Source organism: Jaculus jaculus, chromosome 4, assembly GCF_020740685.1.
Source record: "Jaculus jaculus isolate mJacJac1 chromosome 4, mJacJac1.mat.Y.cur, whole genome shotgun sequence".
Taxonomy (NCBI): domain Eukaryota; kingdom Metazoa; phylum Chordata; class Mammalia; order Rodentia; family Dipodidae; genus Jaculus; species Jaculus jaculus.
The window spans coordinates 154001269-154276609 of NC_059105.1; the positions used below are offsets into that span (position 1 = coordinate 154001269).

The 275341-nt window shown below is 40.8% G+C and overlaps 1 protein-coding gene across 3 annotated transcripts; it reads left to right on the forward strand.

Annotated features, from left to right (window-relative positions):
* The first annotated feature begins 73849 nt into the window (after positions 1-73849).
* Col8a1 (collagen type VIII alpha 1 chain) lies at positions 73850-243316 on the forward strand. Of its 3 annotated transcripts, XM_045147334.1 has the most exons (5): positions 73850-74075; positions 162594-162661; positions 177535-177631; positions 235793-236123; positions 239387-243316. In XM_045147334.1, the coding sequence occupies exons 4-5, from the start codon at positions 235796-235798 to the stop codon at positions 241294-241296; spliced, it is 2238 nt and encodes a 745-aa protein (XP_045003269.1). In that variant the 5' UTR covers positions 73850-74075; positions 162594-162661; positions 177535-177631; positions 235793-235795; the 3' UTR covers positions 241297-243316. The 3 variants fall into 3 exon arrangements, with proteins under 3 accessions (XP_045003269.1, XP_045003270.1, XP_004663381.2); XM_045147335.1 differs by lacking the exon at positions 162594-162661; XM_004663324.3 differs by lacking the exons at positions 162594-162661; positions 177535-177631.
* Positions 243317-275341: the final 32025 nt, after the last annotated feature.

A 275341-nucleotide genomic window follows, 5' to 3' on the forward strand; every position in this document is an offset into this window, starting at 1 on the left:
CCCATAAGCACCCCTGTGGATATCTGAAAGTGAAACGGAAGCCTGCTCGCCCGACATAGCCAGGACCAAAGTCAGGTGTTCACTTCCTTAAAGAGGAGACTTGAACAGAAAAGAGAGACATGGGTTCTTCAGTGCTGCCATCAAGGCTATCATCTATGCTTCTGTACTGCAGTAAATTGCACAATCCAAGGGTTGACCAGAAATCCAAGAGACCTGGGTCTAAGTGAGTCAAAGAGTTGGGAGCACACCAATTTTCAGATACGGCCCTGGACTGAGACAGCAAAGTTAGATAATAGAGCATGAAAAGATTAGGCTTTGGAGTCAGGCCTGTGTTCAAGTTCTGTTCACACAATTTGGTAGATGCTTAATCTTTGCAATGTTGCTCTTGTTAGAACCAGAATTAAAAAGAAATAATATAGGAAAGGTGATATTATTTGAATGTTTGCCCCCTCAAAAACTGATATTAAACTGTAATAGCATTAAGAAGTGAGACATTTGAGCAGGAGAGATGGCCTAGTGGTTAAGGTGCTTGCCTGCAAAGCCTAAGGGCCCAGGTTTGATTCTCTAGGTCCCACGTAAGCCAGGTACACATGGTGGCACATGCCTCTGGAGTTCATTTGCAGTGGCTAGAGGCCCTGGTGTGCCTATTCTCTCTCTCTCTCTCTCTCTCTCTCTCTCTCTCTCTCTCTCTCTCTCTCTCTCTCTGTCTCTAATAAATAGAAACAAATAAATCAGAAAAAAAAAATTTTTAAAGAAGTGAGACATTTAAGAGGTAATTAGGTCTTGGGGCCTGCTCATCACGTGTGGGATTGGTACTGTTATACCAGAGTACATTCATCTTCCTATTTCCCTCTGCTGCCCTTCCCCCTTCCATCATGGGATGATGCAGCAAGAATACACCCTCAGCCAGGCGTGGTGGCGCACGCCTTTAATCCCAGCCCTCAGGAAGCATAGGTAGAAGGATCACCATGAGTTCAAGGCCACCCTGAGACTACATAGTGTATTTCAGGTCAGCCTGGGCTAGAGAGAGACCCTACCTCGAAAAATCAAAAAATGAAAATAAAAAAAAAAGAATATGCCCTCATCTGATATTTTATGTTTTCTCTCAGTCTTCTCATCTTTACGGAACTATGAGAAAATAAATTTTTGTTCACTGTAAAGTACTTGGTTCATGCCATTTTGTTATAGCAGCACAAAATAAATAAATGAGGATATAAGGCTATTTACCTACAAGGCAGCTGGTACACATGTATTGGTCCAGTTTATACATAATGTTTAAAGAGTATGATGAGATCAGCTGTACTATCACCATCTTTGGTTTATTTTGTACACAAGTAACTTGAAGTCTAGGGTGTTTGAATAACAAGTTCAAGAGCACAGCATGCCACAGATTGTTAGGACCAGAGACAAAAATTTGAACCCAGATAATTTGACTCTGGAAAACATCCTCCCAACCATGATACAATACTGTCTTTCATTATCATCTGTTATGAAAGTCGGTTGAAGTGGATGATGACTATGCTTATAATTTTTTAGTTTGTACTCAGTGAATACACTTAAGTTGTTACCATTGTTAGCCTCCTCCCTGTCCTTCCCCTCCCCCTAACCCCTCCTTGTTGGGGTATATGGGTCATGCATTGTGGGGTAGTTATGGGTAGGAGAAATGTCTCTGTGTATCATGACCCAACATGTGGCTCTGACATTCTTTCCACCTCCTCTTCTGCAAAATTTCCCTGAGCCATGTTGGGTTCATTTTAGATCTCCTTCAGTGATGAGTTCTTGGCAGCCTCTGTGTCTCTGGATATTTGATTTGGTAGGAGTTGATTGTTCTCTGTGTTGATCTCCTTCACCCTTGTGCTTGTACCAGGTTCACCAAGAAAACAGCACACTTGCTTGTTTCACCAATTATGCTTAGTTTCAGCTGGGGCCCTTTTGAGGTATGCTGGGGTGGTTCTCTCCTTAGGATCTGTGTCTATCTGAAAAAGAAGAGCAGATTCTCCAACAGAGAGTAAAGTTACCACCAAATAAATGGTATAACCATTATTGTTTTAGGGAGAATTTAATAGGTGTAGGCCCTCTTATAGCCCACGATTGGTGGTAGCTTGATAATGGAGAGTGGGCTCATGTTTGGATATGGTTCTGACATGTTCCCACCTCCAGCTATGGGTCCTGTTCCACTGAGCTGATCAGTTAGCCAAATCAAGAGCAGTTGGTTTCCCACCATGGCTGTGAACCATTATTGCATTTGTATGAGCATCACAACAGGTTATTTGCTATTAAGTAGGTTAGACCATGAGCAGCTTGGACAGATATTGGTCATTTTCCCCCAGTTGCCCATGTAGCACCTTCTGGCACTAGACACACTGACTGTCTGGGGACTGACTCTCTTCCAGCTTCCAGCCATGTTACTCCATATTACATGTTAACCACATATGGTGTCTTCAGCAGTAGGGTCTTACCACTAACCTTTGGTGGGTCATCAAGTACTCTGACAGAAATCTGTCATTCTTTTAGGAAACCTTGTAGATATCTCTGATCAAAAGCTCATTGTGGATGAAGCCACCTGCTGGTGCTGGGAGTTACAAGTCAGTGCCCATGAAGAGAAGGAAGAAAAAGATAAGTAATATTAAAGAGCTAGAGAGAAGAGGGAGGGAGTGATGGAGAGAGAGAGAGAGAGCAGTTGTAGAAGATTAAGATCAGTCTTCATCATACCCCCCTCCAGGGGCTTGTGGCTCAGGTGTTCCCTCTAAGGGCGTGGTGAAGGTCCAACCATTTGGTCTGCCTTTTAGGATGTAGAATTTTGTTGTTGTTGTTGTTTTTTGAGAGAGACAGAGAAGAGAGAGAGAGAGAGAATAGATGCTCCAGGGCTTCCAGCCACTGCAAACAAACTCCAGATGCGTGTGCCCCCTGCGCATCTGGCTAATGTGGGTCCTGGGGAATCAAGCCTCGAACCAGGGTCCTTAGGCTTCACTGGCAAGTGGTTAACCGCTAAGCCATCTCTCCAGCCCTTAGGACGTAGAATTTTATGGTACCATTGCCGTTTGGGTCCAGATTGTGTCCTCCACCCCCCCTTCCCTCCTCTCCCTCCCCACCCACCCTATTGTCCAGTCCTCGAGATGCTTGCTGGGTATGTCAGCATCTTGGGATAGATTCAGGTTAGGTGCTGTAGATGAGTATGCTTATAATTTTTCAGTAAATGGACAGGTAGAGAACAAAGGAACACTGGCTCCAGGCAGCAGTCAGTATTGGATTAGGACCAGGGCAGTGTTTCCTGCTATGTGTGGCTTATCAGTCCAACAACAGTACCAGACAGTAGGTTATGTTGTTTGAATGCGTCCCCTAGAATTCACATGCTAGAAACTCAATTCCTAGTGTTAGTAGTGAGAGACGGGATTCATCCACAAGGTAAAATGACAGTGGATTAATTTTGTTACCAAGCGAGTTTGATTCTAATAGAAAACAGTGATTTCAGAGCCCTCTTATTCCCCCTTGCTGCCACCCCACCTTCTTCCCTCCCTCTCTTGCCCTCACATTTGCCATTGTGGGCCGAGGTAACAAGACATTCCTTGCTACATGTGGGGTCTTCATCCTTGGATTTCCAAAGTTTGAAAACTAAAAGAAATAAGTTTTCATTCTTTACTTTATCTATCCAGTATCCAGTTTCAGGCATTCTGTTTCACAGCAACTTAAAACACACTAAGACACCAGACCAGGCTCCAGGAAACACTAAACTTGAGGATCAAATTTAGGGGTTCTCAAACTCTGTCTGGTATCTAGCATTCACAGGGCAAAACCTGGAGCAGGACACAGAGATGCAGATAAGAGCTGGCCACGAGGTACAGGAGATCGGGTCTCCTCTTTACGACCTCAAACTGTGATTGGTGAAGAAAATGACTTGAGGTACATCAGATCGGTGCAGACCTTAAAGAAAGAGAAATCAGGTAAGACTCTCACCATCTAATTCATTGTACACTTCACAGAGTGAAAATAAAAATTGCTGACCCTACGTCTACTATCAGCAGGACATTATTAACCTTCCTTTCAATTGATGAGCCATCAATGACGGACACATGCTTCGAATATTAACTGAGCTATGCTTGCTGGGCTTTGCTTGACAGAAGCATTACTCACTGCTCCAGATTGGACAGCAGATATTATACCACTTTGAGACTAGTTTTTGCGTGTGTGTGTGTGTGTGTGTGTGCACACACACATATGTGTGCTCATGTGTATGTGGATGCACCTGAGTGTGCAGGTGCACAGACATGAGTGTGCATGCATGTGAAGGGATGTTTCAATGCTGCCACTTTATTTTACAAGACAGGGACTCTCGCCAAACCTGGATCTCACCAATTTAGCTAAACTACTGTAGTGTCAAACTTCCTCCCTGGGGAGGCAAGCACAGGTCTGTCCATCCCAAAGAGGGCACAGAGGATGACTGCCAGTGAGTTTATTGAGTTTATCTCCAGAGCAGGGTGAGGAGTGGCTTACAGGAGCATGAGTGACTCCAAGGCAGCTGCATCACTAAATATTTACATACATACATATGTATGTATGTATATGTATATATGTGTGTATGTATATGTATGGATGTATATGTATGTATATGTATATATGTATATGTATGTATATGTATATATGTATGTGTGTGTATGTGTATGTGTATAAATATATATATATGTGTGTGTATGTGTATGTGTATAAATATATATATATGTGTGTGTATGTATATATATATATATATATATCTGTCTGTCTGTCTGTCTGTCTCCTAGCCTAGTTGACAACTCACAGAAGCTGCAACTCTGAACCATACTGCCCAAGTTGCAGGCAGCTCCACTGTTTGGAGGCCCTCTTCCCGAGTAGTTGTCAGTCTTATATATAAACTTAGTGTGGTGGTTTGATTCAGGTGTCCCCCATTAACTTAGGTGTTCTGAATGCTAGGTGCCCAGCTGATGGAGATTTGGGATTTAATGCCTCCTGGAGGCGGTGTATTGTTGGGGGCGGGCTGATGGGTATTATAGCCAGTGTCCCCTTGCCAGTGTTTGGCACACTCTCCTGTTCCTATTGTCCACCAGATGTTGGTCAGAAGGGTGGTGTCCACCCTCTACTCATGCCATCATTTTCCCTGCCATCCTGGAGCTTCCCCTCAAGTCTGTAAGCCAAAATAAGCCTTTATTTCCCACAAGCTTCTCTTGGTCAGGTGATTTCTGCCAGCAATGGGACCTGACTTCAACACTGGGGCGGGGGGGCTCTTATAACCTTTTAAGTCCCAATTTTCGTAGACTTGTTGACCTCCTAAGTCTCCCAAGCTTCCCTCTCCTCCCTGCCTAGGAAGAAATGTTTCAATTCAGATAAAACTGCTACACAGTTCTGCTCAGAGTCTGTCCCCTGATTCAAAGGAATTTGCTTCATGACTACCTATCCTGCAAGGCCCAAGTATTCTCTGTCTCCACCTGCCTAGCCCTGGGATCATGGGCGAGCACTGCTCCACCCACCTCTTACCTGGATGCTAGGGATCCAGAGAAGTCTTCATGCTTGCATGATAAGCACTTTAATGATCGAGCCATCGCTCAGACACACTTCTTTCTCTTAAGCTTTGGAGTTCCTACACCCTTTCCCACAACCTCCATGCCCTCCTCTTAAACTGGAAAATAGTCCAAGGTCATAGCATTGTAAGGAATCTCACTTTACCACAGTTCTGATCCTTTAAAGGCTATTTCTTTGAGTGCACTATTGGATGAAAAGCAAAATAATCCTGGTATCAGGTTATAACTGGTTTCCCTAACATTGTCAATTAAGTATCAAGACTCTTTGTCATGGTTAATCTTTAACTGTCAACTTGGTTGAAATACAAAATACCTAGGGGATTAGTGAGTTACACATCTCCATGACTCTGTATGACTAGAGATGATTAATTGAGGGAGAAAGAACAGACCTGAGTGTGAGTGGGATTATGCCATAGTTTGAGGACCCAGATGAGATAAAGCACAAAGAAGTTTTCTCTCATGTGAATAACAAGACTTAAATGTACACATACACACACGTGTGATATAGAAAGCATAAGTAGAGCTGGTTGTGGGGGAAAAGGGGATTAGGAGAAAGAGGATAATGGCAGACAGCTGGTGGCAAATATCAGCAAAGCATAACAATGTGCATGTATGAAATATCTGTCATACTAAAGCCCATTATTTTATAATCAGCTAAAATTTGGTTTTAAAAATATAAAATAAATTTGGCAGAGGAAGAAAGCTAGTGGGGTGACAGGATTCTGCTCTCTTCCACTTCCTGGCCTGCCATTGAGTGAAATGCTGTGCAATACCACAGGTTCCCAATATGGAGAACTGACACTTCTGAAACCATGAGCCAAAATAAACCCTTCCCCCCATAAGTTGGTTCCATCTGGTATTTTGGCTGCGGTGATATAAAAATATGATTAAGATACCCTTTTTTGATCATTGCAAAGAGGTTAGAAAAACAAAAGCCAGTCGAATTTGACATTTTTACCCAGTTTATATTCATATTAAACTAATTCTTACCTTTCTCTTTTCTGTTCTCCACATTCTCCTCCTCTTTTTCTTTCCTCAAACCCTGTAGGTGGGACTAATAGAGATCACCAGGCTATTTATATACATCTATTTGTGCTGCTCCCTGTAGGGCAAACAAGCTGTGGACAGTCAGCACCAAAATCTCGGGACAGCTCCCTTCCCCAGGGCTTCCCAGCCTGGTTCTCAGTTGTGGTTTTACTGCAGAGCTAACATTACCAGTCAGGAGGCTCTCCAGCTTCCTACCCTCACTGTGGCTTGTAATGTCAGAAGCGGCCTGGGCCATTACAGTCGTTGGCTATAGTTGTTCTCAGAATCAAGGTCTAATAGTGGGTAAACGGAGATACAGATTCATAGAAAGTATATTTGATTGATTGCTGTCCAGTCTTCAGTCAGCATTCACAAATCTAAGGTTCCTCATCAGCATTTCTCAAATAGATGCTTGGTTACGTATGGAATCATGGTGGGGGTGGTTAAAACAGATAGAGAAGCACCTGTCTTTTCAGGCTCTTTTATTAAAGATTCATATCTATAGTAGGACAAAATAAGATGCATTCACATATGAGTTCTTCCTATGAGAAGTCACTGGCTTACTGTAAGATTGGGGCTATAAATCATTATAAGAGTGATCCTAGGTTTTGTTCAGGAAGCCCCCAGATTTTTCCAGAATAAATATTTAGTTAAAAAAAAACTCCTCCTTTAGCAATTATCCTAATCATTTTAACAGTTTCTGTGCTCAATGACAGCTCTTATATGTGTCAATATTGCTTGAGTTTAGAAAAGAGATAGGAGGATCTTCATGAGTTCGAGGCCACCCTGAGACTACATAGTGAATTCCAGGTCAGCCTGAGCTAGAGTGAGACCCTATTTTGAAAAAGAAGTTGCCTGAGTTCAATGATACCTTTATGTGCTTTTATAATTCAATGAATCCTTCTATGGCTCCAAGTGTGCTGAGAAAGGACAATCATTAGTGGATATGTGACTTATGGAAATTGACTGGCTACAGTGAAGATCTTGACAAATGTATAAACTAATAAATTCAGTGTATTAGGGGCCAAGTGACACTCTTTCAGACATAACCTATCTTTAACATTCCTCTGTGGTGCAGGAAGAGAGCTTGGTTTTAATTCCATATGTAAACCATAAAATAAACAACACCTTCTAAAAATCTGAAAGCATTCAATATTCCTGAAAATCACAAATAGATTTGGAAGGCTTGTCAGTTGATCACTGCTACAATAATGCTGTATAGAAAACATCCACAAAGCATCCTTGATGCAATTCCAGGCTTTTATTCAGCTTATGAAATGCAAGACTACAAGAGGTTAGTTGATGCAGATAACATGGCTGATTCTCCACTTGTCTCTCAAGCTTCCAAGACCAGAAGACTATCTTAGCAGTGTTATATTCTTCTTGGATATAAAAGATACACAAATGGCAAGTGAGGGCTGGAGAGATGGCTTAGCAGTTACGGTGCTTGCCCAAAAAGCCTAAGGACCCATGCTCAACTCCCCAGATCCCACATAAGCCAAGTTGACAAAAACGCACAAGGTCACACATGTGCACAAGATGGCACACCAGTCTGTAGTTTCATTACAGTGGCTGGAGACCCTGGCATGCCAATTCTCTCTCTCTCTCTCTCTCTCTCTCTCCCCCCACAAGCTTTCTCTCTCAAGCTCCCTCAAGCTCTTGCTGTCTCTCATTTAAAAAAAAAAAGGCCAACTGGAACTGAGCTGATGACCTCCTCCATGCAGACCAGCTGACAGAAAGCTGGAAGAAGCCATTCTGCATGCAGTTCAATGGGAGAGAGAAATCACCAGTGAAAATACTCAACAGTGGACACTGCACACCTTATATTTGGCCAGTCAGGCCAAATGAGCCAACAGGTGCAACAGTGGCACATCTTTCATAGTAGAAACCAACTGCCCTCTAATTGGACTGGAGGTTGGCTCCATGGGAGGAAATACATCCCTGATACTGAAAACCTAAAACAGGGGTAGTCATGAGCCCTAAGGGTGTAATGTCTGCTGCTGTCTGGCTAAATGTGTATACTATGCTCATTAAACTGCCCAGTAAGCACTTCTCTTAATGTTCATACCTATATATTAATGCTACTCTCACTTTTTGTAGAGAACCTTCTCTTTTCAGATGGCAGTGACCTTGGGATGACTCAGAAGGCATCATGGTGCTGAAAAGAAGTGACAAGAGTGCTCATCACTGCAATATCTCTATCACACTTTCCAAGGCTCAGGGTCCATTGCAGAAGAGGTGGTGGAGAGAATGTAAGAGCCAAAGGAAGGGTAGGACTCCTTACAACATGCTCCCTCCAAACACAAAATGGCCTGGATATTTATGACCTCACAGTGCCTGACACTACCTACACGAGACTATCATAATAGGAGGAAAAGATCATGGCATCAACATGAAAGAGACTGACTGAGATGGGGAAGAGCTATGATGGAGAATGGAGTTTCAAAAGGGAAAATGAGGGGAGGGAGGGCATTACCATGGGATATTGTCTATAATCATGGAAGTTGTTAATAAAACAATAATAATAATAACAGCCAATCTGGTAGGCTTGCTTAAAAAAATAACAAATAGAGGGAATTACCATGGGATATATTTTATAATCATGGAAAATGTTAATAAAAGTTTTTTTAAAAAAAATAACAAATAAAGGGCAAGTGAATACACTCAAAGACTCTGGAGCCTAAGTTTGGCTGCCATGGACTTGAGTGGAAGCCTATCAGCCAAAGCAAAGCAAGCCTATGACCAATCCCAAGCTCAAGAACTAGGGAGACCCACTGATACCTTTCGTGGGAAACACTGAACAACTATATGGCAAAAAGATGAATATAAGGAAATGAACTGAGATCTTCCAACAAGGCAGTCAACAAGTAGACCAAGTAACCAGTAGACCATACTGGTTCCCCTGTACAGATCCTATGTCATCCTATGCAACCTGTGCCACCCTCACACAGCACAGTAACTAGCTCTGGAATAAATATCCTCTAATCAATACACACCTTGTATAATAGCTCTGTGAGTATGAAACTAATGCTTATCTTTGCTCTTGAACATTATTTTTAAAATTTGGTGAGCATATTAATTGTGAATTGCTAGAAATATTCAAAGTACTTTACACATAAATTATTTTGGAGTCACAATGGTACTCACTATTTATTGTACAATAGTTACATGAGGACATGTAATAATAGCCTCTCTCCAGTCTTCGCCAAAATTTAATGATCTAACCATCTGGGTGTAGATAGCACGAACTCCAAGTTTCTCTTCAGAGATTTCCAGATGCATTAAACTTTCAGAGCTCTTTGGGAATACTTGTAGAAATGGTTATGTTATGACTACCAAGTGAGAAAGCCAGATCAATCTGTTGGCTACTTGGGAATAACTTAAAAAATTAAAAGGAACTCAATAGAATCTTGGCAAGTATGTCCTTGAATTTTGAGTAGGGGAATCGATGCATTCAAATCACTTTTAACTATAAAAATATTTCCTTTTAGAATCCAGAATTAGATACTTAAACTTTCTTTGATTTGGGGGTCATACTTTCAAGATTTTCATGTGTCTTCACAAACATTTTTACTTATTATTCTCTTTCAAATGTCTTGCCAGAGTATTTTATCTCAGAACCTTTAACCAAGTACGACTCATTAGCTGTTGTTAATTAATCTCCTTAGGTTATCTCAGTACAAATGGTGCAAGCTTAAACCTGCTTTCAGTATTTGCTTTAAAAGCTAGCAAGCGCCTACACCACTTTGAGACTTGTATCCTACTCTTTCAACATTCTCCAAGCCAGAATGTTCCAAACAAATCAAATCAATTGATACACTTTGGAAAATGAAAATATCTTTTCAAAGTATAGATGCCATTAGGGAAGTATAAACTGAATGTCATGTTGGTTACATGGATTATCAAGGACTGGCACTAGGAAAATGTAGCTGCCTACGTGGCCTTATGCTCCTAAGGCATATAAACACATGTCCATGTCATTATATAACATATCATTCACTAAGTAGTCCCCTGACTTTTTAAAAAATATATATTTTATTTATTTGAGAAAGAGAGAGAGAGAACAGGTGTGCTACCATCAGCCACTGCAAATGAACTCCAGATGTATGCACCACCTTGTGCATCTGGCTTACATGTGTACTGGGAAATTAAACCTGGGTCCTTTGGCTTTGCAGGCGAGCATCTTAACCACTAAGCCATCTCTCCAGCCCACATTGATGTTTTTTTTCTAAATAAGGTATGACATCAAGATTCCAAGGAAAGGAGTAAAGATTCCAGAGGATTCTCTCTCTAACATGGCCCCTAAACAAATATAAACCATCCCTATACAGGAAAATAATGTGAGTGTGAGTGTGAGTTATGATAACTGCATCTTAAAGTAGGGAAGTGGGTCATGAAATTTTCTGCAGATAAGGCATGGTAGCTATTTAAGCAGAAGTCAGTTATAAAGTGAATTCAGTACTACAAATAGTCACTGCCTACACCATTGACTTCTAACTGCCTTTAATTACAACAACAGTGAAACATACATTACATATGCCAGTGCTTACTCATACCCCTAAACACACACACACACACACAGAGCATTAAATTGAGGAAAGAGTTTATAACCCTTGCTATATCAGGTGTATTCTTAGTTTTGCTTCTTTTATTTCATCATACTTTCAAATGCTGGTAGAAATGCACTTGAAAATAATTGCATAAGTAACTGACAGATTGTAACACATTATTTGAATTTTGGGGAATTTAAAAGGTAGCAGATATCAAAGCCTAGATTCTCCAATCATCAAATCCAAAGACAAAACTGTAGTGCTTTGAAGGGTCTATCTCAGGAAAACAAGTACAGATTGTAAAGGAGTATCAGGGGAAAGGAAGAAAACATGAAAGACGACACGTTCCTGATCTAGCTACATCTTCACAAGAAAATACAGCTGGCCACTCACTCACAAGGAAGGACCATCTCTAGTAGGGCCACAGGGCACAATGACATCTTAAAGGAGCCTTTTATAGTATGTAGACAAGGAAGACATGCTATTGACTGAAAATCTTTCCCAGATGCAATCTTTGATTGGTCAAAGCCCATTCCATTGCACTTCCTTGCACATTTCTGGATGACATCACTCAGTGGCTTTGGATAGTCCTCTCTGGGCCTGGCAGACCTGCACCAAGAGTGCTTGGACCTCCTGCAAGCCTGAGACAATGTGAGATGAGGAGACAATAGAAACAACATTATTTGTCACTGTTCTCTAATAAGAAGAGAGGATGAGTACCCAAGGCCCAGGGTTCATGTGCAGCACACAATGTCTCAGGAGGCCCCAAAATCTGGTCCACTATAGTAGGAAAAACAAAGATCTTAGAGTTAAGTAGGTCTAGGTTCAAATCTTTATAGCTACTTTCCTTGTCTGGCTCTATGATATCTGTGTAAATAGTTTTTAATCTCTTGAATGGATAATGGCTAGATTTAAAAGTCCTTGCAGATTTGCCATGGAAACTAGAGAATAACTAATTTCCTCAAAAATGTTGTCATCTTGCATTAGGTCTATTCCAGCACTAGATGGATGTCTGGTATCTGGCTTCCTTCCAGATTCAGCCAGATTTCTCTGTGCTCTGTGTCAGCAACATGTGGTGTCTTCAGCAATAGGGTCTTACCTTTTACCTCCGGTGGGTAATCAAGTATTTTAACAGAAGCCTATCTTGTTTTGGGGACCTTGTACGTTGCTCCAATCAACAGCTCAACATGGATTGCAACAAATTTATGGTACTAGTAGCTACAAGCCAAGCCAAATGTTTTAGTGTTAGGCTTTATTCCCACCCTCTCCAGGGCCCTTCTTACCAGACAATCCAAGGAGGAAGGTTTCTATTGTAGCAATTCAGTTTGGATTTGGTTTTATATATATCTCCTATTCTCCCCCCTATTATCCCCCCAAACCTTTCATCCTTTTTTACCTGCCCCTCAAGTTGTCTGTCAGGTATGCCTGCAACTCAAGATGTTCCAGTTTATGAGCCACAGATGAGGGAGAACCCGTGGACTTTATCTTTCTGTGCGTGTATAAGTTCACTTAGCATGATCGGTTCCAAGTCTGTTCATTTTCCTAAAAATTTAATTATATCATTTTTCCCTTACTGCTGTGTAGAAACACATTGTGTATACATACCATATCTTCATTATCCATTCATCAAATAATGGGCATCTTGGCTGATTCCAGTTCTTACCTATTGTGAAATAAGCAGCTATAAACATGGTCAAGCAAATATCTCCACAGTAGTCATAACTTTTAGGGTAGATGTCCAGTAGAGGAATGGCTGGGCCAGTTGGTAGCTCTATTTTCATCTTTTCAGGAATCTCCATATTGATCCATAGTGGATGTACAAGGTTCCATTCCCAAAGCAGTGAATGAGGGTTCCTCTTTCCCCACATCCTTGCCAACATTTATTATTGTCTGATTTTGTTTTAATGACTGCCATACTTTCTGAAGTAAGGTGGAATTTCATAGTTGTTTTCATTTCTATTTCCCTTATGGTTAAGGATGTTGAACATTTTCTTAGGTATTAGCCATTTGGATTTCTTCCTTTGAGATTTCCCTATTCAGTTCTATGACCCATTTTTTTTTTTTTTGACTGGATTGTTTGATATTTTTTTTTATTGCTTAGTTTTTGAGTTCTTTGTAGATCCTAGATAATGGGTCTATGTCAGTATTATAGTTGGCAAAGCTTTTCTCCCATTCTCTGGGTAGACCATTAGCTCTGTTTGTGGTGTGATTGTCTACACAAAAGCTTTCAGCTTCATGAGATCCCACTGGCTGAGTGATTGTGCCTATTTCTTGTATTATTCAGGTATTGTTCAGGAAATCTTTCCCCACGCCTATATTGTGGAGAATGCCCATGATTTTTTTCACTAAGTAGTTTGAGAGTTTCAGGTCTTATGTTGAGGTCTTTAATTTATTTGGAATTGGTTTTTGTGCATGGTGAGAAGAGTGGGTTAAGTTTCATTTTTCTACGTGTGCTTGTTCCATTTTTTCAGAATCATTTGTTGAAGATGTCTTTTCTCAAGTGTACACTGTTGACGCTTTTGTCAAAGATCAAGTAGTTATAGTTGTTTACACTAGGGGCTGGGTCTTCAATTCTGTTCCATTGGTCTATATGTCTGTTTTTATGCCAGTACCATGCTGTTTTTATTACTATGACTTTGTAGTATAGCTTTTGATCAGTATGGTGATACCTCCACGGGTGTTTCTTTTGCTGAGTATGTATTTGGATATCCAACACCTTCTGCCATTCCATATAAATTTTGAGATTATTTTTTTCTATCTCCGTGAAGAATGATGCTAAGGATTTTATTGGTTTTGCATTAATTGTGTATATCGCTTTTGGCAGAATTGCTTTTTTCACAGTATCAATTCTAGCTATCCAGCCTGGCTGGGTGGGAGGGGAACATAATACTTTTTCTTGCCTCTGCTTTGTAGTTTAGGGTAGCTTCTTGCTCCTCTGGTCTCTGATACATTTCCTTTACACTCTAGATCTACCGTGTGGGTGCTCTCACTAATCCAGGCCTGCGACCTGTGTAATTTCCTTAAACTTAAGCTAACTATGAGTAAAACTCTCTTCATTAGTCATTTCTCCTCTGAAATTTTTGGTCTCTGATTTGATATTGTCTCTCTTATTCTTCTGTGCACCTCACCAATGGCCCTCTTGTCTTTCCTTGAGCCTAACCACTTGCCCTCTTAAGTCACCTCCATGGGCAAGCACTCGGCATATGCCCTGTGTGCTCCTTCTAAGTCTCCCTGCATATGTGCCCAAGTTCTGCCTTCCTTGTGCATGCAGCGCGACACCAGGCTCTGCTTGAAAGCCTCTGTTTCTCTTAAATGAACTTTATGAACAACCCTCCACATGCTTCTGCCTCTATCTCAGTCTTTCCTCAAAAGCCTCAGTTTACCTCTCCTCCACATGCTTGCATCTCTACTCCAGTATTTCCCTGAAAACCTCAACTTTTCTTAAATGATGAACTGTGCAGTGTTTTCCACACCACAATGTATCCTGCTTCCTACTTATATGACTCTGCTCTTGACTTCCTCCTAGATCCCGATCTCCTTTAACTAAAAGCCACAGTTTGTGATTTCTCCCTAAATAAACTTAATAATTCATAACTTATCCATCTCAAGGTCATTTTGTCAATTCTTTGTTACAAATAGAATGAGACCCAAAATTGGGGTTCATAAACTTGGGGAACTCCTCATGAACCCCAAAAGCCTGCATCATAAGCAGAGCCTAAAAGGACATTCAGGAGGGAGTTTGAAAGACCAGAATGCTGATCAAAATGCAAATAGTAAAAACTGTGAACATGAGTTACAGAGACCATTTGTGTGATACTTAGTGAAGCCTGGCTGTGTTTTTTCTGTGGTTTGAAAACTTGAGTGTGGCTGAATTCAAAAGTAATGAACCAAGTTATTTTTAATGGAGGAAATTTCAAGATAGCATAACATCTAGACTGTGGTCCATTTACTGCTTATTACATTTGTACAGATTTGCAGTAAGTAAGAGCAAAAATATCAGTCAGTTAAAATAAAATATAAATTTTCCGTGGCTGTATCTGATCAAAACTCGAAGGTTTCCATATATTAATGCTGCTCTCACTTTTGGTTAGAGAAGCTTCTCTTTTCAGATGGCAGTAAACTTGACTCAGAAGGCATCATGGTGCTGAGAAGAAGTAACAGAGGAGTGTTCAGCACTGAAACATCTCTATCACACCCTCCAAGGCTCAGAAGAAGTGGTGGAAAGAATGCAAGAGCCAAAGGAAGGGTAGGAATCCTTACAACGTGCTCTCCCCAGACACAAAATGGCCTGGATATCCATGACCTCACATTGCCTGACACTACCTACACAAGACCATCATATTATTAGGAAAAGATGATGACATCAAAATAAAAGAGAGACTGATTGAGAGGGGGGAAGGGATATGATGGAGAGTGGAGCTGTGAAGGGGAAAGTGAGGGGGAGGGAGGGAATTATCATGGTTTATTGCCTATAATTATGGAAGTTGTCAATAATAAGATAAAATCTGAAAGGCTTGATGAGTGCTGCTACTGCTGTCTGCAGAGAAGGGGGTATGTCATACTAACTCCAGAGTCTCTGAGCAAGAGAGGGTCACTGTGAGAGTATTTCACATGAAAATTTTATGAATCAAAGTCATAAAAGTAAATAGAACGTGCCTAAACACCAACATAGCGTTACTATTATCTCTTGCCAAGTTTATACTAACAAAAATAATTAAAGCAAAGAAGACATTCTCCACATTTATCTCATTGCTAAAATGCTAACCTCATGACTAGCTTTTTAAACATTATTTATTTATTTAAGAGACAGGCAGGTAGTGGGGGCAGGGAGAGAATGAGCATGCCAGAGCCTCCAACCACTGCAAAGGAACTCCAAATGCATGCGCCACCTTGTGTATCTGGCTTACGTGGGTCCTGGGCAATCAAACCTAGGTCCTTTGGCTTTGCAAGAAAGTGCCTTAACTGCTAAGCCATTTCTCCAGCCCATGACTAGCTTTTTAACTGCCAATATAATGGCAACAATTAACATTTCTCAAGGGATGGTATCAGCCAGGGATCCAAAGAATTATTTAAGACTGTTGGCCCTTTTCAATTATGAAGATATGAGTCCAAAGTCAGCAATACTTCAAGAAGGGCCTATCTGTAGAACTACTTCCATGGTGAGAGATTTCAGACAGCTGAGAGCTCAGAGAGGAACTTTTCCATAGATGAGCATCAAAATGCAAAGGAAGGACCAGGATGGCCTTCATAATCTAGAACAGCTATAAGTAAGAAAATAGTGATCATTAGATTGGACACTGATATTAGTCACCAAGGGGAAACATAAATCATTCATAAGGGCACTTCATTTTTGGGAATGGATATAATCACCAATTTACTGATTGTTGCTCAGGCATTAGGCCTTAAGTATGCTGATGACTGTGACATTCAAATCATAAAAAAAAAAAAAAAAAAAACAAAGACTCACAGTCCTTCCTGGTGAGAAAGCAAGACCTGGATCCTTGTGGAGACTAAGCAGGCCTATGCTTTAAGGGAAAAGAAATAACTTCTTTTCCTTCACATTTAATGTCAATTGAAGGCCAGGCCAGACACACCAAAATTCATTCCTTAAAGCGTGAATTCTAACCCACTCTGAATCTTTGGCTCATTGTGCACCAAAACTGAATATTGTTAAGCCACCTGTATTATAAAGGAGAAATGGCTTAGTGAGGAAAGTGACTGCCGCGCAAGTACAAAGGCCTGAGTTTATGAGACAGTTTAGGGCTGAAAGAACCCCAAGGTGAATAGCTTCCTTCTTGACTAAATGCAGGAATTGTCCTCGGCTCTGTAGGGAAAGTCCAGATCATTATACTTTATTACAGGACAGAGACATCAGAAGGGTCTGGCCTTTCCTTATCTCTGCTCCCCTTAGTAAGTCCTTTCACTCCCTTCCTAGAAAGCCCTTCCTAGAGAATTAAGATCACTGAGAAATCTTATTCTTTTAAAATATATTTTATATTTATTTATTTACTTGACAAAGACGAAAAGAAAGAGAAAGAGATAGAGAGAATGGGTGTGCCAGGGCCTCCAGCTACTGCAAATGAACTCCAGATGCATGTGCCCCCTTGTGCATCTGGCTAACGTGGGTCTTGGGGAATCGAACCTGGGTCCTTTGGCTTTGCAGGCAAACGCCTTAACCAATAAGCTATCCCTCTGGTTCAAACCTTTTTTTTTTTTTAATGTTTATTTATTTATTACTATTAAAGAGAGAGAATGGGTACACTAGGAACTTCAAATGAACTCCAGATGCATGTGCCACCATGTACCTCTGGCTTATGTGGGTTCTGGGGAGTCGAACCTAGGTCCTGTGGCTTTGCAAGTAAGCACCTTAACCACTAAGCCATATCTCCAGCCCTTACATTTTTCTTTATTTCTTTTTTCCAGAATCCTGACCCCAGACACCTGATATCAGGGCTGTCTAGACCAGCTGCCCATCCATGGGTCTCACATAAAAATTGTACTCAAGTCTTCAGGTGGGCTTCTCAAACTTCCTCGTGCCTCTCTGGGCAAGAGCTCCGCCTTGCTTCCTTCTGTTACATTCTGTGCTTCAGTCCCCTGCTCTTCTCCCTCCTAAAGCTTTAAGCTGTAACTAAATCTTTCTGAACATATTCACTGTTCTGTGAGTTTCTTTCTTCAAATTCATAAGACAAGAATCTAGGGACACCCCAAAATTATCATTGTAATATATTGGTGTATTGGCAGAGGAGCCCCAAAATTCCTGTATCATTTGGATCACCACATTCATATAAAACTCTAGGCATGGTTACATGCTCCTGTGATTCCAGTGCTAGGGAGATGGGGACAGGGACTCACTGGCCAGCTTGTCTTGCTGAATTACTGAGCTCTAGATTTAGTGAGATCCTGTTTCAAGGAATAAGGTAGAGCATGATTGAGAAAGACACAAGATGTTGGCTTCCTCATGCATGTATCCACACACAAACATGCAACACACATGCATGCACAGAACACACACAAATTCCTGCAAAATAAAGAACTAAATAAGCCATTCACTTCAATGGGACAAGCAGGAGTTGAATACTTATTGTGTGTTAGGAAGGTTCCAGGAGACACAGAGATAAATTAGACAACGTACTTGCCACTATACCAAGCATTCTTTAAACAGAAGAAATCATTTCTCATGTAATAATTTCTGATATTTATTTAGTCCTTGTGTCCATGTGGCAGTAGAAATTACATGCAAGACAGTGTCTTCACAAAGTTTATTGGAAGAAATGCCACTGATGTGCCTCATGATTTGGTTTTCAATTGTTACTATATCAAATGAACACAAACTTCTTGGCTCACAACAGCATATGTGTTTATCACATGGAGAGAATCAAAGACAAATGCCATATCATCACCTCAATAGATGCAGAAAGGTCATTTGGTAAAATTCAATATCCCTTTATAATAAAAACTGAACTAATTAGGTATATAATAATATACATCAACATACTGAAGGTCATATACAATAGCCAATTCCTAACCTTACATTGGATAGGTAAAAATATAGAAGCCTATTCTCTAAGATTGGTGAGAAGTCAATTTGCTGACTTTCAACATGTTTATTCAATATGGTACTAGAATCTAAAAAAATCCTACAAGAAACAGAAATAGGGCCCCCAAACTGGAAAGGAGCCAGTTAAATAGCACTGCTTACAGATGAAATGATCTTACATGCAAAATCATAAATAATCTGAAAAAAAGTCTCCATAGAACTTGAAAATGTAGTAAAGCTGCAGGATATTTTTAAAAAGTTTAAAGTCAGTAACACTGCTATATATCAATAGTTATCTGACAAAGAAATCAAGAAAGCAATCCCATTTTACAGTAGCCAAAAAAATACCTAGGAAGCCAGACGTGGTGGAACACGCCTTTAATCCCAGCACTCGGGAGGCAGAGATAGGAGAATTGCCATGAGTTCAAGACCACTCTGAGACTACATAATGAATTCCAGGTCAGCCTGAGCTAGAGTGAGACCCTACCTTGAAAAAGAAAAAAAAAAAAAAAAAACATACCTAGGAATAAAATTTAGCAGGAAGTAAAATTTAGCTGCAAGGAAATCTACTTTAAAAATTAATTAAAGAAATCAGAGCATGCACACATACTCATGAATTAGAAAAACTAATATTGCAAAATATTATACTATTCAGTGCAATATAATACACAGTCAATGAAATCCCCTAAAAAGTACTAATTACATTCTTTAAAAAATATAAAAAACAACCCTGAAATGCATTTAGAACTAAAGAATATTTTTAAGCCATTGTAAGCCTGATGAACAAGGTCAGAAGCCTTACACTACCTTAATTTAAAATATACTACATTTCTGTGATAATCAAAACGGTATGGCATGGGAATAAAAGAGTTAATATAGTACAGTGGAGCAGAATAAAAACCTAGAGGTAAACCCACATATGTATAGCTAATTTTTAAAGAAAATGTCTGTTCATTATGGGGTCATGAATATTTATATATGCAATAGTTTATATAGTAAAATTCACAATTGATAAAATGTAAATAATTCTAATAATATGCACTGGAGAAAATATTACCTTTTCACTAAATGGTACTTGGAAAAATGAGCATTCTATTCCAGAAAAATGAAACTAGGACCCATTTCTCACCAGTTACCAGCTTGGCTCAGAATGCATAAACTGAAGCCATGCAACAATGACATCACTAGGTAAAAACAGAGACAATCTACTGAATGGGAGAAAAAGCTTGTAAACTATACATCTGATGAAGAATTTATATCCAAAATATATGAAACAAAAATAAATAAAATAGGCAATAGACACAGATATTTCTCAAAAGATGAAATAGAAATGGCCAAAAAGTACATTAAAACCTTCCTCAGGGGGCTAGAGGGATGGCTTAACAGTTAAGGTGCTTGCTTGCAAGGCCAAAGGACCCAGGCTCAATTCTCCAGGACCCACATTAGCCAGCTGCACAAGGGGCTGCACACATCTGGAGTTTGATTGCAGTGGCTGGAGGCTCTGGCGTTCTCTCTCTCTCCTTCTCTCTTTTTCTCGCTCCCCCTTTCTCTGTCAAATAAACAAAAATAAAATATTTTTAAATGCCCTCAGTATCACTGATTGTGATAGCTATCTCTGATTGTCAAGATAACTGAATTTAGAATCTCCATGTAAACAAATCTACTAGGTCAATTGAAGTGGGAGAATCATCGCATAAGCAGCACCATTGTATAGACTGTGGTTCAGGACTGACTAAAGAGAAAGTGGATCGAGCACCAGCATTCAGCATTCTCTACTTTTTCATTATAGATGTGAACAGTTCCTGCCATCATACCTTCCCCACCAAGATGTAGTATAACCTCAAACTATGAGCTGGTATGAATCCTTCCTTCCTTAAGTTGTTTCTTGTCAGATGTTTAGTTACTACAATAAGAAAGTAATACATTACTCATCAGGGAAATTCAAATCAAAATCTCAATGACAGAATATTCATATTCAGCTTCTTTTTTCTGGGTTTGGAATTGATTTCCCCTTTGCTAGCATGAAACATTCAGCATTTAAAACTTGCCCAGCAGTCATCGAACTTCTACAACATATCCAGCTACTGAGGAGGGATTTGACATTATCATTGAAATGAAACTGACCCACTTTGGGAATTCCATCTTCATGGAGAGTTTGGACAAATATAAGACAAGAGGTGATCAAGCTGACATTAATTGATAGGTAAATCTGTATTCTATGGTAGTTGAGCTATTCTTTTTAAAAATGTTTAGTTTAAGTGATCTGAAACTATTTGGACTGCATCTTTGTTTTCAGGTTGTGAAAAGTAAAAAATGTTTGGCTATGCCTTGAAAAAAAAAAATCACAATGAAATATCACCTCACTCCAGTAAAACTGGCTATCATAAGAAGACAAAAGATAACTGGAGCAGGCAAGAAAACAGAGAAAAAAGAACCTTTGCACGCTTTTGTGTAGGAATGTAAATTAGGGCAGCCATTGTGGAAAACAGTATGGAGGTTCCTTAAAAAAATTAAAATAGCCCCACTACATAATGCAGCAAGCCCATGTCTTGGTACATATTCAAATGAAATGAAGTAACTTATCTGAACAAAACCCTCTATTCCTTCTACTACTGAATATTACCTCCCCAGAAAAGGAAGTCACTCCCCAACCCAACCACAATTTTGCTTTGTCGAGTTGGCCCCAACAGCATGCAGAGAGGACCATGTTCTTAGTGCCTTGGGCACCTGAGAGAGCAACTGGACTGTGGAGGTCAGAAGTGTGTGCTCCGTAGCCTTCCAGTACTTCTAAAAGGGACACTGATAGTTGCGTGAAGGAAAGCCACAGAGGGGTTTAAATGACCTGTACAAGACAACAGGAGATGAATCAGGCAAGGGATATGGAGCGAGGACCGCATACCCCAAGCATCTATTGCTTCAGCTGCTGGGCACTGTGAGTTTCCTTCCCCATAAGAAAGAAAAGCCAATCCCATTTCTCTTCCATTATGTAGTTTCAGTCACCTCTTTTAAAAACACAATTAATCAGGGTAGTATGTGACCACTTCCTACCCAAGAGCCAAAACTTTCTCTTTAACCAAAAGAAAGCATTTCCCACCCAAGGAGAGAGGTCTCCTTGCTTGTTTACCATGCCAAGAAATGGAGAAGGAGAACAGGTCATCCGACTCAAATCTATAGGTATTAGATGACCTTTGCGGTCCAAAAATACAGAGAAGCCCATCTCTGAGGGGCTCTTCAACAATTCCCTGCAAGTCTGTTTGGAATTGTCTGCTGGCTAGCCTGTTCACATTCACACCGATGGTGTCTGGTTTTCCATTCTTTCCTTTAATAAAGTTTTTTTTTTTTTTTTTCAACATGGGGCCATTGATTTCAAAGTATTTTACTCCAGAGTTGTTGGGCTTGATACCAGATGGCAATAAAAGGAAACCATGGGCATCAGGCTTCCATACGTGCCCACCACTGCCTGAAGGCTCAACAAGAGTCACTGTGATCTTGCCTGGCAATGCCCCCGATTTTACATAAAACATTCCTCCAAGTAGACACCTGCACACACAGAAGACAAAATCAGAAGCCCTGCTGTTACAGTCAGGTTCGCATTGCTGGCAGAAATCATTTGGTGGGGGGAGGGGGATAAAAAGGTTTATTTTGGCTTATGGACTCAAGAGGAAGCTCCATGATGTCAGGGGGAAACGATGGCATGAGCAGAGGGTGGACATCACCTCCTGACCAACGTGAGGTGAACAACAGCAACAGGAGAGCGTGCCAAACACTGGCAAAGGGAAGCTGGCTATAACACCCATAAGCCCGCCCCCAACAGTATACTGCCTCCAGGAGGTGTTAATTCCCGAATCTCCATCAGCTGGGAACCTAGCATTCAGAACACCTAAGTTTATGGGGGACACCTGAATCGAACCACCACACCTGCTGTATTTGTCCTTTACCCAAGAATTTTACAGCACCCTTTGCAAGAATAATAATAATAAAAAATAATCTTCCTCTGAAAACAATGAGTTTTAGGCCAGTATTGTGACACCCAAAATAGCTTCAGTAAGACATTTGCCTGTGCTCAGAGTTAAAGGTCAGAGAAGTTAAAGGATGCACCCCAAATCATCCAGAGGCTCATCAGCCACAGGTTTCTTGCAACACACCTGAACCTAGCTCTCAGCATGGATGTTTCTTTCTGAACATCATTTTCTTTCAAAGAGCCAAACTATATGACTGTCTTGGTGCTGGATTCTAAACACAGGGCAACTTGACCACTCATTTTGTCTTTCAGGTGCTCTGTTTACAAGTGCATGCGTTCTTAATATCTAATTCTCATTTATTTCCCAGGCAGCATAAAATTGAACATAGGAAGCCAAAGGTTTATGCAACGTACAATCATTAAGGGGAAGATTGGAGGAATGGTTCACACATGTGTAAGATTTTCAGGGTAACTTTTTGCTACTACAGGAAGCTAGACAGAGCATCTGATGATGTGGTTTTTTTTTGTTTGTTTGTTTTTTGTTTGTTTGTTTTTTTAAGTACCAACGTGTTGTAATAGATATAGAAGGAAGCAATTGTCAGATTCCTGAAGGAAGGAGAGTTGTGTGGAATCAGATACCTTGTGAAAATAGTGGATTCTCGGAGGGACATAGCCAGTTCTCTTAAGGAAAAGGCCAAGAGTATTCGGTTGTGGCCTCTTTGTCTTCCCTACCACACATTCCTTCAAGGTCTTGGTCAAACCATGTTGGTGTTTTTCAGAGAGGTGGGCCTTTCATCACTGATATTTTGGGTGGTAGTTGTAAGACTGAGAAGCAATAATAACAAAACAATAACATGTGCCAGGAACAAATACTTCATCTCTCCAATCCCTTGGCCACCACAGATGGTCATTGTTTTATCTCTGTCTTACAAACATAAGACAATAGAAATTGAGGGTCAGAGACTTTCAGGGATATGGCCAGTTTGGTGGCCCAGCTGTTAAATACCACATGGTAGTTTAAACTCCATTCTCCCTACCTCCAAACAAGTGCTTCTCTTATATGTTCTATTGCATATCAAGTGCCCATCATTGTGTTGAGAACTTCACTTGTTGCTAGATGGGCACACATCCTTGAGCAAGGACCTCATGGCAGCCATGCGGACATGACTCTTGGATCTCCCTCTGCAGAGAATATAGTTAACAAAAGTCCAAAGGGCTACACTGTCAAACTTCATAGCTACCTTTGTTCCTATCACCACAAAAGACACAGCTCTCACCTCAAAGAGGATAAGAGATAGTTTATTCTGGAGCCAAATATGAGGGAACATGGCCCAGGAACACAGATTTAGGTTGCCCAAAATGCTATGTTCCAGCATGTTAACAATTTCACAAAGGTTTTTAATTTCAGAACAAAAGAAAGTCATAAATCAAGGCACTTTTCAGATACATTGGCTGACCATCAGGTGGGCAGATTATTGCAAAGTGGGGAAAATCTCCACCATAGGCCTCAGATGCTGTCTGATGACAGTCTTAGCCCTTGGGTTGGTGGGAGCTGGGGTCAGTTCTTGCATTTCAAAAAAGATTATACGTGATCGACTGATAGTCACCAGGATGTTAGTTCAGACAAAGAGGTGAGCAATAAATAGCTATTAAGGGGATAAAGGTAGCCAATATAATTGGGCTCCAACCTTGCAACATTCCACCTCTCTGTGATGATAGGTTTATCTGTGATCAGCCTTGCTGGAAGTCGGAGCAGCAGATAGAGCTGTGTTCTGGGAACTTCAGTTCACACTCCTAAGTCACACTTTCAACCAGCTGCTCCCAAGCAGGGACTGAGAACCACAGAGGCAGGAAATCCAGCCTCTTTCTGGGAGGCATTGCATTCCATTAGATTGCAGACTCCCCCGTGGCATGACTAAACTTTCCTTAGAATGCACTTCACTCTGAGATGTTTCCACACAGGCTTTCCTTTCCTTCTTTCTGTAAGGTTCGGGCGTGATCAAGATCATGGAAACCACCCTGAGGCAAAGATGGAAGCTTTTATTCCAGAAAAACACTGAGCTGCCAGGACTGACTCTCAAGAGCAGAGCAATGAACTTGGGGTTACAGATAGTGGGCTTTATAGGGCTCTTCCGTTGGGGGAAGGTGAGGAAGGGGGGAAGTAAAGGAAAGGTTTCTTTAGAGGAGATCTAAGATTAGCCAGGGTGTGACACCAGAGCAGTAACCTGGTGTCCTGAGAGATAAGGGGTCAGGAAGCCTTGGCCTGCGGCATTGTTAGGCAAGGGAGGGACGAAGGCTGGGTGGTTCCCTGAGGAATGTGGATGACCCACTTCCTCCTGTCTGTGTTGCCCTCCTGCTGTCCTCAATGACTCCAGTTTGTCCTGACCTAACAACTCTCTAGAGCGGAGCACAGCCAACCTGAGATTCCAGATAGTGCGCTTTATAGGGCTTCCTCAGTTGGGGGGAAGGTAAGGAAGGGGAAAAAAATTCTCCTTTGCTCATTACATGAGCCGTTTCAAACAGCTAGGGTGTGAGACCAGAAGTGACCAGGTGCCCTGGGGCATTGTTGGGCATGGATGGGTGGCTCCTTGAGGAATGTGGATGACCCACTTCTTCATGTCTCTGTTGCCCTCATGCTGCTGTCCTCACTGACTCCATTTTGGGAGTCCACTGACCTAACACTGCCTCTCCCTCATTTACTGTCAGACCTGTATCACAGTCTGATGTTTCTCAGAGATTTCTCAACACCTTCATTTTTTTTTTTTTAATTACTGGTTTTTTCCCTTAAAAACTTCTTGCAAGTTTAATTCTGAAGTGGTGTCGTTCACTTCCTGACACACTCCATTAACATAGATCATATCAGTCTTGTTGAAATAGCCATCTCAAATGTAGCACTATTGACAGTTATTGAGCTATGAACTGCTGAATTGCTATGAAAGAGACAAATCAATCACCTTATGCTCAAATCACTTGGGATCTAGTAGCACATTTTATATACACAATGATAGGCTGTCAGCTGATTACTTGATGTATCAAGAAAGAGAAGACCGCCCTGGAAGGTCACACCATCCTTATGTGTTTTATCAGTGGGAATTCCGTGCATGTTCTCTGGCAATGCGTTTCCTTGAAAACTCAGCTCTAAATCCAATGTCAAACTGTGGTTTTTTGAATCCTAAGTGGAAATGGCTTGGCAGGGAAAAAAAAAAAAATGAACCAGCTGTCTTCATCCAACAGTTTAAAATATGTATTTTCCAAGCATCCCATTCTTTCCACTCTCCCCCCCAACCCCCCTCGCAGGCAAAGACCCCACTCTTTCCCACAAAATATGTTTACACTTAGGAAATCCTACACTCCTCCAAAGTAGATGAAGGTAGCAATGAAACCATCGACCTAAAATATCTGTTTGTTTATTTACTTGTATTATTAAGTAGAAGCTTTGCATGGCTACATCATTTGTTGGTACCATTTTCCTCCTCCCGGCTCCATTCCTCAGTGGCCTTGCTGGTATTCACCGTGGGATTATGGGTTAGGGGTTGTGAGAGCCAGGGGCAACGTGGGGGGGGGGGGGCAATGCCTAGGGATACTCCCTTCCACCCTGTGGCTCTTATACTTTGTGAACCCGTCTTCCACAAAATTCCCTGAGCTGTGGTGGGTAGGTTATTCCTTTTATTTACATAACAATAAACCACTAGTGTGTATGCCCCAGCAACCAAACACGGGGGGGGGGGGGGGGGGGAATCTTTCCCTGAAACTGTCTTATGTAGATATTTGATCAACTTCCTTAATGACTTGAAGAGAAAGAGAAAGAAAAGAGGGGAGGGAAGGAAAGGGGAAGGAGAAGGGAGGGAGGGAAGGGGAGGGGGGAGGGGAGGGAAATGAAGGGAAGGGGAAAGGAAGGGAAGGGGAGGGAAGGAAAGGGGAAGGAGAAGGGAGGGAGGGAAGGGGAGGGGGGGAGGGGAGGGAAGGGAAGGGAAGGACAGGAAAGGGAAGAGGAAGGGAGGGAGGAAAGGGGAGGGAGGAGAGGAAGGAAAGGAGAAGGGAGGGAAGGAAGGGGATGGGAGGGAGGGAATGGGAGGAGGGGAGGGGAGGGGAAGGGGAGGGAAGGGAAGGGAAGGGAAGAGGAGGGAAGGGGAGGGGTAGGGGAGGGAAGGGAAGGGGGAAGGGGAAGGGAAGGAGGCAAGTGGAGGGGGAGGGGAGGGAAGGGAAGGTAAAGAGGGAGAAGGGAGGGAGGAAAGGGGCAGGAGGGAAGGGAAGGAAAGGGAAGAGAAGTGGAAGGGAAGGGAAGGGGAAAGGAGGGAGGGAAGGGGAAGAGAAGGAGGGAAGGGGAAGAGGGGGAGAGGAGGAAAGGAGAAGGGAGGGAAGGAAGGGGAGGAGGGGGAGGGAAGGGAATGAAAGGGGAAAGGAGGGAGGGAAGGGAAAGGGATGGGGAGGGGAGGGAAAGGAAGGAAAGGAAAGGGAAGGGGAAGGAAAGGAGGGAGAGAGAAGGGAAGGGTAGGAAAGGGGAAGGGAGGGAGGGAGGGAGGGAGGGAAGGAGGGAAGGGGAAGGGGGTGGGGAGGGGAGGGGAGGGGAGAGAGGAGGGGAATGAAGGGAGGGGAAGGGAGGGAAGAAAGGGAAGGGAGAAGGGGAGGGAAGAGGATGGGGAAGGGAAGGGAGGGGAGGGGAGGGAGGGGAGGAGAGACTCCCAGGTGTCTTTATTGTTGGATCTGAAATATATCTTGTGTAAGCTAAATATCTAAGAAATGAAAGACAATTCCAATTGTTACTTTAGAGCACTTACGGGATTTTTATTGCAAAAGCATCCTGAAGTCCTAAAAAAATAAATAAATCTACCATGAAACAAGTGTGTGACAACTATTTGTTCCCTCTAGAGACAGGACAAAAATACTACAGATGGATTGTTCTAATAGCTTCTAGTTTTTCTGTTAATTTATTGAGATAGAAGTAATTCCTCACCTCTGGTATATTATTGAAAAATAATAATAATAATAACTTGTCAAACTGTTACCTGAAGAGTAGAGGGAGCCTTTGAAGCTTGAAGATGTCTTCTCAGTTGGCAGTGTGTCCCCTACTTATACAGAAAACAGCTTGTAAAATTTAAGCAAGAGGTGAATGGGGAAAGTCTGCTTTTCTAGGGGTCTCTAAATTGTGTGGCCAGATGTCTTCAGTTATTATTCTTTTGGCATCTAGCTAATTCCAAGAATCCCAGCATGAATTCTGGGACAAGAACCCAAGCCTTGGTTCCAAGCTGTATCACCTCAACAATTGCCACAGCGCTCTCTCACCCCACTCAGACTACAGGAAGCTACCATTAGCTGCCTGGAAAAAATCTTCCCCAGAAAACATGCACAATGTTTAGATTTGGCAGATAGTCAGAGTCCTATATACCTTATATTTCAGACACTTCAAAAAACACCTACTTGAAATAATTCTTTATAGGAGATAGAAAGAAAATTAGAGGGTATCCAAGCTTTAATAGGAGGAATAAGATAGCTGTTTCTAGTCGATTTTGCTTTTTTTGGTTTGGGGATCAACCCTAGGGACCTGTACGTTCTAGGCAGCCATTCAAGGTGAACTGGTGTTTTCTCACAGAGCCGGTGCCGGTACCTGTAATTTGAACAATTCACAGTCTGATTGTGTGATTGATCCCCATTTGTTCCGAACATAATATTCTTGTCTCCTTTCAATGCAGCTCTCTGAGGGTAAGGATTAAAATATTTACTCCCTACCCCTAAACAACCCTAGCCAAGAGAAGGCAATGATAATGAAAATAGGATTCTCCAGGACTGGAAAGTTGGCTCAGCAATTAAAGTTACTTGCTTGCAAGGCTGCCAGGGTGAGTTCAATTCCCCAGATTCCATAGAGAGCTGGACACAAAGAGGTGAGTAAGTCCGTGACCCAAGAGGCTATGGCAGTGGGGTGCAAGACAAGAGAATCCCAAAGCTCACAGGCCAGCTTGACTGGCACATGGTGGAGGGGCAAAACTACAGCGATCTTGTCTCTGGAACAGGTAAAAGTAAAGGACAAATACGCCCAGTATCCTCAGACCTTCACAGGAGTTCCATGGCATGTCTGCATATGCGTGCATGTGCAGACACACATGAGAAAGAGAGACTCTAGGAAACATAAGTCTGTGACTTTCTCTATTACACATGCTTTGATATTTTCAGTAACTGATGACCAGATAATTAAAAGAAGAATATCAAAATTCATGAACAGGTATTTCCTATAAAAAGTATGCACGGACATGTAAACTGAATATTCTTGTACCAGAACATGAACAATATGACACCAGAATTTTCGGTGCAACCACAGAATTGTGAATGGGTTCCTTTTGCTCTGGGAATGTTGAGTCTGTCTTGTTCTTTTTCTTCCATGACTCACTTCCCTTTACTTAGCCTTGCTAGAAATTTCCATTTCAAATTGGGTCAAAAAGCCATTCCTGCAAGACAGACAACCGCTGGTAAACATTGGTTTATAAGAATGGGCAAAGAAGAGATTCCTTTAAGGAATACTTGAGCTTCAAGAGGCATTCCTCCTAGGTTACATGGATGATATTTCAAGGTGATTAAGTGGGAACTTTTGTAAGGAATCAAGTTTATGAAAGCAGAGACACCACTGATCAGAATTTAAGGAGCCCTTGCAGAAGAAATGCTTGCTTTATAAGTGGCATTGCTCCTCTCTGTATTGCATTTCCTGGTTGGCATATTTGGAGAGGAGTGATTAAGAGAGGCAGAGAGGGGCTGAAGATATGACTTGGCAGGGGTTAAAGGTGCTTATTTGCAAAGCCTGATGGCCCAGGTTAGATTCCCCAGTACCTACATAAAAGCAGATACACAAAATGGTGCAGGCATCTGGAGTTTGTTTGCAGTAGAAGGAGGCTCTTTTCACTCTTTCTTTTTTTTTCCCCCTCTGTCTCTCTCTCCCTCTCTCTCAAATAAATAAATAAAAATATTTAAATTTTTAAAAAGAGAGGCAGAGAAGAAAGGAAAACATGCTTAAAGAAATTTTGCTGTGCCAACAGCTTTTCTCTTCCTTATACACAACAAAGTACAGTGCTCATTAAAGATGAAAATACACAGGGGTTACCACCACCTAAGAGTAAGCATACTCTGTGACTTAAAGCTACCATACGCTTTTCCTAGCACATCTGGTGTTATGACAGGCTGGACTATTAAACCATTTTTCACTCCCTCAAACAAAAACACAAGTAGCCACATTAGCAATCACCATTAAAGAGAATTTTAGCATGTGGCTATTTCAGAAATTAAGAACCCCGAGCACTTCAATCTATTATTAAGCACCAACTAATAAAGAAGTGGTTTCTACCATTGTAGATTCTTTCCCTACTTCACTTCACTTGCAGTCTCTAGAGACCGAGCCCTGGATTTGAAGTCTCTAGAACTGCACATGAGCCCCAGTTATCACTTAATTACTTTATAGCTGTGAGAAACTTTCTTAGTCTTTCCAAGTCTGACTTCTCCCGCCTATAAAATAGGAATATTTTTATATACCTTCCTTGGACAAAAGGGGTTTTGTGAGCTTCAAAAAGGAAAACAGATAGGAAGCCATTTTATAAATTATAATTTTCTGTGTAGGAGGTCATATTGAATGGGTTGGCTGTCAGTGGGGAGTCTTTTGATGATTTTTGCCCGAGTTCCGTTGACCATACCGATAGCTGGGTGGTCCTGACCTGACCATCATCCAGTTGCTGCGAAGACCTACCATTGCCCAAGTCCAGCACTGGGTGGAGCAAGGGAGAACTGAAGCCAAATCAAATCTATTTGCCTAATTCTTGACAGATCTCCTGGTCATTAATATTCCAGAATTGTTTTCAGTGATTAAAACCAGGAAAGAAGTTTAAATGCCTTGATTTTGATCCTTAAGATAAAAGGAAGATAAGCATCATATATTCTGTTAAATGCATTATGGAGAGTTCATATTTCATGATATAACAAAGGTTTATGCAATCCATAAGAATGTATGTAAATATTAATATTCTCTGCTCAAGTTCTAGAAAACTGTTGTGAGAAGTATTCCTTTGCTCCTTGGATTTCAGTAAAGATATTTTATTCTTCCTATGAAATCATTTCAAATTATGTTCTATGCCAGCAGTGTGCATTATATATCCTGCCAGTCAATAGCTAGACCGTAATGGCATTCATCCAGATTCTCATTTTTACATAAATGGCTTTAAAACACGTTCTCTGTGTTACACTCTAATCTCATCCTGGCCAGCAAAATATACATGATTCAATATAATGCAAATAATATGATGAGAAAAAAAGTTACCAAGGAGTCAAAATGGTATTGTAAAGACTAACTATAAAATCCATATGCTCACTCTGAAAATGTTCCAAACAAGCACTAGAAACTGACAGTTTAATGTGCCACTGAAAAAGGCCATATCAAGAAACAGGAAGGCATGTAGAACCAAAGTATATGCAAAAGAGCATACTCCACGAGTATCATGAATCCTGCAAAGATTTCTATACATGATGCCTGCATTGCTACCCTTAAACTTAATATACCTCTGTCCAAATTGGAACAAATAAGGTATTAGAAACATCAAAACATCAAAGTAACACAGGTATTGTGTGCTGCATTAATCTAAATCAATGGACATTTTAGGCCAAAATACGTTCCCTCGAGCTAATAAATGTGAATACTTCAGATTTTAACTGTGCAAAGATGCCAAGATGTTACATGTCCATCTGCCACTGAATTTAGCCTTTCTGGTGATAGTTCTTTGTGTGCATGGAACTTGAATGTGCTTTCTGGAGTTTGTTCCTTGTTTTTAGAATAAGTTCAGACATGATTGTTGATTTATATATTCCCATGTTGGTATTTCAGAGTGAAGTCCTTAAATATGTTTTGCTCAATGATATATAACTTCAAATGAGTGGTTTTTAAAGGGGTAGTAAAGAATTTTATATAGCCTTATAAGTATTTAAATTCATGGATTATTATAACACTACATAGGTATACACTTTATTACATTTCCATATTCCAGATGGAGAAATTGAGGCAGAAAGGGGAAGAATTTGATTCAGAATATTCAGTAACCAAATCCAGCAACATAACACATGTCTCAAGATTTTTTTTTCCTACCATAGTTTTCTGGAGCTGCTTTAGAAGACATTGCTCTGGGTATGATCAGTTCTGACAAACAACTAACTGCTTTTAAAAACAAGAAATTGACTGCTGGAACTCCTAATTGGCATGCGTGAAATCAAAAACCAAAAAGACTAAATAACCTTGGCTCCAGCTACATGACAATTCTAACAGTAAAACTCTGAAACAAAAACAGTCAACTGTTTAGCAGGAATATATATATATATGGGCAGGTCTCTCAATCCAATATAAATCAAAATAAACAGTAACAGAGCTGTGAGATGAATCCCAATAGGCCTGGATAAAGCAAAATTGCTGAGCTACAATCTAACATAATGGAGGTAAAGCTATCTCCTTGCAACTGGGCAGAAAGCCTCAAAAACCTGTCCTTCTTGCTAGATTTTCTATCAGGAAAGTAACTATCGGACTGATGTGAAGTGGTCCCTGTGACCCCATGCACAGAATTCAGGGGGAAGTTGCAGAGAACTGCCATACTTCCAAAACAGAGTGAATCTGCACTGTACTAAACCCATTTCTATTGAAGAAAATAGCACGCACACACACACACACACACACACACACACACACACACAAGAAGTACAGAAATCACAGAGCATAGAACATTCCAGCCTTCCTTAGCCCTAGGAAAGAAGTTGCCCCCCCCAAAAAAGAGATTATGAATGTTGAGGACTGTCTTGGTTTATGGCCTCTGTTAAAGACTCCTGGCTTTAGAATTCAGAGATGTTAATTTATACTTTAACATTGAGAACAACGTGCACGCAGGAGCTGACTTTGTTTTTTTTTAATTCCAAAACTGAGAGGCTGTTTCTGTCTCAAAAAATTATCTTGGGGAATGCTTGGCTGTCATGTACAAAGCTCTATGTTACATGAGCCCTTTGGGAAGAAGACAAGCTCTTGCTCTCCCAGGCAGGACATGCTCAACAAGATTGAGGACCAGTCCACCAGAGTTCACTTTGGTGAACCAATGAGTTTATTGGGCTCCATGACAGAACATGGGCAAGGGATTACTTATAGGAGCATGAAGTCCCCCAAGCAGCTACAGAGGAAGTTCTCATCCCACATGGACAGTAACCTCCCCATGACTGGATAGGTGAGCTCACTGTCCCTTTATCTTCCGTATACTCCATCCCCCTCCTGAGGCCACCATGAGATCATTACATGTAGCTGGCACAGGGTTCAGCAGAGATCTCAAATGAGGGCCTACCTATACTTCCCTGCCTCTCTCCTTCTACTGGGGAAGTCAACAGGACTCGGTGTTGAGAGTCTCTCTTACGTGATCACAGCTGATTTTGACAGCTGCTTACCTTGGAGGACTGCATCACACAATGCCCTGGGTTCAACCCACAGCATCACGTACACTGAGCACCATGGTACATACCTGTGACCCTGGCAATCAGAAGGTAGAGGCAGGAGGACCTGAAGATTATCCTTGGCTTCATAACAAGTTAGAGGCCTGGGTGAGATTTATGAGACACTACCTTAAAACAAAAATCTTTCACAGGGCTGGAGGGATGGCTTAGCTGTTAAGGCACTTGCATGTAAAGTCAAAGGATCCAGGCTCTATTTCCCAGGACCCACATAAGGCAGATGCACAAGGTGGCACATGCGTCTGGAGTTTGTCTGCAGCATCTAGAGTGCATTTGCAGCTGCCAGAGGACCTGGCATGCCCATTCATTCCCTCTCTCTCTCTCTCTCTCTCTTTATCTCTCCTTCAGATGAATAAATACAATTTTTTTAAAAAAATCTTTTAAAGTGAGAATTTAAAAAGACATAAAGAGCAATGTCATGCCGGGCATGGTGGCACATGCCTTTAATCCCAGCACTCGGGAGGCAGAGATAGAAGGATTGCTGTGAGTTTGAGGCCACCCTGAGACTCCATAGTGAATCAGGTCAGCCTGGGCTAGAGGGAGACTCTGCCTCAAAAAACCAAAAGAAAATGAAAAAAAAAAAAAAAAAAAAAAAGCAATAGAAACTAAATCCCCAGATACCCTTTCTTTGTTACAGCATAGGTATAATTTTATATTTACCTTCATCCATACCTATTTCATGACAGGTTTCCTTATGTGAGATGTTATTTTGGAAATATTTTATATTGAAAGCTATACTTTGAGTTATCAAAGAATTAATACCAAATATTGCACAGTTCTGAGGACCTTAATCTAACTTGAAAGTTGTGGTCTGCGTGTGACATGTCCTCCATAGGCTCGTGTGTTTGAACACGTGCTCACCGGCTGGCAGCGCTGTTTGGGAAGGTTGTAGGTCTTAGGACCCTTAGGGGGTCGAGTGTTGTAGAAAATGGGGCACTGCAGGTGGGCCTTGTTGTTTTTTAGCCCACCTCACTCTCTGTTTGTTCTCTGCTTCCTGACTATAACGCCATAGGCCAGCCTGGCATGCGTTTCCTAGCAAAATGAACTATAATCAAGCAGAATTAAACTCTTTCCTTAAGTAGCTTCTGGTCAGATATTTATTCACAGCCACAGTCGGTTCACGTAGATACTGGGATTCTATTACAAATACGTCTCTGGAGAAGGAAACTGTCCATAAAGATCACAGAATCAGGGCTGGAGAGACGGCTTAGTGCTTAAGCTCTTGCCTGTGAAGCCTAAGGACCCCTGTTCAAGGCTCCATTCCTGAGGACCCACATAAGCCGGATGCACAAGGGGGCACATGAGTATGGAGTGGCTGGAGGCCCTGGCGCACCCATTCTCTCTCTCTCTCTCTCTTCCTCTCTCTGTCTGTCACTCTCAAATAAATAAAAATAAACAAACAAAAAAATTTTTTAAAGATCACAGAATCAACTAATAAGCATAAGGATGCTACAGACCAGTTATTAAAATCTCTTCAACAAAAGGCTAAAAGATGGCTCAGCAGGCAGGAGTGGTTGCCATGCAGACATGAGGTCCTGAGAGTGTCAGAGTTTGAACCCCAGCACCCATGTAAAAATTCAGGGATGAGCTGAGCGTGGTGGCGCACGCCTTTAATCCCAGCACTGCGGAGGCAGAGGTAGGAGGATCCCTGTGAGTTCAAGGCCACCCTGAGACTACATAGTGAATTCCAGGTCAGCCTGGGGCTAGAGTGAGACCCTACCTCGGAAAAACAAAAACAAAAAACAAAAAAAAAGGAAAATTAAAAATAATTCAGGAGTGGTCATGCTTGCCTACAACACAACGCAGTGGGGTTGTCATAGCTTTGTGTTGCTGGGATGAACTTCCAATCCAGATGCAGTTTATGGGAGGAATGGCATTTATTTGAAGCTTACAAATCCAGGGGAAGTTCCATAATGGCAAAAAAAAAAAAAAAAAAAAAGAGAGAGAGAGAGAGAGAGAGGGAGAGAAAGCCCACCACCAAAACCAAGAGCAAAATCCAGTAGCTAAACAGTAGGGAACCCACGCAGAGCTCTGCATATCTTAGGCTGGAGTCCAGACAGTCCCTAGGGCTGAACCCGGGATCTGCTCCCAGGGACACCTCTTCCAGACAGGCAGCTGGAAGTCCAAGAAGCTTTAAGAAATTTGACTCTATTGGGAGATACAGCCTTCCTAACTACCACAGGGTAGCAACAGATTGCTGGTGCTGCTAGTCAGCCAGTTAGAAAATAGTAGCTTCAGGTTTGAGAGACTCACCTCTAGGAAACAGTGGGGAAAGACGATAGAAGATACCCAGCATTCTCCTCTGACCTCTAAGGCGCATTCATCTGCAGACACATGTGCATTCACTATGCTTAGACACACAACGTGTACTGCATGCATAGACATGCTATTTAAAAAAGACTTAAGGGGCTGGAGAGATGGCTTAGTGGTTAAGCGCTTGCCTGTGAAGCCTAAGGACCCCGGTTCGAGGCTCAGTTCCCCAGGTCCCACGTTAGCCAGATGCACAAGGGGGCGCACGCGTCTGGAGTTCGTTTGCAGTGGCTGGTAGCCCTGGTGCGCCCATTCTCTCCCTCTCCCTCTCTCTCTGCCTCATTCTCTGTCTGTTGCTCTCAAATAAATAAATAAAAATAAACCAAAAAAAAAAATTTTTTTAAAGACTTAAATCCCTTCAACATGAAATGAGACATGGTGATACATGCCTGTAATCCTAGCACTGGAGACGTGGTGGCTGATGTATTCTTGATGCTCACTGGCCAGCAAATCTAGCCAAACTGGTGGCCTTTGGGCCAAGGAGAGACCCTGTCTCAGAAAGAGGTGTATGTAAAACCTGAAGAACAACACTAAAGATTATTCTGAGGGTCTTTGTATGTAAACGCACACACACACATGTGTTTCCACATGCATACACATCACACATATGCATGAAAATGCACAAAAAGGAGGAGAAAATGAAACTGCATCTATTTTCCAATCATAACCTTTAGCACAATAGCTTCAAATAGAAAACAAATCTACTAACAAGTTACTAATGACTTTTGAAAACATGTTACAGGATCTTCTGCTTTTCTCTTACAAGTATTTTCCAATCCTTTCTCACTGACTCCAACAGAGAAGTCAGATGTGGCATTCTGTAACTTGCTTCCTAAACATTAGAAGTCATGTGTGGCCACAGCTAGTTCTTTGTCACTTTATTTTTATATTTTCTTCTATTATCCCATAAAGTAGGGGTTTTTTTCCAAGTTATATGTGGGAAATGTGGGGTGGGTGTGGGTGTGTAGAACTGCTAAAAGCATAGAGGAAACTTGAGTCAATGTCTCATTTGGGCATTTTTGAGAGGACAGTAATTAATATCCATGATTACATGAATGAGTTTTCACTGTTGAAATCACTGTGACATTTCCATGGTGAAAAAAAAAATCCTAAAATTTTTCAGTGGTTAGAGTCAATTTAAAGTAAATAACAGTTGGTTATGTTTTCTTCTTGCAAAAATGAATGTGACATGATTTACTAGAATGTGCCAGCTCATGGGTCCTCCATCTCAAGAAGATTCTGTTTGATCATTGTTCCTTCATGCTATATAAATTCAGATTTTTTAATATGTTTTATTTATTTATTTGAGAGACAGAGAAAGAATGGGCATGCCAGGGCCTCCAGCCACTGCCAACAAACTCCAGATACATGCACCTCCTTGTGCATCTGGCTTATGTGGGTCCTGGAGAAACGAACTAGGGTCCTTTGGCTTTGCAAGCAAATGTCTTAAACACAAGCCTCTTCTCCAGCCCATAAATTTAGATCTTAAAGTTCATTTTCAGTCATGTTGAAGAGAAAACATAATACATCTTGATTCCTGAAAATTCCTTTGAAACAAAGTCAAAACTTTCTGCTAAAGCACTGTACAGCCTTCAAAACCACCTTACAACATCTTTATGTTAAAGATACAAAGCATCAACCCAACGGAATTGAAAGTGGTTTGCTCATTGACAGAGGTAAGGTGGAGTTAATAGCTAGAACTCCCGAGACCAGCTTCCTAGAGTTCTCCAGCAGTTCTTTATTTTATTTATTGAGAGAGAGAGAGAGAAGCCGATAGAGAAAGAGTGGGCACGCCAGGGCCTTCAGCCACTACAAACGAACTCCGGACTCATGCACCACCTTGTGCACCTGGCTTACGAGGATCCTGGGGAATTGAACCTGGGTCCTTAGCCTTTGCAGGCAAGGGCCTTAACTGCTGGGCCTTACCCACTAAGCCATCTCTCCAGCCCCCTCCAGTGGTTCTTTTAACACACTGAATAAATAATACAATGAAAGTTTATAAAGTGAGATGCTTTGTTGTAGTTCTTCCTGAAATCAAAATATGGCCCAGAGTATGGCTGAAAAATTCTTTTTTCACCTGTGATTCTTGGTTAGTACCCAAGTATCACATTGAGTCAAACTCACATATTTATTAAATAAACCAAAATTCCAACCTCTTTAGACTATTGCTATTTCACATAGATTTTTGTTTCTCCAACTCTATAACCCTGTTTAAAATCTTAAATAAAAGCTCTACCTATAATTTAAAGCATATTTTAAACACCATCTCCTCCATGAGGATCTTCTAAGTTCATCCACAAAGGAAGCCTTTCACAGTCACAGTATCTAATGCATATTTCTTAGCCTTTTTTGCATACATCTTTGCATTGATGTTGCTCATGTGTACATTTTACCTGCCCTGCAACATCTAAAAGATTCAGAGCTTAAATCAAAATACTGCCTACACCTCAACCATACATTTTTTTTTAATTTTTTATTATTTATTTATTTGAGAGTGACAGACACAGAGAGAAAGACAGATAGAGGGGGAGAGAGAGAATGGGCGCGCCAGGGCTTCCAGCCTCTGCAAACAAACTCCAGATGTGTGCGCCCCCTTGTGCATCTGGCTAACGTGGGACCTGGGGAACCGAGCCTCGAACCGGGGTCCTTAGGCTTCACAGGCAAGCGCTTAACCGCTAAGCCATCTCTCCAGCCCTCAGCCATACATTTTTTAAAAGTATTTTTATTTTTATTTATTTATTTGAGAGAGAGGCAGAAAGAGACACAGAGAGAGAGAGAGTGAATGGGCACACTAAGGTCTCCAGCCACTGCAAACATACTCTAGATGCATGTGACACCTTGAACATCTGGCTTACATGAGTCCTGGGAAATAGAACCTGGGTCCTTTGGCTTTGCAGGTAAGTTTCTTAACTGCTAAGCTATCTCTTCAGCACAGCCATACTTTTCAAAGTACAAAACTCAGGTTTTAAGAAACCCCGCTATCCTTCTTTGGGGACACAGTCTGACTTGCATTTGGAGGAATTACCTGTGGACCTGTATCCTGCAGTCCTACAACAAATTATGAAGTCCTGATTGTGTAGGATTTGTTTGTTTTACTGACAGGTTTCTTTTTGTTTACCTGTTTATTTTGTAAGCTTCCATTGTGTTTATTAATATTGGTACTCTGAAATGTAATTTTTACGGAATTTACATCTTGAAAGAGCTCATCATCTCTAGTACATAGTAGGTTTTCAAAAACTGAGTAGCAGGCTGGAGGTATGGCTTAGTGGTTAAGGTGTTTGCCTGCAAAGCCAAAGGACCCAGGTTCGATTCCCCAGGACCCACGTTAGCCAGATGCACAAGGTGGCACATGCATCTGGAGTTCTCTTGCAGTGACTGGAGGCCCTGGCACGCCCATTCTCTCTCTCTCTCTACCTATCTATCTATCTATCTATCTAAATATTTAAAAAAAAAAAACTAACTAGTTACACTAACCTATGTCATGAAAATGACTCCAAGGTGATGTTATGACATGAATCCATTCTTTTGAAAGGCTGTGTGTTAGTCCATAGCATAAATAACCCCTCTTGATGCATTCATACCCTTAATAAGATAGCTTACTTTGTTTCTGGGTTTGGGCCACTACAAACAAAACAAATAGTCTTATACACTCAGTGTCTGCTATAAGATAATATGTATGCAGCTATAAAGTTCATTATGCTGAACAAAGTTTACAGTAAATTCAAAGAGTTTCTGGGGGAAAATGTGGTTAGGAATTGTGGTGGTTTGAATGTAAAATTCATTGCCTCATGTGGTTGAAAAGCAACCCCAAGCTGAGGGAACTGTTTGGGAAGATTGTGGGGCCTTTAAGAGGTAGAGCCTTGCTGGAGGAAGTAGGTCACAGGAGGTGGGCCTTGGGTGTTATAGCCCATCCTTACTTGCATACTGGATCTTGCTACTTCCTCTCTGCTAATATGAAGATGAGATGAGATGCCAGGCTGTCTGCTCCTGCCTTGTTTTTTTTTTTTTTTTTTTTTTTTTTGCCTGCCTTGATGAAAACTACCCTTGAAACTGTAAGCTCAGAAAACCATTTTTATCCATAAGCTGCTTCTGGTCAGGTGTTTTCTTCCAGCAATGAGAGAGTGACTGACATAGGGATACAAGTTCAATAATCTGAAAAAGAAAAGCAAGTTGTTGATATTTTCAATGGGAAAAAAATTACTTATAAAATAGATAATCTATAAAATATGTATTAAGAAATACATATACATCTGTAAAATATAATTTCCATACATTTTAATCAAAAACTTTCTATCTTTCTGTGTTCCTGTCTTTTTGTAGTATATGTACTACCCTTCATTTTCAGTTTCTTTTTTAAATTTTTTTTTGTTCATTTTTATTTATTTATTTGAGAGTGACAGACAGACAAAGAGGCAAATAGAGAGAGAAAATGGGTATGGAAGGGTCTCCAGCCACTGCAAACGAACTCCAGATGCGTGTGCCCCTTGTGCATCTGGCCAACATGGGTTCTGGGGAATCGAGCCTCCAACCAAAGTCCTGAGGCTTCAAAGGCAAGCACTTAGCCACTAAGCCCTCTCTCCAGCCCTCATTTTGGGTTTCTTAAGAGTAGTATATTAGGAAAAAGATAAATACTAAAATAAACATCGCACTTGACCTTGAAGAAGACCTGAATTTGCCTGAAGACGTGGGTACAAGAAGGGCTGCAGTTTCTGTGTTACAGTGAGAAGGTAGATGGGGGATTATCTGAAATCAAAAGGAATATTGTATCACCAGATGTGGGTGGGGTGCACAGTGCCCTGAGGTAACTGGATATATTAGAGGTGTCTGCGTTTTGTTTCTCCAGGCAGCTTGGTTCTGCTGGGTACAATTTCCTGCCATCCTCTAGAATCTCATGCCAAGGAAAGTATGTATAAGGAAAGCAAAAAGGGAAAATTTCTGGATCAATAGAAGAGTATTTTTAAGGCTACTGGCATATTTTCCAAATCTTTTTGAAAAATAGCAGCCTGGGGGCATGGCTCACTGGTATTACATGTGCAAGGCCCTGGATTTCATTTCCAGCACTACCAAAAATAATAATAAAATAAAATTACACCAAGTTACAGCTACACAAATCCAACTCCAACCAGATTTTAATACTGCCTTTTGTAAACCTCTGTTAATTTGATATTTGAAATCTTACAGACTAGAACTTTCTCTGGCTGGGCTATGTTGTGAGTTGATTCTAGTTATTTGTGTAGGGCCCAGGGGGGCAGAAGTAATGATAGCTCCAGAAAGAAGTACATGTGATTGTCAAAGCCTATGTGCTGCCCTCAAACAGGGGCTAAGCTTTAAAGCATGGAATAGACTACATCTCTGAAAATTCAAAAAGCTCTGAGGATCCGAGTTTCTTAAGAATATTGACCAGAAGTACATGCTGCAAGTCTTGATGGCTTCCTGTTCTCTATGTGGCACCTGTATCTTGGTAGTAGACTCGCTGAGGTCAAATATTTCACCTTTTTCTACATTTGTACCATTCCAACGATGAAGTCCTAGAACTGATCCACAGTTTGCTTATAGGTAATGACATTTTGTTTGTAGTCTGCCAAGAGAATGCTTTGGCTTCTATACTTCACCTTAAATAGTGATTAATCGCCTTTGTTTTTCATGGGTGTGTTGCTAAGCAGCTAACAAAAGCAATCTAATATTACTGGTCAGGTAACCACTACCTCTGTGGAACTTCTCTGTGCCTCAGAGATTGTTCTTGACAGTGCATTTCCATCTATTGGGGTCCCCATTCCATTTCCCTGCTTTTGAAAAGAGTCCCCAGGGATCCACCAACCGCCAATCGTGGTGGTCTGTCTTCCTCCAGCCAGTCAATTTTTTTGCTGCTCCAAAAGCCCATTTTTAAAGTCGGCTTCCGTAGACAATGCTAAGAGGTATTTAAGTGGAATTCTCTGGAAAGCAGATTCTAAGAATGGAACAACATACAAAAAGGAGTAGAGAATGAGGATTAGACAGAGGGAGAAACTGAATTGGGGGTGCAGTTTTTGTACCAGGAACCTTAGCCTGTCCTCCAAGAAGCTTTGAAGCTACAATGGCTCCTCAGAGATTCCCAGAATCGAGGCAAGGGGGCCACATCTTTGAACACCCACAGAGACCAATTAAGTGGCATAAACTGACTCAAAGGAGAACGTCTACTCTTTAGCAAAGCAGTTTTCTTGATTCTATGCAATCTCCAGAGAGATACTCAATCCTGAGGTGTCTATGAGTCAATGTACCTCACAGATGTGGAAACAGGTGTCTCAGACCTGAAGAGGCCATCTGGATAATCCACTACATACCTCAACAACAGGTATGACTTCCTGAGGAGTTGAGAAAGATGGTCATGAAAGTCAATATATTGATCCAGTAGAACAAATTATAAAGATCATAAATAGAGAAAGAATATACTCAAGAAAGTAATTTAAAGAGGAAAGTTATCAAGAAACATTCATAAAGGCCAAGGTAATAAATTTAACTATGCTATGCATGTATAAAATAATATCACATGGCTATTAATAAATGAAAATGCAGAGTAGTTAACAACCGCCTTGGATAAGGTACAAAAAGAAAAAGTTTCTCCTGCACAAGATGTGTGCACAGACTATACACCCCCTGAATTTATCCCCACCTTTAAGTTGCTTCACTGTCTATGAAAACTATCTACGTATATCTCTATATGCCTGTCTTCCAGGCTCCCATTCAGGCAGGGAACAGTACTGGCGGTAGGAGGACATAGTTCCCAGATGGATATTATTCTGAGCAGTCCCACCAACTACTATTCAGTTATCTCTCTCCTTGTCCTAGGAAAACCCATAAAGAGAATAGACTGAAAGCACTTGACAGTTAATAAAAAGCATAGATTATTATTATAAGAAACATGAAGTCCAAAATCCTATGGTACTCCAGATGATCTTGCTCAGTTATCTAGACTATTTTTCCGCATTCAACTTGGTACAGAAACTCTTTCGTCAGACTGGTAAGACATGTCATGCTCACTACTCTTGTGTGTCATGCCAAAGAAAATTCTTAACCCCGTTAATGGAAGAAACAGTACCATTTCAAATGAAGAAAGCCAAGGTGGGTGGGTTTTGAACTTTCTTATACTTATAGATAAATTATGATGCTATGGAAATATATAAAATATTATATCATAAATGTAAATATTATACTAACCCACCCTTGACCCGCTGTCAACTCTGAAGAATACTGGCAATGCGACCCACCATGATCTTTGGATTTCAATAAGCCCAGGTTCAAATCCTGCCTCCCACATCTAGGATCTTTGTTTTCCTGGGCAAATGATTTAACTTCTCTAAACTTCAAGCTGCTTCTTACATGAAATATATATGTATGTATGTATGTATGTATATATATATATATATACACTTATATATTTATATATATATATATACATGCATATGTATGCATATATATAAATTCTACCTACTTCATAGAGTTATAGTGGAGAAATTTTTGCATAACATCGGCATATAGTACTATACCTTGCCCTGAGAACAACCTAAATAATTGGTGCTTACGCTCACTAACATTTTAGTGTAATAATTATTACTGTTTCTGATAATGCTCATCGAGGTGTAAGCAATCTCCTCAGTGTTTCCTAGTGGAAAGGATATAACCTAACAGAAGCCAGGGTTCGTTTCTCACTGTTTTAAATTGTGGCCCTCCAGAGGACCAGCAATCCAACTGTGCTTGTTTAATGTGGTTTGCTCTGCACCATATGCGTGTGGGCTTTTAATAAATGCTATTTGATGATGATGATGAGGTCCTGGAGACGGAGCTGTGTTCGGCCGAGTCACTACATTATGCTTGGCCTAGCTTTCCACTACTCAACTCCAGGAATGCTCTTGCGAGCAGTACAGAAACTTCTGAAATTTCCATTTGAGGTGGATACCCCTGCCAGCAAGCCTCTCGAAGGGAGTCATTAACCTTCACCCTTTTTTCTCTGTCTTTCTTTCTGGTGACTCCTTCCAAACTGACCCTGCGAAGGGCTTTCTCAGCAGGCCGCCCTGGAGTCTTTCCAGGGCGGCGCTATCTGCAAGCCTTGTTGAGCAAGCCGGAGGATGGCCGCCGAGCCCAGCAGGCAGCTCCTACAGCCTGGAGAGCAGGCTGTTCCGCCTCCACCAAGGGAAAAGGCAAAACCAGCTGCTGGCTGCCTAGTCACTAATCGATACAAAATGAGCTTTCACCTCCGGGGACTCACATAGAGTTTCAACTGGGTGGAAGTGTTTGTAATAAAAACAATGATATATTAAAACTCCACGTCTGAAAACTGGGATCAAAAGCAAAGACTTTTTTTTTTTTCTTCCTATATCTTACATCATAGTAACTGGGTGGCATAAAAGGTTTTCAAGTTTTCAACCACTAAGGATCAGGCCTTTCAAAAAAAATTTATTTTTTCCATTGTGAGTTCATTTTCCATTCCATTGTGTGCCTTTCAGATTAATTTTGTCATGATATAGATTCCCCTACTGCCACAAAACTATATTTGCCAACTGTCTTTGAATTAAAAGCCTATTTTTGTTTCAAATAGGCCTCCCATTTTTTTTTTAAAGATAAAGTATTTCTTCTTGGGTGAAATATGAGCTTTCTTACTGACAACACTTCTACCCTCCAATTCAAGGATTGTTGTTGGAAAGAGCCTGAAGACACCAGGACCAACCTTTGCAAGGAAGATGGTTTTGGACAATGCTCTGCAAGGAAACAATGCTTCTTTTCAGACTACCTGGGTTCTCCAAACATGGATAGCTGTGAGGCGTGCCAGGCTAAGAGAGAGTCTGGTGTTTCATAGTGATGACCTGGAACTTTCAACAAGATTATGAGCTTTGCAGACCGTCTGTCTATGCAGGCTTAGACCTGGTTTCCAAAGTTCATTCAGACCGTTCGTTGCCCAAAACAGCAGAGAAAAGAGACTGTGAGAACATCACCTAGGGAGCACATGAGGCGAAGTCTAACTTCAGTGAGCACCTCTACTTGGGAAACAGTCCGACTATAATCCTACAAGTCTCAAAAAAGACTACTTCTGCATTTCTGTACCTAAGAGTTTATGTTTACAGCTACATTCGAAGGTATGCGGTACTTTTTGATCCATTTGATCAAATTTTACAGCCAATTGGTTATTAATCGATCATTTCATCGAATTTTTAAAATTCATCCACAGAGACTTTGAAATAATATTCTAAAAACTTTTTTCCTCTTTTTCTCTCTTTGCATTGTGGACAAATTTGTTGTTACTGGCAATGTGTGTAGGAACTAGTCCTGGTGACCTCTCTATGAACCCACCAAAAAGTCAAAATTTGCAATTTCTTGTTCAGTGTAAAACTGATCTTTGACCTTGAGGACTTTGTTGTGGTGGCCCTCCTTAGGAAATCAAAGAGACTGGTCATTTCCTATGTCCCCAAAAGCACTTCTGTCCTGAGACTGAGTTAAAAAAAAAAAAAATCTTTCAATTTAATGATTCAAACACAAGTTTTTATTTGTATACAGAGGTTATAATCTAAATTGCAAATCTTTCAATGGGTGAGAGGATGATACAAGGAAGAAAAAAAAGCAGAAACTGTATCTGAGAAAAGAAGTGGCAAAATAATATAGAAAGTAAAGGAGCCTGAGCTGCCCTGGGGGATCAGTTCTGCTCTTTCCAGATTGTATCTTTTTTTAATTATTATTGAGTATTTTCCATTGTTCTTGCTGGCTTTCCTCATATAGGGAGCAAATACTTTTCTTTGCGAATTACGATGGAATCTCTTACACCTCAGCTGAGAACAGTCTGTAGGTTGAATGTTATTTCAATTTACTTGGATGCCCTTCCTATTGGCCTTCTTCTCTCCATGTCTCAGTTATAAACCTTCCCTAAGATGTTAGGTACTGCAATTCTACACCTCGCTCAGATGTTGACATAACTTCGATCACTCGCAGTTCTACTTGTCAGAAGCAGTTATGCGTGCTATCAAATGCTCAAAGCCGGCAGATCCTCGTTACTCTCCACTTCAGTGAGACACTCAATTTGTAGGTTTATTCACCCACATCCTTCGCTACGTGTTTGCCCAACCCGTGGGACCACTTCTTTTTCTGAAAACCACATCACTTTGTGAGGGCCAGCATCCGTCAGTAAGTATTTATTGGAAAAGTATCCATTATGTGCCAAAACTATGTGTGAGAAACAAAATATAAATCATGAACAAAGCTGGATGGGATCCCTACAGCTTTAGCCTTAAAAAAATTTCTAGGTCTCAGACAACAAAATTGAGACTCAGAGAGATGCAAGATTTTTTTTTTCTAAGTCACTATACAATATTGTGGTCAGACTAGAGTAAGAAAACAGTTCTTATCGCAGCTACTGAGTTTCCATGTGTTCGTGAGGCTTCCAAGTTAGTTGCATGGTGACTTAGGTTACATATTATCATAATTCAAAGGCATTTCCATATAAACTTATATGCTCCTCTGTTATGTTAAAAATTCTGCTCGAAAATGTCAGTTAATGCTTTATATTCTAAAGATTTTTTTTTCCCCAAAATAACAATTTTAAATGAAAAGCCAATGAGTTCTTTAATTCTTTTCGTTGTTCAAACTCTCACGATTCCACAGATGATGGAATACCTCTGTTAATGTCTCTACTGTCCTACAGGAGCTATAAAGTAACAGACAAGTTGGTGATCAGTGATTTCAGACAATGTCAAGAGAGCTGTGAAAGAGAAGCCCCAGAACCATCTTTCTGACCAGTTAACAATTGTGATTAAGTTGGGCTTAGGAAAGCAAGTAGTTATGTTGAAATCTTTTACCCAGGCTAATCCATTCACAACTAAACACACATGACTCATGCATAGCCCAGAGTTCCTCCAAATTGTGTGCATGTGTGTGTGTGTGTGTGTGTGTGTGTGTGTGTGTAGTATAATGTAATGTATATATGTGTGTGTCAACCACTTCATCTATACAACTTAGTGAGCATTTATGCACTAAATCCAATGTGCAAAATAAAGTGATTAAGAGAAGACACGAGGAGCAGAGAGTGTGCATCAGGAGCTCTCTTCCTGTGCCCTCAGCCTTGCCTTCACCTCAACGTTCCATCTTTTACCTTGGAAGAGATCTCAGTATGAAAGGCAGCTCCTACTTCAGATTTTCCTCTCGGTTCATTCTTGCTTCTACTGCATAGTGCCACCTTCTCAGATCTTTGAGTCTGAGCCGTAGCTTCTTGCTATATAGATTTTTGACTTCTATTCCTAATGCTATTTTGTGTGACGCTGCTGGGCCCCTTGGGTCCTGAGGGTTTCTCAGCTCCTGGCCAGAATCCCTCCACCTCCCATTTCTTACTGGCCTTAACCCAAACACATACTTGCTCTCCATGGACTTGTTCTGTATTTTCTTTGGTATAGTAATACTAGTGTCTCTTTGACTTTCTCATCATCTAGTCTTGATGCTTGAGAAAGAGATTCTTCTTGACAAACACAGGGCATTTGGACAGTCTCAACTATCAGGCTATGGGTAAAACACTCTGGGAGGGCTAGGAAGATTACTCAGTGGTGAAGGTGCTTGTTTGTAAAACCTGCTGGCCTGGGGTTCAATTCCCAAGCCATCCACACAAAACCAGACCCAAAAAAAGTGATGCAACTATCTGTCATTAGCTTGCAGTGGGGAAAGGCCCTGGCGCACACACATATTCATTCTCTCTCTCTCTCTCTCTCTCTCTCTCTCTCTCTCTCTCTGTGTGTGTGTGTGTGTGTGTGTGTGTGTGTGTGTGTGTGTGTCTGTCTGTCTCTCTCTTTCTTTCACACACACACACACACACACACACACACACACACACACATCAATAAATAAATAAAAATAAGCACTCTGAGGAAAAATACCATTATCGAATGTCGTTCACTGGGATCTACACCAGCTCTTAAATTAATAGAATTAACTTAACTCTCTCTTCCAAATGATCCATATTTTGTAACAGGTTGAACTTTTTTGTCAGAAAAACAAAAAGTCATTAAAACAAAGTCACCTAAGGAAGTTAACCTAAAAATACTTTCTTGTATGCATATCATGGGGTCAGTACAGAAGGGTCTCTTGTATCTTATATATTTAATTCCAGAATATCATGTTCATGGCACTAGTCCAATAATAGTCTTTCACTGATAAATTAAAGATTAAAAACAATTCAATAGCCTCATGCAGCCATCAGTGCATTTTAACTAATTATCAGTACTAAAAGTTTTATCCCTCAAGGATACAGCAAGAGCTGATTAAAACAGTAATTTCTTGTATTGGCCAAATGAAATTTTAAAATCACTCTAACCTGTGATTTGTTAAATCACATTTGCATGTCCAAGCACTGAGAGTAAATTCCAGAAACGTTGCCTGCATTGAGATGACATCACTCATCCTGCATATACCACTATTCTTTTTTTTTTTTTTTTTTTGGTTTTTTGAGGTAGGGTCTCATTGTAGCCCAGGCTGACCTGGAATTCACTATGGAGTCTCAGGGTGGCCTTGAACTCACAATCCTCCCACCTCTGCCTCCCGAGTGCTGGGATTAAAGGCGTGCGCCACCACGCCCGGCTATACCACTATTCTTAATCAAGTAATTTAAAATCTGTAAGCCTGAGTTCTTTTATGTGCAAAATAGCTGTGACACATAGTCAACAAGGTGACATATAACATGCTTCCCAACTGTGTCAAAGTATTTGATTATGTGAATTCTGTAATAGTATTTATGTATTACCTAAATATCAATCCTGTTTTCTGAAAATAAGAAAAATCACAGGAATAAAATAAAGTCTTACATGACCTCTCCAGTGTGCTTAGAGCCTGCAATTCTCATTGACTTTAAAAGGAGTTCTGCAGATGTGGGAGGAAGAACATAAATTGTGTGTACCACGACAAAATGAAAGTGAATGACTGTGAGTGAACCCACTAGCTGCACCAAAAGTGACTTCAATTGAAATTCAGGTCAGTATCTGCTACTCAAACCAGCTGCGTCACAATCTTTGATCCAACTTTATTTGCAACATGTATGTGATTGGAGATGAGAGGGACAATATTTGCCCACCTGAGATTAAAGACAGAGATGTCACAACTAGTCTACAAGTCATTAGTGACTACAGGAAATTTGGCCAAACAGAAAACTTCGCAGGATGTGTTAGTCAGCTCTTCATTGTTTTGGTCAAATACCTAAGAAAATAAAGGATTAAGGATTTAATTTGGTTCATGGTCTCAGAGGTCTCAGTGTATGGATTTCTACTCCACTGCTTTTGGACCTGCAGCAATGAAGCCCTATGTGGAGTGAAGCTACTAATCTGAAGGTGAAGGAGAAAAGGGGGAGGGAGAAGAAGGGAGAAAGCAGATACAAAATATACCCTTCAAAAAGCACAACCCCCAATGACCTAGTTCCTCTGCCTAGACGCCACCTTGTAAAGTCTCCATCACAAACCAATAGCCTATTAAATTATGAATCCAAATGGATTAATCCATTCATAATGTCAGAGCCCACACAATCTAATCATTCCCAAATGTGCCATCACTAAAGTCTGTTGCATTGGGGACCAAGCCTTCAACACATGGGCTTTTGGGAGACATTTAAGATTGAAATGCTAACACTGCAATTTCTTAGGGTTCTGTTTTGTTTTGTTCTGAACCAATACTTAGCTGGTTATCTACTATGTGCCAAGAAGTAATAGACTCTAGGAATACAGAGACATATAAAGAATAGGTCTTGACTTCAAACTGTGGGGGAAAGTAAAACAAACACAAATAGATAAGAAATACAGTACAATGTACTATGGGTTGACCCACAAGTAACTGATACAATATTCTTCAGGAATTTCAAGTAGAACATTTTAGTATTCAACATTATATCATTGTAACATATCTCATGTCTATATCATGTATACATACACAAACACACTTTCTTAGTCCAGGGTAAGAACATGATCACAGCAACTAGTTTAATAAGATAATAATAAACTGAACAAACTTGGTTTCAAATATTAGTAATGTATATAATTATAACTCTAATGAACTTGCTTCATATAGATGCAGGGTTTTGGGGCTCAGAAGGGGTCTCACAGAATTTATGAACCCCAAGTTTTAGATTCTGCACTACCTTTAATAGAGAATTAATAAAGATGGACTCAAGAAGGATAAATTATGAATTGAGTTTATTTAGGGAGAAATCACCAATTGTGGGGCTTGCTTCAGGGAGATTGGGATTTAAGAGAAACTGGGGCCTTTAAAGCATTACTTTAAAGCTGCAAGCACATGGACTTAAGAGAAACAAGCTTTATTTTTTCATATTTAATTAATTTACTTATTTGAAAGAGAGAGAGAGGTAAAACATCAGATAAGAGACAGAAAGAGAGAGAATGGGCACACCAGGGCTTCCAGCCACTGCAACAAACTCCAGATGCTTGTGCCACCTTGTGCATGTGGTTTACGTGGGTCCTGGGGAATTAAACCTGTGTTCTTGGGCTTCACAGGCAAGCACCTCAATTATTAAACTATCTTAACAGCCCCAGAAACAGACCTTTAAAGGGAGATTATAGTAAAGCTGCAAATGCATGGAAGATAAGAGAAAATGAAGCCTTTAAAGAAGGATTAGAGTACAGCCACAAACTCATGGAAAGTAGAATCTAGGAATTTGTGTAGGGGGTCTTAGGAGGACCCCACATGGCATCTGTCATATGCTTTTCCCCATGGAAGAAAGTTGAAAGAGTAGATGGTGATGACTTAAGGAAGAATAGCAAAGATAAAATATCAAAGCAGAGACCAGGAGATACAGAGTACAAATGAGTAATAAAGAGAGTTACACTCATGGTTACCCCAATTTTAAAGGAATTACACAGGTAGCAAGCCTAGAGTTGGTGAGAGCACCCATGTGGTAGAACTGGAGTATAAGGGAAGTGTGTGAGTGGTAGACCTGGAGACCAGAGGAAAATCATACAGGTAATCAAAGTGGGTAATTATTCCACAGTATAAAACAGAGACAAGCAGGAAAGTTAAGATTAAGAAACACTGTGATGTTCTCCTATCCCCACCCAGCCAGTCTGGGTGGGAGTAGAGGTTGGACTTCTGTGAGTCCAAGCAGAGATGAGAGAGAATCCAGAGAGACTCTCTCACATATAGCAAGTGCTGTGTCAAAAGAGAGGGAGGGACCAGAAGGCTGCAGTCTTCATTAGATTTGGGTAAGCAAGGGGAAGACCTGATGGGTTTGTAGATTTGGAGGGCAGACCCCAGCGCCAGCTCTCCAGGGCTGTTTTATTTAGCTAGCACGCTAGACTGTGGGCTATATGGGGTGCTGTAGATCAGTCTCAATCAGACACAAGTGTCATTCCTGGCAAGGGTTCCATTCTTGTTGCAGGGTGAGATAGCATGTAGGGTGGCATCTCCTGGTTCTCTTTGAGCTTCAATCTCTAACTGAAGCTGTCTAAATGAGCTAGCTTTCTCTTATCCTTCAATATCATTAATGAAAGTGTTGCCATTTGGTATTCTAGCAGAGATAAGTAAGTCTGATGAACCAACAGACATTTCATAGGTGTCAACTCAGTGCATTGTTTCTGGAAAATATTAGACTCAATATGGGTGAACTCACCCTAATGCAATGTTTCTGGGATTTCTGACAATCTTCCTTAACACTATGTAACTTTTATTTTCTCTAACAACTTTTAATGGAGTCCCTCCTATCTGTGTTAAAATTATATATCTAGTAGAAAATGCAACATAAGCCTAAATTTCTATATGTAGACAGGCTAAGTTCTAATTGGCCATATGCATGCAACTAGTCTGTCTTCCAAAAACGTGTTATCATATCAGTAGAGGAATAAAAAGTGTAAATCCTACAGGACAAAGGCGAAATGAGAAAACCAGCACCAGAGTATGATAGATTTCCACAACATTTGGAAAACTGAGGGTGGTAGGAACTAATTCAGCATATGGAGGAATTTGGTCTCAAATGCCTGAAAAGGACTGTTGTGGGTCAGGATTCTTAGAAATATAGCCTAGAAGGAAGATCCATGAATGAACAATGATGTGTTAAATATCTTTGGGGAAAGTGAGGGAAGTAACTCTAACAAAATCGAAGGTGAGCAAACTATGACTGAAGAGAAAGTCTGTCCTCAGCCTGATCTCACATAGAGCTCTAGGGGATAAATTGTACTAAAAGATTGCCCTTTAACAACAGAAGGAGCCTGGACTGTTGTATCCCTGAATCAATTCATCCAGTGGCAACAGGGCTACCCCAGGCATAAGGGTACCACTGAGCCAAAAAGTTCTCCTTTGTCAAGAACAATCTTTCAAACAAGTGAGTAGGTATGAGCCATGACCATCCAACACCTCCAGTAGCTGGGGCATAGACAGACAACCCCCAATAATTAAGTCCAGTCTGGTACCAGCAGCATCTTCTCTAGTCCATGCCAGGTCTACATCAGTTCACTTGAGTTTTCACATTAAGTTTACTCCATCTGGTTGCTGCTTCTCCAGAACTATAGTTGGTCACAATTTCTGGTCAGAATTTTCATGATAGTCAGTGGAATAAACTATTATGTCACCGCTAAGTTTTATTCCAAGATATAACACCCTTCTCCATATTTTCTAGTGACAGCTTTCCTCTATTAGCATTTCTGGTGACCTGGGTGATTCCTCTAAGGCAATGACACAGATACTCAATGCTTCTAGTTAGAAAGCCTTTGTCATGCCATTTGTGTACTTATAATTAACATTAGGAATGTGCATACCAAGAGATGTCCAAGTGCATAATCTGAGTACCAAAAATAGTCTCCTTTCTCCTGTTGCATACCAGAAACTTTAACACCTTATTGTTATTTACACCAAAATGACACTTTCTTTTGTAGCTTATTCCTTTCTTTCATAGCCAGTTCATACAGTTGTTATGCTCACATAGAGTGCCCAAAGGCCAGGTGTCATATATAGTGTTAAGTTACACTCTTATGGCATTCCCACTCTCTTCTGAGATGCAGGATCTATAGGCCGATACTTCTTCTATCTATATAGTGACAGTGGATTTGATCATCCTTATTTATCTTCCAAGATTCACTGGCAACAAACATAGCAAGTAATTTGATTTAGGTCAAGACTATAACCCTGAAGACAAGTGTTTAACACTTTAGGTGTTAATGACTCCTACAACTGCATGCTCAAAAAGTGATGCCAATGCTTTCCCAGATCAGTACCTTCCAGCCAAGACAGGAAGAAAAAGCTATTAGCAAGCAACCTACCCTCAAACCAGAGAATGTGATCACCCACCTACTGAAGGGAACAAGGTAGTGCACCAAGAGTCCACTGAAGGAAGATCAGCAAAAACTGAACAATTCAAACTGTATACAAGTCTACAGATTTTGAAGAATAGAAGTAATACAGAGAACAACAACAAAAAAATTTACCGAAGTTTTTGATTTTAAAAAGAAATAGTAGTAAATTAGATTGGGTACTTTGAAACATAAGCAATCCAAAAATAATATTCTTTTTTTAAAATTTTATATATTTATTTATTTGAGAGCGACAGACACAGAAAGAAAGACAGATAGAGGGAGAGAGAGAGAATGGGCGCACCAGGGCTTCCAGCCTCTGCAAATGAACTCCAGACGCGTGCGCCCCCTTGTGCATCTGGCTAACGTGGGACCTGGGGAACCGAGCCTCGAACCGGGGTCCTTAGGCTTCACAGGCAAGCGCTTAACCGCTAAGCCATCTCTCCAGCCCATAATATTCTTAGAAAGTAGACATGCGTGTGATAAGTAGTACACAAAATTCAGTGGCGAGATGGGAAGACAAACCAAGGTCATTTCCCCCAAACAGAATAAGAGCAGGGAGATGGCTCAGTGGGTTAATGTTGGCCATCCAACCATCAGGACGTGAGATGAGATTCCCCATGTAAAAACTGTATGCCATAGCCCCGGGGAGGTAGATACAGGAGGATCCCTAAAGCTTGTGGACTAGCTACTCTAGCTGAATCATTAAGTTCTAGTGGGAGACCCTGTCTCCAAGATTAAAATAAAGAACAATTGAGAAAGGTACCCAACATTGACTTCTGGCCTCCACACATGCCCACATAACCCCTCCACCACCACTGAGCACCCACACACATATGAACATGTATATACACCACATGCAAAACAAAAGAAGAAGAAAAAAATTTAAAGGAACATAGAAGAGATGGGATCAGGTGCATTCAGTGTATTCTAACATTTAACAGGACTTCCAGGTGCATGGAACAGAAGAAATGAAAGAAAATCCCCCCAATTAAGGCATGCTTCCACAGATGATAGAATGTAGGAGGTGTGCCCAATGTCAAATGATCCATCGAGCATACATTAAAACAGTTATCCACTGCACCCATGACAAAGAGCACAGGACTTTGCAGGTCAAACGAGTTAGAATTGTTTTAAGTTACCCAGAGCAACATGTTGTCTAACAGCAGGGATCATTTCTATTCTTTTTCTCTGAGTAGCTATTGTGTACTTTTCCTCTTCCTCCAGCACTGCCTTAAGCAAGAGCAGAAAGAGTGGGCATCCTTCCCTTGTATTGTAATTTGGCCATAGGCTTCCTATACAGCCTTTCTTATTATGTTGATGGATATCCCTTCTATTCCTAGTTTCTTCGGTGCCTTTTACATGAAGAGATGTTGAACTTTGTCGAAGGCTTTTCATTTTTTTTCATTTCTAAAGTTATCAATTTGTTTCTTTTCTCTCCTTCTTTTAGTTATATTGGCTAGGGGTTTATCAATCTCATTTGTTTTTCATGTAAACAACTTTTTGTTTGATTGATTCTACTTATCATTCTTTTAGTCTCCATTTCACTGATTTCTTGTGTTTTTTTTTTTTCCCAAGTCCTTAAAGTGTATCATTATGTTATTTATTTGGGATTGTTTTGGGTATTTCTAATGTAAGCACTCACAGCTATAAACTTTCCTCTTAGAACCACCTTAGCTATCTCTCAATGGTTCCAGTAAGTTGTGATTTCATTCAAGGAATTAAAAAATATATGTTCTCTGGGCTGGAGAGATGGCTTGGCGGTTAAGCACTTGCCTGGGAAGCCTAAGGATCCTGGTTTGAGGCTCAATTCTCCAGGACCCACATAAGCCAGATGCACAGGGGGGCGCACACATCTGGAGTTCGTTTGCAGTGGCTGGAGGCCCTGGTGCACCCAGTCTCTCTCTCCCTCTGCCTCTTTCTATCTCTGTGTCTATCACTTTCAAATAAATAAGTAAAATTAAACAAAAAAATTAATATATATGTATATATTCTCCAATTTTTTTTCTCAATGAATCACTGTTCATTCAAGGTGTATTATTGATTGCTGGTGCTGAAGAGATTGCTGAGTGGTTAAACTGCATACCATTCAAGCTGGAGTACTTGAGTCTGATCTCCCCTGAAGTGATGGCAGGCTTCTGTAACCTAACACAATGATGCTGATGCTGAGGTAGGAGGAAGAGACAAGGGAATTTCCCAGAAGCTGGTTGTATGCACAACAAAGTACAACAAGAAATGAGCAAATTTCCACAGAGAGAGAAACTCTGTCTCAAATGAGGTGGAATGGTGCGGGCTAACCCAAAAGTTGTCCTCTGACCTCCACACACACATGTGATGGCAAGTGCACACTAGACTCACACACAAACAAACATGAATACACATGAGCATGCACACAAAATGTATTGTTCAGTCTTCATGTATTTTATCGTTCAATCTTTATGTATTTATGTAGTTTCTGTGGTTTCTCTCTATTGATATTCCACTATTGTCCAAAAATATAACAGAAATTATTTTGAGTTTTTTTGTATATGTTGAGAGTTGCTTTGTGACTAAAATGTGATATATGTTAGCAAAGGGTCCATGGGCTGCTGAAAAGAATATATGCCCCATATTTGTTAGATGGACTATTCTGTAAATTGCTGTTAACGCTATGTGATCCATGGTATAGTTTAACTCTGCAGTTTGTTGATTTTTATCTAGAGTATTAAAATGGGGTATTAAAATCACTATTATTTTATTAGGATGCATCTAAACTTTTATGCCAATTAGTGTTCATTTTTATGAAACCAAGATTCTAATGTTTAGCACACATATATTTATAATTGCATATTGCATATCTTCTTGATTAATGTGTATTTTCTTCCTTTTTTTTTTTTTTTTTTTTTTTTGGTTTTTTGAGGTAGGGTCTTGCTCTAGCCTAGGCTGACCTGGAATTCACTATGTAGCCTCAGGGTGGCCTCAAACTTATGGTGATCCACCTACCTCTTCCTCCCAAGTGCAGGATTAAAGGTGTGTACCACCACACCTGGCTTTTCTGTCTTCTTGAAGCCAGCTTATCAAATATCACAATAGTTCTTCTAGATGCTTCTAGCTTCTGTTTACTTAACTGACTTCCATCCTTTGATGTTCTGTCCCTGTATAGTGCTGGTCCATAAAGTGTAGTTCTTGTTAGCAATAGTTAATTGAATCTTGTTTTTCAATCTCGTCAGCTAGACTGTATCTTGTCATTGACATTTAAGGTTATTAATGGGAGATGTTTATCAATTCCTCTTTGAACTTTGAACCAGTAATTAATAATACACCTTAGAGGAACAGTGATTCATTGAAAAAAAATGGAGAATATATTTTTTTTTATTCCTTGAATGAAATCACAATTTACCAAAACCTTTGAGAGATAGCCAAGGTTGTTCTAACAGGAAAGTTGCCTTGTGGGTTGTTTGCATGGTTGCTCTTCTCTGTCTCTCCTATTGACGTTAGGATTTTCTGGTTTATTGTTTTGAGCTTGATGGATTTCTTCATAGCTTTCTTTGGTTTGTCTAGTCCTATCATTAATTTTATTCTTTCCTGTATTCTTATAATTGAGACTTTCTTCTTCTGAGTATAGTATCCATTTAGATGTCATCAATAGTACTAGGCTGACTATCATGGACCTCTTTAGTTTGAACTTCTCTTGAAATGTACTTCTTTCTCTTTTAATTTTAAAATACAGATTTGGTGTATATATAGCAATCTTGATTGGAAGTTATTTACTTTCAGGGATTGAGATTCATCATTGAATGTTTTCTAGTTTTTAGAGTTGTTGATGATAGATATTGTTATTTTGATGCAGCTGTCTTTTTAAATTCATTTTTGACATCTTCATATATGTAACATTTTGACCATATGTACCCCACTTTACCCACCTTTATCTCCCCAATCTTACTGAACTCCTTCTAGTCTCTTTCTAGTGGCTATGCAAGGGAAGAAAATGTTCCCTTTCTAGAGCAACCTTTGCTCATTAGGGATGGAATTTTCCTCACAAGCCCCTCCCCTTTCTAGAACAGAATGTTGACTGATGCCATCATATATAGCCTTGTTCAGGTCACCACATGGATTGTGAGTTCATGAGTGCAATGGCCTTGTCATGTATGGATGCCAGACTTCCACCACACTCTTTCCTCCATTCTGACTGTTAGATTTTTCATGTCCATTTTTCACAGCATTCCCTGAGCCTGGAGGGGATGATGTGTGTATCTTGTAAGCCTTTGGTCAGTTATGATTTTATGCATTAACCACCTCTCACTGCCAAAAATATATATTCTCATGATTCAAGGATTAGGATATGACTATCTTGGGAGACCATTACTCATCTTACCACAAGGACCAAGTAGTAAAAATGAGGAAGTCAGTCAAGATATCAACAAGTAAGTATGGTATTGGAGAGTGGTTTCTTTCTAATGTTTTCTGAACTATAGAAGTTCAGCCCTGTGCCCAGTGGCTCTTATCCTGAGGCTCATAAAAGACAAACTCAATAGTTTTAATAAGAAGTGATTAGAATTAAATTCATCCAGTGATATATAATGGACTGGTGCTGTGTGACAGAGTCTACAATGTTCTGAGATCATCCATTTGCATCAAAAATGTGGAAGATTAATGGAGGGATGATATGTTATCATAATAAACAGTGCTTTACCATAGCCTATATAAATGGCAGAGGATGAGGAGAATTTTTTTAATGTAAGTCAATTAAGCAGTAAGGAAAGGTACAAGATTTTTCTACTTTTAAAAACTAAGAGAACATTATATTAGTCATGTGTTTATAAAAATATTACTGACCAGATGTTTTTCAGGAAACCAAAAACTAGACATAGTTTTTGCAAAAAAAATAAAATAAAATAAGGATTGGGGCATTTTGTTATAAGAGATTAAGACTACTTTTAAAGAATTTTGATGCATAAAAAAGTATAAATAGCTAAGACTATGCTGGTCCCATGAGATAATCTTTCTGAAGGGGAGTATTCTGGATCTCTGCCGCGGGCTATGCCGCATCTGAGTCCACTCAGTAAGCTATGGTAGAAGCTAAAAGAGTATAATAACTTACAACCCTACAAGTAACACCCGATCAAATTTCTTTCTGGCTTTTGCACAATGGTGGCAATGGCTGTAATCCAGAACATCAACAAAAACTCATATGGAAGCAACAAACACACTTAAAATAAAACTTATATTATTCTCCAATCCAAAGAACTTTTGTGTAAGATGTTGTGATTTATTTATATGACTGAGTAACCCCACCCATGACTACAGAGTGCAGAGGAGAACAGAAAGGCTGACTTTACATAGGCTAATGATTCCCATATATGGATGATAGATGTGCATGTCAAGAAGTTGGGCAATTCCTTTTGGAAATGGACTTAATGAGATGGTGACAAGTGAAGTGCATACATAGTTAGTCCCATGATGACCCCAGACATTTATATTCTCATTTCTGGAAAATCAAGCCACTTGTTCTCCTTTACCAATAGACTGTAAAGCAATGTGTAAATAATGGGTAACTGCCATAAGTTGAATTTGCTAAAAACAGTCTCATGGCACAAATAGAAACCAGAGCTGTAACCACTACTAAGTCCATGTGAGGATTGATGGGAATGACACCGGTTTTAAGCTCCTTGATTCTTTTCTTTTTTTTTTTTAATGTTTTTGTTTATTTATTTCAGAGAGACAGAGAGAGAGAGAGAGAATGGGCACACCAGGGCTTCCAGCCACTGCAAACAAACTCCAGACACGTGCGCCCCCTTGTGCATCTGGCTAACGTGGGTCCTGGGGAATCGAGCCTCGAAACAGGGTCCTTAGGCTTCACAGGCAAGTGCTTAACCACTAGGCTATCCCAGCCTGCTCCTTGATTCTTAAAACTTTCTCTAGGGACTTGAGAAATGATGACAAACAAAGACCAGAAAAACTTAGTTTGACTGGACATGAAATATGGGTTCTTGGGCTCCTCATGTTGTTGGTTATCCTAATGGAAACTACCTCTTTTTAAACACAAAATGTACCCTGGCTTTCCTTCCACCCAACACAAGCTTATTTACTGTGCATCTATCCAAATGTAAGGTGAAACTAGATTTGAGATCTCGATTTTTTCTTCCTACTTATTTGCCAACACCTGAAGGGGTTCATTGAATTGTGGATTTCATAAAAATTGTTAAGGAACAACTTATTCCATAGTAGGGAAATATTAACAAGAATATACCAGTATATTATACCCATAAAATATACCCATGAAAGTATAAACCTGAAGTTTACCAGGAATCCAACTAACCTTTAGGGCATAGAATCATACTTGGTACACTCTTGTTTGTCTTTTGTTTCTATTTCAACCAGCATGTCATTTGTAACTCAAACACAGCCTGGCACAATGAGGTTTCACCACATCATCCTTGGTGGGGTTTGTGCCTCTTAGCATTACCCTTTGATTTTCATCCCATTTGTGCCCACTAGATTTAGTGTTATGGGATTCATCCTTCCATATTTTACATTTATTAGATGTGCCTGTTTCAGGCATCATGTTAGATACTGAAGATGTGTTGGAGAAAAGACAGATTTTGACTCTCAACCTACCATAATAGATAGAGTTTCAACCTGATTTCTCTAGCTATGCCCCTTGAATTGTTAATAGTTTAGTGTCTCAAGGGTATTCCATTTCCTACTAGTTGGTATTGATTATTATGTGAACAGCCCAAGCAAGTTGACCCTGATCTCCCAGCCAGGGGACAGAGGAGATCTGGATGAGGCCAAGGCCTTGGTCCTCATTTGGTATTTCAGCATCCCACCTCAATGTGTCATCTCTTCCTAGCTGTTACAATGCTTTTGTAATTGCTTAAGACTCAAAATTACTTGAAAGTCAATTCCTTAAAACTAAAGTTGAGGGCTAGAGAGATGGCTTAGCAGTTAAACGCTTGCCGGCGAAACCTGTGGACCCCGGTTTGAGGCTCAATTCCCCAGGACCCACGTTAGCCAGATGCACAAGGGGGCGCATGCATCCGGAGTTCATTTGCAGTGGCTAGAAGCCCTGGCATGCCCATTCTCTCTTTCTCTGTCTCTCTGCCTGCCTGCCTTTCTCTCTCTCAAATAAATAAAAAACCATTAAAAAAAAAAAAACTAAAGTTGAAAATCTCCATTTCTCTTAGTGTTTTTACTTTATTCTTATTTTGACTTATAACAACTTCACATAAGTCTGTGTCACTGAGGTATACCAGAAAGTGGATCTTTTAGTACCACTCATTCTTTTTTCACATGAAAAATTAGTGTATTAAAAATTTCCAATGCAGGCTGGAGAGATGGCTTAGCAGTTAAGCGCTTGCCTGAGAAGTCTAAGGACCCCGGTTCAAGGCTCGATTCCCCAGGACCCACGTTAGCCAGATGCACGAGGGGGCACACGCGTCTGGAGTTCATTTGCAGTGGCTGGAGGCCCTGGCGCACCCATTCTATCTTTTTCTCTCTGTGTGTTTCTTTATCTCTCTCTCCCCCCTCTGTTACTCTCAAATAAATAAATAAAAATGAACCAAAAAAAATGTCCAATGCCCAGTGAATTCTCTATGGTAGAATTTCTGACAAATATGCACAAAATTTTCAGTTATAAATGAGATGTTTTAGACGTATTTCAATAAAGACTCCTTTTCCCCCAAATTCCATTATGATCTAACATTGAGTCAATCTGTTTTATTCAAGCAAATGCATTAGCAAATTGATGCTGAGTTGCACATCTGAGATCCATCTTCCTCCACATGGAACTAAAGTATCTAAAATCATGAATCTATCACCACACACATTAGAAAAGTTTCCTCTGGGTAGAGTGTTGAAAAGAAGTAAAATGTTTATGTAAAAAATGGAGATCTCCATTCTTTATGATTACAAGGATTCTTCAGCCATGGAGCTGTGTTCCTTTACTCATATGGAATGGAGTATTCATCTGACATACTGGAGGAGAAACTATTGAACAGTATGTCTCTTTATTTTTCTATTAAGAAACCCTTCTGTTTGTTTCAGGTGCAATCCAGACATCAGACATTAAGCATGGCTAATGACAATGAAATGAAGTAGATAGAGATGCTCTGAGATATCTCAAATACTAGCTGCATTTAAACAAGGAATGGTGATGTTTGTTACTTGTGATAGTTCTAATGATGGAGGTCAGGCAATTTTTCTTACAGTTTCCCAATTTAGGGCCTGAAGAGCACTTCATCTATAAGAAGTCCCTTGGAGAATTGGTAGAGTTTGGGGTGAATTTTATAGTCAAATAATCCTAGCCAAAATAAATAAATAAATAAATATATATATATATATATATATATATACTAACCAGCTTTTGTAAATTGAAAAAGCGCATTAGCCACTCAAAGCTTGGCACAGCTGTACCACATACAAAGTCTAATTTTACCAATGCAGAATTTGTTACATAAATGGATATGGAATACTCTTTCTGCATAATGTCTGCCAGTTGCCCAAATGCTAGTCTTTCAGAACATCATTATTATTCAGAAGGAATGGAGAATTAGTTGCTCATACCAACCACTCATTACAGGACAACTCCTTCCCCTCATAAGACCCCAGATTCTTACCTATACTAATAGCATGAAAGGTGTAACTTTTATTTTATTATTAAAACCACTGATAGTAACGTCCCTTGTAAAATTAGGACCCTTGGGTCCAAACCCTGCCCTCCCCCCACCCCCTGCCAAAGACTCATGCTTAATCTACACAGGGCATCTCAAATGCCTATCTTTCCTGCGTTTCACTCATACGCTTATCCTATGCTTGCCATAAAGAATAATCAGAGGGAAATATATTCATGGATTTTAAAAATGGGTAGCTATTGTGTGACACAGTGCTCCAAAGAAAACAACTCTTGCCATCTTTATCAGAAACAGCTGCAACCACACTTAAGAGACTGTCCAGATTGAGCCTGTTCACTTCCTCCATAGAAGGAAAGGAGCCAGAAACGGTCATCAGACCCTTGCCTGAGATCTCAGATGGCTCTGTGACAGCTATATACAGTGATACATCAGGTCTTGAGGTCTCAGAGGGCGACAGAGTCTATAGAGGGTGAAAGCACAAGGGAAATAACCAGCTATGGGGAGGTTGTCACCCGTGTTGGGATGGTTGCTTTGAGGTCACCACACTCCTATAAATAACCCTTGCCCAGGCACTGTCAGAAAACCCAATAAACTCATTGGTTCACCTGTTGGGCACTACCAGGCACAGGGTTGAGCCTTCAGGAGAGGGGCCTGAGCAGCCAGGCAAGGCTAAGAACCAGAGGCTACAGGAGGCCACTCCCTCTCCGAGCCCTGAACCTCCTCATCAACCAGCACCTTCACATAGCCCATCCCCCTGAGACCCTAGATCACCTGACAACCCCCCCTCAGATGCTTATAAACCCATTTCCCTGACAATAAACCAAGAGAGCTATTCACGGAAACTATCTCCCAAAAGTCTTTTACTTTCTCTGGCTCACCACCCAGGTTGCCTAGGTGCCTTTGGGGGGACCATGGGCTCTAGAGCAAGAACCCAGGAACCCACAGTTCACCAAGGTGAATTCTGTTAAAATCAGCCTTTAATTTGTCTGTGGTGCCCTGCATGGGGGAGCAAACACTCACTGACTTCTCCCCAGAAAAGAGTTCACACACTTTTTTTTGTATCCCACAGACACTCAAAGTGGACATAAGCCACCAAGTGGGGATTAGTGTGATTAACACTGAGGTTAGTTGTTTTCCATTTTTGTCGGTTTATTGTTGTTGTTTTTGTATTTGACATAGGGTCTCCTAGCCCAGGATGACCTGGAATTTACTCAATAGTCCTGGACTAGCCTCAAACTCACAGTGATTCTCTTGTCTCTGCCTCCTAAGTGCTGAGACTAAAAGCATGCACCACCACACCTAGCTAGGTAACTATTTTTTAAAAATAGTCTTACTTATTTATTTGTGAGGAGAGAGAGAGAAGGAGTGCACCAAGGCCCTTTGATACTGCAAATGAACTCCAGATACATGTTCCACTTCAGACATCTGACTTGATGTGGGCACTGGGGAACTGAACCTAGGCTGCCAAGCTTTGCAAGCAAGTGCCTTTGATCACTGAGCCATCTCCTCAAACAAGATTAGTGTTTTGACCTACACACTTTTCCATCTCTTCAGCTCAGATTAGTCTTTTATTTATCTATTTATTTTATTTACTTATTTATTTTCAGGCAGAGAGAGAGAGAGAGAGAGAGCAAGCGAGCTAGGGCCTCTAGCTGCTGCAAACGATCTCCAGATGCACACACCACTTTGTGCATCTGGTTTTACATGTGTACTACTGGGGGATCAAACCTGGGTCATTAGGCCTTGCAGGTAAGTGCTTTAGCTGCTGAGACATCTCTCCAGCCCTGGGTTAGTGGTATTTTCTTTAAATATTTTATTTATTCATTTACAAAGAGAGAGATTGAAAGGGAGAATGGGGTGTGCCAGGGCCTCCAGCTGCTGAAAATAAACTCCAGACACATTCACTTACTCTGTGAATCTGGTTTTATGTGGGTACTGGAGAATCAAACTTGGATCATTAGGCCCTACAGGTAAGTGCCTTAACTGCTCAGCAATCTTTCCAACCCCTGGGTTAGTGTTTTCACCTACACACTTTTTCATCTTCTCAGCCCAGGTCAGTGTTTTGACCTATACATTTTCCTGCTTTCAAGGAGCTCACCAGTCTCTGACTTTTCAACTTAAGAAACTTATGATATTGAAGGCAGAAGTAAAGGAAATAACACAAATTAAGATAAAACAACTTATGCAAACATAGACATGAGAACTCTCCAGAACTGTTACTCCCAGTATGAACACCTCCTTCCTTGTGCAGTCACGGGGAAAGAAGAGAATGAAGCAGTCCATCATGCTAAGCAACATTCTTTCTGGCCAGATGCAATCCCAAAACTCACTTGAAATCTATGTTAATAAATTCTGCCCAGAAGACCTAATGAAAACAAAATTATAGAAAGGACATAAACTGAAGAAGAGACCAATTGAGTTGAAAACTAAACAGGATGAAAAATTACAAAACAGAGGTAATAGGAATGTAAAAATAGAAGATGTAACAAAGACAGAGAGTAACTCAGACCCTTGCTATAAAATCCAGTGGGACCAAAAGCACAGTTTCATGGGATTGGATGACCTTCTGCACAGAAATTTATTTGAAGTGTTTTTGTGTTATTGTTTGTTGCTTTATTTTTTTTTAATATTTTTTAAAATTTATTTATTTATTTATTTGAGAGCGACAGACACAGAGAGAAAGACAGATAGAGGGAGACAGAATGGGTGCGCCAGGGCTTCCAGCCTCTGCAAACGAACTCCAGACGCATGCGCCCCCTTGTGCATCTGGCTAACGTGGGACCTGGGGAACCGAGCCTCGAACCGGGGTCCTTAGGCTTCACAGGCAAGCGTTTAACCGCTAAGCCATCTCTCCAGCCCTGTTTGTTGCTTTATTTTATTGACCTACTCCCCCACCCCCTTTCCACTGAACCCCTTCTTCTTTCCAAGTAGTCTGTCTTCTGTTTGGATGTCATTTTTTCTAACCTTCCTTCACCAACTATGACAGCATATCGATGAGCCCAATACCATACAGATCTTGTACAAGTAACTACCACTGCTGAGCTCATGAGGATACTGGCCACTTTGTGTCTAGAAGACAGCATTAGAAAGTACTCCTCCCCTACCCTTGATTTTACATTCTTTCTGTCACCTCTTCCACAATAGTTCCCAAACCTTGGAGGATGTGATAGTGATGTCTCATATAGTGCTGGGCATTCACCTGTCACTTTTTCTCAGCACACTTGTGAGTGTTGAGTCTCCCTAGTAGTTAATACTGCCTAAAAAGAGAAGCTTCTCTAACCAAAAGTGAGAACAGCACCAATCTATGCTTGTTTTAAAACTAATCTATGGTTTATTTATAAACAACATGCGGTTGTTTGACTAAATGAATGTATTATGCCCACCAAATTGCTTTCAAAATATTTATTTTTATAAATAAAATTCAAATTATAAATAAAAATACAAATTCCAGATGCATGCGCCGCCTTGTGCATCTGGCTTACATAGGACCTAGAGAATCGAACTTGGGTCATTTGGCTTCCCAGGCAAGTGCCTTAACTGCTAAGCCATCTCTCCAGCCCTCGACTAAGGTTTCAGTACCTTAATTCTCTCCCATGGAGCAGGCCTCAAATCCAATCAGAGAACAGTTGGTTACCCCTAGCGCAGACCATACCACTATTGTACTAGTAGGCACACCTTTCTTGGCTGACCAGTGTGTAGCTTGCAGGATCTATTACAGATTAAGACTATTGATAACTTTTGTCCCAGGCTACAAGGAATTAAATTCTAATTTCATAGTATGGTATTTGTCTTTCTACTCCCATACTTAATTATGAAAGCCCAATTAATTTTGTAGATATCTGTGATATTAAGATTATCTGGCAAAGAGACTTACCTATCTGCTTAAGGACACTCTAACTTGTTTCCAGGAAAACCAGTGGGCTCCCAACGTGAAGAGATCTGGTGTTGTTACACAGAGTGTACTTATAAAACCACATGGCAGATTTAAGCAGAAATGACAGGAGCAAGCCATATGTCACATGTGTCCAACTCAGGAAATAAATTTTGTATGATATAAAAGCCAGAGCACGTAGGGCTCTAAGTTATTCCCCTTGATGTCATGGAGGCTCTCTGGGAATACCTTGGAAAATGGTTTCTCTTTAAAGAACATTATGAAAAACGCACATGAGATGGTACAGAGTCATTACAACATGTCCAGAAATGAGTGTCTATGATTCTGACGTCCATTCAGCATTAGAGGCAACTTATGGTTTTATCCAGCAAGTAAAATCACTTGGTGTATAATGACATATACAGTAATTATTATTATTCTCATGTTTTTCTGTTTCAAAGCAACGTTGAGCTATCTGTTCAGCTATCCCTCCCCTCTCTACTGACTCTCCTGGCAGAAAGAGATCAACCTTCCAGGTCCCCAACCAAGAAATTTAAAGCAAAACATTGTGGTTTTCTCCCCACAAATATTGAGAAGGACCAAGCTTGTGTGTGTGTGTGTGTGTCCTAAGGACATTCTCTGACACACCCAGCCCTCAAAATAACCATCACCTGCTCCCTTTTGTTACATAATGTTTTTATTTTATTTTATTTTATTTTTAAATTTTATTTATTTATTTGAAAGCGACAGACACAGACAGAAAGACAGATAGAGGGAGGGAGAGAGAATGGGCGCGCCAGGGCTTCCAGCCTCTGCAAACGAACTCCAGACGCGTGCGCCCCCTTGTGCATCTGGCTAACGTGGGACCTGGGGAACCGAGCCTCGAACCGGGGTCCTTAGGCTTCGCAGGCAAGCGCTTAACCGCTAAGCCATCTCTCCAGCCCATGTTTTTATTTTTTATTATTTATTTATTTGAGAGAAAGAAGCACAGAGAGAGAGAGAGAGAGAGAATGGGTATGCCAGGGTCTCCAGCTACTGCAAACAAAGTCCAGATGCATGCACAACCCCTTGTGCATCTGGCTTACATGGGTCTTGGAGAATCGAACCGGGATCCTTTGGCTTTGCAGGCAAATGCTTTAACCACTAAGCCATCTCTACAGCCCATCCTGCTCCTTTAATGATGGAGTCTATCAGGCTTAGACAGCCAAGGGAGGAACAGTGCAACTGATAAGAGGTGAATGAAATAAGACAAGATAGTAAAATAAATCCAGATGAGAAATACTAGTTTTCTTGTGACTTCACTAAAAGGAAAAGAATTAACTCCTGAAGAAGACTTCTTATTTATTACTAAAGCAATAAAGAATTTGAACACATGCCATAGGTGGGCCTGGCAGTGGCAGTTCAGTTAGCCACCACATGAAAGGTAAGAAACAGAGGGAAGAGACATTCAAAAGAGTAGTTTCCCTCAGTAGCAGTATAAGGCATGTCAATGAGGTTTAAAATAAATTCTAGTTCCAAGGCCTTAGAAAGGGGCCTTAGCCCCCAGAATAAAAACTTGGATTTTTATGTAAATAATGAGGTGCCATCAGTGGTACCTGAGTAAGGACACACAACCACTGTTGAGCTGAGGATACTTGTCTACAAGGTCTTGCTAGGTGCTTTGGAGGTTGGACACATGTGAGCCCAAGGTGTCTGCGAAATCTCTCATCTCAGGGAATCATTTTGCCTTTCAAATAAGTGTATTGGGGAAACCATGGGTGGTATAACTCTGTGAAGTGAGCAATGATCTTATTAGACTTGAACATGAGGTAAGTACCTATAAGAACATAAGAGAAGAGCCACGCGTGGTGGTGCATGCCTTTAATCCCAGCACTCACAGAGGTAGAGGTAGGAGAAGCGCCATGAGTTCAAGGTCAGCCTGAGACTACATAGTTAATTCCAGGTCAGCCTGAGCTAGAGTGAGACCCTACCTTGGGAAAAATAAATAAATAAGAGAATAAATCATAAAGAAGAAGAGTAGAGGATAAAAGATAAGGCAGAGGACTGAGACGATAGCTCAGTTGATTAAAAAAAAGAAAAAGCTATCATGCAAGCATTAGGCCCCAAAATTGATCCCCAGAATTCATATAAACAGGCAGGCATGATAGCGTTCACTTGTAACCCCAGCACTGGAGAGATGGAAACAGGCAAATTTTGGAAGCTCACTGACCAATCAGACTAGCTTAATTAACAATTTTTAAATAAGTAATAGACCCCTTTTCAAAAACAAATTAAACATTCTTTTTGTTTTTGTTTGGTTTGGTTTTTTGAGGTAGGGCCTCTCAGAACTCTAGCCTAGGCTGAGCTATATAGTCTCAGGGTGGCTTTGAACTCACAGTGATCCTTCTACCTCTGCCTCCTGAGTGCTGGGATTAAAGGTGTGTGTCACAACTCCTAAGGATGACACCCACGGTTGTCCTCTGGCTTACACACACTCAAGATAATGCAGGGATAAAGAATCATTCACCAATTAATTAATTTCCAATTTCCTTTTGTGAGAAGGTTTAAGTTAGTATGTAGCAAAGATGAGGTATATTCCTCTACTGCCCTGTAAAGTTTTTTTAAAATTTTTATTAGCATTTTCCATGATTATAAAAAAAAAATCCAGTGTTAATTCCCTCCCTCCCCCCCACACACTTTCCCCTTTGAAATTCCATTCTCCATCATATTACCTCTCCATCACAATCATTGTACTTACATATACAATTGGAAAGATTTTTTAATATTTTATTTGTATTTATTTATTTGGGAGAGGAGAAAGGCAGAGAGAGAGAGAGAGAGAGAGAATGGGCGTGACAGGGCTTCCAGCCACAGCAAATGAACTCCAGATACATGTGCCACCTTGTGCATCTGGCTTATGTGGGTCCTGGGGAATCAAACCAAGGGCCTTTGGCTTTGTAGGCTAGTGCATTAACCACTAAGCCATCTCTCCAGCGCCTCACCCTGGAAAGTTTTGACTATTCCACTTCTGAGTAAACAACAAAAACCCCTGAGCTCCATTGCTTTTTCCCTACTACTGTGCCTTACTAGGGAATTCCTGCAATACAGTTTCCCAAAGAATAGGAAAAAACTTAGAGTGACTTCAGACAACATTGGTTATAAGAAAGATAAGAGTAGAACAAGGTTCATATTCTTTATGAAAAGTCTAATAGTTTAGGAAAAAGAGCAATTTAGTAGAGAGCAAAGAGGGCGATCAGTGCTGGGGTTGTATCTCAGTGGTAGAGAGGTTGCCTAGCATGTACAAAGCCTGGTCTTAATAGGAAAACCACAGAGATAGGGGCACAGAAATTTTCCTAATTAAATTAATAAATGGATGGAGTGCAGGGAAGATGGAAGAGCCTACGGTGGGACTAAAGCTTCTTAAGTAATCAAATCAACTTATTTGGACATCAAGTAAATCTGGCAAAATGGAGAGTCTTTCCAGGATGCAGGGATCTGGGCAGTGTGATGATATTTCTATCAACCAAAAGAGAATTAGCATATGATTCCAAGCAATAGAGCTAAAGTTCCAGGGCTAAACCTCAGACTTCTGCCAAGTTGTGAAATGTAGAGAAGAAATAGTTTCAGTTGAATGACAATGGCATACCTCACACGTCAGGAATCTGTACCTAGAATATGGGCAGGGTTAAGTGTGAGAGTGTATCCCCATGAAACAACCACTAAACTGAAGGATTTTGAGCTCTTACTTCCATGCCTGAAAATAAGTCTACATGCCATTGAATTTTCAGTTGACATTGTGGATAAACTGGGGAGTTAGTGTGATATCTACAGACCACAATCACAAAACAGACATGTCAAATATGAAAGAAAATTTATAGAGTGTCTGGCTAGGATTTGGTAACTAAATAGTGAATGGATATTGAAACAAAACAAGTAAAACAGGGCTGGAGAGATGCCTTAGCAGTTAAGGTGCTTGCCTGCAAAACCTAACAAGCTGGGTTCCATCCCCCAGTACCCATGTAAAGCCAGATGCACAAAGTGGTACATGGATCTTGAATTCATTTGCAGCAGCAAAGTGCTCATTATGAAGCCAGAGAGAGGTTAAGGAGACCATCGCTGGGTTCTTCCATATCAATCAGCTGTGCTCACTGAGCAACATGAACATGTTGGCCCCAAATCCAATTATCTTTTTGGAGTTTAAAAAAAGTGGGCTTCCTTGTCTACTGTGCTATAAAGCATTTTAATTTCCGTAAGTAAGGCCCTATCTAAAATGGCTGAGGAAAGTTGGTAAGTTACGGTCCTTACTGCAAGGGTCATAGTTGGTGATGCTTAGGTTGGCTAACTGATGGACCATTTGTTAAATGAAAGTGAATTTCTGCACACCGTATTTCAAATTGTCAGATTCGCTTCAAGTGAACACACCTGTCTAGGATTCTTGCTTAGTCCAAAAGCCAGACTCATTTACATTTTTGAAACACTTTGGAGGGACAGGAAGAGTCAGAGCTTGAGATCTGCCAAGGGAAATACAAACACACAGTTGAAAGGTGGGTTTTTGAGAACGCAGATGTGAGGATGCCACTTTTAAAGCCAGGTTCCCCTGTGTGCCAATCCAGAAACCCTTCACACGCAAGGATCCCATGCCTGTTGCCTGAGGAGAACTTAAAGATGCAACAGATCTGGAAGAAACTGGGTTTCTTGGACACCAGGAATGGACACCACCCTTTATGCTAAAACAGAGCACTGTGGGGAAGGAGGGGAAGTAACAGCCACTTTTTCTACAAGCTAACTCAAGACACTATAGTTGCAGAACTCAGAACATACCTACACATGTCTCGAGATGTACAGGCAAGCATTTATTTGCAAAATTACAATAAATAACCTATCCTCAAAGAAAAAGGAAAATCTGGTATATATCAGCTCTAATTTATTGTCCTGCTGCTCAAAAGTCTTCAGTGGCTCTTGGCCAGAAATACAGTTCAAGCAACTGCAGTGACATTGAAGGTCTTCCACAAACTGCTCTCATCATTCGCTTTCTACTTCTTAGCGCCACTACCCTACTAAAAGGCCCCTTCTCTAAAGTCACGCTGGCTAGTTCACCGCCTTCTGAATATTTCTGTGCCTTCTGCAGATGTGCATATCCCATTCCTTGTCTAGAATGGACCACTGTTCATCACCCACCTGTCCAGGTGCTTCCTTTACAAAGGCCACCTCCTCCCTAACATCTCTAGTACTCAACTTCCAGAACTGAGCACTTTTCAGGCCCCCCATAAAAACAAATCTGCATTCTTGTTTGTCCCCTGCTTCAAAAACCCCAAATGGTCTGGCATCTATTCTTAATTAATTACTGTTGACTAATTCTAAATAAGCCTTATACACAAAGCCAATACCGCCCCCCCTCCCCCCGCAAAAGCTTACATTTGCAAAGGACTGAAAATAAGGTCATCATCTGTAGCTGTACTTATCTCCACACAATGGAGACTCCAACATGCAGTCATTGGATTCCTTCCTTTAAGGAAACCCTAGGAAGGTCACACTGACAGTGAACTCAAAGATCCATTTCTGAATCCCCACAGTGCTGTCCAGATCACTAGGAATCAGCTTCACACAAGTGTGAACTGGAGAAACTTACCATTAGCATCATTCAAGCCAAATGAAATGGGTGCCTTTGTCATGTTGGCTTGGGGCTCAAGTTTGACATAGAGAGTGAAGGATGAAAAGCGGGAAGAAAAAACACAGCCCAAAGCTGTCAGTTACCTTCTCTTCTTCTCTTTGAATGTGCTTCCCTTGCCTGCCCCGCCCCCATTTTTCACAGCTGTGTAATGGAACTGGAATGTGTGACAGGCATTTAAATCAGAATTGAAAATAGTATCTGCTGTAATCCAATGAAGATATTTACTGGCATGGTTCATTACCTAGACCCTCATCTGACTAGGAACTGTTTTGTTTGCAAAAAGCACACATTTATTCACTAAATAAAAAAATCTAGGGCTCCAGAGATGGCTTAGCAATTAAGGCAACTGCCTGCAAAGCCAAAGGACCCAGGTTCGATTCCCCAGGATCCATATAAGCCAGATGCACAATGTGGTGCATGTGTCTGGAGTTTGTTTGCAGGGGCTAGATGCCCTGATGTGCCTTTTTTCTCTTTCTCTTTCTCTTTCTCTCTGCCTCTTTCTCTCAAATAAATAAATAAAAATTTAAAATTCTAAGTATTGATACCATGCTTATGAAATTACATTTGATTTCATGATTTAGTCCCAGAAGAGACAAAGTAGCCCTATTTCTAAAAGATCATTCATGATTTGGACAGATAGATAGATGGTTGATAAATAGATAGGTAGATAGGTACATAGAGTGATAAATAAGAAATGTCATAAAATACCATGAATGTTGAGTAACTTACCAACTTGGTACCTCTAATACAAATTTTAATTTTTCATTTCATGTGACAGTGATCTGCCTGCATATCACATGAGATTCTATTTTGTTGACTTCCAGGTGTATCCAGTTGAGCTAAGCTTAGAATTAGTTATAAAGGAATCAATTGAGGCTTTGGGCTCTCCAGGCAGACAGATGGGAGCAAGTCTGTAAAAAACGAGGTCCAGTGTAAACTTAGCACATATGGTGGCAAATGTTATTATGATCCCAATGGCACTTGTGGATATTTTCTTAATAGATTCTTTTAAAATTCTTTCTTGTAGCTGTGGACCTTTTCTGGACCAGTGGCTTTTAATGGAAAGGAAAAGATTTTTTTTTCTTCTCATCAGGAACATTTAACTAAGTCAAAGGACATTGTTTTTTGTTTTTTAATATACCTACGGGAAGGAAAGGGCAGACTGAATGGAGCTGCTGGTATTGGTGGGGGTTGAAGAATGCTGTGTAAAACCCTAGAATGCCCAGGTGAGGCCTTCACAACAAAGAATTACCAAATATCCATAGTGCTCAATTTGAGACTGCTTTCCAAATTTTGTTTTATTTATGTGAGATAGAAAGGGAGAGAGAAATAAGCAGAAAGAGAGAGAGAGAGAAAGAGAGAGAGAATGGGTGCACAGGGCCTCCAGCCACTGCAAACGAACTCCAGACCCAGGTGCCACCTTGTGCATCCGGCTAACGTGGGTCCTGGGGAATCGAGCCTGGGTCCTTTGGCCTCATAGGCAAATGCCTTCACTGCTAAGCCATTTCTCCACCACCCCCCTTTTTTATTTATTTATTTGAGATACAGAAGGGGAGATGAAAGGAGGCAGATAGAGAAAGAGAGAGAGAGAGAGCTTTTAACCCTCATTTTTCTTCTCCTGGAGCCTTCTACTACCCAAAGACATCAGATCTTAACTCCAGACCATGCTGTGAGCTATTTTAACTGTCAGTGCTCTGCACTGAATCCTGCAGGTTTGTGAGCCATCAGCCTGTTGCTAGCTTGGAGTAGGTGATAAAACAAAACAGAAGAACCTGCACAGCGTGGATCATACTTAACCTCACAACGTCCAAGTGAGCCCCGATCACCTGTATGTGAGTACATCTGTTCAAAGTCAGCTCTTATTCTTCCTTGCATACTGGTCCTTTCCTGTCCTTCCTCCCCCACCCCCTCAGTACCTCAATTGAATGTTAAATTCTCTTTTAAGATGCTTTGGTTCCTTTGGACACACACACAAACACAAAGTCGAGCTTAGCCTGGGGTGTGAGTCACCACTCAGCAGCGAAAGGAGCTTGTTTTTCTTTCCCTGAGTGCATTTCTTAATAATTTCAGCCTGACCCTTCGCGCTTGTTGGTTAAATCCTCTTAAATGTCTAAGACACACGGAGAAAGAACGGTGGCACCAGGTCTCTCCAATCGTGAGCAGAGTTTTTGAAATAGCAAAAAAACAACCCGAGGGCACAAAGCCCCGACATCCTACGTTACATAAGCAGATGCTGGAGGAACCAGCCGCCGGTGCAGGAGGTTTTCCCAAAGCACGTGCCAGTCCCGGGTGATGCACCTTTAAGGCTGCGCAAGTCTCCCGAGGGACCTGGATGCTGCGCCCGGTGAGCGCGCGCGGGGCTGGACCGCGGTGACCCGCGGGGTTCGGGGTGTCCCGGTCCCTCCCTCGCTCCCGGCGCACGGGCTGCGCCCCTGGAAGCCAGCTTCCTCTCCTTGGCCTCTCTTGGCAACCCTTGGGTTCTCCTGAACCCGCGATGAGCCTGTCCAACACCTTTAGTAAGTGACTTGTCACCCCATATCGCCCCCTTCCCAAAAGTCATGCAAAAATAAAATCAAATTAAAAAAACACAGAAAAAAAAAACCATCCAGTTCCCATTATCTGGCAGATGTCTTGATATCTTAAATATATTCTCTCCGGGAGACTGATTGAGATGGGGAGGGGAAAGGAGTTTCAAAGGGGAAAGTGGGGGGAGGGAGGGTATTACCACGGGATAGTTTTTATAACCACAGAAGTTGTTAATAAAAAATTTAAACATTATATATATATATATATATATATATATATTCTCTCGGTGTCTCTCTCACCCCATTTCCCCCTTTCCCTCTCTGCCTTCCCCACCTCCCCCCGCCAGCCCCCTCATCCATTTCCTCGCCATCCTTTCCCATCTACGCCCCGCATCCCTCTCTCTCCCCTCGCCTTCTCTCCCTCCCGGTTTCCACCCCGGCCTGGGCTCCCCTCCTTCCCTCCCACATCCCTGCCTTTCCTTCCTCCCTCCCGCGGGCTCCGGGGCTCTGCCCTCTCGGCCCCTCCCCAGACAAGTGTCCCGCTCCTCGGGGGCAGCCCGCCCGCCCACCTACTATGAGGAGCAGCTCCTCCCACCTGCCCATAAAAGCCAAGCGCTAGTTAGCCCGCGCCGAGCAGAGCACGTCCCGGTCGGTCCTCGCGGTGGGAGCCCGCGCACCGGTCCCCGGTCCCAGGTGCCCAAGGTAAGACGCGACCCTGCGCCCCCGCCGCTGGCCTGCTGGGCAGCCGGCTGCGCTCCCTGTCTAGACTCGCTGCCTACGGAGGCAGGGTCAGCGACTTAACTAGTTTGAAAACAAACTTCTGTTCAAACAGTAAAATTTAAAAGAAAAAATTTTAAAAAAAAAAACACTTTTTTTTTGGCAGAAACAGTAGCATAACTATTACAAAAACCTTTTTCTCTTTTTGAAAATCACTAACCCCCCCCCCCCCCTTCCTCTGTCTCCGACTGCAGCTGAGGTTAAAACGTATCTAGGGTGTGATGCTTGGGTTTTCTTCATTGTAAATATTTCACGTTTCAGCAGGGGTAAGGGAGACTGTCCCATTGTCAAAAAAAAAAAAAAAAAAAACGCACTCTAAAAGAACTCAATTAACTTTCTAAAAATATCACAGTCCAAAAGGTCTGCTAACAATTTTGTGATGTTTTCCAAACCCCCAAGACAGCTTCTGTGAGTTCTGTAAGGAATATCTTTCCAGGTTTGAGCTTGGAAAAAATGATGTGACTGGTGCCCTTCGCCCAGGGACAGTAATCAGGTGGCTGGTAGATAGGAAAGAAAATAATCCCAATGTACCAGCCCGGGCACGATGGGCTTGACAGAGCCATCTTTTTATCGAGTCCTCAAATGAGAATTATGTTGGGACAAAGACTGTGTAAAAGAACTTCATGAACTTCTCTACACACCTAAAGTATAAAGTGTTTCAATATGCTTCACAGAGAGAAAAGAAATACAGGCCAGATTATACAATACTTCTGTGTACACCCAACTGTTAGAAAGAAAGACCTTTTAAAGTCCTTATTCCTCCTCACCATCCCTGCGCTCATGGAGCCAATGAAAATGTACCTGGCTGCTGGCTAATTCTCCCCAAGCTGCAAGTGCTTGACTGAGTTATTTTCCTGGGGAGGTGGGAAGGAAACAGTTGATTTGTTCTTTTTCCTGGGGCACAATGAGGGCTGTGCACCTGTGAGAAGAAAAATATAAACCTACCCCACAGCTATCTCTATAAAACCAGACTCTTGGTCCATGAAGAAGTTTGCCATCATAATCTGAGGGTTTTGTGGGATGAAAGTCTCTCAAGTGGGAGAAAGAAAACCTCTTCAAATATTTCATCTGGGGAATAGCAGAAGGCCTCACTTAAAGGAGGCAAGCAGAAGCTGCCAGTCAGGAAACCAAACCACGATTTTTAGCCCTTAAGGTTCTTACAGTGAGAGGAAACATTCACATTTTCTTTCATGTCTGTTGGTTGTGTATTGCTTCAAATGGGATGGAAAAACTCCCTGAAGATGTAAAACATTCTCCCTTCATAAAGAAACTAAAATCATGAGATCTTTCAAAACTATGTCTCTTGTATCTTTCACATGTCAAAAGAAATTCTAGAATTGGGATGTAAGGGACTCAGCTTTATTATATAGATTAAGACTTGTATGGGAAGTATTCTGTCCTGTTACATTTTTTATTTGAAAAACATATATATTGCAAAGAGTGTGGTTTTCTATAAGGAAATGATACAAAATTACTATTGACCAAGAAAATATGTGACCTGAACATATTAAAATATATTGTATTTTGAGTCACAGTGCAGAGTGCTTGCTTTTTGTCTGATGTGAGTGAGTAATCAACCATGGAAAAGGACAGGTATGGGACAAGGCCAAGCCAAGTATGTGGTACATCCAAGTTTATTCTTCCTTCCAAGTTGTACCTGACTCTGTACTGATTCGCTCCCTAGATCTCCCTCATCAGTTATCTCCTCTAAAGGACAAAATGCTCACAGTATGACAGGAACTCTGTGTTATTCCTAAACTTGGGGGGGGGGGGGACAAGTGTGCTCTGCAGGTCTGCTTCTGCTTTTTCTGGCATTATAAACAGACTGGCTATGAACAGTCTAACAGTAACTGCCTTCTGTATGGACCACCCGGTTCAACCTTCTAAATAACTGGTTGAGATCATGGTATTCTTAGCCTCCTAGGGGGCATTACCAGCCAAGGTGAATCTTTCACAAGGTGCATATCAGGTGAAAGGTCACATCAGTTACCTTTAGTTACCCTACTATTTCCCATCCTATACAGGATGTCACAGCACAGGCCGTGTCTCCTCTTCCTCTCATCATGCAACTTTGTGGGGTCATTCCTATCAGACACCATTGCAGCATGCTGGAAATGACTCCTTAAAAGAAAACAGAAGCAACTGCCTGGGCCACTGGAGATGTGTAGAGGGTTCATTTTGAGGGCTTGTTATGCCTAGGGAAACACATCTTTAGATGTTTTTCTATGGATAAATAATTTTTTTTAAAAAATGAATAATTAAAAATCACATGAAGCTTTATTTATATTTGCAAAATAAAAAAAATGCAAAGACAGAGAGATAAGAATGAATAGGAATTGAGAGGGAAGCTGAGAGGATCAAAAGTGTCCTAGAAAAATAGAAAGATCAGAATATGATATTAAACAGGACCTTTTCATGGCCCTCATTTTTATGGAGCTAGGGGTGATGGAGAAGAGCAAAATCAATGCCTGCTCCAGGTTTTTGTTTGCTTTTTCATTTCTAATCAATGAAAGTGTTGCCACAGATGACCTGTGATCCCTCTCTGCCACCCTCCTTAGTCCTCCTTCTCCAGCAGAAGAAAACTTGCTAGTCCTAAAACATGTTGGTGTTTTCAGGTGTGCCCCACATTAAAACCCACAGGAATTTGCCAGTTATAATTTTTAGAGCTCTGTTTAATATAAAACCCTCAAAATATATTTTTCACTAATGTAGGTCACATCAGCAAAACCCACCCCTCACTCTTCTAAAGGGGCATGGTTTGGTATTTGTAAGTTACATACAAGTAGCAATTTACTACACCGTGGTCACACACCTGGGTATGGCAACTCATAGAATGACAAGAACACACCCAGGAACCTCAATCTGTGTTCTTCCAAGTAATCCCAGAGGAAAAGGTTTTCCTTCATGTCCCAACTTCCTTCTCTTCCACCAGACCCCCATAAGTTTCCATGTGCATAATTTAAAGAAAGCTCATATCTTGACCCCTAGACAGAGATGCACGGTTCTAACTGCTGAACAGAAGTAGGGGAGAAGAGGTTAGGAGGACCATGAATGCCTTTGGAATTTGGAGAATCCCTTTCTCAGTATTCTGGGAAAAGGATCTCTCAGTACCTAAAGCAACTCAGAATTTAAAAAAAAAAAAAAAATAGAAAGAAAAAAGACTTGTTCAAAGTTGTTACCAAATGCTAAGCACATCATGAAAAGAAACAGAAAAAAACAAATCTTACATGACCTAGCAGTCATTAACAGCAGTTTACACCCCATGATACTAAATTACAGATTTGCTAGTCTTCTTTCCAGAGAGACCAGCAGCGAAGAGTGGCTTGCAGCTAACCACATCTCAGCACTAAAATAGAGAAGCCCCTAGTCAAAGATGCAAGTATGGCTTCAGTAACTACTAAGGAGTGAGGTTCTCTACAGTCTTTCTTCAAACAAATAGGTTTTCAGGAAGGAGCTGAAAAGAGTCTTGGGGTTTGGAATGTCTACCTGGAAGCCCTGTGCACTCAAATCCAGGAAGCTGTTGAAATTGCATCAGATCAAACTGAAGTAAATGAAACAGAAACATTACCCAAAACTAATCATAATGTCACCATCTAAAACAATAATGAATTCAAATTTTTCAGTGTGGCATAACAGCCAGAGCAGCAACTGACCTTACTTATATAACTTGTTAGGACATACCTGGTGATTCACTTGCAATGTCCTCTATCTGGAGGCTCACTTCCATATTCTTCCTGGAAAATAAAACTAGCTCATCTTTCCTTCAACAACCTTTTTAGGATTCAATGCTGCAGTCACAGTCCCTAGGCCACTGCCTGTGTGTTTTCAGTGGAAAGAGGTCTCTCTCATTCTTAGAGATCAAGTTTTTGGAGTAGCACTCATACTTGTGGCTTTTCTCATTACTGGGAGACTCCTCATACTTCTCTTAAACAGACTATAAATGTTCAGCCCATCAAATAAAAAAGTTTCACATTTTTCTAAGCTTTCACTCACATGCAGAAAAGAAAGGTCATGTAGAATTCTTCCTAGACTCTCAGTAAATTCTCTGAGACGAGGTTTTGAAGTACATTTATTAATTGTTCTAACCTGTTGAAGGTTAGGAAGAACCTAGACATTCCAAAACATAAATGCTGGACAGGCCATTGTGGCTTATTTTAGCCTCGAGTTCATTTCACAGATGGAAAAGGTCATGTCTCTCCTAAGGTCACCCAGATCCAAGCTGGGTACAAGTAGCCCAAGTACCCAGTCAGTCCTCTCAGATGGGTACAGGTTTGGGTTGGGGCTGCTGTAAAGAAGGACTAGGAAGGAAGCGTTGATGCATACCTCTGAGGGGTGAGATGACTGATCTTTATGAATGCAAGGACCTCTCATGCTTTTATTGCCATAGCATAGCCTGGTATAGGATAGCTGTTCGGTAAATCTGTGTTGAGTAGGGAGTGAATGAAAACAAAATAGAGCTGAACAGAAAATATCCATTTTTTTAACTCATTCCATACACAACCTGTAAGAAGTCTTTAGGGACACATAGTTACCCAAATCACAAATGGATCAAGTTTAGGATTCCGTCTACCATTAGCAAATATAGGTGAGTTCATTCAGTTTCATCAACAGGCTGTTTCCTTGACTGCAGGAATCACTAATCCTTCCTGCTTTTACCTAAATTCTAGAAACTATATCCTGTTCTGTGCTTGAGATCTGGTTCCAATATTTATGTGCAACAAGAATACTAGTAAGTCAGGGTTTGCAGTATTTTCTGCATCTCATCCCTCCCAATGGACAATATGTTGGCAATTTATTTAATACCTTCCCATGTCTTCAAAGGAGAGAAAACACATCATAGACAATGGAAAAGAGCATGGACAGATCTTTTGGAGGGTGTAGGCATGAGATGTGTTGTGACAGAGGGAAAGGGTAATTAATCAAGGTGGTGTAGCTACAAGAGTTTGTGCTTCTGATATAAAGGGGGGCAGACTTGAGCTTCAGAGATTGCATAGTGGTTAAGGCACTTGCCTGTGAAGCATAAGGACCCAGGTTTGATTCCTCAGCCCCCACATAAGCCAGATGAACAAGGTGATGCATGCATCTGGACATTGTTTACAGTGACTGGAGGCCCTGGCATGCCCATATTCTCTCCCTCTCTCTCTCTCTCTCTCAAAACAAATAAAAAATATTTAATTTTTTGTTCTAAAAAGGGGGGCAGGCTCCAGAGAAATGTCGAGCACAGAAGACACTTGCCTGAACCAAGACCCTCTCTTTTTAGGAGCTGAACCACTGTTTGTGTCAGTGACCTTTAGGCGCAGTGACATCTCAGTTCTGAAACACCCTGGTAAAGGACTTACAGGCCTTACATCTATTAAAACTCTTGTTTACTTTTGACTTCAACTGGGAATAAAGCCTCATCTGACCTCACTCTAAACTTGACTCTGCCCCAGAATAATAACTCCATAGATGTCAAGACATCAAAATGTTCTCTGCTGAGATAACACAATCCTTGGTAGCTTAAGCTTACTACACCATAGTCCATGATGAAGGTGGAAAAGAATCTTCATGTATCATTTCCTTGAAACAATTTCCCCTGAATGAGTGGGCAGATGTTCCTCCAGATCTTTCTTCACTTAACTCTAAAGCACGCCTGGCAATTGTTTGCAAATCTTTGAAATAGTAATTGTTTTTCTGAAGTTGATGCATGATGTATCGTATGGTAAAATTTACATTGTCTCTGACTAAGTTTAAGCAGCACTGTGAAAACATTAAGTCTTTGTCAATGACTGCTTCTCTCGCACACTCCATCTATGTGTTTTATACCACAGGAAAGTTAGGTGTCAGATAATGGATGTGCTAAGACTGTGGTTAATCACTTCATGTGCTACATTTCCAACTGAATAGGCTTGGGTGTGAATGTGTGTGTGAGAGGCAGAGAGAAGAGAGAGAGTGTGTGTGCTGTTGGTGTCTCAAAACTTATGCAAATGTATCCAGCTTACTGGGGAGTTTCTGTACTCCCTTGTGTTAGCTAGATAAAACAGCTGTTTCTCTGGAAAATTGGACGAGTGGCCTCCATAATTGGCATTTCATATCCTAAGTATCCTTAGAGTCACTAGGACTTCTGCTGTCTGACAGTAGAGGGGTTAAGTCACAGCTGCCTTCAGCTCACAGGGACTAAGAGCTAGCTAAAGAGCATGTGGATGGAATAGCTGGGACAAATTTCGCCAGCCATCATCCCTTTAATTTCCCATGCCTCCCACTAGTGTATATGCTCTAACAATAAATCTAAACTCGGTTCATAAATCCAGCGTTTAGAACCATGCGGTACTGTACCAATCCGAATCTACTGCCCCTCCCTTGTTGAGAGTGGGACTTAATGCCAAGAAGTACATGGTGGGAGACGCTAGATGGAGCTAAGCATTTGTTACTTAGGTAGCCAAGATTGTTGAGGTTGAAAGAATGGGAGAAGAAAGGGGATCTTCAGCAAAATGTGCTATTGGATCTGCAATTCCTAGTTGAAAACTTGCACGTCTGATATCCCTTCCAGCTCCCAGTTTGTTCCAATCCTCGGCTGCCCCATGAGTACATGGCGAGGTTGTTCAACGGTAGGGGGAGCCAGGATGCTAAGGGTCTCCAAACAGAAAAGAGACCGCTTACCAGAGGGGACCTTCAGAGTTGTTATTTTTCCAATAAAAAGCAGAGTGGATGTCCATTGTAACCAGTGGCTAGATTGTTACTCACATTGTTAGTTTTCTTTTTTCTTTTTTTTTTCAATCTTAATTTAAGCCTCTAAGAATAAATCACTCACATCTCAGCAATGCCAGAAATGTCCGGGCTTGCAGAAGTTTATTTGAAAGAAAACCAAAGCAGTCTTAGAAAATATTCTTTCCAAGGCCACCACCAGCCAAGCCTGAATCTGAATCCTCAATTCAGTCATAAACAAACGCTGGCAGTTGGGAGGTCAATGAGAGACAAGCAGAGAGGGTAGAGGAGCTGCCATAACTTGACCCTCCCAGTCTTCAGGATAGGGGGAAGGGAGCAGAAGAGAGAAGAGAAAAATGGACCACAAGCTTCTCCAAACAAGAGGGCCCAGAACCCACTCCCCTGGATCTGGGTCTCCCCAGGGAGCAGCCAGGGTCTTGCCTAGACTGAAGCGAATAGCTTCTTGCTGAACATTTCCATTGCACAGCTGTGTTGGGGACGACTTGTTAAGACTTGAGACACTTGCATAATTCAGAATGCTTTGGGGGATAGAGATCAATTAGGACCATAAAAAATATCCTTGGCACACCAGAGAAGTGCTGTTTGCTTTGTGAAAGTTATGGCATTCACAGCAAAAGCAAGCAGTCCTCTTTCCATGGCTATGTGCGATGTCAACAGAAGTGAAGCTCTGAAATCAGTGTGCATGTAACTCTGGAATTTGCTATCCTATGAAACTCTCAGGATTTTAATTTTAAAAACACATTGACTCTCTATGGGGCCTGGCATGAGTCACTAATCATTCCTGTGCCTTAATTTATTTATCTGCAAGAGGATACATCTCAAATAATCACACTTTCATTTAGAGAGACATGGGAGGGGGCTTACTTGCCAAGTATTTTACAGAAAGATGCTACTGTAGCATGCATTGTTACAACTATTTATTTAGGCTTTAAATGGATTATACACACAACACCTGGGAATGGTGTGTGGAATTAATACAGAGCCTGTCAAAATGGGATGAAGTTTCAAATGAGCGTGTAAGCTCCCGACATGGAGCAAGAACATTTTTCTTTCTTAGAATACAGAGGATAATCCTGCATGTCTCAAAAGGCCAGACAAGGTCAAGGGTAAGTGGCAAGAGAAAAAGAAACAATAATTAAGTTATGACTTAAAGAGTCTCAGAAGGCCTACATGCTCAAGAATCCATATTTTGACGTCAGCCAAAGGGGAATTTTTCATACCAAAAATTTATGATCAAAAAGTTTTATGTTACATAAAGAAGGCTTCTAGTAATAGCTATTATGGCATGTAACAACTCTCTCTTCCAACACTTACTAAAGTGCATTTCAAAACACTGCCTCCTAGGATATCCATGGGTGTTTAATTAATGTTTGATGACTGCTCTCTTCTACCTGAGAATACCTCTTAGGTTTAGTGTTTCGTGGATTGTCTGAGAACAGTTTGGCAATGACTTTCTACCTCATCGTTTTAAGATCCCCCAACATATGCTATTTCCAGTGTTGTTATTATGTTGTATTGAGTGTCTGTATGGGATATGTGCTTTAACAGATCATAAAGTAAGGAACAATGCCAGGGTGAGAGATTTCTAGATATAAATGAAAAAGGAACAAAAGAAGCAGATTGCTATGACTTTGTGTCTCTTTGTAATAGCAATAATTGAAATGCCAGTTAAGTCCTCCCCGTCTCCTCCTCTCTCCTTCTCTCTACAAAGAGAAAAAAACCTTCAAAACATTGCATAGACTGAAATGTCTCCCCCCACTTCTTTTGAATTCTCTAGCTATTTTGTTACAGAACTGTGGCCAATAATGAGCAATGAATTCAATAAACAAGGAACTTAGATAATTCTGTGAACTGTCCCATCAATTTCAGAGCTGACAAATATGTTTTATAGATGCCATCATGAATTATCTGAGTCCATTAGCCAAAGTTCTTCTGATATTTGTCTTCTCAGTTATCAAGATGGCACTAATCTTAATAATGGAAACATTTATATTTATATTGGGTGCAACTTCCTATGTCTGGAATTATGGACTTTATCTAAGAATGCCACCTCATAAAGTTCACTGTTTCTCATAGGACTATGATTTGAGAGTTCTCTTTCCCTTCACAAAGTTAGCACCCAGAGGCCAGTATCCCAAAGGTGCCAGTTAAGCACTCTCTCATTAAGGAAATGAGTAGCTCATAGTCATCCAAGAGAAAAGAGAGAAACTCAAATAGTTATAATAATTGATAGTATGAATTGTCTGACAGGAAAAACAAAGCACTGTGATGCTCCTGGTATCCCTGTTCTTCATATCAACTCTAAGAAGAGATCATTGTCATTCCCAGGTCACCTAGGAGGAAACCAGAGCCTCTCATCAGTCAAGGTTAAGGAACTTGCCACACAGACAGCAGAGTGGTTCCACCCGGGCCCCACTGCAAAAGCGTGGGCTTGCCCTGCTTCTCCATGCTGCCTCTCGTGATCTTGTCCTGTCATAAAGAGGAGAAAAGGGCTGGAGAGATGGCTTAGCGGTTAAGCGCTTGCCTGTGAAGCCTAAGGACCCCGGTTCGAGGCTCGGTTCCCCAGGTCCCACGTTAGCCAGATGCACAAGGGGGCGCACGCGTCTGGAGTTCGTTTGCAGAGGCTGGAAGCCCTGGCGCGCCCATTCTCTCTCTCTCTCCCTCTATCTTTCTCTCTGTGTCTATCGCTCTCAAATAAATAAATAAAAAATTTAAAAAAAAAAAAAAGAGGAGAAAAGCCCTCAGTTCCCTGTGACAATGTGTCTGACTCACAGAGTGAGAGAATTCCAGTGGCTCCGTTCCTAGACACTGCTGACTGGCTCTGTTTCTTGTATAACACTCTGATTTTTAATTTATTTTCTTTGTTGTACTTTTTCCCTTAAAAACATGCTATCATTCAGAGCCAAAAAAAAAAAAAAAGTAAGGATTTTGTAATTAGAAAACAAAAAGATGAAAAAGTCCTACAATTTCTCCCTGGGGTAATTGGGAAGGGCTGTTTTCTCCACCAACTCTTTTCATGTGATCACAAGTGAATTGGCCCCAATCTGGCAAAGGGGATGGCAGTCTGGAGTGTCATTTCTAAGGCAGTATAATGTGGGCATTTGCACATGTTAAATCAACTTGAGTCTGGCTCCCTAGATCATTCTTTCTGGTGTTAGTTTGATGAGAATCCATAGCCAGATAATGAAAATCAATATAACATCAATAATTCCCCAGGCCACCAGGGGACTCACAAAGACAGATGTCTGCATTGGTGACACCTGTTGTCAACCTACATTTACAATGACTCAGACGGAAGCTTACCACACGCCCTTGCTTCGCGCTTCTCCATTGAAAGGGAGAATAGCCTGGTTTTCCCCTTGTGTTCACATTCTGCCCTGTTGTTTCTGCTTCTGTACTTGAACTTCCCTCTCTGAATGTAGTATTCCCTCACTTAATCAACTGGATTCATGTGTGCTTCTCTTCCAAGATTCAGGCCCCTTGTCTTCTGAATGCGGGCATGCCTTCTCATAGCCTGTGGGGGCGGTGAGGGGGGGGTGGCTTGTATGTGCCCTCTCTATTCTTGCTAGTACCATGGGCACAGCCTGGGCATCCACTCTGTGATGACAGGGTCTTGATTTATACCTCTACCCATATTAATATATCTAGCACCTTGCAGAAAACAACAACAACAAAAAAAGTCTTATTCATCTCTGCACCCTCAATACTTGGCACATGAAAGAACTTAGAAAGCATAAAAAGGAGAAAAGAAACAGGGTTAGAGTAATAAACTGGGGTTGGGTGATGAATGAGAAGGCTTTAAATATGTTTTTTTAGAGCTGGAGAGATGGCTTAGCAGTTAAGTGCTTGCCTGTGAAGCCTAAGGACCCCGGTTCGAGGCTCGGTTCCCCAGGTCCCACGTTAGCCAGATGCACAAGGGGCGCACGCGTCTGGAGTTCGTTTGCAGAGGCTGGAAGCCCTGGCGCGCCATTCTCTCTCTCTCCATCTACCTGTCTTTCTCTCTGTGTCTGTCACTCTCAAATAAATAAATAAAAAATTAAAAAAATATATTTAAAAAAATATATATGTTTTTTTCTATCTTTATAGATTATCCCCCCCCCCCCCGAAAAAAAAAAACACAATTTAGTCTAAGTCCATTCTTGAAGCTTTGATATAATCACAGTATTTCCAGACAGGATGGAAACTGATTCCCTTGACCAAAATAAATACCCAAGGAATAATGGCAGTTCGGAGCTGGAGAGATGGCTCAGCAGTTAAGGGGCTTGTCTGCAATGCCTAACAACCTGAGTTCAGTACCCTAGCACCCATGTGAAGCCAGATGCACAAAGCGGTACATGCATCTGGAGTTCATCTGCTGCAGCAGCTAGAGGCCCTGGTGCACCCATTCTCAACTCCTCCCCCCCCTTACAAGTAAATAAAATATTAAAGAATGACATTTCTGTATAAATTTAAAATATTCTGATTTTCTAAGATTCAGTGAAATGACCAACAACTGATCCTTGACTTCCCAATGGTCTTCTCAGAGAAGCAAGAACTGAACCTCCATATCTGTTTCCTTTCTAAAATGTGAAGCTCCCCAAATGCCTCTGTGAGAGGGAGGGGGAGAGAGAGAGAGAGAGAGAGAGAAAGAGAGAAGGAGGAGGAGAGAGAGAGAGAGAGAGAGAGAGGAGGAGAGAGAGAGAGAGAGAGAGATGGAGGGAGGGATTGGGGTTGACTCAACTCTGAAGTTAACTAGTGATTCAAGTAGAACTTCTATTGGAATGCTAATGTTAAATACTAGCCTCCTAGATACCAAATTGCACAAAGAAAAGTCAATTACTGCTAGTGCTATTGTTCCGCAATGATCATCACCCTGTTCAAAAGCATCCAGCGGCATTGTGAAATATAGACCAAACGCTTTGAATTGACAGTCAAGTTGCTCATCATGCTTAACCTATCATTCCATCTTTATCCTCCACAAGTTCATGACAGGACGTTGAACTAAACCAGATGGGCTATTATTCCCCAAAACATTTCTTTTCTGAAAATGTAAAGCTGTCATTTCTCACCTGTCAACATACTCATAATTTTGAGGCCTTACTGAAGCCTTCCTACATATTGCAGCCTACCATTGATCCTTTCCTGTTCTCAACAGACACTTACAACAAATGTCAGTAACATGTTGCCTATTCACAGTCTTGTCAAAAGAAGTTTCTGCGATGATGAAAATCTTTATCTGAGCTGCCCAGTATGGTAGCCACCAGGCACATAAAGCTACTGAGCACTTGAAATGTGACCAATGCAATGAAGTACTAAATTATTTTACTGTAATGTTTTTAAATTTAAAAATAAGTAGCCAAATGTGGCTACTGGTCACTGTAACAAAGAAAACAGAACATTCAATTTCCATGTGTTATAGTCCTTCGTGAGAATAAAAGCTACTGGAGAAAACTAAATAAGATGTGGGGGGTATTTTAGTTTTGAATTCCCACTGAATAATTAAGAGCACAATAATATTAAATTAAATAATATAAGATAAATATAATATAAAATAAAATAATATAAATATAAAATTAAATGGTGTGTTCAGTGCCCTTCTTGACTATGGTGTATGTCTGCAACTGTTATGTTATCTTAAAGAAGTCTTCCCACACATATGCAACTTTAACAATACTGTACAAATGGTGCTTGCCTTATTTTGTTTTGTTTTGTTTTTCGAGGTAGGGTCTCACTCTGGCCCAGGCTGGCCTGGAGTTCACTATGTAGTCTCAGGGTAGCCTCGAACTCTTGGCAATCCTCCTACCTCTGCCTCCCGAGTTCTGGGATTAAAGGCATGTGCCACCACGCCTGGCTACTTGCCTTATTTTTTTCCGTTTTAATGCATTAAAATGCCACATAATTGCCTACGTTTTTAATTGCTTATATGACATCACGATGCAAACAAAATGAAGTATGGAACAATTTGAACTGAATCTCTGAGTGAGGAGGTTCATTATTTATTCCCATCCCTTCCCTTCTAAATTTTGCAGGGTGCACTGGGGAGTTGGCTCAGTAGTTGTTAAAGCACTTGCTTACAAAGCTCAGGCTCAGTTTCCCAACGCCCATATAAAGCCAGCAAAGTGGTGCACACGTCTGGAATCCATTGCAGCAGCAAGATGCCCTGACACACACATTCTTACTTACTCTCTCTCTCTAATAATTAAATAAAATATTTATTTTTATTATTAACAACATATTTTAAACAAATAAATAAATTTGGGGAGAAAACAATGCTTCAATAGCGATGGAGAAACATAGTTGTTTTGGTCTTCCATGTGATCCTTTCTGGAGAGAAAGACCATCCATAGGCACATGCGGCACCTTCAGCTAGCAGGAGTTTGCTTTTCTTTCCTGCCCTGAGACCTCACCACTTTTCATAGGTTTTCCCCTGTTCTGCTGTGAATAAGCCGAGGCACTGTCAGGAAGGCTCACCCTCTGCCAGCAGGTCAGGGAAGGTAGCATGTCTTTGGAATTTGACAATGATGTGCCTCTGGCACTGGCTGGCTCACCGAGACTCCTTTAGGAACCATGGCGCCAACACACCAACCATACAGTAAAACGCTGCGCATGCAAAGCCAAGAGCAAAGCGATCAAGCAGTCGGGCTGCAGATGAGGCGCTGACTTATTAGCGAGCCTCCAGAAAATAAATCCAAATGAGTCTAGGAGAGTAACAGTTTACAGAGACGTTTAACGATCTCAGAGGTCAGCTGCACCGCATGCCTTCCTTGTGACTCAACTTAGGAGCGGGGCAGGGGCAGAAGAGCCACCACGGAAGCCAGGCGATCAGCTGTGTCTTTTCCATTCAGAGATCCGTTTATTTGGAATGACTGGAAAAAGCCTTCGACGAAACCCCCCCCCCTTTTTTTTTCTGAAACAATAAAATAAAAGAATTCCACTATCATGAGCCAGATGACATCAAGAAATAATTATGGGCATGTATTTTCCCTTGTCTTGTAAAATGTTTACAAATTTAGCACAAGCAAGCATTAGAGTCCATGGTAAAGATAACAACAGCATTTAACTTGTAAATTTTTATATCGTTATGAAAGAATCACCATGTGCTTGAATCATACATATAAATACATATAAATAAAATGTTCATCTGCAGGCATGAGCCAATAGCTAAAGAAAGAACCCTTGATTTCTTATCTTCACAGCAAATACACTGGAAATATCCGGTCCATTATACTTATGGAATCAAATATTTGCCACCACATCATGAGAGTGTTAGAAAGGATCTTCATTTGGGAACTCTTAAACATGAAAATAGTCTATAAATAATAATGATAATTACTTTTGAGGTGAGGCAGTTGTGTGTTCTATACCCATTCCTTCCATTGATTTAGATAGAAAGGCACTTATCAATGTGTCACATGTGAGGCAGAGGAACTTTAGAGATAAGGTAAATTGCTCAACATCATTATGAGAGTGTGAAGCTAGAATCTGAACCTAGATCATCTCACCCGTGAGCTCCTCTTTTTTCTACTGTCCCAGGTTGAGCCTTCGCACTATGATATCCAGAAATGATTCAGAATATCCTGGTAGCATAAAAGAGTAATTGCAGTGATTGAGTGATTGAAGTGCAAATAAGGCTTGCAAGGGTTACTTTGAGAATCTGAAACTCATGGGCCAGCTAGTCTGATGTCAGTTTGCTTGCAGAGTTAGTTCATTTGCAACAGGAGGAGATTGTATCTCAAAGAAGGTGGAGCACAGACACATAAAAGTTGTCCCTCGACCTCCTCACACACATCATAGCACACATGACCACACACACAGAGCTGAATAACTAAATAAAAATTGTTTTAAAAAAAGAAAAACAAAGGGCCTGGCATGGTGGCACACGTCTTTAATCCCAGCTCTCGGGAGGCAGAGGTAAGAGAATCGCTGTGAGTTCAAGGCCAGCCTGAGATTCCATAGTGAATTCCAGGTCAGCCTGGGCTAGAGTGAGACTCTACCTCAAAACGCCAAAAAAAAAAAAAAAAAAAGAATCTCTCATGGGGCTGGGGAAATGACAGTTGCCAGGTGTGGTGGTTTGATTCAGGTGTCCCCCATAAACTTAGGTGTTCTGAACGCTAGGTTCCCAGACAATGGATATTTGGGAATTAACACCTCCAGGAGGCGGTGTATAGTTGGGGGCGGGCTTATGTGTGTTATAGCCAATTTCCTCTTGCCGATGTTTGGCACACTTTCCTGTTTCTATTGTCCACCTGATGTTGGACAGGGGTGATGTCTACCCTCTGCCCATGCCTTCGATTTCCCCTGCTATCGTGGAGCTTCCGCTTGAGTCTGTAAGCCAAAATAAACCCTTTTTTCCCCAAAAGCTGCTCTTGATTAGGTGATTTCTGCCAGCAATGCAAACCTGACTGCAACACCAGGCAAGCATGAAGTTTGGATCACTCATGTAAAAGCCAGAAGCTGTGGCACATTTCTGTAATGCCAGCATGCAGATGGCAAGATGGGAGGTGGAGACAGGGCGATTTCCCGCACCCTGTGGACCATCTAGCTTGGCAAATGGAATGAACAACAAGAGACGATGCCTTGGATGAGGCAGAAAGCAAGGACTGACACTTGAAAGTTTTCTCTGACGTCTACACTTGCACTCTGGCCCTTGCATGCCCATGCTCAAACACATGAAGGTGCACAAACACACATACGCACGCACACTCATGCACACATACACATGCACGCACACACACACACACACACACACATACACACACACACACAGCAAGAAACAAAAGAATCTCTTTGCCTTGAGCCTATTTAATGAACTCTAGACTTCTAGGGGTCCTGCTATAAGCTGGTCATGGTGATAGTGTGAGCTATTTGTGAATATTATACACACACACACACACACACACACACACACACACACGGTGCTGGTATTTGGGGGAGTCTTTGAGGTTAATTTTGGCTGAGTTGACTATCTTTTGTTTGTTGTAGCTTTCTTGTCCTTGGTTTGTTTGTACTAAGTAGCAATACTTCAGTCTTTCTTCCAATTTTCAAAAAAAGTCAGACCCTTTCCAGCTCAAGGGCATCTCCTTCACTGTGTTCATGAGCACTGATGTGCATGTGCATGCATACATAAACACCATGAGTGTGTGTGTGTGTGTGTGTACACGTGGATGTGTGGCTTTAGTCAGCATGTGCTGCTGTGGGCTGCTGTACACCTGCAGCATTATCAGGAACAAGATGGCTATTCTGGCTCGTCCCACGGGCTTCTGGAATTTCTTGCTGCTCTGCCCTACTGCCCTTCCACTGAGTCTGTCAACATTCCAGATGCATCCCGGATCCTGAATTCTAACACACCAGTATATCTTCTCAAGCCATGTGCATATTCATTACAGCATTTAATGTCAGCATGGTAAGACTCACTCTTGCCTTACTTGAATTTTTTTTCTCTTTCTCTCTCTCTCTTTGCTAAAACATTGCTAACCTCTTTAGTCCCATGCCTTGGTTCTCAAGAAATTGTTCTAGGATAAGTAATCTAAGATCCCTCAAGAAAAGAATCCCATAGCCACAGCAGGAAATTTTTAATCTGAAGTGGAAGGTGTTTTAGTTCAGAAAGGCAGAAAGGACTGGAAGAGCTTTCAAAGTTTTCTCCCGCAAGTTGATTTACTCCATGATGGTCTAGCCGGGACTGCAATCTCAACCTTACTTATTGCTTCAGCAGATAACAACTGGGGACCCACCACAGGCCAAATCCAACCAAGTGCCCAGTCCATCAGTCCCATGCAGACACCAGCAAAGGTTGACTTACCTGTACCGTAGTTCGCAGTGAAAGGCATGTTAACCAGTAAAATGTCATGGGAAGCCCAAATGCACAAGGAGGGCGAGGATTTCTTCTCCTTTTTCTTCCAAAGGGATCCCACTCGGTGCCTTTTTCATGTCAATTGCTCTTCTGAGACTCCCCCGGGACCAGTGCCCTCTCATGGCATACCCGCCCCCACCGAGCAGGACTCTCATTTAAGGGCCGTCAAGGATAACAAATTACAGTTCCATCCATTCTCCAAGCGCCAAAAAGGTAACCAGTTAGCAATTTACTTGATGTCTTTTCAGATGTTCAACACATGTACAGAAAAATGTTCTAAATAGAAAGCTATCTTTCCATTTGGTGTTCTTTCAATGAAAATCATGAAATCATCAATGTGTTGTCAAGATACAACAAATGCTGTTTGCTGTCCTGGGGATGACCATGAAAGACTGAGAGGTCCTGAGGTCCTGAGGCAGTCGGACAGTCAGCATTTGATAATAAATACTTGTTGGAAGGAGAATAAACCACTAGAGAAACATTAAATAACTGCAAACTGGGCTTTAGAAGCATAGTTGACTTAAGGTATCATTTCATTTATGGAGAATCTTAAATTCTAGAAATTACTATTTTACAATACATATCTAAGGACAAAAAAATAAGTCAAGTGTCCAGAGAATAATAGGTAGTGGCCATTAATGTCTGTGTTCACGAGCAGCCACAGGAAGTCCTCACTTTAAGCCCATTTGCTTTAACTTTACAAGTGACCCTAACAGACATGGTTTTCTGAATTCAAAGGACTGAAACAAGCCAGTGTGCTGACAGCAGGAAGAAACGGAACTAAGGAGGGAAGCCTAGTGTGAAAGGAAAAAAAAAAAAGTGAAGCTTTGGGTAAGATTTTAAAAAGCAAAATGCCATTCACTGTGGAGACAAATGGTCATACAACCTTAGAAAGCCCCGAAAAAGTAACTTAATCACAGCTGATATAAATGTGTTGGCATATGTGTGGAATCATCCTTTAAGAAGCTAAAGAAATTATGTTTGGGGGTTTTTTAAATTCTTTTATTTATTTATTAGAAAGAGAGAGAGAGAGAGAGAGAGGGAATGGGCATGCCAGGGCCTCTAGCCACTGTAAATGATCTCCAGATACATGTGCTACCATGTACATTTTGGGTTTTGGGGAATCGAACCTGGGTCCTTAGGCTTTGCAGGCAAGCACTGTAACCACTAAGCCATCTCTCCAGCCTGAAATTATGTTTTTAAGTGTATCTCAACAAGTATATACCTTGAAAATATCAGCTATTGAAAACATCTTAATTAGCCAAAATGCCTCATCCCCCAAAGAATACAGTTCAATCCAGAATAATAAAGTTGAGGCTGTCCTAATGTAATGACTTCACATGTACATGTATGCATATGTTACATGGAATAGAATTTCTGGTAAAAGCTAGTAAATCTCATCTTGCTAATATGTAGCATAGCAGGTTATTAACTTCCTGGTTGTCAGTTTCCAATAGAAGCATGATCAAAGTCATTACCTGGAATTCAAAACCGTGAGCTCATGCCCTTCTTTCCATCGAACGCAGTTGAGAGCAGGGAAATTACCTCAGTGCTCAGTGACTCAACTTATCTATTTGTATAATGAGAAAAACAAAGGCTGGCTTCAAAATGGTCCGCCGGATATTGTTCATGTTTCAAAACTTGGAAATGGTTAACATAAATCCCAATAACAGCCTGGTTTGGGGTTTATTATTTTTAATGCAAAAACCCCTCAAGGAAAGGATGCAAAGGAAGCCAGTCTCATTCCCTGCTTTTCTGTCCTTACAATCTTGCTTTTCCAAAGAACGCAACAAAGAAACAAAGAGCCAAACACACTGAGTCATGTCTTTTTCTAATAGTGTTGTGGTCAATTTGCTCCTGTATAAAAAAAAAGTGGTAGTGAAGCTTTGAACTCTGGGTTTTGCAAGGCCACGAGTGGAAAAAATGGCTTTAAGAAAAGGAGCACATTCCAAATCTATGCAAATCTGCCAGTGTTGCACATTTGGGAGAAAAGTCCACTTGGGCATGCCGTCCCAAAGAAAGTCCCTTTCTGTTGTCAGACATTCTCAATGAAACAAACCAAAGAAGAAAACAGAAAAAGCTGAACTCTGCCTTTCACTGAAATGTTGAATAGTTTTTTTCTATATGTTTTTTCAGATCTTATTCATTTCAAACCTTAAGATGGCTTTGCAGCTTGAACTTGCGTTTAAGACAAATAGGAAAATGGAATAATTTTGTGCCTAAGAAAACTGGCTGCATGCTTCTTTGAGAGGGAAAGTTCTGTGCACTTCATAAAGCTGGAGAGTGACTGACAGTGTTCACCCAGAGACTTCGGTCACCTCCCACGTTAAATAAAATTCCTCTGGCTTTCCAAATGCTTCCTTATAAATTCTGTCAAAACTTACCTCGTGCGCATTAACTCACTTGATAGGTGCCCTTGACTTCCTAGTGCCTTTTTGTTGTTTCTTGGTTTTTAATTTTTAAAGACACTGTCGGGGGCTGGCGAGATGGCTCAGCAGTTGAGGTGCTTGCCTGTAAAGCCTAACAAACCAGGTTCTATTCCCCAGTACCCATATAAGCCAGATGCACAAGGTAGCCCATGTGTCACAGGCAACAGGGACTCCCAGTACACACGTGATTGTGACTCATCCTTCTTTCAGACCTTTCAGAGATATCTCATGATGCTCAGTTAGAATCTGGCCTCTGTCTCTGGACTTACAAAGCTTTTGACCAGCTTTCCCACCCCATTCTTTGTCATGACACCTACTGTCACCAACTTCACTCTACATAACAGCCACAGGTCTTGTTGGAAGTGCCACTCCCCTTACTTCTTAGGACATTCATTCAGCGTTTTCTTCTTCCTGTCTAGAACACTCGACCTTCTCGTCATCTCCCGGCTCCCTAAGCATTCCCATCAGCCTGTCTTGACCCTCTGGATTAGATTGGGTGGCTCTGCAATGTGTTTTCATGCTGCCAATTCCCTGTGTGTCATCTGACATTCCCAGAGTTTCTGCCTAACTGACTGTCTTCCCTGCTGGCCATAATCTGCATTATAGATTGATTGAACCTAAATCTGCCTTACCACACCGTGTGTCCCCAGCACAGAGCCTGACACCAAGTATGATAATGTATTTAGTACTCGGCAGGGCTGAGTGAGAGAATAAATTAAGGAGAGACAGATGGAAATAGAAACAGTGATAAGCACAGAGGCTGGAGAGATGGCTTAGTGGTTAAGCGCTTGCCTGTAAAGCCTATAAGGACCCCGGTTTGAGGCTCAATTCCCCAAGACCCACATAAGCCAGATGCATGAGGGAGCGCATGCATCTGGAGCTTGTTTGCAGTGTCTGGAGGCCCTGGCGTGCCCATTCTCTTTCTCTTTATCTGCCTCTTTCTCACTCTATCTCTCTCTCTCAAATAAATAAATAAAATTACAATTAAAATATCTTAAAAAAAAAAAAGCACAGGTGGCAGGAACAAAGCAGCCTATTTAGAGGTCACCTGGGTGCTTAGAAGTCAGAAATCAACAAGTTTTCAAAGTGTACGGGTTTTCTCATGACTGTGACAAAAACCAGCAAAGGGAGAAAGGATTTATCATGGCTCATGGCTTGAGGGGATTTAAGCCCATCGTAGCAGGGGAGGCATGACAGTAGAAATGGTTCATCTGTGAAAACAGCAGCATCAGCTCCTAGCTCATGGCAGGCTAATGCCACAGAGGAAAACAAATACTGTTGCTCATCTCATTTTCTCCTCTCTCTCTCTCTCTCTCTCTCTCTCTCTCTCTCTCTCTCTCTATCTCTCTTTGCTTTGTCCTGAGCCCCCATTCATGGGATAGTGCTACCCACATTCAGAGTGAGATGATCACAACCAACCAGTCTCTCTCAGCCATATTCTGGGCAGTTTCTCAAAGCGACTGGAGTGTGTCGTCTAAGGGACTAACCACACCATGATTCTACATTCCTGTCTAAGCCCTACTGAAATTGAATCTCATGGACTTGGGACCAGAAAATATACATTTAAATATATGTGTGTGTGTATATATATATATATATATATATATAAAATTTATTTATTTGGCAGAGAAAGAGGGAGAGAGAGAGAGAGAGAATGGGTGTGCCAGGGCCTCCAGCCACTGCAAACAAACCCCAGACGCATGTGTCCCCTTATGCATTTGGCTAATGTGGGTCCTGGGGAATCAATCCGAGGTCCTTTGGCTTTGCAGGCTAATGCCTTAACCACTAAGCCATCCCTCCAGCCCTACATTTTTAACAAGAACTCAAAGTGATTCTAGCTAGGGACCTTTAGGTCCTAAGTCCAGAAGGGAGTCAAGGACAATAGCTGGTGGAGTTATGAGCAAGAAGAAGAAGCAAATATCTATCCCTGATGGCAGATAGGTGAGTACTGTTGGTCCCTGGTCACGTGTGTAGGAACGGGCTCCCTTTCTCTGTGTCATCTGTGAGGAGCTAATGCATAGGTGACTCATGGTTGGCTCTTAGGTGTACCAACAAGAGCCGTATGTGTGAAGGAGCCAAGGTCAGGGTGGGTGGGGGGGGAAGGGGTCATGGAACTTTAAGGACAGCCCCCACTTCATCCTCATTGTTGCATCCTTTTTCCTTATTTCGGGAATGATCCAAGAGAATCCGCCTGTGCATTCTGCCTGAACCAATGAGCATCTCACCAGCACACAGTCAACCCGTCCTTTGCTAGGACCTGGGCAGAGTGCAAATAGTAACTCTTAATTCAACTGTAAATTATTATTCCTCTGAGAACAGACAACAACGTTCCCTCTAGTCCCACGGAGACTATGGTTTGAAAATACTTTCCAATTTCCCATTATTGTCAAAGAAAAATAATGAGATATGGCTGACTGACAAAAAAAAAATCTAGAAAGTTCTACGTTAGGAACAAAGGTTCACTTCAAACCCACACTTCCTGTTTTGATCTCATGTTCCAAGTAATCTCATTTTTTCCTTTGGGTTTTTTTTTAACGTATATTTTTGTCATTTATGGTCATGCCCATAATCTGTCATGATTATAGTAAGTCCAGAAAAAAAAAAACCACTCAATTTCTGTTGCTCTTCTATTATTTATAGCTGACGATTATCCTTCACGTTCTGCGCGAGATGCCGTTCTATTGCTGGCCCTGTGGCGTCATTGCAGTGTACCTTAGGTTCCCAATAAACCAGAGCATATGTGATATGGGTGAAAAGAAGAATACATCTTGACTTTCCCAAAGTAGTCTGAATCAAATGTTTTATGTGTAATTGAAAACATATTTTTACAAGCAAACAGAGCCAATAAACTAGAAAAGCCATATGGAAGCACCAAGCCCAACTTCTCTGATTTTTAATAAACTGTACCAGAGGGCTGCAGGAACAGTAAAGCACTACATTCCGACCCAAAATGCAAGACAAGTAAGTGTGGTGCCTCATAGGTGCTTTGGACAGGAAGTTCGCGCAGGGAAAGAAGAGGAAATGTGTTTGGGCAGCCCGGCTTGGGTCACTGCCCCGTGTCAGGGAGAGGACTTCAGCTGCCCTGTGCACAGGTGGAGAAGTGAACCTTTTCCCTCTTCTGGTCTCAAGGTTGAAAAGCATGATTGCTTTCCTGTGATTATCATTTAAGAATATAACCATAAAGGAAACACCCCTTCTGGGGCCAGGTCTTGCTCTCAAGTGCAATGACGTAATGCACATCTTCCAGCATCCCTGTTGCTTCAGAAGTCCAGCTTGGCCAACCCCTGGATTTGGAAGTGTGTGAGGGCACAGCGGTGTTCACAGCAGGAAAGGTTCTAAGCCACGAAACTGAATCCTTGGCATTCTCGATCATTATGGCCTATGAGGTCCTCTTGTAATTTCTCTAGCTGCACATGGAACCGATTTATTTACTCAATTGATCAAATTGTGCCACTCGCTAAATTACTTGAGCTCCAAGAACTAATTGTGGAGTCGTTAATAAAAATAAAACAGGATCATTTCTCCTGAAACTAGGAGCAGAAGAATGTATGAGTTACACATTTTTATAAGACATATACCTGTTAGTTTCTAGGGAATGTGATTTGCCTGAAGTTATTTAATAGTTAACCCTGATGAAACAGGTTCTCATTGTGCAGAGCAGAGTGGCTATGCAGAGAAAATTCTTTTCATTGACCATGTCCATTTTGAAAGTAGATCCACATCTGTGTTCTGAGAAGGAAATGGAGATAGTAGAATATAGACTCTTGATAAGTCTTTATACCTTTTGCAAATTGAACTAGTAATTTCACTCCAAGAGTCTATCTTTCTTAGACATAAGATAGATGTAGATTTATTCCAAAATATGACCTAGTATACAAAAATAATAGTGTTTCCCAAAGGGCACAATCAGAAGAGTGAAAAGATAGCCTTTAGAATGGGAAAAAAATGTCTTAAAATCACATATCTAAGATGAGCTTAACATTCTGAATATATAAAGAACTCCTACAAATCAACAACTATTAGAAAAAAAAACTGAGCAAAGGGGCTAGAGAGGTGGCTTAGCAGTTAAGATGTTTGCCTGCAAAGCCAAAGGACCCAGGTTTGATTCCCCAACACAAGGAGACATGTGTCTGGAGTTCGTTTGAAATAGCTCCAGGCCCTGGCATGCCCATTCTTTCTCAGTCTGTCTCTCTTTTTTTTTTTTTTCTCTCTCTCTCTCCCTGCAAATAAATAAATATTATTTTTTAAAAATATTATTAAAAACTGAGCAAAAAAGGTCTTAAATAAACATTTATTTATTCAAAGAAGATATATGGTCAGAATGTATTTTACAAAGATGCTAATAGGGCTGCAAAGACAGCTCAGTGGAGGAAGTGATGTGGCACACATGTACTTGAGTTTGGGTCAGCAACACACACTTGGTAAGTTCCAAAGACAAGAAGGCAGGCAGAGACCATAGAAGCCCCCAGAAAGCAGTGAACAATGAAAGACTCTGCCTCAAATGAGGTGGAAGACCAGGACCAACACCCAGAAGTTGTCCTCTGAACTCTGCATGTGTCATGACATGCATGCACATGTATATACACATACCCACCAAAACAGTTGTTTGCTGTAACTAACCATTAGAAAAATGCAAATCAATGGGCTGGAGAATTTCTCAGTGCTTAAGATACTTGCCTACAAAGCCTAAAGACCCAGGTTTGATTCCCCAGTACCCACATAATCCAGATGCACAGAGTGACATGTGCATCTGGAGTTCATTTGTAGTGGCTAGAGCCCATTCATGCCAATTCTCTCCCTGCCCCCCCCATCTCTCTTTACTTGCAAATAAATAAAAAATATTTATAATAAGACCTACCTGCTCTATTTTGGGATGTAACCCTAAAGACACTGAGAGCAAGGTTTCAAAAGGACACTCTATTTGCATGCTCACAGCAACATCATTTATAATAGCCAAAAGGCAGATGCAACTCAAATGTCCATTAGTTTATGAGTGGGCAAACAAAATATTATATACACATAGATATTATTCAGCTATAATATAGATGAGCCTCAAAGACATTATGCTAGTGAAATAAGTCCGTCATAGGTAAATTCCATAAGATTGTATTTTTATGAAATACCTAAAAGAGTCAAATTAATAAGGACAGAGTAGAATGGTTGTTGCTAGGGACTAGAAGGAGGGGGGAGAGGGAGTTATTATTTAGTAGGTACAAATTTCCAGAAAAGTGTCTGGTGATCCAGTGTATAACTATGTGGATATATTTATCAAGCTACACAATTAAAATGGTGAACATAGTTAAGATAGTGAGATTTTATCTTTATATGTTTCACTAGTCAGCAACATGTTTTTCTTTCACATTTAATAGAATAAAATTTTTAGAAAAGTCTTAAATTCAGAGCCAAATTAAGAGGAAAGAATAAAAATTTTCCATTTTACTCCATATATACACAGCCTTTCCTACTATCACTATCTCCTACTGGAGCAGTGTATTTTTTTTTAATTGATAAGCCTAGGCTGATACTTCATAATTATCTAGAGTCCATAGTTTAAACCAGAGTTTAAGTTGGTAACTTTTTAAAAATTTTTATTTATTTGCTTATTAGAGACAGAGAGAGAATGGGTACACCGGGGCCTCACTTCAAACAAACTCCAGATGCATGTACCACCTTGTGCATCTGGCTTATGTGGGACTTGGAGAATTGAACCTGGATCCTTAGGCTTAATGGGCAAGTGTCTTAACTTCTAAGCCATCTCTCCAGCCCAACTCTCTTGGTAACTTTTTTTAACTTTTTTGTTTATTTTAATTTATTTATTTGAGAGTGACAGACAGAGAGAGAAAGAGGCAGATAGAGAGAGAGAGAATGGGCGTGTCAGGGCCTCCAGCCACTGCAAACAAACTCCAGATATGTGAGCCCCCTTGTGCATCTGGCTAACCTTGGTCCTGGGGAATCGAGCCTCGAACCGGGGCCCTTAGGCTTCATAGGCAAGTGCTTAACCACTAAGCCATCTCTCCAGCCCTCTCTTGGTAACTTTTATGTCATATATGTTATTATAATTTTAGAAATTATAATATTTTAGAAATATTAATTACACAAGAAGATAGGGAAAGTATTAAAATCTTTCAAATGGGAAATAACCATTGTATAAGAATTCACTGTAGCACTGAAAAGTTGCTTTACAAGTCCATTATTAATTTGGTAGGATGTACTCTGTCTTAGCTTAAAAAGCAATTTTCAGAATAATATGCTTATAATGACCATATTAGTTTTCTAGAGAAACAAAAGCCATAAATACCACAAACTAGCTGACAGAAAAACAGTTCTGGACTCTAGAAGTCCAAGATCAAGGTATGGGAATGGTTAGTGTCTTTGGAAAGTTACCAGGAAATATCTGTTCCATACCTCTATTCACTTCCAGTGATTTGCTGGCAATCGTTAACTACCTTTGGTGAGTAGATGATGTCCCAATCTGTGTTCATCTTCACATCGTGTTCTGCCTGTGTGCAAGTTTGTCTCCATCCCCCAAATTTCTACTTTGTGTAGGAACACACTAAGTTATGGTCTCTTACCATTCCAATAGAATCTCTCATTAGCTATTAGGTCTGAAAACAATTTATATCCAAATAGGATCACATGTTAAGTGGCCAGGACTTAAATTTCAAAGGCACAATTCAACCCATATCAATGACCTCATTTTTGATTATTAGAAAAGCTTAGTACATGTACATGCATCATGTGAATATAAACAGATATGTTTTGTATATGAATATATAAAGTTCTCAGCATAGGACTGAATTTATAAAAGGTTGACTTTCCCAGGCTACCTGAGGGATGTTGTGGGGGTACAGAGGATAAATAAGTGGTACTTAATACTCCTGTTTGCTGCACTTTTAAGTTGCTTGAAAAATGACCAACAAGCATATATGACATCGAAAACTTAACCAATCAATATAAAAGCTTTTGAGTGTGTGTGTGTGGTATGTGTGGTGTGATATGTGCACATGCATGCACCCCATGCAGAAGCCAGAGGAAAACATCTGGTGTCACCGTCCATCACTCATCCATGTGTTTCCATGAGGTGGTGTTTCTCACTGACGCTGTAGCTCACCAGACCTGGTGTAAAAGCTTTTAATGTACCTGGCAGGTGTACACCAAGGAAGATACAGAAATGCCTCGAAAATAATTGGGACCATAATGAAGTGTCTCAAAATCGTTGCAATGAAGATCTGAGCACTGTCCACCGAGCTTCCAAAAAAAGCATCTATGGCTGCTAGAGAAGAAAATGAATCCCCAAGCCTGAAATGTTCACCAACTCAAAGGAAACCATGGGATCACTGACCTGGATATATTCTTTCAATTTCCTGAGTGGTGCAGTGTCTTCACTTGGGGCCAGCAGTTAAAGAATTACAGAAATTTGACTCCAAATCCTGAGAACAATAAGGAATACTGATTTGCATCCGATTAGAGTTAACTTTGACCACAGCCTGTCCCACACGTTTACTAACTACATATATCAAGCATGAAACACCCTCATAGTTCTGAGTGCAGGTACTTTCTGCTTTAGACACAGGCTCACCTCCTTTGATGCTTGCTCTTAGTCTCCTCAGACTTCTTGTTTCCTGCCCTGTATTTCTTAGCATTGGCCTACAAAGCTCAAGAAAGTATGCTACTGTTTGGGTTCTTTTTCTTTTTTAAGGAATATTACTCAGTGTGGTGGTGAGAGTGTTTTATTTTGTCTTGCATTCCAATAAACTAAATGTACCACATCCCAAACAAGCTGATGTCTCACACTTTGACTTTTAAGTCTTATTTCTCAACCATCCCCTCTCTCTCTGACTTTCGAAATTACAAAAACAATCCATGACTAAATCTACGTTTGGTAGTGAAGGGGCTTGGAGCAATTTTTTTTTTTTTAAATATAGCATGCATTGAAGTTTTTTTCCTCATGCATCCAAGAAAAGCAATGAGTTTATTTCCTTCCCCATGCTGAAGATGATACAGTCCATCAGGCCTTGTCCTGCGGTAGTTCCCTTAATTTCTCTACCATGGTTTACAGCAAATGACAGGCGGTCATCATGGTTCATTGCTTTGGAAATGAAAATAGGATTCGAAAACAAAAGGTCTACCTGGTTTACAAATACTCCTCAATATTAGGTCCTAAGTAGACTGTATTGGATCCTGAGCAAAATTATGACTTATTATCCCTCCACCAGAAGCATAATGTACTATATATCCAGTGAGGAGGTGTCCTGTAGCCACTCTGAGATCCTCTTTCTCTACCTATTAGTAATATTTTTCATAGATTCTATAATTTCCTAGTCACTTTCAACAATTAAAAACTTAGTCCCATTTAAAACTTGAACCTCAAATGGAATGCAAACCTTTCTCCTCTCCCATAAATGCTTAGATTGATACTCTGTGCTTTCCAACCCCCTTCTCAGCTCAGCGCCTGCCGTGGATGCTAGACCTAGGAGGACTCTCCGTGATGACCTAACTCCTCACGTTTTAAGAGGGAAGAGAAATGGGCTCACATTTTGTCTTGTTTCACTTCATTTTCCTTAATCTGCTATGACCAGAAGTGCTGTGTCCATGGACTGAAGAATCTTCACTGACTGTCAAAGTTCTGGGTGTAGCAATTCAACGCACATGCAGCCTCTCTCATAGGACGCATGCACGCATTCTTTGGAGGGTACTTTGGGAGAACGAAAGGGGCAAGTTCACCCATCTGCTGCACACTTCCTTCAAGCAAAAATAGCTTCCATGCTGCCATAGACACCAGGTCTACCTGCAGATCCTGCTCTGGCCTGAGATATGCATTCCAGGTAGCTTCGGTGGAACCTACCTCAAGAACCTCCCTCAGCCTCCACCTCCAAAAGTGAACATGTGAGCTCTTTTATACTTCCTTCTCCCTTGAGAATTTCTGTTTTCTCAGACGTTCAGGCCAAGAGTACATGTAGGCTCTCTTTCTTATAGGCATTCTCAACTTTCACCAGAGAAATTCTTGGAGTTCTGGCATCCAGCTCCATGCTTGGAAAGCAGAATGCCCCTGCCGTCTGCCTATAGGAAAATCTTCTTATCCTGGTCTTGCACTTCTTTACAGGTTGATTTTCTCAGTCTCTCACTCTCCATCTTGTTGCCCCTTTGCAAACAAGTATATAGGGACAGAAAATTATTAGGTTTAGTTCCTGCAGAACTTCCTTATTCTTCAAGGGTCTCTGTAAGTCTAAATTGGAGTGTGAAGAGTGATGAGTGAATCGTTTTCAATTTATCACCTTTATCAACCTGAGTCCTGTGATTCCAGGCCAGGTGCAACAAGAAAAGTCTTGCCAACATCCCATTATTTATGGTATGTGAAATATCACCTCATATATACTCAACACCAACAGAGTACCTTGGTCTTTAGTACTTCAAACTAAAGGCTGCTGGAAGCAGCTTATGATTTCAGGTCATGAATTCTGATGGGGAGACTTCAGACCTCTGAAGGATTTAAATTTACTTTGAACTTTCATGAGGCTCAGGACTCAATGGTTTCCTAAGTGTTCCAATATCAGATATTCCCCTATGTCAGGAAATGGTGGATAGCATTTCTAAATTAAACTCATGGACTGGGGAGATGGCTCAGCAGATAAAGGCACTTGTTTGAAAGCCTGCTGACCCAGGTTCAATTCCCCAGTACCCATGTAAGCTACCTGCACAAAATAGCTTATGTATCTGGAGTTTATTCTCAATGGCAGGGGCCCTGTTGTGCCCATATTCATTCATTTATTCATTCATTCATTCATTCTCTTTCCATCTCTCCTTGCAAAAAAAAATATTTTTAAAACATTAAATTCATGCTTAGAGAGACACTGCAAACAGAAAAAATAACAATAAGCAAGTTTTCCATCACTACTTGTTTTAAGACCTTTTAGGCTTCAGACTGCCCCCTTAGCTTCTGGGACTTAATGTTATGGTCCCCAAACATATTCATTTGACCACAATTAGCATTTAAGCATTTTACTTCTTAGTATATGATTCATATTTTCAGTCGTGTCTCTAGACTGCCATTTGATCACACAGAGATAAGTAGAATTGGTCTGTGTTTTTTAAATTACTTTTATTTATTTACTTAGTAAAGACAGAGAGGGAGAGATGAGACTGGGCATGCCAGGGCCTCTAGCCACTGCAAATGAACTCCAGACACATTTGCCACCGTGTGCATCTGGCTTACATGGGAACTGGAGAATCGAACCTGTGTCCTTAGGTTTCACAAGCATGCACCTTAGCGATTAAGCCGTCTCTCCAGCCCTGGTCTGTCTTGTTTTGCTTTCAAATGCAGTGTCACCAATAGTTCTGTATCTTCATGGGACATATTAAATACATGAAAATAAATTCTGGGAACTAAAACTAAGATTAGTGTGAGAAATGATTGGGGAGGGATAGAATAATCTAGTCCTTTTGTTTTTAACTTTCCATTGAACTTGGTCTCATGGCATTATATTAACCAATTCATTTATGTCCTTCCACTGTCCACTTATTGGTAAGGTATAGTACCTACTTTACTCAAGCATACCTATGAGAATTAAGTAGGATATTTGAACAATGCAATTCTGACCTTATGGAGGAAATCCCCACTGTCTTTCACAAGTTCTGTAACTAAATACACACTCTTGGCAAGCCTTAAACTCTAGTCATCATTTTACTTAACTGTAAACATAGGACTGGGCAAATTTATTATCCATTTGTTATTTATTCCGCATCACATTCTGTGGGAATCATTTGAAATACATTCTTTCTTTTTATTTTATATTTATGTTAACTATATTTGAAAGGAGGCCCAATCTCCATTCTGTAGCTGGAGAAAGAGATTCCGGAAGGTTCAGTGACTTGCATAGCACGTGACCTCTCTGGCCAGTGACAAAGCTTTAATCCAACCCCTCAGCTATTTAGCTCCACAACCCTAGTTCATAACTGGTCAAATTTGCTCTTACCATAAATATTCTGAGCTTCTCAATGAATTCCTTGGGTTGTACACTTGGAGCATTGCAACTTTATTACTGAATTAGTATTTTTGAACAAAAGTAATTGTTGGGATATGATTACCACTGGATCTACATATAATAAAAGGATCTCACATTTTCAGTTACTTCTGTGTTGCTAATGGTAGAAATAGAACTATCAGGAATATTTTCCTGCTTTGAGTCTGGGGAGATAACCCTGTCAGTAAAAAGTTTGCCTTGCAAGCATGAGGACCAGAGTTCGATCACTAGGACCCAAATCTCATTAAAAAATAATAATAATAATGAAGCTAGGCATGGTGGCACATGCCTTTAACCCCAGCACTTGGGAGGCAGAGGTAGGAGGATCGCCATGAGTTCAAGGTCACCCTGAGACTACATAGTGAATTCCAGGTCAACCTGGACTAGAGTGAGACCCTACCTTGAAAGACCAAAAGAGGACAAAAGTAAAGGGCATGGACATGAAAAATCTCAGCACTAGGGTAGGGGAGGGTTGGTGGATGGCATTCTGAGAAACTATCCGAGAAATTGTCTGGTGCTGTGGCTTCCACATGCCCATGCCCACGTGCACACACATCTTCATGTAAACTAACACACATCCATTAATGTACACACACAAAATACTTAAGCAAATGAATATTTGTATTTTCAATATTCCTTCACGTATAGATCATATAACCTTCATTAGAAGTTTCTTGCTTACATTACAAGGATGAATTTCTCTATCTGATGTAGTTGTCTTTAATATATCATCTCACAGTCAGTACTTTAGAGGGAATTTGATCATTGTTTTCTACCCCTTTCTTATTATGGGAAATAACCAGACAGAGTGTGCTTAAGGCAAGACACACAAACATTGTGTTAGGACACCATATGGTATGTTAATTCCTTTTTGCAATTCATGTTTCAGGGATTTTCTAGTCTGAAAAGATTAAAAGTAAAAAGAATGAAATGCCCAGAGATGAACAGATGAGGACTTCAAGTGTTACATAAGAGAAAAAGATAAATAGACTTGATCTTCTACTCTTTTGTTTTTTTAATACCCACCTGTGACTGAGATTTTGTCCTCTTGAAAAAATAACACATGAGGAAGAGGGTGGAGAGGAAGGACAGCTAGTTGTGACTGGGGCATACGCCGATTTCATCAAGTTATCTTCTCCATATGTGCTGGCCCAGAAAGTGAAAAAAAATGTCTTGACCCCCAGTCTTTGAGATGGGGAATCATGATTTTTCCTACCAGCAAACACTCCGAGGAAAGAAACAGTGAAAAAACAAAATACAGCAAATTAAAAAAATAAAAGAAATGAATGAGTGCTATTACAAATAGCATTTAAGAAAACACTGTCAGACTAAAACAAATGTTTCCTGTCAGCATGGAAAAAGAAATTCCTGTCTAAAACTATGTTATCTGGTTTTTAGTCCACTTAATTAAAAAGCTATTAAAAGTCATGCTACATGGCATCAGATACCCTTTTAAGACTGATTTCAGTTTTTTCATAAGCTCATTCTAATTTTTGTGCTTTTGGTATTTACCCCTTGAGGATTTCTCTTTAAATAGAGCCATCATTTCTAAACGTCAGAGATATGCTATTTTTGCCACAGCTTCTTTTGTATGTCAGACTTAAACACCAGAATATAGAAATAATGGACAGTACGTCAAATCATCCACTAAAGTATAACACACTCTCATATGTCATTAATACCTACTTTGAAGGAAATAAACAGATATAGAAACTGCTGGAGCCAAGTTAGGCTTTGCTACTTCTAACCCATTAATTTTTAACACATAAAAAAAAGCTGAGACTCACAGCTTGAGTGAAATGAATATTACAGAGAGGGTTGAAGCTGATGCAAAGACCTTGTGTTGCAGTCAGGTTTGCATTGCTAGCAGAAATCACCCAACCAAGAGGAGCTTGGGGTGGGGGGAGGTTCCTTTTGGCTTACAGACTCGAGAGAAAGCTCCATGATGTCAGGGGGAAATGACGGCATGAGCAGAGGGTGGACAATACCCCCTGGCCAACATAAGGTAGACAATAGCAACAGGAGAGTGTGCCAAACACTGGCAAGGGGACACTGGCTATAATACCCATAAGCCTGCTCCCAACAATACACTGCCTCCAAAAGTCATCAATTTCCAAATCTTCATCAGCTGAGAACCTAGCATTCAGAATACCTAAATTTATGGGGGACACCTGAATCAAACTACATTACACCCCTGGCCCCCATAAACTGATAACCATCCATGATGTAAAATGCAATGCATTCAGTCCAACTTTAAGTCTCCATAGTTTTAACCAATCCTAACAATATTCAACCATTCCCATAGTCTGAGATCTTTTAATTGAGCCATAATGTCAAAAATTACACCAAAAAAAACCATAATGGCACAGAATAAACATTCATACTGCAAAAGATGGGCATTGGACATAGCAATACAAGATTTAAAACAACCAGGGCAAATATCAAACTGTAGCTTCAAGCCCAACAACTCTAGTCAGTGACAAACCTACAAGTCCAATAATTCTAACCAGCAACAAGTCTCTGGAGTTCTAATTTTACCCCTCCAGCTAGACTACTCAAAGTCCTGGAAAACTTCATCTGGGGCCAGCAGCTCTCCTTGGCAGCCATCTCGTGGTCCCTGCATCTCCACTGGGTCTCTATTGCAACCCACCGTTCATCCTCATGGCTCCATCAGGTATCCACAAAGGTATCCAGCAAACTTGCTTTACACTGCCCATGGCTGTTCCCAAAACACAAGACTGTGTTGCAAACTTAATGACTCTCTCTTTCCTGAGTTTCTTATACTCCATAATACCAGGTAGGGTGCCAATTTGTTAATCCAGGGCAGGGATAAAGCAGACTTTGAAGAACAGGACACTCCTTGTGCATTCAGACCCCTTCAAAAGACTCCTTTCTGTTGTCCCAATGCAGGTCAGCTGGCCCAATCTCAATGGTTGTAATCTGTCAATTGCAGCTGAACTGGCAGCAGTTTCACCCAAAGATTTCATCCTGTGCCATACCCTTTTGCACGTACTAGTCCATTTCTATGTAATGCAACCCTGCACAAATTCTCAGGAACCAGGCCTAACAAGAAGCCTGTCACACAAACTGCTTCTAGCCCAGTCCCGGCAATTCTCTTTCTCACCCTCATAAGCCAAAGCTCACAGTCCTTAGTTCTTACTGAATTCAGGTCTTTCAACTCTGACCAGAATAGTCCATCAAGCTGTATTTACAGCACTGCAAACCATCTCTTAGGCCAAGGTTTCAAATCCTTCCACATTATTCTTGAAAATCAGCTCCAAAAGGCCAAAGCCACACAGTCAGGTGTCTAGCAGCAGATGACACCCCACTCTCAGTACCAACTTTACTTTTGCAGTCAGGCTCACATTGCTGGCAGAAATCACCTGACCAAGAGCACCTTGTGGGGAAAAATTGGTACATTTTGGCTTACTGACTCAAGGGGAAGCTCCATGATGTTAGGGTGAAATGATGGTATGAGCAGAGTGTGGACGTCACCCTCTGGCTAACATAAGGTAGACAATAGCAACAGGAGAGTGTGCCAAACATTGGCATGGGGAAACTGGCTATAATATCCATAAGCCCACCCCCAACAATTCACTGCCTCCAGGAGGCATTAATTCCCAAATCTTCATAAGCTAGAAACCTAGAATTCAGAACACCTAAGTTTATGGAGGACCCCTGAATCAAACCACCACACCTTGCTTTACTACCTAGTGTTTACAAACATTTTTAAGAAATAATATTCCATACAGAGTTGGCTTAATAAAAACAGTTTTCCTTTTATTATTATCTTAAATATGCCAACTTCAGTTAAAAACACCAGCTGTCCATGAGAAGCCTATCCTGGCACTTATTGAAAATAATATTTTCTGTGGAACACACTGTATGAAATGTTTCAATAACAAGTAAAAATTTCTCTCTAATAAACTAACTTCTTGAGTGTAATTATAATTTTTCTGTTATTTAAAGGCTTTTTCAAAAACCACTTTAAAATATACAGAATTAGATGATCAAAAAACGTACTCTCAGACTGAAGAGATGGCTTAGTGGTTAAGGAGGTGCTTGCCTGCAAAGCCTAAGGATCCAAGTTTGATTCCTCGGTACCTAAGTAAGTTACATCCACATGGTGCATGCTTTTGGAGTTCATTTGCAATGGCTAGAGGCCTGGCATGCCAATTCTGTCTCTCTGCCTCTTTTTCCTCTCTCTCTCTCAAATAAATAAATAAAATATTTTTTAAAATACCAAAACATACAGAAATATTATCTTAATGTGCTTATGGCTCAATTTTATCTGAGTTTCCAAAAAGAATAAAAAATGTTGGACACAGAAATAGTAAGACAAGGTATCAAGTCTGAAGAAGTTACCATCTAAGGTAAAGTGACAAAAGCTAATTAATACAAAGTGTTGGACAACAAAAAGGCACAGGCAGAGAAAGCTCAGGGGAACAGGTTTATCCAGCATATTCAACCTTCTGCTCCCAGCTGCATGTAACCCAGGATGTCTACAAATGCATTCCAACACACTTGTGATGACAATGTAGTCATGTTGCATTGTCAAAAGGTTAGATACCCTTGCTTTAAATACAATAAGTAGGGCTGGAGAGATGGCTTAGCAGTTAAGTGCTTGCCTGTGAAGCCTAAGGACCCCCGCTCAAAGCTCAATTCCCCAGGACCCAACTTAGCCAGATGCACAAGGGGACGCATGCATCTGGAATTTGTTTTCAGTAGCTGGAGGCCCTGGCACACCCATTCTCTCTCTCTCTCTCTCTCTCTCTCTCTCTCTCTCTCTCTCTCTCTCTCTTTCTCTCTCTTTCTCTCTCTCTCCCTCTTTCTCTGTCGCTCTCAAATAAATAAAGAAAAATAAATAAATACAACTAAGTAAGTGAGCTATCATTTGAGATGAACTTAAAGGATGAGGAGCCACCAGCTCAATGAGGAAAAGTATAAGCTCATCCCAGACAAGATCCAGGTCTGTGATGCATAGGAGCATTAAAAAGCACACCATTATTACTATCACTGCACTTAAATGAGAATGGCACAATGTGAGATGATTAAAACAATTCTTTTACTCAGTTAAAGGGGAAATAGATATGTGACCTTAAGAGAAACCAGAGTACTATGTAGTATCAACAAATCTGGGGGTTGAAAATTTTAAATGAAAAATTAGGGCTCAAAGACAGTAGGCCTGCCTAGCACATGATAGATATTCCATAAGCAACTAACACAACAGAGATGAAACTTCACTTCCAAATTCTTTACAATAAACATATAAGCCAATCTATTTCCTTAGGGAAGATAGAAATAAAACTGTAGGTGTGGAGGTGTCATACTATCAGAATTCTAAGGACAAAATATGTTGGGAAAGAACTAGGGTGTCAATTGTCCAATCACTGTCTAGTGATTCCTCCCTTTAGAAAATGTCAGAGATGCTTTTATAGACATGTAGAACAATCAAGAATGTTTTACAACTAGTTCTCACTTCATCCTGGGCCTCTGAATGCACCAATCTCTACAATTTCTGACTCAAAAACATATGCAATTTGTCGCCGGGCATGGTGGCACACACCTTTAATCCCAGCACTCGGGAGGCAGAGATAAGAGGATTGTCATTAGTTCAAGGTCACCCTGAGACTAGGTAGTGAATTCCAGGTCAGCCCGAATAAAATGAGACCCTACCTCTTAAAAACAAACAAACAAAAAACACCATATGCAAAGTGTCCTTTATAGGCACCAATCCAAGTGATGACTGATACTTCACAGGTCTACATATGACTGAGAATTCTGCCCCAGTGTGAAATAAATACATATTTTATGCATTTCATCTAAAGAGCTCTGGTTACAAATAAGGTAAAAAATCAAGAAATAGGGGCTGGAGGGATTGCTTAGCTCTTAAGATGTTTGCCTACAAAGCCAAAGGACCCAGGTTCAATTCCCCAGGACCCACATTAGCCAGATGCACATGTGTCTGGAGTTCTTTGCAGTGGCTGGGAGCCCTGGCATGCCCATTCTCTTTCTTTCTCCTCCTCTTTCTCTGTCAAATAAATAAATAAATAAAAATATTTTAATTAATTAATTAATTTATTTTTTATTAATTAGTTTTGTACTCAGTGAATACAGTCAAGTTGGTACCATTGCTAGGCTCATCCATGTCCTACCCCTTCCCCCTGGCCCCGACTTGTTGAGGTATATGCATTGTGGAGTTAGCCCACAGTTATGGGTAGGAGAAATGTCTCTGTGTATCATGACCCAACGTGTGGCTCTGATATTCTTTCCGCCCCCTCTTCTGCAAAATTTCCCTGAGCCATGTTGGGTTCATTTTGGTCTGCTTCAGTGATGAGGTGTTGGGGGCCTCTGTGTCTCTGATTTGGTAGGAGTTGATTATTCTCTGTGTTAATCTCCTTTACCTTTGTGCTGGTACCCAGAGCACCAAGCAAACAGCACCCTTGCTTGTTTCACCAATTATTCTTAGTTTCAGCTGCATCTGTCTGAAAAAGAGAAGCAGATTCTCCAATGAAGAGTAAAGTTAGCACCAGAAAAATGGGATAACCCTTATTTTTTATAAAGAATTTAATAGGTGTAAGCCCTCTTGTAGCCCACAATTGGTGGTAGCTTGATAATGGAGAGCAGGCTCATGTTTGGATATGGTTCTGACTTGTTTCCCAGCTCCAGCTATGGGTCCCGTTCCACTGAGTAGATCAGTTAGCCAAATCAAAAGCAATTGGTTTCTCACCATGGCTGTGTGCCACTATTGCACTTGTGTGGGCATCACAACAGGTTATTTGCTGCTAAGTAGGTTAGACCATGAGTTGCTTGGACAGATATTCGTCATTTTCCCCCAGTTGCCCATGTATCACCTCCTGGCACTAGACGCACTGACTGTCTGGGGACTGACTCTCTTCCACCTTCCAGCCATGTCATTCCATTTTACGTGTCAACCACATATGGTGTCTTCAGCAGTAGGGTCTTACCACTAACCTTTGGTGGGTCATCAAATACTCTGACAGAAATCTGTCTTTCTTTTAGGAAACCTTGTAGGTCTCTCTGATCAAAAGCTCACTGTGGATGATAGCCACATACTGGTACTGGGAGTTATAGGTCAGTGTCCACTAAGAGAAGGAAGAAAAAGATAACTAATATAAAAGAGTTTGAGAGGAGAGAGAGAGAGAATCTATAAAAGATTAAGGTCAGTCTTCATCATACCCTCTCTAGTGTCTTGTGGTTCAGGTGTTCCCTCTAAGGGCCTGGTGAAGGTCCAACCATTTGGTCTGCCTTTTAGGATGTAGAATTTTATGGTACCATTGCTGTTTGGGTCTAGATTTGTGTCTCCCACCCCTTCCCTTGCTCTCCTCTCCCTTCACACCCACCCTATTGTCTAGTCCTCAATAAGCTTGCTGGGTATGTCGGCATCTTGGGTAGATTCAGGTTAGGTGCTGTAGATGAGTGAGACTATGCGGCAATTATCTTTCTGTGATTGGATAAGTTCACTGAGAATGATCTGTTCCAGTTCAACCATTTTTCCTCAAATTTCATTGTGTCATTTTTTTCTTACTGCTGGGTAGAGTTCCATTGTGTAGATATACCACATCTTAGTTATCCATTCTTCTAGTGATGGGCATCTGGGTTGATTCCAGTTCTTTACTATTATGAATTGAGCCACTATAAACATGGTAGAGCAAACTTCTCTGGACTGAGCTTTAAAGGTTTTAAGATATATGCCAAGTAAGGGAATAACTGGGTTTGTTGGTAACTCTAAAAAATCAGGAAACAGGGCTGGAGAAATGGCTTAGCAGTTTCAGGCGCTTCCCTTAGAAGCCTAAGGAGCCACATTCCAAAGGTCACCGTCATCTGAAAAGAGAAAGTTCCCTAATGAAAAAGTGAAAGTAGTATTAATATATGGGTATGAACATTAAGAGAAGTGCTTACTTGGCAGTTTGATGAGTATATACATTTATATATACATTTAGCAGACGTTATACCCCTAGGGCTCATGACTACCCCTGTTGTAGAGATGTATTCTTTCCCATGGAGTGGGCCTCCAGTCAAATTAGAGGGCAGTTGGTTTCCACCATGACAGGTGTGCCACTATTGTACCTGTTGGTTCATTGGCCTGGTTGGCCAAATATAAGGCTTGCAGTGTCCACTGTTGGGTATCTTCACTGGTGATTTCTCTTTCTCCCATTGAACTGCATGCAGAATGGCTTTTTCCAGCTTTCTGTCAGCTAGTCTACATAGAGGAGGGTTTCAGCTCAGTTCCAGCAAGATTTCTCAGTGACTTGCAGCCCAAATATGTGGAGTCTTCAGCAACAGGGTCTTACCTCTATTCCCGGTGGGAAACCAAAGGCCTTGGTAATGGTGTATAATGTTTCGGGGGCATCAGGGACCTCCCTGACCAATGACTCACTGGAAGGTATCCCATCCCTGGCAATGAAAACTTTCTAGTAACAATCTATGGCTCCTGAGTGTTCCATTGTCCAAAACAGTAGGTTTCCATACTCTCTATTTTTATAAGTTCAACTTTTTATTTCCACATATAAAGAAGATCGTGTGGGATTTGTTTTTCCATGCTTGGCTTAAAATATTATTTGTTACTGCCTCTTAGAATGCCTCATTGTTTGCCCTCTTTCTTCCCTTAGTTTGGTATGCCCAATCTTATCTAGGTTTTTGTTGTTTGTTGTTTTTTTATGGTGTGTGTGTAATAAAGAGAGCATGAGACAGACAGACAAATGGAGACAAAGAGATAGTTGAAAATGTTATTCCTTTCTGTCAATTCTTTACAATTCTGCAATAGCACTAAAAGTCATAGAAGACAACTTTCAAAGAATAAGGAACATGAACTAGAAGGGAGGAAGATGATTTCAAAAAATTGGAATAAAATTAAAATGAAACATGAAAAAAGATCAGTAATAATTGAGGTATGTGTGATTGCAAAACATTCTTTGGAACATTGTACAGAAGACAATTCTTTATTTGGAATAAGGATCAGAAACAGCTTTGTCTTTAATGAGAAGAGATTCCAAGATGGAAAACTTAAAGCTCTTGAGAATGTTGACCAATTTGTAAATTGATACCATGTATGTGTATGTATATATAAAATCAGGTGTGGTGGTGCACAACTTCAATCCCAGCACTCAGGAGACAGAGGCAGGAGAATCTCCATGAGTCTGAGGCCTGCCTGAGTCTGCATAGTGAATTCCAAGTCAGCCTGAGCTAGCGTAAGACCCCACCTCAAAACAACAAATAATACTACATATATGGTGTACAACATATGAAAAGGCTGAATCAATGTATTTTATATATACATTACCACATATGTTTTATGGTTAAAAAAAAAGACATAATATATGCTCTCAGCAAAATGTATGTGCTTGTATTGACTGCAGCGGCCACTACATGCAATAGAGCTCTTGAACTTAGCTTTGTCTGACTGAGTTTGTGTCCTTTAGCCAACATCTTCCTGGTGCCCCCAGCTTCTCTGCTCTCTGCTTCTATGAATCCTGCTTTCTTACAATCTTCATGACAAAAGTGTGGGTGTGGATGTGAAGAAGAAAGCCTTGCCTACTATTGTCAAGAATGTAAATTAGTGCAGCTATAATGAAAAATAGCAAGGAAGCTCATTAAAAGTTTAATATGTTCCAGTGTATCTACAAAAGGAAATGAGGTTAGCATGTTAAAGAGATAATTGTGCTGTAATGTTCCACGCAGCATAGGTCCCAATGGCTGAAATATAGGCATCTACTGTTTGGCCTGTGAGCTTTCCTTCAAAGAAAGTTAACGTCCCATGCATGTGCTTATCACTCCCTGATCTGTAGAGATTCTATTTGGGTTGTTTTCCCATTGTTCATTATGAGGACAATATAGAGCAGTTTTAACTTGGTCTTGCATTTGTAGATGACTTAGTTAGGCACCTTCAGGTCCTGTGAGTAGCTTATATTGGGGTTTCTAGTTTCCATTAAGAGTCTTGGACCCCTAGATCCTTAGCCTCAAAGGACACAGGATGTTTTCATAGCGCACCCCAAGCCGTGTCTCTGAACGAAACATCTCCAGCTTCCTCGATGAGCTACATGTAGTATTTCCAGACATCTTTCTCCATCATATAGAGATTTAGACATAAGTTTACATAGCATCTATCGATGCTAATACTCTTGACCTTCTTGGCATCAGGTTGTTCTAAAGTCACTTAAGTTCTGTTTCCTGCTACTTAGTGATTTCCTTTTCTGGCTTTTGCACTTAGCTTTGTAGCTCTGAAAAAAAATCACATTTTAGCCAGAATTACTACATGTTTTGAATTTGAAGGCATGCCTACCACATCTGCTTAGTCAGCCAACACTACTACAAGTCAGATATTTGATGATTCTAGAGCTTCATGTCTCATTCAAATAGTGCTTTAGAATTAATAACTAGACTCGATTATTTGTATTGATTTTTCTTGACTGTTCCTTTTTGTGAAATAACATTTAAGAAAGTCATTGCAGTTAAAAAAAAAAAAAAAGTAAGTCACATGAGATAAGTGCAGTGATATATACCTCTCACACCATACTCCAGAGGTGGAGGCCGAAGGATCATGGGCTTGGAGCCAGCTTGCATCTCATAATGAGACTGTCTCAAAAAATAAAATGGTATAAAGTCAGAAATCCATCAAGATTATTATCTTGCTAGTTAATAGGCAATACAGCTCAGTATTCCCAATTCTAGACCCAAAATATGGGAGAGAAAGGCTTGATTGCTCTCTTTGACTAAGAATCCTTCAATTTTCCAGGCAAAAAAAGGGTTGTCAATAACATTCCAGACTCAGACATTAGGGAAATCCTGTTCGCAATCTACTATGAGACTATCAGCCATGAACTTTTCTAAATCATTTTATGTCTTTATCTATTAAAACAACTTCTTGTCAGTGATGTGAATAAAAGTTACTGTGCTAAACAATTTTGTCCTTAACTTGATATGAAAGTAAATTTAAGGAAAAATATTTTGAAGAGGAAATCCGTGATTTTAATTATTATTTTACCTTCCTGTCTTTCTTTTGCTCTGATTCTGAGACAATTGTTGGTTTGGGGCACTTATTTTAAAACTCGTCTTGAAATCCATTTTTTAAAGACCCAGCAAAGCACAAGTATTAAGATGTCAGGTTCTAGAGCAGAATATCTAGGTGGAATTCAGACTTTCCCTCTTAATGCTGACTATGTGACCATAAGTAAGTGTTTCAAATGCTCTGTGCCTCAGTTTCTACATCTGGACAATAAGGGGGATGATGCGGGTCACAGTACCTACAGTAAGAAATAAATAAACCACACAGAAAGCACTGAGAATAGCCCCTGGTATATAGTCACCTCATTTCAAGTTTGCCTTTCACATATACTCTCGAAAACCTAACCTAACGATTTTGTGGTTTTGTGGGAAACCTCATCACAATGTTTCAAAGCATATTTAAAAAAAAAATACAGGCTAGAGAGATGGCTCAACAGTTAAGGCTCTTGTCTGCAAAGCCTAGGGACTTAGGTTCAGTTCCCCAATACCTACGTAAAGCCAGATGCAGAAGGTGGCACATGTGTCTGGAGTTCATTCATTTGCAGTGGCTATAAACCTTGGCACACCCATCTCTCTACTCTCTCTCTCAAAAAATAATCAATTATTTAAAAAAGAAAAGAAATCCTGGCATGATGGTACATGCCTTTAATCCTAGCACTTGGGAGGCAGAGGTAGGAGGATCACTGTGAGTTCAAGACCACCTTAAGACTACATAGTGAATTCCAGGTCAGCCCGGGCTAGAGTGAGACCCTACCTTGGAAAAAAAAGGGGGAGTGGTAGAGAAAGAGAAACAGCCTAAGCAATCACCTTTGATGAATGTATGCCTTGAAAATAACAAATCCAAATAACTTCTTATATTCAGTCAAATCTCTTTTGAGACCATTTATGAATGTCAGGAATGGAGAGGATTGAGGCAAATTAAGAGCCCTTCAGCTTTGAGGTCAGCGAGGGCTGTCACCTCCGTACAGGGGCCAAGATAAACATGCTTGGCAAGGGACTGCCTTGCTGACTCCACCCTGTCAATGAGGAGGTGAAGGGTTTAGACTGTGGCCTTGCTACTCCGCCCAGCTTCTGTTCCATTCTTAATATACCTTTGTGATAACGTGTATTGTATCCATTTAAAAAATCCCTGAAGGTGTGGCTGACAAGAAAAAAACAGCAATATCCTGCCACTGCCTCAGACCCGAAAAGTCCTCCAACCTCCAGCTCCTGACCATCTTCTATACTCTAGCTCTTTAGCTCAGTCCCACATTTTGTTCAGCAAGAGCAATATTCACAAACCCCAAGAAGCTTGGAAAAATGCCAGAAATTGCCTTGGCTAACGCCCAGGTATGTGATTGAGTTCACAATGGCCAGTCACAGAAAGAATATCAACACACCTTGCTTCAAAAAAAAAAAAAAAATGTTGCTAAAATTCTTCATGAAAAATCCAATGTTTTCAAGTTAAATCACTTCTTAAATGCATTGGAAATTTGCTACTTAATGAATGTTGCAGAGAGTCATTTATTGAGCAATAAAACTCTTTTTATAGAGTAACAATGATCCTTTAGCTTATCTGTTTTTCAGTTTAGAATTTTGGGACTTTGTTTTCCTTAAAGCAAAACACCCCCAGGTGAGTTTTCTCTCGGAGAATATGAAGTCTCAATGGACTTCTACCAGCCCTTGCAACTTAAAGTTCACTGTCTTATGAATATGGTCTAAGACTAGACATACTCTCTAATGTGGTTGTTTCTGATTTTTCTCACTCCGTTCATAATCTAGGTGAGTATGTGCTTCTACCAACAGCTTCTCACATAGCTCCATTTAGTGCTTCTTATGGGGCTGGCCTGAAGAGCCATAGTCACAGTAACGTGGCATTCTGAAGGTTTCTCAGAGGTCTCTTTCCTATTTCAATTTTTGTTTCAGATGTTTTACTTGATCATTTCTAATTTTTATATACTGTCCCCCACTTTTTACAAAGTTTTATTGTAATAGAAAGTAAAAGTAAAGCAAGCAAGCTCCCTATAGCCAGGAGGGGACCTCAGTGGGTAGACCTAACTTTTCTGCTTGAGAGAAATTTCTATAACAGTATAATGTATTTTTTATATTTATTTATTTGAGAGGCAGAAAGAGGAAGAGGAAAAATAGCAAGAGAGAAAATAGGCAAGCCAAGGCCTCCAGCCACTGCAAACAAACTCCAGACTCATGCGCTACCTTGTGTATCTGGCTTACATGGGTACTGGGGAATTGAACCTGGGTCCTTAGGCTTTGCAGACCAGCACCTTAATCTCTAAGCCAGACTCTGTCCAGCCCATGTATGATGTGTTTTAATTTTATTCCCCCCAAAGTATCCTCTCTCATCCTCCCCCCTCCCATTAACACACCTCTCCATTAATCCCCATCTTACTTTAATGCCTTCTCTTTTTACCAATTCAGTTAAACTAGTTGCATGCATGATCATGGGTGCAAAGTTATTTACCACAGAATGCACAACTTACCAGTGGCTACACCACTGATTAATCTAACTCCTCCTCTCCAAGCCATCACTACCTGCCATGAGCTATTCTTGGAGGTCTGGGTTCTCATGTACCCTTCCTGCATTGACGTTGAAAGATTGACAGGCTCAGTCTTGTGTGGGGAAAGCATGGCTGTTATGAATTCATGAGTGCAATGACCATGTCATATCCAAGAGGCAGTGTATCACAGGCCTCTTCACCATCCTTATGCTCTTGCATTCTTTCTGTCCTCTCTTCCACAAGGCTCCTGAGCCTTGAAGGGAGTAGTTCAGATGTCCTCTTTGAGGATGAGCACATAGTATCACTTATTCTTGACAAAATTTCCAGCTTGACATCTTTGCATTAGCTCCTGTCCATTGTAGCAAGAAACTTCTGTTATCAGGGCTGCAGACGGTACTAATCTACAGGAACCAATATAGATATCTAGAAGTCAGTTTTCATGCTTTCCATTTAGCATAGCCACAGTCATGACTCCCCCCCACAGGACCTATGTCTCTAATGATAGGCTTTTGGCCACGTTTACAGTTACCAAGCATGAATTTCCTCCTGTGGAACAGGCCTCAAGTCTAGTCAGAGAGTGGCTAGTTACAGCCATAAAATACATACCACTATTGCACACGTGTGCATATCTTACCTGGAAGGTTGGTTGTGGGATCCACAGGATCCACATCTGGACTGTGATGGCTTTTCTCCCAGTATCTTGCATAGCACCTTCTGAAAAGAAAACTGGATAACAGGAAGGAAGCCTCCAGCCCAGCTCCACTTCTCCATATTCTTCTACTGAAACACGTGGTGTCTTCAGCAATAGGCTCTTGCTATCTAGTTTTGATGGACAAGCAAGCATAATGGCAATGGCCTGTAGAAATTTCCTCCCCAGCAATGGAATTTATGATGAATAACCTATGGCTTCTGGGCGTAGCTTTGTCTGCCCAAGAAGGGGACCTTTCCTACACTTCTTTCTAAAGAATGGGTGTGCCAGGGCCTCCAGCCACTGCAACGGAACTCCAGACGCATGTGCCCCCTTGTGCATCTGGCTTATGTGGGTCCTGAGGAATTGAACTAGGGTCCTTGGGCTTGGCAGGCAAATGCCTTAACCACTAAGCCATTTCCCCCGCCCTTCTTTTTGTCTTTTAAACATTATATTTTAATTGATTTACCAACTAGTAGGCTCCTATATGGCTTATTCACATATCTTTAGGGTTTTTTGCTTTTTTAAAATTATTCATTTATTTGGAAGCAGAGAGGGAGAGGAAAAGAGAGAAAGGGGGGGAGAATGGGCATGCCAGGGCCTCTAGCTGCTGCAAATGAATTCCAGATGCATGTGGCCACTGCACCTGGCTTTACATGGGTACTGAGGAATTGAACCTGGGTTATTAGGCATGGCAGGCAAGCACCTTAATCTCTAAACCATATCTCCAATCCATCTTTTAGTTGTGACTCATCCTCACACTACCCCTTTCTCTCCCTTATCCCCCAACTTCTACTTAAAACTTTCCCTTCCATAGTGCCCCCTTCTAGTTTCGTGTCCAATATGTCCTATTGCCACCTAAAAATCCTCCCTCCACGGCCCCTTTCTATCTTTCATCCTGTATAGACACTCTGACTCATAGCCATTGAACTAGAAATGCAAAACCAGAATCCACGTGTGAGAGAACATCTGATATTTCTATTTCTGTGTCTGTGTTACCTCACTGTTGCAGTCCAGTTCGCATTGCTGGTAGAAATCACCCAACAAAGAGCAGCTTCTGGGAAAAAGAGATTTATTTTGGCTTAAAGGTTCGAGGGGAAGCTCCACGATGGCAGGGGAAAACGATGGCATGAGCAGAGGGTGGACATCCCTGGCCAACATAAGGTGGACCACAGCAACAGGAGGGTGTGCCAAACACTGGCATGGGGAAACTGGATATAAAGCCCATAAGCCCGCCCCCACAATACACTCCCTCCAGGAGACATTAATTCCCAAATCTCCATCAGCTGGGAACCTAGCATTCAGACCACCTAAGTTTATGGGGGACACCTGAATCAAACCACCACACTCACTCAGTATGACCTTTTCCAGCTCTATCCATTTCCCTACAAATTTCATAATTTCATTTTTTTTCTTGCCACTCAATAAAACTTTATTGTGTATATGTACCATGCCTTCATAGTCCATTCATCTTTGCTGATTTACTTCATAACTATTGTGAATAGAGTAGCAATAAGGATAGCTAAGCTAAGCAAGTATCCTTAAAATAGAATGTAGAGACTTTAGGCTATATGCCCATGAGAAGAACAGCTGGATGACAAAGTTCTACTTTTAGCTTCTTGAGAAACATCAACACTGATTTCCACCATGGCTGCATCAGCTGTCATTTCCATCAGTGGTGAGCAAGGCTCCTTCTTTCTCCACATCCTTGTCAGCATTTGTTATAGTTTGATTTTTTTTTATAGCCATTCTGACTAGAGTGAGATGGGATCTCAAAATAATTCTTAATTTGCATTTCCCAAGTGGCTGAGGATGTTGAACACTTTAAAAATATTTATTAGTAAAAAAATAATAATAATTAGCCACTTGTATTTCTTCTTTTGAGAACTTTCTGTTCAGTTCCATTGCTCATTTTTTTTTGATTAGGTTGCTTTATTGATGCTTAGTTTTTTGAGATCTTTGCATATTCTAGATATTAATCTGTCAGATGTGTAGCTGGCAAAGGATTCCTCCCATGTACAGGCTGACTCTCCATTCAATTGACCATTTCTTCTGCTGTCAGCTTTCTAATTTCATGTGGTCCCATTTGTTAATTGCTGATCTTACTTTCCTGAGTGATTGATGCTTTAGACAGAAAATCTTTAACTTACCCTAATCTTGTGATGTACTCCCTGTCTTTTTCTTCAGCAGTTTCAGAGTTTTAAGTTCCAGCTCCACATTGAGATCTTACATGCGTTTGGAGTCAATTTGGGGGTAAGATAAAAGAGAAAGGTCTAGCTTCATTCTTTCCATGTGGAGATTCAGTTTTCCCAGCACCATTTGCTAAAGATGCTCTTTCCTCCATGAAATATTTTTTGTCATCTTTGTCAAAAACCGGATGGCTATAGTTTCATGGATTGCTACCTGAGTCCTTTATTCTATTCTATGTGTATGTTTTTGTGCCACTATTTACTATTTTTTATAAATATGGTTCTGTAATCTAACTTGAAACCAAACATGGTGATACCTCCAGCTATATTCTTTTTGCTCAGAATTGTTTTGGCCATCCATATGAACTGTGCTTCCATATGAATGTTAAGATTTTGTTTTCTATTTCTGTGAAGAAGGGTGCTAGAATTTTGATCAGGATTGCATTGAATTGATGGATTGCTTTTGATAAATTAGCCATTTTTGTGCTATTAATTCTGCTCCATGAGCATGGAAGATCTCTCCATCTTCCTCAATTTCTTTCTTCAAGGCTTTGAAGTTTTCATTACAGAAATGTTTTCCCTTCCTTGGTTAGGTTTTTTTCCAAGGTATTTTTGAGGCTATTGTGAAGGTGATTTCTTTCTCCATACTTTTGTCATTGGTATATAAGTTATTAAATTTTTGTGTATCAATTTTACATCCTGCCACTTTGCTGAAAATGTTTATCAATGCTAGGAGTTTGCTGGTGGAATATCTAGGGTACTTTATTTGTAGAGTCCTATCATCTGTAAATAAAAATACTTTTCATTATATCCTTTCCTAGTTGCTTCCCTGTTATTTCCTTGTGTTGTTGTTCCAGATGAGGCTTCAAGTACTATGTTGAGTAGAAGTGAAGAGAACAAGACCTTTATCTTGTTCCTAACCTTAGTGGGAATGCTTTAAGATTTCCGTCATTTAGCACGGTGTTGGCTATAGGTTTCTTATATATAACCTTTCTTTTGCTGAGAAATGTCCCTTCTACCCCTAGGCCTCCCAGTTCTTTTATCATGTCAATTGCCTTTTCTGCATCATTTGAGATAATCAGATGATATCTGTCCTTGTGTTTATTTATGTGATGTTTCATTTATTGGTTGGCAGAAGTTGAACTATCCTTAAGTCTGTGCAGTGAAGCCCACCTGATTGTGGAATATGATCAGAGCTCTCTCTCTATGGCAACCTTTGCTGCTTTAGTTTTAGCCATGTGAAAAAATCATCACAAAAGATCAGGAGCTTTAGAAAAGCTTCATAAGTTAGGGCCTCCCAGAACATAAGGTACTGAATATATTTTGTTCACTGGCATGAGGGGCAATGATACCATATTAGAAAACAAGAAACAAAAATAAAAAGCATAAAAAATTGGAAGAGAAAAGTTTATTTTCATTACTCACTATTATAATCAATACATGTACTTATAAAGCCCATTGTATGCAAGGTTGAAGTATAAAAGCTAAATTAACTTCTCTACACAAACAATAAGCAAACAAAACAAAGAAACTTAAAGACATGACATTAGTAGAATTAAAAGCATCAATTTTATCAAATATGTACAAAAAGAATTTTTTTGACCATGAAGAAATGTCTATTTTGCCAGAGGTAATTGCTCATGGTTTATAATCTCAGCACTCAGGAGATAGAATCAAGAGGATTATCCCTAGTTGGAAGTCACACTATTCACATAACGAGTTCTAGTCCAGCCAGGGTTACATAGCAAGACCTTATCAAAATAAGGAAGAAGGGGCTGGAGAGATGGCTTAGTGGTTAAGCACTTGCCTGTGAAGCCTAAGGACCGCGGTTCGAGGCTCCGTTCCCCAGGTCCCACGTTAGCCAGATGCACAAGGGGGCGCATGCATCTGGAGTTCGTTTGCAGAGGCTGGAAGCCCTGGCGCACCCATTCTCTCTCTCTCCCTCTATCTGTCTTTCTCTCTGTGTCTGTCACTCTCAAATAAATAAATAAATAATGATCAAAATAAGGAAGAAGGAAGGAAGGAAGGAAAAAAGGGAGGAAGGAAGAAATGAAAATTAAAAGTGGGCTGGAGAGATGGCTTAGCAGTGAAGGTACTTGCCTGCGAAGCCTAAGGATCCATGTTCTACTCTCCAGATCCCATGTTAGCCGGACGCACAAAGGTGAGGCAAGTACAAGGTCGTACATGCCCACTAGATGGTACAAGCATCTGGAGTTCAATTGCAGTGGCTGAGACCCTGCTATGCCAATTCTCTATCTCTCCTCTCTCTCTCACTCTCTTTCTCTCTCTCTCTCTCTCTCTCTCCCTCTCTCTCTCTTTCTCTCTCTCTCTAAAATAAAAAATTAAATAAAATAAAAACTGAAAGGAAGGTGCCATGAAAGTTCCATGAAAATTAAATAGAGCTAGTGTATTAAAATCTATCAAAAATCTATAAAAATACCTATTTATTCATCATTTAAGAGAATGGCATACAGACCTTTCTTCTTCCTCCTCTTGTTTATTAGCAAAGACAAAATATCACAAACATTAGAAAAGTCAGCAGTGATTCCCTGATAGCAGCAGGTAATAGACATGGCCTTCTGGAAACTTTCTATGGAAACCTTTGGTTTTATGTCTTAGGGGAAGTATAAAATGAGAATAAATCAATACGTGATAGTCAAAAGTCTCTTAAATTCATAATCCTACATGAAACCAAATAAGTTCTTCATGTAGACTATCTTGTATTATGTCATTTGAAAATATATATGGTGCTTAGAGACATTATTTCCATACACTAGAGACCTTCAGAATATTACCTTAAGAAAGGTTTAGAGAACTCAAATATTGTCTGAATTTATGATGAATTTGCTAGACCCCAGGGACAGCTTCAAATCCTCTCGTTACTCTCCAGACTTTCCATATAGCTCCTCACTCAGAATAGTTCCAGCAGTCGATGGGAAGCCTCCACCAGACAAAAGGCCAGGATTTGGCCATGTTCACACAGACCACAAATGAATTACCCAGAGCATGCTGGCACTGAGCACATGGACATGGGAAAATCTATACAGGTTGCCAATGGTTTGTGAAAATTGTGAGAAAAGAGAAGTTTGAAAAAAAAAAATCTCACTAGCATAATTCACATAGACAACATGTGCACATTCCAGTCAATCCACTTCATAGACATGATCTCACTGGTCTCCCCAACATCCCTACAAGGCAATAAGGGGGACAAGTGTTACTCCACCCTTCAGGCCAAAGCCCCATTCTTTGCTACCACTTGTGGCTAGGAATGGGTGGAGCACATTTAAACAGGGGAACAAATTACCATTTCCCTTGCTTTCTTACCCCTCAACACGTGGGTGAGCAAGTTTGCCTTTCCCTGCTTGAAGCCACACAATTCCCAAAACAACTTGTCTAAAATGTTGAGGACTGAGTCATTGGCCAGTGATAATTCTCAAACAACTGCTGGTTTGTTTCTCAGCCATTGCCTGGCCATGCTGACTTGGATACAATACAATACGTAATGAAAGTGCCTGGGATGATGTGTTCCTCACTGCTCCAGAGAAGACTTTGAAAGGAAAGACAACTGTGAATATGTGAGGGGACGTGTATGCGCCTTTTGTACTAGACACAGCTAAAGAGAAAATCTGGGACCAGAAAAGTAAGCTCGTTGGCTATCGAGAAGTTCTTCTCCCCAGAAGATAAAAGTCAATCTCAGTTTTTCAGGTTTTGTTTTGTTGTTGTTTTGTAAAACTACACTGCCTTCCAAGACCCATTTCAGTCCTTTCTAAACATGTGCTCTCAAAAACAAAAAGCATATGATTCAGGCCCGGTGGTACATGCCTGTGACCCCAGCACTTGGAAAGTAGAAACGGGAAGATTGGGAATTCAAGGTTATCTTTGGCTACGTAGTGAGTTAGAGGCCAGCGTGGGCAACATGAGACACCATCTCAGAAATAAACAGATAAATTAATAAACACACTGCAGCACTGTCTAAATTCTTCATCAAAAAAAAAAAAAAGCTGATAGTAAGTAGGATGTTAGGAGACCATCAGAAAAGAAAACATAATGAAAGTATATTGGACATTGTTTCACACTATAAGAAGCACAAGCTAATTATTCAAAAGCCAACTCCTTAGGTCCTATCTGATTATCATGTACTTAAAAGTCTATTCAGATTTTTTTCTTTCTCACACTAGACATTTTTTAAGTGTCTCAAGTATGAAAGGACAAAATAAAGATTATTTTTCCTATCAAGACTGACACTTATGGTCACCCGGCCCACATGGCTATCTGTTGTGGCTAAAGAACTCTGCAGCTTCTATAGCAGTCATCTGAGATTAACACCATATGGGGCTTAATAATTCATTATTTCACTAAAGTTTTCAAAGCCTGAGGAAAAATAGCCTGAAGAATGAGATTATTCCTTTTTTGAGCCAAACTTGCAATCTTGTAAGTCCAAGATGTGCTTGAAAACAGTCATTAGGTAATTGTCAAAATCCAGAAAGATCAGTTTAAGAATATGAAACAATATTTCTGTTTCTTCTGACTGTTCTTTTCTGTGTTATATCCAGTTGGTAGCTAGGCACATGAGAAATGACAGCTATGCAAAAGCAAGGAAAAGGAAAGGAAGAAAATAACAACTTTCTCTGGCTAGTATCTTGTTAACTAGCTGATATCATCCTCAGACAATGGAAGGACTATGCAGGTTTATTAAATTATGGAAAGTCTCTCTGTGTGTTTCTTAACAGTCTCCAGTCATTGTTAGGCAAATTCATTTCATAGACCAGCTTGCTGAAATTAGCAACGTCTCTTAACATCAATAGATGCAGTCTTTCATTAACCTGTGTCTGACCTGAGGAAGTCACGTAACCTCCTTAAGCCATGCTTTTACCTCTTCTATCAAATGAAAGAGGAAAGTTAGTCCCATAGGATTTCCCAGAAGTTTTCATTTTTGCCAATCAGTTTGTGTTAAAAAAAAAAAGCATTCTATCAGTTCCTGGTATGGCAACAGTGAAGTCAGAATCTCTATTAGAATAGAGAAAAACAGGCTAAAATATATGTAAATGTAGATTAGGCCATATTTTGAATAGCCACAGAAATTTCCATTCCTGGATTATCTCATTATCAACCTTACATCTTCTGTCCCTGGTTGAAACACTCCAGTAACTCTAGCCACAACTGTAGACTTGTAGGCCCCAATATTTATTCACACACACAAAAAATTCTTGTATTTTCCATCTGTGAAATTTTCACACCAGTGGCTTATTCCTTAGGATCCAAATAGGCCCGAAAGAGTCAAGGGAGGGGGAAGAAAAAGATTCACACACACACAAAAAAAACTAATGTTTAAAAGGGGTAGGAAGAGTTTCTGACTGGAGAGTCTATTTAGTCTAGAAACTAAAACTTTGAAGTGTGGCTTAATAAAAGTCATCAAGAGTATGAAAGACCAGCTGCTCTCTCTTCCTCAAAGACTAAAGCCCAAGGAAACTGCCTTCAATTAAAATAGCAGGAGGCACTTTGGGTTCAACCCAAAGAAGTATTTCCTAGTTGCATCTCTGAAATGAGACACTAAGAAAGATATTCACCACCTCCAAAAGCTATGGAAGACTTGGGGCAGATTGAGGATAATATTAGCTCACATTTATTAAAAGCTTCTGCCTTCAGGTTTGTGTTGTGTATATTACATTTTCCTTTCATCATCGTAATAGCTCTGGGGGAGAACTGTTATCATTAAGCTCACTTTAGATATGCGTGTGATATAAACAGGGAGCGCTGGATCCCACAGCCAGTTCTCTTCACCGCTGCTGTCTGCAGTGAGTTGAGTCTTGCATTGTTAAAGAAAGGGAAGCTTTTAGATTTGACTTTTAATTGTAAGAAGACCTCTCAGTATAAAGCAATATAATCCGAAGTTCTCTATCTCTACCAACTCTGCAATAAGTGCACATGATTTAAATGGCTTTGAGCTGTCCAAAGAGAGCAGCCCACGCAGGCGCATTCTGCCTAGTGATCCTGGGCTCCTTGCTACTGTCTCTGAAGCTGTTTCCTCTTTTTCTGACATTATTCATTGAGTACTTATATCATAAATTGAAGAGTTTATTGAACGGTTAAAAAAAAATCTGGAAAACAAAATAAATAATAAATACTGCAAAGAGTTTTTGTGCACAGGATTCACTGAACATGAGTTTACTCCCCACTTGCCCGTCAGCACAAGGGAATTAGCTCATAGAAAGAACTCTACAGGAAGGGCTATAAAATATGCTCCCAGGGCTGGAGAGATGGCTTAGCATTTGCCTACGAAGACAAGGGACACAGGTTCAGTTTACCAGGACCCACATAAACCAGATGCACAAGGGGCACATGCATCTGGAGTTCGTTTGCAGTGGCTAGAGGCCGGGGCATGCCCATTCTGTCTGTCTGTCTCTCTGCTCTCTCTCTCTCTGCTTACAAATAAATAAATAAATAAAATTTTAAAAAATGCTCCCAGGAATCCTACATAAGGAAGGTTGAAGAGCATTACTGTCCTTGGAAAACGGCTCTTCTGGAAGACCAGAAGAAGAAATCACCAGGGCTGGAGAGATGGCTTAGCAGTTAAGCGCTTGCCTGTGAAGCCTAAGGACCCCGGTTCGAGGCTCGGTTCCCCAGATCCCACGTTAGCCAGATGCACAAGGGGGCGCACGCGTCTGGAGTTCGTTTGCAGAGGCTGGAAGCCCTGGTGCGCCCATTCTCTCTCTCTCCCTCTATCTGTCTTTCTCTCTGTGTCTGTCGCTCTCAAATAAATAAATAAATAATTTTTTTTAAAAAAGTCCAAATAGTTAATCCACTTTTGTTATTTTCAGACACTGGTTTTTTTGGTTTTTTTTTTTTTTTCACATAGTTACATGTTGTCAGCTCAACAGGTGTGCTGAGAATACAGAAAAGTACAAAAAAACCTGAGTATTTCATGATAGCAGATGTAAAGGGGCCAAAGTGAAGTGATTCTTATTCAATGAAATGACTAAGCAAACTTCACAATGGGCAAACAGGTCCAGGCATATGGCTTCCACCCAGGTGGCATCAGGTCTGAAATCTCATTGTGTTTTGTGTCCCTTCAGCCTGTCCTGGAGCTGGTGATACGACACCAGAGCTCCATGAGACTATATATAGAGCGTGACTTTATATAAGGACTTTTTTCTCAAGTTTAAAATCACTATGTACCTAACATGTCCTAGAACCGCACTAGACATTTTACATGGTCTCCCATAACCCGAACCATAGTCAGGGAAGACAGAGTTCATAGCTCCCACATTAACTGGGTGGAAATGGAATAAATTGTCATGGCTGTCTAGCTACCAAACTGAGTCAGTGTTCCGATTCCAACCGTTCACCCTGCTGGCCCTCGTCAAAGGTGAGGATTGGGATGCTATTGCATCATTTACAAGCATTTAGTCTGATAGCTGTCAAAAGACAGACCAGAAGGCCCAGCGCAATGCTGAACGAACAGCTGCTGCGCCGTTACAGCAGCTCCTCCCTTCCTTCAGACAGGCTGCTCATCTGCGTCCCGCTGGAGAGCTGTCCTGCCTCACGGACTGACTTCCCCTTGCTATCTGTGAACTGTCACTATTTATTTTAATGAGAGCATCATTTCATAAGTTTGGATTGTATGTTTCCCTTATACTGTCTAAATTTGGCACTTTGGAGAGTCATTTTCTGAACAGCCATTGTGCTTCCATTACCTAATTGCAAAAGGTTGCCAACATTTGAAAAGGCGCTGGAAGGGGAGGCTGCGCAAGAATTCAAGTAGACCTCAAGCTCTGACTCTTCAAAGAAAGGGAAACATTTCTGGACTGGATTAGTATTGTATTGTCATCCCATTTGTTGGTACAATTGCAGCTGGAAGGGGAGAACAAAGGGCATTGCTTTTCTTCTCACTCTCTTTGGTGATACTGAAAACTGAGTTATGACATTCATTAAGAAAATCTTTCTCAATCTTTTACAGAGGGTAACCTCTTTGAAATATGTTGTATATACCACATGAGTATCTCACTCTAAGGAAGAGATTTATTCTTAATGTGACAGCCAAAATATCTAAAAATAAAATCTCAGACCAATGATACAAAACCATGTCATTAAAAGCTGACAGACTGCATCCTGCTTCATTCCATCCGACTGTCATCAAATGTGATGAAAAGAGGAATGAGATGTATATGCACAGCCAGGCATGGTAGTACGTGCCTTTAATCCCAGCACTCAGGAGACAGAGGTAGGGGGATCACCCTGAGTTCGAGGCTACCCTGAGACTACATGGTGAATTCCAGGTCTGCCTGGGTTAGAGTGAGACCCTACCTTGAAAGATGGGGTGTGTATACTCCAAATATGAATATCTTCTAAATCCATATATTGCATTCTCTTGAATTTTATATTGCCACATTCTACATAATGTAATTAACTTGTTATTTCCACCCTTGCTAATCTTTCTCAGTCTCCTAATCACAGAAATTTGTACAATAAAAATGTCTCAATGTGAGTTTAAGAAATGAAACTAGTTCCTCTCTCCACAGTCTGTATTATTCCCTGTATCAACAGATATTTCCTCTCTCTCCTTTCTATCTCATGAGACTTGCAGGTTTTTAAAAAAATGATGCTTGTATATTAGTTTGTTGATTCTTCTCATGCCTTTCCACACAGGGTAAATGATTTTGTCTTCAAAACAAGCATGGATACTGAAGCCCATGAACAAGTCATATTGGTTATGTTACTTAGGTCTATAATATGGCTGTAATCAGAATAAGCTCTTAGTAAGAATGCTGATTCAATTCATCATGGTAGTTCTCTGTGATTAAAACAGAAAAAAAAAAACTGAATACAATAGTCAGGCTACCTCACCCACATGAGGTACATGACTGGGGATTTGGCAACCTTCTCAAACATCCATTTATTTTATTTTATTTTATTTTACTTATTTACTTGAGAAAGAGAGAGAGAAACAGACAAAGGAAGAGGCAGTAAGTAAAAGAGAAAATGGGTGCCCCATGGCTTCCAGACACTGCAAATGAACTCCAGACACATGCGCCCCCTTGTGCATCTGGCTAATGTGGGTCCTGGGGAATCAAACTTGGATCCTTAGGTTTCACAGGCAGATGCCTTAACCACTAAGCAATCTCCCCAGCCCTCAAACATCCATTTTTTTAAAAAAACAAATTTAGACCCTTTACTTTTTAATACATTTTATTTACTTATTTATTTATTTCAGACAGAGAGAAAGAGGTAGAGAGAGAGAATGGGCACTCCAGGGCCTCCAGCCACTGCAAACAAACTCCAAATGCATGCACCTCCTTGTGCATCTGGCTTATGTGGGTCCTGGGGAATCAAATAGTGGCCTCTGGCTTTGCAGGCCATTAACTGCTAAGCCATCTTCTCCAGCCCAACGCACTTTATTTTTATTTCTAACTCAATAATAGTTCCTCAAATGTTGTCAGAAAATTAAAATATTATCATATTTACATGATTACATGTGTGTGCAAGTTCATGTGTATGAGTGTGTTTGCACATATGTGTATGCATGCATATGGAGGCCAGAGGACAACCTCAAGGGTCATCCTCAGAAACAACTACCTTATTATTATTATTTTTTTAATTAGGATCTCACTCTAACTCAGGCCAACCTGGAACTCACTCTGTAGTCTCAGGGTGGCCTCAACCTCACAAGGATCCTCCTCCCTCTGCTTCATGAGTGCTGGGATTAGAGGCATGCGCCACCACACCCGGCCATTGCCTTTTTATTAATTTTTTTTTCTTTTGAGACTACAGCTCTCATTGGCCTGAGCTCACCAATTAAGCCCAACTGACTGAGTAATGAGCTCCAAGGTTCCTCCTATCTCCACCTCCACAGAGCTGAGATTACAGAAGTGCATCACCACAACTGACGTGTGTGTGTATGATGTATCTGCAGGTGCACATGCATGTGTACAGACGTGAATGTATCCTCCTGTGTCACTCTTCCTTTGTTTCCTTGAGACAGAGTTTCTTGTGAAACTCGGAACAGTGAGCCCTAGGCATCTTCCTCCTTTCCCATCAGTCTTTGCGCTACAGATATGCACAGTCATGCTATTTACAGAGGTGCTGGGATCAAACTCGGGTCTTCATAATGGAAGAGAAGGCACCTTTGAGACCAGTCTGGGACAATAGAGTGAGTTAAAGGTCAGCCAAGGATAAAGTGAGACCCTACCTCAAAAAAAAAAAAAAAAGTATTTGACTTAGAAATATACAAGAAAATATTCTTCCATGATTCATTGTTGGCAAACACAAGAAATTATATTGCTGCACATCAACAATGATCTTATTGTTACTGAACCCTAAATCTGTTTGCTGTCAAAAATCTGGGTTTTTTTTTTTAAAACATTTTATGCGACCAATGTCCTACTTTCTCAAATTTTATCTTTCTAAGATTAAAGAGAACAAATCTAAGGTAATGGATATTTTCAACTGCACACTATTTTGTTTTTTTAAGTCTCCAGAAGTACAATCTCTTCAGAATTCAATTTCTTAATCATTGCCTCCACTCCCAGCAACTAAAAATATTGTAAGATACGGATGACAAATGATCATAAAAGACAAGGTAGAATTTCTTTTGCTGGCTACAGTATGGTTTGTATTGGCTACCTTTTTGCTTTTAGAAGTAATAAACTTCTTTTTGTTTGAACACATAACACTCCACAGAATATGAGCCTAGACAATTTCAAAACAATCTTTCTCTCTCAAAGCTGAAGAGAGTATCTGTTAAAATTCATGGTACCAGCCAATGGGTCATTTTCCCTAGAAAACCCTTACTTCCTTTCTATCCTGTGTACATAAACCTTCAAGGAGACTGTACGTGGAGATTAAAGGCATGAGTTGAAAATTAGTTAATTTGTCAAATGTAATTTTTATGGTGTATCAGTTACTTTCTTGTTGCTAGGACAAAATACCAGATCAGAAGCAACTTTGAAAAGAAAAAGGGTTTATTTTGGCTTTTAGTTGCCAAGGGAAGTTTCACTATGGTCAGGAAGCCGGTATCACATCTTACCAGAGTCAGGAAGAGAGTGATCTGTTCTTGGAATCGAGCTATAACACCTCAAGTCCCTCCCCTAGTGACCCATTTCCTCCAGCCAGTATCCACTTACTAAAAGTGTCACAACTTTTCTGAACAGCACCTGAATGGCCAGTTGGGGAGCAAATATTCCAGTGCCTGAGTTTATGGGACTGGGGTTACAGCTTTTTAAAAACTCGTATGTGTTTATGATGTGTGTGCATGTCCTGTTCAGGTGTGTGAATGCAGGCACATGTATGGATATCAGAAGACAGCTTTCAGGTGTCAGCCCATACCTTTCACTTTAATTTTGAGGTAGGGTCTCTTGTTGCCTTGTTCAATACCATATTCTACAAGCCAGCTGCTCCATAAGCTTCTGGAAAATTCTATCTCTGATCACATCTCAACATGGGCACAAAAAGATCTCAGAAGCCCACCATAGCTTCCAGCATTTTTACACGGACTCTGGAAATCTTAACTCAGGTACACTCACAAGTGCACAGCAAGAACTTTATCCACTGAGCCATTTGCCAAGCCCCTCCCCCCATTTTATATATATATATATATATATATATATATATATATATATATATATATATATTTTTTTTTTTTAATTTGTTTGAGAGTGACAGACACAGAGAGAAAGACAAATAGAGGGAGAGAGAGAGAATGGGCGCGCCAGGGCTTCCAGCCACTGCCAACGAACTCCAGACTCGTGCGCCCCCTTGTGCATCTGGCTAACATGGGACCTGGGGAACCAAGCCTTGAACCGGGGTCCTTAGGCGTCACAGGCAAGCGCTTAACCGCTAAACCATATCTCCAGCCCTATATTTTTAATTAAAGAATGTATTATTTGGATATGTGTGTTTGGGCATACCCTGGTCTCTTGCCTCTGCAAATGGAAAACTAGGCACGCGCGCTAATTTTTCAATCTGCCGTGGGAGTCTGGAGAATTGAACCTGGGCCAGCAGGCTTTGCAAGCAAGTACCTTTAACCACTGATCCATCACCATGACCCCACAAAAATTATTTTTGGCAGATAAGGAAACTGAGGTCCAGAAAAGAAAAGTAAGTTTCCTGAAGTCTTACCTGTAAATAGGAACAAAACCCAGATTTATTTAGTTTTCCAGTGTGGCTGACTAATTGTCAGTAGTAATGTTACAGCAAATGAATGGCAGTGTTTTGTTTTATTTTCTTTTGGGAAAACTGTTTTTTAATTTAAAGATGCCTGCTTTTTACTGAAATTATGTTATTCCTGGAGGTATTTAGAGCAGACTTGTATTACAGGGCACTTCATTCCTCTTACAGGTTGTAAGAGAACCTTTATACTCACGTCAGCTGTTTGCTTTCTCTTCTCCTTTATCACTCACCAGGATCCCCACCACCTCAACCATGAAACACACACCACTACCACCACCATGTGCAATTCTGTTATGAACAAGGACAGCAGGTACATGCATCTATAGTGAACACAAAGCAAAGAATTGAACAAAATGCATACTTTATTTTCTTAAGAAAGTTTTAAGCTCAGCATGGTGGTACATGCCTTTAATCCCAGCACTCAGGAGGCAGAGTTAGGAGGATCACTGTGAGTTCGAGGCCGCCTTGAGGCTACATAGTGAATTCCAGGTCAGCCTGAGCTACAGCAAGACCATACCTCGAAAAACCAAATAAATAAATAAACAAATAAAACATTTAAAAAGAGAAGTGTACAGGCTATGATGGGCATCTCCGATCAAATTTCATCTCTTTGAAGTAATAGTTTTTAGGGATACACAAACTAAAGTCAATCCAAATAATTAAAAGATTTCTACAAGATTCCAATATAGGGCTGGAGAGATGGCTTAGCAGTTAAGCACTTGCCTGTGAAGCCTAAGGACCCCGGTTCGAGGCTCAGTTCCCCAGGTCCCACGTTAGCCAGATGCACAAGGGGGCACACGCATCTGGAGTTCGTTTGCAGAGGCTGGAAGCCCTGACGCGACCATTCTCTCTCTCTCCCTCTATCTGTCATTCTCTCTGTGTCTGTCGCTCTCAAATAAATAAATTTTAAAAAAATAATAAAATAAAAAAAATAAAAAAAGATTTCAATATAGTACTAGTCTATAGAAATATGAAATTCACACATATAATTTCTAGCCATATTTGAAAGATAAAATGAAACACATAAGATTAATTTACTGCTATATTTATCCAGCCAATATTTTAGAAATATTATCCAAAATGAACTCAAAAGAAAAATTTGTAATGAGATTTTATACTAGTTCAGTAGTCTTCTCAAAACTGTCTAATTCTAAGAGATTAGAAATAGGTCAATGATTAGAATTTATAAAACAAATCCTTACACTATCCCAAAAGTTATTTTCAGTAATACACCAGCATACGCTTTAAGATAATTGAATTGTCAAAAAAAAAAAAAGGAAAGAAAAGAATTGAATTGCTATGATCTCCTGGTGTTTTTTTTTTTGTTTTTTTTTTTGTTGTTGTTTTTAGATTTTTGAGGTAGTCTCACTGTAGTCCATGTTTACCTGGAATTCACTTTGTAGTCTCAGGGTGGCCTTGAACTCATGGCAATCCTCCTACCTCTGCCTCTAGAGTGCTGGGATTAAAGGCATGCACCACCATGCCCAGCTTGATTCCTGGTTTTGGATCAGTAAATTTCAGCAGAAAAGAAAAGATTTTTCTTCATTTTCAGTGTATTTATTCTATGTGTAAAATTTCCATTAGTGGTTTCTACATAAAATATTAAGATAGCTGAAATTAGAAGATCAAGTTATTCTCCTTCTTGCTTCTCTATCTGCCTCTTTCTCTCCTTCTTCCTTTTTTTTTATTGGTTTCCTCTTTTTCTCATGTATCACACAGAATATAAATTCCACTGGACCAGAACCAAAAGTCCTTTTCACTAATGTGAAAATAAAAAGTCAACTCCTTTCTGCAAAGATAATTGAATATTTGTTTTAAAAAAATCAAAAGCCAAGCGTCATGGCACACGCCTTTAATCCTAGCACTCAGGAGGCAGAGGTAAGAGGACTTCTATGAGTTCAAGGCCACCCTAATTAAGACTCCATAGTGAATCCCAGGTCAGCCAGGGCTAGAGCGAGACCCTACCTCGAAAAACCAAAAAAAAAAAAAAATCAAGACAAAGTAAGGATTCTAGTAGGTCAGTCAGTACAAATGCACTAACACCATAGACTGTAGAATGTCCTACTATTCTAAATGTCATTTATCCTAATATCAGGTAGAGTAAACATACAGATTTTCAGCTTCTTTAGCCCTCTCCATCCCTGGACTTTCCCTTCCCAAATGTTCTCCAGATTAACAAGATTCAGAGTTTGCCCAGGTTCTGCCCTCAGGCTTAGGAAGGGTCTGCTCTAGACTGCTACCACCAGAAGTCTGGACCAAAAAGAGCTAGTCTGATTCAGGATGTTTTCACTCAGTGCAACCAATAGCATTGCTAAGTGTGAAGGAGCATCGGAAGCAGGATTGAAGAGAAAGAGCAAAGATGAAGGAGACCACCTCGCTAGGTATTCCTCTAAGCAGACAAGCGGCAGGTAGCCCAGCACCACGGGAGGCCTGTTTACATGCGGAGCCCACAGTTGGTGGGAGATGACCCCCTTCAGCCTCCTACAGAGAAACTGAGCAGCCCTTCATCAGCTCCCAGGACTGCACAGTGAATCCATGGTAAAGGAAATGAAAGCCAGCCATGACCACTCCAGATCCTGACTTCCAGACATCAAGATGATAACCAAGGTTTCAGAAACAGGGGCAGTATTTTAGAACTTACATACACGAACAATTTAGGCATAACCGATTCTGATCCATGTATTCGTACTTTCCCCAGCCTTCTCTCAGAACCTTTTTATTATTATTATTATTTATTTTTTTTTTTTTTTGGTTTTTTGAGGTAGGGTCTCACTCTGGCCCAGGCTGACCTGGAATTCACTATGTAGTCTCAGGGTGGCCTTGAACTCATGGCAACCCTCCTACCTCTGCCTCCCGAATGCTGGGATTAAAGGCATGAGCCACCACACCCGGGTTAGAACCATTTTTTAAGAGTTTTTGCACTGAAAAAAAAAATTTAGTAAGTAATAATCATCATTAAATATAGATCTTATTTTTTAATTTGTATTACATTTAAAATGCAACATGTGGGCTGGGGAGATGGCTTAGTGGTTAAGGTACTTGCCAGCAAAGCCTAACAACCTGGGTTTAATTCCCTATTACCAGTGTAAAGCCAAATGCACAAGGTGGCACATGTATCTGGAGTTTGTTTGCAGTGGCACAAGGCCCTGGCATGTTCATTCTCTACTATCTATCTATCATCTGTCTGTCTATCTATCTATCTACCTACCTACCTACCTATCTATTTAACTAACATAATCACAGAATTAGTCAGTTTGCTATGATCCCCACCTAAAATACACAGTTGAAATAACATGAAAAAAAATCTAAGTCTTTTGATTTGAGCAATGAAGTGTTTCCTAATATCTACACAAGACATTAAATGGGCAGCCACTATAAAGAAATGTTTAAGATTATTAGCTCTGCTAATAAACTTTATAGATTTATGACTCATAATTAAGTTATTCAGTTTAGGAAAAGGCCAACAACCAAATTGTTTAATTCTGGCATTCTCCTAAAGAAATCAGAGAAGCTGAAATAAACATAATTTAAGCAGTTAACTGAACATGAGAAACTAAGTATCTAGAAGCAATTCTAGTTTGAGAAATACAGAATTTTAACGATGGGACTCTACATTTTGACTGACCAAAGATAATCAAAAAAAAGCCTAATTACTTGAAATTCAATGCAGTTGTTTCTATCTCGAAGGTCTATTTCTTTCCAAAGATTTATGAATACATGTGTGAACATTTCTTCTTTGCTCTTAACTTATATTCCCAAATAAGAGATGTAGATTATAGTGCCAAGCATTACAGGGAAGTAATCTGAGGTTAAGTCAAGGAGAGCTCCAGGAAAGAGTGACACCATTGAAGATAAGTCTAATCTGAAGAAGAAAAAGTCTCTTGCCAAAATGAGGTTGAACTAGAAAAACAAAAGAAATAAGTCCACTGGTGGAGTAGATACAGGCCAGTTCCTAGACTTCCCCATGTGGTAAATGTTTAAGGTAAAACTCCTTCCCACCACCTTTCTATAACTTATGTTCAAACTCTACAGCCACACAAGACCCCTCTCCCTCCTCACTGCTACCCTACAGCCAGGAAGAACCCATGTCCTAAAGATTGCTTCTGCCATTGATCTTTCTTATCTATACCCACCTATAATCACACTGATGACACTTTGACCAAGCCCTCATTGATTCACCTCCAATCTTCAAGACATGGACATGACTTCTCTCACTCCAGCTCTGCCTATACACAAAAAATGTTACTACCTCTCACTTCCATATTCTTCACAACTATGCAGTGTGGAACTGAGATGGATTAAATAACTTCGAAAGCCTGCTCCTCCTGCCTCATCATAGAATTTTATGGTATTTTTGTCATCTATAGAACCTAGCACTGTAGTCTAAAAAGGAAGATCACAGATCATTTTCCTCTGATATAATCAAGTAGCACTTTTCAGATAATTGTTGAGAAATTATCTAAGAGATCCCAAAGACTTACTAGATACTTTTTTCTTTGACCTTATGTTACCTTCTCAAATGTATTTGTACTTTGAGCATAAACCTTTCTTCATTCTCACCAAAACAACTTAATGTGCGAGTTTTCTATTCTAAGACAAATTCTAGTTAAAAAATTTCTAAATCAAGTTTTTGAAAATCCAGGCTAACTAACTCTTAAACTCTATGTTCTCTCTCTCTCTCTCTCTCTCTCTCTCTCTCTCTCTCTCTCTCTCTTTCTCTCTCTCTTTCTCTGTCACACACACACACACACACATTTTCTCATACCTTTGATGTGTAAACAGTCTAGTCATTGTCAATACAGAATCATGCTTAAAATGTGTCTTGAAATGATTGTCAATGAAATTATTACATGACTTAAAGAAGACTATTAGAGAGGCGCCTCAAGCTCTAATGTGAGCCTGCGCTGTCTGGGGAGTGACATAAACAGGTAGATTCTGCTGCAATGAAGTGTGGTCGGGGGACAATCCATGTCCAGCAAACTCCCAAGTGACACAGAAGTTGATAATCTGAAAACCAAGTGCACAAGGGTGCCTCTGCGATTATGATGACTCCCTGAGTTCACACTTCAGGCCCACATGTGTGCAGTAGGTACCTCGGATCCTTCAGTAAAGATTCACTGGAGTGAGACCAGCATAGCCACACACAGCTCCCCTCTAGGAGTCATGACTGCTCCATGCCACATTGATCTTGGACGGTAGATGGAGACCCTCACTCTCTGGCCTCATGTGGTAGATGCAATCACACTTTGGAAAGTGCTTCAAGGTTTCCGCCATTCTCTTACTCATTTATTGGCCTCAGAGGCTTAACCTCCAATATACTAATATGATATAAAATCAGGAGGAATATTCCTAGTTTTAGCAAGTATGTCTGAATGCTTTTTTTCCGCATTTTTTATCATAGCTTTATCAAAACCTTGAGTGAAAAGATGACTGTTCTGTAACTTAAACCAACTGATTGGACTTTAGCAAACTGACATCAACAACACATTGCTGAGTCAACTTCAAGTGATACCATATTCTCATGCACAATAACTTATTTACCCTGCCTCTCCCTCACACATCCCAACAGTATGTGAGTTGGGCATCTGTATCATCTTTTACTCACTCTGTGGAAATTTCATGTGCATAGATGTGCAGACTATCTAACTTGTGCTTGGAAAGCTCTAGCAGTTTCTGTGTACAGAGAAGCCCTCTTGTTCTTTCCCTCATAGCTTCATGATTTTGCAGTAGTCTCTTAAGGTCAAAATAACCTGCTTACAATAATTAAGCAAAGCAAGAGGAAAATTATAGGAAGGAAGAAAAAGCAAGAAGAGTATTGAGAACAGAGTGAGCATTTCTTCTCTGGCAAGAATCAGGTTCACTCACCGCTCATCAAAAGTTATCTACAGTCATACCAATGTCTCATCTGAGAGAACAGATAAACATTTGTTCACTCATCTTATTAAGAAACATAGCCACCTTGAAGATGCTTTCAATTTACTTTTCACAAATCACCTCTGTAAAGGAAGATCTTGGGCTTGTGTTTTCCTTATTTCTAACAACTGTCACCCCATGTGAAATATTGAAGCTAGAAAAATAATAATGTTAACTTGAATCAAACATAATATGAGAGGACTTCCCCCTCAGACATAATGGGTGATATGTTTCCTTAGTGGAAAACAGAGGCATAAAATCTGGCAGTAGAGCATTTGCTGTCTATAGGACACGCATGACCAGGAGTACATGCACTGTGTGGAAGCAGGATCTGGGGGGTGAGGGGGGAGGAATTGGAATAAGTACAGGGTGGGAGATGTTATTGTCCTAATTTTGCTCTTTTGCAAATTATAATTATTATTCTTGAATTATAGGGCCCTTCCTCAGTCTGATTTCAAATGCCATAAAACTGAAACCTGTGATATTTAAAAACTTTGGCTATACTTTTATTCATTACCTAAAGTAATACCTCTCATCCATACAATAATTATGGAATCCTAAAAATCACTTTTGAGATTAGACGGTCATTAGAGATCATCTCCCATGGATGTCCGGCTGAGGCCCTTTGCAGTGAAATGTTGATATTTCTCAATTAAGAGGCAGAACCAGGGCTTCTAATTCATAATCTCATGCTCTTTTTTTTTTTAAATTTTTATTTTATTTATTTGAGAGTGACAGACACAGAGAGAAAGGCAGATAGAGGGAGAGAGAGAGAATGGGCGCTCCAGGGCTTCCAGCCTCTGCAAACGAACTCCAGACGCGTGTGCCCCCTTGTGCATCTGGCTAACGTGGGACCTGGGGAACCGAGCCTCGAACCGGGGTCCTTAGGCTTCACAGGCAAGCGCTTAACCGCTACGCCATCTCTCCAGCCCGTCATGCTCTTTTAAGATATTTTTATTTTTATTTATTTATTGTGTGTGTGTGTGTGCATGCATGTATGGGTATGCATCATGGAATAAGTGTGGAGGTCAGAGAATGACTTCAAGATTTCTGTTCTCCATCTTCTTTGAGACTTGCCACTAAAAATAAATTGCTAGATATCATACAAGCTTTCCTGTGACCTTAGGATTCTCTTGACTCCACATCCCATGGTTGTAGGCATGTTGATCACAGATTCATGTGCCACGTGGCATCCAGCTTTACATGGATGCTGGGGAATTGAACTCACTAAGCAGTCTCCCCCAGGACCCCAGCCCTTTCCACTATAGCAGTTTTATAGAAAGGAATGGAAAGCTCTTGATGTTACTAGGGCTCATTACTATCCTCTATTCTCTGATACATTGTTGTACAAAAAGAGTTAGTAAAGAAGAAGGAGGTGATACAAGGCACTATGTATGATAATTTTAAAAACCTGTTGCCTACGGCCTCCATCCTATCACTCACTAACAATATCCACTAACAAAAATTCTTAACTTCACATTAAATATCTTCCCCTTTCATCCTGTCATAAAATGCAAACATTCCTGGGAGAGATGATACTTTAAGTTAGTAACAGATAAAAGTGAATTTAGACATAAGACAAACTCTCTCCATAATGGTAGAAATAGGACTATAATTTGAATGTCAAGAAGCCCAGAAAGGAGAGGGAGAAGGTCCCAAAACAGAGATAAAGCATGACAAATATATCCTGCTTCACAGCTGGGCCCAAGCCAAGCTGTTTCCATAATATAAAAATCGTGAATGCTGCAATAAAATAGCAACAATATCCATATAGTATCTGGTTGCTTGAAGAACTCTAGCTATGAAATGACTATTTCCCAAAGAGACTATCAATAAAAAATAAGCTTTCCTGTTCAAATGAATCTAGAAATTTAGGGAGCCTAGGGTTTTTTGTTTGTTTGTTTGTTTTTGAGGCAAGCCCAACAGACTGGCTTTTTTATGCAAAAGAGAGAGGGAGAGAGAGAATTGACATGCCAGGGCTCCAGCCACTGCAATTGAACTCCAAATGCATGTGAACCCTTGAGTGCATGTGCAACATTGTGTGCTTGCGTTGCTGTGCTTCTGACTTACGTAGGACCTGGAGAGTCAACCACAATTCCTTAGACTTCACAGGCAAGTGCCTTACCTGCTAAGCCATCTCTCCAGCCCTATTTATTGATTTTTGCTACGAAAGTTCCAGGATCAAGTTATAGAAAATTTTGGTTCAAGTTAAATAATAACAATTATTATGATAATGAGAAGGATGAGGATGATGACAAATGCGTCAAGTACTGTCCTAAGTGCTGTCACTAATTCATCCATTTATTCATTCGTTTAACAAACACTTATACAGTACCACTTATGAGTGAGACACTGTTCTAGATGCTGGGGATTTAGCAGTGAAAGATAAAGGAGCTCTTTGCATTCTGGTGAGGAGGAAGAGAAAGTAGTAAGAAAACAAGTAGATGCATAGTATGTTGGATATAAAATGCTGTGGAGAAAAGGAAAACAGGCATTGTCTGGTAAAGTTATTTTCTTATATACATGTCAAGACCCCAGAGTAGAGATCACATTCAAACAATGACCTAAAAGACATGAGGGGACAAATAATAAGGATGTCTAGAGAAATTGTTTCAAGCAGAGTTACAGCCTTTGTAAAGATCTTGAACAGAGAACACCCTTGCTGTGATCAAAGAACACAGTGATCATGGTCCAACAGGACCAGAGCTTGGTAAGGAAGAATAGCAGAAATTGAAGTGGGAAAGTTTTTATTTAATTATCCTTTATAATTACCATAAATATTTTCAAAATTGATTAGCTTTTTACCAAAAATTATAAAATAAAACTGCAATTAAATCTTTGCCTTTGAAAAAAGAGAAAAATTACTGAATTAGCATCTCTTATGATGAACTTCAGTTTTAGAACTCTCAAAATTAAAAGTGGAATGTTGGACTAGAGAGATCGCTTAGCAGTTAAGGCCCTCACCTGCAAAGCCTAAGGACTAAGTTCACCTCTCCAGGTACCACATAAGCCACATGCAAAAGGTGACTCAAGCGCCCAAGGTCATACATGTGCACAAGGTAGCATATGAATCTGGAGTTCAAGTGCAGTGACTGGAGGCCCTGGTATGCCAATTCTCTCTCTCTCTCTCATACACACACACACACACACACACACACACACACACACACACATACACACATTCACACACGTGCACATGCAAAAAGTGCAGTGTTAGTAGAAAGCTATGTTATTATATAAGTAACTATGTAAAATGTGTGTATATACCACTAAAGGAAATACACATATATGTGAATAAATATGTAATAAAATTTATACTTCACGTATGGTACCTTTCTTAGAAGTTATCCAAAACTGAGTTAATGGAATGAATCCTTTCAGATAGCTAAGAAGTCAACTGAATGCCTTTTTACTTTAAAGAGAAACCTAACGTAGTGTTATACATAGAATTTTCCTGTATTCAAAGAATCAATAGTCTTAAGAGGACAAAGCTTGTAACAGAAGGAAAACATATTCGAAGATATTGGGTAGTAGCAAGACTGCATAGCAAACAGTGCTAACCCTCACTATACAGAGCAGCTGCCTACAGCACAAACCTGCCTTAGCACTCACTTTAGCCTGCCCATCAGATTTCTTCCATTCTCCAAGCCCTCAAAACTGAAAATCCTTGGGTTCTTTTAACTTATATTATTACATTTTGGAACTAGTAGTTTGTATCTTATAAAGTTAATACACACAGTTCTAGGAGTATTAAAGGTGTTTCCTTCTCCCTGCTGACCAGAGTACCTAAACTGATAGAGCAGGTATTGTTTGGTTTGAAATAAGAGGCAGAGACAGGTGACTTTCAACATGGATCCTATGAACAGGAGGACAGTGTGAAGCCAAGTACCAGCAGTCAGCCTAGGGTAGCAAGAAGGTGCTAGATCCCTGGGAGTTTGGAAAATAAGATGCTAAAAATTGGAAGAGAAGCCGGCCAGGAAAGTAGCTGTGCGCTGTCTTTCAAATTTGATAGTCAGGACTTCATGTCTCAAAAATACATATAATTTCCTCTTTGCTCATTTCTTCTGGCTTACATGTTATGCTGCTTTCAGCCCCACAAAACAATATAGTGGTAGAACTATTTGATTCAAGAAAAAAATAAAAACAAGTTTCCCATATAATCCCCTGATAGCTCAGATATGCAGCCAGGTTTTGGAATCACTCTAAGAATTTATTTGTTCATTTACCATATTTATGGTACCCCTGCTATGAATTAAGGAGGCTCTCTTGGGCCCAGCTTCCATCATTTCCACAGACTCTATGTTCTCAGTTTTCTATTCCTGATTTATGCCATTGGAAACCCTTCACAGTAGCACTGGAGATTTCTTGCTACTATGCTTTCATTAGGATTTTCATGTTGCCTTCTTTTGAATTCATGAATGTTAGCATCTAAAACAAGGCACTGCAGACCACTTGATCTTGTTTATTTCTCTCTTTCATTACACTTGAATTATTTGCTTGATGGTAAAGGTTCATTCTATAATATTTTTTTTAAATATTTTATTTTTATTTATTTATTTGACAGAGAAAAAGAAAGAGAGAGAGAGAGAATGGGTGCACACCAGGGCCTCCAGCCACTGCAAACAAACTCCAGACACATTTGCCTCCTTGTGCATCTGGCTAACGTGGGTCCTGGGGAATCCTTCTTTTGGTTTTGCAGCAAACACCTTAACTGCTAAGCCATCTGCTCAGTCCAATTATATAACATTTTAATATATGTCTCAAGAGAGATTTATATCACAACATGGGTTAAGAAAAATATAATGCAAGATAAGTCACTTGATCTACATCAGTTGGCACAAAAACATGCTTCACATTCCTACAATGAGAATATGTCAAAAGCTCATGTATTTACAATAAGCAGGGAGACTTAGCTCCCACTTGGGGAATGAATAAACCTCTTCCCCCAGGTACGATCTCCATAATGAACACAGTAAAAGATGAATATTTTTATTTCCTCAATTCACTCAGTTTTATAATTTTTCTCAGTGTAGAACAACTGTGATAACAAAAATACTCATTTTGAGATGTCAGTATATTTTTCCATAGCATTTTTTTTAATTTTTTGTTTATTTGAGAGCGACAAACAGAGAAAGAGGAGGGAGAGAGAGAAAGAATGGGCGCGCCAGGGCTTCCAGCCACTGCATATGAACTCCAGATGCGTGCACCCCCTTGTGCATCTGGCTAACATGGGTCCTGGGGAACCGAGCCTCGAACTGGGGTCCTTAGGCTTCACAGGCAAGCGCTTAACCGCTAAGCCATTTCTCCAGCCCTCCATAGCATTTTTACATCACCCCATACTGAACATTTTAGAAAAAAAGATCCAAGATGTATTGTCTTGAATCATAACTTTATGGGTCCAAAGGATAGGCAAATGAATTCCTGTTAGAGCAGAAAAAATACGTAGCCTGTATATACTCTTTGGGAGAGAAAAGGGCAATGTAGTCATGCCCTCCTTATAACCCCACCTCAGCCTCCTCCAAACACGCCACACAGGTTTGTGTTTGCACTTGTCCTCCTCGGAAAAATACTGGAAAAATAGTGACGGTGTGAACTTTTGACAGTTGGAAAGGATGCTAATCTCCAGTTCAAGACTTCTATTTTCCTAACATAATCTTATTTGAAAAGTGGGGGGATTTTCTCAGTGAAAACCAGCTTTGTTCCCAGGGTGGATTTTTTACTCGTTGTTTCCTGACCTAGAACTCAGCTGAGGCAAACTATTAAGTTCAGTCATGTTCTGAAACAAGGCATGCTGAACCATACCCGAGGAAAAGATGACCCAACCCTGAATAGAATTCCAGCATTGAAATGTTCAAACTTTAAACATGTTTCCTGACTACTGGGCTCTGTTCTTACCAAATAGCCTATACATTTGAGCATGAAGAGCTATTCTGACTGTGGCTGGTTAGGACTGGCAAGAACAGAACTTGTCATTAGCCTCCTGGGTAGGAAATAAAATATTTCTATCCAGTCACTTACATGTGCATATTTTCATGTCATTTTTAAATAGACCTTTACAACTGACCATTATACCTCCATAACGATAGATTTAGTACCTACTTAAGAAAAATATATGAACCTTGCTATTTGTAAGAATAGTTTTCTTTGAACCACTGCAAAAAAAAAAAATTAATTCTAGTACAAAGTATCCAGGAAGAGAGCTCAAAGTAAGTAAGGGAACTGTACCACTGTTAGTGGATAATTAATACCTTGGACTGGCATATAGGTGTATCTTAAATATTTAACTCTGCCTGTTCCAAAAGCATTTAGGTCAGCATGCAATAAGACAGACAATGGAGTAAGATAAAATGCATTAAAAATAAGTGGTAGAGAAAAGTGAAATGGAGTATTGCAAAAAGGGATAATCTGATCACACAGCATGACTGGCTGCACAATTGCAGGAAACAGGCCTCGGATAAGGGCTTTTCCTTTCTAGTAGACCAGGTAAAATGCAAATATGAATATGCAAGCTATCTCTTGCACACACACACACACACACACACACACACACACACACACGCACACACACACTGAGGCAATCTCATCACCATTCTAATGAATAGATGGCAGAGCTGCCCTAGCCTGAGGGAAAAGGGTACAACAGAGACTCTCCAAACAGAATCACCAAATCCTGAAGTCTTCAGGTGACATCAAGTGTAGTTTTACTTGCACATCCAGCTGGAGAACCTACTTGTGTTATATCCCTGCTAACATGTTGGTGAGCTGAGCGTGGTCGTCTTTGCTTCTGTCTCTAAATCACAAATAAATAAATAAAAAGGAACAAAAAATTTAAAAATTTATAAATCAACATCATTTCTCAGGGTGCACAGATGCTTAAGTGCCTTCCTGACAAGTGCCTAGAAAGGGGTCCCTAGGGGGCTGGAGAGATGGCTCAGCAGTTGAGTTGCCTGCCTGCAAAGCCCAATAAATAATCTTAGTTCAATTCCACAGTACCCACATAAAAGCCAGATGCACAAAGTGGTGTACGCATCTGGAGTCCATTGGCAGCAGCTGGAGGCCCTGGCATACCCATTCTCTCTGTCTGTCTCTCTTCTAGGTCTCTCTTCTTGTAAATAGATAAATAGAGATTTTTTTTTTTTAAGTGGTCACTGGGGCTGGATAGGTGGCTTAGCAGTTAAGATGCTTGAAAAGCCTAAGAATGCATGTTTTAATCTCCAGATCCCACATAAGCCAGACACACAAAGAAGTGACACAAGCACGCAATGCCACACATGCACACCAGGGCTCACACACTTATTTGAAGTTTGTTTATAGTGGCTGAAAGGCCCTGGTGTGCCCATTCTCTCTCTTCCTCCCTCCCTCCCTCCCTCTTCCTCTCTCTCTCTATCTTTCTCTCAAAAATAAAATACTAAGAAAGAATTTTAAGTGGCTACTGGCTGTCACATGCTTCCTTTTAATCTTGGTCCCAATCCATTGGGGAGGAAGTTAGAAAAGCCACAGAATCTACATGATCAATGCCCATGCCTTTGGGCATGGCATTTCTATAGAATTAATGGAATTAGAAGTCTATCTATGTACAGATGGCCAATAAATTAATAGCTAATATTCAGTGAGCATGGACTGGGCACTGGTGCTGCCTCAAGACCTTTACGTTCCATTTCTTTAATCTTCCCAACAATGCTCTAAGATAAATACTTATACTTATTTTACAAATGTCGAAAAAGAGAAGTTCTTACCTTCCCCCAAATCACAACACCAACAAATGGTATGGTCTTGAATTAAACCCTAAGAGTCTCACTCCAGAACTCCTCTCTTCTCTGTGAACAACCACCTCCCTTACCCTTTGTGCTTTAATACATGTTCCAGGGACTTCCACTTGTGACCTCTTTCCTCGGATTTGGCCTGAATCAAATTAATATATAATAAATGAATGAATAGGGCTAAAGGACAATCCCACAGGGTTACTGATATGGACAGTCCATGATCCTCAACCATCTTCTCAGGAAAGACCTCACCATCAATGTAGTGAGACAGCATCCGAGGAGGCACTGAGGCAGCCCCGTTCTGTCCCAGAACTGGGAGCTAAAGATGCCAGATGTCTCGAGACAGTCCGTGGTCAGAGATGCTACTTTTGAAGAGTATCTCTCTCTCTCTCTCCCTGAGCCCTCATTTTCCCTTCATGGCTGGGTCTCCATTCCTTCCTGTCCACATCAAAAACCAAGGTACTTCTCTCCTAGGTCCATTGGTTGCCTTGCCAGAAAATCATCCTGAATTATTCTGATGATAAAACCTTCCACTGTAGCCTAGAGCTCACTTCTTCCACTCTTCTTTGATCATTGTAGAATTTGTCTCTCTCTCTCTCTCTCTTTGGAAAAACCATACTGGCAAGCACTACCAGCTTCTCCCACATACTTAAAATTTTACCGAGGCTCTTTTGGAATTCTGCTATCGTTTACATGTTAGTCGATCTCTGCTGGATACAGCCCACAAGGACCTGTTGACACTTCACAGCACAATTTCATAAAATGTTCTAGGAAGAGATAATTTTCTAATTATAACACCAAATTCTGCATAGGAAGGCATTTTCCAGCCACTCCATCTCCAGTGGTAGAAAGTCCAAGGGTGAAATTAGACCCAGGGTACATACTTTCCTTTCCTTTCTCCCAGTCTAATTCATTTTCTCTCTCTCTCTCTCTCTTTTTTCTTTCTTTTCTTTTTTTTTTTTTTTTTGGTATTAGAAAGTATTGCCTAGAAAACTAAGTTTTGCTTTCCAGATGCATCAGAAAATGAAAACCTAAAGAAACGTGATTTTCCTCAGATTCGTGCCTGAGGGCGGGTGCAGGACTATTCCCCTGGAAAGTGGCTGCTCTAGGTACTTACAAAGGGACACAGCCTGAGTTTTAAAATTCAGTAAGTGGGCTGGAGAGATGGCTTAGCAGTTAAAGCACTTGCCTGTGAAGCCTAAGGACCCACGATCGATTCCCCACTACCCACGTAAGACAAATGCACCTGGAGTTCAATTGCAGTGGCTAGAGGCCCTTTTACACCCATACTCTCTCTCTCATAAAATAAATAAAACAATTTTTAAAAATCAGTAAGTCAGACACACGAGGAAATTACTTTTAGTTCTAAACTCAGCTTCTTTACTCCTGTGTGAGGAGGGCCCAGCTATCAAGGATTTTTGGTTTGAAGGTGCTATTTTAAAATATGATGTAGCACTCAGGAATTCAAGGTCATCATTAGCCACATAGTGATTTAGAGCCAGCCTGGAATACAGGAGACCTTGGTTGAAATGCCTACATGTGTGTGTGTGTGTGTGTGTGTGTGTGTACATATACATACACACACACACACACACACTGTAGAAATAGAAAAGGAAATCCAGAAGGGGGTATAACTGAGATGGATGGGTTCAGTGGAAGGGGGATGTAAAGGGGCAACAAGAGAAGGTAATGAGTGGGAATTATAATTAAAATTCATTATAGCCACATGTGACGGCACATGCCTTTAATCCCAGCACTTGTGAGGCAGAGGTAGGAGGATCACGTGAGTTCAAGGCCATCCTGAGACGACATAGAAAATTCCAGGTCAGCCTGAGCTAAAGTGAGATCCTACCTCAAAAATCCAAAATAAATATACAAATAAATAAATAACAAACCATTCATTTTATACATATATAAAAATTGTGAATGAAATATTTCTTAAAAAGTAGTATGATAAAGATTTTTAAAACTATACGTTTGTTCAAATGCCAATTAGCTCTACTTTTTGCCAAAGATATGTGTGTGTATGCACACACACTTACTTAAAAGGAAGATTGTGTCACAGAAACAAAATTCTGGGTTATATACTAAACTAGAAAAAGATGACCTGGGAAGTTCTATGCCAAGCAGCAGTGCTGTGATCAGTGGAAATGAGATATTTCCCAGACTCTAGACTGGGCTCTTCACCAAGCATTCTCTCTTACTGCTCCACCCACTGGACAGGTGGTATCGGAGCAGGAGCAGACGGTGCCAGAATCAAGCCCACACTGCAGATGAAACAACTCCACCCCATTACCTGCCTCAAGCACCAGCGAAAGCATCTAGTGCATGAAACAATACAAATATATTCATTTTTAAGGAATGCCAGTTATGTCTGAATAAAAAGGGCATTATTCAGCGAAGTTTCCAGTGCCTATAAACAAAATTCCAAATAACACTGAGCGAACTGAAGCGGAGGAAATTCAAGCTGAAAAGAAGAGATTTCCACTGACCTTTCATAAGGGTAATTCACTTGGTGTGCTACTGTGAGAAAAAATGGCCAGTGTGTGCCTGGTGCAGGAAGTTTACCAGTTATAGCTGGCATGATATCATGACTGCTCTCATCATTATCAACGTAGTTATTCCCATTTTAGAGATAAAGCAATAGGATTAGATATATTGACTAACTAGTTGACATTCAAACAAATGATGAAAGATAAATTTAATATTAAAAAGCAGGCTATAGCCAGGCATGGTGGCATAGGACTTTAATTCTAGCTCTCGAGAGGCAGAGGTAGGAGGATCACTATAAGTTTGTGGCCAGTCTGGGACTACAAAGTGAGTTCTGGGTCAGCTTGGGCTAGAGTGTGACCCTTCCTCAAAAAAAAAAAAAAAAATAAGTAAAACATAATATAAGAGGAAACCGGGCATGGTGGCACACACCTTTAATCCCAGCACTCAGGAGGCAGAGGGAGGAGGATCGCCATGAGTTCGAGGCCACCCTGAGACTACATAGTGAATTACAAGTCAGCCTGAGCTACAGTGAGACCCTACCTCAAAAACAAATCAAAAAACAAAAATGAGAAAATGAAAACTACCTAACTAGTGTTAAGTTATAAGTTCTTGATAAACTAGGCAAATGTGAAATAGAAAACTACCTAACTAGTGTTAAGTTATAAGTTCTTGATAAACTAGGCAAATGTGAAATAGAAAAAAAGCATTTTCTTTATTGTCAGTTTAACTTATTGGAAGGATCAAAAGACAAATCTGTCTTCAAATATGCATGGTGGATGGGATGGCTCTGAAAAAGTTTGACAAAAAACATAAAATGTTTGACCACCCAGGCAACTATTATGGCAATCCTAGGACTCTCTTCTAGATTTTTTTTCCCCCAACTGCCATTCCTTGCACTGGCTAGCTGCTGCTATTTCTCAGCATTATCACACATATGAAATTACTTCCTTTTCTGATTAAGAAAAACAGGAGACAATTTGAAAGCCTTCCAAGTTAAAGAATCAACAAACAAGATTTTTAAATGATGTGATAGTTATTTCATCACACACACAAACACACACACACACACACACACACAAAGAATTAAACTATTGTCTAAAAATGCAGGGAAAGTGAGTCACTTTAATAGAAACAAGTGTCATCGTCACCATATGATTAATTGTTTTGTTTTTAGCATCCTGAAACACTTTTCCTTCTCCTCTCAAAGTCACTTCCCAAACCCCCTTTCTTTTTATAAAAACTCCTGGGATTCCTTGCACATCTGCAAAACCAATGTCCGTTCCAGGTTCCCATTTTTGCACTGAACCAATCTGGCTCCAGGCTCAGAAAAGGAAGCCAGTTCTCACCAAACAAACAAATGGAGGTGACCTAATATCTGGGGGACCCTGAGTGATAAATAACAAGGAATTTCAGGGCTGTCTGATGCTCAGACCACTGACAAATGGAACCATGTCAGAGCTCAGTGGCAAATTGATGGGTTCAAGAAAAAAAGTACAAGTGAATTTAACTGAGTAGAGGGTGAGGATTATGGGATGAGGAGAATTACAGGATCAAAATAAGTAGTATGATTCTTTTTTTAAATGCAAAGTAAGGTGTTGTTTTAGAAAACTAATCATCAGAGTGGGAATAATTTTTTGTTTCTGCTAATCCCCCTATTAGTGATTTATGTCTCCCAACTGAGGCTAGTGGAGAAAAGGGGGCATCTTGACACCATCAATAAATAGAAGTAATGCTCCCGCTTTGTGATTTATTTCCACTAATAAAAATACTTGACACTTTCAAGGTTTTGTTGACCTCTCTTAAATTCAGGTAAACTTGGCTAGGAACAAAACAGAAAACCTGTATTTGTTGGAAAGGGATAAAGTCATACTTTGGAATGGGAGATTTTAAAAGCTTAGGAGAAAATGCATTTAGGTCCATTTGGGAGGGAAAAAAAAATCAGCTCTTATTATCCTCACCAAAACTATGAAGAAAAGCTGAGTTGTTTGTGGCTGTTCAAGGGATATTTTCTTTGAGGAACAAGACTTCAAACAATTCCTGGAAACCCTACCTCTCTAAGAAGATGGCATTTTTGTGAATTGTGAGTAAAGGCATCAGCAACATATGGAGTACATTTTCCCGTTTAACACTGATTTGTTTAAAATTGAGGGAAAACCACTTGGCAAGGTATACTGGCCAAGCCAATGGCAAAAGTCATTTCAGTTTATCCTGATTCCTTTCCATGGTCCACCTCCCAGCTGATCGGACATCCGGGCCCATGATTTATAAGCCTTGAATCAAAAACCAAGCAGCTAAGGATACCGTAAGAGTGCTTCTTTCTCTTGGCATAGGAACCCATGCACTGCCTTTTTGTCCACATCTTCAGAGATGACATAAGGAGAAAGATCTAAAGACTTTTCAGAAACAAGATGAATTTCAAAGAGCCTTAGAAGTGGTTGGTTTTTGAAGGATTACACGGCCTAAGGAAGAATTTACACAAGTGAATCTGGGCACAAAACCTTTCAAAGACACACTGACTCCTTTCTCTGGTTTGCCTGGGTTTTGTTGCAGAAGATCCCAAGTTCCTGGAAACTCCTCAGCCACAAACAAACAGGGATAGCTGATCACTCCAATAGGAGACATTTGTGGCTGAAATGTAGAAAAAGAAAGCCCTACCAAAAACTGAGGGCAATGTAAACAACCTGGGTGCAGCTGAAAATAGTAACAAAAATTCTGATAAAAGTAGTTAACATTTATGGAGCTCTTATTTTGAGGCACAGCTCTGCCACGCGCTTTCTAAATGCATTAATTATTTCCACATATCTGCAACCGCAATATCTGACAGAAACAAGAGTAAGAGAGGAAGGATTTATTTTGGCTCACAGTTTCAGAGGGTTTTAGCCCATATGGCTGGGAAACTCATTCTTGGCAGTGGGAGACTGTTCACATCATGGTGAACCAGAAAGTAGAGGACCCAACCCAGAGGACAGGCTATAACCTTTGAAGGTCTACTCCACCAACTTCATTCTGCAAGCTAGGCCCTATCTAAAAGCTCCACAGTCTCCCAACATAATGCCACCAGCTGGGAAACAAGTGTTCAAAATATGAGTCTGTGCAGTATAGTTCAGATTCAAACCATAATAACAATCATCACCATGGCTAATCCTGGTGACAGTGCTGAGTGTTTTTTATATTATTATTCTGTTTTTGAGATGAAGAGACTACAGACTAAGGAACAGAGAAACTTAAGGAGTATGCCCAATTATACACAAAAGCTTAGGACAGACCCAGAATAAATATGAAGAATTAAGCTTAAACAAGAGCAAACTCTTCCACTTTTTACCATTTACAGATTTATATTCCCTACATGCAGCTTCTTTAAGTTTTAAGATGCAATTAGAAAAGGACATATTGCTTCTCCTTTTGCTACTTCGAGAACTGTTTGATGCCAGATGCTCCCTCAAGAAACAGACAAAGGAAGAAAGAAACTAGTAAAGCAAAGGCTTGTTAAATGCCAATTGGTTTAGCACCTCCTAAAACAGAATCCTCGGGCTTCTATGGAATAAAGCTCTGAAGTCTTACAGTAAGGTTACTTGAAACCTGCATCAGTAAGATCTGGAGTGCCTTCTGTCTAAACTCTCAAACATTCTTCCAGCCATTTGGTCCTGGGCACTGGGCAGCCTCTTGTGAGCTAAGCACCTTGCCAGATGGCTGCCCTGAGCCCTGTGAAAGCCCCTTGCAAGGAGCAGTGGTATTACTTGAAGAAAGTTGCTGCTGTAATTGATGCAGCATACCATTTAAGACTATTATAAACTTTGGAAGTAGATTTGTGAAGAAAATACATTAAAAAAAATTTAACAATGTTCCATTGAATAAAGTCACACTATTTGCCCCAGACTGGCCACGAGGATTTATCTTATTAAGGAAAGCTGTTTTATGTAATCTGTTTCCTATATAAAAACAGAATTCTGGGAACTTGTGCTCGGGCTGAGAGGGAGAGAGAGGCAAGGAGCTTTGTTAGGCAAGCAGGGTGACAGGGTCCCTGAGAGTAAAAAAGGCAGGAACTGTACTTGCTGGAGATCAAAGAATGATCTGCCTTATGATCTCTTGCCTAGTTCCCTAGACCTATTTTCCATACCTGAGCCCCTGCCTGGGATGGGGGTCTTTTGCAAGAATGCTGACATTGTGCTTGGTCAAGCTTAGACCCCAGGACTTGGCATCGTGGCTGGCCTCTTCCTGAAACAGCCCCTAGCCCAAACCAATCAGCTGTCACCCAGGCTCACAGGAGCGAGAAGGTAGGGCCCACCACCTTAAGGTTATAAATACGTCTGCAAGGGGAGGGCAAGGTCCTTGGGCTGCCTGACCACGCGGGAACCTTCAGCTTCTGGAGAGTTTCTCCCCTAGCCCTTACTTTCTGCATGGGCTCTTTCTCTGCATGCCAGGAGCTCTTTGTACTTTCTTTTCTGTCTTCTCTACAGTTTCTCCAGACCCACCACATGGGCTCCCAAGCCTTGTGGGTGTATTCATTCTCCTTTCCTTGGCTGCACTGCCCTCAATCAATATAATAATTTAATAGTCTTCCTTTCCAGTCTCATTTTATGCAACTCTTTGGTTAAGCATAGACACGAACCTAGGGTTCAGGGTTCAAGGACTTTCCTGAACCCCTCACATCACATTATAGGAGGAAAAGGGAATAAAAAAAACAGGCAGTGTAAACATGTGCCCTGGTTACCAGTTAAAATCGGGGCAACTGGAAAATGCATCCAACTGGAAGTCCAACCACAGACAGATTTGGATGGCAAGTTCACACTAACCTATTCTATATGCGAGCTTCTTACATATGTTTCCCTGGGCATGTCTAAAGCACGTGTACTTGTGTCATGGGCCAGAGACCACCGCTACACTATTGGGGTTTTAATGCAAATAGCTCATCTTTTTTGCACCCATACCATCTGTGTTTTTTTTTGTTGTTTGTTTGTTTTGGTTTGGTTTTGTTTATTTTTATTTATTTACTTGAGAGCAACAGACAGAGAGAGAAAGAAGCAGACAGATTGAGAATGGGCACACCAGGGCCTCCAGCCACTGCAAAAGAACTCCAGATGCCTGCGCCCCCTCGTGCATCTGGCTTACGTGGGTCCTGGGGAATCGAGCCTTGAACCGCGGTCCTTAGGCTTCACAGGCAAGTGCTTAACCATTAAGCTATCTCTCCAGCCCCCCACCTGTTTTTGACTTAGTGCTCTTTTGCACTTCCTAAAACTTGACCCACCTCAATGGTATCACCAAGAGTGCCCTCCACTGTGGCAGAAAAGCATAAGCACTTGGACCACGCTGCTAGAAGGAAGATGTTTTGAAAGCCTGTCTCAGCAAGGTTCATTCTCTTAAAGAAACAAATGACTCACGGAGCTATTGCTACAGGTGCTCGTTGCTTCCCAAAATTTCAACAAAAGTAACGATGAACTGTAATCTGAGGAAGGGACCTTTATTCTTGGGCTGTTACAACTTAAACACACTTTATACTGGCTGTCTGTGAGCAGTTCTCTAATTCATTGGCAATATTCCTAGGCATCTGTTTCTCTCCGTGTGTCCATCACTTATCTAACTACCTAGCCCTCATTGTTCAACACGAGTTCTGAGGTTCAGCAAAGAAAAAGGCAGACAAAATTCCTTCTCCAAAAGGGTCCTTACTCTAATGGAAAGCTGAATAGTAAGTAAGAAAACAAATGAATAAAATGTTTTCATATGACAAGTGCCATAAAGAATCAATACACGAGCCAGGCGTGGTGGCGCACGCCTTTAATCACAGCACTCCGGAGGCAGAGGTAGGAGGATTGCCATGAGTTCAAGGCCACCCTGAGACTACATAGTGAGTTCCAGGTCAGCATGGGCTAGAGTGAAACCCTACCTCAAAAGAAACAAAAAAAAAAAAAAAAAAGAATCAATACAAGAATGTTACAGAGTAAAGATAAGGGGATATATTATGGAAATAAGAAGAATGTCTAGGAGACTGTAGTAAGCAAATGAAACATAGTGGTAATTTGAACTAATAGTGGAGTCAGTGAAAGGTTAATACATTGGTGAAAGATTTTAAAGAAAGAGTTGACAGGTCTATGGTTTGTTAGGCATGGGAAATGAGGGGCAGAGGAGAATCAAGAATGATGTGAAATACTTGTTGGTGCCACTGAGTAGGTATCGGTGCCTGTTTGAGAGTGGATCTCCATGAAAAAGCCAAATCCAGGTAGATTGAATGACTTAACTTGTCTCCATTTGATTCTATATATTCTTGTGATGCAAGAGAGTATTTATGCCTCAAGAATTTGTTTCTGTAATCAGTCTTCAGCTTTCTAAAGTAACATTTTTTCTTCCTGTATCTCAGGACAAGCAAAAATTGGTTGGAACCAGAGGTTCATAAAATGTAAGCAATGAGACAATAATTCTTCCTGGATCTAAGGAAATAAAACTATAAGTAAATGCTTTTTAAGTTTTCAGTCCTCTCACTGAAAATAGCAATGTTTTTGAGTCATTAGTAAGTAGAAATGCCAAAAGTGGGATTGGGATCAGGACTCTGATAGGTTTAGTCTCAAAACCAACAACATGACTGTGGATTCCTGGAGTTTTCTCTATTATAATTCTATGGGTTTTTTTTGTTTTGTTTTGTTTTTTTTTTTTTTTTTTTTTGGTTTTTCGAGGTAGGGTCTCACTCTAGCTCTAGCCCAGGCTGACCTGGAATTTACTATGGAGTCTCAGGGTGGCCTAGAACTCACGTCAATCCTCCTACCTCTGCCTCCCGAGTGCTGGGATTAAAGGCGTGCGCCACCACGCCCGGCTCTAGTTCTATGTTTTTTTTTTTTAATTTTTTTTTTTAATTTATTTATTTGAGAGCGACAGACACAGAGAGAAAGACAGATAGAGGGAGAGAGAGAGAATGGGCGCGCCAGGGCTTCCAGCCTCTGCAAACGAACTCCAGATGCATGCGCCCCCTTGTGCATCTGGCTAACATGGGACCTGGGGAACCGAGCCTCGAACCGAGGTCCTTAGGCTTCACAGGCAAGCGCTTAACCGCTAAGCCATCTCTCCAGCCCTCTAGTTCTATGTTTCATGGAGTCTATGAGAGAATTAAAAAGTCTTACATATTCATTCCCATATCACTGTTTTGTTGTTGTTGTTTGTTTTTTGTTTTTTGAAGTAGAGTCTTACTCTGGCCCAGGCCAACCTGGGATTCACTATATAGTCTCAGGCTGGCCTCGAACTCATGGCAATCCTCCTATTTCTGCCTCCCAAGTGCTGGGATTAAAGGCATGAGCCACCATGCCCGGCTTCCAGATCACTGTTATTAATATACTTACATGTTAACTTAGTATAAAACTTTGCATCTAAAGGTGGAAGAATTTGTAATCAGCAAACTACCTGCTATGTGATATACACTAGATTCAAATTAAACCCTGGCATCCATATCTCAGTATACTTTACTCTATCATACACAGGTTGGCAAATATAGGTCCAGAACTAACCTGATATAAAATAGAATGATAGTTCTTTAAATGGACTTTACTCACTATAACTGATCACTACATAAATACGTGCAAAAGTCTTCCCTGAAGTCTTTGGTAAAGAAATCCCTTGTTCATCTGACTTCTACACCCTGTGAAAGCTCATCCATAGACAGGTATCTTGAACAAAAAAATCTAGGAAGTTAATATGGAAAATATTACTTCTAAGAAGCATATTTTGCCATAATGATTAGAACCAAAATGCAAATTCATTAACTCCTTGAAGATAATGCATGGACTCAGTTAATAGGGCTGACAGTGGAATTTTTATATGCATGCTCTGACCTCATCTACAAAAAAAAACACCATATTAAATCATTAGAATTCCAATCAGCATATTCTGACAATAATGCTAAACAAAATGGAAATCAAGACTGAAAATGCAGTAGATGGCTGCCCTGTCATAGCAGATTATTTGTGACCCTCCCCCAGAGAGCTATGAGCACATATGGCAAAATGAGCCTTTAGCATTTCCTTGTGTGACACTTGAACCTGGGGAACATATTTTTCTACCCCCCAGTGCTAAATATTTGACCTTAAAGCATGCTGTTCGCTCCTTTTTGGTCTCAGCTTATTACTATAAATGCTATTATTAGTCATAAGACTGTTCAGTCCCTTCTAAACTCTAGTCATGGTATTTAGTTTTCTTGCCTCAACATAATAGGGAATTGAAAATCCTAATCATTTCCAAGGGGGTCTCATTCTTTAGTATTTAATTTATCTACCACCATATTTAACCAATACCTATAATATATGTTGATACTCAAGTACCATTAAAAATAAAATTATCAGGCTGAAGAGATGGCTTAGCAGTTAAGGCACTTGCTATGAAACCAAAGGACTCATGTTCAACTCTCCAAGTCCCATGTAAGCCAGACACAAGGGGATACAAGTACACAACGTTGCACATGTGCACTAGGTGGTGCATGCGTCTGGAGTTTGATTACACTGTCTGGAGGTCCTGGTGTGCCAATTCTCTCCCTCTCTCTCTCTCTCTCTCACTCTTGCTGTCTCATATTAAAAAAAAAAAAATAGACCAGTCTTTTGGACTTGCCTCAAAAAAAAAAGAGAAAGAAAGAAGGAAAGAAAAAAGAAAGAAAGGAAAAGAAAAGAAACCAAACCAAATCGTCAAACTCTAGTACTTACAAATACAAAGGCTGAGGCACAATTATTAACTTTTGAAGCGTCATATAGTTTTGTAATTAGCTAACATCATTAGAAACCCTTCTTAGGTTTATAACATAAAGCTTCTCTCACTTAACTACAGTGATGTTTCTTATACCTTTTAGCTAGTGGTGATTTTTCCAAATAGAGAGTTTATCTTTCCCACCATTACAAACTGGAACTAGATGAGGTTGAGGCTAGATATTTGCTGTCAAAAGAATAGCCAAATTCAGACACTCTTTAAGAGCCCATCCAGCTCTAAATCATTTATTATTGTTGCTATGCAAGAATACCTTTCCCAGGCTGGAGGGATGGCTTAGCAGTTAAGGCATTTGCCTGCAAAGCCAAAGGGCCCAGGCCTGATCCCCCAGGATCCACGTTAGCCAGATGCACCAGGGGGCGCATGCGTCTGGAGTTCATTTGCAATGGCTGGCGGCCTTGGCACACCCATTCTCCCTCTCTCTCTCTCTCTCTCTCTCTCTCTCTCTCTCTCTCTCTCTCCCCCTCCCTCCCTCTCTCTCTCTCTCTCTCTCTCTCTCTATTTCTCTGTCAAATAAATAAATAAAAATAAAATATATTCAAAAAGAATACCTTTCCCTACGTGGGCACATCCTGTTCATTACTCTCCCCAGAGCTGCTTCTCTTCTAGGCAGAATAGAATGATGCTAATGCAGTTCTCTGCTATGTGTGATATTGTCCCCACCATTCTGTGTATCATCTTACCTTCCCCATTACACTGATGGTCCCTTGCAGACAAGAACCAGGGCCGAGGTTTCTAATAACTTTGGAATAGAATGCCATGGTGAATGAGCTGAAGGCAGGTATTCCACTGATAGTTGATGGTGCAGGAGGGCAGAGAAGGCAAACTTTTCTTCTCCAACTAATCTTCATAAAGTTCTAGGAATCCACAAATTTTATTATAAAAGCAAAAAGCTGGAAAGTTTGGTTTCTAATACAATCCTGCCATCCTTTTATTAAGTGTACAGAAAATTCACCTGACACAAGTTGTCTCAAAATGAGATCTCTACATCCACATCATCAGCTTCTGTTGATAAGTCTTTTTATTTGGATAGACACTTTATTGGATCTGTGTATAAAAGAAACATGTGGGTATAAGAAACATCACTGGAGCTAAGCTCACTTGGAGCTTTTGGGCCAAAGTTAAAGTTAAAAAATCAATTATAGGGCTGGAGAGATGGCTTAGCGGTTAAGCGCTTGCCTGTGAAGCCTAAGGACCCCGGTTCAAGGCTCGATTCCCCAGGTCCCACGTTAGCCAGATGCACAAGGGGGCGCACGCGTCTGGAGTTCGTTTGCAGAGGCTGGAAGCCCTGGCGCGCCCATTCTTTCTCTCTCCCTCTATCTGTCTTTCTCTCTCTGTGTCTGTCGCTCTCAAATAAATAAATAAATAAAAATTTAAAAAAAAAAATCAATTATATATTTGTACCAGAATGCCGCCATGTCATCATTGCAGCTTCTTTTTGTTTAGCATGTAAAAAAAAAAAGTGTCTTGTAATGATGATGACAATGATAATAATGATGGAATATAGAATTTTAAAATAATAAAAGGTTAAGCGTGCCAATTCAGGTGCCAATCAGTCTGGGTTTGAATTGAGTCTATAGTCTGTGTGAGCCATTTGCTTACAATTCCTGTGCCTCATTTTATTTGCCTGTCAATTAAAGTGACACTAGTGACTTGGAGATTTGTTGGAAGGATCAAAAGGAAAACATTTATATGGATGCCTAGCACATGGTAAGCACCCATAAATATTAGTTATTTATTGTTACCTTTTTGATCCTTAAAAGACTTACCATGTGAGCTGGGCATGGTGGCACATGCCTTTAATCCCAACACTTGGGAGCATGAGGTAGGAAGATCACTGTGAGTTTGAGGCCAGACATTGACTACCTAGTCAATTCTAGGCCAGCCTAGGCTAGAGCAAGGCCCTAACTTGAAAAACAAAACAAATAAATAAAAAGACTTATTATGTGTCAAACTTTGTGTTGAGCCATTATCACATATTTTAGCATGTATGCTTTCTTTAAAAAAATTTTTATCTATTTTTTTTTGAGAGGAGAGGGAGAAAGAGAGAGAGAGGAAGCAGCAGATAGAGAGAATGGGAGTGCCAAGGTCTCCAGCCACTGCAAATGAACTGCAGACACATGCTTCATCTTGTGTATCTAGCTTACATGGGTACTGGGGAATTGAACCTGGGTCCTTAGGTTTCACAGGCAAGCACCTTAACCACTAAGCCATCTCTCCAGCCCCCTATACTCTCTTTTAACTTATACATCTGGTCACTGACATTTCAAGCACCAAAAAGAACTCCTAAATTTATAGTAGGAACTTGGAAAATAATGAATGATTCTCTTATCCCACCTTTCCCCTTCTGCTTTCTTGGTGATGTTCAAAATATTCTTTAAAAAAGAAGGCATTGACCCTTAACCATTATATTTACTCACAATAGTTAGTATGTACCATCTCATCTCATTTCTGAAGAAGGTACCTCAAGATATCACTTTAAATTTCTTTATTGATGTATATTTACATATGTTAATATAACTCCTCTCAAGTACACTCCTATTTATATGATACATTAATACCAAAAAGCCTTTGTTTATATCTCATTGAGTTTTGAACATGCTAATTTATTTTTAAATGTTTTACATTCGTGTATTTATTTGAGTGTGAGAGAGAGAGAGTGGGCGCACCAGGGCCTCCAGACACTGCAAACAAACTCCAGACATGTGCTCCACCATGTACATCCAGCATACTTGGGTCCTGGAGAATAGAACCTAAGTCCTTTGGCTTTACAGGCAAGTGCCTTAGCCACTAAGCCATCTCTTCAGCCCTAATTCATTTTTAGTTCAGTATTAACTGAATGTTTTTTTGCAAAACTACTGATACTTAGAACATATTCTTAAAATTGAGTATTAAAGATGGATATATCTTAAATTTTTACCTGTCACTACATTTTATAAGTAAAAAAACCCACACACACAATTCTTCCATCATGATTTTGAGAGGTAAATTGCCAACTTTTTAGAAGCCAATAAGCAGTCATCATTATCTTTTGTTTCTAATTTAAATTAATTTTGACAATTCTATACATGTAATGTATTTTATTACATTCACCTCTTTTATCTCTTTTGGGTCCCCTCCACTTCCACTGCATCCCTTCTTCCCAAATAGCCCATCTTCTACTTTCCTGTCTTCTGGTGGGGGAGGAGATGACCCATTCAGGTTAATTAGGGTTGTTTGCATGAGCATGTGGGGTGATTTATATGAGCATGGACAACTTACCAGTAGCCTGCATTGCTAAAAAAAAAAAAAAAAAAAAAAAAAAAAAAAAAAAAGGTTCCTCCTCTTTCACTAGCAACTATTAACTGCCAATAGGTCCTCAGAAAGGGGTGGGGTCTCTTGAGTCCCTCCTCCATCCATGATGAAATATTGGCAGGCCCAATCTTTTGTAAGTCTTATGCACATATCCACGGCTTCTGTGTGCTGATGATTGCAATAGCCATGCCAGGTCCAGAAGACAGTGTTCCACAGCACTCTTTCCCATCCTTCTGCTCTTACATTCTTTCCACTCTCTTTTTGGCAATGTTTCCTGAGCCTTAGGGAGGTGGTACAGATGTCCTTTATAGGAATGGCCATCCGTATCTTAAGACTGCATTCTCACCCAGTCAAAGGAAGTGAAGCAAAAAAGAAAAAGTATAAATTCCAGAGTTCTGTTAGATATTATGATCAAATCTATAAAATCTGGCTGCATTTAAAGAAATTGAACATAATGAAATGTCAATATTTATACAGTGAGCCTCAATAAATCAATTATGAAAACACAAGTTTAAGATAGCCAGCAAGTCATTTTGAATGAAAAAAAAAATAGAAATTAAAGTAGAGAAAAAGGGGAAGAAGGAAAGGAAAGAAGGGAGAGAAGAAGAAAGGAAAGAAAGAAAGAATGAGAAAGGGAGGGAGGAAAGAGGGAGAGAGGGAGTAATGAAGGAAAGGAGGGAGCAAGGGAGGGAGGAAGGAAGGAAAGAAAGGAGGGAGGGAGGAAGGAAGGAAAGAAAGGAGGGAGGGAGGAAGGAAGGAAAGGAGGGAGGGAGGGAGGAAGGAAGGAAAGGAGGGAGGGAGGGAGGGAGTCAGGAAGGATTATAAATAGATGTCAAATGAAATAGAAGTCATATGTACCCAGGAAAGAAGTCTGGAGTGTATGTTTTCATGTGTATTTAGAGAAATGGCCACTGAAAGGTACTAGTGTCCTCTCTGATGAGGAAAGAAGAAGAAACGAATTTAAATTACAAACTAAGGAATTTAAACTAGATGTAAAGATCTTATAGGTAATGAATATTTTATAAACCTTAGAAAAAGTTCTCAGGGAGGTTTACAAATTCCCTATCTGGTCATACTTAGAGAGAAAACATCCCTAACAGCCTGAGGTGGCTGAAATAGAGACCTGTCTGGAATTTGCTTTCAGCTGAATTCTGAGTACAGATTAATTTCTGACAACATTCAGCATGTTAGAGACAGTGAATGCGAGACAATGGCAAGCAATTTTGCCCCTTAAAAGAACTCTGCCCAAAGTAATAATTTCCTTGGAAAATCAATTGGCATTTGCTAGTTGGTTATAAGTGGAATGTACAATTATAATACATTCTGGTTTTATTTTCTTTTTAGCCTTGTTTCCAGCGGAAAGAAGGCTTATGAAACTGCTCTGGCAGACTGTAGTGTGCTTAATACATTTTTATTTTCCTTCTCTAAGCTGGTTACAACCAAATGTCTTAGAAAAAAAAATCATTGGAGTCTTAAGTAAGCAATGCATGAGCCCCTAAAGTGGGTAGTAGGAAATATCTTCTTTCACTCGAGGGAAATTTCTTTCCCTCCCTACCATCATCCTCTCCTTCTTTACCTTTACAAAGAAAAACACAGGTTTTCTGCCCTCTGCAACGTTCCCCTCAGTTCCAACATACAAGCAGCACACGCACTAACACTTTGTACGACAATCCTCTAATGGGTTGTTCTTCTCTGTTTACACAGCTGTGTGTCTGGTTGCCCACTGTTTCCCCTGCATTGTCTGATCTTCATTGTGAACTCCTAGAGGCAAGGTATGGAGTCCGTTATAAATACTTTACAGAGCACTGCGCGTGCTTGGCACGCAGGTGGGTGCTGGGTTACTGTGTTTGACAGTGTAACCGTTCCTGGTATGATGAGATGGTCGAAACACTACTGTGGGATTAATCAACGCTGTGGGCTTAGTTTGCAGATTCTGAGTAATCCCCTAGACCTCCTACGTGTGTGCTGCGAAGCTGTAATGGGCATCATAAATCTTTAGGGCATTGAGCAGTGTGGACAGCGATCTAATTAGCAATTGGAAAAGCTAATAAAACGTAGGCTTGAAATGACTGGAGAATAAGGGAGCTTTTATTTGAGTTTGCCCTTCATCATGAACTTTCTTTCTCAGTTCAAAGCATCAGTGTCAACACCCATTGCCAGAGTTACGTCGTACACATCTCACAGAAGACGAAGTTTATTGATAGTATCTTGGTTTTCTTACTGTTTTGCGTTCATAGCCTATGAGGAACAAAAGTCATCTTTACCAGAAGCCATGTTTCTGCCCTCCATCCAATCCCTGCCCAAGCACCCTCCCGCATAGGAGTCTTCCTCAAGAGATGAATGAGATTAAACCTCATTTCTTGTGAGGTAGAAATTCTTACTTATCTCTAGTGATCTTCAAAGTTAGCTTTTCAAAGGATAGAATGATTCATGGATATCCTTCCTTCAGGGAAATTACAAGAAATAACATTTCACTTAATTCTACAAATACTTTCCAGGCACCAACTATGATGAGCCAGTTGCTGTGTTCTGGGAAAAGAAAGGGAAATAAAACATAGCTTCCTTTAAATGTGTGTGTCTATGTACATATATATATATATATATATGATTATATATTAATTTATATAAATATATATTTATATAAGATATAATATATTTTTAAGGTTTAATTAAGTGATCTTAATTTTAAAATTGGTGCCTTATTGTAGGACTGTGATGAGAATTTAATTAGATATTTAAAGTATATTTAGAAGCACAGAGCGTGGCACATTAGGTATCCTCAATAAATACAATCTACTAGTATTACTGCTGCTTATGGCTTCATTTACAGCTATATTTTTAGGAGACTTTTTGGAAATCATTTTATTTTAGATTATAGGCAATGTGGTTTTATTGTTGAAGGGGAGGTAAAACCATTACATTCAAACAAAAAAAAAATTAACTCATGTGGAACATTGAAGTCAGTATCTCACCAAAACCATTGCTCATCCACAGCCTAATGTCCAGAGTCTGATTCTCATCCTGTTCCATCCCGAGTGTTGCATAACCCTGACCAGATCCCAAACACATGGAAAACATTTTCTTCTCCTTGCTCCTTCCAACCATAGTCTGGTTCATGGTTATTCCACAGAACAAGTAACTACCAAGATATACTTGAACTTTTTCACATATATTTTGAAAGTACACAATCTTAAGCAGGAATGGACCACTTTTATTTAACTTTTCCAAAACAAATTACCTCACAGAGCATTTTAGATGAGTTTTAATACATTAATTAATTGGCTACAAAATTAATTACCTATGTGGATGACTACCTAAGTTTCTCAAAATGCAAATAACATGATGATTTAATGAGAAAATGTCATAATATAGTTAGACCAAGCCAAAAACTAATTTACTTAATTCATATTTTTGTTCAATTTAAGATTTTCTCTATAATGTCAAATATCTGGATAAGTAAAAGATTTAATGCCTGATTCTCTTGGAATATTTACTATTACAAAAAGATAGACTGTCTTTTCCCCATATGTTATTATTTGGAAGATCTCTGACCAAGGATGTTTTGAATCACCACTATAATATTCCAAATATTATAGCTTGTCTAAAGATTCATCAAACTATTTCCTTAGAAAACAATTTCACCTTCCATGGTTCCTGATCAAGGATTAATAGCTTCTGAGAAATAATATATTGCAAAAATGCAATAGCCTGGGCTGGAGAGATGGCTTAGCGGTTAAGCACTTGCCTGGGGAGCCTAAGAACCCTGATTGGAGGCTCGATTCCCCAGAACCCACGTTAGCCAGATGCACAAGGGGGCGCACGCGTCTGGAGTTCGTTTGCGGTGGCTGGAAGCCCTGGCATACCCATTCTCTCTCTCTCTGCCTCTTTCTCTGCCTGTTGCTCTCAAATAAATAAATAAATAAACAAAAAAATTTTAAATATGCGATAGCCTGATGCTCCTACAGTAGAGCTCTCACAGATACCTTCTGTCAAACATCACTACTCACACTGTAGGGAGAGCTGGTTTCAGGTTTAGATTCTCACCATGACAGCTCCTGTTTCCCAGCTCTGTGAACACAATCAGTCATTTCTCCAACTTGTTCACATTTTAAATCGCTAATTTCTCATCACTACCTTCCATATTCCAAATTAATAGAATCCAAAGACTTTATATATACACCTTAGATATGTAATTATTCCCAATCTTTTCTTTTTCTAGATTATTTAGTGTTGGCTCCTTTGAACCTCATGACCATGGTTATGAAATGATTAATGGGGTGTATTCTTAAAAAAAGGAAAATTAATGTCTCTTTAATCATGCTTAAAAGAGCCAATGATTTTCACAGTTAAGATCCTCAATGATGGCTTATTACAGCCTTAAGGAACTTTTTCCATTTCTTTTGACTTATCTGGATTTATTTTTTACATGTTTTATTTATTTGGGAAAGAGAGAAAGAGGTCGAGGGAGAAGGGCATGCCAGGGCCTCCAGCCACTGCAGACTCCAAGTGCATGTGCTACCTTGTGCAACTGGTTTACCTGAGTACTAGGGAAGTGATCCTGGGTCCTGAGGCTTTGCAGGCAAACACCTTAGCCACTAATCCAACTCTTCAGCCCAGAATTTTTTAAGTATTTAATTTAATTAATTTATTTGTTTGATAGAGAAAGAGGGAGAGGGAAAGAGAGAGAGAGAGAATGGGCATGCCAGGGCCTCCAGCCACTGCAAACAAACTCCAGATGTGTGTGCCCCCTTGTGCATCTGGTTAACATGGGTCCTGGGGAATCAAACCTGATCTTTTGGCTTTGCAGGCAAACACCTTAACCACTAAGCCATCCCTCCAGCCCTGGATTTATTTTTTAATGTAGATTTGACTCTCTTCCAGTATAAATGGATCCCATGATCCATTTCATCTGAAACTATACAACCTTGCGTTTCTGTTGATAAAAGTGGGTGGAGAACTTGAAAAGCTAAAATGAGCTCAATACCCCCCCACACACACACTAAACATTATAAGATAAGTCATAATACCAAATGTAGGATTACTCTATAAGAAAGAAGAGCCAGGCGTGGTGGTGCACACCTTTAATCCCAGCACTTGGGAGGCAGAGGTAGGAGGATCGCCATGAGTTTGAGGCCAACCTGAGACTTCATAGTGAATTCTAGGTCAGCCTGGGCTAGAGTGAGACCCTACCTCAAAAAATAAAAGAATGGAAGAAAGAAGAATGTCGTAAGACTTTAAGGTACTTCACCCAGATGTCTTTTTCTCAGTCTTATCTATTTCAAATGTGAAATTGCTATTGGAATCCTGTACCCAATTTAGTAGCATTATTGATCAACATACATTTGTCATGCTTTTTATGTTGCCATGAATTATTAAAATAAAATACAGTGGACTGGAGAGATGGCTTAGCAGTTAAGGTGCTTGTCTATGAAGCCTAAGGACCCAGGTTTGATTCCCCAGTACCAATGTAAGCCAGATGTACATGGTGGCATGTGCGTCTGGAGTTTATCTGCAGTGGCTAGAGGCCCTGGCCTATTCATTCTCTCTATCTGCCTCTTTCTTGCTCTCTTTCTCTGAAATAAATAAAACAATATAAAATATTTAAAATAAAATATAGTGTCCTTGCAAAATTTTGAACTGATCCCTGGATGAGGCCACTGGGATTAATAGACAGTTTGTTTTCCTAATTCCTAATCCACCAATTTTTACCTTCAATAATGGAATCTTGCATCTCATTACCTTTATTCACTTATTGTACAATTATAAGATTAATTGATACTGGGAAAATAATGCAATTATCAAGGAGACTGGCCCAAAGGACATGTTTAACAAATACGTATTTCCTACCCTTTCAAAACCATAAAAATATGATCAGCCTGTTTTGTGGAAGAAATTCAAAGCTAGTTGAAATAAACTATGCTGAAAGATATATTGAAACATGCTTGAATGTCTGAAGAACATTATACACTTTCTGAAATGTTATGGCATGCCTATAAATAGCAATTCAGACTTGCAGATCAGAGTGTTCTTATGGGTTCTACAGATATAAATCTCACTACTATAGAATCTTGTGATCATACCTGGTCATTGAAGCCTAGCCCGCAGGCTCCTGTACCCTTGAATGGAGGGTATACCAAGAAGAACCATTTTAACTCAAACCACCCAATGCACTAATTATAACATCTCACTTTAGATGCTTAAATTACACCAATCTCAAAAAATAACTCTGTTTAACACCTTTAGTGCAAACGGGGAAGTCTTTTCATAAGCATGCTCATAGGAGGTGAGCATATTCCATTTTGAAATATAAAGCTAGTTGATGGTATAGTTTCAAAAGTAGGATTTGACAAGTGAGCTCTCAACACATTCCTGAAAAGAATTTACTCTGTTGTGATTTTGTTTGTTGGTTTTTCTTTTTTTTTTCCAAAATTGAATCAAAATGTACTTTAATCAGAACTATAAAGGCCTTTTTAAATGCCTATGGAATATAAAATTTCTGGCTTTTAAAAAATAATCCTAGCCTGGCATGGTGGTGCATGCCTTTAATCCCAGCACTCGGGAGGCAGAGGTCGGAGGATTTTGGTGAGTTCGAGGCCACCCTGAGAATACAGAGTGAATTCCAGGTCAGCCTGAGCTACAATGAGACCCTACCTCGAAAAACCAGAAAATAATAATAATGATAATAATAATAACCTTGTGTTGTTTTCCCCCTATATGTTCTATGTTTCAGAAGTACAAAAATTGTTTATTTCTAAGATGTCTAACAAGTTTTTTTAGACCACTTACCATGTGCCAGGCCTGGCTTTTGTGGCAGGAATGTTTTATAAAATAATCCAGTTTCCTGCTGTCAAGAAGAGATCTAGGGCTGGAGAGATGGCTTAGTGGTTAAGCGCTTGCCTGTGAAGCCTAAGGACCCCGGTTCGAGGCTCGGTTCCCCAGGTCCCACGTTAGCCAGATGCACAAGGGGGCGCACGCGTCTGGAGTTCGTTTGCAGAGGCTGGAAGCCCTGGCGTGCCCATTCTCTCTCTCTCCCTCTATCTGTCTTTCTCTGTGTCTGTCGCTCTCAAATAAATAAATAAAAATTTTAAAAAAAAAAGAAGAAGAGATCTAGAGGTGGGCCTGGTGAAATTCCAGCACTTGGGAGGTAGATCAGGAGGAACGGGAATTCTGGATCAATCTCACTTATATATACTGAGGTTGAGTCCAGCTTCAGGAGACCTTGTCTCAAAACAAGAGGTCTGAGAGAAAGTGCATAAGATGCTTAATTAAGTCTGGAAAATGGACAGCTACTGCAGAATGAAGGAGAGTGAGACATATATGAAAATGAGTAGCTGATTTTCGGTGAGATCATTTAGAAAGACCTTTCTGGAAAGTGATGTTCAAGTTGAGAATTAAATGGTAAAGAGTCCATCCATGTGTTGTTCTAGGGGGAAAGCATTCCAGGCAGAGGCAAAGCAAAAAGCTAAAACTGAAGGCCAACACTGACTAACAAGTCGGAGTGGCTAACGGGTATAGAACAAGGAGAGGGACACAAGGTAGGCAGAATAGGGATCATGTGGTCCATAGAGGCCAAAAGAAGTTCCAATTTGCTTGGTGTGGTGGCACTCGCCTTTAATCCCAGTACTCGGAAGGCAGAGGTAGGTGTTATCCTAGAGGGTTGGAGGCTACACTGAGACTACTTAGTGAATTCCAGGTCAGCCTGGGCTAAAGTGAGACTAAGTGAAAAAAAAAAAACAATTAAAAAAAAAAAAAGAAGAAGGGCTGGAGAGATGGCTTAGCGGTTAAGCGCTTGCCTGTGAAGCCTAAGGACCCCGGTTCGAGGCTCGGTTCCCCAGGTCCCACATTAGCCAGATGCACAAGGGGGTGCACGCGTCTGGAGTTCGTTTGCAGAGGCTGGAAGCCCTGGCGCACCCATTCTCTCTCTCTCCCTCTATCTGTCTTTCTCTCTGTGTCTGTCTCTCTCAAATAAATAAATAAATAAAAATTTAAAAAAAAAAGAAGAAGAAGAAGAAGTTCCAATTTCTTCTTAGTGCTATTGGTGCACCGGTAAAATAATTACACAAAAGAATGACAAGGCCAGTCTGCTATGTGGAGAGCAAGAGTGGATGCCTTTTTAGTACATTTGAAACCACCGAAAGATTGTAAGCAAGGAAGCTGACCCATTTAAGTTTTCATTTTGCTTTCAAATCTCCAACAGACTCACAGGGACTGGTAAGAAAGAATGTCTAAAGGGAACCAGATTAGAACAATGAGTTTAGGAAGTGGTATGAATTTGGATAGGGGGTTCACATGGCACTCTTGGATCATAAGAAAAACAACAGACTTATTGAAAAACTAATATGTTTGTTATTTGCAAACACACAAATATAAAAGTGTTGTGCATTTTATTTACCAAGACATACATTCATGTAATTATCACTGAACTCAAGATTCAAAGCTCAGTTTATATGTCCTGAAAGACTCTATTTTTCTACTATGGTATTCTTTGGTCAGAATTATATATATATATTATATTCTATATATATTATATATTATATAATATATATCATATATTATATTACATATTATATATATACATACACACACACACACACACACACACACACACACATATATATATATATATATATATATATATATATATATATATGCATGTATGTATCTTGAATTTCTCATTCCAAGTAATAAAATCATCTGGGTGTGGTACACATGAGTATAATCCTGACTTGGGAGACAAAGTCCACAATATCACAAGTTAAGGGACAGCATGGGATGCATCATGATACTTTTGTCTCAAAAGAGCCAAAATAAGGGCTGGAGAGGTGGCTGAGCAGTTAAGACACTTGCCTGCAAAGCCTAAGGACACAGGTTCGGTTCCCCAGAACCCATGTAAGCTAGCTCCACATGGTGGCATGTGTCTCGAGTTCATTTGCATTGGCTAGAGGCCCTGGTACGCTCATTCTCTCTCCCCCCCCCCTCTTTATTACCCATGAGAGAGACAGAGAAATCTCATGGGTAATAAATAAATTTAAAATTTTATACACACACACACACACAAAATTTTTTTTTTTTTTCTTTTTGGATTTTTGAGGTAGGGTCTCACTCTAGTCCAGGCTGACCTGGAATTAACTATGTAATCTCAGGGTGGCCTTGAGCTCACGGCCATCCTCCTGCCTCTGCCTACGGAGTGCTGGGATTAAAGGAATGTGCCACCAAGCCTGGCCTAAATTAAAAATAATTAAAAATAAAAAGTATTTAAAAGCTAAAATAAAGTAGTATTTTATAACAGAATATGTGATTTATTTAACTGCATTGATTGACACCTAGTGTGATTCTGTTTCCATAACTACAACTGTGGTCAACAATTTACATATTATTTTACTTTACTTCCTTCATTGGCTAAATTCCTAGAGTCCTGGAACTATCAAGGAATGTGGATACCTTTAGAGCTCTGAATATGTAATATCAATTAATTTTCCAAAAAGTTTGCACCATTTACCCTACCACTTAGCCCAAGCTACAATTAAATTCTTTTTTATCTTTGCCAATTTGACAACCAAAAATTTAATTTCATTATTTAATATCCCATTTCATTATTAATGATGTTAAATGCTTTTAGTACATTTACTAGCATTTTATTTATTCTTTTTTGAATGACCTGTTAGTTCAATTTCCCATTTTCCAAAAATATTTTCCCACTTTCTTATATAGTTTTATTTGTCTTTTCCTGTGATTTGAAAGAGCTTCTTATGAAAGGAAGGATGTTAAGATTTTCTGTCAATTTTTCAGTGACTTCTCAAAATATCTGTTATGTTAAATTTTTAATTTTTATTATAAAAATATCATACATTGCCTGGTCTGGAGGTGCGCCCCTTTCGTTCTAGCATGTGGAGGCTACAGTAGGAGAATCTCTGTGAGCTCAGGCCAGCCTGGGGCTGCAGAGCAAAATCAGTCAGCTTGGGCTAGAGTAAGACCCTGCTGCAAAGAACAAAAAATAATATATATTATAAAAATTATTTATAAATTACAAAAATATATATTACAAAAATAATATATATGTATATATATAGTATATACATACATAAATATATGTATTATACATGTATAATCCATACATAAAAGAGAATATGCACTAGTTATCTTTGCTATATAACAAACCAAATATAAACTTATCAGTTTAAAACAGTAGTACGCATGCCGGGCATGGTGACACACGCCTTTAATCCCAGCACTTGGGAGGCAGAGGGAGGAGGATTGTCATGAGTTCGAGGCCACCCTGAGACTCCATAGTGAATTCCAGGTCTGCCTGGGCTAGAGTGAGACCCTACCTCAAAAACCAAAAAGAAAAAGAATTCAGGAGTATTGCCAAGTGTTGTGGCCCAAGCTTGTAATTCCAGCACTTGAGAGGAGAAAGGAAGGGGACCATGAGTTCAAGATCATCCTCAGCTACATAACATGTTTGACTCCAGCTTGCACTATACGAGACCGGAAATATCTGGAAGCTACTTCTGCTCTCACGCCTTATTATGTGCAAACCAACTGATCTCAGGGGCACAAAATGGTTTTACCTGCCATGCATAGAAGAAAGCTGAGCTTTGCATTGTGAGCTGAAGCACATATATAAATAAGTCTTTCCTGCTGGGAGTCTGAAGCCAGCCGGACTGTCTTACTTCGAGACTCAGGGCTCCAGAAGGCAACAGTCCAGCAAGCATACCAGGAGCTTATTGGTTTTTTTACGAACCAGCTTCAGAAGTTATGACAGCTACGATGGTCCATACCTGTGAGCCCAAGGTTTGGGACGTGGAGGAAGGAGAAATAGGGGCTTGAGGTCATTCTCTGCTACTACTGAGTTCCAGCAGAGACTGGGATTTATCAGACTCTCTTTCAACAAAGAGAGAGAGAAAGAGAGAGAAGGAGGAGGAAGAGGAAGATAAGAAGAAGAAAGGAGAGGAGAAGAAAGAAGAAAGGGAGTGAGGAAAAGAGGGAGAAAAGGAGGGAAGAAAATGAGCCACATTGAGTTTTACTGCATCTGTTCCACAGTGCTGGATTGGTCAAAGCAGTCAAAAGGTTGCACAGAGTTAATGGGGAATGAGCACAAAGACAGTCAAAGAATTTGGGGTCATGTTTAACCCTTCCATTGAGTATATCATTTTTTCATAGAATAAGGCAGCCCCTCCTCACCTTTTAATTAATTGTTCATGGTTTTATATGCAACTTTCGAAGTATTGTTATAAATAAATCCATCTATTTTTATGTTTGGTTTCTTCTATAGCTTTGCAATTCATTTCTTTTTTGTTTGTTGTTTTGCTTTGTTTTGTTTGTTTTATTTGAGGTTGGGTCTTCCTCTAGCCCAGGCTGACCTGGAATTCACTCTGTAGTCTCAGGGTGGCCTCGAACTCATGGCGATCCTCCTACCTCTGCCTCCTGAGTGCTGGGATTAACAGCATGAGCCACCACGGCTGACTAAATTTCTGAGAATCATGTTACAGCGTAAATGCTTACATGGGCATTACCAGTCAATGTGCTTGGAGGGATTACTTTATGCTCTTCAGCTACCGTTAACTTCTACACATGGTCTCTGCATCCCTTGAGTTCTTAATTCTTTTCATCCTAAAATTTCTCTTATCTATTTTTATTTATTTATGACAGACACAAAAAGAGAGAGAGAGAGAAAGAGAGGGAGGGAGGGAGAAAGGGAGAGAGAGAGAGAGAATGAGTGTGCCACGGCCTCCAGCCACTACAAACAAACTCCAGATGCATGCACCACCATGTACATCTGGCTTACGTAGGACCAGGAGAATCGAACCTGGGTCTTTAGACTTCACAGGCAAGTGCATCAACCTCTAAGCCATCTCTCCAGCCATTCGTCCTAAAATTTCTATCAATGATGCACTTTGAAAACTCATCTAATAAATTCTGGCTGGACCATACATTTAAATGTGCAAATCTGTTTGGATAAGAAAAGGAAATCTGACTAGTTCTTGCTTAGTGTGTTGGCATATTTCTGGCTCATTCTTCCAAAATAAATTGAAATGCTATGACTTATAGATTGCCTGTAGAGCTCATATTGCCCTGCCAGTCAGGCAATGGTTGAATACTGAATAATTTCATTCATTTCATAAATGGTAGTTGTAGCAGTCTTTCCTAAGCTATTATGAATGGCAAAGTAAAAATATAAAGTCTCACTACATTAGTAGGAACAAAACCCCTTAATTAGTAATTATCACAGAGCAAATTCTTCTGACTCATGGAGAAGAAAGAAACTCTTTTAAAACATACATAGTAAACAGCAAATGTTCAATAATGATGCTAATCTCATAGTCTAAAAATGGCAACTGAAGTCTCTAGTCATTTTCTGTGTTTCCAATACTACATTTCAAAAATAAAACAGGGGCTGGAGAGATGGCTTAGCAGTTAAGGCACTTGCCTGTAGAGCCTAAGGACCCAGGTTCGATTTCCCAGTACCCACATAAAGCCAGATGCACAAGGTGGTGTATGTGTTTAGAGTTAATTTGCAATGGCACACCAATTCTCTCTTTCTCTCTCTCTCTCTCTCTCTCTCTCTCTCTCTCTCTCTCTCTCATAAATAAATATTAAAAATAGATTTTTATAAAAAATAAACAGCCGGGCATGGTGGTGCACGCCTTTAATCCCAGCACTAGGGAGGCAGAGGTAGAAGGATTGCTGTGATTTCAAGGCCACCCTGAGACTCCATAGTGAATTCCAGGCCAGCCTGGGCTAGAGTGAGACACTACCTCAAAAAAAAAAAAAACATAGGGCTGGAGAGATGGCTTAGTGGTTAAGCGCTTGCCTGTGAAGCCTAAGGACCCCGGTTCGAGGCTCGGCTCCCCAGGTCCCACGTTAGCCAGATGCACAAGGGGGCGCACGCGTCTGGAGTTCGTTTGCAGAGGCTGGAAGCCCTGGGGCGCCCATTCTCTCTCTCTCCCTCTATCTGTCTTTCTCTCTGTGTCTGTAGCTCTCAAATAAATAAATAAATAAATAAAAAATAAAATCTTTAAAAAAAACATAAATAAATCAGATTTGGGGTGTTGGGGAGATGGCTCAGTTTGTGCTTTTAACACAAGCATGAGGACCTGAGTTGAGATCCCTAGCAATCATATATAAAATCTGGGTGTGATAGTTCACGCCTGTGACCTCAGTGCTGGGAAGGCAGAGACATGAGAAGACCCAGGTTTCACGGACTAGCCAGTCTAGCCACACCAGTGAGCTCTAAGTGCAACGAAAGAGCCTGCATCCAAAAAAACAAGGTAGAGGGCTAGTGACATGGATCAGCAGTTTAGAAGCTTGCCTACAATGCCTAACAAGCCTGCCTCAGTTTCCCAGCACTCACGTTAAGCTAGATACACAAAATGGTGCATGCATCTCAAGTTCTTGTGCAGTGGCTAGAGGCCCTGGCACACCGATTCTCATTTCCTTCCTCTCTCTCTCCCTCTCTCCTTCCTTCCCTCTCCTGAAACTACATAGTGAATTCCAAGTCAGCCTGGACTAAAGTGAGACCCTACCTCAAAAAACCAAAAACATAATAATAATAATAATAAGGTAGAAAGCAACTGAGGAAGATACCCAATGACAACCTCTGGCCTCCACATGCACAGTCCACACACACATGTGCCCACATACATACAGACAGGCACACCCACACACAGAACATATGCAAAAAATAAAATAAAACATATAGAGGGTTTTTTTTTGTTCTGTTTATTTTGTTAATAGAAGCGTATGGATCTATGAAAGCTGTTCAAAGAGAGGTCGATGGAGTTGGCTGTCTAACATATGTATAATAATGATCTTCAGGACTTCTGTTAATCTTGTGTATCATTCTCCTCTTCTGTGTGCACCATAACCAGGAAGAAAGCACAAATTTTAGAAGTCACCAGAAAACACAATATTATCGAATGCAGGTAGTCATTTCGAGAGGAAGTGCGATATCTGGTTTCCTTCCAACATTCTATGCCCAGTACTATCGTTGTGCTTTGCAGCTATAACCAGTCACTGCTCAGTGACTAGTTATTTAAGAATAATATACCAGGAGCTGGGCATGGTGGCGCACACCTTTAATCCCAGCACTAGGGAGGCAGAGGTAGGAGAATCGCCATGAGTTCAAGGCCACCCTGAGACTACATAGTGAATTCCAGGTCAGCCTGGGCCAGAGTGAGACCCTACCTCAAAAAAACAAAATAACAATAATAATAAACCAAGAGATACAAAAGGCATTTATCAGCCTGCTCCTGAAATCACCTCAGAATCTGAAGAACCCTTGTCTGTGGGGGCCACTGCGTTTGTGGCCTACCACTGTCAACATGGCCTTACTGGCCAGTCTTCTGCCGAGTCACACGAGGCGGGCAGTGGCCCTGGGAAGTGACGCTCCTGAGCCCAGGGACCGTCCTGAACCTTGTGAGTTGAGACAGCTTCAGATCCCATGGCCTTCTGCGGACAGGTTTTCAAATCGCTTAGGCCTAACTCGAACTGGATTTCGGCCTGGATTTCTGCAAGCTGAGACAAAGATCAGATACTGCTGCAGTCACTCTTCAGACCTGAACAAAATGCCACAGGCTCCATAGCAAAGCCACGTGCCCGAGGCCGGTTGGGGACACTACAGTTCTGTAGCTACCCAGTCGGGTGAAGACGTCCACTCTGTGCTGATCACCCACTGCGCAGCTGCTCCAGAGCCCCGCCCGCTGATGTGATGTGATGCCCCCAGTTACAGGCGGGTCAAATGAAAGAAAGCAGTGAAGAACAAAAGAGGAGTCTCGAACCTAGTGAAAGGAGAGGGAGCTTGAGAGATGGCTTAGCGGTTAAGCGCTTGCCTGCGAAGCCTAAGGACCCCGGTTTGAGGCTCGATTCCCCAGGACCCACGTTAGCCAGATGCACAAGGGGGCGCATGCGTCTGGAGTTCATTTACAGTGGCTGGAGGCCCTGGTGTGCCCATTCTCTCTCTTTCTGTCTCTCTGTCTCTTTCTGTGTCTGTTGCTCTCAAATAAATAAATGAACAAAAAAAATTTTTTTAAAAAGAAAGAAAGGAGAGGGCTGACATCCAAAGTTGTCCTCTGACCTCCACACACATGGGCACACCTGTATTCACACATAGGAACCTACACACACACACACACACACACACACAAAATCAATAATCCTGGCTTTCAAATCATTCGTTTACCTAAATGTCTAAAACCGTTCCTGTTTAAATCTGGTTTGAACAACAAATACGGGTACTTCCTAAAGCTGCTAGGATATACCGAAACGAAACCCAGTGTCCATTACTTCACAGTTAAACTATGGAAAAACCTTGTTTAGGTAGAGAGAAATCCCATATGGCGGGGGCGGGGGTGTTTGGTTGGTTGGTTGGTATGGGTTTGGGTTTTGGTTTTTTGGGGTAGGGTCTCGCTCTAGCCCAGGCTGACCTGGAATTCACTCTGTAGTCTCAGGTTGGCCTTGAACTCATGGTAATCCTCCTACCTCTGCCTCCTAAGTGGCAAGATTAAAAGCATGGGCACCACACCTGGCTAAAAATGTCTAGATGATAGAGTATTTATTAAATATATTCAACTAAAGTGCATCAAAACCTAAAACAAAAACCTAAACACGGTGCCAAATCAAAGCCTACCAGACCTCATTTGATAGCTGAGAATAATGTCTAAATCCAAAGTGCAATAGAAAAAATAAGGTATTGTTTTAAGTGTTCACTTTCTTTAACAACGTTGACTTTCCTCCCTATGGAGTGACTTCTTTATACATTTGCTTCCTCCATAACTAATGCCCAATCCTTTCTAAGTTATCTCCAATCTATACCAATAAGAATTGAATTACTGAAAATACAATCTACAACATAACCATGGAAAGCAATAAAGATATACCAAGCAGTGGCCATCTAGACAAAAGCCATATATATATATGTCAGTTAGTTGCTTGTCCATGGCAATACTTGAAAACAGGAGAAGTGTCATTTTTGCTTACAATTTCAGAGATGCTAGGCCATGGTCTCTTGCTATGGGCCTCCGGCAGGACATCATGGTGGCAGCAAATGGAAGAGGAAGCCTGTCACCTCACGGCATCCAAAAAGCAAAAGGGACGATAAGAGTCTTGCCCTTCCTCTCCCTTTTGCTTCCTGAGCCTACCTCGTCAAGATTCTGCCTTCTTCCCGTATTAATACAGCCGGGCAACCAAGCCTTTAATACCTAGGCAATTGAGGGATATTCCAAATCCAGAACTATATCAACATAGGTATGAGAATAAACAAATGCACATTTGGTTACATAGAAACAAAAGAAAATCTCTCCTGAGCAGCGTACCATGTCACTATTATATCCTAAATGTGCACTTAAATTTTGTCAAATAGCTTTTTGTTGCTGCTGCTGCTTTCTCAAGGGAAGCCCAGGCTGACCTGGAACTCACTCTGTAGTTCTAGGCTGAACTTGAACTCACAGCAATCCTATCTTTGCCTCTCAGTGCTGGAATTAAAGGTGTACACCACCACACCTGGCCCAAACAATACCTTATTAAAGTATATACTTGTACATTTGCATTATGTACTTGCTCCTGTGATCCACACACAAATGAATTCAGCCATCCTTCTGCTTCATACTGCTTCCAGTTGAGTAAGCATATCTTCATGTTCCTATTTCAGAAACTGTTCTAGAAGTAGAGGAGCGTCCGTGAAGAGACAGAAGCCAGCTCCAGTAGTGCCACAGGAAGGCACAAGTACTGACCAGCCAAGCCTGAATGTAAGTGTGAGCAGTGAAGGAGGGCGGGGCTCAGCATTAGGATGCCCCCAGATGGAGCCTCCAGTGACTGCCAGGGACGACATGAGCAACTGGGCAGACAGGTGCCCAGTCTGCCTGCAAGTTCAGCTGTCCTATCTACACCGCTAAGACCATTATTCACACCATGACTGAAATACAGAATGTGAGCCGAGCTGATTTTTAAGTCTAGGCATGTTGAAATCGAGTCTTAAAATAATCATTTCTATAGGTCCTAACTAGGTATCCAAGTGTTCACCAGATGCTAGCAGCTAGATTTTGCAGAGGAAAATTGCTAACTTAAGCTTCTTTTCATGATTCAGCAGAGGATTTCTAAGTAATAAAAGATCTAGAGATTTGTAAAGTAAATAATTCCACTGCAAATGGGAAAATTAAAATAATCTTATCATCTCTCAGACATGTCTATATGTGCTTTTTTTACCATTATCATATTTCTTTTAGTTGGGCCAATTTTTTTCTGTCTGATATTTTATAGTTCTAAGTTATGAGCTGTAATGAAGAAATGATTCATTTCAGATGACCAAAGTGATATGGACTAAATTTTCCTAAAGACAATCTAGGATGTTTCAAACAGCATGCTATAACAAATAGGGTTTTATTCACATATGATATTCAGTGAAAAATAATAACAGCATGCCAGAGTCTCTTTTATTCCTTAATTGATGTCTCAGTAGAAGCAATAAAATATAAAGTACATCATTAACTTTTGAACTTCAATGGAAAAAAAAAAAAAGCCCACAACATACCATCCATTTCTGACAAGTAGACATTATCTCATAGTACCCACAGCCTAAGCTTATTACTACTGCCTGGCCTTAAGTGTGACTTTTGGACACACAGCTCAAGATTTCCTAAGACTTAGTAGTACAATGGCTTTTTATGGTCTAATTCGATTTCATAATTGAAAGGCTGAATTGCTAAGATTCCTCAGATTTTTGTGCTCTTGCTGGGAGAACACCTGAACAAAAAGACAAGTCTAGCATCTAGCCTTCCAGTTAATACCACATGTCCACGTCCTATCTAGAATGAATCCATTCAGAGTGCCTGGAGGAATGCAAATCCATTAATGACTTCACCCAGATATTACGTTGTTAACATATATACCACCAACTATTTTGGTTGGATTCCATCAAATCCAGATACTCTCCAAATAAATAATGCAAAACCTTGAAATGCTTGTTTAGTAGCAGGCGGAGACACTGGGGAAAGAGGCACAGAGTGGGTTATATTCGTGTCATAGCAAGGCTATGAACTCAATCCAGAGAAACTCTGTATTTGCAACCAACTATATGCTCAGCTTCTGGATTTCTTGTAACAAAATCTTGCTGCCAAGGGCATCAATGGGCTCACCCAGTAAAAAATTATAATAATAATGTTAACATTATTATATCATAAAAGTGCAGAAGGTGGTTATTGCAAGGCAAAGGAAAAGAATTGCTTGTAAAGTTATAGTGGAAATATCAAACATATATTTTATTGGACTTTTAAAAAATTAAGTTCTTTGTTTTTAAACTAAGGTGCAAAAGCAATAAAATGTAAGGGTTACTCCATGTACTGTTTCATTCAATAGTCAACAGTAATGAATGATTCAACAAATGAAAATTTTAAAAATTACATTTATTCAAAACAGTCAATTCAGACAGGACTGAAGCTGAAAATCATTCTAAAGAATTAGATTGGTGGGATGCAAAGATGGATCAGTGGTTAAAGAGGCAATTGCTTGCAGAGCTTGACAACCAGAGTCCAATTCCCCACATAAACCAGACTCAAAAGTGGCACATGTATGTGCCTGGGTGTATCCATGCACACACACACACACAGAGAGAGAGAGAGAGAGAGACAGAGAGAGAGGGAATGGAAGGGAGAGCGAGAGAGAAAATATGGAAAAATTTAGATTGACAGAAAGAATCACTTCTTTTTTGCTGTTGTTTTATTTCTTGGGCATAGGTTCTCACCCTAGTTCAGGCTGACCTGGCACTCACTCTAGTCCCCAGGCTGGCCTCGAACTCACGGTGGTCTTCCTACCACTGCCTCCTGAGTGCTAGGAGCAAAAGTGTGCACCACCACGCCCAGCTGCAGGTTAACTTTTTGAGTATATGTCGCTTTTCTCTGTGAAAGCAAATTTGTGTTGTGCTTAACTTCACATAGCCCAAAAACTCTACAATTTTAAAATTCTGCAAAGATGTCCATTTGACACAAATGTCAAAAATGACCAAAACATACATATAAACACCACAATAAGCAAAATATTTGGGAAGCAGAAATAGATCATAACAGCTAATTTTCTGTGTGCTTTCCAAAATCCCACAAGATAGCTTTCTAAATTATTTTGAATCACCTTTAGATTCAAATCTAGAACTTCTTTTCTGATCATCTTTTTGCCTCTCAAGAATACAAATTACTTTAGCTGAATCAGTAAGCGCTGGGTTCAAGTTAGAGACCCTGCCTCAGTAAATAAAGAGCAATCAAGAAAAACATCCACTGCCGACCTCTGGCCTCCACACACACAAACACACATTTGCACACATGTAAGTGCATCCACATACATTCACACACACACACACACACACAAGAAAATAAATATTTTTGGCTTTTAAAACTACATATTACTTATAAATATATCATATCACGCATATATCATAGACATTTTGGTAGACAAATTCCATATGTTCCTCAAGTTAAATACCATATATGTGATTATGATAGAAAAAAAAACACCTTTTGACCCTTAAATATCTAATGTGCCTTACATATTGTAAGCACAGAAAATATGGTTTGAGCTGACTTTTATTTTGGTTTTTGTTTTTTCCTTTCTTTCTTTCTTTCTTTCTTTCTTTCTTTCTTTCTTTCTTTCTTTTTTGTTTTCTGGTTTTTCAAGGTAGTGTCTCACTCTAGCCCAGGCTGACCTGGAATTCACTATGAAGTCTCAGGATGGCCTCGAACTCACGGCGATCTTCCTACCTCTGCCTCCTGAGTTCTGGGATTAAAGGCATGTGCCATCACGCCCAGCTTAGCTGACTTTTTTATTATCTTTTTCTGTTCATCATTAGTGAGTTTCTTACATTCACACTACACAAGGTGGTATCCCACACATAGGAATTAATGAACTACATCTGTAACCAAAAATAACCATGGAAAACCTGCTGAATTGATCCATATCTGTTTTGTTAATCAAGTCCACTATGGAAGGACTTTCTTGTGCTTGTATTTTAGAGATAAATAGAGTGAAGAAACCACAGTTCAATTTGAAAGTTGTTTGAACCTTTCAAGAACATGAGGCTTGATATTATGTGACTCCAGTGAAGTCCAATCCTTGATGTATGTAATTCTGAGTATGACTATATAAGTATCCATATATGTAATTTAATGGAGAACCTTTTGACAGTGGCCAAAAAGACCCTAACTGTTCAATATGGAATTTACTGCTTAACACCACTCTCCTCTTTCCTTAATCATTTGTTAAAAGAAAAGGACCATTGAAAAAGTAAAACATAAAAATTTAAACTAACTCAGTATGAACAGCCGTTAGCTAAAGCAGATGGCTGGAAAGTCAGAGGCCCCGGATTTTGTCCTTGAATCTCCTACCAACTTGGAATGTGGCCTTGGGCAAGTCATGAGAGAAAAAGCTATAATAAAAGAGGCAATAATGCCTTACATGTGCATGTGTGTGGTGCTTTATGATCTAACGACACACTTGAATATGCAATATCAGATCTAATCTTGCCCCCAGCCTCCGGAGAGGAATATAGTAGTGATTAAATATTCCCATTTTAAACAGTAGGAATTTGAGACCCAGATAAATAAAATGACTATTCATAGTCATATCAATACCAAATGTCAGAGCCAGAAATAGATGGACTCTGAGATTTGGGACTGGTCTTTGTCTTTCCTGCACACTAGATTCCCACCATCCTCCAGTGCCTTCTATTGTGGTAAAGCCGACTAGCCTAGACTGCACTGGACTGGACTGAACCAGACTAGACCAGATTGGACTAGAGCAGTAATATCCAATATGGTAGCCTCTCCACACACATATGGGATTACTGAGAACTTGAAATGTGGCTGGAGGTGTGCTGTAGTATAAATCACATGCCAAATTGCTAAGATGAAAGAAATTTACAATATTTCACTGATGTTTTCATGTTCATTTCATGTTAGAATGTGTTCAGTATGGCATTAAGTGAAAAATATGAAGTATAATTCAGTAAAATTATGTTTACTTATCTCTTTACTTTTTAAATACGTCTGCTCACATTATGTTGACATTGGACAGTGTTGGTGAAAAGACTGTTGTTCAGTGCTTGCAAAAATAATTTTATATGACTAGATTTGCATAGCTCCACTCGACATGGTTGATACAAATTTCCTCAGCTGCTATCAGAGTGTAATGTAGATTAACATCAGTGATTAAGCCATTCTTGTATATTCCACATAAAGAGAAAAGGTCAGGATTCATTATTTATTTCAAGTTGCTTATTCATTAAAAGAGTCCATTTTATATTTGCTTAATACTTGAATAACTTAGAAGTAAAAATGCCATGGAAAAACTATAAATTATATTTATAGCTATATAGTATTATTTATTTTGAAATGTGTCCCCACATGAACATTATGAGTATAAAAGATATCCATTAGGTTAAATGGACAATTAAAAGAATAATTATATTTAAATTTGTTGTCTAGTGAATTTTATAATCCTTACTATTTCTTGTAGATATTTTACAAAAGAAAATTCTCCAAAGTAGATTATCCCAGTATTGTATATATGTAATTACAATGATTGTAATGGGGAGGTAATATGATTGAGAATGGAATTTCAAACGGGAAAGTGTGGGGGTGGGGAGGGAGGGAATTACCATGGGATATATTTTATAATCATGGAAAATGTTAATAAAAATTAAAAAAAAATAAATAAATAAAATAAAATCTTAAAAACTGAAAAAAAAAAATCCTCTCAGGCATGGTGGCGCACGCCTTTAATCCCAGCACTCAGGAGGCAGAGGTAGGAGGATCACCATGAGTTCAAGGCCACCCTGAGACTACATAGTGAATTCCAGGTCAGCCTGAGCTAGAGTGAGACCCTACCTCAAAAAACAACAGCAACAACAACAAAAAAAAAAAAAAAATCAAAAGTCCTCAATAAAATATACATATGGTAAAATAATAATAATAATAACCCAAAGCACTGAAAACTAACAACCATTTACTATTTATCATGCAGCTCAAGTTAGTAAAGGAAGATCTGCTCATATGCTAAAGGGCTTCTTTATATCATATGATGGTTAATCCTGCCAGTCCCATTTGATGAGAATCACAATGGAAACAACCTTATGGGTTTGTCTGTGAAGGAGCTTCTAGATTAGGTTAATTAAAGTGGGTGGCAAGTCTAATCCTAACTGTGGGTAGCACTGCCCTATGTGCTTGGGTCCTGGAATATAGAAAAGGTGAAAGTCAGAGCCAGCAATCATTTTTGTCCTTCCTGACTGGATGCAATGTGACCAGCCACTTCATACTTGTGCCACCATGCCTTTCCCACCAGGATGGACTGTATCCCAGGAAACGTAAGCCAAATGAAACCCTTCTTCCTTAAGCTGCTTCCTGTTGCGTGTTCAGTCACAGCATAGTAAAGAAATAACTGATACAACATTACAGTGGAAATCATTGTAGCCCTATTCTCAAATGGGTCAAAACTTAATTCTTGTATATAAAGGCCTATGTAAAAAAAAAAAAAAATGGGCTGGAGAGATGGCTTAGTGGTTAAGGCCCTTGCTTGCAAAGCCTAAGGACCCAGGTTTGATTCCCCAGTACCCACATGCACAACATGGCACATGCATCTGGAGTTTGTTTGCAGTGACTGGAGGCCCTGGCGCTCTCATTTTCACTCTCTCTATCTGCCTTTCTCTCTCTCTCTCTCTTTCTCTCCCTCTCTCTCTGTCAAATAAATAGATAATAAATAAATAAATAAATAGCTTTAAATATTATACATACATGTATATGGTATGAATTTTGGAGGTTGACTTTTTTTCTTGAATTTTTATAGATTGTTCTTCCTACATAATATTTTTCTGCTACTAGTTCAAAATAAGTAACCTTTTAAATTATTGCTTCTACCAAGAAGGAAAGTAATTATCTGTGTGTGTTTTAGATGTTCTTGAGAAATCAGGACACGCTCACCTCTGAGTCCAAATGCAAAGATCAAGGGTTATAATATGAACTCACACATCAGGAAAGGGTTGCGAGAATTCAGACAACAGAACATTGTGTCCCTTTTACCTTTCAACAAGAAAATAGGCCATGAATCATTTCTAATGTCATCTGCTTAGAATTTGCCTTTGTTAGCCACAAAGATGTATAAAAGGTCAAGAGGAAATAAAACAAACACAAAAATACAGCTTTGCGCTGGGTCTTGTCTTACTGATCCTATAACGTGTAACATGGAACAATTTTAGGGACCCCAGTTACAAACTCATAAAGAAGTATTTGGTCTGATGACTGCTTTTATGATGACAACACTAAAATTTTACTACAAAGAAAACTCAGAAATGAGTTCTTTTTGCCATTTAATCATTAAGCCATAAATTCACAGATCATTAGAACTGAAGGGACCTTTGGGATTATCCCATCTGATACAAATATTTTACAGATGCAAAAACAAAAGCATAGAAAAGCAGTTTTCTCAAGAAAAAGTAAAATCACTCAAAAACATCCCAAATAATCCATGGGGGTATCTTGGAAGTTAATGCAGGCATAGAGTTTTGAATCCTACCAGAGCTCTTGATTGCCATTCAGATGCCTAGTTCAGTTGCTCATGCCCCGCATCAATGAAGATGCCAGTGTTGACTATGAAAATCACATTCACAGTAAGTGCTTATCTATAAAACAAAAACCAAGACTATATCAAAGCCAGTGAGTTCTAGACAGTTCACTCACTCATAACTCAGCTTCCTTCCTTCCTTGAGCCAAATCATTGCAATGAACTTTCTTTGCCACCTTTAGTTTCAGTTCTGTGATCATGACAAATCGATGCTGATAAACTGAAGAACAACAAGACACTTAGCCCTTTAGTTTTACAAAAAGAAAAAAAAGCCCAAACTCCTGATTTTATACATCTATGAAAAATATGCTTGCAATAAGATTATATGTATTAAGGATTTATTCCTCATCCGCTACAAATACATACTTCACATTATAGAGATTGACCTGGAAAAGGTAAGCTTTGAAACTCTTTTTCTAAGTTGTTCAGTGTCTACGAAATGGAATACTTGACTTGAAGGAAAATGTTAGAGTGTATGCCTGCCCACTGGCATCTGTAAAAGGAGACTGAGAGTGGATTTTCACAGTTAAATAAGGATTAAATCAATTAAAACTAGATGTGTAATACAGATGTATAGTAGTTGAACATAGTTAACATTCATTAAGTATCCATTATTATTAATGGTAGAAATATTATTGTTATATATGCCATGACTCCTATATTTCCCTCCAAACAAAGCTTGCTTCTCCCCACTCTATGTCATGACTCTATGCCCTTGTACATGCTGACCTCTCTTTCTGGAAGTCTTTCCACTGCTTCTCCAGCTGGTGAACTCCTATCCACACCCGAAGTTCAGCTTTGAAGGTTCAACCTCTTGCTTATCTTCCTGAGTGGTACTGACCTATTTTTCCAAGGCTCCCTGCATATATCCCCCTCTTGGCAATTGAGAAGATGTCTAGTTTCACCAGATTTTTCCTTGCCCCCTACACATACGCATGTACGTACAAGCACATCCTACCCTAGAGGGAATTCATTAAACTCAACGTCACAACTCTATAAAAATGTGTACTGAGGCAGGTGTGGTGGTACACGGCCTTTAATCCCAGCACTCAGGAGGCAGAGGTAGGAAGATCACTGTGAGTTCAAGGCCACCCTGAGACTACAGAATGAATTTCAGGTCAGCCTGGGCTAAAGTGAGGCCTATCTCAAAAAACCAAAAGAGGAAGAAAGAAAGGAAGGAAGTAAGGAAAGAAGGAAGGAAGGAAGGAAGGAAGGAAGGAAGGAAGGAAGGAAGGAAGGAAGGAAGGAAGGAAGGAAGGAAAGGAGGGAGGAGGGAGAGAGAGAGAAAAAACACCGTTTGCCTGGAAAGATGCTCAGCAGTTAAGGCACTTGCCTACAAAGCCCAAGGACCCGAGTTTGAATCCCCAGCACCCATGTAAAGCCAGATGCACAAAGAGACACGTGTGTCTAGAGTTTGTTTGTAGCGGCTAGAGTCCTGGTGTACCCATTCTATATCTCTTCTCTCTGCTTGCGATTAACTAAATAAATGATAGTTCAAATAATTCAAAAGAATGTGCACTGAAATGAACAAGCCCTCGCATGAATAAATACATATGATTTTTTTCAATCAGGAAAATAACTTGTAGTTGCACATTAGAGGAAGGTGGAGGGGAAGGTTCTGTAGGAAAGGCTGAGACATTCAACGTGAAATTATGAAGTCTACCTCTGCCACTCTCGGTCATTATTCTTGGCATTACTCCTCCAGTGAGCCATTTAACTCTGGACAACAGTCCTTTTAGGCAAAATAAGAGTGCTGGGCAAACGTTCTCTGAGGACTGTTCCAGTGCCAGCATTTACTTATGGGATGCTAAGCATTGTTTTCTTTTAATGGTTCTCAAATTTTAGCCGACATCAGAATTGTCTGGGGAGTTTACTGAAACACTCATTTCCTGGTTAGCATATCTGATGGGGCCCAATAATTTGCATTTTTAATAAAGTCCAAGGTAATACTGAGGCTACCAGGGGGGAAACACACATTAAGAACCCCTGATGAATTTTTTCTTGGCACAGAAGGCTGACACTGTCTTCTTGTCACCTGTCAGACCTAAAGCACTGCTGAGGTGCACATGTATAATGAGATGGAGGCAGTATAAGGCTGCCATCAAGACTGACACCTGTGAGTGTAACCAAAAAGCAGCTTCAGAGGGTATGCTTTGCCGACTCTGGTTTTGTTTAGTAAGGCTTGCCAGGTGGGGAAGGGACCATCCAGTGCAAGGAGACAACGCACAAGGAACAAAAACACTCAGTGCTTTCAACCTTGTACAGCTGATCTTGCGGATCACACCTGCCATCTAGTGACATTTTTGAGTTACTGCACTTATATGCTGTAGAACAAAATGATGCTTTCATTTGGGAATTAGTATTTCCTCCTCCTCCTCCTTCTCCCCCTCCTTTTTCCCCTCCCTCTTCCCCTCCCCTCCCCCTCCTCCTCTTTCCTCCTTCCTCCTTCTCGTCTTCTTTTCTTTTTCTTCTTTTCTTCTTCTTCTTCTTAATATTAGTCTTTCATTCTTTTTTCAAAGCTATAGTCAAGATGAGAACCCCTAAGGATGAAATCCAGTGTTATGGACTTATCCACATTTGATTCTCAGTACTGTAAAGATAAACACATACGTAGCACTTACTTTTGCTAAGTACTATTGTCTGCTCTCTATCCAGTCATGCACAGCAAGTCCATGAGACAGCTACAACTCTTTTCCCCATTGTAGAGACAGAAAGATGTAACGGTAAACATGCAAAACAAATAAGAGACTGCTTGAGCCTATCTGGCTAGTAAAATGGGAGAGCTGGAGTTAAATCTGGGACAGCTCCTAGAAGACATGACATAGCCAGCCTCTCTTACACGTGAAATTTGAAATACAGTTCCTAAAAGACATAGAACCAATCTAAGTGTCCACGAATAGATGAGTGAGAAAAGGAAATGTAACATCAATACCTAATGGAATACTATTCAACTATAAAAAAGAGAAAGTCAGGCAGGAGAGTTGGCTTAGCTGTTAAGGCACTTGCCTAGGAAGCCTAAGGACCCAGGTTCGATTCTCCAAGTCCCACATAAGCTAGACGCACAAGGTGGCACAGGCGTCTGGTGTTCATTTGCAGTGGCTAGTGACCCTGGCGTGCTCTCTCTCACTCTCTCTCACTTGCTCTCTCTCTCTCTCAAATAAAAAAATTAAAATTAAAATAAGAAAGTCTTGTTATTGAGACAACCTAGGTGAACTTAGAAAACATTATGTTAAATGAAATAATCTACACACAGAAAGATAAATAAACGCTTCATGTTCTTTTGTTCATTGTGGAAGCCAAAGATTTGATCTTATAAAAATAGAGAAATGACCAGTGTTTTCCAGAGGCTAGGGCAGTTAGAGAATAGGGGTAGGGCTTGGGAAGATGTTGTTTAAAGGATAAAAATGGCATTTAGGTGGGAGAAATGAGTTTAAGAAAGCTATAGTATGTTGATATATATAGCATGTTGATATATATTGGTGATATATTTTTAAAAATTAAGATAATTAGGGGCTGGAGAGATTGCTTAGTGGGTAGGGTGCTTTCCTGGAAAGCCTAAGGACCCAGGTTTGATTCCTCAGTACCCATGTAAGCCAGATGCATATGGTGGCATGTGCATCTGGAGTTTGTAGTGGCTAGAGGCCCTGGTGTGTCCATTCTCACTCTCTCTCTCTCTCTCTCTCTCTCTCTCTAATAAATAAATAAAAATAAATATTTACAAAAAAATAACTAAGATGATAAAGCTTGTGTGTTCTCATCACAAAAATGACTATATGAAGTAGTGGATATGTTCATTAGCTAGGGTTAACTATCCCACAATAATATATGCTTCAAAACGTCTTAGCTTACGTGACAAATACACAATTTTATGCAGACATTTAAACTGGCCTATCTACTAATGAGTAAAAAATAAAATCTGGTTGTTGAAACAAATGGAATCTATAAATAATTATCAGTTCCCAAATATGGGCCCACCAAATTTTACAAAATGAATACACACAGAAGCAATGAATTTTTTTGGATTCTTTCCAATGAAGTCAGATGACATGCAATAACTGAAGACATACTCAGGGCTGGAGAGATGGCTCAGCGGTTAAAGCACTTGCCTGAGATACCTAAGGACTCATGTTCACATCTTCAGGTTCCGCATAAGCCAGATGCACAGTGACACAAACAGGCAATGCTGCACATGCACACAAGGGGGCGCACACATCTGGAGTTCGTTTGCAGTAGCTGAAGGCCCTGGCACGCCAATTCTCTCCCTCTCTCTCTCTCTCTCTCTCTCTCTCTCTCTCTCTCTCCCTCCCTCCCTCCCTCTGTCAAATAACAAAAAAAGAAATAATTATCCTATACAAAGCCATGGTAATTCAATGAAGAGAACACTGACTTAGAATCAAATTCCCAACTTGCTATGCAACTTTGGAAGTCACTTAGACCCTTTGGGCTCTGTTGGGCTTATTTTTTCATCAATTGGGAGAAAAAGAAAAATATACATGGTTCTGTAGCTTGCAAAAATATAGTTTTGGAATTCTATAAAGCAAATTAGATTCAAGGTAACTGCTCACGTTGCCCAAAAAATGTGGTCACAAGAGCAAAAGGAAATCCATGGACAAGAACCACTTTGGTTTTACTCAGACTTGGGAAGACAAGTGTTACCTGTTTTCTCTCATATTTAGAATATACGTATATAACTATTAACTATTATATTCTATTAACTATTAACTATTAACAAGGGTGCAATGTGGGTTACGGAAGGGGGAAATGAGGATGAAGAAACACTTCGATGAAAATGTAATCATGAAATTTATCTCTTTGTAAAACGAATACTTGCTGATAAAAAAAAATTAGTTGTCAAAAAATTTAGTTGTCTACAGTTGGTAAAGGGGGCCAAGGAAAAAGGATGATTTTCTGGTTCATTAAGCCAACGTTCTAGCAGCAAATAATAGCACTGTGGTGTTTACACTCAATCAGGGAGATCCATGTTCCACCTCTCTTCCTGGGTGCTCTGCTTAACCCATGCATATCTCCATGTGTCCCCCACCTCTTCCTGAGAACCCACACCATAGGAACCTTGCAGAAAAGTTAATTTTCCCTCACCCCAGCCTTCTAGTGTCAGAGTTCTTCTTGAGTTTAACACCACATCCTTGGTAAATTTTTTAGCACCTTATCTAAGATATCTCATTTACCAAACCATTTCTTCCCTCAAAGAAAAAAAAGAGTAGAGGATGGTTATCAAGCCAAGACTTTTGTATCTGTATATGTTATAACCTAAGATTTGCTGGCTTAAAGACTCATGATAATGAAGGAAAACAGACAGGAGAATAGAGGGTGATCAATAAAAAACATCAGCACTTATTAATTTTGACAAATTCCTCTATACCATTTCAAGCATTTGCACATATCCCAGCACCAGCGCAATGCAAAATTAGTCTACTTAAGTTTTATTATCAATGCTTTCAAGAGTGAGAAACACTGAAACAGAAATGTGAAGGAAAATGAGGGAAAAAGCTTGCAAAAGACAAATGAATGGTTGTGGATCCCCATATCTTGATGATTGGCTCCATGCTTTCACACAGTTACAGGTTATTTTAACATCTCAAATCTTAATGTTAAAACTTAATAATCAGCTGGAGAGATGGCATAGCGGTTAAGCGCTTGCCTGTGAAGCCTAAGGACCCTGGTTCGAGGCTCGATTCCCCAGGACCCACGTTAGCCAGATGCACAAGGGGGCGCACATGTCTGGAGTTTGTTTGCAGTGGCTGGAGGCCCTGGCGCGCCCATTCTCTCCCACTCTCTCTCTCTCTCTCTCTCTCTCTCTCTCTCTCTCTCTCTCTGCCTCTTTCTCTCTGTCTGTTGCTTTCAAATAAATTTTTTAAATTTTTTTTAAAAAAATAAAAAATAAATAAATAAAAAACTTAATAATCTAAGTTGGAAAAAAAAAAACAGTTTTGACCCAAATACAGTAGAACTACAAGAGTAATGATAGTACAAACTGTAATGATAGTACAAACTGTAAATTTACTCAACAAACATGTGTTGAGAATTTACTATATGGCTGATAACCATTGTAGATTTGGAACATTTAGCAGTAAATGAGCCCAAAAATTCTATTTCAACCTCAGGGTTCACAGTCTCTCAAAAGTTGGAGAGAAGGCAATAAATGAGAAATAATGGCTTAGCAGCTGTCTTTGCTTGCAAATCCGAAGGACCCCAGTTCTATTCCCCAGGATCCATGTAAGCCAGATGCACAAGGTGTTGCATGCATCTGGAGTTTGTCTATAGTGGCTGGAGGAAAAAGAAATTGGATGAGTTACATCTGTTCCCAGACCAAACCCATTTTAAGAAAGCATTTCAGGGAAAAGCAGAAGTCTCACACTTTGACAGCAGAGAAACTAGGCTGGATTTTAAGGTTGTCTTTCCTCAATTCAGGAATAAGCATGAATCAATCTATCCTTATATTTGAAACCCTTGAATCTAAGACTTAAAAATAACTAAGAGTCTTTCTAAAGTAAGGAAACAAATAGGATGCCTTATAGTAGAAAACCAAGGATAGATGATAAAACAGCCTTGCCCATCTCCCCTTTTGATGACATCATGCTTTAAAAATAGGTGTAAGGAGGAGCCCAGGGAGGAATTTCATGTAGGCTGATCTACTTGTGAGCAGAATGTCTTCCAGGATACAAGAGCTTTTGGCAAACACTGGTTGGCACATTCTTCCTCAAAGGTAAAAGCTTTCTTTTTCTTTGGCAGGTTTTAAAGGGCACTTAAGAGTGTCAGACAAACGTTCCAAACCATAGCCAAAAGCTGCTTGATTCAAAACCACAATTTCCCCAGTCAGCTCAAAATCAATGAAGAAGTTGGGCCTAAGGATTTTAAGATGTTAATTGTGAGACAACCACGATACATACAGCTCCATTAACTGAGCCGAGCTCTTCTGGACTATGTGAGGCAATCCTAGTTCTAGGAAGCAGAGGAGAAGGTGGCAATACTTACCCTTCATGTCATGTGAACTGCTGCATCAAAAGCAATCAGTTGAGGGCTGGAGAGATGGCTTAGCGGTTAAGGCTTTCGTCTGCAAAGCCAAAGAACCCAGGTTCAGTTCCCCAGTACCCATTTAAAGCCAGATGTACAAGGTGGCACATGTGTCTGGAGTTCATTTGCAGTGGCTGGAGGCCCTGGTGTGCCCATTCTCTCTCCCCTCAAATAAGTAAATGAAAATAAAATATTAAAGAAGGAATCAGTTCATTAACAAGCTATCCATTAGGGATGTGGGTTTTAATCTTTGGTGAGCACAAATTTGTGCAAGAATGTAGGCTTCCGATCCCCTCCCCTGACCTGTCTAATTAGAGTGTGGGGACAAGATTCAGTATAAAGAAGGCCAGTGACTCGATGTAAGTGGTCTATAAACCATGTGTGGAAAAACACTGCCCTGGAGCGTCACTTGAGTTCCTGGAAGTAACTCTTTCTTACTGAGAATTGTTATACATGTACTGAGGTGGTTTGATTCAGGTGTCCCCCATAAACTTCGGTGTTCTGAATGCTAGGTTCCCAGCTGATGGAGATTTGGGAATTAATGCCTCCTGGAGGGAGTAATTGTTGGGGGCGGGCTTATGGGTGTTATAGCAGTGTCCCCTTGCCAGTGTTTGGCACACACTCCTGTTGCTGTGGTCCACCTTATGTTGGCCAGAGGGTGATGTCCACCCTCTGCTCATGCCATCATTTTCCCCTGCCATCGTGGAGCTTCCCCTCTAGCCTGTAAGCCAAAATAAATCTCCTTTTTCCCACAAGCTTCTATTGGTTGGGTTATTTCTAACAGCAATGCAAACCTGACCGCAACAGTGAAGTGGTACCGAGGAGTGGGATTGCTGCTAGACACCTGACTGTGTGGCTTTGGCCTTTTGGAGCTGATTTTCAAGAGGAATGTGGGAGGATTTGAAACCTTGACCTAAGAGATGCCTTGCAGTGTTGTAAGTACAGCTTGATGGACTGTTCTGATCTGAGCTGCAGGACCTGAACCCAGTAAGAACTATGGGCTATGAGGTTTGCCTTATGAGGATGAAAAAGAGCTTTGCCTGGACTGGGCTAGCATTTTGTGTGAGAAGCTTTCTCTTATGCCCATGCCCTAAGATGTTGTGCAGAGTTTCTTTGCATAGAAATGAACTGGTGTGAGCAGAGGGATATGGCATAGAAAGAAAAATCTTTGGGTGAACTGTTGCCCGTTCAGCTGTAACTGAGAGATTGCAACCTTTGAGACTGGGCTAGCTGACCTGCGCTGGGGCAACAGGAAGAATGTCGACTCTTTTGAAGGGGCCTGAGTGCTCAAGGAATGTCTTGTTCTTCAAAGCCTGCTTTATTCCCCCCTGGATTAACAAATTGACACCCTACCTGGTATTGTGGAGTATAAGAAATGCAGGAAAGAGAGGGCCATTGAGTTTGCAACACGGGCTTGTGTTTTGGAAATAGCCATGGGCAGTGTGAAGCAGGTTTTCTGGATGCCTGCATGGAGACCCCATAGAGCCATGAGGATAAATCGTGGGTTGCAGTGGAAACCCAGTGAAGATGCCAGGACCATGAGATAGCTGATAAGGAGCTGCCATCCCCGATGAAGTTTTCCAGGACTGTGAGTAGCCTAGCTGGAGGGAGTGTATTGTTGGGGGCGGGTTTGTGGGTGTTACAGCAAGTTTCCCCATGCCAGTGTTTGGCACACTCTCCTGTTGCTATGGTTCACCTTATGTTGGCCAGGGGGTGATGTCCACCCTCTGCTCATGCCATCGTTTTCCCCTTCCATCATGAAGCTTCCCCTGGAGCCTATAAGCCAAAATAGATCTCTTTTTCCCAGAAGCTGCTCTTGGTTCGGTGATTTCTACCAGCAACGCGAACCTGACTGCAACATGTACATATTATAATTTGCTCATAATCCCTTCCCATTACTTTCTTTTGTCTCCTATTCCATCAGGCTTCTTCTTCTCTCTCCTCTATTTTGGTATCTGTTCTTGTCCCCTCCTCCATCATTCATGTCAACATGTTGATAGGCTCCACATTGTACCTGTCTTGTGGAGGAAACTATAGCAAACAGGTACTATGTATGAAGTCATGAATGCAACAGTTACTCCATGTCTGCTGAGTAGTGTCCCAAAGTATTACTTCCTACCCTCCAGCTCTTACATTCTCTTCATCCCCTCTTCTGCGGTGTACCCTGATACTTGGAAGGCAGGATAGAGATGTCTCATTTAGCACTGGGCACTAAACTTTCAATTATCCTCAGCACTTTGGCAAGTTTTGAGTGTTCCCAGTACCTACTGCCGTCTGTAAAAAGAAGCTGTACTAGTAAGTGGTGAGAGAAGCACTAATCTATGGGCATAAGCATGATTTGATACACACCTCATAGCCATTTAGCCCAACAATGGGAGTAGCTTCTCTGCCACCCCTAAGGGTTTATGATCTTCTTAGCCATGGGCTTTCGACTAGGTTTTCAAAGCCAGGTATGAACTCCCTTTCGTGGAGAGGGCTACAGTTCAAATCAAAAGAATTCTCGGTTTCCTACCATAACAGTGATGCACCAGTACATACATCTTGCCTGTTAGTTGTGTATCAGACAGGAAGGACCCACTGTTGGGGAAGACTGTTCTCCCCAGTAACCTGAATAGCATTTTCCCACACTATAATAGCTTGCTAGAAAGAGGAAGCTTCTGGTTCAATGCCAATTTGATTATTCAATGTCCTGTCACCAACACGTATGGTGTCTTCAGCAATGGAGTCTTACCATCTTGTTCTGGTCAGCAATCAAGAGCCTTGGTAATAGTCTTTATTATTTCGAAGACCTCAGGGAGGTATCCCATCCTTGGTACTAGGGTTTTCATGCTCAGAGCAGCATTGTTCGCCTACACAGGGATAAACACCTCTTTATCTATCTATCTGTCTGTCTGTCTGTCGATCTACCTTACTTATACTTTTTAAGTATCTAAGAAAGAAGTGGTTTCCCCGTGGCCTCTTTCACAACATCTCCGGTTTTATTTAGCCTTCCCTCCCACACCCTCTCCTTTCCTCCATTCCCTTCTCCTGACCCCAGATTAGTCTTCCCACTTATTGTCATTACCTTCTCATTTCTGGGACAAAACACTCAATAAAAAGCAGCTGGTGGTGGACAATAATTTGTTTTGACTGACAGTCTTGAAGGGAAGCTTCGTGGTAGCAGGAAAAGCGAGGTGCGAGCAGAAGCTGGACATGATTCCCTGTGACAACAGACGGAAGATAATGGCAAGAGAACAACCTGATCTCTAGCAAAAGGGAACTGACTGTAACACCCCAAAATTTCCCCCCAGAAACATACCTCTTCCAGCATGGTCCCATCTCCAAAAATACCACCAGCGGGGGACCAAGCATTGAACACACATCATGCTTACAGGACATCTGTTTCTAACAACCACATTCTGCCCCTGGATCCTATAGTCTCACAACCATCTCAGGAAGTTAAAAAAAAATAAAAATAATGCCTTCAGTTCAACCTTAAAAGGCCTCCTAGGACTGCTAGGGCTGGAGAGATGGCTTAGTTGCTAAAGTGAAGCCAGGGCTGGAGAGATGGCTTAGGGGTTAAGCGCTCGCCTGTGAAGCCTAAGGACCCCGGTTCGAGGCTCGGTTCCCCAGGACCCACATTAGCCAGATGCACAAGGGGGCGCACGCGTCTGGAGTTCGTTTGCAGAGGCTGGAAGCCCTGGCGCGCCCATTCTCTCTCTCTCCCTCTATCTGTCTTTCTCTCTGTGTCTGTCACTCTCAAATAAATAAATAAAAAATTTAAAAAAAAAAAGTGAAGCCAAAGGACCCAGGCTCAATTCCTACATAAGCACGTGTGTCTGGAGTTCATTTGCAGTGGCTGAAGACCCTGGTGTGCCCATTCTCTCTCTCTCTTTCTTCACCTTCTTTCTCTTTCTCCTCTACTACTACTACTACTTCTTCTTCTCCTCCTCCTCCTCCTTCCTCTTTCTCAAATAAATAAATAAAATATTCTTAAAGCTAGATTTATGATCTAAAATTCTTCCCAAATCATCTCCTTATTTGACCTGTTCCAAATCATTACATGGACATAAGAAAGAAACATCAGTAAAGGGAAACATGGGAAATCTGCATAACGTGCTCACTTGGTGGCTTTAGTACTTTTCTGGCAATGAACTCTAAGAATATCAGACACACTCATGTTCAGACATAGGTAAGAAATACATATTCTAAGATCAATTTCTTGTGATTTTTATATGAGCCGATTTTTTAAAAATATTTATTTACTTGCAAACACAGAAAGACAGAAGGGGGAGAGACAGAATAGGTGCCCAGGGGTTTCGTGTGGGTACTGAGAAATCAAACCTAGACCATCATGTGTTGTAAGCAAGTCACTTAACCACTAAGCCATCTCTGTAGCCCCTAGATTTGCCAAATTTTAACTTTTTTGTGATCAATATTATTTTCATTTTATAAAAGTTTAGACTTTATATCCCTTAATCCCCACACCTTCCATTCTCCTTTCCCTGAGACCCCTTTGCAGCCGGGTTGTTGGCCTTCTCTGTGGGCGCAGGAAGGCCTCAGTCACTCTCTGCGGGAGGACAGTGCGCAGGATATTCGTACCCACTACGTGATTCTTACAGTCTTCGGTCCCCTCCTCAGCAATGAGCCACAGCAGGCCGGTTACCAGTTTTTAGCGTGGAGTTTTCAGTGGCCTCTGGGTTTCTGCTTTGATGGGCTTCGATGAGCCTCGCTGTCTGTTGCCATGTTCCCAGCACTGGTAGTGAATCTAGGAGTGAGCTTGGCATTCTGGTTGCTGCTTCCTTCCTTCTCTCCTGGGCCCCTGCCCATGTGGCAGACATGGAACATCTTGTGGTGGGCAGTCGGCTCTCTTTTCTTATTGGGTGGGTCCATCTTGGATCTCCTCCATATTCTCTGTCATCTGTAAATTAAAACAGATTAAACTGAAAGTGAGAGCAAGATGAGGCACTATTTTTATTAGCTACATACTGACTGCTTTACCAGTTCCAGAGGTTGCATCTACATGAGACTAAAAGGGCAAGTGAAATCAATGAAGCCCGAGCCATTTGTTTTAAATGTGAAAGGAGTGGAGAGGCCAGCTCACTCAAGATGTGACTGTGTCAGAGCCATTGACTCTGTCGCACTAGGGCCAACAAAATCATAACCAGACCCAACTGGCTGTAGTCTCAGGGGACAAATTTTTTAATTACAAATTGAGGCTTTAATGGACTACTCATGGAGTGTGGCTCAAAGCCTTGGTTTCTTTGAAAGCCACTACTTTTTAGTTGAGGTTATGTCGGGGCTAAGGGAAGCCCTACCGTAGACAATTATACTGCTCTCTTTAAAGACTTCATTTATGGTTGTGAGCCTCCAGCAGATAAGAAGGGAGCCTAGGCATTGCCGCTGCATGAAATGTTCTATTTCAAGTACCTTCTACCATTTCTATTAAAATGCCAGACAGAGAACAGGGTCAAGTGATTTTGTTGGATAGAAACTACTTAAAATCAACTAAAAACCTTAAAGAAAAATGTTTTCCTTGTTTTATTTTGAGACTGTCTTTTTGCTGTGGTCATGCAGGGAATTGGCCAGATCCCGGTTGGCTTGGAGCATGAGGAAAGATCATGGAAAAAATCTTTCCAGTTTGGAAGAATTGCTGATGTCCAATCACATTCAGTTCGGTCAGCCATTGAAGCTTGAAAGTACCAAAATAGATGAAGGGAGGCATGGAAGAAAGAGTACAAATAGTAGTAAGTGTTCCTTCCTGCAAAAAGGCAAAACTTTCTTCCTCCACCTCCGGAAACATTAACTGCCGCCCTCTCATTGAGAAATATTTAGGCAAAATATTTTAAAAGATAGAGAGGAATTTGTTTTCATTCTAAAAATTTCTAAGTGCAATCTGGTCAGCCACAAAGATAATTTCTGCATCCACTACCCAAGCCCTCACAACCATCTGGATCAGCTCAAAGCCAGATTTCACACATCTCGTTTTCTATCTTGTGAGAAAAGCATGGTTTGCCTTATAAATTTCTCTGAGGCCCATGTGTAGAGCTGAGAGATTCTGTCATGTCCTTATATCAGAAGCAACAGGAGAAATTCCAAAAGCGAAGAATCACAGAGATTTATTGCCTCCATCTCCAGCCTGACACTTGGCTCAGCGAGGAGGATAAGTGGCCAGAAAGAAGTCCTCTGCTAAAGCATGAAGGGAACTGGCTGCCTGTGAAGTCCAGACTTGGGAGTGACACAAAAGGAGGCTTGGTTTACACGGCCAGCAAAACGTAGTCTGTTTGAAGTTGGATCAATTGATTTCTTAAACATTTCAAATAAGCAAAATTCTGCAGGAAATGGGAGCCAGATGCATTTTTTTTTTTTAAACTCAGGATTGCCTTGGAAGAGAGGTATAACATAGTCACATAACATCTTCTAGTTTCAATTTGGCCCTTTTAATAGACTTACACTCCAAGCTATATCTACATGACATGAATTTAGAGACAGTGATTACATAAAGTTGGGGACAATTTTATTTTTCATTGGAATAAAAAGAGATAGTGTCGGGTATGTGCCAATTCCTATTAAAGTACTGCAGTGAGAAAAAAAATCCTGCATTGACTTGAAGCAGGTTTGAAAAAACAAGGGGTTGGCATCAGTGATGGAGCAGATAGTGTTATGGCAATTGTTATAAATATTCACAGGAAGGCTATAGGCCCTCACTATGCACTCAGAGTGACTGAGGCTCCATTACTTTTAGAGGCCACAATGACTGTAAAAAGAGAGACTGAGATTTATACATATAAGAAATTAGCTAACAGAACCTTAATTAGATCTTACTGATCTTAGATGGGACGAATATGTACCGATGTTCTATGGTCTAGGGTGACTAGACTTTACAGTAACTTGTTAGATAGTTGTTGACCACCTGAAAGGATATGACAATGCTAAGTTCCCTAATTTCATCATAACACATTTTATTCATGCAGGAAGATGTTACACTATAGGCCCGACATGGTGGCGCATGCCTTTAATCCCAGCACTTGGGAAGCAGAGGTAGGAGAATCACCGTGAGTTCAAGGCCAGCTTGGGACTACAGGGTGAGTTCCAGGTCAGTCTGGGTTAGAGTGAGGCCCCTCCTCAAAAACAAAAAAAGAACAAGCAAACATAAAAATATAGTATACTACAATCATAAACATGCATAATTATTACATAGTAATTAAAAAGAAAAACAACTATTTTTTTAATCCCCTATTGGTTGAAATTCAAATGCAAAGAATCTGATTGGTCAGGCAAAGTTCCTTCTACCTTTGATCTTCCTAGTTTGTCCCTCCCTGAGTGTGATGTAGCAATGATCTAGCAGCATGCTGGAGCTGTAACAACCAAGTCAGGAGTGGTCAGCAGTAGTGTGTATGTCAGTAATGCCTCCTCACACCTAGATGCCACCTTGTCAACACCTTGTCCTGGGTCCTTGTGACTCTTGCAAAAGATAAAACATTTCTTCTCTCTTAATTTCACATATGTTTCCCAGAAATCCCCAAGTTTCCCGGAATTTTTATTAAGAATTCTAGATATTTCAGCAATAATTTTCAGACACCACAGCTTTGGCTGACAGAGAGGAGATGCATACCATGTTTGGTACAACTGACCTCTGGGGATTTTCCCTGTGCTTTCGTCTGCTTTTTCTTCTTGTTAAACTATCCCCTTATTGGTTTTGATTTACTAATGTGATCATATTTCACTCTGCAGAAAGCTTATTTTCAAGATAAGGAAAGAATAAAATGGCAACAGATAGCTGCCCTGATATTGTGTCAGTCCTTGGCTCTTGTGTTTGGACGGACTTGTGCTTCTTGAGTACTTCTGTATTGGCAAAGAAAATCATGGACATTTGAGAGTATATTTGGTGTGTGTGTGTGTGTGTGTGTGTGTGTGTGTGTGTGTGTGTTTGTGTGTGCATCCTTCTTACTTGGGACTGTTACTAATATTTGATATGCATTGGGTGCAAGTTTAAAGGGAATTTCATATACCATTCATCTTAATATTTAAAAATGTATTAATTGAGCCAGCAAGCCATTAAATAACATGTTCTGTAACTGTGCCTTGGCAAATGTGCCTTCACAAGAACGTGGATGGAAGACCAGGTTTAAATTTCGAATCCTGACTCCTTGGAGTTTTGTAACAGAGAGAACAACCTCCCATACGTTCTTTTGTTCCCACCCTCGGTTCTGTCTTGAGCTGCAACAGGTTTCTCAGGCAGGTATGTAAATGCCCAGGTGAGCTCCATCTGCAACTCCTAGCAAACAGCTGCTCCCAGGCCCACTGTTTATCCCAAGGATATGCATAACCCAGTGATCAACCATCTCAGGAAGCTGAATCCCAATAAAAGCTATTGCAGATACTTGAAAGGTGTCAAGGTTATCAAGACAATTAGGAAGCAGTATACAGAGCGTGTTCTACAAGAATGCGGACTCTGCATAGGAGAACCCTTCTCGTCCTATATTTAAAAGCTGGGAGAAACAAGCGGTAGTCAGAGACTGTATTGACCCTATTGGGTAGTACCTGGAATTAATGCCCCCTATTGTAAGGACTTAGTGGGAATTAACCTATCCACTGAACCTCTCACCCACACATTCTAAGTAGCCAAGAAAAGTACCTCAAAAGATTAGAACTAGAGGCCTGAGTCACAGCTTCACATAAGGCATAGCACTAAGGACTGTGGGACTTGCTTTAAAAAAAATATATATATATGTATATATGTGTATATATGTGTGTGTGTGTGTGTGTGTTTAAGAGAGACAGAGAGAGAAAGAGGCAGATAGAGAACTGGGCATGCCAGGGCCTCTAACCACTGCAAACGAACTCCAGACACTTGTACTACCTTGTGATCTGGCTTATATGGGTCCTGGGGAATTGAACCAGGGTCCTTTGGTTTTGCAGGCCATTGCCTTATCTGCTAATCCATCCCTCCAGCCTGGGACTTGCTCTTTGAATAGCAAGTGCCGTCATCTGATTTCTTGCCCCAGTTTCCAATGGCCCAAAGCCAAGGAAGAAGCAGAACATATTGTGTATTCCAAAGGAGACATTATTAACAATGAATGATTCTCTTACATAGAAATAACTTTAATTAAGAGGACAGAGTGCAAGTACATATTTCATTGTCAAGAATTTCTTTAGAAGATGCAACAAACAGAAGACAGTGACATGCTCTCTGGGAGATAGGGAAGGATGAATTCTTTGAGTTTGCAATTGTTCCAAGGGAGATGGGCTGGGCTTCTTCTGCCTGTCCAAATTCTTTGATCCATTCCTGCTTCCATCAGTGATAACAGCAGAAATAACAGCTAATGCATTGCCCTGACTCTATGTGAATTACCATCTTGAAGCATTTACTTATTAATTTGCCTAAAATACCTAGAATCCAAGTATTATTAACCTCATGTTGCACAGGCGGATGGTGAGGCAAAAGCAAACATACATATCCTGTATATACATATATATCATATACATATATATCATGCATCATGCACATATACATCATACACATATGCATCATATACATATACATCATACACATACACATATACATCATACACATAACATATATCATACACATATACACATACATCATATGCAACCTATACATCATATGCATCATACACATCATATACATTACATACATATACATCATATACATATTACTGTTCCCACAACTGTCAAGGAGCAAGCCTTGCCTGATGTCATGTTGAGTAACAAATGAGCCAAGCTGGGAGGAAAGTCTAGGCAATGGAACTCTGTCATCCCAGCAGTCTGTTCTCCTGCCTCTTGAAACAATGTGCCTCCTCAGGACTTGCTCATCCTGCCATTGTCTACTCTGCTACACTGTTCCCTAAGTAACCATGCATTTGGCCATGGTAGCTGGAGGTTTGATCTAGACGAGGTGTCTCTTTGGCTGACCTAATATCTTCTGCTTTCTTTGGGATGAAAACAGCCTCCTCCTTCTCATGCATAAATGGCAATCAACTAGTGTGGCCAAAGCAACCAAACCAGCCTTAAATTCTCTTAACACCTGAATTTTTTAAGAGGAACTTTGTGCATGTATTTTTTTTTTTTATTTTCATTAGGCTTGGTAAAACATTAGCTAGTGTGCTCTGTCTTTGTTTGCAATTCCTAAGAATTCTTTGCATTAGCACTTTAAAATGAATGAAGTTCTGCTGTTTTCTACAATCACTTGGTTTTAATCAGGAAACTCAGTTTGAACACAAAGAACAAAACATATTTGTATAATAGCTTCAAATTCAACTGTCTTGGGTGGGCACAAATATGTATTTTATTATATCTATCTATGTTCAAAGGCCTGTTCAGAGGGGGGATTTTTGGTAGTCATACCTAGCACCAGGAAACAGATGCCAAATTCCATTCTAGTCCTCTTACTGAACAGCTATGGAACATTTTACGTATTATTTAAATGCTCTTCATCTATTTCTTTAAGGTATTTTATATGTTATTTAAACCCTCTATACCTGATTCTTCATAGATAATAGGATGTAAGGATTGTTGTGATGATAGCTTCCATCTCAAAAGAACTTTCCTGAAGGGCAAATGAGCCCATTAGTATAAGTGGTTAAATGAGCCAACCAATATACAAAACTCTCAGGGGCTGAAGAGATGGCTTAGTGATTTAAGGTGCATGCTTGAGGAGCCTAAGGACCCAGCTTCAAGTCTCCAGATCCCATATAAGCCAGACACATAAAGGTGAGGCAAGGGCAAGGTCACACATGCCCACAAGCATCTGGAGTTCCACTGTAGTGGCTGAGGCCCTGGTGTGCCAATTCTCTCTCTCTCCCTCTCTTCTCTCTCTTTATCTCTAAAATTAAAAAATAAAATAAAGCTTTCAGTCATGTTTGGCAAAGAACAACTCAGCCAGGTATTGCTACTGTCATGCCAACCCATCCTTTAACTTAAGCACAAACATGGTATCTTTCCACACAAAATATTCCTTAAGAGATTGATAAAGTAACCATATTTTCTCCTTATGAAAATAGTTAATAATAGACAACAGGAAAAAATTAGTTAACAGCATACAGTCAGTAATAGCAGAATATATTACATACTGCATTAACAGCAAGCATAGCCAGTGCAATAAGCTACATCATGAAAATAAGGTGCATAGTGTCATGATCTGAGCCATTGGTATTAACTGGCTCACTATCCTTTTCTTTCCTCTTGGCAACGTCATCTCATGAAAATAATGAGAAGCAGAGACAAGTCTTAGCGCTAGCCAGCTATAATTGCTGAAACTCACACCTACTAACATCAAGAGAATAAACTCCACAATTCCCAGCCAACATACCACCCATTCAGCAAAGGGTATCTGATAGAACAGGAAATGCAATGTAAATTCACCAGCATGTATCTTGTTGTTTATACTCTCCATAGTGAAACCAGAGGAAATTCTAGCAGGACCACTGCATCTAACATGTCTCAAAGCATACACACTAATTGAATTCCTTCTGGAGCCCAAATTCCCTCCTTTCATGCTCAACCTTTGCTTTACGGTAAAGCTTGAAGTATTTATTATGCTATATCAGGTTACTGTTTACTTCATTGGTGTATCTTCTCAGTAACATTAGCGTAAGTTAGCCAGAGTAATACTCAGTTAATTCTTTAACTTCCTTTGGTCATATCTATTTTCTTGGCCCCGAAACAAACACATATCTAAGAATGTTAACATTTCATAATTCCCCCTAATTCATCTGTTGTATTTTCCCCATACAGTGTCAACATTCTGTTATAGTGCATTCTAAATTTATTAACAGTTTATTTCTCAGTAGCAGAGGCCAGTAAGTTAAAAAGGAGATATAAAGGGAAGAGAAAGGAAGGGATGAGGGTACTTAATAGGTTGGTATTGTATATATGTAAGTAGAATGATTGAGATGGGGAAGGGATACGATGGAGAATGGAATTTCAAAGGGGAAAGTGGGGGGGAGGGTACTACCATGGGATATTTTTTATAATCATGGAAAATGTTAATAAAAATTGAGAAAAACAAGTTTATTTTAATAGATATCCTTAATCCTTTTCTCTAACACAAATGATTTCTGATTACTCAAAAATAATAAAATTAATTTTTGTGTTTCAACAAAGTATTTCAAACACCATCCATCACAAGCTACAATGACTATTATCACAGGAACTTTGTTTCTGAGGCTAATCTGTAGTATTTTTATATCAGAAGCTGTCTTAACAAACCCAAGAGATATTACTTCTCATTTGGTTGTTTTTGTTAGAGATCGGACTAAAAAAGTACCAAAGTTAGATGATTAAAAAATATATATTAATATCTATTGGACTCCAGAACCACAGTAAGAGAAAGAATATAAAACTGTGTAATAGCTATTCTAATAGCTACCTTATTTTAAGTTTTTACCAGTTGCTAGGCAACTATCAGTCATTTGTTACCAAATGTGATCTCAATAAGGATTATTAGCCCTACTTTTTAAGTTAAGAAATGGGGACTTACAAGGGGACACAGGCAGTAAGAGGCGGTCAGGATCCAAATCCAGGTGGCTTGGATTCTGCAGTGCTTGCCACACTCAGCTGTGTCTCAGCACATGGTACTTAGTGCAGAGCTAACACTCAAGCAGCTCATCCAATCCCTGCACATGAGGCTGGAAAACGAATTATCGCCACGATTAACTGGAGGAAGAAATCTAAACTTTCATATTCCTGGCTCACTGTATAATTCTTCAACCATATCTCATTTTTCCCCTCAGGGTTCTCCTTGAAAAAGAAGATAATAAATCTCAGGGGGGAAATGTGGTCTATGAAAATTAGTATTCATTGAGATGATAGAATTTACTTTCAAACTCTAGTGCCATTAAGGAGGACATCCTCTAGGGAAAAGAGACCCTATGGTGATATTGTACTACTTGCTATAGGAAGGGCTAACTCCTCTGGATGCTTCAGATAGATTTTATCTACCTCAGCAGTTAAAAAAAAAAAAAAAAAAAGTATAGTGCCATGATCCCTTCAAAGGCATGGCACCTTGAAGATTAAGATATACCATGGTTTATCTTTCCCCTTTGGCTTTTGTCCCACTGCTCAGAAGGTGACCCTACTTACGGTACAAGCCTTCAGAGATGTCTTCCTTTTATGACCTTAAGTCTTACCTATTTCTCCACCACTTATTAATCCTAGAGCTCCTCCAACACGAGTTTTTCATTTAATATTTAACTTTGGCATAGAGACATTTTTTTTTCAGTTCTCTAGCCCAAATCTTGGAAAAGAGCATAAGAATTATAGCCAGGAGAACTCTACAACAATATTTTTTAAAACTTCATATGTCCAAATTTAAAAATACATACATTTATCTTTTCTTCAGGAACAGCAATAATTCAAAGCTGACAAGATTTTTATTAATGTTCTTGGTAACAGCTGGTGGACCCAACATGTTTTTTGGAAAAAGAAAGAAAGAAAGAAACCTCAAATACCTCCCATTTACCAATGAAGACCTGGCTCAGTCCTTGAGAGGGTCAGGAATGTTTCTTTCATAAAGTCACACTTCATTAGGATGAACCCTTCTGCTCTAACCCAGACATATTTCAGCCCATCATCACCATTGCAGTTGACGATCAAGAAGAAATCAACATAACGCATCCTGCTACTGAGCTCTGAGTCACAACAGTAAAGGATGGAGCCGCATAGCAATGTAAAAGCCAAACAGATTCCCAGCATGCAGGAGTCTGAAGGAAAGACAATGCCAATGATAAGTAAGTCATATTTATTCAAAGAAGTAGTATAAGAAAACAGTACTAGAAGAATTATTTCAATTTTCTGGGCCTGGGAAAGGAAGGTTACCACCTTCTTCTCTTGATTAAACAACAAGAAAATTGTCATAGATCATAAAATACAATGAAAGCTCATCTGTAGATAGTAAAATTTGATTGGTTGGCCCATAACCTCATTATAAACCCAAAATTAAGCCATAATTTGTGACATTAAGATCAATTACCAGCAATGAAATCAGGGCAAAATAAATCTTCATTTTAGTCAAAAGGGCCCCACACTCCAAGATATGGGAGCTTCATAAACCCAAATTCTTACAAGCTAAGGAATGCCTAAAGAGACACTTTTACCCTCTGCATACTTCTTCCCACAATCAAGTACCAACCACACAGTCTAAATCCTAGAATACGCCTGTAAGTTTCATAGCATCTAAGATGCTGAGGGCAGAAGAGGACCTTCAGGTGGCACATGGGCCTGCATGCTAAGGGCATTTGTCAATCTACCCCTTGGCACTCTTCAGAACACTGTCTATGGAAATAGCTCAGTTACTCTTCCCAACACCCAAGTGTAATATCTTACTACCTAACACCATGTTAAAGGCGAAGCCTGGGAGGTATAGAAAGATGGTAACGTTCTTAACCCCACACAGACCCCAGAGGACCTAGGAAGCGTTTAAACTTCAGAGTCTGGTGTAGATCCCCCATACTTAATTACCATCTGTGCTGATGCTCACACTAATCTTTCTACTGGTCAGAACTCCCAGTAACTCCTGCTGAGTATGTCATAGGATACGTGCATAGTGTTGTTCTCAGACACCAGTTATTCCCTTCTGGCTCTCATAGTTTCTCAGTCTACCCCGGCTTACCTCTCTGTGGGGTCTCAGCCTCAGGAACTCTGCCTCTGTTCAGCCCTTCATTCCAACTTGTACCTGAAACATATCAAATGAACTCCACTGGAGAACAGGGGAGAAAAAAAAAAGTTAATCTTATCAAAGCTGCTAATACAGAGTGAGAATGGTTTCTTAGATTAACCCTATCTGACAGTTATCTTCTTCTTCTCAACACTTCATTAATCCAAACGAATCCATTGTTGTCATTTGTTTCTTTTCTGGTACCTGTGGACTAAAGGAGCATAACATTTGGAATCTGAGAAAATCTGAAACCCTAACTGGTCAGCATCAGCTATTTAATGCTATGTAAGTCATATTCTGAATATCTCTGGTTTCTCAATTATTTTAAGGAAGGTGATAACTCCTTCCAAGAATGCTGTCACAATTAAATAACATGACGGATGCCTAGTACCCAAAGATATTACCTGGTAAATGGTGGGCATTCAACAAATGTCAGCTGACAATCAGAATCATGGAACTGACATAGACAAGTATCATTTGACCAAGGGAACCAGATTAACAAGGCTTCTGGATGCTAATAAGGGCAGACTTTCTGTTATTCATGGCAGCCTGCCATCAGTTCATGTTCTCCTTGAGTCCACAGGGACTTTGGAAGGTTGGTACAAGCAATAGTAGATCATAACAAAGTTACTAAGACCAGCATTCACACAGTATGTTATGCCACAGGGGAGAAAAAAGCAGAAGTTTCCTTATCTATTGTAGGGTGCCTGGCTGAGAGTCCTATTATAAAAGACAGATAGAAAAGCATAAATTACATGTGGTGGCATAAGAAAAGCTATCAGGGCTGGAGAGGTGGCTTAATGGTTAAGGCACTTGACTGTGAAGCCTAAGGACCCATGTTCAATTCCACACTACCCACATGAGCCAGACACACAAAGTGGTACACGCGCTTCTGGAGTTCGTTTGCAGTGGCCAGAGGCTCTGGCACATCCATTCTCTCTCTCTCCCTGACTCTACCTGTGTGTGTCAAATAAATTAATTTTTTTAAAAAAAGCTTTCAGAAATGCAGACCTCCAAACCCATTTGGGACTGTGTACTTTTCATCATTACTCATTCATGAGTATGTGTGGGCGTATTCATGTGTGGAAGTGTGGAAGCACACATGGAGGTCAGAGGACATCTTTCAGGTGGGTCCTTGCCTGTCTACTTCATTTGAGGCAGAGTTCCTTGCACTGAATTCACACTGTGCTGTTCTGTGCTGACCTCACCACAAGTTTCTAGGAAATTCTCCTGTCTTTGCCTCCCATCTCTCCCTCAGCATTTGTTGCAGTTAGGTTCACATTGCAGGCACAAAACACCTGACCAAGGGCAGCTTGTGGGAGGAAAGGGTTTATTTTGGCTTACAGACTCAAGGGGAAGCTCCATGATGGCAGGGGGAAATGATGGCATGAGCAGAGGGTGGACATCACCACCTGGCCAATACCAGGTGGACAACAGCAGCAGGAGAATGTGCCAAGCACTGGCAAGGGGAAGATGGCTATAACACCCATAAATAAGCTTGTCCCAAACAATACACTGCCTCCAGGAGAATCCACTTCCCAAATTGCCACCAGCTGGGGACGTAGCATTCAGAACACATGAGTTTATAGGGGACACACGAATTAGACCACCACAGTGTAAGAGTGCTAGGATTACAGAAACCCTCCATGACCTTTTACATGGGGATCAAACTCAAGTACTTAATTAAGCTTGAGTGGTGACAGTTTCATCCACTGAGCCATTTCTCCAACCTAGGACCATGTATTTTAATGGAGTCTTTCAGAAGTAGAGTCAGGGGACAGGAGGTATGACCTAATGATGATAAATTGAAGAGAGGAACTTAGCATGATGCATTTGTTCATATTCTTCTTGACCTTTGGGTAAAAGACAGGACACCTCTGGAATAGGGTTTTGTTTTGTTTTTTAATGGTCTACCTTTAGAAGAGGTAGGTGGTCAGGGTATTTGTTTGTGGCCTATTTCAGTCAAGAAAGACAAAGAGTTATCGAAAAGTGACCTCCCTATTTCTGATATCTACTTAGTTTTCTTCAGTTTACAATACTCTGTGTAGTACACTATGTTTTAGGATAATGTATTCTGTACTCCTTCAACACTAAAATGGGATAGCCTATGTTTTAATATTTTATTTATTTATTTATTTGAGAGAGAAAGACAGAGAATGGACATGCCAGGGCCTCCAGCCATGGCAAACAAACTCCAGATGCATGTGCTACTTTGTGCATCTGACTTGCATTTGTCCTGAAGAATTAACCTGAGCCCTTAGGCTTTGAAGGCAAGTGCCTTAACCACTAAGCCAGTTCTCAAGCATAGCACAGCTTATTTTTAAAGAGATTCTCTTATTTTATTTTATTTTATTTTATTTTATTTTATTTTATTTTGGATTTTCGAGGTAGGATCTCACTCTAGCTCAGGCTGACCTGGAATTCACTATGGAGTCTCAGGGTGGCCTCCGACTCATGGCAATCCTCCTACCTTTGCCTCCCCAGTACTGGGATTAAAGGCGTGTGTCACCGCGCCCAGCGGTAAAGAGGTTCATTGCATCGCCTTCACACTCATCCAGTCATTTAACAACTGTAATCAGAAACTACTATATGCCAAATGTTGTGCTAAGCCCTAAGGAATGTAGAAATCAAAGACGGCCAAGGCACCTGCCACGTGTTACCCGATAGCAAAGGTTATAACCAAAGAGAGAACAGGAGAGAGGTACTATTCCTAGAGGTGTCCCCATGCACACTCAGAAGACATAGAATCATGCTCAGCACACTCTGATCACCAACTGTCATGCAAGCTATGCATTCAACCGTTTGAGTCCAACATTTTGGCCAAACACTATCCTGCCATAGGACACAGTCCCTCCTCTTTCAGAGCTTACAGATGCAGTAGGCAAGATGGACAATGAGCGAGTCAGTCAGAACACTATCAACTCCTGAGAACTGCTATAAATGAGTCAATGCCATATTGACTGGATTTTAATGCCAGCTTGGCTGGCCTAATGAGAGCTATCTTAGCTGGGGCTCAAATGACATGAAAATCCATCAGCTAGATACAGAGCTGGGAAAAGACCATACTGATGGAATAACAACATGGCCAAAGAGCTGCGCTGGCCAATTCAGTGAGCAGAGAAAAGGTCAGCAGGGCTGGAGTGAGGTCAACATGTGGAGGCTGAATGAAAGGCAGGCAGACACTAAACAAGACAGAGATCCATTTGGCATGGAAGGGGGTCTGGAATTATATTCAAAAAATAATAATAAGATGATATAGGAAAGCTCTCAGCAAAAGAACATAATGGGGCTGGAGAGATGGCTTAGCAGGTAAGGTGCTTGCTGGCAAAAGCCAAAGGACGCAGGTTTGATTCCCCAGTACTACCAACATAAAGCCAGATGTACATGGTGGCACATGCATCTGGAGTTTGTTTATAGTGGCTGGAGGCCCTGGAGCTCGCTCACTCTCTCATGCTCTCTCTCTCTCTCCTTGCAAATAAATAAATAATATAAATATATGCATTTTTAAGTAGCCTATTTTGGGGGGGGGCGGGGGGTTGAAGGCAGGGTCTCATTCTAGTCCAGGCTGTCCTGGAATTCACTCTGTAGTCTCAGGGTGGCCTCGAACTCACAGCGATCCTCCTACCTTTGCCTCCTGAGTGCTGGGATTAAAGCTAAAAATAGCTCATTTTTTAAAAAATTAATTTTAACAGGAGCTGAAAAGATTGCTCGGTGGTTAAAGGCACTAGCTGGCAAAGGCTGCTGGCCCAGGTTCAGTTTCCCTGTAGCTATGTAATGCCAGATGCACCAAGTGGTACACGCATCTAGAGTTCATTTGCAGGAACAAGAGGTGCTAGAGCACATCCATTCTCTCACTCTCTCTCTCGCTCTCTCTCGCTTCCCTCCCTCTTTCACTTTGTCTTCTCTCTCCCTCTTCCCTCACAAATAAATAAAAATATTTTTCAAAGTCTGGGGCTGGAGAGATGGCTTGGCAGTTAAGCGCTTGCCTGTGAAGCCTAAGGACCCTGGTTCGAGGCTCTATTCCCCAGGACCCACGTTAGCCAGATGCACAAGGGGGCGCACGCGTCTGCAGTTCGTTTGCAGTGGCTGGAGGCCCTGGTGCACCCATTCTCTCTCTCTCTCTCTCTTTCTGCCTTTCTCTCTGTGTCTGTCGCTCTCAAATAAATAAAAATTAAAGAACAAAGATATGTAAAAAAATATTTTTCAAAATTAATTCTAACAAGGCGGAATAAAATAAGATGGCATTGTGGGAGGCTGCTGTCCTTTCATGTCACAGCTGACACCATGTGGGTAACTCAGCCTCACAGTGGAGGTTGAGCTAAGAGCCCTTGAACACCTATTCAAGTTCTGTATGAAGGGATTCTGAGCAACTCTGGGCAATGGTGATGCTAAGAGAACCTAAAATCATGGGAGATGATAGACCACTGCCCCTCCCGCACCAAACACATACCATGATTTCTCCCAGCTATCTGCTTTGTGTGGAACATGGATTGGGGATGCAGAAGTAATGCTACAACCCTCTAAGGCAGTATTTGAACTAATAGGAGCAAACAACTCAAATGTAACTATGATTTCAAACTTGGGTGAACTGCTCCCTTGAGACATGATTTCAAGAATTCTTCTAGTGGACTTTAACCCACTGCAGTTCTGTAGAGTGAGGCTATTGGAAGTAGACTTGCAGGTACACATTGCTCTATTATGACCCTCAGTAAAACAAAATATCTAACTCCTTTGGACTCTTATCTCCTTGCCTACAAAATAGACAGAGCTCCTGCCTTACCAGCTTATTGGAAGTGCATTGAATGAAATCATTTACTTAAAAAAAACCTATCCCAGGGTCTGGCCCTTGGTAAACTTTCACTCAAAGTTTGGGGACTTCTTTTTATGTTTCTATATCAATGGAGTATAATGGTACTTAAAACAGTCTAAGCCCTCATAAAATAAATAATCAGTGAATAGTTACAGAACTAGAAGTAAATCTGTGAGTGCCAGATTTAATGCCTGGCTCCATCACACAGTGAGCAGGCTCTTCCAGATTTCTCTAGGAGGTGGTAGCAAGAAGAGAGCCAAACTCCCTTTCACAAGATAATCACTGCATTTCAACAAGATGTTTCTGTTCTACAGATTATGATCTACACCTATATGCTTCATGAATAAGATATGATACAAAATAAATTAAAACCCTTCTATAATTTCTACTTACATAGAATCCTTTTAGAAATGTTTTAAAATTTATTTTTATTTGACACAGAGAGAGAGAGGGAGATAGAGAAAGAGATAATGGATGTGCCCGGGCCACTGGCCACTGAAAATGAACTCCAGAAGCATGGGCCGCCTCGTACATCTGGCTTAGGTGGGTCCTGGAGAATCGAACCTGGGTCCTTAAGCTTTGCAGGCACATGCCTTAGCCACTAAGCAATCTGTCCAGCCCTAGAAAGACATTTGTAAAAACAGAAACTGTGTGATTAACTGAGCTTTTTCAAGGAAAAACATCTTGTAAATTATAGCATGTAGTCAAATTTTCCACCTTTAATCCAGAAGATCCTTTAACAAATGTTGAAAATATGCATGTCTATAGTCAGTCAGAACTAAGAAGCAGCAATAGCTAAACTTTGTGGCTCTGCACCACTGCATCTGCATTGATAACTATAGGTGGATGGGAAGAAAAATGGACAGAATGAAAGATAAACTGGTGAGGAGATGATATCTATATATATTTTTTTATGAAAGGATCTTTTACTTAGGCTGGTTTTGTTGTTGTTGTTTGGTCTTTTTTCCAGGTAGGGTTTCACTCTAGTCCAAGCTGACCCGGAATTCACTACGCAGTCTCAGGGTAGCCTTGAACTCATGGCGCTCCTCCTACCTCTGCATCCCCAGTGTTGGGATTAAAGGCATGCGCCACCACACCCGGCTGAAAGGACCTTTTATGAGTTATGAACCATTTGAATTTTTAGATGCTCAAATAGTGCTCAACAATAAGAATTTTCTATGATCCTTCTTTTGTAAGTCCAGAATTAAACATTTATTTCATATGGAAGTTTGGTAGTTCTTTTCTTTCTCAGCCTTTTTTTTTTTTTAAATAACTTTTTTTTTTCCATGTGCTCCCGTGTAAGGCCAGAGTCTCAGAGAGATAGCTCAAAAGTTATTTATGGTTGTCATGCAATGTCTTGTATTTGCATTCCTTGGGAGTCTTGTTCAAACTGATATTAAAATAAGTTTGTTTTTTATGGAGACACATCAAAAACTGGAGTGTAGAAACGGCCTAATCACATGCTGGGAGGTGGAGGGAAGCCAGCATGAGATTGTAAAAATGTTGGCAATGATCATCCAAGTAAGCTGGTCATCCCAACACACAGGACGGAGAGTTGCATGTTTCCCTGTTACCCATCTCACAGCGATGAAAACAGACACAAGAGAGCAGAGTGTGAGCAGTCAGCTCCCAGCTGGGCCTGCATTGTGAGTCATCCCAGGACACAGCCCTCGCTTTCCGCTCACCGTGGCCTCGCCAGCATCTGGCACTTACTAGGTATTGAAAATCTGTTGAATGAGTAGATCACTAATTAATTATTTACTTAATTCATTAGTTCACCAATTATCCGGTGAGCTCATTTCCTTCATTCTTTTTCTCAGAACTCTGATCTCTAGGTAGCGCGCTGGCGGGAATCTGGTGGTTGTTGCGCAAACAAAGGCAAATGGCCAGCAAGGGTTTGTTAAGGGAGATTTAAGGGAGAGTCCCAGGTAGCCTTGGCACGATCCAGATTGGGATTATGCACAGAGATCCGACAGGCCTGGAAGTCAGACTTCGGGAGCGGGTGCCCGCCCCCTTGGACTGGGAGACATTTAAATTGTCTAATTAGAGAAGCATGACCCCGCCCCCTGGTGTGATCAAAGATGAAGATAAAATAGCAATGGGACAGAGCAGAGCTTTGGCTTAAGCGCTCTTGTGGCCATTCATCAATCATGACTGAGGGGAGAATGACCACGAAGTCTAAGCCTTGCACCTCCAGCTGTACCTGTGGTAACTAATGCCTGGACGCACCTCACCCATATGCATGAGAGGATGTCTGGAGAAAAAGTTGAGGTTCAAACCTTGCAAATGACCAGAAATGTTCGTTTGAAAAGTTTTATTTATTTATTATGATCTATTTATTTGAGAGAGAGAGAGGAAAAAAAATTGACACACCAGGGTCTTCAGCCACTGCAAACAAACTCCAGACACATGCGCCACCTTGTGCATCAGGCTTACTTGAGGGGGATTGGGGAATTGAACCCAGGTCCTTTGGCTTTGCAGGCAAGTGCCTTAAACACTAAGCCATCTCTCCAGCCCTGAAAATGTTCATCTTAAACACAATTATAGGGCTACCCTACAACCAGATTCCTTGAAGTCTTACTGGACCTTGACTATTTTCCTAGGAAGACAGCCTACAGGCACTCCTTCATGGATATGTGAATATGAACATCTTGGTAGTGATATAATAGCAACATATTCATTCATCATGCATTAAAACCAGCTTTTCTCCCCAGGACCTGCTGGAGGGGTCTTGTGGGAAGGTGAGGCTCTATCTCATGCCTTATTACCTTGCACCTCCACATTACCCTCTACTAACTCCCAGTTAGGAGAGCCCACACAGACCTTTCAATACACCTAGATGCCTGCCTGTTCTTCAGTGTAGATCAATCATCAACTAGAGCAATCTTTGGGCTATGTTAACTTTCCCAGATTCTGGAAGTTTAGTTAAAATGTCAAGTACACAGCAGACCTAGGTAGAGAGATATGTGCTTCACAGTGCCTCACTAATCGTACTGCACAGGCCTGTTCTTGCTTATAAAAAGTCTGCCCTCAAATTCAGCAGGAGGAGAGATGGTTGTACTCACGTGTCCCGTCACAGTTTTGGAAGGATGCTCATGTGGCTAAGTTTCAAAATGGGCGGATGAGATTGTAAACACTGAGTGGGAATCAGAAATCTGGAAAGAGCGAGGACGTCATGGATAGAGATTAGAAAGGACAAGTGAAGGAGAAAGTGGGAGGGGAAGGCAGGTATAGAAAGTCCGGCAAGGAAACAAAGTGGCATTGGTTTCTTTGCTTTTTCTTCCCAATCATGTCTTTCTTTCCCGAGATCTCCATGGATGCAGAAGTGACATCCCAGTGACTGATTGCTCCACAGTGCCTAGCATGACTCTTGACTGAGTCAAGAAAGAAAGGAAGGAAGGAAGAGAGGAAGGGAAGGAGGGAGGGAGGGAGAGAGAGGGAGAAAGGAAGGAAGGAAGGGTGAATGGATGGAAGGAAAAGGAAGAAAAATCCTGTTGAGTGGGACAAGCGAAGATGGCATGTGGTAAGGAGCTCAGTGAAATGTGCCATGGACAATCCCACTGCCTATCATCTGGTTGGCTTCACTGTGTAAGCAAGCAAAACAAAGAACAAATGTAAAAAGTTCATTCCAATGGCCACGTCCATGACACTAGTTCCTCCCTTGGGGGAAATTTTGTTCTTCAATACCCACATACTGTTACTCCGTGACAAGAGAGAAACCAGATGTGTAGGAAGTAGTGACTAACCCAAGGCCACACAGAGGCCATTCGCAAGCTCAGGACAGTTACTTCTGTTTCCACTCTTAGGGCCGGGAGTATGAGAAGAAAAAACTCTGTCCTAAAGGACATTCTTTCCCCAGTGGAGGCATAGACTAAATAAATAAATGAATATTCAGATGAATGCATAAAGCATAAAATGCAAGGACAGTAAAAGCAAACTGCAGACTACACAAAGTTCAAGGGGAATCGTGGCAACAAATCCTTAACCTGTTAGGGCGGAGAACAAGATAGCCTTCTGCTCTTCTGGTATTCGGACCCTTTCTGGAAGAAAAGGGAAGCTCAGACAGACTGAGCTGGGGATCCCTGTGATGTATATACCTTTCCATTGGGGAAAGAAATTGCTAAGAAGATGGTGAGTTTTTCTTCTGACAATATTTCCCAGACATTTTTTTAGTGTTAACAAAGCTCTCTTGGAGTGTAACTAAGTGTTTCTGAGGAATGGTAACTTGAAAGTGTAGAGAAGGAAAATTTCAATAAGAACCAAGCTGCCCCAACTCTCCTTTTATTTTTAAACAGAACCATCAAAGGCCAGCTAACGGAAACATACTTAAGTGGCATTAATTCATTCCTAAGAGGACTCTCCAAGAGTTTTATTGCTACATAAGGGAAAGCCATAAACCAGCAGGAGGAGAAAGCAAAGAAAATAAGTCCGGGGAGTCGTCCTAAGAAAGTTGGGCAGGTGGTCAGTAATGTATCGTTGGCTAGTTTCCACAACAAGTAGACAGAAATTCATGGCAAAGATGCGACCCCGCAAGACAGACACCACAGGAAAAGGAGAGTGGAGCGGTGAGGCACGCTGTTCACACGAACACGAAACAATAAAATGTTCTCTCCTCCTCCTTCTCAACACATCCAATTTCATGTTGATAACTCTCTAACCCTGATTCTCCAGCACCAAGCGTAACTGGAAGAGAACAGTAACTGGCAATGGGGGACAAAGGCATTGAGTCCTTAGACCTACGTGGAACATTAAGAGATCACCTAAGTCCAACGCGCTTGGTTTTACAGACATGTAAAGGTAATCGTTTTTGTAAAGGGAGAGAACTTCAGAGACTGGATTTTTAACACATTATTGTTTATTTTTATTTATTTATTTGAGAATGACAAAGACAGACAGAGAGAAAGAGGCAGAGAGAGAGAGAGAATGGGTGCGCCAGGGCTACCAGCCACTACAAACGAACTGCAGATGCATGTGTCCCCTGGTACATCTGGCTAACGTGGGTCCTGGGGAATTGAGCCTCGAACCAGGGTCCTTGGGCTTCACAGGCAAGTGCTTAACCGCTAAGCCATCTCTCCAGCCCCAGAGACTGAATTTTTAAGTAAACGCTTCCATGATGCATTCATTTAGCTCAAGCCAAATGTAGGCTCTTTATCATCATCCAGTGAGATGTATGAACATCCTGTAAATGAATGAAAATTATCACCAAACTCAAATTTATTTTACTACCAGCCAACCCTTCTTTGTTCTTTGCAGAGTTTTTAAAATAAAAAAATTAAAATAGCAGTCTTTATTAACATCTAAGAAAGAATGAGTATTATGTAGACTTTTTCCATTCTTGTGATCTGGCAGTAGACATCAGCACACAAAATTAGAAGAGTGGGAATGAAGAAAGGGTGCAGAAGGAAGAATGCTTCTTGGTGTATTTCAAATATTTTTATTTATTCATTTGCAAGCAGAGAGCGAGAAGGGGTATGTGCCAGGACCTCCTGTCACTGCAAATGCCAGTCTGTGCATCTGGCTTTATGTGGGCACTGGGGAATCAAACCCAGACCTTTAGGCTTCGCAAGCAAGCACCTTAACCACTGACCCACCTCTCCAGCCCCAAAGCTCTTAAATTCAATTGTTGACCATAAATTTTTTGAAAACATATTATTTTTTATTTTCAATTATTTATATATCTCTGGCCACAAATATAGTGCTTAAAAATGAAATATAAGATTGCTGGCTTCACTTAACTCACTAATTCAATGGAGATAAACAAGGGAAAGACTTAAAAACTTTAAGTAAATAAATTTGCTTAAAACCTTAAGCAAATCGGCTAAACCGCATTTTAGAATGAATGATGTTAGAAACTGCCTGGTACAAAAGTCCCCTAGAAGCCAGATGCCAAGTGCTTGTCCTACAAAGAGTTCCCTACCTTTTATTATAAAGAGCGCCCTTTTAACAGGCAAAATTAATATTAGCCTAAATTTTTTCATCATGAAGTTTCACAATGTGCACTGATTCTTGACTTCTCACCATAAACTAGTACAGCTTCCCAAACTAAGCATATATTCCCATGATGAGGAGAGGGTGAACACTCAGCAATTTCCCTCCCCCGACCCCTCATCCCAAAGAAGCAAATGCACTTCATTCTCCAAATTTTGACCAGGTCACTTCCTCACTTGTATCCCCCACCACTTGCTAAAGACATTGGACTTCCATCTTACCTAATCCATTCCCTGTGTTTTATAGCTTAGCAAGAGGAGGCCTTGAGGAGAGTCTAAAGGCACCAGCAGAGAAGGCTACACACAGTTTTCCAAATCTACTTCATGTCCTAAGAAATCAAATTTGTGAATTTTTATGCTATATAATGGGTTTTGTTAGAAAAAAATTCCTTACTTCCTTATATACTTCCAACCTACATAACTGATATAACCTCAAAACTTGGCATCTTTTGCATAATACTGTGCTTTCTTTTCTCCACTCCCATATTGTCTGAAAAATGTTAACTGGATTAACTGTGAAAACCTTATGATTTTTTTCCTTCCAGACAGCACATCCATCTGTCTCTACCTCAAAATAAATTCCACCTTTTAAATAAATGGAACTTCCAATACCAAGATAGCTGTGGTTTGCTTGCACTGTGTTCAAAGGGCAGGATGTTTCCACGTAAGCTAATTATCTAGATGGAGCTGTGGTTGAAAAGCAATAGATGTTAGACTGCCCACTGCGGCTGACAATTTATCACAATTTGGTGTTTTAGGCTTATTCCCAGTTTAAGAACTAAATGTTTTAGGTTTAAACTCATTGTTGGGAATAGCCATGTGGGATGATTCCTGCTGCTCTTGAACCATCCAACAGGAGAAAGAAAAAAAAAACCTATATTTTCACTGACCAGAAAAAACTGTTTATTTTTTTTTTTTCTTTTTTGGGAATTCAGAAATTTTCTGGACTAAGTATTACAACTTTAGTAGGCATGGTGTTCTGACCAGAGCTTAGCTTTTTGTGGAGATAGGTAGAGAGTAAGAGGAGCCAATTATTGGTAGAAATTGATTACTTTTATTTTCTTAATGATGATTTGATTTAATGTTTTGTTCGTGTAGGATGAAAAGTCTAGGGCTTTTGTTTAATATGCCATTCAGGGCTATATGACTCAATCTTACATAAATAAGGTACCAGCAATCGAATTCCTCAAAATAACTGGCCGAAATGTGGGTGCAGGGGAGAGATCAAGAACTGGGTATTTCATGTTCCCTACCTCCTGCCTCTAAACCCATAAGACACTCACAAAGTGCTTCAATTAATACACATGTGTTGCAGTCAGGTTCACATTGCTAGTTAGACATCACCCAACCAAGAATAGCTTGTGGGAAAAAGAGGTTTATTTTGGCTTACAGGCTCGAGGGGAAGCTCCATGGTGACAGGAAAAATGATGGCATAGCAGAGGGTGGACATCACCCCCTGGCCAACATAAGGTGGACCATAGCAACAGGAGAGTGTGCCAAACACTGTCATGGGGAAACTGGCTATAACACTAATAAGCCCGCCCCCAACAATACACTGCCTCCAGGAGGCATTAATTCCCAAACCTCCATCAACTGGGAACCTAGCATTCAGAACACCTAAGTTTATGGGGGGGGGGGGCACGTGAATCAAGCCTCCACACAACATGTTGGTATTTAATGAGATGAATTGGAGTAGGATTTGATCCTTGGCTTGGGGAAATTTGGTTTCACAGTTTCCTATGAAAATGCTAAAGTCAGGCTGGAGAGATGTCTTAGCGGTTCAGCGCTTGCCTGTGAAGCCTAAGGACCCCGGTTCCAGGCTGGATTCTCCAGGAACCATATTAGCCAGATGCACAAGGGGGCGCACACATCTGGAGTTCGTTTGCAGAGGCTGGAAACCCTGGCGCGCCCATTCTCTCTTTCTATCTGCCTCCTCCCTCTCTCTCTCTCTCTCTCTCTCTCTGTCACTCTCAAATAAATAAATAAAAATGAACAAAAAATATTTTTAAAACAGAAATTGCTAACGTGGATGATCTACTGACATAATAGCTTATTCACTAAAAGAGAATGCCAGCTCGGGTTGGCTTGATCACTTACTCTTCTGGATATACTGAGAGTGTACATTCAGCATGTCACATGGTGAGGCAGAGGGAAAAAATAAAAACCTTCCTATGCGCCCAGCACCTTCCTCAGAAATCACTGAAACATCGATGGCAGCCAAGGATTGTCCCTTCTGCTTCCAGGAAGAGCTTGTGCCAACCGGAAACTGAGCATATGTACTGTATAGCACAAAGTTTTCAATTTTCAAAAGTCTTGTCAAAACTCCTAATAGGAGGGCTGGAGAGATGGCTTAGTGGTTAAGCGCTTGCCTGTGAAGCCTAAGGACCCCGGTTCGAGGCTCGGTTCCCCAGGTCCCACGTTAGCCAGATGCACAAGGGGGCGCACGCGTCTGGAGTTCGTTTGCAGAGGCTGGAGGCCCTGGCGCACCCATTCTCTCTCTCTCCCTCTATCTGTCTTTCTCTCTGTGTCTGACGCTCTCGAATAAAAAAATAAAATAAAAATAAAACTCCTAATAGGAAATATAATTAATTCATGTGAGTTTTACCTAACCTCTCAACCTTCTTAACTAAATTGTCATGCAATGATGAATAATCTAGAAAGCAAACCATCTGGTCCCTCCTTCCCACACCTCTAGGCCACTTTAGGATTCCCTAATCTAACAATCCCTCTCAGGTAAGGATTATTCAGGGAACAAGGTATTTGTTTTGTCTTTCTGGCTAATATAATGTAAACTGTGTGGTTGCTGTGGCTTGAGATGTTTTCCAAGTGAACCTAACCTTGATTATTTCTTTATTAAATCAATCCATTTTACTTACAGAGAACAACTTCAACCACAACTACCAAGTTTTAACAGCAAATCCCAAGGTCATTGTTGAGCTTTGCTTGGTTGAGATTCATTTGCAATCTCATAGGTTTGAACAAGAGGGTAAGGTGAAACAAAAAAAGGGGCTAAAGTAAATAAATGTCCCCTGACATTTATATTTTCCATAACATGCCCTGATTATTTGCTTTTCAGATTTTCAGAATGTGCAGTTTAACAAATTACATTGGACAAAATTCCCCTACACACTTCTTCCTTGAAAAAGTCTGTATTTGACATTGGGCTGGAGAGATGGCTTAGCAGTTAAGCGCTTGCCTGTGAAGCCTAAGACCCGGGTTCCAGGCTCAGTTCCCCAGGACCCACGTTAGCCAGATACACAAGGGGGCGCACGCATCTGGAGCTCGTTTGCAGTGGCTGGAGGCCCTGGCGCACCCATTCTCTCTCTCTGTCTGTCGCTCCCAAATAAATAAGTAAAAAGAAACAAACAAACAAAAAAAAAAAACAGCCACAGTTAAAAAAAAAAAAAGTCTATATTTTACATTGGATTGTGTACATAAGCTGTAGTGGTGTGAAGAAAGATGCTCACATGAGTGCTGTATGGTCCTTCTTGGGGTTAGCAAGCATTTTCTTTGTGTGCCCATGGAATGAGAGGACTCTTTCTTGGGAAGTCCTAATCACCATCTATATTAGTTCCATATATGTTAGTTTATTGTAGAGCTACCTCTAGGTTTCAGATCTTTAATTTGTTCTTACAAAATCAAGACTGTACCTCTTGAAACATCACTATGTCACACCTCTTGACTATTTGGATCCTACTTCCAAGATTCATACTTTATATTTAGTTGCCATTCTCATATCAGGAGACATAACCAACACTTTCTGAATGACTAAATTCCTGAACCTACAAATTGTAGGGAGACATCATTTATAACCACTTTTTTTTAAAGTTTCTCATCAAGCTGGACGTAGTGGCACAGTACTCGGGAGGCAGAGGTAGGAGAGTGCAGTGAGTTCGAGGCCACCCTGAGACTACAGAGTAAATTCCAAGTCAGCCTGATCTACGGTGAGACCCAACCTCGAAAAACAAACAAACAAAATAATTTTTTTTAAGTTTCTCATCAGTAAATTTCACATTTTCATTCAACTTGTGAATACTTTTAAAGTCATACATTGTGAGGATTTGGGGGTTTGGTTTTGTTTTTTTTTTTGGTGTGTGTGTGTGTGTGTGTGTGTGTGTGTGTGTTTTGTCCCAGTAGCTTGTCTTTTATTTAGGTTCTTCTACTGATTTCTGGTAAAGTACAACTTGCTTTATCAGAGGAATTTTTCTAGAGACATCTCTGGAAATTTTTCCAGAGACAAACTCTCTTTATTCTCTCTCCAGTGGTAAGAAGGGAAATTGAAAAGTAACTCAAGTATGAGAGTTTTCTACTTTGCGACATCAAAAAGTGTAGGCATCCTAAATTCATAAATTCATTTCACTGTAAAATGTGTGAGTGTTCTTCGTACTCCAGGTGACCACAGAAATTGAGCACTGGAGGAAACCAAGTCCTCACTCTGCAAGTGAAGGAAATGACACCCAGTCAGGATAGGTGACCTATTCAGAATAAGATTTAGGCACTCTGTACTCCAAATACAATGAAGCTTTCATACTATGGAAAGGGGGGGAAAAATCCACTTTAGAATGTGCTCTTTCAAGGGTTCTCTCAAGTGTTTTGTAAGTTATTTAGCAGCTGACACTCTTCCAGATAGAGAAACAAAAGGAGTTAATTGCAGGCTTCAAATATGTGAGCTATTATTTGAAGAAAAATATTCTCCAGATGTTTCCCACCTCCTTTGAGAATGGAAAGAGGAAATGAACTTAAGGTTCAGAAGAAGAGATCCAGATTAGATATTATGAAGTCTGTGAAATCCTGCAATTGGTTACTGGGAATATTGTGAAATCTCCTCTGGAGAGCTGCTGGAATGTGGTGGTTGGCCATTCATTTCAGGGGGTTATGTGTGTGGCCCTTTTCTTGAGGTAGGGGGCAAAACCTAAATGAGTTCTCAAGTTCCGTATGCCCTACAGGGTCATGTTCTGCTTATGACTAGTAGGTATTGTGCTTGGTTGCTCTTAATTATAGTGGGATTCAAAAACCACAAGTCAAATCTATAACTCAATAGGTGTAAATGAACAGACTGACCAAAATTAATGAATGATTATCGAGTGGTCTTGCCTGCTGTCTCCATGGAATTGATTGAGCCACGTATCTAGTAGGGTTTGTTTATTTAGGCTGCATTTCAGAGCATTCGCCTCACTAGTGGCTTTCTGAATTCATGAATACATACCCCTAAAAGCAAAACGTTTCAGATTCAGTTCAAGACTTTGTCCTATATTATATACAACTTTTTTGTTTGTTTCAAACAACAAGAAGGCTCTAATATTTGGATAGCAAGATGGAGAAAACTGAGGGTAGTTAAACAACTCTGTAGCTCATACAATGAAGATGGACTCTTGTAAGCCAAAATTTTATTGGACAGTGGCTCCTAGAGGTAACCAGTAGGAATTTTACATTCCTATCTTGAAATATAAATTCAAGAATGGCCTTGAATTTCATAAAAATCATTGATCATGTAAGTACAGGATCAGAAAATAAGAGTTGAAATCACTTAATATCCATAAAGACTTAAGCAGGCATGCTATTGCAGCCCTATAGTCTTAGCTCTTGAGACAAATGGGTCAGAAATTCAAGGTCATCCTCAGTGCCATAGTGAGTTGGAAGCAAGCCTGGTGTAGCAGACAGCTTCAGGTAGGCTGAGGTGAACTTCCAGACCAGGCATGGTTATGGAGGAAGGGATATTTATTGAAGCTTACAGATCCAGGGGAAGTTCCATAATGGCAGAAAAGGGGCCAAGAAGAGACAGAGAAGCCACAAACCACAAGCCACAAGCCACAAGCCAAAAGCCACACAGCACACTTCAGGAACTCCAGGAGGAACCCAGGCACTTTGCATATCTTTAGATTGGAATCTCATAACCCCCACCACACCTTAGGCAAGGCTGTACCCTAAGATCCTCCCAGCGACACCTCCTCCAGCCAGATGCAAACTGCAGATGCAAACTACAAACTAATAAAACCTTGACTATATTGGGGGCCATCTATTCAAACTACCACACCTGGGTTGGGTTACATGAGATCCTATCTCTAAAAAATATTTTTTTTTCAATGCATTTTTAGAGAGGCAGGGGTGATAACAATTCCTTTTTGAGTAAAAAGTGGATAGCAAGAGAACTGATTATTTTAAAAGACCTGGTAACTGAATTTATTATGAATTTATTAATTAACCATAAGATATGAATGATATAACACATTTGAAGCATATCCCAGGGACTGATACAAAGTTAAGGGCTCAAACATGTAGCTACGATTATTGTAACTCGGAAGTCCACTGCTCCTCCAGTCCTGAGTCCTTCGCAGGTCCTGTTTTCTCAGGTAGAGTCACTGATTCTATCCAGCTTTGTCATAGTAACCTTCTTGTTGGTTAGACAAAGCACCTGACCAGAAGCAGCAGATGGGAGGAAGTTTTCTACTTTGGCGTACGGTCTCAAGGGGAAGCTCCATGATGGCAGGGAGCAGCATGGCGTAAGCATAGGCTGGGCAACACTTCTGCTACAGCAGTTGGAAAACAGCAGCAGGAGAGAGAGCTAAATTCTGTCAGGAAGGAGCTGGCTAGGTCACCCCTAAGTCCACCCCCAACAAAGCACCTTCTCCACAAAGGTTCTACCTCTCAAATTGCTACAAGCTGGGGACCAAGCATTCAAAACACATGCAGGACTGGAGAGATGGCTTAGCAGTTAAGCACTTGCCTGTGAAGCCTAAGGACCCCAGTTCAAGGCTCGATTCCCCAGGACTCACATAAGCCAGATGCACAAGGTGGTGCATGCATCTGGAGTTCGTTCGCAGTGGCTGGAGGCCCTGGCGCACCCATATTCTCTCTCTCTCTCTCTCTCTCTCTCTCTCTCTCTCTCTCTCTCTCTCTCTCTCTCTCTTTCTGCCTCTTTCTCTCTCTATTGCTCTCAAATAAATCAATAAAAATAAACAAAATAAATAATGGGGGAACATCTGATTCAAACCACCAAATTCTACCCCTGGTCTCCATAAACTGATAACCATCCATGATATAAAATGCAATGCATTCAGTCAAACTTTAAAAGTTAAATAGCTTTCATCAGTTCCCAACACTGTTCAATCATCCCTATAGACCATGGTCTCTTAACTGTGAGCCTGTAAGACCAAAAGAACATAATGCAACAAAGTAAATATTCATACTACATAAGAAGGTATTGGGCATAGCAAGGAAAGATTAAACCAGCAAAAGATCTAAAGCAAACAGGGCAAACATCAAATCCTGTAGCTCCAGGTCTGACATCTATAACCAGTGAAGTCTGGAGTTCCAGTTCTGCCTCTCCAGGTGGGCTGCTCACAGCCTGAGAAACAATCCATCCTGAGATGGCAGCTCTGCTTTGCAGCCATGCCACAGTCCCGGCACCTCAAGAATACTAATGTCTCCACTACAACCCACTGTTTATCTTCATGGCTCCATCCTGGAATCCACCAACCCTGCCTCAAGTAGCCCAGTAGCCATTTCCGAAACTAACAAACTGCATTGCAAATCCAATGACCCTCTCTTTCCTGCATTTGTGATAGTCCCATAGAACCAGGTCACCTACCAAATTTGTGAGTCCATTGGGGAATAAAGCTGACTTTGAAGAGCAGGCCACTCCTTCAGCATTGAGGCCCCCTACTTGTGAAAGAGCCAAGCATTCTTCCTGCTGTCACCATATAGAACAGTTGGCTCAATCTCCAATGGTGGCAGTCTCTCAGACAAGTTGAAGTGAAAGCTTTCTCTGCCCCAAAACTTCCATATTTTTTCTGGCTTATATCCATTTGCTCATACCAGTCCATTTATTCTAAACTCAGCTCCGCCCAACCCCCAGGACACAAGAAGAGCCTAGACAGCCTCTCCCACAAACCACTCCCAGCCCAGTCCTGACAAAGCTCTGTCTTCCCCTCATAAGCCAAACCTCACAATCCACAGTCCTTACTTCCTTCAGGTCTTTCAACTCTGACAAGAATGGTCCATAAAACTCTGCTTACAACACTGCAAATCAGTTCCAAAAGGCCAAAGGCCACACACAGGCAGGTTTCTAGTGGCAATGACCCACGCCTGGCATCAATTTTCTGTTGTAGTTATCTTCTTGTTGCTAGGGAAAAGCATCGGACCCAAAGCAGCTGATGAGAGGAGAAGTACTTCATTTTGATTTACAGTCCAGAGGGAAGCTCTATGATGGCAGGGGACAAACCAGCATGAGCAGAGGCTGAACATCACTTTTACCATAGCAAGTCGCAAACAGCAGCAAGAGAGTGAACTAAGTTCTGACAAGGAGGAGCTGTCTGTAACAACCCTAAGCCTATCTCCAACAACACACCTCCTCCAGCAAGGCTCCACCTCACAAAGTAATACTGTCTGGAGGCCATGCATTCAAAACATGTGAGTTTGTGCGGGGGTCAGGGGCATGTGATTCAAACCACTACAAGCTCAAATATGGGTACAGCATTGAGCGATTTTTTTATGGCTACCAAAAGGTAACCTCTCCCCACAAAAGGATTTGCTCCTCATATTTCAATGTTGGAAAGAGAAAGGAGCTAACTTACCATAACCATCTGAAATGTATTTCTGTTTTTCTTCATTATTCATTTCTCCACTAGGGAATCACACCAGCTGCAGTGAATGTTGCTCACACTTCACCTCCTCTGGGTTCCCCAGAATGACAAATATATAACCCCCTATTTTGTTTAGAGTAGCTTTTATCTTCCTTTAAAACCCAAGCACCAGCCCACGTAAACACAGAGGCTCAGTTTCCACTATAAAACGGGTTTCAGTGGGCAGACATTCAGTGAGTGATGACCATCAACTCCCAACCAGCCCCCTCTGCCTCTGCTTTGTTTTTCTCCATAACATCTACCACACCATATCTCTATGCTCTTGTTTTCTGTGACCACGTCAAAGCATGAATTTCAAAATGTTAAAAATACATTTCTTTCCAGGTGTGGTAGCATACACCTTTAACCCCAGCAACACTTGGGAGGCAGAGGTAGAAGGATTGCTGTGAGTACAAAGCCAGCCCGAGACTACAGAGTGAGATCCAAGTCAGCCTGGGCTAGAGTGAGACTCTACCTTGAAAAACACCAAAATAACATATTTCTCATATGTAGGTGAACAAAAGCCAGAGTTTAACATTATGATACACTTAATTAAAAACTTAATTTTATAAAATCATTAGATAAATACTAATTATGCTAAGTTATACCAAAACTGATTAACATTATAAAGGGCAATAAAACCAGAACCCTGAGAGGATTAATCAACATCCATTGCAGTTATTAGTAAATTTGAAATACCAATCTATTTTATACTAGAGCTAAAGTGGATTTATTTGAAAATGGTCTTACTTGAACAATAAATGGTGATGTGATCATATTTTGTCTGATAGCCTTATAACTGATTTTGGGATATACTTTTTTAAATATTTTATTTATTTATTTATGAGAGGGAGAGATAGAGGCAGGTGAGAGAGAGAAAGAATGTTTGCTCCAGGGCCTCTAGCTGCTGCAAATGAACTCTAGACTCATGTACCACCTTGTACATCTGGCTTTACATTGGTACTGGGGAATCAAACCCAGGTCCTTAGGCTTTGCTGGCAAGCGCCTTAGCCAACTGATCCATCTCTCCAGCCCAGCATACATTTTCTTAATACTCTCTTCTCAACCCCACTCTGCTACTGCCATGGCTTCCTGACAAGTTAGTCAGATAATTTCTTTCTTTTTTTTTTTTTTTTTTTTTTTTGAGATAGGGTTCCACTCAAGCCCAGGCTAACCTGGAATTCACTATGTCATCTCAGGCTGGCCTCAAATTCACAGAAATCCTCCTACCTCAGCCTCCTGAGTGCTAGAATTAAAGGTGTGTGCCACCATGCCCCGTTTATTCAAATAATTTTTTAAAGATAACAAAGTGGTATGACAAAAGAAACTAAGACTTTTATGAGTGGTTCCCTTCATTATTAATATTTAATGGAAAATATTAGTGCTTTGTGTTAACTATCATTACAGGCAGGACTTTACATGTTGAGTGAGGCTTAATGAATTATTTTGAAACCCCCTGACGTCTAAAAGCTTTGGTTGTGAATATGCAGCAATGAGCACTGTGAAAAACAATTACATTGAACTTTGGATTAAACATTTGTAGTGGGCTGGAGAGATTGCTTAGCGGTTAAGCGCTTGCCTATGAAGCCTAAGAACCCTGGTTTAAGGCTCGTTTCCCCAGATGCACAAGGGGGCGCGCACGTCTGGAGTTCATTTGCAGTGGCTGGAAGCCCTGGCGTGCCCATTCCCTCTCTATCTGTCTCTTTCTCTCCCTCTCTCTCTGTCACTTTCAAATAAATAAATAAATAAATGAACAAAAAAATATTTTAAACATTTGTAGTGCTAAGCAAATGGTAGTGTCTGGAAGGTGGATAAGGGTTCCGACAAGGTCTAGAAACTGAGTTGGGGAAAGTAAATATTATGAGCTAGAGTTTCATTCCTTTCAAAGTCCATGTATTGAAATTTTAACACCCCGATACCTCAAAATGTGACTATATTTAGATCTTTAGAGAGGAACTTAAGTTAAAATAGAGTTGCTAGGGTAATGCATGTGACTGGATTATAAGAAGAACATAGAGAAAAGATCGTGTGAAGACAGAGGGAAATGTCCTCTATCCACAAGCCAGAGAAACCCTCAGAGGAGCCTGGCCCTGCCAGACTTGACCTAGGAATACTAAGCCTCCACAACAGTAGGAAAAAAAATTCTATTGTTGTTAACCTGCCTGCAGTGCTTTGTTGGGGTAACCCTAGCAAACTAATACAGTAGGTGTGAAATCTGGAGAGTTAAAAAAAAAAAAAGATCCCATGCAAAAAGGAATATGGTCAGTAAAGATGTCAAAATGTGGAGGAAATGGGGGCTGGAGAGGTAGCTTGGCAGTTCAGGCACTTGCTTGCAGAGCCTGATGGTCTGGGTTTAATTCGCCAGTACCCACATAAAAGCCAGATGCACAAAGTGGCTCATGTGTCTGCACGTTGTTTGTAGCAATAAGAGACCCTAGTGCAGCCATTTTTTTTCCTCTCTCTCTCTCTCTCCACACACACACACACACACACACACATTTCTCTCTTTCCTTGCTAATAAATAATTTTTTATTAATTTGCATGCAGAGACAGAGAAGAGAGATAGAATGTGAACAAACTCCAGATGTAAGCACCACTTTGTGCATCTGGCTTTATGTGGGTTCTGGGGAATCAAACCCAGGTCAATAGGCTTTGCAGGAAAGCACCTTAACCACTTAGCCATCTCTCCAGCCCAAAAGTTGTCTTTCAAAAAGGGGAGACATGGCCTAGAGAGATGGCTCAGCAGTTAAAGAACACTTGTTTGCAAAGCCTAGTGACCCAGGTTCGATTCCCCAGTACCCATGTGAAGCCAGATGCATAAAGTGTCATATGCATCAGGAGTTTGTTTTCAGAGGCAAGAGGCCCTTGCATTCTTGCTTTCATACATATTCTCTTTCTCTGTCTCTCCCTTTCTTGCCAGTAAGTAATAATGATAAACTATGTGGAGGACGAAGCTGAGGGACATACTTTTGAAGTAATATTATATTAATATATTAGTGAACAAGCCTATGGTATCTGTCATTGGCAGCTTCACATTGCTGGGATGAACTCCCAAACCAGGCACAGTTTATGGGAGGACACAGTGATTTATTGAAGCTTACAGATCCAGGGGAAGTTCCATCATGGCAGAAGAAGCTGGCCCCCTTTCACAGGTCCAGGCAGAGAGAGAAGCAACCACCAGTAGACCACAAGCCAGCACTCTCTGGGAACCTCAGGCAGAGCTCAAGCCCTCTGCATATCTTCAGGCTGGAGTTCAGATCCACCCCGCAGTGACACCTTCTCCAGCCTTGCAGCTGGAGGTGGAAGTTAGAAGCTTCAATAAACTCCTTAATCTATTAGGGGACACCCATTCAAACAGCCACAGTATCTGAAGTGAGAAAATAAATCTCTCAGTCTCCCTCTCTCTGCTCAGAAGTTACTTCCTCAGGGATGGCTTCTCTAACATTCCCAGTTTCTCCCATGCCAGCCTTCTCGAGCTTTTTACTCTGTTACTGTGCCCAGAGTGTCCTTCCAAAGCTCCTATGCTGTCACCCCAACTCCCAATGTGAGGGGTGAGGAGGTAGAGCCTGGGAGAGGTGGTTAGATCATATGGGCAAAGCCATTGTGAGTGGAATTAGTGCCCTAGTAGAAGAGAGGCAAGAGATAGGTCCCTAAGTCCTTCTCCACATGAGGATGCCGTGAAAAGATGGTCACCCATGAACCAGGAAGCCACCCCAGGGGCACAATCTGTTGTCATCTTGATCTTGGATTTCCCAGCCCCCAGACCTGTGAGCAATGCATCTCTGTCGTTTCCAACGCCCCCGGTCTGAGGCACTTGATTATAGCGGCTCTGGCAAACGTGTATCAATCAGGTGTATGGTTGTTATAGGAAGTTGAATAAGACACCTGCTTTGCTTTGGTATGTTACTGAACTCTGATAGTGAAATTTATTTTAACTTGTTTGTCAGCTGTCTGAACTAGAAACTGAGTTCAATAAGGCTTCATCTTTGGATTGGCCACTGTATCTCTTGTACTCAGAAAGATAGTAACAATTGATAACTACTCGATAAATAACTATATCTAATGAATGAATTGCTCTGAGAAATACCATCAAGGGAATTTTTGTTAAGGGACATGGAAAAGACAGGAAGAAAATTTGATGACTATTAGAGGGGTATCCTGCCCGATTTTTCTCTCTCTTTTTTGGTTTTTTGAGGTAGGGTCTCACTCAAGCCCAGGCTGACCTGGCATTCACTATGGAGTCTCAGGGTGGCCTCGAACTCACGGCAATCCTCCTACCTCTGCCTCCCAAGTGCTGGGATTAAAGGCATGTGCCACCACGCCCAGCTTGATTTTTCTCTTTTAATTTTTTTGTTTATTTTTTATTTATTTATTTGAGAGCGACAGACAGAGAAAGAGGCAGATAGAGAGAAAGAATGGGCACGCCAGGGCTCCCAGCCACTGCAAACAAACTCCAGACATGTGTGCCCCCTTGTGCATCTGGCTAACATGGGTCCCGGGGAATCAAGCCTCGAACCAGGTCCTTAGGCTTCACTGCTAAGCCATCTCTCCAGCCCGATTTTTCTCTTTTTACGGGGCAGACAAATACTCTTGAGAAATGATGAATCCTGTGTAATGGCAAATATGGGGTTCAGAAGACTGGCCCAGGAGCAGATGAGAGAGGCTTCTACATTTCACACAACAGAAAACAGAGAGAAATGTCTGAATGAGCTCTGTGCACAAAATTGAGTTAAATTTAGAGGAAGGACTGAGGGTTACGTAGTTAAATGTTCTTTTGTAAAACAACTCAAAAATGTGTGAATAGAATGCTTAGGGGTGTTTAAAACAACACACACCACATTATTTTCCTTATGCATTACAAGTCCTATGAGGAAACTGAAACTCACTACAACCTTGTTCAATTACAGCTAACCACGTAGAGAAATTCACAATTATTAAGGCTGAAAGTTTTGACACCAGAATGCAGGACAGCCCTGGTTCAGCTGGTTTGTTTGTTTTGTTGTTGTTGTTGTTGTTGTTGTTGTTTGGTATGTTTTATTTTGCCATATTTAATGAGTGCATTTTACTGCCTGTTATTGTTTTTCACGTTAGGTTTACCATTATAGAAGTTATAACCTCATTTTTAGCTTCGGTTGATGACCTCCTTTGAATGTCCTTGATACTGGTCTTGATTTGTCTTTTTTGTTATGCTCCCTTACTAAGTGAAATTGTGCTTTTCTACTCACAAAGAATTTATATTAGCATTTGTACCCTTGAACAGTTAGCTCTGAGAGCCAGGCAGAGATTATAATTTATATGTCATAGGTGAGAAAAGTAAGGTTCAACAAAGATAAGTGACTTGCCCAAGGTCACATGGTGAATTGCAGACCTAAAACTCAAATACCAAGTCTTTTGATTTCTAGAATGTATATGTTATGGCTCGAGAGATGGGTTCGTGGTTAAAGCACTGGCCTGCAAAGCCAATGGATCCAGGTTCAATTCCTCTGGACCCGTAAGCCAGATGCACAAGGTGGTGCATTTTCCTGGAGTTCATTTGCATTGGCTGAAGGCCCTGGTGTGCCCATTCTAATCTCCCCCCCCCCCTCTCTCACTCTTCCCCTCTTTCTCTCTCTCTCTCTCTCTCTCTCTCAAGTAGATAAATAAATAAGACAAAAGACACACAGCTTCCTTACCAATTCCTCCTAGTCCTTGTAGGGAGGAAAATGGGGGAGAGTGGTTATAAATAGCAATGCTGATGAGTTTAAAAAAATAGAATGTATATTTCATATGACACCCATCACTAAGTGGCAAAAATCTATTTTCTACATGCTTTAGGTATGCTTATCTTCATGTATACTTGCACACACATCAACTTTCAAGAAAAAAAAGAAACACCAGAAATCAAGGGAAATATTAAGGGAAACTCACAATATTGCATGCAGCCCCAGAAACAGAGCAGAGGCAAGAAATCCCACTACCACCATTTTTCCAGCAGGAATTCCGAGGCTGTTCTTCCCAGCCAGGTGTTTGTGAAATGTTACACAGATCTGATGTTCTCTGGAGTGATTTGAGAGAACCACCACACCACTTTGACCACCAAAACTATCCTCAGGGACCAGAGGGAAATTAGTGAGCGGTAAGTTCTAACCAGGGCCCCTCTATAAATAGTCAAGTTAAAACGGAACAAAATTCACTCATATGAAGAGCCAGAGAAATGGCAGATGGCAGACCAAAAGGAGGTGCTTTGAGGGAAAGGAAGGCCAAACCTGTGAGAGGAAATAATGGAAGGGAAGCAAGATCCCTGCTGGATCTTTGGGATTCTACTGGTCTTCTAGGCATGTTGCCAGCTGCTAGCTTTCCACTATGTTACTGGCTTGTCCGGGCTTAAGGTTATTAAGTATAGTCCATCCAGCACATCCTCTACATTGACACACGGAGAAAGGGCCAAGCATGCCAGCCTATCGTGGAAGATATCACCACAAGTTTAAGGTTCAATAATTGAATTAATTCATTCTCAAAGGTAGAAGCCATCCTAATTGAGTCCTAGCTTATGTCTCACCCATATTCCTTGTCTGCATCCACACTGCCAACTCTCTAATGAGTATCTTAGAGATACTGAATATTAGAACCAGGCAAGCCTTAAGATAAACCTAAGCCCTGTCTATTTCAAGTGATGAACTTGACAGGATTTTTTAGCCACTTATATAAAGACAGGAAATAAGGCCTAAGTTCTCATCTTGGAATGGAAAAAAAAATAGTATGCATAGTGTGTTATATTTTGGGTTTTTAAAAAGTGTATGCCAGGAGCTGGAGTGATGGCTCAGCAGTTAAGGTTCTTGCTATCAGAGCCTAAGGATCAGAGTTCAATTCCCTACTACCTACATAAGGCCAGATAGACCAAGTGGCACATACCTCTGAAGTTCATTTGCAGTGGCTGGAGGCCCTCATGCACCCATTCTCTCTGTCTCTTTCTTATATCTCCCTCTGATTGCAAATAAATAAATATGTAAATAAATAAATAAATGTTTGGGCTGCTGAGATGGCTTAGCAATTAAGGCACTTGCCTCTGAAGCCTAAGGACTCAAGTTTGATTCCCCAGGACCCATGTAAGCCAGATGCACATGTTGGCATATGTGTCTGGAGTTCATTTGCAGTTGCTGGAGGTCCTTGTGCACCCATTCTCTGTGTATGTGTCTATCTGCCTCTTTCTCTCTCTCAAATAAATAAGTAATAATAAAATATTTTTTTAAAAAATGTATGTCATGCCAGGCCTGGTGGCACATGCCTTTAATCCCAGCACTCGGGAGGCAGAGATAGGAGGATCACTGTGAGTTCGAGGCCACCCTGAGACTCCATAGTGAATTCCAGGTCAGCCTGGGCTAGAGTGAGACCCTACCTCAAAACACCTATACATATATATATATATATGTATATATATACACACACACACACACACACACACACACACACACACACACATATATATGTCGTATTGCGTATATAGAAGCTATCTCTGGGAAAATATAAACAATGAGAAAAATAATGTTTCAGAAATAAGAATTTTCAAGTATTTATTTTATTTTTTCAGTTTGCATAGTTTGGGGCGTCAGCTTCATCATGGTATTTTCAAACAGTGTTTTTTAGTTGCTCCCCCCCCCCTTTGTAGCCCTCCCCCCTCTTTCTGTGTCCTTCTTTTGTTTTTCCTCTTCCTCCCTTCCTAGTCATCTATAGATTACCCTCTCTTAGCTCTTTAGGCTTTACTCACATTTTCCCATTTTATATTCATACATATACATATTATAGGCTGATAATGATACTGATATGAGAGAGAACATGCAGTTTGGGTCTTTCTGAATCCGGGTCATCTCACTTTCCAAAAGTAGGCAGGAAATTTACTTTTTCTTCTATCATTTGCTATATTCATTAATGGTGTGTACATGGATAATTCTTATTAAAACTGTAAGCCCCTTGAGGGTAGGGCCCACAGTTTATATACAGTTGGATAATTCCCTGGGAAGGCATACCACTGTTTCAGTAAGAATTCAATAAATTATTATTGAGTACTCAAAGCAGTTGGTCTTGTTTCTCCTAAAATTAATTTACTATGAATGTATATGAATAATACTCATTTTAAAGGGAGAGAAAATAGCAGCTTTCTATCTGTTCCTATTTATCTACACATATATTATTCAGAGTACATCTGAAATAAATAGTTCTACCTTGTGATTATTCTGATTTATGAACTAGAGAAAGTTATATAAATTATTTTGCTGACAAATGTTTCTTCATTTTTCCCTGGAAGGAAAAAAAATCAATTAGTCTATTTAGAAAAACTGGAAAGCAATGAATGCTGTGGTAAGGATTCATATTGAATGTTTTCGTAGGTGCTTTTTATTAAGCACTTCTTTAAGCGTGCTCTCATTTCTGGCATTACCCTTGAATAGGATTTTGCATACTCAACGCACATTTTCTAAGAAGTGGGAAACTATGATCCGGAATGAAGTTAAACAGAAGAAAACAAACTCCCATGGAAATGAAAGTTAAATGACTTGTAGACAGAAGTTTTTTCAAGATATTCCAGAAAACACTTAGATGAAAATTTATGAGGCTCTTGTCACTTCTCCTTTTCTGGCTTTTTGATGACATTCCACTAGCATTCCCACTTTCATTAAGCATTTTAATAAGGTGTGAGAGTACAGCTCAGCAAAGGTACCAGGAGTGGGGGCGGGGGAAACGGAGCGGACTTCAAGGTGTGCCAATCCTGCCCTCTAGTGTGCATTTGCCCGCACTACATCTCCCTGGGCTGTTCCGTCTTCAGTGTAGCAGGTTTCCAAGCAGAGGTCTGCTCAAGCTGGTTTGTACAAACAGAAAAATTCAACTCAACATTTATCCTGCTAACTGCTGACTTGCAAACAGTGCTATTAAAGAGTTTAGAAACAGCTTGTTCTTATGAATAGTCAAACATCTCCCTCTATCTTATTTATACAACTAATTGGCTTTGCAAATTCTTTTCTTTCATAGATGTTCAAAGATAAATTTTAATTAAGTCTAGATCCAATTAGCCAAATTCTAACCAAATGATTTCATGGTATTTAAAATGAAGAAAGACATGTAACTATGAAAATGACATTTTCAGAGCCATCGCACGGAATACCTTCTCTCCAGTTCGGAAGTGCTTTGAAACTTTGCGTGTTGCTTGCTTTTACATTTATATTTATGTTTACTTACAATAAATCAAAGCACCCAAGGGCATTTAGTACATAAAGAATCTGCCCCTGGCATAAGGTTTATAAATTTTGAACTGTTTCCTTTTAGAATAGAAGTCTGGCATTTTTTAATGAAGCCCAAGCGCCAGCAAATGTAGGGAAACTATTTTATGTTTGCAAATTTGGAACACCCTAATAAAAGTGCCTGATAGAGATAAAACCTTATTTTTCCTCTACCAAAGCTAAGGATTCAGCACGGTGCTTCCATGTTCCCACTCGGGGGAAGCATGTTTCTCTTGTTTCCTCAATACAGCTTGTACCTCATGGTCCAAGGTGACCAGGCAACATCTCAGCATCCAACCAGCAAGAAGGGGGACTGAAAAGTGCCTGTCCCTTCCTGGCTGAGAACCTTCTAGCAGAAGTCACACTTGTGACAACCACATCCAGCGGTCAGAACTTTGTCACATGGTCACATCTGACTGAAATGCCTTTATCCTGGTTTGCTGTATCCACACATAAAAGTCAGGTGCTCCCTATCATGGGAAAATTGCTGAACTAATATTTAGGAGAGGAAAAAAAACTTTCAAATCTTCTATAGCCTATATTTCTGCCACTTACCTTTATTTAGCAAATACAACTCCTCTGGCCTTTTTTATTTTATTTAATTATCTGTGAGAGAGAGAGAGAGAGGGTAATGGATATGCCAGGGCCTCTAGGCACTGCAAAGGAACTCCAGACGTATGTACCACCTTGTGCATCTGGCTGACTTGGGTACTGAGGAATCAAACCCAGGTCTCCTTAGGTTCCTCAGGCAAGTGCCTTAACCGCTAAGCCATCTCTCCAGCCCTGGCCTGTGATTTTATTTCTTGTGTTTGGTTTTCCTTGATCGTTGCATGTTCATTTCACTATTCCTCCTCCCACCAACGGCAGAGACTGTATTCACCACACTCTGCGTACTTCTAAACACCCCTCCCTTGGCCTGCAGATCCTCATCATGTTGGCATATTCCTTCCTCTGCAGGTGATGGCTGGGCTGCCTGGCGCTCTTCCACTGCTGGGCGTGCTCCTCGCCATTTCCCTGGGCACCCTCAAGCTCGCTCAGGCTGGGGCCTACTATGGAATCAAGCCGCTGCCACCTCAAATCCCTCCTCAGATGCCACCACAAATCCCACAGTACCAGCCCCTGGGCCAGCAAGTACCTCACATTCCTCTGGGCAAAGATGGCCTTGCTATGGGCAAGGAGCTGCCCCACATGCAATATGGCAAAGAGTATCCACACCTACCCCAATATATGAAAGAAATCCAGCCGGTGCCAAGAATGGGAAAGGAAGTGGCACCCAAGAAAGGCAAAGGTAACGTCATACGCTGCGTCAAAACGGCAGCGCCGGCATCCTAAACTTCGCTTCTGACACTTGTGGTTTAGAATTGGTCTTGCCTTGCATTGGGCGCCATCATTGCAACGTGCAAGTCTTTGTTTTCATTGATTTGCGAGAGTGAGAGCGAGAGAGAGCGGGAGGAAGGGGGAGAGAGAGAAAAACAAAGAAAGAAAGAAGAAAAGGGCATGCCAGAATGAACTCAAGACGCATGCATCATTTTGTTCATCTGGCTTTACATGGGTACTGGGAAATTGAACCTGGGGCTGTCAGGCTTTAAAACAATCACCTTTTAACCACTGAGCCATCACTCCTGCCCCACAAATTACAAGACTCAATGGAAGATAGATACATAGATTGAATCCCAAACACCACAAATATATATATATATTTATGTTTAGTTTTATTCAGGGAGAGAGAGAGAATGGGCGTGGCCAGGGCCTCCAGCCACTGCAAATGAACTCCAGACCCATACACCACCTTGTGCACCTGGCTTACCTGGGTCCTGGGGAATCGAACCAGGGTCCTTTGGCTTTGCAGGCAAGCGTCTTGACTGCTAAGTCATCCCTCCAGCCCGAGATTTATTATTTTAACTAGCATCAGCTCGAAAAAAAGTATCTCATCACAGTCCATCTCCATACATATCACTTATTATTTACTTGATCCAGTGAGCACTTACTTGATGTCAGACTCTAAGCCTGATGCGGGGTTGGAAGCTGTGAATACAAAGGAAGGTGACAAGTCTGCTTTCTGAGCTAGGAGAACAAAGTTTCCAGGAACTGACATGCTAAATCACATGAAAGCGTTTTGCAAAGTAGATGTCAGTGTGATGAAACTGTTTTCAATATGACTCTAATTAAGCTACATCTGTCAGTCAATAAACCATCAGGGAGAGTTCAGACTGCATCTGGAGACGATACCTGAGGACCATTCTGCTTACTTTCAAGGCTTACATACTCATGAGACAGCCTACAGAGCATCCATTCCTCATTTCTATAGTTCGTGTGCTTTTCAGAAACATAGCATTTATAGGAAAAAACGGGCATCAGAATGGCATCTCCACTGAGGAAGTGTAGGCCGTTCCCATGAATCCCCACAAGAGCAAGGGGCCCCACTTCTGGAGCTAAGAGACCTAGATGGTTACACCTAAGAAAAGAAAGAGACCCAGTCATTGGCTTCCTTGAGCCCACTTCCATCTTTAAAGTAAGAGTGTTGAGAGAATCAGAGACGAAGCAGGTACCGCCCAGTACACACGAGTTGCCGTAGTCATTCAACAACCCTCAGTCACAGTGCAGTGTGTTCCAGGCGCTATGAAGTGTGTTCCAGGCACCATGCTAAACACCAAGGACTCCGGGTGAACCAGATATATAAACTTAAGCTCAGCATGGTGGGACATGGCTCAGGAAGATGATGCAGGAGAGTTGGGCATTCTAGGCCAGCTTGGCCTTCTAGAGCCAGTAGCTTGGCTTAACTTATCTAATGCATCTTGTTCACTTCTCTTGTTTAAAATCCAAATTTATATGAGAATTTTTTTTTTCTTTTTTAAAATAATGTTTTAACTGGGCATGGTGGCATACGCCTTTAATCCCAGCACTCAGGAGGCAAAGGTAGGAGGATTGACATGAGTTTGAGGCCACCCTGAGACTATATAGAGAATTCAAGATCAGTCTGAGCTAGAGTGAGACCCTACCTCAAAAAAACAAAAAAGAAATATATGTTTTCAAAAATATATTTTATTTATTTATTCGAGAAAGAGAGAGAGAGGTAGAGATGGGGGGGGGAAATGGGAGCACCAGAGCCTCCAGCCACTGCAGACGAACTCCAGATGCATGCACCCCATTGTGCATCCAGCTTATTACAGCTTAAACTAAATAAATCCAGCGTACATGGGTCCTGGAGAGTTGAACCCGGATCTTTGGCTTTGCAGGCAAACGCCTTACCCATTAAGCCATCTCTCCAGCCTGATTTTTCCCCCTTTTGTAATATTTTATTTCCCTTTGAACAATTTCATACATGTATAAAACATGTTTTGATCATTTTTACCTCTTCAGTGCTCTTCCCTTCCTCCCACTCTTGTTTAACCCCTTCTTCTCATCTAGTCCCCAAGCTCCTTTTATATTTGAAGCTTGGGAAGTCCTACAATACATTAGATAAGTTAAGCCAAGCTACTGGCTCTAGAAGGCAGATGTGAAAAGATATGATCAAACCACATACAAAAGTAATTCCCTCTTTTCCTGAGACCTCGTAGTAATGACTCTTATCACTCAAATCACGCAGTACTTCAGCCTTTGAAGAAACATTATTTAGCCTTTAATTGTTACACTGAAATACTACAAGCTAGTCAGGCATGGAAAGAGAAACACCACATGTTCTTACTTAAATGAATCATCTACAACAAACTCACTGGAGCAGAGCGTTACATGGCAACAGTTAGACTGAGCAGATGAAAAAGGAGCGGGGTAGGGAAGGGAAGGGTCAGGGGTACAAAGGCAGGAAAGAGGAATATGGTTTTCTTTTGGCTTCCATTTGTTTTCATTTTTTTCACATCTGCTGCAATGTGTTGGATATAGGTAATAGCACTATATTATACATTTTAAACTGCTAAAAGTAATTTCAAATGCTGATACCACAAAAGGAAGTATTTAAGGTGATGGATATGTCAATTAGCTTGATCTAATCACTTCATGTTGTGCTCATAAGTCCTACTATCACTTTGTAATAAATTACTGTCAATTTATGATTAAAAGAAACATTTAAGTAAAATACCAAGATCATGGAAAGAATAAATTATAACCTTAAGTAGAAAGATGTTGAAAAGCAAAAGCAGAATGGCTCCAAAATTGTTGGCAATAAACACAAACACATACTTGAAACAAATGTGATGAAAATTCAAACGTGTCATTGAGCTCTGAGTACTGGAGTTACAGAAGGTGCTGTTATTGTTTCTTTACAGACCTTTGAATTTTCTGAATTCTCTATAAAAAGTTCACCATACATTTTCAGTTTTGTACTTTAAAATTTTTTGTTTCATTATTTTTTTAGCGTTTTAACTTTAGCAGAAGCACTAAAGCAATATTTTTCTTAAGTACTGACATACAAGAGAGGTTGTGGGAAAATGAGCATATTATATGTAGTCTTGTTACACACTAGTCAAATTGTTAGAATTGAATAATAATTGTCATTGCCTCCTTGAGAATAATCTCTCTTCTTCCCCTTCCCCCTCCTCTTGTCTACCTTCCCAGGAGAAATACCATTAGCCAGCTTGCGGGGAGAACAAGGTCCCCGTGGAGAACCTGGCCCAAGAGGACCACCTGGGCCCCCTGGTTTGCCAGGCCATGGGATACCTGGAATCAAAGGAAAACCAGGGCCTCAAGGATATCCAGGAATTGGAAAGCCAGGCATGCCTGGAATGCCGGGGAAGCCAGGAGCCATGGGAATGCCTGGAGCAAAAGGCGAAATTGGACCCAAAGGGGAAATCGGGCCCATGGGGATCCCAGGACCCCAAGGCCCTCCAGGGCCTCATGGACTTCCGGGCATTGGGAAGCCAGGCGGACCAGGGTTACCAGGGCAACCAGGAGCAAAGGGTGATCGAGGACCCAAAGGACCACCAGGACCTCCAGGCCTTCAAGGTCCCAAAGGAGAGAAGGGCTTTGGGATGCCAGGCTTGCCGGGTCTTAAAGGTCCTCCGGGCATGCATGGCCCTCCTGGCCCTGTTGGGTTGCCCGGAGTAGGAAAACCAGGAGTGACAGGCTTTCCTGGGCCCCAGGGTCCCCTTGGAAAACCGGGGCCTCCAGGAGAACCTGGACCACAAGGTCCTGTTGGGATACCCGGAGTTCAAGGACCTCCTGGGATTCCTGGAGTTGGGAAGCCAGGCCAGGATGGCATCCCTGGACAACCAGGATTCCCAGGGGGCAAAGGGGAGCAGGGCCTGCCAGGGCTTCCTGGACCACCAGGTCTCCCAGGTATCGGGAAGCCAGGTTTCCCAGGACCCAAAGGGGACAAGGGCGTGGGGGGTATTCCTGGAGCTCTTGGACCAAGAGGGGAGAAAGGACCAATAGGTCCCCCTGGAATGGGGGGACCCCCAGGAGAGCCAGGCCTCCCTGGGATCCCAGGTCCTATGGGCCCTCCGGGTGCAATTGGCTTTCCTGGGCCTAAAGGAGAAGGTGGGATTACAGGGCCACAGGGTCCGCCAGGTCCCAAGGGTGAGCCAGGCCTTCAAGGCTTCCCGGGAAAGCCAGGGTTTCTTGGTGAAGTAGGGCCTCCTGGCATGAAGGGCTTGCCAGGTCCCATAGGGCCTAAGGGGGAAGCCGGGCACAAGGGATTGCCAGGTCTCCCCGGAGTGCCGGGTTTGCTAGGACCCAAGGGAGAGCCCGGCATCCCGGGGGATCAGGGTCTGCAGGGTCCTCCTGGTATCCCAGGGATCGCAGGCCCTAGTGGCCCCATTGGACCACCGGGTATTCCAGGCCCCAAAGGGGAACCGGGCCTTCCAGGGCCCCCGGGGTTCCCTGGTGTGGGGAAGCCAGGAGTGGCAGGACTTCACGGGCCCCCAGGGAAACCCGGAGCCCTTGGACCTCAAGGGCAGCCTGGCCTTCCTGGGCCCCCGGGGCCTCCAGGTCCTCCAGGGCCCCCAGCCGTGATGCCCCCTACCCAGCCACCCCAGGGAGAGTATCTGCCGGATATGGGACTAGGAATTGACGGGGTGAAACCGCCGCACGCCTATGGGGGTAAGAAGGGCAAGAGTGGGGGTCCCGCCTACGAGATGCCCGCCTTCACCGCCGAGCTGACCGCCCCCTTCCCGCCCGTGGGGGCCCCGGTGAAGTTCGACAAGTTACTGTACAACGGCAGGCAGAACTACAACCCCCAGACGGGCGTTTTCACCTGCGAGGTCCCGGGCGTGTACTACTTCGCATACCACGTCCACTGCAAGGGGGGCAACGTGTGGGTTGCTCTGTTCAAGAACAGCGAGCCCGTGATGTACACGTACGACGAATACAAGAAGGGCTTCCTGGACCAGGCGTCGGGCAGCGCGGTGCTGCTGCTGCGGCCGGGGGACCGCGTCTTCCTCCAGATGCCCTCCGAGCAGGCCGCGGGACTGTACGCCGGGCAATACGTCCACTCCTCCTTTTCAGGGTATTTATTATATCCCATGTAAAAAGAGAAAAAAATAAAAAATAAAGGAAAAGAGATTTAATTAAAAAAGAAAAAGAAAGAAAACGACACACCCAAAACAACCAACCCAAAAAAAAAAAAAAAAAAGCAGTGAGAAACATGTTTCAAAATGTTTCAAAACATTTATATAGTTGGGAAATTGTATTTAAGTGAACCTTTGGGACCATCATGTACAAATCAAATCTCAGATGCATGTCTAAATACGAAGTGTAATTGAAAATGGATGAAATGGACCCACTGGACTCTTCGCTAGCAATTGCATGTCGCAGGCTTCCCTGATCATCTGCTAATTCAGAGCAGTCAAAAGACGTCATTCTGAAAGATCACAGTTAATGAAAGTCACTCTCTCATACTGTTTTCTTTAAAGTATTTATAAATATGCCTTAAAGAAGTGTTGATACCGTATTTACTTGCATAGTTTCCTCTCTGAGCAGATTCCTCGCGGCGGGGTGCTGGAGGGGAGTTCTGTCCTCTTAGTGTTCAGACGGGAGGAAGCGAAGGAGACCCTGGCAATCTCTAGTACAAGAGAAATTTATCTCATGTCAGCGGCTGTGGTTCTAGCAACAGAAGTCCTAGGAACGATATGTATGATATCCCAAAAGAACCAAGCCCTTTTTCTTGTAATTCCTCAGCACCTTCTCTGGGCTGAGCAGTGTGGGTTATAAAAGGGAATCACCTTAGAGTTCACAGATCAGCTCAGAGCATGAAAATTTTAACTCATTTATTCCTCAAAGGTTTCTTTTACATTTATTTTTCTGTAACTTGGCATTTTTTTTCTTCTTCTTCTATCCAAGTGATTTATAATATAACCCCTGGAAGTTATACATTTTAAAATATCCTCAAGTAATTGCAGTTTTGCAAAGTGCTCATTATTAATATAAGTTACCAATTGTGTTTCATTGCGTTTTTAAAAATCCCTATTTTGTGCCCCCCCCCCCACACACACACAAACACTGACCACAGTGCAGTTTCAATCATGGACATACCAATGTTTTGGTATCTGTGATTTTTTTTTTTTTTTTTTAGTAACTACCATGTCATCGGAGATTTCCAAAATTGTTCAAGCTACCTTTGCAATTTGAATTAAAAGCATTAATAATTGCATAGGAAAAAGACATATGTATTTTAAATGAATAATTACAAGCCTTGGCATTTTAAAACGAATGTCTGGCTTCCAGAATAGGGACTAAAATTATAGAAAAAAAATAGCTTTATTTAACAGTGACCTATAGGATGTCAGAATGTCACAAGACAATAGTCTATTCTTTTATGTCACACCACATTCACAGCAGTAAAAGAGATTTGAAAGAGAGAAATAATTTTTTTTTTTTCAGGTTCTCACTTAGGCATATACTAACGGCTTCTGGAATTGCTCAAAACACAATTATTTAAAGTCTGTAATTAACCTTTTATGGATACATTAGTCACTTGGGAAAATGAAATAGAGCTATGGTCATATAATCTTATAATTTTTCCAAAAATTAAAAGTTGAAGAATTGAAGGGACAGATGTAGATTGGAAAATACACAAATAAGTACGGTATATAAACATGTTTTTACCTTGACATAAATTCTCCTGTCTTTTCCTTTTATGATATACAAGCACCATTTTTTCTTAAGTTTTACAAGAAATGAGTTCACTAGGTTCCTTATTTACTAGTAATTGTATAAGCCACTTTTCTCATCAAAAACACGTCCCAGCCAACATGCACTTGTAAAGTGAACAGTATATATGTGGCCAACTCTCCTCTGGGCTGGTCTTAAAGATGCTGATTTGGGGCTGGTGACTAGAGATGTCATGTGAGCCCTCTGGTTCCTTCTCCTAAATAACTACATTGAAATGGCTTGGAAGCAAGTCAGAGCAGCCTTTGTAAAGTTGCCTTTATCTGTACATGTATGGGCTTTTAGTTCGCATCAAGTGAGAGAAATTATCCCTTAAGTTAAACCAAATTTCACTTTTTGAAATATCTTCCAACTTATTTATTGGTTGTTATTCAATTGCCTATATATACATATATATATATACATATATATATGTATGTATATATATATGTATATATATATATGTATATGTATGTATGTGTGTGTATGTGTGTACGTATATTATCAGGCATATGCTTCCAACTTTTAGATGGAGGAGGAGTAAAATGCCAGATACTGTGTATTCTACAATGGTGCTAATCTCAGAGCTAAATGATACTCCATTTAATTTAAAAAAGAGTTTTAAGTGAATGCCTATGTACCTATGTTTCCCTTTTGAATGTTGCACATCCTGTTAACACTTCAGTTTGAAGAAGATGAAACAACTATATGTTCTAAAGTCCAGGGATGGTACTGTGATCCCTGTATAAAATTAACTAGAGGTTTTTCCATGTGAAATGGACCAAACAGGCATTGGTCTTATTTAAACACAAAGTTTTAAAGCAATATCACATACCACAGGGGAAAAGAATGTCTGTAGTGGATGGCTGCCCTCAAATATTTTACAGAATACAATGAATGGCTAACAGACTGGTAACTTGTTTTAGTTTCCATGATAGATTTCAGAATTAATGACAAATCATTTTTGTACTTAAATTTTTGTACTGATTTCCAAACAAAAAGTCATTAAATATCTTTGAAAGTATGTTTTCTCAGCTTGTTTATATCATTCAGCTAACACTGTATGAAATGAAGGGTCTTTTGAAATTCTCTATATTAATTAGTTGTGGAGTCTAAAAATAAGCACAGCTTAAACAAGACAATTTATTCCTCTTAGTATAAAACTTCTGAACATAAACTGTTCAGGGTTCCTACGATAGCCTCAGCCAGGTTCCCTCTACCATGTTGCTTTTCCCCCTGAAGTGTAACGTCCATTGTCCATGGTAAGGATAACTGCGGTAAACACATTACAGACTGTAGAAGCACAGATGAAATGGGAAGGGAGGTGGTACTTTTTATCTTAAAAAAAAAAATCAACCCAGAAACTGCTTAGACACTTCTTCCACATCCATGACTCGGATGTAATCACATTGCCACAATAAGCTACAGGTATAGGGAATTAAGTGCTTATTCTTAATCCAATGCCCAGCTAAAACTCAGGAGGTCTATTCAGAAGGGAGAGGTAAGAATAAATATTAACTACTGAGTCCGTCACACATATGTTACAGAAAAAAACTGCCATATACATCTCCTCTCCCAGGAGAAGTTGATCTTTAAATACCAGTTTCTATTTGCCATGCTAGAGCCAATATTTTGAGGGGAAATAGTAGTGAGAAGAATTACTGGACAGAAACAGTTTCAGTAGCCTAAAGATCTTTGTAACTATCACTTATAAGAAAAGAATTATTTTGCAATGACTTACCAAGCCTCTGCATAATCACAGTTTATCATGTCCAGTACGTGATAAAGGAGCTATTCAAATCATGGCAAACATGTACAATACCCATTTGACTGGTTAACTTGTTCAAACATCATGCCCCAAGAGCAAGATCACAGCTTCCATTTTCACATAGGCCAGAGTTCTGCTTCATTCTACAGCCAAAGGCACTTCCATTACGTCATCTTGATAAGGAGAACAGAAGGTAGATACAGGAGATGGAGGCAGGGAGAAATAAATGGTGGGCATTCAGAATTCTGGACAAACAGGACCAAATTGTACTCACTATAATTGAATAAATAATCTCAAAATATATTATATTTGCAGAAGGTGGACTGGTATTCCTTTAAGTTAACCCAAAATACAAAGCAACCCCTATTTTGTGCCTCATAGTACTAGAAAATGTGAGATATATGAAAGTAATAGGAATTATAACCCTTCTCCTTAAAAACATCATCTTCTCAGGCTGGAGAGATGGCTTAGCGGTTAAGGCACTTGCCTTTGAAGCCTAAGAACTCATGATGAAACCTCCAGGTCTCACTTAAGCCAGATGCACGGTAATACAAGCCCACAATGTCCCCCATGTGCACAAGGGGGGCTGGAGTTCATTTGCAGCAACTGAAGGACCTGGCATGCCCATTCTCTCTCTCAAATAAATAACAATATAATTTAAAAAAAAAAATCTTCTCCTTGGGCTGGAGAGATGGCTTAGTGTTTAAGCGCTTGCCTGTGAAGCGTAAGGACCCTGGTTCGAGGCTCGATTCCCCAGGACCCACGTTAGCCAGATGCACAAGGGGGCGCACGCATCTGGAAATCGTCTGCAGTAGCTGGAAGCCCTGGCGCGCCCGTTCTTTCTCGCTCTCTCTCTGCCTCTTTCTCTGTCTGTCACTCTCAAATAAATAAACAAAAATAAGCCTCCTCCCCCCCCCAAAAAAAATCTTCTCCTTGAAGGATTTCTAGATATTTGGTTGTGTGTGTGTGTGTTTTTTTTTTTTTTTTTAAGTTTATTTCCAAGAGCAGAGTGGCGTTGACAGTAACTGGAGGCTTAAGCATACAAACTAGAGAAATTAAGAATTAAAGAACAGAAGCCGGGTGTGGTGGCACACGCCTTTAATCCCGGCACTCGGGAGGCAGAGGTAGGAGGATTGCCACGAGTTCAAGGCCACCCTGAGATGACAGAGTTAATTCCAGGTCAGCCTGGACCAGAGTGAGACCCTACCTCGAAAAACCAAAACAAAACAAGAATTAAAGAACAGCGCACGCTGCTCCTTCCTGGAAGTGGTTTTTATGCTGGCCGAACTCCCTCACCCCTCAGGACCTAGGCTGCCTCCCCTTCACGCATTCCTGTTGCTCCTCTCACGCCCTTCGCTTGCTTTGCGTACTCTTTTGTTCTTCCACTTTTTGAACTTTTTCCTGAGCTACTGTTGCTGTCCTTGTTACACAGGATCCATGGCAGCAGGTGCCTGGTTCTTGCATTTCTGCATCCATAAGCCATCACAGAGCACCACTCTAACATGAGAGTTGAAGAAAAATGAGTCCCCCAAGACCTCTGTGGGAATCCCCACGTGGATGTGCGATTAGAATGCATGTCAGAAAACCCCCTCTTAGCTGCGGCATTCCAAGGTTATACAGAAGCTCAGCGTGGGATCAAGATCATTTCAGATCACTTTTCTTGGAAGTGATTTTAAATATAAATGTAGAATTTGAGCGGAGGGCGCATGAAAGTGTGCTAAGAGGAATGCACTCTCCTAATAGAATAAAAAGTAAGTGTGTGTGTGTGTGTGTGTGTGTGTGTGTGTGCAAGCCTCCTCAGTACCCACGTAAAGCCAAATGCAAAAATTGGCACATGCATCTGGCTCACCCATTCCCTCTCTCTCTCTCTCTCTCTCTCTCTCTCTCTCTCTCTCTCTCAATCTCTCTCTCTCGGAAAGAAAGGAAATTAAGAAAATGAAGTTTACATTACAGAAATAGTTAACCAAATCAAAACATTTACGAATGACAAATGAATTGAGTTAATAGCTAGAGAAAGGTTAAGTGATGCCTGCTTTGTCTGGAGGAGACACATAATTCCATTTCATCTAATATGAAATAAAAAGTCAGCCGGGTGTGGTGGTGCACGTCTTTAATCCCAGCGCTCAGGAAGGAGAGGTGGGAGGATCACTGTGAGTTCGAAGCCACCTTGAGACTACATAGTGAATTCCAGGTCAGCCTGGGTAGAGCGAAACCCTACCTCGAAAAACAAAACAAAAAAGTCATTGAAGTGGGAAAGTGACATAAAAATGAATATTTTAGAAAACACGCTGATGACTATGAGAAAATGACGCCGGGGAAGGGAATAAACAAGTAATACGACCAATGAGGACCTGAGAACAATTTTCATCCACAAAAGAAATGATGAGTAATGAAGGGTCCTGAACAAGCTTCACAAGTGACGAGGATGGGACAGTGTCAGGGTTTGAGTATTTGAGGACCATGGAGATATTTTAGGGACTAGGAATTGGAATAAGGAAGAATGAGAAACCTGAAAAGAAGGCTGAGAGATTGAACTTAACTTGGGGACACTACTAGACAACATCAGAAAAGGAGAAGTAAGCCCGCTGGCATATAGCTGAATCTATTCGTTTACTATGGCTCCCACAACAGAATACTGCTCCCTGGCCGTGTGTACACAGCATAAAGTCGTTTTCTCCGTCATGGAGGAAGGGCAAGGTGCCAGCAGGGTTGATTTCTTCCAAGGCTTTTCTTCTTGGTCTGCAGATGGTCATCATTTCTCTGTGCCTTCACGTGGTCATTCTAGATTACAGATCACCCTTGTGATCTTCTTTTAACTTAATGACCTTTCTAAAGGCCCTATTTCCATTCTGAGGTACTGGGGATTTGGACTTCCACATACACATCTTAGGGGCCACGATTAAGCTAATAACAGCAGAATATGCCTCTGCTCTGGAATGCAGATGGTACAAAGATAAAGGTTGCAGTTGTGAGCCTGAGGACAGACTTATTAGCCTTTTGTAATGAGAAGGGGAGGAAAAGGCTGACATGAAATTAACAGACACATCTGCAAATAAAAAAAAAAAAGATGGGGGGCTGGAGAGATGGCTTAGCGGTTAAGCGCTTGCCTGTGAAGCCTAAGGACCCCGGTTCGAGGCTCGGTTCCCCAGGTCCCACGTTAGCCAGATGCACAAGGGGGCGCACACGTCTGGAGTTCGTTTGCAGTGCTGGAAGCCCTGGCACGCCCATTCTCTCTCTCTCCCTCTATCTGTCTTTCTCTCTGTGTCTGTAGCTCTCAAATAAATAAATAAATAAATAATGAACAAAAAAAAATTTTTTTTAAAGATGAAAATGCTTTAAAATTTTCTCCTTACTATTAGGAGTTAGTTTAACAAATCCTTTCATCAAAGATACAGCAAAGTTGGACCAGAGAGATGGCTCAGCACTTAAGGTACTTGCCTCCAGAGCCTAACAACCCAGATTCTATTCCTCAGTACTCACATGCAGCCAGATCCACAAAGTGGCACATGCATCTGGAGTTCTTTTACAGCAGCTGAAGGCACTAGTGTGCCCATTGTTTCTTTCTGTCTCCCCTCTGCCTCTCTCAGTGCTTGCAAATAAATAAAATTGTAAAAAAAAAAAAAAGTTGAAGATACAGCAAAGGTAAGCATCATCCCAATCGATATGGAATTGTAATTAATTCCAAGTACACATAGGCAGGCAACAGAATCAATCCAATCATATTTACCACATTTTGGGAGTGTTTCCCTCAAGGGTTCTGTGATCTCAGAACACAAATGTCTGTTCTCATTCCACATCACAAATAACAAAAAAATATTCCACAGAAGAGACTTGCTCTTTTAGAAGAAAGTTGCACAGCATTTGACATCTTATTTCATTTTCATAACCAATACTGGTGTCAGAATGAATTTTGTTCTAAAGTAAGTCTTTTTATGACTTCAAAAAGGCTATTAATGAGATTTATTATTAGAACAAAAAACTTGTTAGTTTCTGGAGTCAGTGTAATGAAATTTAAATTAAAACAGAGCACATCAGTCCATTTCAACGAGCATACAGATGCTTCCCTGTAACACCAAGACAACAGGGCCACCTCATCAACTTTTCCTTTAAGGCATCCAGAACCTTTTCCAGTGATTTTTGTTTTTCTTTGATATCTTGCTGCAAGTAAAAATAGAATTTTTTTTTTCATTAGAATCAAAAGCACTTCTAAATTAAACTGTATAAATCCCGTAGGAAGCTACATTTCACAGGCCTTGTTAAAACCACCACGACCTAAAAAATTAATTTTGTCATGACCATAGCCAACTCGGTTCTCATTTGACAAGTAAGTGGCTGGCAGCAAGTTTCACATCTGTTCTTCATTGGCGAGTTGAGAGCAAGCAACAAAGGGGAAAGCTAATGGAACATTCACAACTCTTTGCTGGCCTACTGCTAGACCCACTGCCCTTCTTCCGCTGAGAAGATGCGATCCTGGGTCTCCGACACAGGAGATACCGGGCGGGCTCTGGGGTCAGACTACAAACGAGCAAGCCTTCCTCCTCTACGTAGCATTGACACCTTGACTCAGAACACAGCCTCCCTAAACTTCAGTTGCGCTCTGGTGGGATAGTCCTTGATCAGATCAACTGTTCTTGACACTTGTAGCTCCTAGGAAGGTGAAGCAGTGAGATGTGGCATGGACGATGGCTGCTACTTGCTGACCACACACCACAAATTGACTTGAGGATCTTTCTGTATTCACATAGTGACTCCCACAGCACATGTACTATTAGCTCTATGTAACAGAGGAAGAAACTGAGGCATAGCGACTTGTCCAAGGTGAAATAAATGTCAGCTTCAGAATAACCTAGGTATTAGGCTTCCTACTATACACCTTAGTTATGATACCTTACTGCTTCAAGGAAGGAGATAAAAGTTCCCATCTATCTTAAAAACAAAGCATTACTCTTGAGTGTTTGAGATATAACAGACCTTTCAGTGTCCTTGGCTAAAGACTCGCCAGACACAGGTACAATTGTTAGCTACAAGATTCTATTGACTGGTATCATGCTGATATTCCCAATCCCCAGGCTACATAAAAGCAGCTGGCTTTAGAAAGTAATGGGGGGAAGGCAGGCATGGAGGTGCACGTCTTTAATCCCAGCACTGGAGAGGCAGAGGTAGGAGGATTGCCATGAGTTTGAGGCCAGCCTGAGACTACGTAGTGAATTCCAGGTCAACCTGGGCTAGAGCAAGACCCTACCTCAAAAAGCAAAAAAAAAAAAAGTAATGGGGGTTAGAAAGATGGCTCAGCAGGTAAGGCACTTAGCTGCAAAGCCAAAGGACCAAGGTTTGATTCCCCAGGAATGCACAAGGTGGCACATATGTTTGTAGTTCACTTGCAGCAGCTAATAGCCCTGGTGAGCGCTCGCTCTCTCTCTCTCTCTCTCTCTCTCTCTCTCTCTCTCTATTAAAAAATACAATACTTAAAAAAAAAAACTAAAGGGACCACCTCATGCTCTTATAGTGGCTATAATTAAAGCAAATAAGCAAAGAAAAAAACAGAACGTGACTGACATGCAATATGTTAATACAATAAAGTTCTCAAACAATAGAAAATAAATGGTACATGGGGTATGTAATAATTTGAACCTTTGCAAACCACTGTTTGGACCATAAAACTGAGCTGTTGTGAAAAATACACATCTGGTTGTTCTTCAATAACTTAAAAATAGAGTTGCAGTGTAACCAGCATTTCCACTTCTGGATAGGTAACCAAAAGAATGAAAAGCAGGGGCTTGAATAGATATTTATATCTTTATAGTCAGACCACCATTATTTATAATAACTAAAAAGTGGAAGCAACCCCCTAGTGTTGACCAATTGATAAATGGATAACAAAATATACATGTGATGGAATATTACTCAGCCTTAAAAAGAAAATCATAGCCATGTGTGTATGGTGGCATATCCCTATAGTCCCAGCACGAGGGAGGCTGAGATAAGAGGAGCACCATGAATTCAAGGTCAGCTTGGGCTAACGAGTGAGTTCCAGGTCAGTCGAAACTAGAATGATAACCTGCCTCATAATCACAGACCAAACACACCAACACACACACAAATAAAATAAATTTATAGTATGTACTGCAACATGAGTGAATTCTGAGAATGGTATGCTAATGAAAAAGCCATTCTCTAAAAGACAAATATTATATTATTGAACTTCTATGAGGTACCTAGACTAGTCAAATTCATGGAGACAGAAGGTACAATGATGATTGTCAGGGTCAGGAGGGAAGAGAGAATGGGAAGTATTTGTTGATGGGTTTCAATGCTTCTAGCTGAAAACGATTCTAGGGATGGGTAGTGATGATTTGTGCAAAACAATGTGATTATGTTTAATGCCACTGAACTGCACACTTTAAAAAATATTTTATTTATTTATGTGCAAGCAGAGAGATACAGAAAGAGAGGGGGAAGATGAGAGACAGAGAGACTATGGGCATGCCAGGGCCTCTAACCACTGCAAACAAACTCCCAATGCATATGCCACTTTGTGCATCTGGCTTACATGGGTACTGGTGAATTGACCCGGTCATTAGACTTTGTAGGCAAGCACCTTAACCATGGAGCAATCCCTCCAGCCCCCTGAACTACACACTTAGAGAGGGTTAAGATGGTGAAATGTATGAGTGTTGTGCCATAATTTTAAAACTAATTTTAAAAGTTAAAAAAAAAAAGGCTAGGAAAATAATAGCTCAGTCAGTAAAGTGCTCCCTTCACCAGGATGAAGACTTGAGTTCCAATCTCCAGAACCCATATAAAAAAGCCAGGCCCGGTAGCACACACTTACAGGACCAGGACTGGAAAGGTGGAAGAACAGCTTCCTGACCAGCTAGTCTCACTAAATTAGGTGAGTTCCAGGCCAGTGAAAGATCCTGTCTCAAAAACAGGTAGATAGCACTCCCAAGGAACTATCCCCAAGATTGGCCTCTGGCTTCCACACCTATTCTTCTGTAGCAATTTATTCCAAATTGGGAAGCTTGTAAAGACTCAGGAAGTAGGGCTGGAGGGATGGCTTAGCAGTTAAGGCATTTGCCTTCAAAGCCAAAGGACCCAGGTTTGATTCCCTAGGACTCACATTAGCCAGATGCACAAAGGGGCACACGCGTCTGGAGTTAGTTTGCAGTAGCTGTTGGCCCTGGCACACCAATTTTCTCTCTCTCCCTCTTTTTCTGTCAAATAAATAAATAAAATATTTTTAAAAGACTCGGGAATTAAATAAACATAGCAACTAATGCTGCTATGGGCTGTGAAGGGCCAGGAAGCAAATAACTCACACGTCTCAGAAAGCTCCTGAGGTGTGTAAGATTTTCAAGGTCCTTCCCCAAAATTATGTAAGCAGTAACAATTGCTGGGAGAAAAGACTCTGATTAGCCGAGCTGCCTGCAAGTTGTGCCACGACATTGTGGCTGGTTGGTTTGCCAAGTTGTCCTGTGGTGGGATGATTACTTTGGTCTATCGTAGGTGCCCTATCTGGGGTAAATTGATATTTGTTCAGATCTCCCCAGGAAAAATGAATATATCACAAATGGCACCAGAACAATAATTAACAGAACAAAAAAAAAAAAAATGAGTTGGGAAGTGGCAAGATTTATGGCAAGCCAGAACTCCTTAGGAAAAAAAATTAACAGAAAGCTAGTGTTAATGAGCTTTTGTAAGGCTTTGAAACCGGAGGAGAAGTTCACAAAAGACACAAATCATAAAATGGCCCAGATTTAAAAAAAAAAAAAAAAAAAAAAAAAAAAGATTATGCTTGGGGAAAGACTTCTTGAACAATTCCCCATTAGCCCAGGAAATCAAACAATCACTTCAATCCGTGGGATCTCAATGAAGCTAAAAAAAACTTTTGTACAAACAAACATCATAAACCAAACCAACAGACTACCCACAGGATGGGAGAAAATCTTCATCAGCTACACCACTGACAGAGAACTGATACCTAGAATTTTTAAAGAACTCAAAAAAACTAAGAAATAATGGGCTGCAGAGATGGGTTAGCAGTTAAGGCACTTGCTTGCAAAGCCTAAGGACCCAGGTTCAATTTCTCAGTACCCACATAAGCCAGAGGCACAAGGTGGCACATGTAAGTCGAATTTGTTTGTCCTGATGTGCTCATTCTCTCTCTCTCTCTCTCTCTCTCTCTCTCTCTCTCTCTCTCTCTCTCTCCCTCTTTGTCTCCATCAAATAAATAAAATATTTTTTTAAACTAAGCAATAAAAAAAAAAATCCACTGGAAAAAATGGGGCAGAAAACTGAACAGGGAATTTTCAAAGGAAGAAATGCAAATGGCTACTGCTCACTTAAGAAAAGGTTCAACATCCTTAACTATCAGGGAAATGCAAATTAAAACAGCTGAGGGGCTAGAGAGATTGCATTGTGGTTAGGGCGCTTGCCTGCGAAGTCTAAGGACCCAGTTTTGATTCCCCAGGATCCACATAAGCCAGAAGCACAAGGTGGCGCATGCATCTGGAGTTTGTTTGCAGTGGCTAGAGACCGTGGTGCTTCTATTCTCTCTCTCTCTCTAATAAATAAATAAAGTATGTTTAAAAATAATAACTATGACATCCCACCTTACTCCAGCCAGGTTGGTAATCATTAAAAAATTCAAACAAGGGCTGGAGAGATGGTTTAGCGGTTAAGCGCTCGCCTGTGAAGCCTAAGGACCCCAGTTCGAGGCTCGGTTCCCCAGGTCCCACGTTAGCCAGATGCACAAGGGGTGCATGCGTCTGGAGTTCATTTGCAGAGGCTGGAAGCCCTGGCGCGCCCATTCTCTCTCTCTCCCTCTATCTGTCTTTCTCTCTGTGTCTGTCACTCTCAAATAAATAAAAAATAAAAATTTAAAAAAAAACAAAAAAAATTCAAACAATAAATGTTGGCAAGGATGTGGGGGAGAAGGCACCCTTATTCACTCTTGGTGGGAGTGTAAATTTGTACAACCACTAGGGAAATCATTATGAGAACTCCTGAAAAAGCTGAAAATAGAACTATCAACTGGCCCAGCTGCTGTACTGGAAATCTAGCCCAAAAGTTCCACTATTCATTGTAGACATATTTGCTCAACTGTATTTATAGTTGCTCGCCTCATAATAGCTAAGAACTGGAATCAACCCAGATACCCCTCATGTGATGACTGGGTAATGAAGATGTGGTGCATTTGCACAGTGGAATTCTGCTTGACAGTAAGTGAAAATGATATAATGAAATTTGTAGGGAAATGGGCAGACTTGGGACAGATCATACTAAGCAAACACACAAACAAGACAAACGCTGCGCGTTCTCCCCCATCTGTGGTTCCTAAGCTGGAACAGCTTGAGCTGTCAGCATACCTGACAGACAACTTGAGGGGCAGGTAATAGGAATGGAAGGGTTTAGGTGGAGGGGAATCAAAAAGTGGGGGGGGGGGTGACACACAAAACTAAATCCAAAATGAATTCATACCATAGAAACCTTCCTCTTGGATAGTAAACTAAAAGATATAACTCTCAATAGGAGTGTGGGGGAATTATCTGGTAAGAAGGGCCCTGGAGAGGGTGGGGTGAAAACTAACCCTAAAACAGTTGGCCCTGGCTGATAACTCCCAGCATCAGAAAACAGTTACAACCCACATTGAGCTGCTGATCACAGATACCCACAAGGTCCCCAAAACAAGACAGACCTCTTTGCAAGCACTTGATTACTGTCCTAAGTTAAAGGTAAGAGCCTGTTGCTGAAGACACCACATGCTGCTGTCACAGAACATCAAGAGACCTGGCTGGAATCTGCAAGGAAGACAGTTGCCAGATGGTTAGCCATATAGTGCTGGAAAGGCCTACATGAGCTGCTGGAGGAAAACGGCCAAAAACATTGTAATCAAGCAGGGGACAGTGCTATATAAAAGCAGCCAGCCTGATAAGACACACACACACTTGTGCAATGGTGGCACCCAGATTAGGTCAGTAACCAGTGGCTTTCTGACAGATAGGCTAAGAGATCTGCTCAGTGAAAAGGAACCCATAGTTGAAAACGGGAACCCAGTCAGAATCCTATAGTGATCAAGATTATGGTCTCCATTGAGAAGTTCCCACTTGTGTTTGGCCTTTTGGCTACACCCATCAAAATTCTCTAAACTGGGCTGGCGAGATGGCTTACAAGTTAAGCGCTTGCCTGTGAAGCCTAAGGACCCCAGTTCAAAGCTCGATTCCCCAGGACCCATGTTAGCCAGATGCACAAGAGGGCACACGCGTCTGGAGTTCATTTGCAGTGGCTGGAAGCCCTGGCACACCCATTCTTTCTCTTTCTCTTTCTCTTTCTCTCTCTGCTTCTTTCTCTCTCTCTCTGTCTCTCTCAAATAAATAAACAAAAAATGTTTAAAAAATTCTCTAAATTAACAATGCTTATGCTCTTTAACCTATGCTGATCTCTCTCCACCGGAGAATCTGTTTTTCTTTTTCAGAAGGCAGCAAGAGCTAAGGGCAACCAAATTCTATCAACAAGACAAAAAAAAAAAAAAAGATAGTTGACCCCCTTGGCAGGAGATGAAGCACCCCTCTCACATCAGCCAGGGCCCAGGTGAAACCACAGAGGAATTGGTGAGAGGAGCAAGAGCGCTGCTTCCATGGTGAGCCTAACAGCCTGTTTGATGGAAGGCATTGGAGACAGACACTGAAGATACTCAAAACACACTAACACAGAAATTCAGAAGGTTCTGAGAATTCATCACTAAAGTAGATTAAAACACACCCACAAGTGGGACATGGTGGTACACACCTTTAAGCCCAGCACTTGCAAGGCAGAGGTAGGATTGAGTTCAACACCATCCTGAGACTACATACTGAATTCCAGGTCAGCCTGGGCTATAGTGAGACCCTACCTCAAACAAACAAACAAAAAGAAAAAGGAAAAAGAAAGAAAGAAAACCATACCCACCGGGTACGGTGGCAAATGTCTTTAATCCCAGCACTCAGGAGGTGGACCGCTGTGAGTTCACTGTGAGACTACATAGTGAGTTTCAGGATAGCCTGGGCTGGAGGGAGACCCTACCTTGAAAAGACAAAATAAAAATAAAAATAAATAAATAAAATTTAAAAGCCCTACCCACCATGGCTCAGGAAATTTTGCAGAAGAGGGGGTGAAAAGATTGTAAGAGCTACACTGTGGGAGGGAATATGGGACTATCCAGAGGCATTGCTCCCCTCCCCCACCATGGCTGACCGCTCCTCTCACAGCTCATAACCCGCAACTCCATGGTGAATACCAGCAATCCCACTGAGGAGGGCCCTCGGTGGACTGGTGCAGGGAGGAGGGAAGTGATGGTACCAACACATGATGTGTCCATACAGAAATTCTACTTAATGAAAAAAGTGCATGGCTGCGCTCTCCATTATCAAGCTCCCACCAATCGTGGGCTACAGAAGGGCCTACACCTATTAAATTCCCTCTAAAAAAACAAACAAACAAAGGTTATCCCATTTAACTGGTGCTCACTTCACTCTCCGTTGGAGAATTTGCTTCTCTTTTTCAGATGGACACAGATCCTAAGGAGAGAATCAGCCCACCGCACTTCACCAGGGCCCCAGCTGAAACTCAGAGTAACTAGGGAAATGAGCAAGAGTGCTGCTTTCTTGGGGAACCTGGTACCAGCACAAGGGTGAAGGAGATAGACACAGAGAAGAATCAACTCCTACCAAACCAGATATCCAGAGACACAGAGGCCCCCAAAACCTCATTTCTGAAGCAGACCCTAAATGAGACCAACATGGCTCAGGGACATTCACGGAAGAGGGGACAGAAAGATTGTTAGAGCCTCACATTGGGTCATTATGCACAGAGACACTGCCTCTTTCCCTTAACTGATGGCCACCCCCACAATACACGACTCACATTCCCCAACAAGGAGGGTCCCTGCAGAGGGGGGTGGGTGGGAGAACAGGGAGGAGACTAACGATGGTACCAACATGACTGTATACACACTGTGTGCATAACTAATGAAAAAAAAAAGTGGAGGGCTGGAGAGATGGCTTAGCAGTTGAGGCACTTGCCTGTGAAGCTTAAGGACCCAGGTTCGATTCCCTAGTACCCATGTGAGCCAGATGCATAAAGGAGCATCTGGAATTCCTTTGCAGTGGCTAGAGGCTATGGCACACCCATTCTGCCTCTCTCTCTCACTCACTCATAAATAAATAAATAAAAACTTAAACTTCTAAAAGAAAGATTATGCTTGACATAGGAATGGGCAGTTATCCCCCCTTCAGTCACCAGAGTAAGTGCATACTCATCCCCTGCGAGAAAATATACTGGTAATGGAGGTTGTTTGTCCAGTCCCCGGTCATTTTAGCAGCCAGATTGTAACCAGTGGAAAGGCAAAATTCACAGGGCTGGCTCACAGCCTGGCACAAATAGGGGACTGGTTCCAGTGACTGGCAGGGCAGGCTAGCATGCATCTTTTTGGCCTGAGACAGGCTGATCATCGCAAGCCAGGTCCGTTGAGATTTTCAGTAGTGGGAAGATGCACAGCAGGTCTACATCATCAGCTGTACCCCACGGCAAGAAGGTGCCATTGCTCGTGGAAAATGTCTGTGGATTGTGAAAGAGTAAAGGGATGCCTCCCATCCCTTGCTGCTGTCTCCAAGTTGCTATAATGACGAAACAATTAATTCAAGGCACAAAATCTTTTCATGCTGCATTGGACCTTGGTCCTATTTTTCTTTGGTATCCTCTTGGTTGCTGACTCCTAAGACCAATTACACTTGCTTAGAATATGTGGCAATGGACCTTCAGAAATCCTATCCACCTTCCATTCAAAGATTTTATTACATGGATGAAAAAAGATGCACCCAAAAGCTATAAGTTTGTTCAATCAAAGTCCCAGTGTCAAGGGTAGGCTACCTTTTTTAAGAGGTGTGAATACTAACACCCGGTGAACCCAGGGAGGGTCTTGAGGCCCCACAAGCTATGAAAGCTATTCTCACTGATGTTGGTTCCATGTCAGAATTTAGAAGAGAGCCTATCAATGAAGATGGCCCACACTTTGATTGCAGGATATCTGCAGAAATCTGGTTAATACTAAACTGGAAGCTCCCTCCCTGCTGATTGGCTTCCCTAGTTCTAGAAGGCACCAGCAAGCTGCTGGAGAGAATTCTCAACAAGAATCCTACTTTGCAATGGACTTTGTGTGCCACAGCACCAACATGACTAGCAAAATGATGTGCATATATGCTGAAGGACTCAGGAACCAGATGGACGCCATGACAGGCTTCAGAGTCCTCAGTAGGCCTAAGTTTCTGTTTCCCAGTTTTTATTTTCTGGTAACGGTGGATTTAACAGTTGCTGGAAACTGATTACACCATACATTCCTGTAGACATAGATAAGTTCAATTCCCCTAGCCCCAGCCCCCCAACTTTGCCTGCCAAAATCCTAAGCCAATCAGAAGAGTGCAAGTACACTTACTGTTTAAATCAACCAATCACGTACCCGTCCCCTTCTTCTATGTTCAAATCCCTATAAAAACCCTACCCTGCCACTACTCAGGGCTCTTGTATGGATCCTCTGCCTTGGTGAAGTCAAGAGACCGAGCTTAAGCCCAAAATAAAGCTCCTTGCCTTTGCACACGTGTTTGGTTCTCCTTGGTGGTCACTGGGGGTGCCAAGAGAACTGAGCATAACACGCTGATGCCAAGTGACCCTCTGATTGGATTTATGGCTCACACCATAGTGGGAAAACTCACATTTGGCTCTATAAGAGAGCAAAAAGCCTGTGGCTGGGGAAAGTCAGAGGCCCCAGGGGGGAAACAACTGTTACTGTTTTCTTAAATGGATGTGATGTGCCTGTCAAATTGCTTGCTAAACATGTGTGTTTATACCATAAGTTAGTAGTGCTGTCAGCCTTAATTAGCCATTGAAAGAAACTTCCTCTTTTCATCTCAGGAGGTATACTTCAGAGACTGCTCAAGGTCCTGAGATTAAGTGACTGTTGTTGTGGCATAATAGCCCGAGGCTAACTCCTCCTTGAAAAATAACCAAGCATCTCTGTCACCAGAGCCAAGGCCCAGGGAATATTGTGGAAGAAGTAGCAAGAAGAGTGATCCGAGCCAGAGGAAAAGGCAGTGCTGTGTAGGGATTTCCTCCAAATTGGGAGGCTTGTCAACACTCAGGAAGTAAGTAAATGAAATGCACCAGGGTCAGAAAGAAAATAATTCCCAGGTCTTAGAAAACTCCTGAAATTTACAATTTTCATAAGGCCTCTCCCCAAGTTTATATGAGCATTCCCAACTATCAGGCCAAGCTGCCTACAAACCATGTAGTAAGTTGGACTTTGGTGGAATTTGCCGTCAGTACCTTCTCTGAAGTGAGTAAATTTCTTTTTATCTCCTCAGGAAAAGTTAACATGACACATACACACACACACACACACGTATGAACACTGCACACATATATACTCATATATACATGCACATATCCCCCCAAAAGGAAACCTACTTGTTCATAAGAATAACCATTTGAGCACCAGGTGTGGTGGGGCATGCCTTTAATCCTAGCACTTGGGAGGCAGAGATAGGAGGATTGCTGTGAGTTCAAGGCCACCCTGAAACTAGAGTGAATTCCAAGTCAGATTTGCTAAGGGTTTTTTTTTTTTTTTTCCTTTCAAAAAGCCAACTCTTCATTTCATTGATTATTTGTATTTTTTGTTGTTGTTTCTATTTCATTACTTTGTGCCCTAATCTTTATTATGTCTTCTTATTTACTGATTATTGATTTGCATTGTTTTTATTTTTCAAAGACCTTAAGGTGAAGTGTTATGTTGTCTACTTGTGACCTTTCTAATTTTTTAATATTTTTAAAAATATATTTTATTTGCTTATTTGAGAGAAAGAGGCAGAAAGAGAGAGAGAGAGAAAATGGGCATGCCAGGGCCTCCAGCCACTGCAAATGAACTCCAGATGTATGTGCCCCTTTGTGCATCTGGCTGACGTGGGTCCTGGAAAAATCGAACTGGGATCCTTTGACTTTATAGGCAAAGGCCTTAACCACTAAGCAATCCCTCTAGCCCCAATTTTTTTTTTAATTTTAGAGATGAGAGAGAAAAAAAGAGAGGGGGAGAGAGAAGGGGGAAGAGAGAATGGGCACACCAGGGCATATAACCATTGCAAACGAACCCCAGACAATTGAACCATCTTGTACATCTGGCTCACATGGGTCCTGAGGAATTGAACCTGGGTCCTTTGGTGTTGCTGCAAGGGCCTTAACCACTAAGCAATCTCTCCTGCCTCTAATTTCTTAATATAGGCACCTAAAGCTATAAATTTCCCTCATGGGACTGCCTTCATTGTGTCTCAAAGGTTTTGATATATTATGTTATCATTATCACTTGATTCTTTGAATTTTTTTCTTCTTGAGTTCTTCAATGGCCCATTCATCATTCAGTAGTGTACTGTTTCATTTCTATGATTTTGTATGCTCTATAGCTTTCCTTGCTATTGATTTATAGTTTAATCCCATTGTGATCAGATAGAGGACATGGAATTGTTTCAATTTTCCTATATTTGTTAAGATTTGCTTTGTGTCCTAATATATGGTCTTTTTTTGAGAATGTTCCATGTGCTGCTGAAAAGAATGTGGATTCTTCAGCATTTAGATGGAATGTTCTGTAGATATCTATTAGGCCCATTCCTTCTATGATCTCATTTAATCCAGATGCTTCTATGTTAATTTTTTGCCAAGGGGTATTGAAGTCACCCACTACAATTGTGCTTGGTGTAATCAGTGACTTAAGTCTAGTAGTGTTTGTTTAATGAAATTTGGAGCACCCATGTTAGGTGTGCATATGTTTAGAATTATAATGTCCTCCTATTGAATTGTTCCTTTAGTCAATATAAAATGACCTTCTTTAAAGCCGGGTATGGTGATGCACGCCTTTAATCCCAGCACTTGTGAGACAGAGGTAGGAGGATTACTGTGAGTTCAAGGCCACCCTGAGGCTGCATAGTGAATTCCATGTCAGCCTGGGCTAGAGTGAGACCCTACCTCAAAAAACAAAAAAGAAAAAGAAAAATGACCTTCTTTATCTTTCCCAATTAATGTTAGTTTGAATTCTATTCTATCCTCTCAGATATTAGGATAGCAGCACCTACTTGTTTCCTAGGCCCATTTGTTTGAAATACCATTTTCCATCCTTTCACCCTAAGATAGTGTCTCTCTTTTATGGAGAGGTGAGTTTCTTTGAAGAATCAGCCTTTTAATCCAGTCTACAAACCTGTGTCTTTTGGTTAGGGCATTGAGATCATTGATATTGAGTTATTATTGAAAGGTGTGTCATTCTTGCCATTATTCTCACTTTGTAGTGCTTCCTATTTTTTCTTTACTGTCTGTATTAACTATTATTTGAACATGTTTTTTTTCTGCTTTCTTATGCATGTTCTTTTCTTTCTCTTCAGCATGAAGAATCCCTTTAAGTATTTTCTGTAGAGTTGGCTTAGTGGTCATATATTTTTTGGCCTATTTTTGTTGTGGGAAGTCCTTATTTCATCATCAATTATGATAGATATCTTTGGGCCAGAGAGATGGCTTAGCATTTAAGCCTAAGGACCTGGGTTCAATTCCCCAGTACCCACCTAAGTCAGATGCACAAGGTGGAACATGCATCAGGAGTTCATTTGCAGTGGCTAGAGGACCTGGTGCAGCCATTTTCTCTCTCCCTTTCTTTCTCTCTCTCTCTCTAATAAATAAATAAATAAGAAAAAAATTGTGGATAGCTTTGTTGGGTATAGTAATCTTGGCTGACAGTTGTTACCTTTCAGTACTTGGAATACTTTATTCCAAGCCCTTCTGGCTTTTAAAGTTTGTGTTGAGTAATTTGCTATTATCCCAATGAGCTTTCCTTTATAGGTGACTCAATGCTTCTGTCTTACTGATTTTAATATATTTTCTTTGGTTTGGGTGTGTAGTAGCTTAATTATAACATGGTGAGGAGAAGTTCCTTCCTAACTTTGTCTATTTTGTGTTTGAATTGCTCATGTATCTGTATTGGCATTGCTTTCTCTATTTGGAGGCAATTTTTTCTATGGTTTTGTTGAAAATACCTATTATACATTTGGAATGAAATTCTCCTCCTATTATATCCTGAAATCTTATGTTCACTCTCTTCATAGCACTCTGAATACCTTAAAATTCCCAGTCATGGCCTAGAGAGGTGGCTTAGCAGTTAAGTGCTTGCCTGTGAAGCCTAATGACCCTGGTTCAAGGCTCGATTCCCCAGGACTCACGTTAGCGATATGCACAAGGGGGTGCATGCATCTGGAGTTTGTCTGCAGTGGCTGGAGGCCCTGGCATACCCATTCTTTCACTCTCTCTTTCTTTCTGCCTCTTTCTCTCTTTGTCTGTTGCTCTCAAATAAATAAATAAAAATAAACAAAAAAAATTCTAAATAAATTTAAAAAATTCCCAGTCATACCTTCCTATTAGTTGGTCTTCCTCTTTGTTGGGCTGTTCTAGATCTGCCACCTTATCTTATAAGTTATATATTCTGTCTTCTCTTGATCTATCACTTTTGGTGAGATTTTCTACAGTTTATTTGATTTACAGTATTTTCCATTTCTAGTATTTCTGATTGGTAGTCTTTCAGTACTTCTATTTCCTTTCTCATGTCTTGTATTGACATCCTTATTTCATTAAGTTGGTTTCCTGTACTTTCTTGGGATTCCTTTAGGTGCTTGTTTTCTTATTTGATTCCTTTGGTTTCTTCTTTGATTTCTTTGGACATACTTACAAGCATTCTTTTGAACTTTTTGTCAGATACTTCATCTAAATCAGTTTTGCTGGAGATCATTTCTGACAGACTTACAATTTCTTTATGTATTTGAGAGGGAAAGAGGAAGATATATATATAGAGAGAGAGAGAATGGGCACACCAGGGCCTCTAGCCACTGTAAATAAACTCCAGACACATACACGACCTTGTGCATCTGGCTTATATAAGTACTGAGGAATTGAGGCAACCACCGTAACTGCTAAGCCATCTCTTCAGTCCTATCTGTTTTAATCCCCACTCTTCCATAAATGCTCCACACTGGTTTTGATTGAGTGTGTACGTTGCTCAGTTGGATTTTAGAATCTGCCTGTATTTTGCCCCACCCAGCTTACTAGAATATCTGCATATCAGGCAAATATAATACCTAGAGTCACTTCGACTGGTACTCTGGGAATAATGTAAGAGCCATTCCTGACACATTAGGCTCCTACCCTGAAGATACATAACTTCTGATTTGCATGTCTGAGAATATATAGCAGATAATTAGAAAACCCAAGTATCAAATTGACTCAAGTTGTAAAAATCTCTACATTATAATACAAGAAATACAAAAATATCAAGACAATATAATTCCACAAAAACTTATAAGTCTATGCAGAAGAAATGGCTTAGTGGTTAAGGTTCTTGCTTGTGAAACCTAATGGCCCAGGTTCAATTCCTCAGTACATATATAAGCCAGATGCACAAGGTCATGTATGTGTCTAGTGTTTATTTACAGTGGTTGGAGGCCCTGGCTTGTGCAATCTCTCAATCTCTTTTTTTTTTTCAATAAATATAATAAATAAATAATTTTAGGATTTTCTCCAGTTTTGTGAAGAATATAATTATAATTGTGATGGAGACTGCATTGAATCTGTAGATTTTGTTTTTAGTAATATAGCCATTTTCACAATGTTAATTAAGCCAGCCTATGAACATTTCACATCTGTGTCTTCTTTAATGTCTTTCTTCAACATCATAATCTCTACAGCAATATCTCAGTTCCTTGGTTATGCATTTTGCTACATATATTTTTAAGATATTATGAATGAGATTTTTTTCTCATTTCTCCCTTGGCAAGTTAATTATTAGTATGGATAAAAGTTATGAATTTTGTGTGTTAATTATTTATCTTCTCACTTTGCTGAGAGCGCTTCAGATCTAAGAGTTTCTGGTGAAGGTTTTAGAGTCCTTTAAGTATAATACCATGTTATGTGCAAATAGAGAAGACTATTAGTCTTTCATTTTAGATTTGTGTCCCAGTAATGTCCTTTTCCTATCTTCCTGCTCTAGCTAAGACTTTGAGCAGTAGTTTGCATAAGAGTGGAGACCTTTGTTTGACTGCATATTTCAGCAAGAAATGCTTGATTTTCCCCATTTATTATATTTGTCATAAGCATTTCAGAGCTAACCTCTATTATGTTAGGTTATGTTCCTTTCTATTCCTACTTTTGTTTCAGGACTTTTGTCATGGAAGGATGTTAAATGTCAAATGCTATGTCTGTATCCATTGAGGTGATCATGTGATTTCTGTCCTTCAATTGATCTATATATTGTATTATATTTATTGATTTGCCTATGTTGAACCAACTTTGCATCCCTGGAATTAAACCAAGTGAGTCATAACATAAAATCTTCTTAATGTGCTCTTGAATTTGGTTTTCAAGTACTTTTTAAAATTTTTATTTATTTACTTGAGAGTGACAGACAGAAAGAGAAAGAAGGAGAGGGAGAAAGAGAGAGGGAGAGAGAAGGAATTGGCACACCAGGGCTTCCAGCCACCACAAACAAACTCCAGAATCATGCACCACCTTGTGTATCTGGCTTATGTGGGTCCTGGGGAATCAAGCCTCAAACTGGGGTCCTTAGTCTTCACAGGCTAGCACTTAACCACTAAGCCATTTCTCCAGCCTGGTTTTCAAGTATTTTATTGAGATTTTTTTGCATGTATGTCCATCAGGACAATGATCCTATAATCTCATAATATGATTTTCATTATCAGGGTACTTCTGGTGAACTAATACTGAGCAGAAAAGGCAGTTATTTCTTTTTTTTTTTAATAGTTCTTTCTTTTATATCTTGTGGAATACTTTGAGCAATATTTATGTCAGTTCCTCCTTAAAGCTGTGATAGTATCTGGCAGTGAATCCACCTATTTGTCAACCTTGTTTATGTTTTCAAAAAACTAGCTCTTTCACTGATTTTACATATTGTTCTTTTTGCCTCTATCTCATTAATTTCTGCTTTGTTCTTTATTATTTCTTGCCAATTACTATATTTGAGTTTGGCTATTACTGTTTTTAAAGTTTGAGGCACATCACTAGGTTATTTAGATCTCTCTGCTTCTTATATCAATACTCAACAGTTATTAACTTTCCTCTTAGAATTGTCTTAGCGTCATGTCAGAGATTGTGATGAGTAATTTATTATTTTCATTTGCTTCTGGGATTAAATTTCCTCTCTGTTTCCTTCTATGATCTTAGTAATTAAAGATTATATTATTCAGTCTCTAAGTATTTATGTAGTTTTTCTTGCTATTAACTTGAATATAATATGTCATTGGAAGATTCTTCTCTGTTCATGTCTATTTGGAATTCAAATGCCTCTTATGTAGCTGAGCAATTTCTTCTCTAGTTTTGGCAAATTTTCTGCAATAATTTCATTGAATAAATTATGCCTTTAGATTCGATCTAAACTCTTTCTTACCTGTGGGTCCTCTTAAAAATTGTTTATTTAAGCCGGGCGTGGTGGCGCATGCCTTTAACCCCAGCACTCGGGAGGCAGAGGTAGGAGGATTGCCATGAGTTCAAGGCCACCCTGAGATGACAGAGTTAAATCCAGGTTAGCCTGGGCCAGAGTGAGACCCTACCTCGAAAAACCAAAAAAAAAAAAAAAAATGTTTATTTAGCCGGGCATGGTGGCACACGCCTTTAATCCCAGCACTCGGGAGGCAGAGGTAGGAGGATCACTGTGAGTTCGAGGCCACCCTGAGACTACATAGCTAATTCCAGGCCAACCTGGACCATAGTGAGACCCTACCTCGATTAAAAAAAAGAAAGAAAGAAAAAAATTGTTTATTTATTTTGCACATGCTTGTGGGTAGGCCAGAGCTTCCTGACACTGCTAATGAACACCAGACTCTTGAGCCACGTTTTGTGTGTTGCTTATATTGATGGCTTAAGAATTAAACCCGGGCTGGTAGGTTTTGCAAGCAAGCCTTTAGCTGCTGAACCATCCCCCCAGCCCTTACCCTTTGGATTGATGAGGTTCCGTCTCTTGAATGTATACCAGAGTTCCTGGGAGTTCTTGCCACATTCATTGATTATTTTTTCTTACATATGTCTGAATGTATTTTGCCTTGTACTTTCCCTCCATCTTTAATATTTTTTTTTCTTGGTCTTATCTGTTAATGATGCATTTTATTGAATTTTAAAATTTGATTTCTGAACCCAATGGCAACATTCACTTCTCTTTCAAAATCTCAATCTGATTGCTGATTTTGTTTCTGCATTTGTTTTAATTTCTCCACCATGTTGCTGTCTTACCCACTGTGTTTTCTTATGCAGATCTTAGTTGCTTTCCTTACTTCATTCATCTGTTTATTTAAGTTCTTTATGTGATCACTGATCTTGTTTTTAAAAGTATGCCTCTGGGGCTGAAGACATGGCTTAGTGGTTAAAAGGCTTGCCTGTGAAGCCTAAGGACCCCAGTTCAAGGCTGAATTTCCCAGGACCCATGTAAGACAGATGCACAAGGGGGCACATGTGTCTGGAGTTCCGTTTGCAGTGGCTGGAGGCCCTGGTGCACTCATTCTTTCTCTCCCTCTTTCTTTTTCTGTCTGTCACTCTCAAATAAATAAATTTTTAAAAATTATGCCTCTAATTTTCTTTTCTTTTTTTGCTAGCATTTCAGTTGTCTTGGTATCTTTGGTTTCTAAGGGGTTGCGAGCTAGCGGAGGTGTCGTAATGGCTTGTTTTATCATAGTTTTGTTTTGTTGTTGTGTTTTGTTGCATTTGTTAGGATGGATGTGTCTTTCCCTTTTATCATTCACTCTTCCCTACTCCCATTGTCTGTTCTATATGAGGCCTCCTGGGAAAGTCTACATTTGCATTTATGTTTACTACTATCTAGAGCGGAAGACAATGGCAATGACAGATAAGATTTTTCAGCAGGTATGGCATTGCCTAGTGGCAGAAGACACTTGTGTACTTCACTTGTGTCCCCAGTAAGGTTTAAGGACAGCACTACCAAGTACTGATGGGAAAAACGTAGTTTACAGTCTTTTAGAGCAAAGAATATTAATAATTGGTCAGTAAAAAGTAGGAGAAATGGGAAAATGGAGAAAGATGGAGTAAAGTGGAATCAGAGCTAATGTATATAGCTTTTAGGCACGAGAAATAATAGAGAGAATATTACAAAATAGGTGCAGGAAAAGAAAGACTAGTCATGAAAGTATATCTGTATGATATAAGCCAAGACAACGCAACCATAAAATACGGAAGTGTAAATAACAAATAATAAATAAAATGAAAAACATTATAGCATCTTCTTAGTTTGCATGAATGTATTTTTCCCAAACCCTCGGTGTTGTTTTGTGGTAAAGTCTGCAGGTGGGGAGAGAACTGCCAATCTAACGATTCAAGCAAGTTTGATCTGCGTGTCCTCCCTCTGAGAGTTTCTATGTAGAATGCATTTTTGGAAGAAACTCTTCAGCTGGAGATCCCCTGCCTGCCAGTTATAACTTTATCTCTGGTGTGCTGGGGCCCATGCTTTCCATGCGTGCCTTTCCGTAACAAAGGATTAGAGGTTCAAGGTTTGCCCATGCCTATGTTTGCCTTTGTTTCCAGGTTGGCATCTTGCCATAGCTCCAGGTTTTGTTTTGTTTTTTCTTGTGTCCCATTGCACTACCAATGTCCCACAGTTCTTCTCTTTTTAATATCTTATTTTTACTTATTCATTTGAGAGAGACAGACAGAAGGAGAGGCAGACAGAGAGAGGGAGAGAAAGAGTGGGCACACCAGGGTATTACCAGCCACTGCAAACAAACTCCAGATGCACGCGAAACCTTCTGCATCTGGCTTATGTGGGTCCTGGGGAATTGAACCTGGGTCCTTTGGTTTTGCAGGCAAGTGCCTTAACTACTAAGCCATCTCTTCAGCCCTGTCCCACAGTTCTTGCCTAAGGAAACTTGCATCTGTTAGGGAGCCTGTGCTGGTCTTCATTTTTCTCATGGTTTACACTATACTTTATAAGATTCCTTTTTAAGAAAAAATTAATTATGAACTTGACTATATGATCATTGCATGTTGATTCCATTCCTCTAATGTTTTCCTCATATATACCCTCTTCCAGGCCCCATTCCATTGAAAATTCTCCTCAGTGGGGTAAGTGGAATTCACCATGGGGTTCTGAATGTATCAGTCAGTCTCTGTAGGGGGAGAGTGGACAAAACCTCAGGAAACTCCTTCCCACCCTGGGGTGCTTACAGTCTTCCTGCTCCCTCTTCTGCAATGTTCTCTGAGCTGTGGTGGATGTGTTACAAGTCTATGTCAGTGTTGAGTTCTGTACAACCTCTGGATTACGTTTTTCTTTTTTTTTTTTTTCAGGTAGGGTATCACTCTGGCCCAGGCTGACCTGGAGTTCACTATGTAGTCTCAGGGAGGCCTCGAACTCAAGGCAATCCTCCTACCTCTGCCTCCCAAGTGCTGGGATTAAAGGCATGCGCCACCACGCCCGGCTTGGATTACTTTTTTGATGAATGTTGAGTGTCTTTTATGTCCATCATCACATTGTCAGGATACCAGTGAGAGCAGCACTGGTGGTTCAATCACCACATCCTCGGTAATGTCTCTTGGGCCCTGGCAGATGTGCTGGAGGTGGCTTGTCTAACGCTAGGCAGTTGGCTATCTTTTCTTGTCATGTTGATGAATCTTGGTTCTGTCTGGTTTTCCCTGCCATCTGAAAAACAAACAAACAAAAAACCTAGGAAATAGATTTTTCCAACCAAGAGTGACAGCAGCCTGGATTAAAGCAGAGTTGAAAGACATTTTGATGAGCGTAGCCACTCTTCTTGGCCCAAAGCTAGTAGGAGCTTCACTCAGGAGTCTATGGCCTTCCTATCCATATGACTATGATACGAGTTCTCTCCCATTGAGTGCACCTCTTATCCAGTCAGAGAGCTCTCCATTGTCCACATAGGCTGTGTAGCACCATTGCTTAGGTGTGTATGTCTTGTCTGGTTAATTTAGTCCCTTTCAGCATCCCCTGCTCGGTCATGCTATGGGTAGCCATTATTCCCCAGCAGCTTGCATAGAACTTTCCAGAACTGTGAAGGCTAATCAGCAGGAAACTGGCTTTATTCTAAGGTCTAGCATGGTATCTCCATGTCTTGTTTGCAGCCCATAGTGTCTTCAGCAACAAGGCCTTACCATTTACCCCTGGTGGGTCACCAAGTGTTTTGGCAGTAGCCTGCATTGTTCTGGGGACTTCATAGATCTCCCCAGCCAACAGCTCACTGTGGGAGGGAATGCGGTTCTGTAACGGACAATTACAAGCCAGAGGCCATGGTTTTGGGGTTAGGCTTTCTCTATCCTCTCTGGGGCCCTTCTGCCTGGGTCTCTTATTAAGGGTTATAGACTTTAGTTTTCTATCTAGGAGAAAGGTTTCAATGATACCGATTCATGTTGTCATTAATTTTGTGTACATCTCCCTCCCTCCCTCCTCTCCCCCACCAGACCTTTCCACCCCCTGTGCTCTGTCCCTCCAGTGACCAGTCAAGTATCCCCTCCTCTTCTCCCTATTTCCACTTTCTCCAAGGTCCATTCTAGTTCCCTGTCCATACTCCTCATGCTTACTGCCACTTACGCACAACCCAAGCTGCTCCACGCTAGGAACTACATGAGTGTGAACATGCCGTATCTCTCTTCCTGTGCCCGTATGACTTCATTTAGTACGTTTTTTCCCCCAAGTCCATCCATTTTCCTGCAAATTTCATTATTTCATTTTTCCTTACCACTGAGGAGAACTGCATTGTATAAATGGACCACATCTTCATTAACCAGTCATCTGTTGATGGGCATCTGGGCTGATTCCAGTGCTGAGCTATTGTGAATTGAGCAGCAGCAAGCATGGCTGACCAAGTGTCTCTGTAGTGAAGAGCGGACCCTTTATTTAGGGTCTATGACCAGGAATGGCACAGCTGCACTCAATCATAGGTCTATTTTCAGGTTATTGTGCTGGCATCTAAATCGTGCACCACCACACCTGGCATATTTTCATCTTTTGCAGGAGACTCCATACTGATTTCCATAGTGAGCATGCAAGTTTGCACTCCCACCAGCAGGGGATGTGGAGGGTTTCCTCACATCCCCACCAGGATTTGCTGTCATTTGATTTTTTTTTTTTTTTTTTTTTTTTTTTGAGGTAGGGTCTCACTCTGGCTCAGGCTGACCTGGAATTCACTCTGTAGTCTCATGGTGGCCTTGAACCCACAGAGATTTTTCTACCTCTGCCTCCCAAGTGCTGGGATTAAAGGCGTGCGCCACCATGTCCTGCTCATTTGAATTTTTGATGATTGCCATCCTGACTGCAGTGAGATGGAATCTCAGTCATTTTAACTTGCATTTCCCTGATTTCTAAAAATGTTGAACAACTCTGCATATTTGTATAACTCCCTGGGCTTCTGGGGTCTTATTTAAAAAGTCTTCACCTGGCATGGTGGCACACACCTTTAATCCCAGCACTCAGGAGGCAGGTCAGCCTTGACTTGAGTAAAATCCTACCTTGAAAAAAAAAACAAACAAACAGGTTTTCCCTATGCCTAAGTTCTTGATGTGTTTCTGACACATTTCAGATATCTCAATATCTCTCAGAAATAGAATCTACTTTTTTTTGTTTTTGTTTTTCAAGGTAGAGTCTCACTCTAGCCCTGGATGACCTGGAATTCGCACTGTAGTTTCGGAGTCTCAAGCTGGCTTTGAAATTGTAGTGATCCTCCTACTTCAGCCCCTCAAGTGCTGGGATTGAAAATGTGCACCACCATGCCTGCTGATTCTTTTCTTTAATGAAATATTTTATTTATTTTCAAGCAGAGAGAGAGAAAGAGGGAGACAGAGATACAGAGGGAGGCAGAATGGGCATGCCAGGGCCTCTAGCTGCTGCAAATGAACGCCAGCTGCAAGTGTCACTTTGTGTACCTGGCCTTACATGGATACTGGGGAATCAAACCCAGGTCGTTAGGCTTTGCACGAAAGTGCCTTAACCGCTGAACTATCTCTCTGACCTGGCTATTTTTTTTTTTTTTCCTGACTTTCCTTTCACCAAGTCACACAGTTTCAACATTTTTGTGCTCCCTTGTGTTCAGTCACTCCAAGGAGCTTTTGTGTAATTTCAGCTTCAGGACCCAGCTCAACCAGCACTAGTCCAATATATCCAGTCCCGAGTCATATCTTTGCAGCCCAGCTGTTCTCAGCGCATGTCCAGGAAGAGAGCAATCTCCCCCCAAAGCCCACCGCACACCCCGGGGCTAGTGCTACCTCCAGCACAGCATGAGCAGAGGTGGGGCCCAGACACTTGTTGCAAGTTTTGCTATATGAATGAATGTTCACATCTTCATAGTAAAAGGAGAGGGTGAGAGCTGCCTGTTCAGCAGGAGCAACGTCCTTTGCCTGGGATTGGTCCAAGGTCCCCCTCTAGTGGTTAGAAAAGAAATAGCGTTTAAGAAGCAGGTTTCTCTTTTATTTTGATGTCATGATCTTTTCCACCTCTTATGATGGTCTTGTGTAGGTAGTATCAGGCACCCTTAGGTCATGGATATCCAGGCCATTTTGTGTCATGAGGAGCACGTCGTAAGGAGTCCTACCCTTCCTTTGGCTCTTACATTCTTTCTGCCACCTCTTCACAATGGACCCTGAGCCATGAGAGGGCGAGGGGATATGATAGACAGTGGAGTTTCAAAGGGGAAAGTGGGGGGAGGGAGGGAATTACCATGGGATATTGTTTACAATTATGGAAGTTGTCAATAAAAGTATATTTTTAAAAAGCATGTTTCACGGCTGGACAGAGATGCTGTCATGGTTAAGGCACGTGCCTACAAAGCATAAAGACTCAGGTTCAATTCCCCAATACCCATGTAAAGCTAGACGCACAAAAAGGTCTGAAGTCTTCTTGCAGTGGCTGGAGGCCCAGGCATGCCTATTCTTTCTGTCTCTTTTCTCTGTAGCGCTCTCTGCTTGCAAATACATAAACAATTTTTTTAAAGCATGTTTCAGACAGTGATTATTTTTTCTTTTCCTTAAGTGAATTTTGAGAGTCAAGAAATCCAGCCACTGCAAACAAACTCCAGATGCATGAGCCCCCTTGTGCATCTGGCTAACGTGGATCCTGGGGGAACTGAACTTGGGTCCTTTGGCTTTGCAGGCACGTGCCTTAACCACTAAGCCATCCCTCCAGCCCCGTATCTTTCATTTTTATTACTGAATGGATTGTTGTAATAAGCACCCAACTGTACAATTCTCTAGTCTTGGAGGGAAACCTTGATCATATAGCCATTGGATGTTTTCTACACATTAGGCATTAAGCCTCTCCCTATCAGTTTTAGGCCAGTGCCCACCTAAAAGTAAAACCCTTCTCCCGATTTCTGCTTGGTGCACTCTAGTCCTAGCCTTAAAAAGAAAAAAAAATGGGATACCATTTTTTTCTCACCTCTTTCACTAATGCTTGCAATTTGCAAGGCCCAATATAAAATCAAAGCTTAAAAGACATTTATCCTGCTCTTTTAGGTCTCAGAAAGGCAGAGAATGGCAAATTAAATATCAAATCCAGAAACATATCTCATATAGTTCTGATGTTTATCTGATTAAAATACATAGTGCACAGAGGTCCCTGGAACAAGCTATTTTTGTTATTAATATTATTGCATACATAATACAAAGGCATACGTTATCAAAGATGGACTAGGAACTTATGCTCTGATTAAAACTATTTCATTGTATTTATAAGGTATCTTCATCAAATACTCTTGAAACCATTCCTCTTCCCCACTAATCAGATCCTTGCAAACCTTTTCACACCATGACACCCATAGGAATTGCTGACATTTATACAGTATTAAACTGAAAACTGATGAGATAAGGCTACGTCAACATGAGGCAACTGGTCCAGGGATTGTGATGATGCCAAAGATCGAGGGGATAATATCTTACCTTCTCTATGTCATGTGGGAAGCTTTGTTTAAATCTGTTATCTATTGTGATCAGTAACATCAATGTACTTTCTCCCAAACAATACTATCATCATGTCTTTTGATTGCAATACAAAAAAACTAGTGTTCTGAATTCTTGGCACGGAACCAAAAAGTTATCAGGAGTCATGTAGTTTACTCCCTTCAGTTTAGAGAATCACAAAGCAAAACCTATCTTTTTGCCAAGAAACTCACTGAGCCTACTCACTTTTGCCTGCTGACATCCCTCTGAAAGATAAGGTTCAGCTGCCACCTTTCAAGAAGGCTGTCCAGTTCAAGCCACTTGGAATGTGTATTTCTTCTCTACCTTACTCAGTCACTGTACAGGAAGTGGGAGGCAGTAAAAAGCCCACTAGCCACTTCAAGCCTTTGCTTCCCTATAGTACACGGTGGGTGAGATATTAGGGTACAAGACTTTTACAGCACACTGATTTGTAAACTGAGATGCCAATTTACTAGTAATAGTTAAATGCATGCTACAACTTAGGTTGACAACTCAATAGAGCCTGTACCTTTTTTCTATAAATGACCAAATTTAAAAAAAATTAATACTTAAGGGCATAGTATATGAAAGCCATATATGGTCTCCATTATAAATTTTTAGTATTTTTTTTTCTTTTTGCTAGTTTTGCTTCATTTCTTTCAATGTTTCAAATGTAAGAATCAGAAATATTGATATAAACAGCTGCATTTTCCCTCTAGCTAGTTTACTGATCTTTTTAAAAAAATTATTTATTTATTTGACAGAGAAAGAGCAAGAGAGAGAGAGAGAGAGAATGGGCGCACCAAGGCATCCAGCCACTGCAAACAAACTCCAGACGTGTGCACCTCTTTGTGCATCTGGCTAACGTGGGTCCTGGGGAATTGAACCTAGGTCCTTTGGCTTTGCAGGCAAATGCCTTAACTGCTAAGCCATCCCTCCAGCCCAGTTTACTGAGCTTTGATACCTGATGTCTTGACTTGAGAAGCAAATTCATTAGAAAGCTTCCTGGTGAGTATAACAACTAAAGGAAAAGGAACTTGCGTTAGTCAGGCCATCAACGGTTGGTCTATTCTGTGTCAAGTACTGTTCATGTTCCAGAGACCACAGTGCTACATGAGACAGACAAACTCCCAAGCTCCCACAGGGTGACTGGATGGGGTATAAAGTTGACTAGAGTATTATAAATAGGGAAGTGGCATAATGCTTTTGATTGCCACATGGAACTTGGGGTGGGAAACCACCAGAGAGACTGGTTAAAAGGCTGAATGAGCTGAGTATGGTGGCACAGATCTTTAATGCCAGCACTTGGAAGGCAGAGGTGTGAGGATGCTGTGGGTTCAAGGCCAGCCTGGAACTACAGAGTGAATTCCAGGTCATCCTGAGCTACAGTGAGACCCTACCTTAAAAAAAAAAAAATGGCTAAATGACTCAGGTGCATGAGAGGATGGTCAGCCGGGCATAGTGGTGCACGCTTTTAATCCTAGAACTTGGGAGGCAGAGGTAGGAGTACCACTGTGAGTTTGAGGCCACACTGATACTACACAGTGAATTCCAGGTCAGCCTGGACTACAGCAAGACATTATGAGAGGGAGAGAAAGAGAAGGGGAGGATGTTATCCCAGACCACGATTGTGTGACAGAAGTGGTGAGGAGAGGTACAGCTGTGTCTGGGGCATATTTTAGAGACAGGCACTAGGTGTGTCCATGAGTCAAATGAGAATGCCACCAGGCAGAATGTGTTGTCACTTTTGACACTGAAGGAGAGGTAGCTAGGAGATGAAAAAAATCAGGACTCCTAGCACAAGAGGAAAATGTATTCTGTGGTAAGACAAGGGGCATTAAGTAAACTCATAAGGAAAAGACAGGAGGAGAGCTGTCTTCTAGCTCCGAAAATCCTTTAAAATATCAGGCCATGAATTGGATTCTTAGTGAGTTATTGACAAGTAGTTACCAATTTAGCTCTCGTTAATGATTGTTTTTTTTTTTCTTTGAGACTGGGTCTCACTTTAGTCCAGACTAACCTGGAATTCACTCTGTAGTCCCAGGCTGACCTCAAACTCAGAGCTATCCTCCTACGTCTGCCTCCTAAGTGCTGGGATTAAAGACGGGTGCCACCATGCCCACCTGAAAATTTTATTTTACATAGATGGATGGATCTTTTTGGTTTGTTTTCGAGGTAGGGTTTCACTGTAGTCCAGACTGACCTGGAATTCACTATGTAGTCTCAGGACCAAACCCATGGTGCCTCCTCCTCCTTCTGCCTCCCGCGGGCTGGGGTTAAAGGCGTTGGATGGATCTTTTATCTCTAAACATAAAGAAGTATCATGTTGCAAAATAAATCTATTAACCATACCTATATGTTATTGCAGTGGTTTGAATGTAAATGAATGTTCCCCATAGACTTGGGTGTTCTATTAAGCTTGTAATGTGGGTTTCTAGCTGCCTGCAACAGGGAGTGGATCCTGGAGTCCAGCCCTAAGGTGTGTTTGGGGCAGGATCTAAATTCCAGCCCAAAGGTGTGGAGAGCAGTGTGAGCTTGGGTGGGGTTCCTGCTGCGTGTGGTCTTTAATATGATGTTTGGTTGTTTTCTCTGCTTGGATGTATGGAAGGTGCTTCTTCCACCATAGATGAAAC

Coding starts and splice junctions, on each gene's coding strand:
- Col8a1 (XM_045147334.1), top strand. CDS start 235,796: ATGGCTGGGCTGCCTGGCGCTCTTCCACTGCTGGGCGTGCTCCTCGCC. Junction 236,124..239,386: donor GGCACCCAAGAAAGGCAAAG/GTAACGTCATAC, acceptor CTACCTTCCCAG/GAGAAATACCATTAGCCAGC.